Source organism: Neodiprion lecontei, chromosome 5 (genome assembly GCF_021901455.1).
Source record: "Neodiprion lecontei isolate iyNeoLeco1 chromosome 5, iyNeoLeco1.1, whole genome shotgun sequence".
NCBI classification, from domain to species: Eukaryota; Metazoa; Arthropoda; class Insecta; order Hymenoptera; family Diprionidae; genus Neodiprion; species Neodiprion lecontei.
Genome location: NC_060264.1, coordinates 17,021,890 through 17,243,415, shown reverse-complemented (window position 1 = coordinate 17,243,415; position 221,526 = coordinate 17,021,890). Strand labels below are relative to the sequence as shown.

Sequence of the window (221,526 nt, the reverse complement as noted above, 5' to 3'; positions counted from 1 at the left end):
GATGAATATCAGTTCAAGGACCATACTATCAAAATTTACATGAATACAGATCAAATTGTTCCACAAATTTTTGGAAATGTAAAGCTTTTTGAAATGATTTTGGTTAACGAGAACTTAATTGTTCGACAAAAAAGCCAAAGTGGATTATTTGTAAAGAAAACGTCTGGGAACCATAAGTGTTGATGGCAATAATCTATTTTTTGTTGAATTACAAGGTCATCATGTATATTAACTCTTACCGATTTTAGGTGTAGACCAGATTATTTTATTGAATGCCGAGCTCAAGAAAAAATGAATGTTTAAAATTTGTAGAGTTATTCGGGAACAAAATGATCAATTATTCGACAAAATCAGACGAATGATCCACTTTTCTATGGATCCGAAAACGGTGCAATTACATTAAAGCCAAGTAAAAAATATGCATGAATGGATACTTGAGAATTGTTTTACAAATGTTCATATCGGGTGGTCATTTGGAGAAAAAATATAATTGAAGCCGTTATAAGGTATTCTCATAGTTTTCCATTGTGTCGAGGGATACTTACATTTTTATACTGTAAAGTAACATAAAAAATCTGTTATAAATGATCAACAATTTTTTCCGTTCCTTACTTTGAAATAGAACAGCTGAAAATTATCCATCTGTGACCGAGTGATTTTAGTCGGTACCGCGTGAATGACGGAAGATAAAAAGACAAATTAAGCTTCACACTTAGCATCGGAATGAATTCTTGACTCGTGTGAGTGTGAAATCGTAACAACATATTCCACGGTATGTGGTCAAATTAGTATTTTTTGAGGAGAACAAAGGGCTTCGTTAGAGTCCAAAAGTTGTAAAGGTATTTTTTGTTTCGAGAGAAAAAATCGAGGGGTCATTCGATAGAAAATCATAGAATGATTTCAATTCATTGACATTCATTTCAAACGATTTATAGACTGAATTCTACTTTATCATGTGATTTTCGTTGGTTCCCAATGTATCAAATGATTTCTATTAATTCCAAATAATTATACAACGCTTTAGGTGATCTCCACCAAGTTTTAGATTGAATAGAACCACGGAAATCCAGCTGAAAGGTTGTAAAATCGTTCAAGATAAATGAAAATCAGTAATTGGCAAACTGGCAATCGACAAAATCCCATGATAAGATAGAAACCAATGGAAAACGCTAGCAATTGATATTGATGATCGATCGAAACAATTTATCCTTTACAAGACTTGCAAGTCAGCTTCAGTGAAATATCTCGATTGCTTCCTCGTGATTTTAAACGTATGACGAGCATATGAGTGAATGTTGAGTTCAAGTTCCTTTGATTTACAATTTGTTTTCCCAACGTCGAATTTATGACTCCCTTAGGCGAATGGGCCTTCGGCGAGAAGTGTGTTTGTTTGCCATGAACATGTATTCACGATCCGCGGTTTGCTCGGTTGGTGGGTGAGCCGTGCTAGGTTGAATTTCCTTCCTTGTGCCGCCATCTTTATCAAATCATGCGTACCAGCGAGGGAATGCGAACCTGCCGCGACACCTGCCGCATGGAAGTCGTGGAACAATTGGCAACTGGTCTGCCAGTTGTATAGAATTTTTGACATTCAAATATAAACATATTTGTAACATTGTACCGGGGCCATGCAGTGCGATGAACCGATGTTACGCGGCGGCAGTAATATCATGGAGTGACTCGTTAACACCAACATTATCCAGTAACGCTAAAATGTAGTCAACACGCGCCTATCCACCGCATATATACATATGTATTATACATGTATGTTCGTCAAAAAAGTGGAAATGCATATTATGTACACATGTGTACACCCACTTATCAGACACAATAGACAAACATAAACCGCGTCAAATTTGAATAAAACTTGATGAAATACCATCGTTAATAATAATATATATATTTATAAAATGGCCAGTTCACCAGCAGCCAGCATTGAGAATCAAATTGACAGTTTCTTGGAACAGTTTAAAAGAAGTGCTACTCGTGCAATGGAGGACAGATCAGTTCGGAGCAACAACAATGCCAGCAGTATCGAGAACTTCGATCTGGAAATTCTTGAGGCTGGTAAGAATTGCCTTAGAAAATACATGATACTCGTGTTAGGGTTTGAACATTAAATTATCTCTACTCTCTGAAACAGGGATAATGCATTAGCTGTAGGTGATGTGGATATTTTAAGTTCGTCAAGCGAAGTATAACAATTGATGCCGTATGAACTATTAAAAATTGATGCGAGCTGCATCAACGCGCATGCTCGTTGCGCTGTGCGCCGAGTTATTCAGCAAGGGTGTCACCCTCTTCTTTTCATTCTGTTCTGTACGTTGTAAATTATACAGATTGTACGTAGTTAGAGTCAATGTCTCAACTGTTTCTCGATTAAACTTCATTCACCTGACACTAATTATTCATAAAGAAGACATCACGGGATTTCGAATTCAACCGTCCGTTTTGCTCAACCAACGAAGAGATTCCCTTAATCCAAAAACAGCCCAATGTTTTCATCCCAGAATTTTTTACACCAATTTTCAATGCATACGCCAATGGCCTGAACCGAATAAGCGAACTATAAGCAGTTTAGCATGCAGTGTATTCAGTGTATTGTTACAATACAAGAGCGTAGATTACGCAACGATGAATGGACATGACATTTAATTATCACCTTGAGCCATTGTTACTGTATGTACTCAGTGTAACATGTTCTACCATTCTATTCCCTGGGTACTCAATCCAATATTTTGCGCAGAAACATTTTGGCCTTTCGTCTGGCTGACGAACAGCAAATAAATGATTTCCGCATCAGTGGCTGGCCGAGTTCGTTATGCTCGAAAAAGCTGTTGTCGAGTTCTGGACGAACGGTCCAGTCGTTCCTCTTGAATGGCATCTACAGGACGGTCGCATCGGCAACATTGCAGTTGCAGTTGTTGTCAGGTCATGATATTGGCGAATATAAGATGTGCAGAAGCGACTGACCATAATATAATGTAGACCACAGTAGCGTTGACTGAAATCAAACTGTTCAAGCTTCCACTACTCGACGCCAAACCGCGGTAATCGATTATCCCCACTTCAGTTACAGCTGTAAAGTTGGGTCGATTCGAGTGCCGAATCATTAATTGATGCAATTTCTCGCAAGCACTTCGGGGCGAGGTGCCATCCGCTCAAAGCAGTCATAAATTCAAAAGTTGACAATAGAGTTGGAGATTACAGGACCCGAATGAATTTTTTATCTTTTTTTGAAATGATGAGAAATCAATTGTGAGAAGGTCAAATCATTTATTGTGAGAATAGTTGAGAATTATACTTGACATTACGTGATAATGCTGAAGAAATCGCGGGACGAGCATTGGAGATCATGGAAATCACTGTTTAAGTCTTGCGGTAAATGGAAAATGATTTCGCTTGATATTAACACCGATGTTAAGCGGTTTCTCTTGGTTTGTTTCTCTTCGTTGATTTCCAGTTTACCAAACGATGTTCAGTGATGTTCTAGACAGTCGATTACCAGCGTTTCACAATGATTAACTGTGATTCGATCTAATCCGGAAATCACTGGAAATCGCCCAGTAGGATATAAAATCATTGGGAACCAATGGTAATCAGTTGGTACACTAGGAATCAATGTAAATCATATGACAAGATGAAAATCAATGTTAGTGATTTGAAATCATTTATTTGATTACCAGTGAATCGAGTAATTTCCATTGATTTTCAACTACTTTCCAACATTCTGGGTGATTAGTTGTGATTACTTCTTCTATTCAATCCGGATGTCACTAAAAATTGCCTGAAACACTGGAAAATCACTGGAGGTCAAGGTAAATCAATGTCAATGGATTGAAATCATTTCCATTTCGATTTCCAAGCGAATGGGTCCTCGTTCAAACGTTCAAGACGACTCGTGGGAGCATCAAAAACGAGTGGCGCGATTTTCGACAAGCCACAAGGCTACACCCGCGCGCAATTTGACGGTCACATGTTTCCCCGGCTTGCGGCGTCGCGCAATGTATTCTAATTGGTCTGCGTCTTGCCCCACTCCGAACGACATACCACCACTCCCGCAGCTTTTGACCCTTGTGGTGGGGTCAATGGCCGTTGTCAAACAGCCGGTGACCAGCAGCGGGAAGAAGTATGCTCCGGGTATCACGTTTTGGCACGGCATATATGCGTACGTACAGGGTACACCGAAATTTATTGATTAAGGGTAGGTTCAGAGGGAGACAGTGACGCCGAGCTCCGAGTACCATCGGCCAATGAGAATCCTCGAAATTGCGAGTGGGCCAAATTCCAATTGGTCGATGCCTGTTCGTGGTTCGCGTCCATCTGAACCTACCCTAAGGTTAGGCACGATTCGAAAGCTAGACGTTGCTGCTGACGGGTGTCTCTCTGCCACCTAACCGTTTAAGTTATGAATAAAATCTGCAGTGTGTTAAATCCTTGTTAGTTTATTCAAATACATTGATCTTTGGTTAAAATTCAAATAAAATTACAACGTGAAGTTGTTTCTTTTTTTTTTTTTTCTTTTTTATTATTATTGCTGGTGAAGCGACTTCGAGACGTGTTCAATACGCAGAGAAACGAAGGGGAGGATCTGTGAATTGTGGTTGACGAAACAAAACAGAGCGAATGAAAAAGGAGATCAAAATCTTGGAAGACCCTTCAATCCTGTAGAGACTTGGCTCTGGTCTGGTGGCTTGCATCCTTTCGTAAGTGTTTTTCTGTTGACATTTCAATTATTCATTTTAATATGTCCGTTTCTCCCAGTGGGGTTTATGAAAAGACGGAATGATGAGGAGGTCTCAACATTATTAGACACGGAAATTCTCCATCTTGGAGAATATTAATAAATACTTACGAAGAAAGGGACTCAGGTCCGTTTCTTGTACGATTATATGATAAAAAGGGGAGTAATTTGGAAAATATTCACAATATGGCTTTTGGTAGAAAATTTAGAGAATACCATTCTGGTATAAAGTATATCAAACCATCAGATTCTAATTTTGCGAAAATTGCGTTTAACAATTATAAAGGTGCCAACCGATCGGTTGAATCTGCTGTAGAGGACAGCAACAAAGAGTGGGGAGCATTAATCCCTGATGGATGTTTGTGTAAGATTAGGATGGTCAATCAAAGATGTGGATACAAATATGTTAACAGAGGAATTAGAAGAAGAAATCAAATCTTGGGTAATACTTGGGAAATTTTTTCGCATGTGGAAAGAATACCATGGAAAAATACAGATCAAAACAATGCTATCACGTAAACTAACTCCTCTAGGATTGAAATATTTTTTAGAACGGAATTCATTCCAAAAACGTGGTTATCTAATATTTAGTTCGAAACATTTCTGTTTATTACAATGAATCTCATAAATTAAACGATGCTACAAATGCGTTGGATTCGTTGATATTACATCGCAATGTAGGGTAAACGGAAATGTGCGAGATGTACTGGAAGAAATGACTACGGTGAATGTTTAGCGAAAGATAAGACCCGAGATTGCAAATGTGTTCATTTTTCGAACAATCATTTTGCCATTGATAAAGAATGTTGGATGTTCAGAACTCACAAGGTAAATGTTGCTAAAGCGAGGAAAGAAATACTCGAAACAAGGATTTCATTTGATAATGGCTCTGTATTCACTGAACAACTTTTGAACTCTCCCATTAACCAGATATTTCAGGGTAGAAGTCGTTGTGCTTTTCAAGAGAGTAATATTAATAATATTATGGTAGCGGATCAAGACAATGGTGAATACCGCGGATCGAAGGGAGAGATCTCGTTATGAAACCAATGGTCCGAAGTTTCGATCATTTCGTTAATTTAGTGATGGATAAACTTATTCCGGTTTTGGATTCGCAATCGGATACAGTTCTCAAATGAGTTAAAATTCTGGAGCAGGCTAAGGTGAAACTCCAAAACTCGGAGAAAAAGTAATTAATGGATAAAGAGGTCAAAATGGAAGAATGGAGTAGTAGAAGTATATTTAGCAGATGGTGTGGTTTTCAAAATTTCCTAATACAATGTGACATTATCTGCTTGCTGGAAACTTGGTTAGAAGAAAATAAAAAAAATTGATTATGAAAATTTCAACGTTATTAGAAAGGACAGAGGAGGTGATTTGATGGGAGGAAGAGTCACGATCTTTGTTAAGAAACAGTTTCAATTCAAAACAGTAGAAAATCGAGATATCTCGGATAGCATATAATAACCTTTAAATTATATCGCGATAATTCACCTGACCAAATATATTAAAGATTCATAAATATCAGTGAAGAATGCGATAAGCTTTCAAAAACGAAAAATTTAGAGGGTTTAAAAAATATTATATATCCCTTAGCCCTAAAACGAAGCTGTCAGAAAAAGCTTTCAAAATAGAAATGAATCTCTTAAGGCAATATATAATAAATCAGATATATTCTAAAGATGATCCTTGAGAGGGGTGTTCCACTTCGTTTCTTGCCTTATTTCATTCTTCAAGGTGTTAAGAATATGTGTGCCAAATTTCATCGCAAAACTTCGCAAAATTGACTTAAAATTAGTTAACACCGCAAGTACTCCAGATCCCTGTAGAATTTACTTGAAAGTTTAAACGCGTTTTTCTCGAAACAGCTTTTTTGCAACGGGAGTGCGCGATATTTGAAAAACCAGAGAACCGACTTCAAGTTATACCAGCATACAGAGTATACATCTTCTTATCGTTGAATGACTGGAAAAAGCGATACCTTTGATATATATATATATATATTTTTTTTTTATACAAAAATTAAACTCAGTCAATTTTTAGCGTAAAACCGACCATTTGAGTTTGACACGTGACTATTCCGTCCCAAAATTTTTTTTTTCGTGCTTGTTCATTGAATGATGGTTACATGTGTACGAACCAAAATGCCATTTCGTTTTTTTGATATTCAGACTACCGGAAGTGAATAAATCTTGCACACCCGCGGTCGCGGAACTTTGCACGGAGTCACGAATAAGGAAGATCAGCATACGGAATTTTTCATAAAAATAACTGACCATTTCTTGTTTTTGAGCACCTGGAATATCAATAAAAATACGCTAAATATGTATTTGAGAGTAATTCATTGCATAGTTTCGTTTTTATTAAATCCTGCAAAAACTCTCACTTTAGCAGAAAAATGGGACACCTCCCTTAAGTGCAAGAAGCGTTCAATACAATTTCTCCACTTATGGTTCAAGAGTCTCTCCCTATTATTACGGAGATTTAGAAGTATCACTTTGTGCTCGATAAAATTAAACTTTTTAGTCGAACATCAAAAATCAAAGCTTCTGTGGGATTAGATTTGATTTCTAATCAAACTGTTCAGAATATATGTTTTAAAATTCTCTAAAAAAAAAGTTGCCAGCTGCTTGTTTCACAGTTTTCCAGGGGCATGTGTCAATGACATTCCTTCCATCGTTATCCTTTATACCTCATTTGGACGAGAGTTGATGAAAAAAAGATGGACGTATAGGTCTTCCTCAGGGATCAAACCTGAGTCCTATTTTGTGCAATATTTATATAATATGGATAGGCAACTTTACTGACGATAAGATTCAAACTTTAACATTTGCAAATGACGTGGTTATTTACGATATCAATTTAGATAATGAGAAGTCGTTATTGCTGTTGGAAGAAGCTTAGAGAACTTGGGTAATTGGGTGTGATTAAAAGGCTGAAAAGTACCAGAAACAAAAACACAGTTATATATTTTTATAAAAAAAAAAAATTATGAATCTGAACCCGGCGACGATAAAATTCAAGGATACAATTATTCAGAATCAACGATCGGTTAGGTTTTCAGGAGTGTTTTTAGACTCCAAGCTATTATGGAAACATTAAATAAATAGTATTAAAATTAAATCGAATAAGCTCGTTAGTATATTGAGAGCCATTGCAGAAGTTACCATGCTTATGATGTATAAGGGCTCGATAAGAGTTATACTGCATTTGGATTCCATGTTCTATGATATTGCATGTCCTTAATTGACATCTTCTTTAGACATAATGCAATTGCGCTTCTGTATTTAACAGATAAAAAATTTTTTGAACATTCATAACAGAAATATTACAAAGATTTTGTAATAGCCTTTACAGGTGGATCTAAATTAAATAATGCAAAAAAAACAGGCACAGCGTTATTTATTCCTAAATTTAGCATCTCACATACAGTGAGAATCAATAATAATGCTTTGATTTTTGCAGCAGAAGCCATTCTCAAAATAGTTCTATTCTTTACTCAATTCAAACGGATGGAACTATTAATTCGTTCAGATTCTTTTCAGTTTGATCACTTCGTGATCAGGATGCAGCTTTAATCCAAACACGCATCCGGTTATTTTCGATATCGAACACAAGATATTTGCGTGTGCCGAATAAGGTCTGATCTTAAAATTTATTTAGACTCCAGCACATATTGGCATTTGAGGGAATAAAAAGACTGACAAATTAGCACAGGAAGTATTGTTCTAAGGGGAAGTTTTAAGGTAGTCCGGAAAGATTTTATCAACACATGTATATAACCACAAAATCATAGTTGAAGCGAATAAATTTATTCTGGAAAAAGGAGAGTTGATAGGTAAAGACTGCGAATTTAGCTATTCAGTAAATGGAATGGCATATAATCACAGTTTGACCAAATCCCATCTTCATAGAATTAGACTAATTATGGATAATATGTACGATTGTGATAATAACGTTCAGACTATTGAACACATTACGCGGGAATGTCCGTTATTAGAAGAAGAGAGACAAGACTTGATCTCCTTTTCTACCAAAGGTAATATTGTGTATGGGCGAAAGCACGCTTAACATTATCGTTACTAAATCCCTTAAAGTAGCATTAATTATTTGTGAATTTGGTCTGAAAAACGAAACTAGTATTTGAAAGTTTTAGCATCAGGGTAATCAATCTCTGATATTTTATTATTACAGTGTGCTTCGAGGTGAAGGTGTACCTAACCTGTGTTTTGTGAAGTTTTCGTGTATTTCCTATTACCGTCATCCTGCAAACTTCAAGATTAAATACGATGTCGAATAAAATACTGCCCCAAATAAACCGACAAACTGATGAATAAATATATTTCGCTTAAATCATATATTCGATCAATGAATATCGCTGACTCGTGAGTATTCGCATACACGACTAATAACGAATTCGATTACCAACCGTAAGTAATAATCAAATCGAGTCATATAAATCGCTAGACTACATTGGTACTTACCCGTTGGGGATATATACAAGAAAGGACCAAGAAGAAAAAGGTTAGGTACGATGTTATGCCGTGACAACATTAACTACCTCCACCAGATTGTCTTACGCAACTACAAATCAGTGCCGGAATAGAAAAAAGACAAACGACATACCGGAAGTATAGGAAAGATGTTAGCAGAGTGCTCGTGTGGATTATAATAAATACGCACACCTACGCGCATCATACGCATGTATGCAGTGCGATAAGTGCGGAGCTGAAAACCTTAGGGTCACAATGATTCTACATGGGAAATCGTCGCACAGCTGTAACTGCCCCTGTCATCAGCACTGTAGTACCAGGTCTTCAGGTTAGAAATTACTTATGTATCTTTTATTTTATCAATTCTTAATTTTTATTGCTTCGAGAGATTTTTCGACGGGCATTGAGGTTTTTTTCGAAAGTATGCCCGTGATCAACACTGTGATCGATAATATATGACACGTGATGTTATCGCTTCACCGTGGTTGTACGTTTCTAGAGTGATCTACACTAGGGCTGTGCGGAATCGAAAACTTTATACCGATTTCCTGTATCGATTTTGTACTCGGTATATTCGGTTTACCGAAATACTGCTCTGCCGGTAAGTATCGAAATACCAAAGTACCGACAAAATAGTGCATAACCAGCAAAATACTAAATTACCGATAAAACATTGAAGTAAAGACGAAATACCGAACAAGTGAAAATTGAAGAGCGTATAAAATTAGAAACTGTTGCATCTAATTGCAGCAAATAGCTGAATGTTCGTGTCACTGACCCATCCAAGTGCATTGTTTAGAACGCAAACTCTTCCGCGGTCTATAATTTAAGAAGATGGTAGCGTTATTTGAAAATACAACATTATACGACGATTGTCCGTAGTAAGCAATGGAACATGGATAGTACCGTGAAAGCATGTAATATGCGATTTTTTTAAATCTGCATTTCGATATTACGATCGCGATAATTGAGAGTTGCGGTATTTCGATACTTAGGTGATTCGGTATTACGGAATTTTGGTATTTTGGTATCGGTAGTTGCAACTTTCGGAATGATGATATCGATATTTCGGTGTCGGTATTGAAAACCGATCTTTATACCGAAATATTTTTAAACAAGATTGTCAAAAAATTTCGGTTTACCGAAACATGGCACAGCCCTACTTTACACTACAGTACATGTTAATAAACCAAAGTCTACCACAATTTAGGTTTACTAATTCTTCATATTTGAATAATGCTCCTGAAGATAGCGCGCTTGCCATTTGATTTTTATCTGACATGTGTAACATTAAGGTCGCCATATTTTATTTCATATCAATATTGCGAGAATATTGAAATGAAATGTTTATTGAAGTTCTAAATTTTTATTTAATCATGCTTTTTTAGGAAAAATTCTGATTTTGCCATTTTTGGATGATCTAAAATTCAGTGAACCCTAACAAAGCAAAACATCTCCCACGTTCTAAAAACAGAACACCTTTGAAGTATCTGTAAAGTTACAATTTAGTGAATTTTTCCAACATTTCATTACGTTAATTTTACTGCTAGTAATTCAACCTTGTGAGATGAACTTGTTCTTAACTGGATGCTTTCAGTGCGTACCGAGTGCTTTTTCTCTAGTATTTTGCTTGCCGTAGTTTAAGTGGCCGCATTCGGCGCACACTGACAACGAGTGCAATTTTCTTAACACATCAGTCTTTCGTTGTTTCTATTCATTGAAAATGCAGCTAGTTGAAAACGCTGTCGATTAAAACTGCACTATTTACGTTGGATTATGTTTTAACATGCCCCAAGTGGCTTCTATTCTCTTCTCTTATTTTCAGGTAGTAAGCTTAAGTGTACGTTCTTCTATTATCACTCCATATTCTTTTACTCTGCATGGAATATTGGGAACAGGGCGTGAAACACAATTAATTGAAAATCGCATCTATGCAAGCATCGTGAGATTCTTCTTTCCATACTGCTTTAAATCTATATACCATATGCTAAGTCCTTCAGTGTAAGGAAAACGTAATATGCTTCGTATAGCTCGAAACCAGATGTCAGCGCGATGAACAATTCTTGCAGTTTAACGACAGAGATAGTCGACAACTCGACAGTGCAAGAGATGCAAAATTGCTGATAGCACTGATAGCTGATTCAAAACGTATCTCCAGTTGCGCACCGAAATCTTATGAACCAATGATTTTTTATTTGGCATCCGTTAGATACTGCACATTGTTACCGACGGAGTAACCAAATCGTATTTCAAACTTTCATGCTGGGTTGCTATCATCACCTGAGCAATGAATTGATTTCAAACTTTGGGAAAAAGATAGAATTTCTATTGTGGTTGTGTGGTTATTACGAAAAGTTCGGAAAATTTATAAAAACACTCTAACAATAAATATATTTGCAGCTCAAAGTTCTTACTCACGACTAACTGTCCAATTAACTCCAATATTTTTTCTTTTTTATTATGATTTCTTCATTAATTTCCCGAACTTTTTTTAGTGACTACATAATGCAATATTAAAATGACTATAAATGAGATATCATATAATTTGTTTACATTATTGTTGGACGATATTATATACTGCTGTCTTCTTATAGCAGTTCGACTTATAGAATAAGTGCGCTGTGAGTGTAATTTCACTAGTTCCCCTGACTTTCCTTTTGCTGAAAACTATGGCATCTGCAAGCAGTGTGCAACTCTACAATTCTACAATCACCAGATAGTACAAAAGTTGTTTACATTTTACAAACCCGTTTGCCCTTTTCACTAAAATCCGCCAACGTAATTAAATGCATACGTGATAAAATCTATTCTAAAACTAACTGACTTGGTTCATACATTATTATTTAAATAATTGAGTAATAAATTATTGTAAATTTCAGCACTGGACTGTTTCGGATTGTTATATTCTTCAGCCAATGTGCGTAAAAGTGTCAGTAAAACTATAAAATATTAAAACATGTTAATTATGTTATTCCTTTTATTAACTTCCTTGCTCCAATATTGTAGTATCAAGTTATTGATTAAAATATTCAAGTGTAAAAACTATTGAACATCAAAAAGAAAGATTTGAATTTTCGCGGACAGCTGCCATCCTAGAATGCGTGATGTACGATTAATAAAAACTTTTGCATGTATTACGCGTTACATTACTCACGTATTAAGACATATTTTGCACCTCAAGTTTCATGAACTTCAATGAACTGCCAGTGACAATTTGTCACTCTTGAATAAGAGCAAGTAAAAGCGGAAAAATAAAGCAACTGGATACCTCAGTGTCGCCCGTTCTGCGCCTTATCTTCATACGGCCCTGATACATTCCCCCCACTTCGATCGAGGCGGCCAAGCTCAGCGAGCATCGCGTTCGCCATTTCCGAACAAGTTGTGGATCCAGAATTTAATGAAAATAATCGCGTTTCCGGGCTTGTTCAAGTGCGTTCGAGGCGTATAAGCGAGCACTGAATGCTTGTTATTGATCACGTTTGTTTTAATGGCCAAAAATCCGCTTCTGAAGGTAAAATAGAGGTAAGTCAAAGACCGATCAATCTGTGACCATAGAGACGAGAATTGTGCGTCTCGCGATGCGTGCCAGCGATTCTCGACCATTAACTCGAATACGTTTGTACACGTTAAGTGCGTTTTATTTACCGGTTGTTGAAAAGAGAGTGACACCCGTCGATTGGTTGACTTTCAATATTGACCAATAACGTGGCTTTACATGTTCTTTAATTTTCGAAAACCTTCTACACATAAAACGCACTTGTTTTCAAGACTGCTTATGTTTATTTCAACTTCTCAAGAATAACTGCAGTAAAATTTTTAAACTATAGCTGCTATTTGTATTATTGTTATATATCTGTTTGACCATTTTCTGCTTACTAAGAGTAAAATAAACAGATATATAAAAAAAATATAATTTTATTTTGTACTCAAATTGTAGTCTAATAATATATTAGATACCAGATGGCAGGTATTTCTCCAACCGATCGCGAGACGGAGGCTAGCGAGGTCCTCTATACATTGTTGTCTGTCGAACGCATCAAAGATGCTGGTAAAAGTATCGAGGAAACTTCAAAGACGGAAGATAATGCCGTAAGTATCGTTACTGGGGAGTTCGTCGGAAAGGCTACGAATGTTTCATTTTTAAATTATCTACACAATGATGTTGAATCAATATAATTTTACATAGTTAATTAGCATGTACTTATTGTTCAACTGCTCAATTTATATTATAACATACAAAGTTCGATATTGTAACAAAAATTTATTGTACAACATATATTATAATTACGGGTGAATGTGAATGAATTCTGCATTGAACAAACCATTGTAATTTCTTTGTTTCAGTCTCCTAGTACAATCCAGAAGAAACAACATCGGATTGTTAAGAAATCTTCCAACACCTTGAAAAAAAATAATACCAAATCTCAAAAGGAGCCCGGTAAAACGATCGAGGACCCACCTTTTGCATTAAAAAATGAAGAACCAGATGAGATAATGAATTTAAATGCTGATGATGCACTTATTATCAACAGCTCAGAACAAGAGCACGAGGTATTTGTAAAACAACTCATGCTTATTCTAGGCTTTGAAACACCTTCGAGATTTATTATTGAAACCAAGAAAGAAATCAACTTTTTAAATAATAGAATATTGAACGCATTAACAATTGCGTTCAAGAATATTATAGACAGTAGTAGTCTAACCGCAAGCAAATTGCAAAATTGTTTGTTGAGATATAAATTTCAAAAATTCACGTATCTTTTATCCGTCTATCCGTTTATACCTCCTTAAAATAAAAAAGCAATTTAATCCGTAAATTTTCCTTGATCATTTTTATATTGTACATTATATTTATATGCTGTAAAAATTTGCAGTTGACGTGTGACGAAGCAGAAAAGCATAGAAAAACAATCCCAAAGAAGAAGTGTGGGACTAAGAGAAAACAAAAACGAGTTAAATCGGAAGGGGAGCCTAGCTTCGAACCGACACGCCTTGAGGACAACGCGGTTCAAGTATTGGAGCGGTTTAAACGCGGCTGTGAGTGCCAAGATGACCAGTGCTTCAAGGGACTGAATCCAGAATTTGTTTACCGTCACAGATTGAACATCGCGGAGCTGACTAAAGCTGAGCACGACATGTACTTGATGGGAGTGACGATGGCCTGCCTGACGAACCCGTCGCTGACAGCGAGACACACGGAAAGACGAAGGCTGAGGGCGCAGTATGTTTATCAGGGTCGCCGAGTATGTTTGGATGCGTTTTTGTACCTGGAAAACTGCACTCACTACCAGATAAAGAGGATCAGAAAGCACCTTGTCACCCATGGAGTGACGCCTCGGGTTCACGGGAACCATGGAAAAGTCCCACACAACACTTTCTCGCTTGATATATACAAAATAGCGACGGAGTTCCTGAAGAGCTTTATAAGCAAGCAGGAGGCGAAGCAGGAGGCGAAGCAGAAAGCCAGCGCAAAGCAAGGACCGCTTCACCTCGCCTCCGACATGACGCGGAAGACGGTCCATGACTTGTACAGCAAGTACTGCAGAAAGTTGTCACCCAGCATAAAAGTTATGGGATATTCAACGTTCAGGAGATTCATGAAGGTTCAGTTTCCACAAGTGAAATTTGCCAAGGTTGAATTTGTAGTCAAGGGACAAGTCAGCCACAATCAAAATTCCGCCAAAGGCGGCGCAGAGGAAAGAGACAATAAGGATAAGTCTGTGGGGAAAAACGACCTACTTCCGCTGGTCATTGCTGATGCTACAGTTGAGCAAAATGGCGCATATCTTTTAACTCCTGTCAATAAACTGCAAGAAGGAGTCAGCTATCAGCTCACTTCAGATGGATTTTTGGTCAAGAGTTCTGCCGCGCAATTTACTGTAGCCAATAATCGTTGTCCTGAATGATAGTCTTCGAAGATTTATTCAGCAGCCTATTAAATTCAGAGTATTCACATTCTGGAAAATCATGGAAAACATGGGGCTCTCAATAAATTATTGAAATAATCAGGAAACTTTTTTTTATGCAACTCTTGAAATAACGAATTTAAGACAGGAAAAAATTTCTTTTTCCACTTAATTTTTTTTTTCGTCCCCAACACGAACGCCGCGTATCCGACATTTACATTAGTTTCGATAATTCTAAAAAAAAATACAAAATGTTCAGAACACTGTTTTTAACTGTTTTCAAAATTCACATTTTAAGGTGATGTCTGCGATGCGCTTGCAAAACTTCTAAAAACATGGAATTCTCAGAAAGGAATTATGATTTCACATTTTAGTAGACACTCAGACAGTTTATTCCCAGCCTTTGATAACACTTAGGTATATATTATAAAATTGCAAGGGTGTTCAACTTTCACGCCTGGTCTTCACGCTACGATTATGTTGGTATGATTATGTCAATCAATGATAATACGCACGTGTAGCTGAAACAATATGGAAGTATACGTAAACATAATCATACCATAATCATAGCACGTAGATTGGGCATAACCGATTAATTAAAACATAGATAAATTGAGGGCTGGTTAACCAATTAATCGAAACAACGATAAATCGAAAGGGTCGATTGATCTATTAATTGGAAAACTGATAATTTGCAAGAACCGATTTAATTGATTAATCAAAGCCGATTTATTGGAAAACTGATCATTTGGAAGAGCCGATTTAATTGATTAATTAAAGCCGATTTATTGGAAAACTGAAAATTTGGAAGAGCCGATTTAATTGGTTAATTAAAGCCGATTTATTGGTTAATCGTGCAGTCCTACTATTTGTACAAAATAGTTATTGATGATAAGAGATATAAGACGTACCAAACTAACTTGTGTAATGTTAAGATTGCAAATTATGAACCATATATTTCATTTGTTTGCCTGTATTAAAAATTCATTATTGGAATATGTGGAAAAATGTCAACTAAAAGTGCTCTGTAATTGTTCATATTTGTCTGTTTCGCTCAATCTTCATCATGCTAATGCATGAAATCCAAAATCCCCTGCATTCAAGGGAAAACTGTGTATGAACTTTTTTCGGGAAAGGGGAATTCGGTGTCAGATTTTTAGAATTGTGAGTAGTAAATCCCATATGGTGGATCAAAATCCAAAAGCTTCTTGATTTGATTGAAACTCGAGCTAACTAAAGATACTCTAGTTTCATCAATTTTATGAATGTGACAATATGAACTCTACGAACATATCCTTCAAGTCGTATGCTGTGTATTTGTGTCCAGGAAATTGTGTTTTCTTTTCGTAAATCAAAGGTTCCTCCAACTAACTAAAATTCACCTATTTCCTACATCTTGTTGCGAGTATTATTTTCATTTTTTGAAATATGCAGATACAAATATGGAGAAATTTTCAAAGATGATTAATTCTCAAGTCAATTTTAACACCCAAACAATCTAGCACATAATTCCAGTTATTCTATTTTTTAACTGTGATCAAATTTTAAGCGCTATTATAAATATGTATAATATATATAACCACTATTTATCTATCATCACAATGCAGCTAGGTGCTGAATAATAAACACGAATTATCAGTTCGAATCTAAATATATAATACATTATAAGTTATTTAAATTAAAAGTAAACTCTTATTGGTCAATGAGTGACTGATCTGTATTTTTGTATTCTAGTCTAATCCTTTGACATTTGGAGCTGTCGGATTTAGAGAATCGGGAGTCGAACTTTAAAAAGATATGTTAATCATCTGAATATTATATGCATAATGTATAATATTATTTAATGATCGTTCAAACGAAAATTTAACCATAATACAAAGTTCTCAACCTGTCTCTTAGAATGGTTCCATTATTTTCGTATTTTTACATTGGATCTGAATCTATTGGAAATTTGTTTGAATCAATATCTGTACGTTACTACGGATCGGTCATCTTTGAGCGTTGTTTCAGTATTTTTCAAACAGCATAGATTCCTATTTTAGAAATATCACAAAAAATGTTTTCTAGAATTATTTATACCGAATTATCAGAAAATATTTACGAGTATTATTTGTTTCTGAAATATTACAATTAAAATGGTTATTAATTGATATGTTCCGTGTTGTATGGAATAATATTACTACCATTTAAGCACATCAGCCGAATTTAAACATTACCGTGTAGCGGTTGCGAGGCGTTTAATAACTTGTAACTGTAACTGTGAAATATATTAAAGTATAAAACAAAATCTTGGAATTTTGTACTTACGAAGTTGGTACAAATTGATAATAAGACACTGTTTGTCTAGACACAGAGAAAGAATTTTTTCAATTTATCAAACATTGAAGCTCGAAAATACATGTTTATCGGATTCAAAAGAACTGTAATGTAATTCAAGAAAAAATTGATCAGTACAATAATTTTTTGCTGTCGAATGTAACCACATTTATATCTATGTATAACTTGAATCACCAAAACATTTCTTTCGTCGTATTTGATCGCCACGTTTGGTAAGTTCAACAACTTTTTTTCTCTTACGTCAACACTATTCGAAGCCGTTCGAAACTATAATATATTATATTTGCACAGAGAAAGGATTTGTTGAATTTACCAAATACGGTGATCAAACATTGCGAAAGAAGTGTTACTTTATTCACCAAAAAAGTGGTTAAAAGGAACGAATTGTATCAAGTGAAACCACATTTCTTCGATCACATTTTTGTAAAATGAACAAATTTTATTTTCCGTGCACACAATACATGCAAAAACGTCGGATTAATGTAATACGATATTAATTTATGATATTTCAAGAATACTGCTTAGTTTCAAAAACAGGATGAGCACAAAAGCGTTCAAATCGGACCAAATACAGCAGATTCAGTCATTTTGACCGTTCCAATTACAAAACCTTTTTCTAAAATTGTTGACGTCATAGCTTAGTGCTAGTCGAATTTGCTCGCATTCATTTACATCTCATACTGGAAATGTGTTTTTACCTGTGAGTATCATTGGCCCAAATAACGTTAGTGGAGACATTCTTAAACGGTTTTTTCTCCTACCCCAACTTTTGACTCAGACGGTCCGGCCGATCCATCTTTAAATATGGATGACCATAAATTGCTTGAGGCGTTAACCACTTTGAAATTTATTAGAAATAATCTGCGTGTATTCCGGATTAATTAAATACGAAATGTGTCGTCGAACACATAATAATTATAAAGTGATTACGCATACAAGATTTCTCACATCGAGTCCTACCTTTGTAATGCATGGACACGTTGATTCGTAATTAACAATTCAAACAAATTTCATTATGTACTCAGTCAACACCTGGAGCAGGTCATTCTGTTTGTTTTACATTCAAGGGTATCTTGAAGGAATTCTTGTGTGGTAAATTTGTTGTATTTACACGCTCGTTTCCTTTTTCATTGAAAAATAATGTATACATTCAAGTATGCGGGATAATTTTTCCGTTCTAAAATAATAAAAATGGCGAACATAGGAGCCGGTTTAAAAAATGGCCTCTTTTTACGTTGCGTAACTTTAGCCCGAAATGGCTGGTCTGAAAAAGAAAAATAAAAGTAGATTTCAAGATAAGATACGAAACTAGATCTTGGATCGAGTACATATTCGAATTTTTAATCAGAAGTGAAAAAACAGTTATCGTTGAATCAGAAAAAGCTGAAGATTATCACTTTTTAGCACTTTTGTTTAAGCTTCTACTTCTAGAAATGTATTAAAAATGTGTCTTATCGTTAGTCAAGTTCTAGTTTTATGATGCATCTATTGGCTTTAAAATCACAATTAATGTTTTTGTTCGGTTTTTTCTGATCACACATTTCGCCAGAAAGCCGTCTGATGCCAAAAGAAAACTACTTTTTATTTAACTACCCGCCACTGTCGCCATTTTGAATATTTTCAAACGTAAAAATTATTTCGTGTAGTTGAAGGCATGTATGTATGTAAGTCCATCTAAGTAAAAAATGTCCCTATAAATGGGAGCTGTGCGATTAATCGATTATTTTTAAAAACGATTAACTGCAGAAAACAGTTGTTCGACTAAACGATTAACTCTAACGGCTGATTTATTTTATCGACCAACCGATTAATCGAAAGATCCAATTTTTTAAGCAGAATTAATTGATTACGATATATAAATTCAACCGATTTGCCAGGCAAAAAAACACTATCGACGATTTTTGCTCTCTCGAAATGACAAAGATCAATTCGTAAAACACAGAGTCACCTCAGGCATTACTCGAGTGGTTCGGAACACCTGCTTCCAGAGATCCTTACGGTATATTAATTGAGTCGTTTTTCTTTACCACGCAAGAATATTTTGTAATATTTCAAGAATCACGTTCGAGTCTAGAGATGTATAAAATATATACTTGTATTTGAGGGATTCTCCGTCAACTCGGCCACTTTTCTTTCGACCATCTCAGATCTGCCCCATAATTGGTTAAATCAAAGTACTACTAAAAGGTACTCTATGTGAATTTTTTCAGATTTTTTAATTCATTATTTGAGAAATTGCCGTTTTTTTTTCAAATGAATATATCTCGGAAAGTTCAAGTAAGTGAAAAAAAATGACTCTACATAAAAGTTGTAGTTTTTTGTTAGCTTCCGAGAGGAATTTTTTAAAAAATTTTTCGTTCCGGTAACGCTGATTTTTTACCAAAAAAGGAAGAAGTTATTTTTTTTATTCAAGATGGACCCTTTTTGCTGAAAAAATTACAGAGTCTTCCAACATGTGTGACAATATCGCCAAAAAATCGCCAGAGTGGCACGGATCGAGGTTCTAGGGTAAAAAAAAATGAAACCACACAAATTCGGTCGAGGTTCTGGTATAAAAAAATTAATTTGTGTGGCTTAATTTTTTTTACCCTAGAACCTCGATCCGTGCCACTCTGGCGATTTTTTGGCGATATTGTCACACATATTGGAAGACTCTGTAACTTTTCCAGCAAAAAAAAGAGTCCTTTTTGAATAAAAAAAATAATTTATTCCTTTTTTGGTAAAAAATCAGCGTTACCGGAACGTAAAAATTTTTTAAAAAATTCCTCTCGAAAGCTAACAACAAACTACAACTTTTATGTAGAGTCATTTTTTTTCAGTTACTTCAAGTTTCCGAGATATATTCATTTGAAAAAAAAACGGCAATTTCTCAAATAATGAATTAAAAAATCTGAAAAAATTCACATAGAGTACCTTTTAGTAGTACTTTGATATAACCAATTATGGGGCAGATCTGAGATGGTCGAAAGAAAAGTGGCCGAGTTGACGGAGAATCCCTCGTTAACATGTTCGTGTAGGTAATATCCGAGAATATAGAATAATCTTTTTGAAGGATGCAATTGTGACAAGTAACAACACGCGGTGTGCGTTGAATTCACAAACGAGTATCGTCTGGGTGAAATATCCTTAATCCAAACATATTGATCTGGGGTATAATTCAGGATTGTACGCTATGTATTCGGAATACTGTCACTTTCGACCTGATATTATTGGTGAATAAAAAAAAATTCTTGAACGCCTTTTGGTATTATCCTTTCTGAAAAAGATCGTAATTATTTCAGTTCCTTCAGAAATTGGGATGAAATCGGGTTCGGGTAGAATTACCAACAATCATTTCAATCTTGCATTCGTTTTTTCGAGCCCAAAATAAAAATTTTAAATAATTGTTTCGGCCAACTATGATTGAATCTGTTTCTATTATACAATGAGTAAGTAACGATTACAACGAAATGTAAACCACGATTATGTAAATTCGAATGACACAATTTTCAACACTTTCTTTCAACTCATTAGCACGGTATGTACTTGAATATTTTCGTTAGGCCATTTTCCCTGATCACATAACCCGTTACGAAATAATTCGATGCCTATCAAATTTACATATGTATTCACTGCAGAATTTGCAATCAGTTATGAATAATCAGCGAACAGGGGTAGAAAAAGAAAACGAAAAACATCTGAAATTCTTCGTTACATATTGAACCAAATTTACGGTGCGGTACGGCAATTGTAAAAATCCAACAGCATGTGTTACTTAAAGATACACGAGAGATTAAAATGATTACAGAGTTCGAACGAATCTAAAGTAATATAAGTGAAATTGTCACCAACGCGTAATTAAATCATACATTGTGTATTAAGTATACGAATAAGGAGAACTTTTTACAACTTGTGCTGCAACTCGAACGCAAAAGAAATTGAAGGAAACCCGAAACACCGCTAAAGCTTATTTGTATTTCAATACAATAGGAAACAAAAATACGCATTCTTAGATATAAAAATTACCGATTAATTTGTTTTTGTTGGAATGTAGAGTGTGTTCAAACTTGAAAAAATTAAATGTTGTATCAGCGTGATTACTATAACAACGGTAAAAAAAAGTTGACGCATTCATTTATGGATTTAAAAATGGACTCAAGTCAAGTATAAACAGTTACCTAATATTCCTCGTTTTCAACTCTATCGGACATCGGCTTTTAGTCCACGGGTCATTATCATTGACCCGAAAAACGTAACGACGTTCGAATTTCGATTGAAAAACCGTACATCGTATACGTTACGGTTGTAGTCGATTTTTTTTATTTTTTTTTCTCAACACATCTGCTGAATTATTCCGTACTAGGTTTTCAATGAATATAAAATGTAAAACTGTAAAACCCCACACATTGACACAGTTTGCATTCACGTAAATAGATTAAAAAACGGTCTCGTGAATATGTAGACGCGTTTTTTTTTTGTTGTTTTCGTTTTTTCGATTCGTTCGTTGTTTTTTATTTAGTCTGATGAACTTCTCTATAGAATCGTGAAGCGAAATACCGGGATGCGTAATAATTCTTGATTAACGGCGTCTTAATTATATATATATATATAAGCAGCATGGTCTTTTTTTTCTTTGTCTTTTTTTTTCCCCTTCTCATCTCTACCCGCAGATTAACATTTTGATCCGACGAAACTTATACACGTGTGTGCACATCTTTATACACATACGTATTTGGCTTGATTATGATACGTAACTGGAAAGAGAAAGGTCGGGGTCAAGTTATAAAAAGTCATGGGATTTCTTGTATTTTTAAAATTCTTATAACCAAGGTATGCAATCCCCGCGCCTGACTGGCCGACAGAGGTTCTCAAACTCTCTGCCCTGTTCTTTGAAAATATTACGAATATACTGTTACATTTATGTCTTAGGGTGCATAAACATTGATTAAGAATGTGACTGTTTTTATTCAAATGTCGCGGAAATATAAGCATTCTGGAGTATAAAACACTTTTCAGGTTCAAATAATGACATGAAATTCATTTGAAAGATCAGAATTTAAAAAACTTGGAAATTTTGCAATACAAATGTTATATTTATACAAAATTCTTCCGAAAGAATGGATTCACACTGTTGAATTAAATTTACTATTCTTTAAAAATTTACATTGAAAACCTAAAGAAGATGGTAGAGAAATTTGAAGGTAAAACATGGTGACAAACGAATTTCACTATCTTCTTATAAAATGAGCTTACTATAATTTTATGTTTGAAAATTACAGATTGATGGTATTATTTATTGTTCAATATTCTATCTAGTGAATAATCAGATGTACAATAATTAGATTACTAAAATTCGCATGATAGTTGTCAATCTTACTGATATGATAGTTTTGTTGAAATTTGAAAAATATTTGGCAAGGAAGAGTTTGTTCAGAAATTAAACGGTATATTATTTTCGAGAAATTGAATCCTCTTTGAATTTTACTGTACTAAAATTGAAAATCGTGTAATAGAAATACGAAGCAGATATGATAAACGATGAATTCGCTAGTGAATAGATGGACAAATTAAATTGAAGTAATGAAATAAAATATGAATATATTCGATACCTTGACTTGGAAATCGTGATTGAATTTAGAGAACCGTAGCAATTTTTAAAAGTAGTCAAATTCTTACCCGATCTGTTGCATCGTATCAAAATTATGTCCTAAAGTTTGTTACGCAGAAATAATGAGTCGATCGATGGAATGATTTTGTTCTATCTATTTATGGTCTGTTATTCAATCGAAAGCATTATGCTTGAAGAGAGAAAATAAATAGGTAACAATGTAGAGAAAGATGATTTCCAAGCGACGGGATTGAGAGCCTCTTGATATACAGTTACAGCCGTCAGCTGAGGGCTCGATGGTAAGACAGAGAACTGCGGCGGACAGTCTGTATCAGCAATAAGGTCATATTAGTGCAGTGTCAGGCAACTTGTTCTGATATTTATTGAATCAAACGTCTAGCGTCGGTCTGGTGATGAAAAAAGGATAAAAAAAGTAATGCGCTAAACGATGTGTGTCAAATTGTTGTCAAGTTAATACATTAAACGAGCCAAATAAGACTCGGAGTGAGATTTCTGCTGTTCGCCATGCTTTGTACAATGTTGATTCAAAATCTGCATATTTATTGCGCCGACAACTTTGACGAACAAAAAAGGATAATTTAGCTTCTTATCAGAGGGCCAATTTTACTCGGTCGTTCAAATCTGATATTTGTTGCAGACGATGTCGAGAGTATGACCGGTGAGATTGAGAACGGAGACTTAGCAGTACAAGACGTCGCAGATCTTCTCCAACCGCAGTACGCTATCATTACAGGTAGAAACAGAAAATACGACAGAGAACATCCTTGAAATTTGCTTTTGTGGGTTTATTTGCACGGCGTATCTGCCGCATCTTCATTCTCATCGTACAGATGTACGTTTCTGTCATTTTCCTATCCAAATGAACTCTGTTAAGAAAATTGGTTGGCTCAAAATTGATGTGTTTTATTAATTTCATTAAGAGATAGTCGCACATTGAGTACTTATCAAGCGAAAATCTGTCTCAATATACTGGAATTATAAATAGAACCTTAGATATCCGTGCTTAATTTTAAACCACTTTTGAAATGGTTCAGGATGTAGTAGACTTGATGGCTTTCATTTTAGAATTGATGATTTTATTGAGAAGATTGTTTTTAACAATTTTTTTGTAATACACTGGCATTGTTTGAGATTTAATATTACAACATTGTGCCAATATTGATCATGATCAATGAAGTGCAATATTTTGACTTGACGTGTTAAAAAAGAGTAATCAATATGAGTAATTTTTTCGAAAATAGTTGCTTGAATAACATTAGATATCGTAGTGTGAAATCAAACGAATCCATTAGAGTTTCAATCATTTCGAAGCGATTCTCAATGTAAAGAGCGATTTAAATCTATTACGCTCGTGTTGATGTTGCAAACTGATATTCAAACTTAGGTGGAAAAACAAGAGAAGGATGTCCGATAATCACATTCCCAGATAACGGAAATTTTCTAAATTTGAGTGACTTGGATTATCAGCGGCTCATGCTATATCTCACCTCAGTTCCGACGTAAGTAAATCATGGTTCTAATAATTCGCTTCAATTTTTCCTGCCATGTTAGAGTTATTCTTCATAAAATTTTCAAAGAGCACAGTTTTCAAATACATAATAAGGATCTCTTGGAGCAAACCTCTCGTATTCACAGTAATTATTGACTATTAATTTACACGAGTAAGCGGACAAATGAATAGCTTGAAAGGGCAGCTCCAAAGAATTCTCCCGATATCAATACTCAAGAAATTATTGATTTAGCAATAATATGAATTTGAAGTGAAATTCAATGCTGGCAAAAAGTGTGTAAAGAAGGAAAATAGTGCGAGTATTTTATTGGAATTGATGAAAACTTTCACCTTGTTGCAGATTACAAGAGGCTGATCTAGGATTTCATCTGATAATTGATCGCAGGAATGATAAATGGAACTCTGTGAAGAACGTGCTGCTCAAGATATCCGTAAGTTTAAAATGAGGACTTGAGCGCATTTGTAACGAGGTTTTATCGACTTCGTTACAAAACAGTCGCATATTGAGCGTTTATCAGATTGTTGTGTTCGTAAGCTACGAAGTTCTCTTTAAAAATACACAAGCAGTAAACATAGGAATTATAAATGGAAGCTTAAATATCGATACATCATTTAAAATCTCTTCAAGATTGTTGAATGTTTAGTAAATTAGTTCGATTTCACTCTATGTGAGCTCGTTTTATTCAAAAGAGTATTTTCTTCAAAGTCATTCTGAGAATGGATTATCTTTTTATTTTCATTGGTCAATTTAATACTACCACTTAATGATAGCAATCAATTTTGTTGCAGTATTTAAAAAGTAAGTACTTAACAATACAAACATGATAAAAAAAAGTGTATCGGTAAGATTGTATAAACAAATAATCTTCTGAATAAAAGGAGCTGTTGTAGAGTAAAACTGAAGGATTCCATTGGATTCCCATCGTTCTGTAGCAATTCAAATTAAAACATTGATATCTAGACTTCTAAAAAGATAATTCCACTAGTTTTATATTTTTTATTTCAGACCAAGTGTTGTAGCCTGCGACTATATTAATTAGATAAACACTATCTCGTAATGAAATTATTAAAAAGTACAACGGTTTCCGTAAATGTATATTATGCTCTTCTTACACACGTTTGAACATATTTTCAGGCATTCTTTCCCGGTTTGGTACACGTAGCGTACGTTCTTCGTCCAGCCGGTTTTCTTCAAAAAGCCATCTCTGAAGTCTCGAACAAATTGTTTCGCGAAGAGTTCAAATTCAGGGTCATAGTTTTGGCCAACGTTCTCGAGTTGACCGATTTCGTTGAAAAAGATCAACTCACCGAGCAACTGGGAGGTGATTTGCCCTACTGTCATCATACCTGGATACAAAATAGAATTGTGAGTACATTCGAACATGATTAAGAAAGTAGGGAAAGAAATGAGAATTTGAAAATAAGGTAGAGCACCTCATCTGATTACGCAACAAAGGGAATTGTGATACTATTTGTGAAACGTGAAAAAAAAAAATAGGATATTGCAACATTTTTAAAAGTAACCAAATTATGTCCTCTTTAACAGGAAAAATTCGGAAATTGATACAGAAAAACTGAGTGATTTTGTTGCTTACATATTTACTTTATGAATATCTGTAAATTAATAACATATCACTGTTTTTCTAGAGTCTGGAGAAATTCTCCTCAATAACACAGGAGGTATCTCTCGCTCTGGATTCCTTCACTCGACGTTTAGCCGAAGTTGAGTTTCCAAATAACACTATTGCGACCACAACATTGCTGAATCAACAGCAGACAGAATACAACGAACTCAAGGAAGAAATACTCAGCGCAGCCAAACACGGTGAAACCCTGTTGGATAGCGTTCGACAATTGACTGGTAAAAGCACTGCTGACCGGTTGGGAAACGTTTCTGCTGTAGAAAGGTACATTATTTTATAGTGTCGTTCAAGAATGAATCAGAAGTTAGGAAAAAAGTGAAAACAGTTTAAAAAATTCCCGGCAATGTTCATTCTGCCAATCATCGGGAACACGAATAAAACAACGTCTCGACTGTTTGATGCAAATGAATCTCACCAAATTTGAACGTCACAAATTGAAATATCGTCAATTTAAGAAAAGGTTTTTTAATTATATTGTGCATAATGATTAAACTCTGTTGTTTTTGATCCGATTGTTAAGTCTTTGGGACTATTTTGTTCACCGTAGAAATTTTCTGAGATCGTTTGTAACAAATTTTGCAATTAGTTATTTCCAGAGTGGATACAAATAGATTTGTGGAAGCACGGTACAGCAAATGTTCAATAATTAATTTTGCACATTGCAACCATGCTATATCATTAGATTTATTGAATGTTTTTTGGACAATTCGTGGGGATCTGGTCAGTAAAGAAAATGAGTTCAGAAGCACTAGAATTGAACCAAAAACACCAAAGTTTAATTATTTCGCTGAACGATTGAGAATCTTGTAAATGGGTTAAATTCAAGTATTCGAAATGCTTAAGTTCTGGTGTTTATAAACCAATTCTAATGTTTTCGAGGTCACGTCATCTCTGACCAGATCTTTCACAAATTTATTTCTATCCACTTTGAAGATAACTGTTTTTGAAATTCGTTTTTAGGAAATCTGTGAATACTTTTATTAAATAAGCCCAAAAACGTTAGAATTATCAAAAAATCCAGATTTTAATCGTCTTGAACATTCCCGTTACAAAATCTTTTCTCAAATCGTTGATATCTTGGCTTGTATCATTGGATACATTGGACGCTACAGATATGTTGAAAATTTTTTTGACTTTATCTAACTTTGGATTCAAACCCTGTTCGTATTTCATGAGGTCAAATAATTTCTATTTCAGAATATCCAACAATAATAATTGCTTTACGTTTTTGGCAGGTTACTGGTACAGTTAGAGGAAACGGAAAGAACATTTGATCTGTTTTGGTCCCACCACAGCTCCCGGCTGAGGCATTGCCTAGCCTTGCGTCAATTCGAGCAGGATTTCAGGGAGCTTCAAGCGAACTTGGATCAGCACATGAAAACAGTCGGAGACATGACGGAGGTTGGCGAGACCCAGTCGAGAGTAAACCAACTACTGCGCGATACGTCCACTTTTCAGAGGATATGCAGAGTAAGTAGTGCTCTTTGATTGCTTGACTCTTGATTTATGATTGTTGATTCATATTCAGACTTCACGACACTTGCAGCTATGATGGTTTCAGTTTTCATCAATTTTCTACGCTACATACGACATGTAATCAATGAAATGCGTCAAAGATGCTTTTTCAATCATATGCTCAAATTATGAAATAGCGATTTATGTTGGCACACAAAAAATTTGTTAATTTTTTTTCGTATCTCTAGCCATTGAGATTTGCGTAAACTATGATTAGCCCAATCACGTAAAATTGGAAATAGACTTTTTTCCCAAGCGAGATGAAGAACTGCGTAAAAATTTTTATTCTCAAAGATAAGCAATTGCGTCTAGTTGAAGATAGTCAATTTTTTGGATTTAGCTCCGCCGATTTGACAGATATTTACACTCTATTTTTGTAAAATTAAAAATATTTGGTAGTTTTGGGTTCATTTTCAAAGTTCCACAGTCCAGAAATAATTTTAAATAATTCAGTGGTGTAACAACATCGCAAGATTTGAACTACTTCATTTTGTCAAGTGTAATTCAGGCTTGTGTATATTTTGGCTTTGATTGCGAGACTTCATTTCAGGAAATATTTTAAACTTAGGATAATTTGAAGATGCCCGTAGAGTTTAGAGATTTTCGCATTAGTTCATTCAAATTTCTCAAGTCTGGAAACTTTTGACCTATTCCTTGTGGTTTTGATCAATTTTACGACGATAAATTGACAAAGAGAAAGTAAAGCCAAAGTCTAATGAAAACTATTGTTGACCATGATACAACAATTATACATCTCGGTTTATTCAATTTTATTCTCACTTGGACAAATTGATTTAGTTTCATTTCAATTAGCTAGAGCACATCAATCTTACAAATATTTAATTGGCCATAATGTGTCTTTGATATGAATCATATAATCATGTGAAACGTTATAACCATTATTCATACGTAAAATGACACTGACTATTCGAATACCCTTCCTCAACAGGCTCGCTGTGTAAGTTATTACGATTATTATCATCAATTATGAATTTCTTAAATAATTAATGGGTTTACAGGTTTTAAACATGATATCTGTATAAGTGATTTTGGTATGTGTATGAGAACGATTTCCGAGCCATCCTACAATCGATGAATAGCCTTAAATTTGTATTATACTTAACTGTGCTTTGGTTTATTCCATGGATCGTACGAAAGAAAGTGAAGGATTGCAGAAAAATTGAACTCAGTATATTATTTTCTTTCAAAAAGAAATACCAGACAATGAGTGATATTTTCATTATTACGAATAATATCTTACACGATCAACAGCGAGCCTGTCGGTGAATAAAGAAATACAAAAATGGTTCTAACGCTTGATACAACTCAATTTAATGCGTAATAGAAATCAAACTTGATAAATGCACCATAATGCACAATCCAAATCAGCAGTTTAGATATTGTTAATACTGTAAAAAAATTATAGTCCAAACATTCGAGCTTAATATTGTAAATAAGGCAATTATCGAGTTGGGAAAATTTTACAAATCCAACTTGTGGCTGAGGATTCAATTAAGTATAGCTGATTTGGATACCTTGCACAGGATAATCTGCACAAGATGCACAGATGTTAAGTTGCACCGCTTTCCTGATTTTGTCGATAGTCCTATTTGTTGCATACCATGTGGATTTGGGTCTTGGTAAGCAATCCACTTGACAAAATTTATACATAATATATAATCTTCATATATACTGTTTGAAAGATAACAATTAAATATGTAAATTAAATCTACTTGTGTTCAGGGAAATTATAGCCGAAGGAAAAAATTTGCTCGCTAGTGGGCAACCCAACGTTTATGAAATTTACATTTTTTCTGTAACTATTAGACAGTTGCTTTAGTTTTGTCTGATGGTTTGAAATGAGATTAACAGCTCAAACTATGGATTTATCTGTCACAAGGTGAATTTGAATTTATTTAAGTCAACGATAATGAAATTTCAGGAACTAGAAAAAACCAATAATGTAAGAGTTTCTGAACAATAATATAATTCACATATCCGTTTGAGTTACGAGGTGATTCAAACTAACTTAAGAAAGTTTCACAGTTGAAAATGATTGCCTTCTTTGTTACTTCATTACGAGACGATCGCGTGTTGAGTGTTTATAAAATCATTACATTTGTAAGTGACGATTGTGCTGCTGGAAATTAAAAAAAAAGAGTCTGAAATTACGAAAAACAACAAACTGCTGTAAATAGAACTATGGAAACTTCAGGAGTCTAATGGAATTTCACTCAAAGATGGCTTATTTTGTTTAAAAACTGTTTTGTTGATTTCGTTTTTTTCTATCAATAGTCAATGCAATATTGCTACTTGTTGATTAAAATCAATATCAGTGGAATCTCGAAAAATTGAGTATCCAACGATATCAACATGATGAAAAAATATGGTCATAGTATAATTGTAAAAAATTCTGCTGGATGAAATGATACGTCACAAAGTCAAATCGATTCAACGTACCAAATTTTCAAAGTTTTAAAGCAATTCGCTACACTTATTTTTTTCTTCCCTGAATTGAATTCGCGTTTAATATTTTCTTACTTACCAGGTTTGCAATAAGTACGCACTTTGTTTATTTCATTCCTGTCAGTTCAACGCACCTTTCACCAGACAGATTCATAGTTTAAGACTCTAGATTTCAATACATCTAATAATTTCTTGAAATAACAGCGTTTACGATAAGAAATGTGAACAAAACCTAAAAGTGTTTTTACAGATTTTAGACTTTGCGCTTCTTGCAATATAAGTCTTAACTTAGTAACTTGAACTTTTTAGGCATCTCTCGTGATTTGTGGCATAGTATCGAAAGCAAATATCCTGAAACCATATGAAGACTTTCATAGATCCATTAAATAGATACTGTACTACGTATCGATGATCTGCGATAGCCAAATAAAAATGAATATTAGGTTGTCTGTCCGTGGGCGATTTTCTTCCGTCAATATAATTTCCTACTATTTGTAAATTCCTGGTGGAAAAATTTCCGTGTAAAACTATTGGAAAGTGCTATGCAAAATTAGCTGCTTATGGAGGCTACTATTAAACAACATAGAATTCTGGATATTAATGCAAAAAAATGTTGAAGTACTCAAACTGGCTGTGTTAATGATACCTTTAGTTACAAAACTGTAGAAATCTGGCCTCTAACAGAGAGCTTAATGGACTTTATTTTACATAACTTTGCAACTAAAAGAATTAATATACTATTTTCGCGTAGTTCTGTATATTTTCTTAACGTAAATATGGACAGTTTTACATGGAGTAGTTCGGTAAGAAATAATTTGGCCAGCGCATTTCAACGGTTTTGCTTCGAAATTTTTCGAACAGGGATATAATATATAATACGTATTTCGAACTCTTTTATCCAAAAAAAATACTTCTACCTTTTCTTGTCATTACCCGAGTTTAACTTCATCATCCACACATTTAGAATTTATCGCACAAATCATTTTCAACTCTGTTCAAAGTTCAATTATTACTAAAACAAGGGGATTCTGCTTCGGGATACTTATGATAAACATTAAAAAAAAGTAAAAAAATCCCCGGGAATCGTTCAAATTTTTAAACAAACTTCCAACATTTTGAATCAAAGATTCTTCGTCAATAATAAGTGCATGGTCAAGACAGTAGATATTTGTTTTTTATACAATCGCTGTTAGAGAAATATAAGTTTAAGTCCAAAGTCAAAGGAATACATGATATTTGTCTCCGAAGGACAAAATGTGACTCGTGTAAATTATATCAGATCAAACTATCTAAACATTTCTCAGAAACACGCGTATATGAAAGTAAAAATATAACCCATGAATTCTCAATTTGCGTAAAGAATTTGCATGAACTTGTCTTGCTTTGAAAGTATTAAAATATTGATGAAAGATAAAGGAAATATTGATTACTTCCATATCGAAGTAGGATCCTCCCGTAATTAATATTAATAATTCCGAACGGTGCACACGATAAAGTTTTGTATTGCATCTATGCACATAATGACAAAATTCTGTTCATCATGTAACGATTCACGATAAATTATAACAGGCCTCACGGTGATCCTTCTGTTTCCGTAGAAGCACCCTACATTCATTTTCTTAACCCCGAGAGAACATGAAAATCAAATGTTTTGCTCCGAAAGTGAACCTATTTTCAACAGATTGTTACTTTCCTTTATTTTATTTCCTTTTTTCAGCAACTTGAGTATCGTAGGGGGGGTGACATCTCCGTGAGTGATGCGCACAATTAGTCTGCTGACCAAAATGTGTAACTTTTACTGTATTTTACAGAATTCATGTGCGAAAGAGAGTTTTAACAAAATTAACACACATAATGATTATTCTTCCGAGTATGATATAACAAATCGATCTAAGGGAGTTTGATAACAAAACCAAATACCGCATACTCATTGTAATTTTTTGCACTCTAACTTCTTGAATTAAATTAATAAATTTTGTCTGGTAAACTATATAAACTATATGTATATTGCCACTTTCTTATCTGTCGGACGATTAATGAGTGTTCTATACTTCTTAACGAGGACGTATTTTCATTATTTCTACGACTTCAGCATTGTTTATTCGCAAATTCGGTACAATTACATGAAAGTTCTTTAGCGTTAAACTGAGCCCTTCAAATTTTTCTGCGTCACTGTAATTTATTTGCTTATACTTGCCTTGAATACTGTGAGGCCTGTCAAATAGCATGTTAATAGCGTGAATGCAATTGATATTTGTTTTGCACAGTATTGCTACTGCATGAACCGATAGAGAAAAAAAAATAAAATGTATCGTCTCGACAAACCGTGTTTCTTCCTTAGGAAGTGTTCAACTTGTGTCTAATAAGAGTGTAAAATTTGCACAGTATCTGCAAATTAGGGAACTTCGAAGAAGAAATACGGTCAATGTCAGTATAATCTTTGTACCAAAATCTTTTCAAACAAAAAGAAACTTGCAAGCCTCTGTTTTGTAGGGAGACATAGATCGCGCCGAAGAAGTAATATCAGCGGGTCAACAACTTCTTTCCGGTCGGCACCAATGCCCTGCCGAAGTGGTCGAGCCAAAATGTGCAGAGCTTCAAAGGATTTGTACAATTCTTAGTCAAAGACTGGAAAGGAGGTTGCACACTTTGACAAAATGCAGGGAACTTATGGAGAGGATAGACAAGGTATGTTGCAATGTAAATTTTGGGAATTGGATCTCGACAACCAATTATTCAATTCGACTTCATACGATACTTTACATACGACTATCTCGTTTTTCATTCAACCGGTAATGGATCATATATGTACAGAAAAAGTGCCCAACTGGTAATGGATCATATATGTACATTTTTTAATATTTCTGATAACTTTCGTTGAATTTGGACAAAAATTCGTACACTACCGTTTTGGGGCTCACTAGATCCAAATTTGAAAGCAAAGTTGAAAAATTCAATATGAGAGATTCAAAATGGTAGCTTTGAATAACCGGTAATTAAAACTAGGCCTCAGTATGACTGTACCAAAACCTCAAGAAGTGGAATAAGTCCTTTGAAACTTGTCTACTCTGGGGTTTTTAGGGTCGGAGATGCTGAATCCATTATCAGAATTGAACAATTGCAAAATGGAGGATTCAAATGGCGTTGGCAATACTTGAAATTTTTGTAAAACTAAGCATTTAATCTCGAAATAATCATTCGGGGGTTTTCGGGGCTTTTGATAACGAATCCATTATCAGAATTGAAGAATTGCAAAATGGAGGATCCAAGAACGGCAATGGTTGAAATTTTTGTAAAATTAGGTAGTTAATCTGAAAATCGTCACATATGAATTTTTTGGGTCGCTGACTACGAATCCAAGATTGGAGAATAAAAGAAAAGAAAAATGAGAACAACTTAATAAAAACTCAGCTATAATCTAAATAAAACTGGATACCTAAGGCCATAATTAAAACTAACAATGAAACCTGATATCAAAATAAAATAAAGAGTAAAGTAAATATGTGATTAGTCTTGATACGCTGAGGATCATTATTCACCCTCAGGTGGTGGCAGATTTAAAAAATGCCTGTCGCAATGGAATAGGCGACCCCAAAAACCTTTACAGGTATACCAAGTTTCAAATTTGAATATAATTAGAAAATTCATAAAAAAAAAAAATTTTAATTTATCCCGACTCACCCCTATTTGCATCCCCAGGAGGTGGCAAATTCAAAAAATAAGTTCTTAAATGCAATCAGGTACCCAAAAAAACCCTGGTCACTAATTTTGGTGTAATTAGGTCGGTTGTTTGTGGCTACCAGTTTTGGCACGAAAACTGGAAAAACTCGTACTAGTTAACCAGTTAATGATCGTATTTTTTCGCTGCTTAAAACGAATTTTGGACGAAAAATCGTAATTTAACTTGTAACGGTCGCTATTTTGATTAGAAATGGAAAAAAAGAAACTTGAATCGTGGCAAATAGGATAGGATATCCATCAACACTGTTTAGCAGTTTGGGGTGACTTAGTTCAGTTATTTCTGAGATGTCGTGAAAACTGCAAAACACTTCACCGAACAAAAATTATTCATGTTATTGTTAATAACAATATTTCCTATTTATTTATTCTAATGGATATAATTGGCAATGGATCTCGATCTACACACCTTAAAAAAAAAAACCGACAATAATCGAATTGAATGATTGATTGTCGAAATATAAATTCCCGGAATTCTGAAAAATAAGACCAAAATTGAAAAATGAATTACTGTATCTTACAGTGAAATAAGTTTATACCAAGCATGAGTTGATTTTCTTGGACAGGCAAATACATGGTGCACTCGTGGCATAGAATTATTGGCGTCTCAAACCAACGCAACAACCGCACCCGAAGAGGCTCTACAAAATCTACAGCAGCTTATCGATTCAGCAGCAGAATTTCAACATCCCCGATGCATATTTCAAGATTCTATAACCCCGGAAACCAAAGCACTTGTAACACAGGTTGGTTTTTTTTTTTTTTGATTTCATCACCTCAAACGACGTCAAGATGTTGTTCGCACGTCTGTTGATTTGAAAAACTAAACTTATCTCTGAAGGGGCTGCACACTGAAACTGATACTATACAATAACGATTCTAGAGAACTGTAGATTTATTTTCTGGCTATGTTTGCCGAAAGAAGTTTTTTCCAAAAAAAAAAAAAATTCTTCAACATTTCGTCTCCTACAATTTTGAAGATTAAAAGTAACAGATTATTTCACATGTTTAGAGACGGTTTCGAACCATCAATCGCATTACATTTTCGATGTCTTTATTTTTGAAAAAATACACATTTTGCAAACAGCCTAGATATGATCGAATTAATTACCAGTTTCAGGTGGTCCTTTCTATCAAAAAACATAGCCAGAAAGTAAATCGATAGCTTTCTACGCCCAATATGAAGTAGGGCCAATTTTAGAGTGCAACCCCTCTTTAGACTTATATCATGTCATTTATACCCATTATATTTATACCCATCTATTATTGTGAATGATATATTTTTCTGAAGAAGGTTGATTGTTAGTGAGCAAAGTGAAAAAAATTCACCGTTCTATGCAGAGTATTTATAGAATAACAAAATTTAAAACCGACCAGAGACGTGAGAAAAGTTTTGAATTAGAATACCACTATCTTTAGAATTTCCTGAAAATGCCTTGTTGCGTAAAAAACTGACATTACTGTTTTTTGTCTCACATAAACAATAATTTTACACAGACTCGCTCTTATTATTCTACCACAACTCATCGTTCATAATGCGATCGACAAATTGAGAATATGTTTCATTCCGTTTACACAAAAAAGGATTCAATACGTTTCTACTTCCTGAAAATTTTAATTGCATTCAAGGAATGTGCAAGAAAGGATCGTGATGGAATAAAGGAATATTTCGAGAATTTTTTTTTACATAATTACACGTTGAAATCGTATGATTATCATACAAAAAAGTTAGCACATACATTTTATTGTGCAAAGATTAATCATATTGAATTTATTGTCGACTTTTTTGGCGATACTTTGCCAAAAACTAATTTGTAGTAATTTTTTTATTGAACACAGCCATCGTTTTCGACATTCATTTTGTACTATTATGTTCTACATAAAACATAAAATGTTAATATGTAGGAAAAATTGGTTTGATAAACAACATTGATTGGAAAACTCGAACACATCAAGTGACAAACAATAAGTTGCGAATTTTTGGCTTCCAATTGGACAGCGTCTTGGAGGATATTGTAGAAAGAAAGAAATTAAGAGAAATAAAAGTCAAGTTAATTTTCTATATCAGCGATAATAAAGATTTATGAACATAAATAAAAATATATGAGAACTGTAATATTTATAGGTATTGCAAAGAATAGACGACGTTCAGTTGATGTGCGATAAAAGGATTGTCGCGCTGAAACAACAGCTCGTAAAACCGACCAGACCTATTCAAACTGTGACGCCTGAGCCAGCTAGACCAATTCAGCCTCCTCCTCAAATGGTGAAGCCGAGCAGGGTTCTGAAAAAAGCGAACACCATGCCGAAAGTATGACAAATAGATTTGTGTAACCGATTTCACAGAGAAACGATCATATTGTATGTAATAATTGTCTTCGCAGATGGAAATGAGCCCGATCGAAGGAGAAGCTGTGTCACCGGACGGGGAACCCCGTGACTTTGAAGCTCTGCGATTGAAACGAGGCCACGTTTTGGCCGAGCTAATCGAGACAGAACGCATTTACGTGGCGGAACTTGGCTCGATAATTAAAGGATACAAGATAGAAATGACAAATGAATTAATGGAGCATCTGGTCCCCGCCGCTCTGGTTGGAAAAGCTGATGTATTGTTCGGAAATTTGGAAGACATTTACCTTTTTCACGGAGAAACTTTCCTCAAGGATCTCGAAAACTGTATTTCGAACACAGAACTCGTCGCACTTTGTTTTGTGCAGAGGGTCAGTTACTCTTCTGTGTGATGTAAAGATATTGTTGAATGTAGTTGAATTAAGTAGCTGCAAGGCAGATATACTGATTGGGAATTATCTTGACGGATAAGTTGGTTGGAAAATCTGAATTAACAGTTCGGAAAATAAAAAATCCAACAATTTTATTTACGCAAACGACAGTGAATAGAAGTAAAACAAGTTCGTTACTGTATAATAGAAGTGAATCCAGGCAAATTTGATTAACACAAGGTAAAATATCAACAATTTGAGACAAGATTTCATAATTAGAACGTTCAAAATGATTGAATTCTACTCTTCTTCTCTAGTTTTAATATTTTTGTACTCGAATCACGCCATCACAGGGTCCTCAAAAATTGTGTGCATCATCTTCAAGAAATTTCACATTGCAGTGCAGTTATGGGCTATTCCGCGTCAACCGGATCAGTCATCTCTCAGATATTTTTTTAATTTGGCATGTGGATTGTGTGGGAGGAGTTAGATTTTTGTGCCAAAGCGCGAATCTCATAATGCAAAATTCGATTTTTTATTAACAATAACAAATTAGACTCCCATTTTTTTCAAAAGTTCATAACTTTGGCAAAAAATTAGATACAATATATTTTTTTTTCCAAATTACGCGGAAAGCTCCATAGAATTTAAAAAAAAATACGAAATGGTAAAAACAAGTTGTTATCAATTGTTTATTTAACAATTAATTGTTCGAAGATTTTTAAAACAGTGACTGACACGATCAAAAAATTTTTTTTAAATTCTGACATGTTCCTTGAACTGTACTACAACCTGTGAATTAATTCCAGAGGGGTGTTTTTCTTCGTTTTCGAGTAAAAAATCATTAAAGGTGTCGATGCGCATGAAATTGCGGCGCGCCGAGTCTCTACGTAATGGCGAGCGGCCGGTTGCCGTCCACCGCTACCCTGCGGTGGCGTCGCGGCGTCGCCGCGTTATTTTGGAGTCATTTTCACGATGTAGGACATGATTGAAGAATCTGAAAAAAATAATGTACCTTCACAAGGCCTGCTCAAAGCGATAAGTGAAGTTTCAACAATGTGTTTTTATTTTAAAATAAGTAGCAAGTTATGTAATTATTATCATTTATGTGCACTCTCATGGTGTGTAACCGTTATTTTGAATCTCTGTAATAAAAAAACCGTGAAAAACACATTGTTGAAACTTCACTTATCGCTTTGAGCAGGCCTTGTGAAGGTACAGTATTTTTTTCAGATTCTTCAATCATGTCCTACATCGTGAAAATGACTAAAATAACGCTGCGACGCCACCGCAGGGTAGCGGTGGACGGCAACTGGCCGCCCGCCATTACGTAGAGACTCGGCGCGCCGCAATTTCATGCGCATCGACACCTTTAACGATTTTTTACGCGAAAACGAAGAAAAACACTCTCTGGAATTAATTCACAGGTTGTAGTACAGTTGAAGGAACATGTCAGAATTTTAAAAAAATTTTTTGATCGTGTCAGTCACTGTTTTAAAAATCTTTGAAAAATTAATTGTTAAATAAACAATTGATAACAACTTGTTTTTACCATTTCGTATTTTTTTTTAAATTCTATGGAGCTTTCCGCGTAATTTGAAAAAAAAAATATATTGTATCTAATTTTTTGCCAAAGTTATGAATTTTTGAAAAAAATGGGAGTCTAATTTGTTATTGTTAATAAAAAATATAATTTTGCATTATGAGATTTGCGCTTTGGCACAAAAATCTAACTCCCCCTACACAATCCACATGCCAAATTAAAAAAATATCTGAGAGATGACTGATCCGGTTGACGTGGAATAGCCCTTATGCAGTGTAAATGTCATTGTTGATGAGCCTTTGTTGTACGGTTCTTACTCAAATCTGTTTTTATCCGCTTTGGGGATAACTGTTTGTGAAATTTGTTTTAGGCAACTTCTAGGGGTGTTTATGGAAAACAAAATAAAGCTAGAAACTTTAGAATTGGATTTTAAATCCCAGAGTTTAATAATTTTTAACGTAATAATTGTAAAACAAACTTTTTCAAATGATCGATATCTCAGCTTGTGTCATTAAAGTTTGCTTAAATTCGTTTTTCACCCATATCATGGGTGTCATTTCATTTGTGTTCACTATCATTCGTGCAACCAAAGTGACTTGATATTTTTGAAACAGTATTTTCTCTATTTCTACCTTTTAATTTAGATTGTCCAACCGTTTCATCTCGAAGTAAACTTAATTTTCAAATAGTAAGATCATTTCAACTGCAGATTTTTTCATTATTAGATAATTATGTCTCTAAGTCAGAACTTTCTTTTGCCAATTCATATTTATTTCCGTTCAGCGTGAGATATTCTTCAGACTCTACAGCTACTATTGCCAAAATATTCCCCGGTCGGAGAGGCTAAGAGAACAAATTCAAAGCGAGCCACAATTTTTGGCCGCCTGTCAACAGAGACTTGGTCACAAGCTACCCTTGGCTGCGTACTTGCTCAAGCCTGTTCAGCGCATTACCAAATATCAACTGCTTTTGAAGGATTTGCTGAAGTACACAGAGGATCAATCCTGCTCCACCCAACTTCAAGAAGCTCTGGATTGTATGCTGGTTGTTCTAAAATGCGTCAATGATAGCATGCACCAAATAGCAATCACCGGGTTTGGAGTACGTATCAACAAATCGACTTACTTTGCGTAATTTCTCACACAATCATCTCTCAGACAATTTTATCTTCAGCAGATGTATCAGTTATGTTTCTACCTCCAGAAAATGATATACATATATGCTAAAATCATCTTAAAACCACTTTCTTGGACGGTGTTTACCGTATGAAACTGTTTTTGAATTGCAAGTCAAACGGTACAAAAGTGAATCCAAAAGTAATGCCATAGTTGAAAAATTTTACTAGTGTTTTTTTGTTCTTATTACTGTATTCTTTGAGAGCGATGTTGACGAGGAAAAGATTGAGTTCGATATTTTGGAAGTATAACTCTTGAAAATATATTTACTATCCTAGTTTATGATCAGATGGTTAGATCACCAGTGATATTTGGGTTGGAGAATAATAATTTTCATAACAAATGAACATAACAAAAAAAAAACGTACAAACTGTGTATCACAATTTTTTAACTAGTTTTCGTGAGCCATGGTGAAGCGACAAATGGCGTCAAAACACCAAGGACTTGAAAATGTGTGCCTTAGAGTATGTCTGACGGCTTGATTTTTTCAGGGAGATTTGGGCGTGCAGGGTGAACTTTTGATGCAAGGTTCGTTCAGCGTGTGGAGTAGCAGCAAAAGAGAACGACTCCTCCGATTAAAACCTTCTCAGAGGCACATTTTTCTGTACGAAAAAGCTTTCATATTTTGCAAACACAGTAAACCTCAGGCCCACAATAAGGCAACATATCACTTCAAAAGATATCTCAAGGTAGTTATTGCAAATTCGTATTTTTTAACAGTGGTTTCTTATCTGATGCTTGAATGAGTGGTCATACTGTTAATCAAAAAGTTAGGAAAAAAGGAAAAAATTGTCTGAAGAATAGGGAACCTACATGCATCTGAAATCTCTATATTCCTCTATTGGACTCGAAAGTAGGATGAAAAATAATGAATTTCCCAAGATAGTTTCTTTTTTCGAGCAACATTAACGCTGCAATAATTTTTTCTTTTGCACTAATTTTTCTTGGTAAATTTGAACCGGCAACCATTTTGCTGGACCCCACTATCAGCGCCGCCAGGTGACACGTTCGGGCACTATGCTCGGCTGTAAACACCGTCTGCTTCGAGCAAGCCGGAATCCTAACCTGCAATATTAATATTTGAAGCTCTGAAGCATAGTTGGCGTTGTCAAAATTGTATTTATCTCTGTAAATAACTATTAGTTTGGTTAAAATACAAAGGCAACTATGGATCCATCAGCTCCGCAACCAAATTTAGATTGGTACATGTATTGTTTTGTACCATCTTGTAAAAATACAACTAGTTCAACTCCAGAAAAGATATTTATCCGAGTGCCAAATAATGTATTAAAACGGAAGGATTGGTGCGATGCAAACTACATTTACATGGTCTATAATAAAGTTAGGATTCCGGCTTGCTCGAAGCAGACAGTGTTTACAGCCGAGCATAGTTCCCGAACGCGACACCTGGCGGCGCTGATAGTAGGGTCCAGCAAAATGGCTGCCGATTCAAATTTGCCGAGAAAATTGAGAGGACAAAAAATTATTTTCTAGCGTTAATATGGCTCGTAAAAAAATACTGTCTTGGGGAATTCATTATTTTTCATTCTACTTTCGAATAAAATTAAAATTAAAAAACATGCAAGTTCCTTATTTTGGACTATATGTAATTTGTGCGTGTACGATAGTGAACACAAGTGAAACAACATCTTTAATATACGTTACAAAAATGGATCTGAGTAAGTTTAAATAACACAAGGTAAAATATTAGGAATTTTAGAAACGCTTTTATAATTAGAACGTTTAAAATGATCAAACTCTGGTGTTTGTCATCCGATTTTAAGGTCTTTGGGCTCATCATGTTCAGCATAGAGACTTTTAGAGGTTGTATGTAAAAAATGTAACAAACATAACTTCCAGAGTGCGTAAAAATAGCTGTGTTTGGGACATGGTCATTCAGACCTATACCTGATGGCTTAAGAAAGAAAAAAAAAAGTTGTGCGTAAGTACGGCACAACAGATATTCGTCAACAATTACATTTGCATGTTAAAACTGTACAGATTATGTGTTATGTGTTAACATACAACATTATGTTACATTTCTTCAGAAGTGTTCCTACAATTACTGGAGATCTGGTCACCGAAAAAAAAGAGCTCGAAATTATTGAAATCATATTAAAAACATCAAAGTTGAAGCGTTTTGAACACTACTTAGAAAACTGTATTTTTTTTTTCAATGTGCATTTATTAGCCTGTGGTCATCAAATTTGCTAACAATAAGATTCAATTCTATCACATGGTAAGGAGGATCTTGTTTTATTTGTATTCACTATCATTAGCGCAAATAAGACTGCTGAAAATTATTAAAACGGATTTTTCTCTTTTCCTCAGTTTTGGTTCACACGACCCATAAGTTCTTAAATATTTTGCTGCAGCGATATCTATACGCTTGATTCATTTATTTTCATCCTTCAAAACGTAGATGTCACAGATCGGCTTGACAGAATCGGTGAAAGGCGACGCGAGAAGGTTTGAAATCTGGCTACAAGGCCGTGCCGAAGTGCACACCATTCAAGCCCCAAGTATCGATGTCAAACAAGCTTGGGTGAGACAGATAAAAGGCGTCCTGATGTCACAACTCGCAGAATTGAAGGGGAAGCAGAATACAGCACTTGGCAAATCCAATCACAAGTGAGTATTCAATTTTCTAATAAGAATAGCTCTCGATGCTACGTAAAGTTTTCAATTTAGTGAAAAAAATTTTATTCCAATAAAAAAATGGAAATGGAAATCATGTTAAACGTAACAAAATGTCTGAAGATAAGTTAGCTTAAAGTCATTAAAAAACAGGTCTCGTTGATATCCTTGTTGTCTGTAAAATATGTTTTCGAATTTAAAGGCAAAAAAAAAAATTTCTGGCAAGTGACATGGGAAATAGCTTGAATAGATTTATGCAGAAATACTCTAGATTAGAACAGAGTTAATTTTTCAGTCAATAATTCAACATAGGAATGGCCATGAAGATAAAAATAATTGATTCATCCATTAATGAAGTCCAAAAAAATAATCAAAGATGACTCGATTGAATCGGTAGAAATGAATCAATTATTTCGTATTTTTTTTAAAACGGAGCATGGCAAACTAAAATTTCGTAAATTTCAGTATGTAGTCTTAATAGCAGAAAAGATTTCTGATAATTTATAGTTTCATTGCAAGTATTTTTCAATTTCGGGTGAAAATATTTGTTTATTTTTCACTTATTATACCGAATAGATACTTAATAAGTAAGAAAACGATAATAATTGATACTTTAATTGCATAAATTTATATTGTATTGCATTATTATTGAGAGCAAAAAACAAAAACCGATTGTGAGGAAAAATGATCGAGTCGTTCTGTTAATCGATTTTGAAAAATAATCGATTATACTCCATTAATCGGGAAAAAATATTCGATTTAATCGAAAATCGATTATTTTTGGTAATTCTTAATTTAACGCTTCCTGTCTCAGAGATTTGGAAAATCCACTTTATATCATGCGCAGATGATGCTCTGGTTTTCCTTTTCTGAAAATATAGTCTATTTTAAGGCATTATGCAAGTGCGATAGTTTCAATCACTGTTATTCCATTATTTAGACCTTTGCGTCAAACTATATCATGGGAAGCTCAAAGCAGCGTGTCTGGATCATTGCGTACATTGTCAGTCGACGGCAACAGCGTGATTACACATCCGATGGATTTGCCCCAAAACACAGATGACGATGTTGGTTGGAGTTCAGAAAACAGTAACACGGATGACGAAGACACTTTTAGTGAAAATCCTGGGCTTACTCCGGTAAGTCGATTGCCCTCTAATATAACAATTTGCTATTGAAATACTTCGGATTCTCAACAGTTCATTTGCAGGATAGTTATAAATTACTACAACATTCAGTCTGCAATCAAAATTTTAAGCAAACCTGTTACGAATCAGTTGAACTGAAGTGAGCTACAATCAAATAGATTACATTTACTTATTGTTAGATAGTTTCGACAGGGAAACATTTTACCTTCTTTTCCTCCAGACAATATTTGTTTGTTTGAATCTACGAGTTGTTAAGAGTTGCGAAACTGTTTATATTGCTAAATTTTACATTTTGCAGAGTTTAATTTTAGACAGTTATCATCTTAAGAATGTCTCTGTCAATTAGCGATATATAAATGACAAAACAGGAATGAGATATAAATTTCAAGGATTCAAGGGCAATGCGTTTTAACAAGGTTCATATCATTGTGCAATACATTTACTCTTATAATTCGGTCGATTCAACAGTAAAATTCAATCTAAGCACAACAGGAAATGATTTTAACCAAAAAGTTAAATCATTTTACAGTCGAAAAAACTTGTTCAACCAACAGGCTGACATAAAAAATGAATGAATTAAAAATGGTGATAAAATTTTCGAGAATATCACAGCATGTGTAACGAGTATTGTAAAATCTTATGCCAAAGTTACGAATCTTTCGAATACCACATGTATGTTTGTAATGAAGGAGCTTTTTGGACTGCGGCGAGTTTAGTATTCAATTTACTCGCAAACGAACTAATTCCCAAAATTCATGAAACTTCGACATGAATTGTTCGTTACAATTGAAATTAATCAATGAAAATTTTTTTTTAGAATGTCGATAAAAACCAAGATATCACCTCATGTTATGTGACAACGTTGAAAAGCTATCAGCGGATAATTGAGTATTGAGTAATTGCTCTGAAATAAAATAGGTGATTTTCAACATTATTTGACATTTTTTATTGGTTCATTATTTTCTGTTTCAAAATTGTTCTAGGGAGGTAGATACATAGCTCTAGCCGATTACTGCGCGGTTGGTGAATCAGAGGTGACGATGCATGAAGGGGATAGTTTGGAACTGCTTAAGGTCGGTTGCGCAGGATGGTGGTTTGTCAAGCTAATCAGCACTGGCTTAGAAGGCTGGGCGCCAGCAGCCTACTTAGAGCCAATTAGCAGGAAAACATCACGCAGCTGTCAGTCGGTGAACAGTCAAGAAACTATGTGAAATAGGCGACTAACACGCTAGATTGAACCTAGTGTGTTAGAAATTTTCACTCGCACATATTAAGCATGCTTTTTGAAATGCCGGCAGCGCCACGTTGCCAAAAACGGGAATTTTAAAATCGTGAGTCAAGATTTGAAAAATCTCACGCCAAGTTATGAAGCATTGAAAGTTCGACTAACAAGAACAGCGTCGAAAGTTATGCATCAACACTTGAAAGAAAAAAGTGATAGAGTTTTGGGCATTTATATCTTGACAAGCAACGGTTCAATTCGATTGAGGTTCGATTTATTCAAAAGTTATTAGACCAAGCTTCGCTTAGACATTTTTCCGAGTAAAATCAATAAACAGGAAACATTGATATTGACTATGACTTCAACCCTTTCGCCAACCTAGATATGTTTGGCAATGCCCACGATATCTCGAAAATCGCTGAACCAATTTACTTCTTTAAAGACAGTATTCTTGGATGGTTTATCCTTTTTTTTACGGCCCATTTGTTTTTATCATCACATTTTTTCTGTTAATCGAGTAAAAAAAATCGTAAATTTTGGACTGAAAATCGAATTTCAACATCCAACTATCACCATTTTGGCAATAAAAAAGAACGTAATGTGGGCATTCAAAAGGGTTAACTATTTCAACGTACCTCAAGTCGCTCTTGAGATACCTTGGATACCAGAAAATATGTCGGTAAGTGGAATGGTTAACGTTATTGTCAATAACAATACTTCCTATTAATAGATTGCAGAAACAAAAAAAAAAAAAAAGAATGGGAAACCAAGCTCAATTTGCATACTTTTGAACAAAAAAAAAAAACAAATCAATCGCATTGAATTATTGCTCATTAAGAAATAAATTCTCAGAATTCACTCACTTTTTAGCCGACTACTCGTATAATATACCCCCTTAATAAAGTACATATATGGAAGATAAAATAATGACCGAATTGTGATTCTGAATACTACAGCTTACTCAATTCTCGAGTCACAGATCAACGATTTTTTGGACTCGATCGCGTATTCCTCACCTACTGAAAACAACCTTATAGCTTAGCCTTAAATGTTCATAATTCATTAACTGAGGCTTGAAAAGTTGATATTTAACCTTAGTCACTGGCTTGGAGTCCAGTTGACTCCAGAACCGACTTTTACATACAATTTTAAAGTCAGCGTGCTTGAATCGGGGTTGCTTGCGCAAGTAAAATGAAGAACGATTGAAAAAAATTTTGGGTCTCAAAGACCCCACGCATGTGTTGCATATTTTTTTACTTTTTTGCTTTCAAAATTTCTCCCACATCCTTCATCGTTTTTTGCTGAAACTAAGATTGGACTCTATTTCTGAATTGTTACTCTCAGAATTTTGTTCAAGTTGTAACGTAATGTTGCGTACAGTAATAACATTCCAAAGTTGGCTGGGATTTGTGTAACCCCCCGTGTAAGTAGTGTGGAAGTTTCCATAGATGTAAATGACTAGGGTTAATGATATATCGCGCAGATATATTTTATTGACAAAAAAAGAGAAATTAGGTATCAATTTATTGTCTCGAAAAGTCAGTTTCTCAGCTGTTCAAAATTACTAATAAAAGATTTTACAATCTTTGATAGAATACGAATAGAATTTCGAAGAATTTCGGTAGAGTAGTTTACAAAAATATTCATTCTAATGGGGGTAAAAAATATGCAAAATGAGTTACACAGTACGATTATGAAATTTTACAAATTTTTCTTCGCAGTGTTTATCAAGCCATGAAATTTCTACATGCTCCGAGTACCTAGTCTTAAGACTTACATCTAATTGATATTGAAATGAGTCGACGGACCAGTTTGGACGCGTCTTGAGCTAGTTATTGGCCATATTGCCAATTTAGAATTTAAGATATGTACCTATGATTTAATGAAATTGTTGAAGTGTTGTCGCTTGACCAATCATTATTCCAGCGAAAATTTTTTTACAGATTTTTGATGATAAGTGAATCGTGAGCGATACAAAAAAACAAAAACAAACTACGTAGTTATCGATACATAATTAGTATTATACACATACTATAATGTGAACGTGACGTTTGCTAATTCACGATAATGAATAAACAGCTGACACCAAGTATTACGCAATACCATTATAACTTATAAATATATAGTAAATACGATATGCATAGAAAAAAGTAATTGGGGGTTTGCTTGATTATGAAATACGCTGTATGAACCGAGATGCTGTATAACTATGTAGCAGTTACTATTATTAGAAGTTGTTTCCTGTTTTTTTTACCCGCAAATCAAGCACGGAGAACTTATTTTTACACACTTGATCTATTTTCATTTGCAAACACCACCTGATTGGGATCACATATTATCATTATTATCAATTCGATGTTCCTTGATTCTTCGTTTATGATCGCTTCGTAATCATAAATTAAAATTACCTTCAAGCCGTTGGTTTTACTCGGTTCAAATGGTATCAAAATTAATCTTCCAACTGAAATTTAACGTGTAATCAATAACCGTTCAATTGTAAATTATGCGAATGGCAAGAAGTGCAATCATTTTTACACAAACTCGTAATAAGAAAAATCAAACTATTTGCTTTTTCAATCACAAGTTGTATTATCTGATATTTAAAAAAATTTTTAAGCTAATTCTTAAGGCATTTGTTTCCCATATCAAGTTTTAATATCCCTCAAGGTATGTTTCATTGTTTTGTTAAATTTTTCGAACGTCTAGTTCAATGTTTGAAAATTTTTAAAAATGAATTGTCAACGAAACATCTTTTGAAACTTACCATATTTTCTCCAAATCCACGGCATTTTTTACCCCAACTTTAATTTGTACAGAAATATTACTTTCTTAATAATACCTTGCTTCAATTTCTAACTGAAAATATCTTGATGAGTTTTACAATATCGGATCTGTGCTTTGGTATGAAAATTAAACTTTTCGCGAACTATCGGCATTCTAAATTAAAAGAAATATTCACTTGGACTTTCATTTCACTTGGAAAAGCCGTAACGCAAATTGAAATCTTGACGTTTTGAGCGATTTCGATTATTACATACGATTGCATTCGCAAAATCAAGTGACTCCTAAAGGCTTTTGAGGACATTAATGATGCACAACAGTTTTATCATTTTTATTTGCCTTTTTTCGATTAAAAATATGGAAATTGAAACCAGTCCTAAATTTTGTGAACATATCGTCATTGGCTGATTCATCACCAATTGCACTAAGGGTTGAGGAAAATTTTCTCCTCAAATTTGAACTTATCTCAGTAGATTGGTCAATGTTTCTCCTGTTTTCATCGAGTCCCCCCAAATTTATCTGCCGACATTATTCACATTAATGCCTTTGAATTCTTTTCCCCTTGAATATTTTCAATGCAATACCCGGCACGAGGTTATTTAATAACAAATCGTGATTAATTTAACTATAAAGTCGTCTCCGGACTATAAATACAAGCAATTTTCTGTCCACTTGAAGTTGCAAACAGTTTTCACTGGAACGTTTTTCTAGACGATAATATTAATAATATTAATAACAATAATAATCAAGTGATAGAAAAGCATTAAAAATACTTTTAAGCAAAACGTATATAGGTAAAAATATACATGCATACATATATACATATATATAGACAATAATCTTGTCCACGTATAAATATATACACACACCTAGTATTATTATTATACTACGAAGCATAAATTTTCTAAAATTTATTTCAATAATCACTATATACTATAGTATATTTATTTATAATTTTCAACATTGAATGCAATCAGCCGACTAATTTATTTTTTATTTTTATAGACAATTTGTGCAAATGGAAGACATTGTTTTCTACATTCTGCGAATATAATGAATTAAAATAAGCAGAATTAGCTTTCTTTGTTTTCGCATGCTCAATGATATAGTTGCAGAGCTTGTTAATTAAATAACGGTTCCTTTGGTTGTTCCTTAAAAATGAATTAGCTGTCTAACATAGATAATTCAATATTAGATTATATTTTTGCAAACGAAAGCTAATAAAGACAAATCCAGAAATCAATACTTCTATTTGCAGTAAATTCTCAGTAAAAATCTTCAAATATCAGACGATAAATTAAGTTTTCAATACTTTTTTTCAATAGGTGATTGTGTCTGAAGCAATTTCATAACTGGTGAAAATTACTTAAGTCGATTTTATACAAATCAAGCAGAATCACTTTCAATTAAAGATCAATTGTTAATTTTCCAGACTTGATCTAGTTTTGAAAAACGGTACCTATAATTCAATTGTATGATACTGTAATACTTCTGAAATTCTTTCAGAGGATACTTAATCCTTATTAAATCAGTATATTATTTATATTCCGAGACTTGGAGCTCAATATCTGTGTAATAATGATATAAATAATAGTATAGTAATAATAATAATAATTATTATTATGTTGAGTTAGTCAGTAACTGATTAAGGATGGGACACTGTTTGTTGAAGAAAAAAAAAAATATTAAATAAAACGTATTGTATAAATGTGAGGCAAAGAATTAAGGTGGCTATAGAGATAATTTATTGTAGATAACATATACATCTTAGTACAAAAATGAATTGTTTTTTGATAGATTTATATTATATAATATTATATTATTTATTTTGAAAACAATACGGCAATTAATATCATTTATCTTTATATATGTGTATTAATCGTACATTTACCACACTTAAATACAAATATAGATTTTAATTAGCCTGTGACAAGAACATTAAGAAAAAAAAAACTCTTCACACCACAGTTTGGTCTTAGGTTACATTTGTTACGATATTTATCTTTGAGATTGTGCGCTGTATAATTCGTTGAAAAGATGTTAATCGAAATGCATACTTTGCAATTATAAAGAATATGAATCTCTAATTTGGTGAATGTACGATTAACCGATCAACTCAAACGAAACACATTGTATGTAATTTGTTATTACGCAGCTGAATTACTGCTTTGTAAATAAAAAAAAAACACAAAACTTAAAAACACACATTTTATCATCTGATAATACCTGTTTCGGAAATACCCACTTTGGTAATACAATTGCATTCACATTGAGAAAATATTAAAAAAAATGATAACCATAACTGATAACAGAGCAATTAAACCAATGCAATCATTTTAAATAATGTACGCATATACTTATTGTATGCGGGTAGCTTATATGAAATAAAAATAATTACCGTCAAGATTACCCGAAGAAGAATGAGAAGAGAGAAGCAGTGTAACAAAAAATCAGATTACCATTGTAAGAGAAAAAAAAACAAAAATTGAATATATAATTTCTTCTTGATAATCTTTGGCATGTTTACATCAAGATTAGGAACTTCAGTACGAATATAACTGATATGTTTACATGGTATTGTTACAGTATAAAAATATTGATATCTTTAAGTATCATCATATTGCTTAGATATATTTAATATTAATAACACGGTATCGATCACGGGATGAAACCTTGACTGAAACTTAATAATCAGTTCATATTTCCAAAAGATTTTAAATCAATGCAGAAGTGGGAAGAACTCGCTTTTTCCTTTCTTTTTTTTGTTATTGTGACACAGAATTGATCGTCAAACGAACAATTTGCTGATCTGATTAAAATCGGTTCAGTATTTCCGTTATGATCAATACCTTGTACTTAGATTTCACCCACTGTTTGCTTTGGCCCAAAACTTAAATATTACTCAGTCCTTTGTTTTCAGACTACATATCGGAGTGACTGAAGATGAATTTCTTAGTCGGTAACGAATCAGTCTCATCCACCTGATCGGTGTGTGATCTTTTTATCGGCAATATCTTTCTAAAACTATTGTGCAATATCTCTGCATCAGCATCGCTCGATTTTTTAATTAGTTCGTCCTGTACCCCTTTATTATTTTCGATCGAACCAACAGACTTGTTTTCCATAGGTATAAAATTCTTTTCAAAAGAAGCTGAAAAGCACAGCTCATCCAATACTATATCAGGTTTTGGCTGATTGTTCCAAGGTTTTTTGGCATGAAGTATTTTGCTACACACTTCTTGGTTGCACAAAATTTTCACCTCCGCGTTTTCTCTGTTCGAATTGTTTTCCGTCATATTTTCTACGCAGTAAGAAAGATTTTTCCTGCTTCTTTCAAGGCAGCTGAGGTTTACTGAAGTCCCCTGAATAACAGAATTTTCATTGTGTAAAGAATTTCCACTTTCGTAAGCACAAGGATTCTGAATTTTTGCCGCCAGACATTCGGGGTACGTTAGTTGGTCACATTCCTTGGATATCTTAGAGTCCAGCGTATCTTCTCTCTCCTTGCAATTGCTGGTGACGTGAAAAGAATCAATGCCGGAATTTCCCGACCCATCTTTTCCAGCCAAACTGTCACTTTTATCCAAAGAAGAACTTGAATCGCAGTTCAAAGATGGCGAAACGATTGATGTCAGGCTTAAATTCATCACAGCTGATTGATCGATAGGTTGTGAATTTGGAGAGACCCGCTCTACTTCAAAACAAGTTTCCCTCTCATCCTTCAAAATTTCTCTGTCCACATTTATCATCTCAATGTGTTCACATTCTTCATCCCGTATCTCTTTCTTCTTTGCAATACTGAAGTCGACAGGCTGATCTATGTCATTGTTAATTTCGTTGCTCCCAAAATATCTTTCGCCATTTGCCGCATCGAGTTTGCTCATGTATCTGTCCATCAGTTTGAAACATTCGCCGACGACCAGGTGGCTATCATTCTCGACTCCTTTCTTGATTTTCCAGTAGATTTTGGTCAAGAAGTTCCATTGCTCAGCGCATTCTTTCTGTGTCACCTTGAATCCTTCCACCTTCATTGTTTCCGCTAATTTTCTCCAAATCGGCAGCGATCGATCGTCGATCGATTGTTGAGCAGAATTCTTGATCAACGCTTTGAGTTTGATCAGCCTTTCAACGCTGTCAGGCGTCCACAAAAATGACGAATCTCTGTTTTTTGTTTCAGAATTCGAACCTCCTGAAGTGTTGAAGTACTTATCCATCAGCTGAAAATGCTGCCACTTGACAATTTCTCCAGACTCTTTTCGACGCAGTAATTTCTTGTACGTGTGACACAGGCTGGCAAATTTCCTACTGCACTCCACCGGCGTGACTTGATAACCAGCAGCATTCATCTCGTCGGCGATCAGCTTGCCATATTTTCTCAGAACTCTAATTTCTTTAGAGAATCGTAGTTTGACCAGCATTTTAGTCATCTCTTCATTCCACACGAATTTAATCCTCGTTCTGTGGTCACAAACGTTCTCCGATTTGTTCGGTTTCGCTACTTCTCCGTCCTCTGAGCAGATCATGTGGCCAATCTTCTGACGATCCCTATTGTAAACGGCCTTCAAGTGACCCCAGTGAGCCGCACAAGCCTCATAACAAAAATTGTAACCACGTCTCTGCATCGCAAAGGCGATATCCTTCCATAAAATTAGGTCGTCGATGGGCAGACAATGGAATTGCATTGCCTTGTCGAGCTTCAACTTCAGCAGCGACAATGTGGCCTCTTTTGACCACAGCATTATTCTCTCTTCTCCATCGACAAGACTTGTGCATTCCTTACACGATTTCGACCTCTCAGCGGCAAAACCAGTAAGCACCTTCTGCGTCCTGGAATCTGGGACTGTAGAGGCGCTCCAATTGTTCTCAAAATGCTTTTCGTGCTCACTGAACGGGCTCAAAAATTCCGTCTCTTGAATTTCTGTTGGGATTTCTTGTCTTTTCAAGTTCTCCTTGATAACTGTCGTATATAGCTGAAACTCATGTTCCGGAATTTTACCCGCAACACAAATTACAGACAAATCTTGATCTCCTTCTCTTTTCTGTTTTGACAATGTCGTGTTTTCTGTGCATATAGTTTCGTTCATGCCTATAATTTCTCGACCATCCTCTGCACCTTCCAACTCTTGAAAACCACTGTCAGTTTCAATTTTAGCTGGACTGTCATGCAGTCTAGAAGGAGTTAAATTATCGACGAGTTTCTCTTTGAATTCATTCGGCGTCGATTTCTGATTTTCCACACTAACGTTCATCATCGGGTATTTTATTATCGTTTTGGTACTCTGAGTGTTCATTTCGAATCCGTTGTACATGTCTTCGAAATAGTCCCAATCGACTTTGTCTTTTTTAACATATCCGCCGCTTATAGACTTCAGACAAATTTCGTAGCATTCGCAGAGTTCCATCCATTTGAGTGAACACTCGCTGTAAGTCGGTGAAAAGTTGTACTTCTGCATCTGTGATGCGACGTATTGCCACAAGATAACGTATCTCTTGAACATGGCAAAGGCGTCTTCCATAGGAATTCTTATGCCGATCAGAGTTCTGACCGATTCATCGTTCCAGAAAAATTCCGCCGCTTCATCAGGCCTTTTTTTCGATTTATCAAGCCCTGATTTTTTCAAAACTCTATCCATTTGCCAAAAGTATTCGCCCACCGTGTCGAGCTTTTGATTATCTGAGATCTTTTTTAATGCGGTTTTTGCTTCTTTGCTGTACTGTCTCATCAACTGGTCCCATTTTCGTTTACAATCTGTGCCCGACACTTGGTATCCATGCCGAAACATCTTCTGGCTGATAAACTTGTTTATGCCTCTGTAGAGTTTTAGTATACTCTGTTTTTTTTGCTTGTCACTTTCGATGAGCAATCTCAGGTCGACCAAACACTGTGTCGAATCAACGTTCCAGGGATAGCGAATAGTCGCTTGATTACTACATAAACTCTCGTCTCTGGTTGGGATTTTGGCCTTCTTGCAATTATTCTTTTCATGCAAAGACGATATGAATGTACTTCCAACATCTGATTCTGTGTTTTCAGCCTTAGCTTCGTTAGCTTCGCTACTCATGTGGTTCAAATTGTCACCATACCTCCATGATGAATCTTCCGAACTCAACTTCCGTTTCCTCACATTACTGTGAGCTTTGGATGGTCTCTTATCAGGTTTTGCCATTTTCCTTTGTATCTCTGAGTCTTTGATGTTTTTGTCTAGAATTTTCTCAGCTACATCGATCGACTCGGTCAACATTTGGTAATTAGGATCATCCTCACAACTCGTAACTGAAAAATCTTCTTCAAATTCAAGACTTGTCTTTTTAGTCTTAACTTTCACCGCTGCCTCGTTATCAGAATTATTCTTTGCTGGGGCAACAGTATTACTAGAAGTTGGACTAGAATTGGATCTCGTGCTCAAGTACTCAGTCACATCTTCCAATATTTTTGAATCCACGTATTTGGACCTGAGTTTATAGAAATCCTCAAATGCGGCGAAGAACGCTGATTTCGACAGCTCGTTTTCATCGTCGATTTGAGTAAGGTTTACATACTCTGAGTAAAGAGCATCCCATTTGGCCGAGCATTGTTTGCCCGTAACCGGGAAACCCCTGTCGTAAAGTCGGCATGAAATATCTTCCCATAGAACAGCGGCTATGCCCAAAATATCGCCACAATCGTTGAATAATTCTTCTAATTCCATTCGGAACTTGAGTAAAATACTGACACAATCTTCGGGAAAAGCGCAGCTGTCTGTATTAACTTCACAATCTCTGCTATGCGCGTCGACACTTGTTGAAAAAATATTCTGATCCCTGAGAGGAATGATGACGACACTCTCTGGGTCTGTTGAATCTGAGGTTTGGCTGTCATCGAGTTTGAATAATTTGACACAGTTGTCTGGATCGAAGTCTGCCATCTCGATCTAGATCAGGAGAGGAATAATAAAAAATTATTGTATTTTCGAGACTAACAGTTTATTCACTAGTGTCGATACATTGTAATAAGCGTTTCAACCTAATCTTAAAAGATCACACATTATTTCAAAGGTTTGATAAATTACATGATTTTGGAACGCTCATGTGAGAATTAAAACTGACAACAATATTTTCCTTCAACTACAGTTAATGGATGAAGTAAGAAATATGTCAATTCTTCTAAAGACTTAACAAAAACGGGTTCACAATATGAGATGAGGCTGAAGTTAGTAACGCTAATATAACAAAACATCAAGGAAAATATCATTACTGTGCAATTTTAAAATGACTTTGAAAGAGTCAACTCTTTAAAATATGTGTATGTTTTGTTTGTCATGGTTTACTAAATTTCAGACATTCCCTAAGGTGCAACGTAATAATCTTTCGTTAACATACATTGTTACATGAATGAGTTGTACCGATCGAATCAAAATTTTAGGTAGGAGGAAGAACCGGTTAAAAAACGTCTAGTTATGTTATTTATGCAAATGATATTGTATATAACTGAAACAGCATCTTTTCTACGTGATAGAAATGAATTTGACCAAAATTCAATATCACGAGCAGAGATATCAATGATTTAAAAAACGATTGTAAAATTAGTAAGTTCAAAATGACTAAACTCTTGTGATTTTGATCAGGTTTTATTGTTTTTGGGATTCTTTTGACCGCTGACTAGATCTCCACAAATTTTTTCAAAAACATTCCAAAATTTTACATCATAGGACGGTTATAACACGCACATGTGATTGTTGACAAACACTTGTACTGTATTCACACAAATCTATTTGCATCTACACTGAGGACAACCGTTTGTGAAATACTTTTCCGGAAATCTCTGGAGATTTCTATCGTGAGAAAATAAACCCGAAAGCATAGGAATCACATGAGAAATACTAGAATTTAACCATATTCAAAGTTCTAGTTGTTAAACTTTTTCTCGAATTGCTGATACCTTAGCTTCTGTAGTTCCAATTTGGTCGAAATTATTTCTCTCTACGGTCCACTCTAAATGCGAATAAATTATCCATTACTCGTAGATACGTAAATCTATTATTTCTTTTCCTGAAAAAACAAGTGAAATTATGTCTAAAAACTGGTAAAAACTAAGTCTACATACGCGTCGAATGCCGTTGCAAGCCGGGAATATGTTGCACATAAAATATCGGCGTCGATGGTTTAAAATTTTTTCAACATTTACCTTTACTCCGTGGCGATTTGCTGCAACGTGTACATGTATTCATACAGTCTTCTAAATAAAGGCACTGCGTAATTTTTGTTAATTCTTCAACATTGGTGACAAGTAATCAGGCAAAACAATAATACCATCTTGTTGGTTCGTTCTAGCAACACACAATCATTCTTCTGTACCATATAAGATGCCCAATACATGTATGTAAACATGCGAAATACTCATCTTTCTGAGATTTAAATTCAAGAGCGAGCAACTTCAGGTTTTCCGTTGACAATTAGGAGCGCGGGCTTCTTGAATAACAACTATGTTAAGTTTGTGTAAATTTATCAAGTTAGAAAGAAGAAATATACTACTTCCAGGTAATTTTGAATATAATCATTGTCAATTTTACAAACAATTAACGGACACCTCAAAATTTGCCGATATCTCATTTAAGTTTCGCTGTCTGCCGTGCTATTCGTGATATATTTATAGACTATATTATATCTCTGTATATATAGGTACAGGTCCTGCAGCGAACTGAAATTTGAGTGGCTGAGGTAGCCGCGTTATTGTCCAAATTTTTTTTGCCACTACTGGCCACTACGCAGCGCTGTCAGTTATTCATAGGCATATAAGTGTCATTAGCCCCCTGACACTCACCATTGCTCGTTTACTAAAAATTTGTACGCGTTTTGTCCCCGTTTTTTAGTTCCTCTACGTGGCGCTAGTAGACTTCTGACACGCTCGCTGCCCTCGCTGACCGCACGCAAGCTCGTCAGACAACTACTAGCGCCAGTAGTGGTGGAGATTGGCGGAAGAATCGAGGGACATTTTGCGAACCACTTTTAGCAGCTTGTGTCAGGGGGCTGAGTGACATTACACGTAAGGTTATCTGTCATGAGTATCAAAGAGATTGGTTAGGGTTCCGCCAAATAATAATAATAAGCTTATGAATAACTCGTAGCGCTGCTCCTGTGGCCATAAGTTGTACTTTTGTTTCGGACGTGAACTGACCACCCCCCACCACGTTCGTTGCAAGACCTCTATGTGACACCGTGGTTTTACCAGAGATGAGTAGGGAGATCTCCAACGCTCGGCTTTTCGTGATACCAGCTAGGTTGGAGCGTCGACGTGACACCTAGGCGGCCACGCACCGAAGGTGGCCCATTTCCGACCTGACACCTAGGCGGCCATGCACCGAAGGTGGCCCACAATCGTGCATATATAGATATACTCGGTCGCTCGAGCAAGCGGTTGCCAATCGCATCCTTGTCCCCGCTCGCACTAATGTTTCCAGGAATGCAAGAATTGGGATTTTTTTGTTTCAATTATGAATGTCAGCGAATAAAAGTATCTCCAGATTTGATAAATTTTGGATTCAATTAGCGGACGCTGAACCAAAATAATTAACCATTCCCAGCCCGAATACTTCTTTTTTTTTAATAAATATTATTTTTTTATTGATATGAAAATATGTGACGCCTGGTGTTCTCGAATATTTGTACGCGCTGTCTATGGAAAAATATACGAAGCCAGCTCGATAACATTTATGCAAAATGTGCAATGGGCAAGTGGTTGGAGGAAATTTTTTTTTTCTCGAACTGAATCTTCCAGAGAACCATCAGCGAATTCCAAGCAAGCTCCATAAACATACCGAGCAAACGCGCGATCACGGACGTAGCTGTGGTGTGGCTGAGTGGATACCACATGAGGATGAATTTTCAATCACAGGTTTTTGCGCGAAGTTTTCCTGTATTTAAGTTAATTACTACTGCCTTTGCTATAATACTGCATTCAAGTCTTAAACAAAACACTAAAAAATAAGTTAACCACTTAATGTAAAACAAAATGTTAGATCGAGCTTAAAATTTAAGCCGGAGTTACATAAACTAAGATAATTACAAGTGCAATATTGTAAATATTGAGCATTTATTGTTCATCTAAATAAATATGGTTTCCTCCTCAAAAAAAAAAAAAAAAACATGAGGATGGAGTGATGCGGGACACGGGTTCGATCGCAGTTCACTCTTTTTTTTTTTTTATTTTTAAATTCAATCCCGGCTTTTTTTTTTGTATTTTCGGAGAGAAAAAACAAATCAAAGAAAGAAAATTTCGAGAGCCGGTCGATTTTTTCCTTCTTTCCTTTTGCTTTTTTTTTTACTGAACCCACCTTTTTTGTAGTGGGGGTAACCCGGAAGAGAACAAATAATTGAAACAATAAAATTCCGAGAGCGAATCGATTTGTTCCGCGTTTTTGGCGCCTCTTTTTTGATATGGAAAAGTTTTGACAGTAATGGAAAATAGAGATTACTAAACGCAAATGTATTGTTTTTTAATAACACCGGCCCACAGAAAAAAAGTGGCCTGTACTTTTGACCGGACCTACCTATCTTTATGTATTTTGACGCGCTGAATCCGAATCTGAAGTCAGTTTTGCCCGTACACCCTCAAAATTTTGAGTAAATTGCAAAAAAACCATAAAAATCGCCAAAAATTAGCATTTTTGGTAAGAAAAAAATTTATGGAACTATAGACCAAGTATGATTTTTATGCATTTTGGTCCGCTAAACCCAAATCTGAAGTTTATTCAGCCATAAGCCTTTTAAAATTTAATTGGGCCGGTGTTATTAAAAAACAATACATTTGTTTTTAGTAATCTCTATTTTCCATTACTGTCAAAACTTTTCCTTATTAAAAAAAAAACGCCCATTTTATATCAGTCTTGACGAGCATTTCTTAAGAAGTTTGAGAGATGCGAGATCGGAACGACAAAATTATTTCAGTAGCAACAATGTATGGACCCCTCTCCTTTTCTGATATTCGCAGCCAGTTGAGAGGCTTCACAGTGTTCAGTTTAGTGCCAGCAGCTCTCGAGGTAGCAAGATGGTAAGTGAATTACATAATTATTTTACATGTATGGAAAAACCGGCAGGTTTGACGATCGTCTATTTACTTTATAGATTAAGAAGAGAAAAAAAGGGAAGGACCTGTAGTCGTATTTTATACTTTATTTAATTTTCCTTGAATTGTCAGACGTTTTTATTTTTGATTGTATAGGAAGAAGATGTGTGGGGAATTCCATTCTAGTGCCCAAGAATATAGTACACATTTTCGATCATTTTTTCTTTTTTTTTTTTGGGAAAACATTTTCCTCAATTTCCAAATTTCCTTAATTTTTTGGTATTCAAATCGATTCTTAACAATTTTGCGCACAGGTGGGATTTCTTTAATTATTTTTTTCCTAATCCTGAGGATATTTCCTATCTGAGACCACTGTCAATAGGCGAGATTCCGGATATTATAAAATTACCTTTTTTTCTAATTAAAAAGAAAATCACATAAGGCCACTAAGAACTCGAAATGAAAATCTGACAAAATTAGAGATGTTTTTTTATATTCGAAGCCATTAACGTAAATAATCCGTTCAACGACCATCCTAATAGATATACATTGTATATGGGGCATTCCGCGTCAAATTTGCAACCCATGTACCTCACCCTCTTCGATTTTGATAATTCTTTAGTATGATGTTACAACCACGGTTTCAATCGACTTGAAACAGTGTCGGAATTTTTTGCAGATTTCTTTAGCCACCACTGAAAGAGAAAAAAAAATGAAAAACCAATTCCGGAAACGCTTCTTTTAAAATTCTGAAAAAATTCACACTGATTTTATAATTAAAAATATGATTTGTAAGCATGACAGGACAACGTGATCTTAACATCTACTACTTTTCTAGCAAGTTTTTGGTTTTCTTGGATCTTTGGATAACTTAAAAAAAAAGAATGAAATGGTATGAACTGTATTCAGGCCTTCTGGCATTCCTCTAAATTTCAGAAAAATTGATATCCATTAATAATAGAGAAATTTATGACCGAACAAATAAATAGAAACTCCAATTCCGGCATGAGAAAAAAATGCTTGCTAGAAAAGTAGTGAATGTTGAGATCACGTTGTCCTGTCATGCTTACAAATCATATTTTTAATTATAAAATCAGTGTGAATTTTTTCAGAATTTTAAAAGAAGCGTTTCCGGAATTGGTTTTTCATTTTTTTTTCTCTTTCAGTGGTGGCTAAAGAAATCTGCAAAAAATTCCGACACTGTTTCAAGTCGATTGAAACCGTGGTTGTAACATCATACTAAAGAATTATCAAAATCGAAGAGGGTGAGGTACATGGGTTGCAAATTTGACGCGGAATGCCCCATATACAATGTATATCTATTAGGATGGTCGTTGAACGGATTTTTTACGTTAATGGCTTCGAATATAAAAAAACATCTCTAATTTTGTCAGATTTTCATTTCGAGTTCTTAGTGGCCTTATGTGATTTTCTTTTTAATTAGAAAAAAAGGTAATTTTATGATTTCCGGAATCTCGCCTATTGACGGTGGTCTCAGATAGGAAATATCCTCAGGATTAAGGAAAAAATAATTAAAGAAATCCCACCTGTGCGCAAAATTGTTAAGAATCGATTTGAATACCAAAAAATTAAGGAAATTTGGAAATTGAGGAAAATGTTTTCCCAAAAAAAAAAAGAAAAAATGATCGAAAATGTGTACTATATTCTTGGGCACTAGAATGGAATTCCCCACACATCTTCTTCCTATACAATCAAAAATAAAAACGTCTGACAATTCAAGGAAAATTAAATAAAGTATAAAATACGACTACAGGTCCTTCCCTTTTTTTCTCTTCTTAATCTATAAAGTAAATAGACGATCGTCAAACCTGCCGGTTTTTCCATACATGTAAAATAATTATGTAATTCACTTACCATCTTGCTACCTCGAGAGCTGCTGGCACTAAACTGAACACTGTGAAGCCTCTCAACTGGCTGCGAATATCAGAAAAGGAGAGGGGTCCATACATTGTTGCTACTGAAATAATTTTGTCGTTCCGATCTCGCATCTCTCAAACTTCTTAAGAAATGCTCGTCAAGACTGATATAAAATGGGCGTTTTTTTTTTAATAAGGAAAAGTTTTGACAGTAATGGAAAATAGAGATTACTAAAAACAAATGTATTGTTTTTTAATAACACCGGCCCAATTAAATTTTAAAAGGCTTATGGCTGAATAAACTTCAGATTTGGGTTTAGCGGACCAAAATGCATAAAAATCATACTTGGTCTATAGTTCCATAAATTTTTTTCTTACCAAAAATGCTAATTTTTGGCGATTTTTATGGTTTTTTTTGCAATTTACTCAAAATTTTGAGGGTGTACGGGCAAAACTGACTTCAGATTCGGATTCAGCGCGTCAAAATACATAAAGATAGGTAGGTCCGGTCAAAAGTACAGGCCACTTTTTTTCTGTGGGCCGGTGTTATTAAAAAACAATACATTTGCGTTTAGTAATCTCTATTTTCCATTACTGTCAAAACTTTTCCATATCAAAAAAGAGGCGCCAAAAACGCGGAACAAATCGATTCGCTCTCGGAATTTTATTGTTTCAATTATTTGTTCTCTTCCGGGTTACCCCCACTACAAAAAAGGTGGGTTCAGTAAAAAAAAAAGCAAAAGGAAAGAAGGAAAAAATCGACCGGCTCTCGAAATTTTCTTTCTTTGATTTGTTTTTTCTCTCCGAAAATACAAAAAAAAAAGCCGGGATTGAATTTAAAAATAAAAAAAAAAAAAGAGTGAACTGCGATCGAACCCGTGTCCCGCATCACTCCATCCTCATGTTTTTTTTTTTTTTTTTGAGGAGGAAACCATATTTATTTAGATGAACAATAAATGCTCAATATTTACAATATTGCACTTGTAATTATCTTAGTTTATGTAACTCCGGCTTAAATTTTAAGCTCGATCTAACATTTTGTTTTACATTAAGTGGTTAACTTATTTTTTAGTGTTTTGTTTAAGACTTGAATGCAGTATTATAGCAAAGGCAGTAGTAATTAACTTAAATACAGGAAAACTTCGCGCAAAAACCTGTGATTGAAAATTCATCCTCATGTGGTATCCACTCAGCCACACCACAGCTACGTCCGTGATCGCGCGTTTGCTCGGTATGTTTATGGAGCTTGCTTGGAATTCGCTGATGGTTCTCTGGAAGATTCAGTTCGAGAAAAAAAAAATTTCCTCCAACCACTTGCCCATTGCACATTTTGCATAAATGTTATCGAGCTGGCTTCGTATATTTTTCCATAGACAGCGCGTACAAATATTCGAGAACACCAGGCGTCACATATTTTCATATCAATAAAAAAATAATATTTATTAAAAAAAAAGAAGTATTCGGGCTGGGAATGGTTAATTATTTTGGTTCAGCGTCCGCTAATTGAATCCAAAATTTATCAAATCTGGAGATACTTTTATTCGCTGACATTCATAATTGAAACAAAAAAATCCCAATTCTTGCATTCCTGGAAACATTAGTGCGAGCGGGGACAAGGATGCGATTGGCAACCGCTTGCTCGAGCGACCGAGTATATCTATATATGCACGATTGTGGGCCACCTTCGGTGCATGGCCGCCTAGGTGTCAGGTCGGAAATGGGCCACCTTCGGTGCGTGGCCGCCTAGGTGTCACGTCGACGCTCCAACCTAGCTGGTATCACGAAAAGCCGAGCGTTGGAGATCTCCCTACTCATCTCTGGTTTTACCTGTAAGTTGCTTGCGAGTCGAGTGAGTTGGGCTGTGTTTATACGCGGGAATATCTGTGATTACATTGAGGTTAAGTTATGTCGGAGCTCATTGATTTGGCTTGGTCAAATGAATGTGCTTACGTATGGAGTGCGGAAGGTAAGTTTTTGCTATGAGATAAAAATATTAATAAAACTTGTGTCGACAACTTTATTCATTATCACTCATTCTATGCGCCAAAGATCGATTATAGCTTTCGAGTTCACTGACGTAATTATGACTATCGGGATGCATTGGTGCGTAATCCGTTGCTGTCACAGGTCATGTAAATTGAAGCAATTAAAATTTTTTTATCAGTTTGAAGTTTGTAAGGTTAACGTAACGATGCGCTTACCAGAAAGATTGTCATTTCGCAATATTAGGATCGTTTAAAATTCATTGATCCATAATATAGACAAAAGATATCTTACATTGTACAAACTCGACACCTTCAAAATCGTTGTAAAATTATTGATTAATGATTTTTGTTTGAATGTTTCGGTAGGGTGACATTACTAACTTCAATCTTATATATTTTTGACGCTTCGTCTCACAGACAGGATCTTTCTTTGAGACACCCCAGAGTTGATCTTATTGTTTGGAAACAATCGTACATTACAATTCACGAATAAAAAAAAAGAACGACATATACATCGGTATGCGATTGTTGCAGTTTTAAAAGTTTTAAAAAATTTATGTTTTCCAACTTTTAATGTACAAACGTAAACATAACTCTCTGTAAGAATTCATATCCAAATAGCATCTTGAGAGCTGATCATTTTTCTTTTTCTTTTTGGATTACACATCTGAATTAGTGTAATAAATATTCTCTTATGCGGTGTTAAGGGGTATTAGACATTCAATTTATATTTGAATTGTTCTTAGACAATTGTTGTGATTTGTATAAAGAAATTGAATAAATTTTTAACTTCAGGTTTTTTGGAAATTACTCTGATAAAACTACTGATGGAAGCTGAAAATTCCATGAATTCGCAATTCATGATATAACAATGCATTTTTATAAAAAAATTGTTATTTTGCAACTTTGGGTTTGTTTAAAATTTTTTCTTAAAAGTTTTTGAAAGTTGCAAAATACGGAATTTCATTTCAACGATTTGTCATGCTGAAACACTGCTATTGAAACGTATAACAATCCTGTGATCAATCAGAATCATTATTCAACCAATCAGAATTTTTCAACTTGGTGAAAATGCGGAAATGTGAAAGGGAGAAGATAATTAAATACTTTTCGTTCCTTCTTTACTTGTTTTTTCTATTTACAGTAGTAGCCATAGAATCTGTTATTCTGAACTTCTGAAAACTTTAGAAAATCAAGCTTTTCTACTGAATCTTAAATTCCTATTCATCCATTTGGCGATGTAATATAATGACTAATCATTGAATCTAGATTGGTTAAAGTTGAGGACTGAGCACAGAATAATAGGGGAGCTGATTGGCTGCCTTCCAAAACTGCCTCGGCAAGAAGTTTTACTCGGTTTGCCGCTACTTTTGATGCCAGAAGAAGTTTCCTTGATGATAGAGAAAAATATTGCACGCCTGGTTGACTACCCGTCGATTCGCAAGCAACCCAGCGAATCTTTCAAGAAAATTTTTCAAGAACATAGAGATAAATTGTACAAAGAGCAGGAAGTTTGCTTGAGAGATGAGAGAAGGAAGCAGGTAGTCAATCAGTGTACATTTGACCATTGAGTGTCAGTAAAGACTCGCAATTTTTCATTTTCTAATATGAATTATTGATTTTTTTCCAAATTTAAAATCTATTCAGGTGACGTTGATGATGGATAAAATAATTGAGGGAAAGAAGAGAAAAACTCTTGGTGTTAGTACAAGTAAAAAAAAATTACGTAAACAGGAAGTCGATGTTGATACTCATGCTGCGATGATGAAAATTAACATCGATCGCGATGTTTTGTTGAATGAGGAAATGGCTAAACTACCAAAACTCGAACAGCGTGATGCCTTGGTTCAAACTCACACTGGTAATGATAGTAATATCAGTGTAATATTAATCTGTATCGCTATGTTTTTGATGTAGCTGGAATGCAACTTTTAACATGATTCACATCTGTTTTGATAACGATAGGTGTTTACTTGTTTTATGTTTCATTTTTTGCTGGCAGCTTATCCTTGGACAGCTGATGTAGAAGTAAAAAATTCGGAGTGGAAGTATCCTTCTACACCCGAAGAAGTTGTTCGATACAAAGTGTACAAAGACCTGTGGGAAAAAGAATTTTACATAACCAGTGGCGAAAAATTTGGTGGTGACTTTCTGGCATATCCAGGTAAATTGCGTGAGATATGAAAGAATCTATACCAGGTTATTTCCGCGATGCGCCCCATAGGGATCCATAATTATAGACAAATCGGGATACATATCCACTCTGAGCAGCTCCGAGTATCTGTGTAGCGACATCAGCCATGTGTTAACAAAAGAGCCCTGCAGCTGCTCAGCGTGGACTTGTACCTTGATTTACCTACAATTGGGGATCTCCACAGTGTACATCATGGAACTCACATATACATAATATACTATACATATTAGAGTTTTTGAAAAAAAAAAATTGGATTTTTCTTAACGCTACCCGATAAAATGCTTGTTTGGGACCTAAAAAATAACCTCTTCAAATTTGAGCCACGTAGCTTATGCGTAAGAACTGGTGCAATTGATTTTTCTTTTTTTTTTTCACTTTTTCCTAAAAATGTCCCAAAATATAATATATATGACAACAAGTCTGAGATCTTTTTTATGAAATTCAATTTACCATGAAAAAAGTCTCTTGTGATTTTTTCATATATTGCGTATTTATCAAGATACTTACAAAATGCAAAATTACAACTCCAAATATTGACTTTTCTTTTCCAAAACAATTTTTTTTTTTGTCAATTCAGAGTCGATCAACAAAATTTGGGATTCGATATGAAATTTCTTTTTTTATTGAGAATTGAAAATTAATATAAGAGATCTGAAGAAGATTAAAAAAAAAAAAAAATTGTTTTGGAAAAGAAGTCAATATTTGAAGTTGTAATTTTGCATTTTGTGAATATGTTGATAAATACGCAATATATGAAAAAATCACAAGAGACTTTTTTGACGGTAAATTGAATTTCATAAAAAAAATCTCGGACTTTTTGTCATATATGATATATTTTGGGAGATTTTTAGGAAAAAGTGAAAAAAAACACGAAAAATCAATTGCGCCAGTTCTTACGCATAAGCTACATGATTCAAATTTTAAGAGGTTATTTTTTAGGTTCCAAACAGACATTTCATCGGGTAGCGTTAGGAAAAATTCAAAATTTTTCTTTTTTGAAACACCATTACATATGGGGCATTCCAGCTGAACTCGACCCGGTTTGGACCTCATGGATTCGGATTCAGTTCTCAATTTTTTTCGAAATTCTATTAGCCCACAAAAAGACTCAATTTTTTTCAGATTTTTAAAATCAAACCATTTCGAGTTATGATTTTTTGTTCAAATCACCTTTTTTCAAAAATGACATTTTTCAAGAGGACGTAACGCAAAAACGTGAGGTCTGACAATAAAATTTCATAAAAATGAAATACTCATTTTCGACCCAAAGTTTCATAAAAAAGATGTTGAAAAAATCTACAACCTCCCCAAAGGTGATTTTTTTCTTCCTAAAATAAAAAAATTGATTTTTCGTCAAGTACGTCACAATTAATTTAGCTCGATTTTTTTTCATGAAAAGGTGCATTTATTACAAACATTTTAATACCAGGATCAAGATGCCTGGACTTACAACGATTTCAATTCAAGAAAATCATTGAAATCCGAGATTCGACAATATGTACATCGCAAAATACCGAATAACTTGTCTCGGATAACGTAGTAAAAGTTACTCAGTTATTTTTTTTTTAGAATACAACATGTTTCGTATTCTACGGAGGTGGAGTACGTTTTCACGGTCACTGCCCCATCTGCGCCTGGGATTACACAGTGTCGTTTTTGTATGCTTTTCAGGGGCTTCGTATTCGCAAATCTTTCGGTCAAGAAGTCTCTCGAAGAGTCGTAATCAGTAGTGGTTACGTATTTAATGGAAACATCAAGAAAATTAGCTTCTTGTGAGGCCCACATAAACAATCCTCCAGGAGTGATAATTTGTTGCTCCAGCAGAAGCTGCAAACTTGCCCGTGCCGCGAGTCGTTTAAGAGTGCCGCCTAGACCGTTGCAAGGCCCTTTGCTGTGCGCTGTGGCATAGAAATGCCACTCCGCAAGAATACCGAAACCTGCCTCGTGATAGTAGAGATTTACGATATTCTTAAAATTATTAAATTGCTGCGGGGTGCCATCAGTAAAATAAAATATAAAATATGATCTTTAAGTACACGTATACCGCTATTGCATCGTGATGCATGCAGTCACTTATAACCACCAAACTTTGATGGCCCCCGAAAAGCATACAAAAACAACTCTGTGTAATCCCAGGCGCAGATGGGGCAGTGACCGTGAAAACGTACTCCACCTCCGTAGAATACGAAACATGTTGTATTCTAAAAAAAAAAAAAATAAATGAGTAACTTTTACTACGTTATCTGAGACAAGTTATTCGGTATTTTGCGATGTACATATTGTCGAATCTCGGATTTCAATGATTTTCTTGAATTGAAATCGTTGTAACTTTTTAACGAAAAGTCCAGGCATCTTGATACTGGTCTTAAAATGTTTGTAATAAATGCACCTTTTCATGAAAAAAATCGAGCCAAATTAATTGCGACGTACTTGACGAAAAATCAATTTTTTTATTTTAGGAAGAAAAAAATCACCTTTGGGGAGGTTGTAGATTTTTTCAACATTTTTTTTATGAAACTTTGGGTCGAAAATGAGTATTTCATTTTTATGAAATTTTATTGTCAGACCTCACGTTTTTGCGTTACGTCCTCTTGAAAAATGTCATTTTTGAAAAAAGGTGATTTGAACAAAAAATCATAACTCGAAATGATTTGATTTTAAAAATCTGAAAAAAATTGAGAGTCTTTTTGTGGGCTAATAGAATTTTGAAAAAAATTGAGAACTGAATCCGAATCCATGAGGTCCAAACCGGGTCGAGTTCAGCTGGAATGCCCCATACACATAAATATTTAGACATTGAAGACCAGATAAAATTTTTGTACAAGTAAATACCAGAAATTTGAAACCACCTCGAAGAAAACAGTCGTTTTCTCGCTCGTTAAACAATGTACTATACCTAGTTCCAGTATTTGCCAGTTTGTAACCAAAGGTGGTAATATTATTTGGAACATTTCCTAATATATTTACAACAAATACTGATTATTAATCTTTCAACTAGATCTTAACTGATTCATCAAAGTAATTTTACATCTCCTTGAAGTTAATAACGTTGCAGTAACTGCGTGATTTTGGAACTGTTTGAAATTCAGTATGCCGTATTAAAACGAGATATACTCATATTTTGTAATCTTAGTTTCTTTAAAATTATTGTACAAATACGAAAATAGTGATTTTTCCCCAATGTGTCGTTACGATAACGTTATTAACGTTAACATTGAAATTTTTCTGGGATTCAGAAGTTTGGGACAAACGATTTCTTTACAGCTAAATCTATTTGTTAGATTCAACAAAAATTTCGTTGTCTGCTTATAGTAAAATGTGATGTATGTTGCTTGATCGGTATTTTTATTCTCAGGTGATCCTATAATGTTCCATTCACAAATGGTAATAACATGCAGGGATCGAACAGAGGAGATACCAATTTCAGAATTGATAGCTCATTCCCGAGTTGGATGTCATGTACGAAAGACTCAAGTGTTTGCTACCCTATCGGAAAACGGTGATAGTGTTAAATATCAGTCATTCCAATGGTCAGAATCGTGCATACTCTAAAACGAACCGTCTTAGATTTTGTGTATATATAAATTTGGATCTAAGTTGAAATAATATAAAATCACCCATTCAAGACAAATTGTGATAATTTTTTTTACAGCATTTTATTTATAAACCTTATTTGTAACAATTTATGAATCAATTTAGCATGTTAGGTGTATTTTACCTCATCGCTGTGTACAGTGTAAAAAAATTTCGCTAAATTATTATAAGAATATTCAGTGCTGATGTGGAAGTTCAAATAGAAAGTAAAGTGAGATACCGTGGGAACCACAAAACATGTTACCGAGCGAAATAGTTGACGTTAACGTCAAAAACAATGCCTTAATGTATTAATCGATTCTAATGAGAATAATGTGTAAATGAAGCTTGATTTCCATTCTTTTAAGTCATCAGAAACGTTAGATTCGCAAAATTCTCCCTTTTTAATGCTCCCACATTTATGCAATTTAGGATACATCTTGCTGTGATCCGCCTGCATTTTGTCAACTGATAATGAGAATGCATTTTACCGATTGAGATTTGCTCGTCGACTGTTCACGATTGATTGGCCAACTCCGCATCAAGATCTCTAATCGGTGACCTTGTAACAAATGCCGATTGGTAGAGCGTACACTAAATTGCCTAAATGCAAGCCGAGTTCAGTAATATACAGTAATATTCATTATAATATTATATTATCATTCAATTATGTGACAATGATTGGCGATGCAGCTGACGTCAGAGAATGGGAGTCATTGTCTTCAAACATGGTACCTCATTTTCGGCATGTACAGTAATATTCATTAATGCCTACCCTTTGCAGCTACCTTGTTTTGGGTCCTTGACAAAATGCGTGTTCGATTCCTATATAAATTATGTGACAGTGACTGTCATTCTCTGACGTCGGCTGCATCGCCAGTCATTTGAATTGTCGTCTTAATGATAATCCTTGAACTTTATTTCGAGTAAGCACAGTTTTTTCGTGGCAAATGAGTGTTTCTTCCCCGTCAATTATGGTGTAGATACTTGGAATGGTCCAGTAAACTCTGGGTTCCAATATGAACGAGCAGTAGATTTCGCGCAATCGTGGTTCTGATCCGGATCCAGGTACCGGTTTGTTTCTTTTAAACAAATCTATGCCCAGTGGCGCAGATGATTGATCAGCGTATTCCACCTAGCCAAAATTATCAAAAAGCGATTCATTTTCTTACATAGGTTTCTTCACTGTCTGAATCTTCGAATCCTCTTATGTCAATTGGAAATGGTGATATACCTGATATAGTTCAAACCCAATTCTGAGATTAGGGGCATGATTCATTCTCCAGGAAGAAGGAAGAATTTATACAGAAAACAGAAAAACCGTTTGTCGTCACAAAATGCAGAAATGATACTGTTTATTATAAAAAATATGAAAATTGTAAACTTTGTACATTAAACATTCATTCTAGTCATACTGATAAAACTAGGGAACTTCATTTCCCGTCGTTCAACTATTCCATTTTTTTTATTGCTTCGACCTCTACAGATAGAGTAATTTCGTCGTACAGCAGATTACTGCTGTCCGATTATCCGCCCAGATATTGATGGTATTCGGCACATCTCGAATAATAATCTTTTCGATAAACTTCGGGGTTCGGCACAGAGCAAACATCAAGTTGATGAAAAATTAAGTTGAGGAAGAATTTCATTTGTCGTGTTCAGTTTCGATAGCTTGCCATCAATTTAGGATCGAAATTGCCGAACATTGAGATTTTATAAAATTTATTAATATTCTCGAGCTACCAAGATTTGCTTCAAATTCCAGAAAGACAAATAATAAAATTGTAAACAGGAGCTTAGATACTTCGATTTTTCATACGAAATGGCTCTCACATTATTTTTTGCTGCCATAGGTATATTTAAATTAACTCGTTTTTTTAAAAATTAAAGTCAATATTCATGCAATTTTGGAAAATCGAACATTTAACGATAATGCTAACATAAAAAAAGTGCCTTAATCAAAATTTAGAGAAATAGGCATCGTCTCAGTAAAATATACTATATTGGAATGATATTGAACGAACCTATTGGATTTTTAAACATTTCGAAATGAACAGTCGATATTTATAGACTCTTATTTACAATTTAAATTTTTTTATTTTTAAAACTACTGGAAACCATTGTATCTTAAGAAAATATTATGGAATTTCCCGAAGTAACGAGAAAGTTTTTCTCGATGACTGTTGAACACAGATGCAATTCATGTTCCGGAATTTTATTCGCAACAAAAATTACAGACAAATCTTGACTTCCTTCTCTTTCCTGTTTTGACGATGCCATGTCTTCAATGCAGATAGTTTCGTTCCTGCCTATAATTTTTCGATCACCCTCTGCAGCTTCGAACTCTTGAAAACCATTGTCAGTTTCAATTTTAGCCGGACAGTCATGCAGTCTAGAAGAAGTTGAATTATCAACGAGTTTCTCTTTGAATTCATTCGGCATTGACTGCTGATTTTCCATACTGTCGTTCATCGTCGGGTAGTTTATTATCGTTTTGATGCTCTGAGTGTTCCTTTCGAATCCGCTGTGCATGTCTTGAAAATAGTCCCAATCGACTTCGTCTTTTTTAATGTATCCGCGGCTTATAGACGCGAGATAAATTTCATAGCATTCGCGGAGTTCCATCCATTTGACCGAGCACTCGCTGTAAGTCGGTGAAAAATTTTTCTCCTGCATCTGTGATGCGACGTATTGCCACAAGATAACGTATCTCTTGAACATGGCAAACGCGTCTTCCATAGGAATTCTTATGCCGATCAGAGTTCTGACCGATTCACCGTTCCAGAAAAATTCCGCCGCTTCATCAGGCCTCCTTTTCAATTTATCGATCCCTGATTTTTTCAAAACTCTATCCATTTGCCAAAAGTATCTGCCCACCACGTCGAGCTTTTGATTATCGGAGATCTTTTTTAGTGCGGTTTTTGCTTCTTTGCTGTACTGACTCATCACGCGGCCCCATCTTCGTCTACATTGTATCGCCGATACTTGGTAACCATGCAGAAACATCTTCTGGCTGATAAACTTGTATATGCCTCTGTACAGTCGTAGTATAATCTGTTTTTTCTGCTTGTCACTTTCGATGAGCAATCTCAGGTCGACCAAACACTGTGTCGAATCAACGTTCCAGGGATAGCGCAAAGTTGCTTGATTACTACATAAACTCTCGTCTTCGGTTGAGATTTTGGCCTTCTTGCAATTATTCTTTTCATGCAAAGACGATATGAATGTACTTTCAACATCTGAGTCTGTGTTTTCAGCCTTAGCTTCGTTAGCTTCACTTCTCATGTGATTCGAATTGTCACCATACCTCCACGATGGATTTTGCGAACTCAACTTCCGTTTTCTCACATTACTATGAGCTTTGGATCGTCTCTCATCAGGTTTTGCCTTTTTCCTCTGTGTCTCTGAATCTTTGATGTTTTTGTCCAGAATTTTCTCAGCTACATTCATCGACTCGGTCAACATTTGGTAATTAGGATCATCCTCACTAGTTGTAACTGATAAATCTTCTCCAAATTCAAGGCTTGTCTTTCCAGTCTTAACTTTTACCGCTGCCTCATTGTCGGAATTATTCTCCGCTGGGGCAACAGTATTACTAGAAGTTGGACTAGAATTGGATCTCATGCTCGAGTACTCAGTCACATCTTGCAGTATTTTTGAATCTACGTACTTGGACCTGAGTTTATAGAAATCTTCAAATATGGCGAAGAACGCTGATTTCGATAGCTCGTTTTCATCGTCAATTTGAGTAAGGTTTATGTACTCTGAGTAAAGAGTATTCCATATGGCCAAGCATTGTTGGTCCGTAACTGGGAAACCCCTGTCGCGAACCCGACATGAAATATCTTTCCATAGAACTGCAGCTGTGCTCATAGTATCACCGCAATCGTTGAACAATTCTTCCAACTGCATTCGGAACTTGAGCAAAATGTTGACACAATCTTCGGGAAAAGCACAGCTGTCTGTTGTAATTTCCCGACCTCTGCTATCCACGTCGACAGTCGTTTGCAAAATATTTTGATCCCTGATAGGAATGATGACGACACTCTTGGCGTCTGTTGAACCTGAGGTTCGGCTGTCATTGAATTTGAATAATTTGACACAGTTGTCTGGATCGAAGTCTGCCATCTTAATCTGGATCAGGAATAATAAAAAATTATAGTATTCTCGAGATAGATAGTTTATTCATTAGTATCGATACATTGTGATTCGTGTTTTACCCTGATCTCAAGTCTTAGAATCACAGAATAATTCATCAAAGGTTTGATTGATTACATGATTTTGTAAAGCTGATGTGAGAATTATAACTGACGAAAATAATATCCTTTAACTATAATTAATCGGTCAAATGAGAACTGTGCCATTTGTTCTAAAGACCAAACAAAAATGAGTTCACAATATGAGATGAGGCTGAAGTTAGTAACGTTAACGTAACAAAACATTAGGGAAAATATCATTACTGTGCAATTTTAGAATGACTTTGAAAGAGTCAACTTTTTAAAATATGAGTGTTTTGTTTATTATAGTTTACTAAATTTCAGAGATTCTTCAAGATGCGACGTAATGATCTTTCCTTAACATGCATCGTTACATGAATGGGTTGTACCCATCGAATCAAAATTTTAGGTAGGAGGAAGAACCGGTTAAAAAACGTATAGTCATGTTATTTATGCAAATGATAGTGTGTACAACTGAAACAGCATATTTTCTACGCGATAAAAATGAATATGACCAAAATTCAATATCAAGAGCAGAGTTCAAAATGGTTCAACTCTTGATATTTTGATCAGATTTTAATTAGTTTGGGATTCTTTTGACCGCTGACTAGATCTCCACAAATTTTTTTAACAACATTCCGAAATTTTCAATCATAGCACAGTTATAACACGCACATGTGATTGTTGACAAACACTTGTACTGTATTCACACAAATCTATTTGCATCTACACTGAGGACAACCGTTTGTGAAATACTTTTCCGGAAATCTCTGGAGATTTCTATCGTGAGAAAATAAACCCGAAAGCATAGGAATCGGATGAGAAATACTAGAGTTTAATCATATTCAAGGATCTAGTTGTTAAACTTTTTCTCGAATTGCTGATATCTTAGCTTCTGTAGTTCCAATTTGGTCGAAATTATTTCTCTCTACGGTCCATTCTAAATGCGGATAAATTATCCATTACTCGTAGATACGTAAATCTATTATTTCTTTTCCCGAAAAAACAAGTGAAATTATGTCTAAAAACTGGTAAAAACTAAGTCTACATACGCGCCGAATGCCGTTGCAAGCCGGGAATATGTTGCACATAAAATATCGGCGTCGATGGTTTAAAATTTTTTCAACATTTACCTTTACTCCGTGGCGATTTGCTGCAACGTGTACATGTATTCATACAGTCTTCTAAATAAAGGCACTGCGTAATTTTTGTTAATTCTTCAACATTGGTGACAAGTAATCAGGCAAAAACAATAATACCATCTTGTCCGTTCGTTCTAGCAACACACAATCATTCTTCTATACCAGATAAGGTGCCCAACGCATGGATGTAAACATGCGAAATACTCATCCTTCTGAGATTTAAATTCAAGAGCGAGCAACTTCAGGTTTTCCGTTGACAATTAGGAGCGCGGGTTTTTTGAATAACAACTATGTTAACTTTGTGTCAATTTACCAAGTTAGAAAGAAGAAATATACTATTTCCACGTAATTTTTAGTACAATCATTGTCTATTTTACAAACATTCAACGGACATCTTAAAATTTGCCGATATCTCATTTAAGTTTCCCTCTCTGTCCGTGCTATTTGTGCTATATCTGTAGACTATATCATATCTGTATATGGGGCATTCCAGGTCAATTTGACAAGGGTCTGACCCTCACCCACTCCAATCTGAGTCTTAATGACCGGAGGTGTTTCGTTAGCCTAAAATAACATCTCCACATTTTTCTCAGATTTTTACCAACCCCCTGCCGTCCCCCCGACCCCTTAAGGGATAGATATTTTCGAAAACGGTTAATCGGACATTTTTGAAAATTATGAAAAAAATTACATAAATTCTGTAGCCAAAAATAAAAATATCCCAATCAAAATCGAAGTGGGCAGGCAAAACGGTAATTTTTTATCAATTTTTTTACCGAATACCTTTTTTTTCAGTAATTTTGATTTTTTTCGCATTTTTCAGAATTCAATATATTTTCCTAAATGCAACACCATCGGAAAAGTATATATATATATATATATATATATATATATACTTATTTATATTACTTATATAAGAGTAATATAAATATTACTTCCTGAAAAATTAAATCCTGAAAAATGCGAAAAAAATTAAAATTACTGAAAAAAAAATTGATAAAAAATTACCGTTTTACCTGCCCACTTCGATTTTGGTTGGGATGTTTTTCTTTTTGGCTACAGAATTTATGTAATTTTTTTCACAATTTTCAAAAATGTCCGATTAAGCGTTTTCGAAAATATCATCCCTTAAGGGGTCGGGGGGGCGTCAGGGGGGTGGGTAAAAATCTGAGAAAAATTTGGAAATGTTATTTTAGGCTAACGAAACACCTCCGGTCATTAAGACTCAGATTGGAGTGGGTGAGGGTCAGACCCTTGTCAAATTGACCTGGAATGCCCCATATACGAGTATATACCTATGTGTGATTCTCTCTATCTATTAGCGCGGGACGGCGCGCTCTAGGGGTTCGTTCACACATTTATCCTCCGTGACCAGTGAAGAAGCATAGGCTATGACAAGTGCCTAAACTGTTATCTGATTGGTAGAAACGGCGCTGTCACTTTTTGAACCCTTGGGCCTGATGCTTTGGCACGTTGACTGAAGTATATTCTTCAGTCACGCCTATAAGTTGCTTGCGAGTCGAATGAGTTGGGTTGAGTTTATAAGCCGGAATATCCGTGATTACATTGAGGTTAAGTTATGTCGGAGCTCATTGATTTGGTTTGGTCAAATGAACTTGCTTATGTATGGAGTGCGGAAGGTAAGATCGATTATAGCTTTCGAGTTCACTGACGTAATTATGGCTATCGGGATGCATTGGTGCGTAATCCGTTGCTGTCACAGGTCATGTAAATTGAAGCAATTAAAATTTTCTTAATAGTTTGAAGTTTGTAAGGTTAACGTAACGATGCGTTTATCAGAAAGATTGTCATTTCGCAATATTAGGATCGTTTAATTCATTGAACCATAATAAAGCCAAAAGATATCTTACATTGTACAAACTCGACACCTTCAAAGTCATTGTAAAATTATTGATTAGTGATTTTTGTTTGTATGTTTCGGTAGGGTGACATTACTGACTTCAACCTCATATATTTTTGACGCTTCTTTTCACAGACAGGATCTTTCTTTGAGACACCCCAGAGTTGATTTTATTGTTTTGGAAACTGTTTGAAATAGGAGATTGGTTCGGATGGCTCGGTTAACGGACCAAAATGTGTCTGTGAGAGTAAAGGATATATTGTAAAGAGAAGTATAACAACTGACGTAAGATAAGACAATTAATGCAATTGGAAGAGTAAGATTGGTGTTATCACGCAGCGTGAGTAGGTCGGTATTGGAAGAATCTGTGAAGTAAAGAAATAGTATTAGTTCGTTGTTGGTTGAGGAGGTTCGTCTAGGGATGTAGACACAAGTTAGTTATTCTCCAATGTAAGTAGACAATATCCAGGCTGTGAGGAAACAGTACATATAATGCGTTTCATGAATGTAATCGAACGAGTCGACTAGAGAAAAGAGCGCGAACTAGGCGCTGCGGACAAGATTGCACGAACCAGGTGCAATCTTGTACAGTGTGTGGATTAAATTCTCTCAAGAAGGTTGCACGAACGAGATGCCTGAAAGGATCTCAAGAAGGTTGCACGAACTAGGTGCCTTGAATGAGTGCACGAACTAGGTGCTTGAAAGGATCTCAGGAAGGTTGCACGAACTAGGTGCGGTAAAGTAACAGAGCGTATTCAGTATCAACTTGTGATTCAACCAAGGTATGGGTGTTTGTACGAGTAAATCTCAATGCTGAACAAGCTCCGCTGTGGTCAGACTAGAACTGAGCGCTGCTCCGCGATGGCGCTTTTGTATGGGGTGGTTGGTCGTATCATGAAGCGTTCAGCAGTCGTTTGGTGACGTCACAATTCTAAGAATAGCGACAGACAGATTATCTGCTCCCTTGCCGGATTATACTCTTAGGTGCTCATTCACTCATTATAGGCGAAAGTGAATTCGACAGCGTAAATCCATACATTCAGAAAGTTACCAGTATGAATCACAAAAAAAGAAAACATGTAACTAAGGTTTTTCAAACAGACACTATCGTACATTACAATTCATGAATAAAAAAAAAAGAACAACATATACATCGGTATGCGATTGTTGCTGTTTTAACAGTTTTAAAAAATTTATATTTTCCGACTTTTAATGTACAAACATAAACATAACTCACTGTAAGAAATCATATTCAAATAGCATCTTGAGAGCTGATTATTTTTCTTTTTCTTTTTGGATTACACATCTGAATTAGTGTAATAAATATTCTCTTATGCGGTGTTAAGGGGTATTAGACATTCAATTTATAGTTGAATTGTTCTTTCCAATTGTTGTAATTTGTATAAAGAAATTAAATAAATTTTTACAGTCAGGTTTTATTGAAATTACTCTGATAAAACTGCTGATGGAAGCCGAAAATTCCATGAATTCACAATTCATGATATACCAATGCATTTTTATAAAAAATTTGTCATTTTGCAACTTTGGATTTGTTTAAAACTTTTTCTTAAAAGTTTTTGAAAGTTGCAAAATACGGAATTTCATTTTAACGATTTGTCATGCTGAAACACTGTTTGCTATTCACATATATGACAATACTTTGATCAATTAGAATCATTATTCAACTAATCAGAACTTTTCCATTTGGTGAAAATGCGGAAATGTGAAAGAGAGAAGATAATTATATACTTTTCGTTCCTTCTCTACTTGTTTTTCGATTTGCTATAGAATCTATTATTCTGAACTTCTGAAAACTTTAGAAAATCAAGCTTTTCTACTGAATCTTAATTTCCTGTTTATTCATTTGGCGATGTAATAGAATGAATAATCATTGAATCTAGATTGGTTAAAGTGTAGGACTGAGGTTAGAATAATAGGGGAGCTGATTGGCTGCCTTCCAAAATTGCCTCGGCAAGAAGTTTTTCTTGGTTTGCCGCTACTTTTCATGCCAGAAGAAGTTGTCTTGATGGTAAAGAAAAATATTGCACGTCTGGTTGACTACCCGTCGATTCGTAAGCAGCCCAGCGAATCTTTCAAGAAAATTTTTCAAGAACATAGAGATAAATTGTACAAAGAGCAGGAAGTTTGCTTGAGAGATGAGAGAAGGAAGCAGGTAGTCAATCAGTGAACATTTGACCATTGAGTGTCAGTAAAAACTCGCAATTTCTCCTTTTCTAATATGAATTATTGATTTTTTCCGAATTTAAAACCTATTCAGGTGACATTAGTGCTGGATAAAATAATTGAGGGAAAGAAGAAAAAAATCTAGGTGTTATTGCAAGTAAAAAAAAATTATATAAGCAGGAAGTCGATGTTGACGCTCATGCTTCTACGATGAAAATTACCATCGATCGCGATGTTTTGTTGAATGAGGAAATGGCTAAACTACCAAAACTCGAACAAAATGGTTGGTTCAAACTCATACTGGTAATAATGATAAATATCAGTGTCATATTAAACTGTCTCGCTATGATTTTGATGTAGCTGGAATGTAAGTTTTAACATGATTTACATCTTTTTTGATATCGATAGGTGTTTACTTGTTTTATATTTCATTTTTTGCTGACAGCTTGTCCATGGGCAGCTGATGTAGAAGTAAAAAACTCAAAGTGAAAGCATCCTTTTACACCCACAGAAGTTGTTTGATACAAAGTGTACAAAGACCTGTGAGAAAAAGAATTTTACGTAACCAGTGGCGAAAAATTTAGTGGTGACTTTCTAGCATATCCAGGTAAATTGTGTGAGATATGAAAGAATCAATACCAGCTTATTTCCGCGATGCGCCCCATAGGGGCCCATAATTATAGGCAAATCAGGATACATATCCACTCTGAGCAGCTCCGAGTATCTGTGTAGCGACATCAGCCGCGTGTTAACAAAAGAGCCCTGCAGCTGCTCAGCGTGGACTTGTACCTTGATTTGCCTACAATTAGGAATCCCTACGGGGTACATCATGAAACTAACATATACATAATATACTATACATATACATAAATATTTAGACATTGAGGATCAGACAAAATTTCTCTACAAGTAAATACCATAAATTTGAAACCAATTGTCTAACAGATTTTCTAACCTTATTTGCAGTGCATTCACAAATATACAGATTGTATCTTCTAGTTTAAATTAAGCTTCACAAGTACGATTATTGCAACTTATTAATAATAATAATGAGGAATGTACCAGATCGCAAATCTTCCAGATAAAACAATATTGTATATCCAGCAGCAAAAATTCATACTCAGCCATCTTATTGGCTGTGCTTCGTCCCGCGCGACGCGTTGCCATTCTCTGTAAATTCGGAAAGACTCTTCGGTGCGACAGGAAGAATTTATACATAAAACAGAAAAACCGTTTGTCATCACAAAATGCAGAAATGATACTGTTTATTATGAAACATATGAAAATTGTAAACTTTTTACATTAAACATTCGTTCTAATCATACTGATAAAACTAGAGAATTTCATTTCCCGTCGTTCAACTATTCCATTTTTTTTATTGCTTCGACCTCTACAGATAAAGTAATTTTCTCATACAGCAGATTACTGCTGTCCGATTACCCACCCAGATATTGATGGTATTCGGCACATCCCGAATAATACACAGGCCCACAAAAAAAAAGTATCTGAACTCGGCATGCGAAACATGTTTTCTTACGTATTTTTTATCGCTGAATCCGAATCTGAAGTCAGAATGGGTGGTCTTTCTGGCCGATTTTCAGTAAATGGCTGTTGAAAGTAAGAAAATAGTGAAACACAGTCCTATGAGTTTTCGAAATTACAATCATTTTTGTATAACTAGACGTTTTTGGGATCGCTGGATCCGAATCTGGGATCGGTTTGACACTATTAGGTCAAAATCAAGGTCATCTCAAAGTTAAATCGAGAAACAACTGTTAAAGCAGGGACAATCATCATAACTATACGTTTTGGGGTTGCTGAATCCGAATCTGGGGAATTTAAATTTAAATTATAGATTAGATGTTTACATCTGAATTTCGGAATTTGCTCACTTTCAACAGCCATTTATTGAAAATCGGCCCGAAAGACCCCCCATTCTGATTTCAGATTCGGATTGAGCGATAACAAGTTCGTAAGAAAACTTGTTTCGCATGGCAAGTTCAAACACTTTTTTTGTGACCTTGTGTAATCTTTAGGTGAAGCTTCAAGATTTGACACCGAGCGAACATCAAGTTGATGAAAAATTAAGGTGAGGCGGAATTTCATTTATTGAGTTGAGTTTTGATACCTTTTTAACAATTTAATAGCGAGATGGCCAAACATTGAGATTTTATCAAATTTATTAATATTCCTGAGCTACGATAATTTTTCTTAAAATTCCAGAAAGACAAATAATACAATAATAAACAATAGCTTGAATAAATCGATATTTCATACGAAATGGCTTTCATGTTTTTTTTTACTGCCATAGGTATATTTAAATTAGTTGGATTTTTCAAAAACTAAAGTCAATATGCATGCAATCTTGGAAAATTGAATATTTACTGATAATGCTAAGATAAAAAAAGTACCTTAATCAAAATTTTAAAAAATGGTCATCTTCTCAATAAAACAAACCATTTTAGAATGAAATCGAACGATTCTATTTGATTTTTAATCATTTTAAAATTGTTTGAAATGTACAGTCGATATCTATAGTCACTTACTCACAATTTCCACTTTATTTTTTTTTTTTTTTAAATATCGTCCCTTAAGAAAATATTATGAAATTCCTGAACTAGTAAGAAATATTTTGAAATTATTCCACATTCTTAAAAATTCATCAAAATCTTAAGATATACAGTGAAATACTTATTTTCTGAAATGAAATTGAATGAATCTATTAGATTTTTAACAATTCAACGTGATTTGAAATGAAAAGTGAACATCTAACTATAAACTCTAGTTTCTAATTTTCGTATTCGTTTTTTCTAAATTTTCGGGAAAATCATTGTCGTTTAGAGTAATGTGAATGACATAAATTTCCAACATGCGATTATGCCCCAATAAAATAAGCTATAAAGTATCGTTTCACGACTCACCAACCTCTTTAATGTATTTTATTGAGCTTTCTGTTCCTCTACTCTAATTCTCGACTCCGGGATGGATTCTGCGAAGAAATTCAGCGAGGCTGCGGAACTGCAAAGCTTATCACAAGATTATAAGTAACACCAGACCGGAAAAGGGACTGGAGATTAAACGTATAATCGTTGTAAACGAAAATCGCAATCGCTAAGATGAAAATAATTTTCACGCCAAACGTAAATTGCAGTTCGTTAAAACTTGTAAGAATTATTCGAAAATCATAAGAAATCGTCAATAACTGTAAAACATTATGAAAAGTAGTCGAAAATGATAATATTCTGCATAGAAAATTATGAGTTTTTACGAAGAATTATAAAAATCTACAATTTTTATTAAAAGATGATTACATTTTTGGATCCAGACAAGATGATTTTTTTTCTCATAATATTCTTAAAATTTCATTTTAAAGTATAACTTTTTATGAATTCCATGAATTCTCATAAAAAAGTATTAATTTCTATGAAAAATTGAGTTGATCGACAATTTTAGAATTCGAATTAGATCGACAAGATTAAGAATATCAACGAAAAAGTGTGAAATAATTTTATTGAACCACCACTAGATGTCGCACCGCCCCCACAAGGAAAACTTATTGAAGGCAAGTTAAATACCTAGCAAAATTTGGAACTACATTCGACACCACATTTGAAGACTGATCTTCTGAATATAATTTAGACGGGTTAGAGAACCTGTCGTGTATTTCGGAACTCACCTTGTCCCAAAGATCTAATATAGCGGAGACCTCATTTGAACGAGAGTTATGTTGATCATGTAAATAATAAATAATAAAGTGTAGCATGAAATCTAATTGTTACTCAATTTATCAATCTAACTTCTAGAGAAGTCAAAGAAGTTCTCTGTGGGTAAAATATAATATTCGGAAAGAAAAGAGTGTTACGTCCGGCGAATCGCCTCGGCGTACCTTTTTCAAAATCGTAACATAGCTAAGACCCTCAACATGTGAAGTGTTCTTCGAAGTTTCTTTTCAACGCCGGAGCGAAAACTACCGCCATAAATAATATTAAAATATCGTATTGCCCTAAACTGGCGAGTATCACCCTTCCTGGCGAAAGTTACGTAGAGACCAACAACGATCCCTAGTATAAGGTTACACTTTGTATCCACATTACCGGCTTATCGAGAGGTAAGTCTTTCTTAGTTTTAATTTTATCCATTGTCGTTGCCTGGGAGCATCTTTGATTATGAATAATCATTAACTAATACCCGCACTGCACACGCACCCCCACGTAACAAGAGGCTCCATTCGTGTAAGGAAATTACACTGCCAAAATCGCAGAAGCACGAGGCTGGGCTGTCAGGTAGCCAACATAGAGCTCAACAGTAAAAAGTGGGGCGAAGAGCATGGAGAGATGAGAAGTCATGGTCTAACGACGAAGAGGTTAGAGTAAAGTTGTACGCGTACATGACAGGTAAAAACAAAGAGAATTAAGGTAAAGACAAGTGTGCAATGAACATAGGCATAAGCCGATTACCGATGTCTATCACAGTAAGATCTTAATAGTCGATTTATACACCGAGCAGCCAACAGTAAGATTTTTCCGCAGTCCTACTAAATTTCTTTTTGTTGGGATTAACAACAATTCGGTTTAGTTACCTCCAAGGCAATAAGTAGTAATAAAGTCACTGTTAGGCACAAGTCGTTCGAAGCAAATCGTTTAGAGAGATATAGGCAAAACTGGGGGAGCAGGGAACGATGTCTACAGACAGAGGGAACAAAAAAAGAGGCAGACATGACAGATCACTTGGCAGGGCAGACAGTTTTTAAATAAAGGCCAAAAATCCTAAGCAGGGATTGATCTACAATGTTTCAATATCTCCCGAAAGGACATTCAGAATATAATCGGGTTAGTTCAGAATTATCTAGAGAAATTCTGTCCAGAATAGTAGTGAGGGCACTATACTTGGCCGAAGTGAGTCAGGAAATTCCTAGGTAGAGTTCGGAAAATCAGAAGAATTCATGAACTCTAAGCTAACAAAGGATGGGGACTCCAAACCACCACTTGAAGCTCAATACATACTAGAAAGCAAACAATCAACAGAGACGATGATTCTGGAAATCCTCCTTTCGTGGTTCACGATTATTACAAGGACTCGTTAAAAAAACCTGGGCAATTTTCCTCCATTGCACCTTCAGACGGAGCTGCAGGATAATAATGTCGTAATAGAAGGAATGAATAAGGCAGGTCAAGAAAAATTTGCGATACAGTTCGACACTGCGGTAGAAGCAAATAACATTGTAGAGGTCCGAGCATCGACCAGATAGGAACAAATTGAGTAGCCGTAATTTCAAACATTAGCGATTTATAATGTAAGGATTATGCATTCCGATAGACTTCCATGCGGAGGTCGTTTGTGAGGGGCTTGATGTTGAGTCAAAAAGTACTATTGAAAAAATAGAACTAATGAGAAGAAAGGTAGAGTCTGAAGAATCGGAACAGGGTTTTGAGTTAAAAAATACTGGTACGGCCAAAATGTTTACCCGTTCAACACTTCCGGATGCGACTAAGATCTACAACAATGTCAGGATAGTATCAGAATTTCTTCCTAAGACCAAAAGATGTTTCAACTGCCAAAGATTCTGACACGTAGTTGCCAATTACAGCCATACAACAAGGTGTAATAGATTTGGGGAAATCCACGAAGAGGACGAATGCACGAAGAAAATCAAATGTGCGAATTGCACCCAAAACCATAGAGCTTCTGACTCCGTCTGTATTATTTACAAATACGATAGAAATAGCCAAGCTTACGGAGACAATAGGTTCCAGTTTCAAAGAAGTTGAAGTTTGGACCCAAGAAACATTTGCCAAAATACATGGAATAAATATCTCAGACTTGGAAGTCTGGGACTCAGCAGATAAGGAAGGAGAGGGCCGAGACGGCGTGATCAGATCGAATTCAGACAAGGAACAGCAACCAGAGGAAACAAGGTTCACCTCATCTGAGAGAAAGCGACAACCATCCCTTCCTAGAGTTGGAACCCACGTTCGAGGAAGAAGTTACTAGTAGAAACATGGTTAAAGTAAGCCAGGAGATTCTGGGGCGCATTAACCAAAGACTCGCGGTTAAATACAGTGAAAAATCTGAGGGGGTAAGAGTCCCAAGCAACATTAAGGCATTAGCTCTAAATAAGGTCTTAAAAAGCAGCACGCACAAATTCACCATATCCCCAATTCAAGAATCCTAATATAGAAGAATCCCAGCTAAACTATCGTGGCCACTATAGATTCGTGAAGGGAAAAAGGAGAATTAAAAAAAAGAGAATAAAGAGGCGAATAGCTAAGCAGGATGCTCGATCTCCTCCAGAAATGGAAGAAACTCAGAGGATGCCGGTTAGGATTAGAAAGGCCACAAACATAAAAGATAAGGAAGTGGATGAAAGTTACAGAAGGTTCTCTGGAGTTTTCGAATAGATTTAAGGCAGATTAAAAGAAAAAACAATTCAATCAACAATGGAAATCGTTAGTTGGAATATAAATGGAGTCTCGTCGAAATATCTAGACTTACATAGCTTGCTAAATGAATGTGATGTTGTATGATTGTCTAAAAATAGGTCAAAAAGTTTCTCCAAGTACAGACTGTACTTCAAATACCTTTACTGTATCAGGAAAGACAGAGGGATGGGTAATGGAGAAGGATTGTTGATGTTTATTCTTGAGAATTTCGTGTTTAAGAAGATTACTCTACGCAATACACCGCCAGGAGTCGAAGTATTAGGAGCAATGATTAAATATTAAATATTACAAACCCAGTTAAAAATCGCAAAAGAAGCACTCAGAAACTTCTTTCAAGAAGTAGAAGGAACAAAAAATACCATTATTTTCGGAAACTTGAACGCACACCATTTGCTGTCGGGTAACAATCGTAGGAACACCAGGGGGGGGGGGGGGGGGGGCGATTGCATTCCCGATATCATATTAAATCTAAATCTTAGAATACTTGATACAGGTGAAGCTACGAGAATACACTCAGAACTGGAACGAAGGAGCGCCCGGAAATATTCCTATCAATAAACGACGTAGGTATGAGCACGACGTGGGAAATGCTCCAGGATTCGCGGAAGATTGGCCATAGGTAAATTTGGTGGGTAGAGACCAGGAACCTACTTCACCCAAATTTCAGTGGCCTTTGGAGGGGGGAGTCGATCTGTGATAGTGTAATGGATCCGCGGTTAGAGTTGGATATTGCAGAGATTCAAAGCCTCAAGGCAGGAGTCATCTTTATACAGAAAGAAAGGGGTTATTATGATGTCAACTTGGATAAGCTTATAGAGTTTTTAATAACACTTAAAATTTCTCCAGTTTTCGAGGCTTATTCACGGATCGTTAAAAAATAAAATGATTCATAGCTTTGCGGAGGAAAGGCAAATAGTGGTTGGGAATACAAGTAAGGGACTACTTAGTCCTTACTTACGCCGATAAATACTCTACTGCACTTCAGCGTCCTTATAACAGTCTGAGATAGATTTAAAGAACTTACCTTAAGGTTTCTTATAGAGAATCTAGCTCTAAAGTATAACCACATTTAGAAGGGAAAAAAAAATTCAAGCTAACAAAAATCAAAGACACGTTCCAAGAGAGCAAGCACTAGCTTTATGGATACAAGACTCATGGCAGGAAATCAAATTGATAACGGAGGGGATGGAGAAGGAAGACGGTTTAGCCACTTGTTGACTGGATTACCAGGCACTATTTAATAATCAAAATATCGAGCTCAATACAGGACATAGTTTCAAGCCTCCCATGGAGAATGCACGACATTTCAAAACAATTATAAATAAAGTGTACCCGGATCATGAAGTCATGCTTCGTATCCGGATGGCTCAGTGCGGTCTAAGCAATTAGGATGCGAGTTCGGAATGTTTTCGGAAGATTTTCCTCAATTATCAAAGGAACTGGTCTCAAATCCCGAAAGTACAATATTTACTGCCCAAATCTTGGTTCTCATCCATGTTAAATATAATAAATACTAAATTTTCTTGGGAACTTGGACAGAATTGATCAGATTCAATTTTGTTCATAAGAGTCTGCTACCGTTCGTAATGAGTCTGAAATATAATGTGACAGATTCATTTCATTTTTTAGACCAAATCAAACTGAAAAAGGTAAACGAAGACCATGTTTTAATATCACTGGACGTAGTATCTCTTTTTACTAATGTTCATAACAGTTTAATAAGGAAAATCATCATTGAGCGGTGGGATGAAATCCAGAAATTTGTGCAATTGGACCAGACTACTCTACTAGAGCTTATTGATTTTTGTTACGACTCGGGATATTTCGTGTTTGATGGCAATTTTTACCTTCAGAAGGAAGGATGTGCTATGGGGAGTCCAGCAAGTCCTTCAATTGCCATCATTGCAGTAGATTATGTTGTTTCAATGGCGTTGACTCACCTTGACTTTGAAATTCCGATTATTAAGTCGTATGTTGATGATCTCTTCGCAGTGGTTCCAAAGGATAAAGTAGACAGCATCTTAGATGTGTTTAATAGTGTTGACAAGGACATCCAGTTTACCTTGGAAGTTGAGAATAACGGGAAGTTGCCTTTTTTGGACATACTAATAGAAAGATCAGAAGATGGTGATCTTATAACTTCTTGGTTCAAGAAACCGTACAGCTCAGGAAGAATTTTGAATTTTAATTCCAATCATCCATTGAGCCAGAAATTGGGGGTTGTAAAAGGGTTTTTGAACAGAGCCATGCGCTTGAGTCATGTGAACAAGACCAAGGAAAGTATTCGCATGGTTAGAAGATTACTGTCATCTAACAATTATCCAAACAAGGTCATCAACAAGTGTGAGAAAATTGTGTCCGAGAGGATTAGAAACAACATCAGGAGCAACAATGTTAACAGGAATTGGTCGTTCAGCAGATTTCCCTACATAAAAGGCTTGTCACCAAGACTGGGATCTTTATTTAGGCACACCAACTGCAAGTTGGTATTCTATAATGTATTCAAGGTTAAGGATCTATTTTCCCGGCTAAAAGACAAAGTGGAGAAAGAAGATAGATCTGGCCTGGTATACAGGATTCCGTGCTCGTGTGGGAAATGGTACGTTGGACAGACCAGGCAAAAATTAAAAGCCAGAGTGAGACAACACAAACTTGACTGCAGACCTGAGAAGTCCATAAAAAACAACAAAACAGCATTAGCGGAACATCACTTTGTTGAGGATGGTCATAACTTTCAGTTCGAGGATGTTGAGATTTTAGATCTGGAGAAAAATTACATGAAGAGAAACCTAAGTGAAATGATTTTTATTAAGGCGATGAATTGTGTCAATTTTAGATCCGACACGCAAAACCTCAGTACAATTTACAGTGACCTGATAAACGATGTTAAGGATTTAGTGAAGTCATAGTAATTATTTTTATTTTACTTAGAGGTTGAACTTTCGCGCACAATATGAACAGTACTAGTCATGGACAACAGAGTCATGTTGACAATACAGATAATGCGACCTCCACACGTACTATCACACTGTGTGAGAGTAGTACAGTCTGTGATTTAAGAGTCACTACGTTTGACATGTGTATTTGTCCATCATTATATTTGTCCATTTTATTTTATTTAAATTGATTTATTGGCACAATGAATTTATAATTTTATTAAAAAAATGTATATATCTGTCTAGTCTTATTTAAACATATTTTTGACTTGATGTTATGGACCAGAGGATTTTAACGATGATTTAACCTCAAAAGTAAATATTTTGTAATTTTGTTTAGTTTATTATTTCTGAATTTATAACTTACATGTATCATGTCTATTGTTTTATGCAACTTAATTTTTAAAGTTTATGTACATCTGTTACAGCTTGCCTGATGAAGTTGGAAAATAAATGAAACCAACGAAACGTTGCAAATTTTGATAAGTTGAATCTGATCAATTCTGTCCAAGTTCCCAAGAAAATTTAGTATTTATAATATTTACTGCATTCAGGGAATTTGTCAACCAGTTAAGCTTTCAAGGGCCAATGCGATCCCAAGGAATACCATGACATGTACGGATTCGATGAGCGTGGCAAGGCACTTAAGTAAGGGACTGATGACACAGCAGGATGAGTAGAATCTCTGCAGGAGTCACAAATATGATTCACGAGAAGCTCAGAATCGAACGGATATCACGATACTTTGGGAACCAGCCCATTAAGGTATAGAAAGAGATGAAAGGACGGATTAATTAGCGAAAGAGGCTAACGAAAAGGCTGTCTTATTGCAAGGAAAATTGATGGGGAGATAAGTGCGAAGACCCTGCAAAGTGACCAAGATGAGGGAAAAGTGTGAAGAGCTCCGAATACAATTCTCGAAGCCAGCATGAAGAAGAAAAAATTTATTAAATGGAACAGTGTATCAGGTCAGGAGACCAGAAACCTAGTCTCAAAGATGAGTCTTACGAAACAACTAGCATTTATTATTTTTTCAAGCCATGAATTCTACGATACTCGGCAACAAACTATATGGGTCATTCCATGTCAATTTAAAGACGTTGCGACGGTGACCCTCTTAGATTTTTATGATTTTTTAGTATGTTTTTATACATATAGAAAGAAGTCCTCAGCTAAATTTTTAGCTCCTTATTTCTTCCCGTTCCGGAGTTGTCGATTTTTGAATAAATTAACGAAAAAAATTCATGTTTCTGACAACAATTGAAATAACCTAATTAAATACAAAAATTTTTAAGTATTGTTTGATGCTCATTCTGAAAAAAAGTACGAAAATTGAAAAAAAAAATTTCGGGACGCTTTTTCGGCCATTTTTAATCAAAAAATTGGATTTTCGTTCAATGGGACACTTTTGATTTTATCCAAAAAAATTTACCAAATTCTACGTCAAAAAACAACATTTTTGAGCCATAATAGAAGATGAGCTTTCAATAACTTCTAGTGAAAAAAATTTGTTTAACCTAATTAAATACAAAAATTTTTAAGTATTTTTTGATTCTTCTTCTGAAAAAAATACGAAAATTGAAAAAAAAAATTTCTTGATGCTTCTTTGGCCATTTTTAATCGAAAAATTAAATTTTCGTTCAATGGGACACTTTTGGTTTTATCCAAAAAATGTACCAAATTCTACGTTAAGAATAAAAATTTTTGAGCCATAATAGAAGATGGGCTTTCAATAACTTCTAGTGAAAATAATTTAAAAACTAATTTTTTTTTGGAAAATAAAACAAAATTACTGAAAAAAAATTGGAAAACTAATTTTGTTTCTAAAAATAAATCAAAATTACCAAAAAAAAAATTTGTTTATGAATTATTTTCTCTAGAAGTTATTGAAAGCCCATCTTCTATTATGGCTCAAAAATTTTGTTTCTTAACGTAGAATTTGGTACATTTTTTTAAAATTTGCTCTATCATTCTCTCTGTTTACGTATGAGGTAGAAAGCCCATTCAAAGACGTATCACAACGAAAAAATTGAAAAACAGGTGTTGAAAATCAATAATGAAATAGAGTTCAGCGCATTTTACCATAACACTATTCACTTGGCATGAAAACGATCGAGAACCGCGGATTTTGATCGGGATAGTTGAGTAATTAATAATCTGAGATGAGTCACATTATCGAGCACATTTTTTTGGTTCCAAATTCGACTGATACATCCAATTTCAATGAATAATAATGTGTTTCATTCTTTGAACTGTTATTCATGATTCACGGCTTATCAACAAACATATGGCTTATGTTGTTACAAGTAATTTATTCAAAAAGCTTCGTATACACAGGTAATTTACATACATAGTTATGAATGATGTCATCCGAGAAAATGGCACTCACATTTATTAGAATTAATTACCGTGATTAATGCGATTATGCGAACCAATAAAATGAAATTATCATTATTAATTATATATAATTAGAAAATAAAAGCAGTTCTTCGCCGAAAACGTGATAAATATTAGATTTGCGAAAATTGTATAGCATTAAATTTCCCACAAAATATCAAATGAATACATTTTTCCGTATTCAAGATTCGACTGCTTGGCGGGACGTGTTGGAGTTATCGGACGAATTCGGGGTTGCGGCCAATTTTTTTCTATATATGTTGATTACTTTTGGGAAATGAGCGCGAAGAAATTCCGACATGACCAAAATAAGAACTACCCTAGTTCGTATGCACTGCGAGAAAATGGTTATCGGATAAATAACAATGAGATATTTTCGATTCTTACAAAAATATAGTTGGATTCCATTTTTTGGTCACCTCGACAAAACGTGGGTTTATCCAAATTTTTTTGGCTTCACATTTTGACTTCGTGAAATTTGGATATAAAATAGTTACACCGAGATATGAAGATTCTACAACTGTTGCCGTTTACGAGAAACACGGTAGTAAATTTTGTCACTTTTATTACACTTACTGTCGGTGGAAAAACATGGCATTTGTGTTTTCCTTGTATGAAAAAGACAAATTTTGAGTCCTGTATATACGCGAAGGCTCAATCAGTGAATCGTTTTTATTTTATCGTGTCATTCTGGGGCATATTTTTAAGTTTTTAAAATGGGTGGTATTTTGAAAATTTCTTTTCATTCTTGTAATTGTTTTTTGTTTATCAAATGCTTTGATTCGTACATTTCAGAATAATACTTGTACGATAACCATTACGTATGTACTAAAGTTACGAAACGATAAATAATGAAATTTCACTGTATACATTTATACAACCATCAAAATTGAATGATATTGCCAAAGCTGACCACAACTGCTTGACCGCTTCACGTAATACAAACGATGAAAATCAAACTAAAAATCAGTGGCTTAATGACAGGTCTTATCTTCATACAGTTGATTGTGCATTGTACGTGTCTAAATTAGATAGGGATAGATGACACTGCGAAGTGCAATGTCACGGGAAAAATTATAGCACTGCATATGATTTGCATTACGAAGCTCAAACTGAAAGGTATGCGATTATGATTGTGATGACAAAGGCTACGATCGGAAGCTTACTGCTCGGTGAGATTTCGTTATTTCTCGGTTTGAAGACCTCTGTTACTGCGAAGATTCACCGGTGAGGCAAATCCGGCGACTCAACGTTTCAGGCAGTGATCAGTATAATGTTATGATACGGAAGAATTCAACTTTGTACGGAACGTATGATCACGTTCACTTGCTGGCGTTAATAACATGGACAATAAAATAAAAATCTTTCCAACCACAATGAAATCCGCTAACGGATTGTTTACCGCTCTTCGAGTCTTATGAAATCATTAGAAATCTCTGAAATATTCGAAGTCGCGTGAAACCCCTGAAATACCATAAAATCCTTAAGAATTCATTCAAAATTTGCGTAATAATTCAAAATCTCACACTGAAATTTCGTGACATCGCAGGGAAATTATATGAAATCTTTTGGGAAACTTAGGGATCCTATGAAATCTTGTAAATTCCTCTGAAATCCATGGAAATCTTATAGACTGTTGCGAAATCATCTGGAATTTTTTACATTTTCAAAATTATACGTCATTTACGAAATTCTATAAAAACAATTGAAATGGTATGAAATGTTAAGAAAGCTTGTGGAATCCTTGAAAATTCTATACAATCCATGGAAATTTTGTGAAATGTTTATACAACTTTACGAAATCTTAGAAATCATATGATATCTATAGCACGCAGACATTACAAGTAAACGAAAGTGGCATGGCACAGGCAGCGCTGCGTGTCGCAATTCCCTTCTCTAGTACTCTGTCTCGCTCACTCGTATTGGTAACAATCCATGCTTACTCATTTAGATTTCCATCCCAAACGCGTGTTAAAAATTCGCGTCAAAAAAAAAAAATAACACAAGTATGAAGAGAAACGTTCTTTACACCAACAGATCAGAAATAAAATACACATGTTTATTTACGACTAAAGAGAGGTTAGAAAATAATACATATTTTCGCTGTCATTGTTCGTCAAGAATAACTGGCTACTTAAACGAGGTAACTCCATGCAAACGTCGGCTGACGAAAACCATGAGTTGCTTTGGATGTGGTGTAGACATTTAAAGTTGGAGGCGCCGTTCTATTCTGATGGTAACTGTGACAATTGTTTGTGTAATCACGCTACGTGGAAACGTATGCTCGTAATCTCCACTTGAATTCATAACTACAGAATTCAAGCGTGTTGTAAATAAGTAAACTATTAGATTGTGGTTATAAATGGTTCATGGTTGTCCCGTTACAATTAAGATTGATAGGATGCTGTGAGGTAGTTTTTACCGAATAAGATATGATTTTTTAGAATTCCGTTAGTCGCTGTAAAATTATTACTCTTCTCTGTCGGCGGCAATCACAAATTACCACAAATTACGCCATTTACATCAAGTTATTTGAATTCCCAAAGAAGACTCTGAGCAAGAATTCTTCTGCTTTGTCAGAAATGGCCACGAATTCGGATCCCTTATTCGAGAGACTGTCCCGATAGACACAAGGAATTACACAGTAAACTCCGGGAACTAGTTCAAATTTGCGTTGAACTTCCCGTTGCTCCCCAACCGCACCGGATCCAGATACGGGCTCATTTTTTTTGAAGAAATCGATGTCTAGGGGGTTTGGTGATTTTTCAGGATTGTCCAGCTGTTCAAAAAAATTACATGGTGATAATTTCTTGACAGACATTAAAAAATATGTTTGTATTCTGTTTGTTTGTTTGAAAATCCGGACGTACTTGATAAATTTCAAATCCAATTTTCAAATTTTTTAGTCGTTTCGACCTTCGATTTTTCTGCAGTAATGCCACGATTATCGTGCACTTTCCGTTTACTTGTTCCGAATTTCCCAACGTTATGCGATATTGAGCATTTTGACACAAGGTTCCTAGAAATAGTGCAAAGCTATTCCAGAGAATTGGGAATGGAATCATGGACTCATTGAGACCAAAGAGCCAAAAACCAGACCGAGATGTGGGAAAATGTACAGAAACCAAATGAAATTTTCTTTATACATCCTTACACAATACGCAAAATATTATAGATTGCGGAATAAAGATAATCAATTTCCAAAGATACGTACTCAAGTGACCTTTGGACACAGTAGTATTGTACTGCCATTCTCCTTCGAAAGTAGTGACTTCCAATTTTCTTGTGCTTGTATCGAGCGGTTCACAAAATTCAAGTTCAGTAAAATAATCCGAAACCAGTTCGTAGGGCATCCAAAATTCGCCATCTGCGTCAGGCTTGAAATTCAGCGCCTCTGCCATCTTACTATCGGTTTTCCACAGAGGATCTCTGTAAAAATTGGCCCTCTTTCGAACTGACTTATTCTCATCTCATTTGAAAATCGAAACCATGAAAATGAAATGCTTCAGAATAAAATTATTGAGTCTGTCTGCTTATATATAAATAAAATTGTCTGCTAAACACAAAACGGCAATTTTAGGGATCGGTGCTGTTATTTTCTGAACTGTGAAAAGTGTAAAAAATAGAAATACAGACTTAAATACTCACGCATCGCCCAATTGGCCTTGCCATTCCATCATACCCCATGGATTCCTCAGTCTCACCATATTTTTCCCCTTGTACTTACGGACTTCCGTAATACAGTAGGCATGATCACCATACAAGCCGTCAAGTTTCTTCATAATCTGTGAGAATAATGGAACATTCACAAAGTTGAAAAGAAGAGAAATAATCGAAACCAGACGAAATATGAGTGAAAATATCTTTCTTAAAATTGCATGTTAAATCATTCTGATGGAATGGTCTTTCATTAAAAATAATTTTATGAAAATAAAGGAGAAACATTGAAAGGCGAACGCTATTCAATTTTGAGGTGATTTCCAATGGCTGCATAACAGTTATCCCAGGACAGTAGCGTGAGCTCGTGTTTATTTTTTTCGTGAGATAGTAAGATATAATGATTATTGATCATTATTTCCATATCATACTGTGGGGGCAATAAATATTTATTTTTCTTGTCTATCCGTGTGTACCGATACCAAATACTCCAGTGGGATATTTATTACATGGACATTTCGTAAGGGGATATTTAGTTCGGGGTATTTTGACATGACACCATTTCGAAGAAACATTTGTTGCTCGAAGTCGGATTCAAGGGTTTTTTGTCTGCTGATTCCGTACCTTAGGAGTACCGCATCCCATGAGCAATTTTTTCTCCCAAGCTTCCAGTAAAACTTCGAAAGGTATTGACTGTGCAACGTCCAAATCGTAAATCGAAGTCAGACCACCGGTAAAATCCTGCCAGGCTTCGGTTGACTGGCCGTCTTCTGTGGCCTCCCAGGAACCGTAAAACTTGGCGTACGCTTTGACAAGCAGAGCGCTCCAGAATTCAGTTCTTTCACTTGAACGAGCAGTCCCATAACAAGGGAGACGGTCATCAACCACGACTTCGACCCATTTTCCATACCGCCAAAATCTGCGCAACAGGTTCAAACGGTGCAGGAATTTCAAGAAACTCGTGGAATAAAGGTCGAATGATTAATTTCTCAAATGATAATTATCCTTGGGATCTTGTACCGTAGCTGACATCGATGCGCACGCACCTGAAATGGAATATTCCGGCGTAGTTTTCGTTGAAATTCTGATCCTGAGGCACGACTTGGAACAACAGGCTTGGATCCATCGCTAGACGAGATATTGCTGCGATTAGCCAGCAATTGCCCAATCCTTGTTGCTCAATATCGAATCGAGAGACTCCATCCACGAAAAATTTCGGTTCAGCGGTGATTTCCTTACAGTCAGTAGAAATAATTACATTAATTTTAATTGAATAAATTGTTTCGATTTCAAAATCACTCCGAATCATCTCTCCTTATCCATACCGCGGACAGCCTGAGATGTTCGATATTTCATTACGATTGAAAAACAGTGACATGGTCCACAGTAAACAGTCTGTTTTATCAATCGATCGAGATTATTCCTTACCTTTGGCCGTACCCATTTCAAGTAATTGAACATAAAACGCTCCTTAGGAATCCCTTTGGGAAATAAAGATGCAGATACTGCCGGGAATTGTGGATCTTCAAACAGTTTTCCCTTCGAACACAATTCTCTTCTGATTTGATAGAAGTCTTGAACTTTCCCATCACCATCCTTGATCTGAGAACAATATGGTCAATTTGTCAGTCGATGCAACGCTTACGTTACAGTAACGAAAGATGCTCTCGGACTAAAATACCACGCACATTAAAAACATCGAAAATTATGCAAATACTTGTGAGTATGCTATTTTCTCTCTTACGAAAAATACGGCGAATAATTTGAAACATGTGCGTTTTGGGAAATCATTATGCCTAGTAAATCGGTAACGAATTGAATTACAGATTAATTTTATCTAGGGACGTCTGGTATACAAGGGAAGTGTTCAAATTGCCTTCCAGAAACTTCTTCCTATTATATATATATATTTTCCTGAAATTCGAGAGAAATTGAGGTAAAAATATCACACCTGATATTTGATTCGTACTTGTAAAATCTCGTCTATTTTTTTGCCAAACTGATTTTATCGTACGAATTACCTTAATTCACTAATGGCGGCGGGGGGGACAATAATTATAAATTATGAACCATCAAATTGTCGTGCAAAAATTTCAAACTTTTCAATAAAGATATTTGGTTGAAAATTCTGTTTTCGAAACGTAGATAAAGTATCGTTTTAATTCGAAAATAAATTGATGGTTGTACTTGAAATACACAAGAAACAGTCGATCTTGCATAGTAAAATCAATTATCTGGTGCGCAGAATTGAGACGGATAACACTACGTGACATAAAATACTAATATTGAGTACCCTCTTAAAAATTTTATGTTTATTCATTCATATAACGTTTAAGAAGAACATATACGTATTTTTTTCTAACACGTACTAGTTTTTATGTACGGTTACTAATAATTGAAATTATACACTATGTGACACGATATCGATATCTGTAAAACAGATATCCGTGTGACGATGTATACTCGTATATTTGGATAGACGATAGTAAGAACCGAAGTTCGGACGGATCAGCGGATCAGCAAATTAGTAGGTCTACGACTTTAGAAGGAGAGAGTTGTGTATGGAGGTGTCAGTAAATAATAAAGTGTGTGAAATTAACCCAAATTCAGATCAGGTAACAAATTAAATAAATAACGACGAAATGAAACAATAAAGAAAGTCACACCATTCTAAAATTATAAACACGACACATCAAACACTCTCCCTTCAAATTCTTCGAATAGTTGTTCCGCTCGATTTTATCTATATACCCTTTTACCGTCCGCTTTTATGTTATTGTTACTATTTTGTTTTATTCTTACTCGACTATTGTCTCTTATATCTTTTAACTTATGCACCTGTGCCGTCCACTTATATTTTTTAAACTATCAAACCAAGTTTGTTGGGTTGCGACGTGCAGGGACTATAAATTTGGAATTATGTACTATTAAATTATAATTGACTTATTAAACTAAAATGACCCAAATAAATGCATAATTTTCTCTTTGATAGTCAACAACTATTTCTCGCAATTGTCTATTTGTTTCCCTTTTTTTTATATTTGACTTATAATCAATAAACAAAATTCATTACAACTTTAATAGATCGCAATTAGTTATCTTATGTTTCTATCACGTCTTGTTTTTGAGGTACCTGCAAATAATTTTTTTAACGACCCTCATTTTACGTATACAGTAGAACCCTGAATAACCGAGCTGCTTAGGACCGAAGAATCCACGGACAAGTGAAATCACGGTTAATCTGAATTATAAAACATTTCCGATCGATCGACTAGCGATTGTTGAATATGAGATGCAATTCCCGGATCCCGAGCAGCCCGGTTAATCGGGGTTTCACTGTATGCGTAAAATGCGGATCGTTAAAAACATTATTTGCAGGTGCCTCAAAAACAAGACGTGTAAATAATTGTTTCTTGTTGTTGTTTTTGCATATATTGAAATTAGTCTGGGAGGTCAAAAACAAATGTAAATAAGGGGATGGGTAAGAATTTGAGTCGTTGGTAAAATAAAAAAAACTTCAACCACTACATGCTGCATTTCTTCTAAACCAGCTATATTTCGAGAATTCGTACTTATTTCATCTATTATTGGATCGTTAATTATTTCTGAAAATTCGATATTTGGAGTAGATAATTCTGTAATCACATCTGCACTTTGTAGACACCTCCTTCTTTCCGCTTCACGTTGTTTCAATTTATCTCTGTTCCGCTCTCTGTATCTCTGTTGACGTTCTCTTTTTTTTTGGAGAGCATTTAGTTCATTCCCTTGATCATTTCTTTGAATGGATGATGATTGTATTTTTTCCAAACCAGATGAACTTTGAGCAGTAATTATTTCTTCATTATGCAGTTCTATTCTATTTGTGTTTGAAGATGTAGATGGTCCGGCAATACTTTGTGAATATTGTATGCGTTCTCTTCTTTCAGCTTCACGCTGCTTCAATTTGTCTCTGTTCTGTTCCCTGTATCGTTTTTGACGTTCTTTTTTTTTATTATATACTCTAAAAAAATATATATATAAGTGTTAAAGGAAGCTAAAATAAAAATCAGTATAATTTACATTTACTGGCGTTAAAACACACCAAATATACGCGTGCTTAATGCACAGATAAATGCACACTTTAATTATAAAAATATAATTAACTTACTGATGACTTGATAGTGTGTCATCGGGTGATTTTGCTTTTTTTGCAGGAGGCTGATCACTTTCACTCTCTAAATTATTACTGTCAGACATTTTATTATCAGAATAATTTGTTTTCAAGTAAAACACAGGTTATGTGTACTGTAGTAAACAAAAACAAAACACTGTATACACTCCGGGAGTATACAATGCACAGTCGATTGCGCACGGCGACGCGTCGCCACACCGTACTACCATCATATAGCGTGGCGACGCGTCGCCACGGCTTGCGTCGCCACGTCAGAAATCTGTTTTACGTGCGGCTATAGATGTTTCACATAAAAAATAATTTGTTTTTAAGTAAAACACAGGTTAGGTGTACCGTAGTAAACAACACTGTATACACTATGGAGTATACACTATAGGTATCCGAGCTCAGTGTGGCGAGAGAGATGGCTTAACGCCGGATCGAGTGGGAAGAGAATCGTACAGTCGATTGCGCATGGCGACGCGTCGCCACACCGTACACACTACTACATATAGACTGTATATATATACCATCATATAGCGTGGCGACGCGTCGCCACGGCATGCGTCGCCACGCCAGAAATCGGTTTTACGTGCGGCTAAAGATGTTTCACATCAAAAATGAATGAAATAAATGGACAGGCTTACAAAAAAAATGACGAGAACGATAATAAATACGACTTCGACTATCAATTGAATAAATGAAATATAAATGAAATATAAATGAAATATAAATAACATATAAATAAAATGTAAAGGGAATATAAATAAAATATAAATAACATATAAAAACTCTTTAAATCCTGTCCATCGTCAAAATAATCAAAATTACACATTCATTCAAACATTCACAAATAAATTAAAAAGTTGATAAGTTATGAATAAATTGAAAATCACTCATCCCTTTGCTTTATATGCTTTATACTAGGCAGCATTTCCGTCGTGTAATTGTCCATGTGATTTTGAGAATCTTTCGATAAAATTCGGAATCCACGGTCTTCTTAAGTTTTCTTCGCGGCGATTCCGTCATGCGAAGAAGTTTGTAAAAATTGATGATTTCTTGGATCTCGTGACTTAGTTTTGTTTTTTATTCTTGACTCACACGTTAGGATGCGTACGGATATTTACTGGCGATGTCAATGTGTTAATTTAATTTGAATTTGTGTTAACTGTCACGTGCGGAGCGGTCTCGCACGCGACTGACTTCACCCTCTAAGATAACCGTAGAGGTTTATATTTATTTTTTTCGTGGATACGTGGTGATCGTCCTCTACAGGGCGATCCTTGGGAATAGGGTTGGGGGATTTAATATTTATGTTTTTAGAAATGTTTATGATGGAACCAAATTTTTAATGAAATTGATAGCAAGAGAATAGCAAGAGAAAATAGGTGACGAGGAAGCTTACAAAAATGTTCTTAACCTAATGTTTTCATTCATTCCCTACTTACTCTTTGGTGATTACAAATCCGAATACTCGCTCTCTCACACAATTACCTCTACACTTATCACTACACGGCTCTAAAGAGTTCGTGGCTCGAGGTTCAACACTTATTAACTAACTTCAAAACACTAACAGCGCGACACGAGGGGCTTTCGGTGACCGCGTGTAGAATTAGAGGGTTCCCTCTAATCGTCGGTGACTGTAAGCCGATGACTCTACACACGACAGCTTTGAAGGAGCCGGGTTCCGGAGATATGGTTTTTAAGCTGTCTCTAACGGGACTGCCTTCGCTCGCTCGTCCGACACCCCTTGAAGCGTCGGACAGCGAGCAAGGTTTTTGCTGACTTTAGAATTTAAGACAAAGGCTCGCCTCGCGACGCCCATCCTCGAAGCGCGTGATTTCGCGCTCGTCTCACCCCGGTGTTGATTACACCCGGGATCTGGCGGGCGCGGGAACGCTGACGTTGCAGCGGTCAACTGCGCCGCTGCGCTTTGGTCGTGCCACGAACAGAAATATAAGAAAGTTATATCATGAATTTAATAGTGAAATCAAGATTATGCTTCCTCGTCTACTTTAAAAGCAAATATGAATAAGTAATGATATGAGTACATAATGATATAGTTATATATGTGTATATGCAGCGTTCGTGAATAACAATGATTAAACAATCACTACGGGGAATTATAAACCGGTTGGTTGGGCGTCTTCCCGTAGACTCTTTCAAATGCTAAGCCGTTTCTCCCGCCTGACGCCTAAGTCGAGATGGCTGTGCTTAGCAAAATTTCGCGGGCCCTTTGAACTCATAATATCGTCACAGACGTGATAGAAACATAAGATAACTAATATCAATCTATTATATTATAGTTATCCGTTTCATGGCTACCGATATCGTGTCACACGGTGTAATTATCCCAATTTCCCATGTATATAATTGTGTGAAGGAATCTTTCATTTAGATGGCATCACATACTACCAGCTGTTAGACAAGATAATGGCAAGCAATTGACTCCGCTGATTATAACATTGTGCAAAACCGTCGGAAAACGATGATAATTGAACTTTCGATCATACCTTCGAAACTTCCGCAGAGAGATCCTTGGTGCTCATATTTCCAGACTTTGAAAGTGATTTGAATTTAATTTGGCAAACTGAGGTACAGAACTGTAGAAACTTCGAGTAGACCAAAGGCTTATAAAGAGTTTGTAAGCGGAAACAGGACTGATTGCACAGCATGTCGGAAAAACAATTAAACACCAAATCTCGAGCGAGGCAGGGGAATCGATAAGACCACGAATAAGACTTACTTGTGGTTTGCGTATCAGATTTCTCTCGTTTTTGCAACCCACGTCACATTGTCATTATTCCAGATGATTATGCGGTAATTAATTTCGTTGTTACTAATGTTAACATGTTTATAGGCTGATATCGTCGTCCTTGTTTTTCCGCTGTCGATTCGATAAGAAATAGCAAATCACGCACTTTACACTTTGCGGTATTTCGATAAAGTAACCGAATTATGAGCGCGGCAATTAGGGTGAATTTAATTGTGTGTATCAGAATTCTTACATTCTTATTTCGCGATTGTAGCATATCGCCACATTCAAATATTCGCATAATGTGAAACAACACGTTCTAACAATTTCCTCATTGATTGTCATGGTTGAGTTGAGGATACGCGTTGCCGCCCGATAATTGACTGTATATTGACATTGCATTGCAAACTACCTTTCTTCTTGACTGGATAAATTTCTCTACGACTGATCTTATCGACATCTGTGAATCAGAATAGTCATTATCTTGTTAAACAACGCTGTAGGTATATATACACTCAGAAAGAAACTCTCCTCAATTCGTCTGAAATGTAAAATTTTTATTCAATATATGATCCTATATAACATAATTTGCTTAGAGCAAGCGAAAAAATTTCATTAGGTTCGATCGAAATTCGAGTTGAACTCGAAACTTTTTTTTCTTCTTGGTTATGCAATTGTCCCACAGATTTTTATTTAGCTGAGTTTTGTTCAGGATGTACGATCTAATCTAAAAATATGCCCAAACCACGAACATACATTTGATACGTAGTTATAAAAACTTTCTTATAATCGCTTTTTCTTACCTGAGAAAAATACATTTCGGAAATAAATCACGGTCAATCAAACTCCGATATTTCCATATAGATTCAAGTGAAGACGACAAACATGAGCGCCTGCATCGTCTGAACCATCCGCATTAAAAGTACGTGACCGAGTGAACGTAGTAATAAGTTAGCCAAAAATCACTTCGATGCCTTTTTGTGTATCAACATCAACGGTCGTCGGTCGCTCCAAGCTTATTAAAGAAAAAAAAAAACATGAACGCGCGCGATTTCGACGCACTATCTTATACCGCGAACAGAATCCTCAAAGCCTACTTGGCGTATATATTATCTCATATTGCTCCCTTCTCACGATGAAATTCGATATTCGACAATTTCATACGGTCATATATTTTTAGAGCTTTCATTTGAGACCTGTATCAGTACGATCTATGCACGGAGTACCGAAATGCGAGTATACCAGTTGTAAGAGTTCCAACATCGACAAAATCGTCAGTTAATTCGATCAAGAATTTTCGTTCTTCGTAAGACTAGATATATGATATACGCTTCAACTGTATATATATGTCATATTAGGCTGAAAATAGATCCGAGCACGGCTCCAAGAAGCTTACGTGGATAGCACAAGAGAATGCGTGTCGATCGCTTGCATCTCAGTCGATAGTAACGTAACGTGGTAATGCGGTATACAGTTAAATTTCGTAAACAATCCGTCAGTTGCGTGACATATTTTATAATGCAAATAAATATACGGAAAGAATATTCCCCCAAAAAGCATCTCCGGTGCAAAAACCTTTCACAAAGCCCATTACAAATCTGTTCTCATTCTTTAACAAAAGAGATGCAAATCGCACACTACTGTTAAATACGTGTTTGTTGATACACAATAAAAGCATGATTGAAACTTGGCTCTTAGCTTCCACATTACACTGGAAACCACACTGTTGCCACACTGGGGTCAAACTGACCCTAAACTTATCCAACTACAAATGATAATTAAGTATGATTAAAAAACAAAATAACTCATACGTCAATGAAAATCCGGGACAAAAATGAAAATATTAGCGTAAACCAACGTCTGGCTGTTGAAGAAAATTCATTACCATTTTGTTGCTTGAAATAATATTCGATTTGATCAATCAATAATTGCTTCGTGTGAGTCAAATGATGCCAATCGGTTGGATTCAGGCCTCATTTTTCGGCGAAATGGTCTCCGGCATATTCGGAGGGGCCTATCATTTTCACTGACTGTGGCTGCATGACGCTATTCAGCGTAGGCGCGATTCGCTGTGCGTCGTCCTTACTTCGCTATTCCAGAATTAGTTAAGACCGCCATTGAAGTCGATCCACTAATCACTGCTTGACATGTTAGCTTTCAACGGTCAGCCACTGTAAACCAGTTCCAGAAAAGTATTCACCTTAAATGATTTCGAATCAACTTGTTACGTCCGTGAAAGGGGTTTACTCCCGAGCGGTAGGAATAAACAGGTTCGGCTTCGCTTTTACGTACCAGGGCAACCGAAAGTTAGGAGGATGGTCGAATAACCTTGAGTATATTTAATATATCAATTATATTTTCATTGCGAAGAAGTTGAGATAGCGGTAGGAATGAAGTGTGCTGTGCGAATGATGTATAAGAAGTCTTGATGTGACGTTGTTGAGAGTTTGAATAGGAGTGTCTTTAGAGACAGAACGTACGGGTGCAGGAAAGGTGTGAGAATGCAGAAGGAAGGGAATGCAATTAGCTGAGTAAGAGCAATAGTGAGTAGCGTGAGGCTAGGTAGAGTTAAGAGGAAGGGACAGAGACCATGATATTATTATAAGAACTGTGGGGGAGTTAGCGAGTCCGAAAAATAGACGAGAGGTGGTAAGCCGGACGTATCAAACTCATAGAAAAACTCAGAATCATTCGCACTTCATTCAGCACTTTGTAGTGGATCGATGTATCCCTTAAGTCAGTATTTAAATATATAGATATGTAGTCACGCATTACCCCCCACCCCCCTCTCTGCCTCTTATTCGATTTAACACGGGCTCTTGCCGTATTCCAATTACACTTCGCAGGTAGATCTAGGTGAAACGATCTCTGAACCGAACGAAGTATTGAAGCAAAGCTTTTTAACGACACGCAGCGTTGCCTGTCTACCTTTGCTCTCTTATCATGTGTGTGTGCGTGGGTGTATACTTATGTATATTGAGTATTAATCCCACGAAAGGGGTAATTAATTATATTATGTATGCTTTGCACACTTAGCACTGTGCTTAGCACCTAATCTCTTTTGTATCATTGTAATTGGCGTTTCGCTCGCTTCGCTTCATTTTGATTGGTTTTCTTTTGACGAGTAGTTCTGTACAGCACTATTCCTTTTCAAATTGTGCCGCAGAGCAAGGGGCTTATCTCAGGAATCTACTTCCTCCAAATTTCAATAGCTTTCAGAGGGGGAAATCTTCCTACAATAGTCTAATGAATCTGCGGTTAGAGTTGGACATTGCAGGATCCAAAGCCGCAAGAAAAAAGTAGTCTTTGTGGACATAGAAGGGATCGATCATGATTTCGATTTGGATAAACTTGAAGCGATTTCAAAAAAATATTAGATTTCTCCAGTTTTGGTGAGGTTTCTTGACGGATCGTTAAAAAATAAGATGATTCATGGCCTCTCGGATGGAAGACAAATACGGGTAAGGAATACAAGTAAGGGACTCCCACAAAGATCAATCCTTAGTCCTTTATTGTTCAATATATATATATATATATATATATATATATATATATTGTAACGACCAGCTGACCGGCACACTCACGCGTTCATCTGAGCGCGTACATGAGGGGTCGCGTTACGATGAGAGCCGATCGCAACCGACGAGTCACGAAGACACCAGCGATAAAAAGGCACCCTCGTCTGTAACCTGCCCTCTAATAGAGATGAGTCGGTCCGGCTTTTTAGCGGATACGTATCCGGATTATGGGTTTCGAGTCATAAATCAAATAAACTTCGGAAGAATAAATAAAAAGTTGTCAGGCAATTATTTATTGACAATTGAATAAATTACATTCTATATTACAACATACGTAGAACATAGAACCATTAATACTTAGTAATATTACATTTTAATTGAGTGAATCGATATTAATTAACGATTGAATGAATTTCACTTCAGCTTGTTACATACATAGAACCATTAATATATATATATATATAGTAATATCAATTTTAATTGAGTAAATTGATATTCAGGTTCAAAAATATTATCTCAGACGTTTTATTTGGTTTTAGGCAACTTCTGCGCTCCGTAAAAATCTGACCCATTTTAGAAAATAAGCTCTTGCAGGGCACAGATATGTTGCGGGAATGCATCAACGTTTTTCATACATTTGTACAACCGGGCGTATGTAAATTTTCTTTTCTCCCACCACTGAAAAGGATCTCCTACTCGTTGTAGTAATGATTCGTTTAAATATCGATCAACTTCGATTATAATACTAGAAATCTCTTCCAAATTGTATTTATGGCCTCAGAAGTTAATGTTTGACGTTTGTCACCAGAATTGTTTTCTGGCTTATTTTCATCGTGACTGACATCTAATGTGATCTTAGAACAAAGACTTTTCGTTCCCGTCGTAATAGCTTCGATTCGTTTTGCATTTAAAAAACAATGGATTTTTATTCTTGGGTCCCGAAAAGCTGCTTGTACAAACAAATCATTGCTTTCCATATCTCTAAGACTCGTTTCTAATTGATGTTTTATGGTGTTGCTCAAAGATTCAGTTTCAGGCGAATAAATTCCTTCGACATCGACTATGGATTGCTTCAAATGGCTCAACGTTTATTCTACGAATACAATTATCTGTGAAATAGTCAGTTTCTTCTAAGAGCTCATTATTTCTGTTGCATTTTGAAAAATTTTCAATACTACAATACTTTGATTTATCACATTCCATTCGTAATGAGTTATGGTATTATGAGATGGTTCTTCTATAGCGAGAGTAGTTATCACAGCTTTTTCTACAGTATACATTCTCTCAAGCATGAGATACGTAGAGTTCCATCTCGTTATACAGTATTGTTTTAGCTTTAAGCTCTGTAATTCAAGAGTTTCTTGATTTTTTTTCAAACCTGCAGCCGCATGTGAACTTGTCTTAAAATATTTAACAATAGTTTCGACTTTTCCAAGTATTTCATTAATTTATTTCAAACCAGATTGAACTGCCTTGAAAGTATGAGCAAAACATCTACCATGACGCATTTATTGTCGTTGATCGAAAGCTATACTGCCTAAAAATATAGATTGTAGCTGCGAATTTTCATTCATAAAGTGCGCAGTAACACCACAAAAACTTTGAAAGTGGTATTAATTCTTTGACTTTTTTTTTTGACTAGTTTATGATATATTGGAATCAACGAAGTAGACAAGGTTTTCCGTGTTGGCAATAAATATCCCGGACATAACATACTGACAAACTTTTTAAACTCCGCATCTTCAACTGAACTCAAAGGCTGATATTCTTCAGCAATTATTTTAACCAATTGTTGATCCAGTTGCTTTTTGTTACTTTGGAAGGAATTTGTTATTGATTTTGTCATTGCCACTTGAGAATTTTCTGGGTTGATTGACGACAAGGATGACAGGCAGTGAAGATTTCTCAATATCAATGGTGAAAAAATTTAATTGCGGTGTGGCAATAATGACGTGAGGGTATTTTCATTTTACATGTCGCAATAAATTACCTATGGAGCCTGCAGTGTATGACAAAACTTCAGAGCAATGATCACATTTTGCTCTTTTATGCAATTACGTATCATCAAAATGACTACATACCTCTCCTTTCCGTTTTTTTGGAAGCCATGACTGTCTGGAGGAAAATGAAAATAATTAATCTTTAATACCTCCACATTAACTTATTTGACTTGACATAAACATATTCATGATAAATAGACAATAGCAACAGAAACGAGCAATCAAAATGGCGTCACATTACCCACACATACCTTTATGTTCTTGAATAATTGCTTTGTTCTTGAATGATCGCTTTTTGTTATTTGATGTTGAATTTCTGAATCCTCGTTATCCGTGACTGTAAAACTGAATTAATCAATGCAATCATTGGAAATGATAAATAAACCTTGTGCTAGTATTAATTTCCGACTCGCCTAAAGAAGCATCCATGAATGCTTCGTCGATACTCTTATCTCCATCAATTTTTCTTGGAGGGGTAGTGACACGTATATTCACATACGCGACGCCACCAGCTGAAATTTCATGAAAAAATTAGTACGGTTAATAAAACATGGGGTTTCTTCTTATAATTAAATAAAAACGATCGAAACTTTACTTACTTCGTAGATCAATGAAAAAACAATAGCCGTGAGTAGAGGTTATGATATGTCCTTTATAGGTTGGAACGGGCTTGAAATACTTTACTTACCTTCCAACCATTCTTTATTCTTTCTTGTCTTCTCCGGGTGCTTGTTTTAATATTTTAATATTCGTCGAAAAACTGTAAAACTAATTTGCTTTGCAATATTGCAAATTGCAATAAGACAAGTAAAAAATGTCTAATCTATAAAATCTTCAATCGGGCGGGATAAAGCTAGCTGGTGTGGAGGACTTGGGGCTTGGTGAGTGGAGGGTATTGGCGATTGGCGCTACCATCGCCTGCTTACTTCACTCTGCCCAACGTGAAGCTTTTGTTCTAGTTCGGGTCCGCGTGGACCGATTGTCTAAGTAAAGGGTCGGACCGATAATCCGAACCGAGAACCACGCGAAACGAGATCCTTACGTTCGGTCAACCCCGAGGTCAACCCAGACCGACCCAGCTCTACTCTCTGATGTAAAGTCATTGTGTTAGATTTTATTTGTAACATGGCATAGCGCCTCTTCAAAATCTCGCATTTCAGGGTGATAGCTTAAATTTCGGCAAAACGCAAAATTTAACAGGTTAGAGTCAAATGTGAGAAACTTCCGCACAGCGCTCAAGTAATTAAACCTAGGAGTAGTACCAAAGAATACTTGCAGATTTTTAGTTTCGTTATTTATCGCTTTGTAAAATTTTATGTTCAGTCATTTTCATCTGGCTTATATCGAATCTTGGATTTATTTTATTTTTGTTAAGTCGATACCTTTGATCGTTAAAACTTACAATTAAAAAAGTCTGAGATTCTGTTCCTTTATTTGGCTATCGTTTTTTCAATCAGAATGGCTACAGATCGATAAAACTTTGAGAGGAAACGGCTGTGACTACACACCCGAGCCCGGGAACGATTTCGGGCATCCCAAATCTGACAGACAGCCACGCCTTAAAAACCCCTGGTCTGACGGTAATTTTTGCTTTGGAATAACTACTGGAAATCCGATTACAAAATCGAATGAGGGACGTACCTCTGGTCCCAACAATTCGGGAATACAACTACATGTTAGAAGGAACGCTGGCTTAAGACACCCGCGTCTTCGACTAGGAGATCTGGAATCAGAATCTGAGTCTCACAAATTGCAGCCCGGGACCGTGAAGATAATCCCTAGACTCGCATGATGCAGCTCTGATCCAGAGACCCGAATCTTCAATAACTCCGGCTTGATGAACCCGAGTCTGTAAAAACGAAATAACTATTTAGAATAGAGTGATTCGGGTCGGCAAAATCAGTCCTTAGGTACTGTCACCTAATAAAAAGGAGGCCACAGTTTAATTGTCAATTGACCTTTCCAGCTTATTATTAGCGGTAAAGCACTCACCATAATACACGAATTTTCAGGCGAGCTATAAAAGCTCTGCCCGAGAATCGCACACGTTACAATATGTTATGTATGATAGATTTACAAAGAAACTCGTCCAGCAATGCAAACCAATCATATTTGCAGATAACATTAAAGTATCTACATCATATTGAAAAAAAAAAAAAACTGGGCGAGGAATCTCTTCATACATCGTCTCCCAAAACGAAGCTCTTGCTCTATAACTATGAGAAAACACCGTTCAGGTCAAATTCAGTATCACTGAAAATCGGGCTTAATAAAATCAGGAATGTCAATCAAGCCAGGTACCTGAGAGTGACATGAGACTCCAAACTGAACTGAGAAGCTTATGTTTACGCTATAACGCCCAGGGCGACTAAACTCCTCTACACCCCTCAATACTAATACAGGTATATAAGGGCCGCATCGGAGCTTTTATCGAATAAGCTGGATTCCGAATGAATTCATCAAGCTGTGAAAAGCTCCGAACACTAAACGTCATTCGAAACGCAGTTATGAGAATAAATTTGGGACGCCTAAAAACTATGCCAATGCGACCATATAACACTCAGAGATAGATTTGAAAAACTTATCTCAAGGTTTCTTATGAAGAATCTAGCTTTAAAGAAAAAAATTCAAGCTCAAAAAAATCAAAGACGCGTTTCAAGAGAGCAAGCACTAGCTTCATGGATACAAGACTCATGGCAGAAAATTAAATTGATAACGGAGGGGATGGAGAAGGAAGACGGTTTAGCCACTTCTCAACTGGATCACCAGGCATTATTTAATAATCAAAATATCGAGCTCAATACAGGACATAGTTTCAAGCCTCCCAAAGAGAATGCACGACATTTCAGAACAATTATAAATAAAGTGTACCCGAATCATGAAGTCATACTTCGTATTCGGATGGCTCAGTGCGGCCTAAGTATTTAGGATGCGAGTTCGGAATGTTTTGGGAAGATTCTCCTCAATTATCAAAGGAACTGGTCTCAAATTCCGAAAGTAGAATATTTACTGCATTCAGGGAATTTGTCAACCAGTTACGCTTTCAAGGGCCAATGCGATCCCAAGGAACACCCTGACATGTACGTATTCGATGAGCGCGGCAAGGTACTTAAGTAAGGACTGATGACACAGCAGGATGAGTAGAATCTCCGCAGGAGTCACAAATATGATTCACGAGAAGCTCAGAATCGAACGGATATCACGATACTTTGGGAACCAGCCCATTAAGGTATAGAAAGAGATGAAAGGACGGATTAATTAGCGAAAGAGGCCAACGAAAAGGCTGTCTTATTGCAAGGAAAATTGATGGGAAGATAAGTGCGAAGACCCTGCAAAGTGACCAAGATAAGGGAAAAGTGTGAAGAGCTCCGAATACAATTCTCGAAGCCAGCATGAAGAAGAAAAAATTTATTAAATGGAACAGTGTATCAGGTCAGGAGACCAGAAACCTAGTCTCAAAGATGAGTCTTACGAAACAACTAGCACTTATTATTTTTCCAGGCCACGAATTCTACGATATTCGGCAACAAACTATGTATACGCATTTCAACATTTGACATAAGAAACATTATTGCGTTAATGCGAGCTGTTCTACAGTTATCTGTAAAAAACGACGATGACCTACGAAAAACTACGATAATTTACAAAAAATTCTGATTTTTGGCGAATGTAAATATCAGTTCAATAACAATCCATATCAACTCGACTATCATCCAATTTTCAACCCCTTAACCTGTTCCCCCAAGTTCTTATCACAGTCTTCGGGTAAAAGTGAATATGTGTAAGGTATTTTTAGAATTCTTCGGATTAGATCCTCCGTGAAGTTAAAAAATTGTCATTGGTCATGTTCGAATTACGTAGTTCGTGTGAGCGATTCGCTAGAAAATGTTCAACCTGTTTGTATCAACGACGCGAATTGGAAAAACTATTGCGTACGATCAATTTTTCTCAAGATTCTAACACCTCTTGATTCTGAAATTCTCGAATTGCCGAAGTATATGAGTTTTATCCAAATTTGCGGTTATGAAAATCGTGGTGTTTACCGAAATATAAAAAACAGTCAGCAGCAACAGCTTGTTACATAATATATCTTATGGTTTCATGACGATTAAACGGACCAATTATGGCAGTACCGATTAACTTGTTTATACTACGTGGTAGATATATACTTCTGTGTTTTAAACTTCTGGTTTCCTATCGACATTGACGCAACGGTCGATTACTGATTTATATACGGAGAAAAGAAAACTGCAGGAAAAGAGGGACACATCGAGGTTTTTGGTGAAAAATACCAATGTCAACTATATTTTGTTGCATAAATGTAGCATATTTTACTATACATACATTGGTTTTCACTGTTTCGAGGGTAAATTCTGCATTTGACGAAGGATATTTTACCAAAAAACGCGATGTATCGCTGTTTTCTTGCACGATTGAGTAAAATTTGCTCTTTTAATATGTCCGTGTATGGATGAGGTGAAAAGCCCATTCAAAGTGTCACAACGAAAAAATTGCGCAACAGGTGTTGAAAATCAGTAATAAAATCGAGTTCTAGCGGATTTTACTGGAAAGCTATCCACTTGGCATGAAAAAACGATCGAAAACCGTGGATTTTGATCGGGGTAGTTGAGTAATCAATAATCTGAAATGAGTGACATTATCGATCACATTTTTTTGATTCCAAACTCGAATGATACATCCAATTTCAATGAATAATAATGTATTTCATTTTTTGAACTGTTATTCATCATTCACGGCTCATTAACAAACATGTGGCTTATGTTGTTACAAGTAATTTATTCAAAAAGTTTCGTATACACAGGTAATTTACATACATAGTAATGAATGTTATCATCCGAGAAAACGGTGCTCACATTTATTAGAATTAAATATCGTGTACAGTGCAATTGCAATTTATGAGAACCAATAAAATAACATTATTATTATCAACTATACACATCTAATTAAATAATGAAAACAGTTCCTCGCTGATAACGTGAATTGTAGTTAAACGGGACGGTTTTCATCAGTCTGTAGACTGGCTTGTGATCTTCATTTTCACTTTGTGCGTAATGTTTTACGGGGGAGATATGAGCATAGGACTTCTAGTTGCAGAATCGCGACCGGACTGGGGTGCTTAACAATACACTTACGCTACTGGGAATAGTCTCCTGCTGAGCATCACTGCCTTGAGTGAAGCATTTCTATCCGAAACCCGTTTAGGTGAACGATCATTCCTCACACCAGAATATAAGAGTTATTTTCCAACATCTCGCATCAACCGATGTCATTGAAATTCGAGGTACTTTAAATACAATGTTGGCCACTCTAGGCCTCGTGTCAGGCTTGAGTTGTACCTTCGTGAAAGCTTTCGTATCGAAACGTTGGCACACGTATGTCTTAACGTCAATCGGAATGCTTTCCAGAATTGTGTGATAAATTTTTTGTCTCTTTGGTGAATCAGGTTTGACGTTAAAGCTGATCATACGATTAATGGTTTTCAGATATTGTGCTGTCGCTGACGGGGCTTCTGGAAACGTTTGGCTCCAATGGGTGGAGCGCCGCTATTCGCGTTGATATTTTTCCGTCATTTTCCCGTTATTTTCCCCTGTTTTGTTAGAAATGGCGACGAATTAGGATCCCTTATTCGAGAGACTGTCCCAATAGACACAGGGAATTGTATAGTAAACTCCGGGAACTATTTCGAATTTGCGCTGAACTTCATGGTTCATCTTATTCGCACCGCATCCAGATATAGACTCATTTTCTTTGAAAAAATCGATGATCAGGGGGTTTGGTGATTCTTCAAAATATAGTTGGCATTGGTATTTTTCACGAAAAACCTCGATGTCTCCCTCTTTTCCTGCAGTTTTCTTCTGCTCCGTGTATAAATCAGTAATCTACCGTTACGTCAATGCCGATAAGAAACCACAAGCTTAAAACACGGAAGTATATTTCTACCACGCAGTATTTGAGAAAAATCGGTCATACGCAATAGTTTTTCAAATTCACGTCGTTGGTATAAACAGGTTGAAAATATTTCTCGATACAATTTCTTTCTTTTTCTAATAAATTCGTTATAAACAATTAAACCTGATAGTGTAAGCAACCGAGCTCGTGTCATGAGCACACGAGGGGTGGGGGTAAGAAATCAGAAAAACCGCAAATCAGAATAACCAGAATTCTGAATTTAATAAACTCGAATAACATAATATGAGAGAACAGATACTATCAGAAATTTTAACTTCCGAATGGTGCCCAATAAAAATATGCAGTTTATCTAAAATGTATTTAGTAGAGGGCTCTATTATCCGAACCCACTTACTTCAGAGAACGTTAATCCAAGAATTCAGAGATGCAGAATTTAATAATGTATAGAGTCGATATTCTAGAGAATGAATTTGTCGAAAGTGTCATATTCTCAAATGTCCAAATATTATAAAAATAAAAGTTAGAACTTCATCGTCCAGAAACGGCGGAAAACAGATATCCAGAATGTAGAAGGGTCATTATTCAGAATCGTACAATTCCGAAAGATCAGTATTCCGGAAGTAACTGTAGGATAAATGGCTTACCACCAGAATTTCACATTCTGAGTCTATCAAACTAATCTGTTTGACTTGTAAAATGTTTTACATACAGAATCAAACAAATTCTTTACTCGATAGTTAATAAAGAAGAAAAAATGCAATGCAAATAGACAACTTTGAGTTGTTAAAGCTGTTAGGTTAGGCCTTGAGAGTATGACCAACGATGTGCCCGTTTTTATTTGCTGACTTATAGATTTATATTTCTTCGCTTCTAATATGATATGAGTTATTGATTCTTCTGATACATTGCGATTCTTCATTCTGACGATTCTGATATACTGCAATTCCATATTCTGAGCCTTCTGTGAGAGCCGAGATTACTACTCGGAGTTCTAACCGTTCTGATTCTTGATCCTTCGCATGTAAGAATTCGAATGGGTGAAAATTCTACATTATGATCCATCTGAAGGTTATTTATTTGTGTTTGTGAACAATCGCATTAACCTCATTCTGCTAACGGCCTTTCAGAATTTTCAACAATTCTAAATTCTACAACTTCAAATTTCGATACTTTTATATTCTATTTCCATTATTTTCGGCTTAATGAAGATTCACCACTTTGTTCATTCGTGATTGTGAGTTTTCGATATATTTATGTTCGGAATTCTTACCATTCTGATTTTTTACCTGCACCCGTGTGATGAGTAACAGTCGTTCCAAAAATTGACAGGAGCACTATGAACATACGAGCATAAAATTCTAATTTTACAGATCAGCATGCTACTTGAACCACATACTTGTCGTGATTTTACAATATATTATAAATTCTTCTTCAAAAACCTCGGAAATGCAGTATATCGAGAGCAACTAACTCACGGATTTTTTATAAATTTTGAGCAAATTTTCAAGATCGCGCGTTCTGTCATTTCTCTGCAACGTCGTTGGCATGGGGGTGAGTTTTGGGCATTAGGGGTTGAACAACAAAATCCGAGATACGTCAGATTCACCTAATTCAGTAATTTACCCGTTGAAAACAAAATACACAGTACATTTCATTATATCTCAAGCGTATTGTTTGTACGTGACGACTTGGGGGTAGTTTCCGGACCTGGGGTTGATTAATTTATTTCGAAATGAGTGTATTGTTCCAGCAACTAATTAGCAGCAAATTCTCGTCGTTTTCTTGTTAATATTCCGTCATCCGTTGGCCTGGCTTTGCCAACTTTTTTTAAATTTGACATCGCCCTCAATTTCGGCGAAACCACTGGAACAAGAAAATCAAAATTTGGGGAAAAAATTAGTAACTAAAGAGCACTAAATCCCCATATAAATCACTATACAGGTCGTCCAGCTGTTTAAAAAAATTAAATACTGCTAATTTCTTGATATTTGTATAGTCAAGAAAATACATCTGTATTACCGAAGTTCTAGCCGTACGCGATAAATTTCGAATCCGATTCTCAGATTTTTAGTCGTTTCGTCCTTCGATTTTTCCAGAAAGTAAGAATGAAGGAGACCGAGCTCCGTACCGCAAAACCTAAGTTAATTTCGGGGTCCTCTTTATAGTGACACGGATTTCTGCCACTCGCAATGCTGATGTACGATGTATGGTGGACTAACGGCAATAGAGTGAGTGATGACAGTTTCGCATTGTTCTATGTATTTTCTATATATACACCTTGTGCATAGTACATCCTTACAAATGCTTCTATTTATATATGAGGTTGGCATAATTTTTGTATACTGTATGTATATATTTTATATACATTTTACTGGAATTTCAGGTTCAAAATCAAAAAAACCTAATGACACTCAATATTTGAATCAGGCGAGTGATTTGAATGACAGGTACACAAACCTCCACTCTTTTGGCGTTAGCCGACCTTATACCTATAGTACATCAGCACTGTGAGTGGCAGAATATTGTACTACGAAGAAGGAGACCAAAATCAACGCAGGTTTTGATGACTAGCCAGCTTGGAGCTCGGTCTCCTGCCTTCTTATTTCTTGGATTTTTTTGCAGTAAGTAAACGATTATCGTGGACTTTCCATTCACTTGCTCCGAATTTTCCGACGTTATGCGATACTGTGACGATTAACCACAAGGTTCCTGGAAACAGAACAAAGTTATTACTGAGAACTGGGCACGGAATCATAGACTTGTCTAGACTAAAGAGCCAAAACCAGACTGAAATGTAGGTAAATTTACAGAAACGAATTGAAATTTTCTTCATACGTCCTAATATAATACGCAAAATATAATAGTTTACGAAAGAAAAATAATCAATTTCATAAGATAGTACTCAAGTGACTTGGCGCAGCAGTCTTGTACTTCCATTCTCCTTCAAAAGTACTGATTTCGAATTCTTTTGTGCCTATATTGGCCGAGTCACAAATTTAAAGTTAATTAGGCTGATATCAGTTCGTAGGGCATCCAAAATCGCTGTTTTCGTCAGCTTCGAAGTTCGGCGCCTTTGCCATCTTACTATCGGCTTTCCGCACAGGATCGCCGTCGAAAAATTGGTTCAATTTCCATCTGATTTATTGCATTTCCTTTGAAAATCGAAACCATGCAAATCGAATTCTCCACCCCAAAATTAATGGGTCTTTCTATTGAACACAAATCGATAAGTTCAGGGATTGGCACTGTTATTTTCTAAACCGTGAAAAGTTTGAAATAAATAGAAATACAGACTCAAATACTAACCCATTGCAAAAATGGCCTTCCCATTCCTTGCGCGTGCATATGTTTCCCCTCGTTCTTACAGACTTGCGTAATACAGTAGACATGATCACCGTACAAGCCTTCAGGTTTCTTCATAATCTGTGAAAATAATTGAACATTCACAAAATTGGAAAGATGAGAAATAATCAAAAGCAGACGAAAAATGAATGGGCATATCTTTCCTGAAGTTGCATGTTAAATCATTCCGATAGATGAATTTTGGATTAAGAATTGTAACACGAGTCGTCAAAATTAGTTACAGCTAGAAACGAACTTGCAACTCAGATAAATGGGTGCCTTGTTACCTCATTGATGTTTCAACGATATATAGCTACGCATAATAGTAGTAGTATAGCAAGGCCGGTTCTACACGCAGATTCCGGTTACCGACACTTACCGACCGAGCCGCTCCGCGCAGCCCACCGAGCCGCTCCGCGCAGCTCAGACTGAAACCCTTTTCCGCTCCGCGCAGCCCAGACGCAAACCCTTTTCCGCGATGACGTCACAGTCTACCGTACTGGCTTGAGGTCAAAACCGTGCAACCTTACCGACAGTTGTATCGATCGAGGGTCAAAATCGTGCTGTTTTACCAACAATCTTACCGACCGAAGGTCTGTAGTGCTCGCCTGCCAACGGTAGAGGGCGCAGCGGGGGCGAGAACTTTTTTACCGTCCCGCATTCTTATCCCACGATAGGACTGCTGATGTGTAACATTAACCACTCCGAATTCCTTTCCCACGGTAGGACTGCTGATATGTAACATCAACCACCTCACATTCCTTTCCCACGTTATCAACCACGCGACATTCCAAAATTAATAGTTCGAAGAGTTGTTTTTTATCCACTCGGATATCGCTGACGTGTAACATCAACCACCTCACATTCCTTTCCCACGTTATCAACCACGTGACATTCCAAAATTAATGGTTCCGAGAATTGTTTTTCACTTACTCGGATGTCGGTTTGATATCCAAAGTCGACCGATAGTCGCGGTACATTCAAAGCCATGGATCTGCGGTATTCGAAGTATACTTCGAGGTCCGAAAGCTTTTTCAAGGGCAGAAGTGTCTCCAGGCGAGCGACTTCGTTCAATTTTGAAAAGTCCATGATCGTTACTGTCGAGTTGTATGTGCTCAAAATCTCTTGTGAGTTGATTGAGGCCAGATCTGATTTTCAGCAGATGTTTTACTTCTCCAATATTCTTGAGGAGCAGTTCTAGTCGTTTCTTCAATTCACGTTGTTGTTCCAGAGCACTTCTCATTTGCAAGAAGAACAGCTTCAGACTAGCGATGAAGTTTTCACTTTTCGCTTATATAACGTTCCCCCACCACATAATTTGAAACTTGGTGGAGGGTAAGGAATGTCACGTGGCTGATATCAAATACGTATGTTTGTGTATGCGCGCGCACCTTTTAGCATTCCAAGAGCGATAGTAACCCAACACCGCAGATCCATGGCTTTGAATGTACCGCGACTATCGGTCGACTTTGGATATCAAACCGACATCCGAGTAAGTGAAAAACAATTCTCGGAACCATTAATTTTGGAATGTCACGTGGTTGATAACGTGGGAAAGGAATGTGAGGTGGTTGATGTTACACGTCAGCGATATCCGAGTGGATAAAAAACAACTCTTCGAACTATTAATTTTGGAATGTCGCGTGGTTGATAACGTGGGAAAGGAATGTGAGGTGGTTGATGTTACATATCAGCAGTCCTACCGTGGGAAAGGAATTCGGAGTGGTTAATGTTACACATCAGCAGTCCTATCGTGGGATAAGAATGCGGGACGGTAAAAAAGTTCTCGCCCCCGCTGCGCCCTCTACCGTTGGCAGGCGAGCACTACAGACCTTCGGTCGGTAAGATTGTTGGTAAAACAGCACGATTTTGACCCTCGATCGATACAACTGTCGGTAAGGTTGCACGGTTTTGACCTCAAGCCGGTACGGTAGACTGTGACGTCATCGCGGAAAAGGGTTTGCGTCTGGGCTGCGCGGAGCGGAAAAGGGTTTCAGTCTGAGCTGCGCGGAGCGGCTCGGTGGGCTGCGCGGAGCGGCTCGGTCGGTAAGTGTCGGTAACCGGAATCTGCGTGTAGAACCGGCCTTGCTATACTACTCAAATAAAGTAAGATGCGTCAATTAGCGATTACCTACGGTGACAGAAGTTGTAATTTCGTGGTAATTTATAAAATTCTGAACTCGACTAATTTCTTAGAAGGAACCGACTTAAGGGAGCTTTCCAGTGTGACAGCCCGAAAAATCGCTGTTTTTCGCGATTTTTTTTTTTTAAAGAAAAAATAATCTAATCGGTCTGGTTTTTTTTTTGTATAGTAATTGGGTATTGAAGAATACAAAACAATTTTTTAAAGATCGATTTATTTATTAATTAATATCTATAAAAATGATGAAACAATTGTTGCAGAAAATGCACTTGGATGTGGTGTCCACGTTGGGGGTCACAATTTTGATCTGAAACAAAAAACACAAAAAGATTATTGATCGGTATATAATTGGTTTTCGTGCTGTGGAGGCTTTTTTCTTTTTTTTTTTTTTTTTGCAAAAATGGCGCCGGTTTGAACAAAAAGTATCGATTTTAGCATTTTTTTTGGCAGTTTTTTTTACAAAAAAATAGGAAGATGTCAAAAAAAAAAAAAAAGCTTCCATAGCACGATAAACAATGACGTTAAGTATATTGTGTAAAAAATTCAACTCGATAGCTTTAAAACTCTGCCCTCCAAGTTGGACACCGTTTTGAAAAATGCTGTTTCGAGAAAAACGCGTTCAAAGTTTGAAGTGCGGAAATTTTAGGTAAATCGTTTACTTACGGTCAATCAGCGATGCCAGGTCCATACGATATCCCTTCTGCTTCTTCGAAAAGATCGTGCTCAATGGATTGTTCAGTCCGACGAGCTGTCCTCGCCTCTTTGCTATCCAGGGACGCCCGGCGGTTTGCTTGGGTGATGCGCGGATTCTTGTACTTAGCGGCGAATTCTGCGGCGCTCGGCCCTATCGTGCATCCCATCGTCTCCAAAATTTTTAAAATTAGGTCGTAACCTTCATTGAAGATGCACACAGCACACTGCGTAGCGATTTCTACTATCTGCTTGCCGCAGAATACGTGCTTTGGGGCTAGTTACCATACACAGTGATTGAAGCTCTCGTTATTGTTTTGAGTGTTCGCGCCCGTACACCGCTTTTTTTTTGAAAATCGAGTGCGACAAAAAAATAAGTCGCGCGACTAATTTACGGCTAATTAACGCCAAATTATGCAATAGTCCGAATTCACATTTTCGACAATTGGCGAACCAAGTTCATGTACGTGCAGGTAGGAACGAGACAATAGAAATGACGGTCGCACGGGCAGACGGCCGACGCGGCAGCTGTAGCGCTCCGTTACCTTCTTCCAAGAAATGCTGTACAGTAACCGAAATAATCTGAATTTCGGCATGAAAATTTCAGGGAATATTCGGAACAGTGTATACTATTCGATAAAGCAAAAGAAAAAAAATCGATTTTTTGAAAATTTCACACTGGAAAGCTCCCTTAAGATTCCTAATCTTGCTCATTGCTCAACCAGAAACATTTTATTTGCAGAAACTGACATTTCACTTCGATGAATGAATTCGAATCTGAGCATTCGCTATATATTTATAACGTCGTCGGCAACAACAAGCAAATCATGACTGTGTCAATCATGTTATTTGTCCGATTCTGTAGTTACTTTTAAGATACAACGACAACAAAATCACTTTGCTGATTGATATTTTATGAAAGGTTACAAACTTGGATATATACCACAATTTGTAGCCTGTTGGCAACAAGTGCGAGTCGCCTTCGAATATTTCTGCTATATCCTTCCATATCGGGTGCATTCACACGATGTGGGAGCCTGACCTAAAAACACAGTGCCGGTTATCAACTAGTAGCAGAATTACAGTTTTAGGAACATGCGTTTGAGTCAGGCTTAAATTCAACTATGAGGTCTTTGGACTCGACGATGCCAGGTCTCAAGTACAGACTATACAATTCCAAATGGTGGACCTCAACAGCGGACGGAAATTTTTTTCGAATCGAGCAGATTGTGTCGCGGATGATTTCAAAGCCCAAGATTTTTGAGGTCACTGCACCGAAATCGGGAGTCAAAATATTAAAAGTCAGAACGGCGGATCGAATGATAATTTATATTCGAAAGTTTATGTGGTTGCTGGTTTTGATTTTTCAGACGAGATTTTCGAATCCAAAACAGTTGACCAGATTTCTTACATTCCACTCGTACTGTCCCAAAATCTTACGTTCCGGAGTTGTCGAATTTCAAATTCCCGAATTCGTTGTGGCGAGCCGAAATCAGTGAAGAATATTATTTTCAATTCGGGACGGTATAAAACTTATGATAATTTGACACATTGCTGCGGGGCTATAACTTTATGCCGCGTACAGACGAAAATGCTCAATTCGTTATTGACAGTCGTTAAAATTCTTAGCATTTTCAGGGTATTTCTGCGTCAAAGTCTAGCGGACCAAATAATCTCGCTCCATCCATGCAGCGATTACGTGCGATCCATCCAGTCAGGTCGTCGAATTTTGAATCCAGGTTCTGAAGAAGATCAGAAAAGCGGATGATTGTGAGTTAGATTGTTGAAGCTTGATAGAAATGTTTTTTATTGGTAGAGAGCGTACTGCGACAACGTTTTTAAATCAACATTAATCTCCAAAGTAGAAAAAGGTAATTTGTGGCAAGTCATCGATAAATCTGAAGACTTATTTATTGTTCTTTGAAATAAAGTTTCTAACTAGGAAAGGTCATACTGCAGGCGTCGCGCATGGTTGCAAAGATACCCTGGTGTGACTAACCCGTATTGCTGACACTCGGGACCCTAAACTACCCCTCGTACGCATTAGCCACCTCATGCAGCACGAAGGTGGGGACTACAAGCCCAAAAGGAAATAGGCCATGAAGACTTTCGGTTTAAAGCATCTAAACATTGGGTGAATTCATTCGAAATTGCTCATCGTATTGTATCGAGGAAAATTAATAAATTCATCACCAAAAAAACGATTGAAAATGCCGAGAGTTTGAGAAAATAAGCTGAACGATTTGTACAAGGTGTAAATTTATCGAATGTGTATAATTCAGATCAAAGTGGTTTCGAATTGAGCGTCACAAGATAACTTGAATTTCTTCAACGGTATACAAGCCATTCTATATTAACTTTCCAATGTCTTTCAATATTTTGGAAAAAAATAATAACCAAAGTCCTAAATGTTTACAGCATTAGCCGTATTGATTCCAAAATTGTAAGCTAGCAATCGATTCCAGTAACCTCACAAACTACTGAAATACCGGGCTCCGAAAGATTTCACGATCGTAAAAAAAACTATGCCAGAAACCGTTCGGCAATTTGTGGGAGTGGTTTTTGCTATAAATGCAACCGAAATTTATTGAAACGAAGAAGCTCCTAAATTGTTGCTTAGAAAGAGCTTTGTAATGTTAAATAAGACGAATTGAAGCAAAATAGTGCGATTCTAATGTGAATTCGGCTGCACGTGTATAAGCGTAGTTCACCTCCTAAGTGACGTTATTTCGAAAAACGCAAAAACACGTATGCCCTACTTTTTTCTATTGCAATTAATTTCTTTAAAATCCGAAAAATAGTTTTTCAGTTATAAAATTTTTTTAACTTTCCACCCCTATAATTTTCGACTATTCAACCCCGTCGTAACCGGCCAAAATGCATTTTTCATTATTCGTCATAGGAATTATTCTCCAATTGGTTTCATTCAAATATCTCAACTGGAAGTATGCGAAACTATGAAACAACCACTTAGGATGCCCAACTTTGGGGGCTGATTTCACCCCTTTAAACAGTTTTTCCGCCGATAAAAAAAAATACGTGTCGCTTAGATTTTGATGAAGAATAACATATCCTCAAATGGTAGAAATCGGAGGGGGACACCTCAGGTAGTTTCCTTGTTAGTAATAGTAAAACCTAGACTGACAGCTTGCCTTTTACCTCGGTCAAGTACATCAGCCGATCGGAATAAATTCGATCAGGATTTTTGCCAACTCAGAGAAGAATGTTTGGTCAAGAAAATTGACGCGGATGATACGAAATATTTGTTCAAAGATCCAACATTTCCAGCGCATATCTCTTCCATATTTCAGAACGGAATTCCGGATGATCAGAAGAAATATTTCATGGACATCGTATGGAAACATCCAGGGGTGAGAAATAATTCTGATACTATATACACATAATTTTGTTTTTGACGGACACACCAGTTTTGACATAATTCTTTGACGTGTAAGATAAATCAACAATATTTTCAAAGTTCATTTCGCTCTAGACACTTGAAACACAGATTTTTAAAACGCTGCTGTTTTCAGGAATTATCTGCCGATCCGCAATTCTTTGTCGAAGGACTTCCACGATTCGATGTTCAGCAAAATCATCTCAACGATTGTTGGCCAATCGCTTGTTTGTGCAGTCTTGCAATGCACCCCAGCCTATTGTATCAAGTTGTACCGCAGGATCAAGGCTTCGAGGAGGCGAAGTATGCTGGAATATTTCACTTCAGGTCCTTCTGTACGGGATGTTCCATGCTAAATCGACAAACGTTAGACACTAACTAAATATAGTTATTTAAAAATATTTTTGGTCAAAATTCTATTCAGTATAAAAACTGTAGAAAGTTTTTTTTTTTGTGCAGGTTAATCTACCAAAGACTTTTTATTATTGAAAGTCGAATAAAGTTTCACCGTGTCCGTCATCATCTTGCATTTTATTGGAAATATTTTTCTTGGAAACAATAAATTCGATAAAACGTTGTAAATCTAATTCTCTTGACTGTTTTTATGATGTTGATCAGATCAGAGCTTTAGAAAATGAACAGGTTAAATTTGATCGCATGACAGATTAGGAAAAATACTTTTCCCTCTTACCCTCTTAAAAAGCAAAACAAAGCGGAAAGTTAAAAAAGTCGAAAGGTATCCGAGATTACAATCAGGGATGTAGAAATTCAATCGTCATTGTTCTCATTTTGCTTGATCTCAGATTTTGGCAGTTTGGAAAGTGGGTCGATGTCGTGATTGACGGTCGTCTCCCAACGGATTCAGCATCACATTTGATACTTGCACTATCGCCGGAAGGTAATGAATTCTGGGCCCCCTTGGTTGAGAAAGCTTACGTAAAACTTTACGGATCATGGAAGGCCATAGATGGTGGTGATCCTGGGCAAGTTTTGGAAGATTTTACTGGAGGTCTAGCGTTTTATTACCCAATATTTGATTCCGAACGAGTTTCGTTTGATACTATTCAATATGCTCAAAAATGAAATGCCCTTACGGTCTGCAATTCGAAGCTGAGTCATTCCGTTTGATTCGATCTTCGGTTGTTGCATCAGCCTTCAAAGTAAATTCGGCACCTAAAAGGTTTCAGCTGCGATCTTGTGAAGAATATTTATCATACACGTTGTACGAGAACTTGATCTTTTTGCCACTTGACTTTTCTCGATAATAAGAAGAGATCAGCTGTTACCAGACACCTGACATGTGACGATTTTTCCAGTTCAAGAAAACGGAAGCAATGAAACGTCGAGTTATAGTCGACGATTATAGCTACAGTATTACTCAAGCCGTCAATTACGGGGGGCAAGAATTGCTGCGGCTGAGAAACCCATGGGGCTGCCGTGAATGGACTGGACTTGAGATGAAGATGAAGCGATAGCATAAAAGCTTCACTAAAACCCAAAACTTACAACGAAACATAATAATAAAATCTAAGAACGCCGAACGCAGTAATAAGAACCTCCACAAAGAGCTCATGGAAGAGTGGAACTAACATTTTGATCTATGATAAACGTAACTAGAAGCGCATGTCCACAAGGACATATGAACTTCGAGGAACAACGGAACCACAATCATTAATTTCGATCTGCAGCACCTTCACATCAGGAGTCCAAAACGCATGTCGATGAACTATAAGACTTTGTAGCTGAACTCAATTTAGGCCTCGACGTCATTGTTTGAACAGAAACATCAAACGCCGACAACTATGTTTGTAACATTGATATTATTATTATTTTAGCTTGAAAAAAGTTTGAAAAAAGACACTCCAAAAGCTGGCTCATGGTCAGCCCAAACCCGCTTGCTTGAAAATGTCTGGGAAAACCGCTTGCCGTATGCTGTTATGATTCAATTTTTGTTGGGTGAAACAGTCAAGGATGAAAAGATGCAATTCACAATGGATTATGCCTTTATTTCGACGTTTCGGCAGGACCCCGCCTGCCATCATCAGGTTTCTTGAATTTAAATAAATAACCGATTTTACATATAGAATTTTCAATTACATTAATGTACAAAAATGCCTCTATTAAATATTCTTAACAAACTATTGTATAAAATTAAAATATTCCAAGCTTACATTGTTTGACATTCCTTAGTACTTAAGATGTTTATTACATGGTGTTTCTGTTAAGACAGGTGAATTTATACTCCGTCAAAAGGTTAAAGACTCTAAGTAACACGCCTGAACGTATTATAGATAACCAAAGTTCTGCCTAGAAAATATAAAAACAAACATCATTGCTTCCCCATGACTCAGAAAAAACAAAATCATTACTGAAGTGGAACTGGGCCCTCCAGATTAAGGGAACATTATTTAAGACAATCGGCAAAAACCTGCATATGGGACAGTCTCTCTTCGACATTACTGCTTCAGAACAAGGAATCTCTTTATGATGCTTACGCAAATTATTTACACAGGATAGACGACGAAGGCTGTCTCAAAAGTAGCACATTGAGTATTTATCCTCAACTGAATTTACAACGGGGAGTTCAGCAGTACTTGAAATTAAAACTCTCAAAGAGGCAGTACCAGGTACTGGCACAGATAAATCTCCTCAACAATGTCAACTGCAGGATTGTAATAGACTCCCAGATCTTCAAACTACATAACAATTCTTATTGCTACTCATGCGCGGAACCAAACGGTCTGGTCCATGCTCTAATCGAGAGCTCACTTTATGATAGCTAGAGTATTTCTAGCGTTTGCGCTACTCGACAAGAATGAATTATATATCTTTGAGCTAATTGAAAATCCGAACCGAAAATTTGTTAACAAACCTTATCAACTTTGTAGATCGTGTTTTTTATGATTAGGCACCCGTAAATTGAGCACTTGTGTACCACAAAACCTGTAACTCCTTATTATACCATTTTTTATCAAAATGAAACAATGAATCACTACTGTGTGTAAGGTCTGCAAGACCCAGCCCACTTATACGCTGGATATTCTATAACTCGGATTTGACTGAGGACAATTGATGAAGAGATAAGCGCAGGGACCCTGCAAAGTGACCAAAATAAGAGAAAAGTGCGAAGAGCTTCGGTTACGACTCTCAATCCCAGAATAAAGAAGAAAGAATTTGTTAAATAGAAGAGTGTGTTAGGGACATGGTCAGGAGACCAGTACCTGGTGGTCAGAAAAAAAACCTTGTATCAAGTAAGTAAGTCTGATAAAAAAATTAGCATTTGTTATTTCTCTAAACCAGAAATTCTACGACGTTCTGCAACAAATTATACACATTTCAACACTCAATACAAGAAAAATGGTCGTGTAAATGAAAACCATTCTACAATTATGTAAAAAAAAACGACGGTAATCTACGAAAAAGTACGATGAGCTATTTTTTGGCGATTGTAACTATCGGGTATAATAACAATCGATATCAATTCGACCATCGTCCAGCTCCCAATCCCTTAAACTGCTTTCCCAATTTCTCATCACATTCCCTGGGTAAAAATGCATATTTGTAAGGTATTTCTAGAATTGTTTGGATTGGATCCTTCGTGATGTTGAAAACTGTAATTGTTCATGTTGGAATTATACAGTTAGTGAAAGTGATTCTTAAAAAATCTTTAACACGTTTATACTGTAACGAATATTTACTTATTGCATTTTTTTTTTTTTATTTCTTCACAGTCTTGTAAATAATTGTTTTAGTTTTTGTTTTTGCCTATATTCTGATTAATGTGGGAGGTCAAAAACATGTCAATAAGGGGACAGTGAAGAATTTGAGTCTATTGTCAACATAAAAGAAAAAATATGAAATCAATGGACAGGCTTACAAAAAAAAAAAAAAAAATGATGAGTACGATAATAAACATAACATTGATTATAAATGGAACAAATTAAATATAAATAAAATATAAATGAAATATAAATAACATATAAATAAAACGTGAATGAAAAATAAATAAAATATAAGGGAAATATAAATAAAATATAAATAAAATGTAGATGAAATATAACTAAAATATAAATAACATATAAAAATTACATATTCATTCCATACATTCACAAATAAATTAAGATAAAATACGCCGGAATTCATACCGGGATATAAAATTGTCTATAGTGATGATGTAAAACGTTGGTCAGTCATAAATATATTAAAAATCAATTATCCCTTGATTTAATACTCGGCAGCAGCTTCGTCGTGTAGTTGTCCATGTGACTTTGCGAATCTTTTGATAAAATTTGGAATCCACGGTCGTCTTGAGTTTTCTTCGCGGCGATTCCGTAATGCGAAGAAGTTTGTGAACATTGTTGATTCCTTGGATCTCGTAACTTAGCTTTTCTTTTTATTTTTGACTGACACGTTAAGACTCGTACGGATGTTTACTGGCGAAGTCGATGTGTTACTTTAATTTAAATTATCGTTTACAATGATTAAACAGTCACTACGGGGAATTATAAACCGGTTGATTGGGCGTCTCCCCGTAGACTCTTTCAAAATGCTAAGCCGTTTCTCCTGCCTGACGCCTAAATCGAGATGGCTGTGCGAGGCAACATTTCGCGGGCACTTTTGAATTTATAATATCGTCACAGTCTATATATTCATATGAGCTATGGTATATTACGTGGATTAAAAAACAGAACAACAAACGATTTATAAACACCAACTATAAAAAAAAGCTACGATTTGCCTAAGTTTAACACCTAATCTCTTTATATCTATAAAAAGATCTTGTTAAGACGCATGAAGATAACTGTTTACGACCCCCGAAGCTTCGTGGTCTCCAGCGTCTAGACCTTACGCCGCGAAGTTCGACGAATCCAGGTCTGTCCAGATCCTACGGTTCGTGATTTTCGGCGTTCCAGGACCAGTACCCCGTAGTATTCGTGATCTAAGTCGCCGAGATCTTTTAGTTTTCGTTACTGCGACCTCAAGAGTGCATGAAAAGAATGTTACGTTGGCTCACTTTGTTCCTTTTTCTTTTCGAAATGGCGGAAAGTATCTGAGCTATGCACTTTTTGGCCTCTGAAACGCGGGAAATGTGGGGATAGTAACATATATCAAAAAACCTGACATTTTTTTAAATGATTTTCGGGATACGAGTAACTTACTTAAATTCCTCTACGAAAGAGCAACGCACCGTCGAAATTTGAAACCATTCCGTTTCTTTGTTTATTTAATATAGGTCGGAAAATCGTGAATTTGCTCGGTCGGTAAGGTAGGAGTGCTACAGGCTCTTTAATAACCCTTCGCCGGGCGAGGCTGGCTTCGGGCACAGTAATCACGCTTCCTATCGCTCCCCCCCGTTTTTTTTCTGATTTTTATTTATAAATTTTCTTTAAATACATCCCTACAAAGGTGGCTCATTTTGAAGACGAATATTGCAAATACGCTTGGCAAAAAGACCGTTGCCTCCTTGTTGTAAATCCTTCAAAATTTGTTAAACAATATTTAAGATCCACTATTATAAATCTGTGCATTATCAGTAAGATTGAATGTTCTTGAGTAAAGGAAGGAAAAGAAACAAGAAATGTTGCAGCTGCGTATTCTAAAAATTAATTAATTCTAAAACCCACATCACATGCAAGATTTTTAAAAATATTTATACAAATCATTATGCATTGCAAATTTTCGTACTTTGTAAAATATTTCCCCAACTTATCAAAGATATTTATAATAGTATTTTTTCTCTTAATATTCATACGTATCGAGACAATTTTCCACAGTACTATAAATATTTTTTAAATGTTTAGAAAAATATTTTCTCAATGCTGTAAAAATATTTGCAGTTAAAACTTTTGGTTCTGTTAGTGTTCTTGGAACATTCTAAAAGCATCTACATAGCATAAACTTATATGTACGTATGCATGCATGTGTATGATCAATTTTTTTGTCCGACGATATCTCGAGAACGAGTTATCGAATTTCAGTTATTTTAGTTTCAAATACTTTTTGAATCATTTAAATAACAGATTTACAAAAAATAAGATAACAATGATGATATCTTGAGAATGAATGAACGGATTCGAATGAATATTGGTACCGTAAGGATACAGAGTCGCTGATCGAGGATCTGAAGTCAGATTTGCAAAATCCAAAATGGCAATTCCAATATTGTGGAAAACAATCTACAAATGTTTGAATTTTCGTGGAAATTAATATGCGAAGGTTTTTCAGGTCACTGATAACGAATCCAAGGTCAGACTTCCAAAATTTGTAATGATGGCTCCGTTCTAGTGGTTCAAAATAAACAACATCGTCATATTTTCATGTAACCCGGTATCCGAGGACTTTAAAAGCGTTAATCATAAATCTGAATTTGTGGTTCGAAATTCGAATTGGATATTGTTCTTTTTTTTTTCTCTCTAAACTTCGAATCTGCAGTGTGAGCACGTGAAGTTCGAGGGTTGGCTCATGGCCAGTCTATAGCCGTTTATTTTACCTGAACAAATAACGCTCTATGAATATTCCGCAGTCAATAAGTATACAATATTTCCATATACATCGAAGTTAAGTACATACATAAGCGTCTAACTCTTTTTCACCATTCGAATGTCCATCGCAACACGGAGCAAGTCTGACAAGTAGAGATTAACTTGAAGCGTTTTTTTTCTAAAGAGGGTGTAATAACAAGAACAACACTTTTACGATTACTTATTGTTTATTTATAATAAATAACAGTTTGCTTGCAATTAACTGATGGTTGAAGACAGGACTGTGAAAAATTTTACGAGATGATCACAGTTAAGGAAATTAGGGAACCAAATGAGAAAAAAATGATACGCTTCTTTATTTTGGGCTGTTCAATAGTTCTCCTAACCTACGCGCAAACTTCCACAGGTTTGTATTTGTTATAAAAAAATAATTATCCAGAGTTATTATCATCAGATATTTGTGTGCCAAACTTTTGTGGCAAATATTAAAAAATATTTTTCATGCAAATCATTAGCTAGTATATAATTATGTGTATATACACTGCGAAAAAATGCTTATCGAATAGATTACAATGAGATATTTTCGTTTCGTACAAAAATGTAGTTCGATTCGATTGTTTGGTCGCTCCGACAAAACGTCTATGGGTTTTATATTGATGTCAAAGCTTGAAACTAAATATTTTTCTGTATGTTGAAAATATACAATGTACAATACATGGGTTTATCCAAATTTTTGTGGGTTTACATTTTGCCTACATAAAATTTGCAAACCTGTATAAAAGTGGACACTGAGCTATGCAAATTTTACAATTTTTTGTAATTTACGAGAAACACGAAGATAAATTTTGTCACTTTTATCATACTTCCTGTAGCTCGAAAAAATATGGCATTTGTGTTTTCTTTGTATAAAAAAGATTAATTTTGCGTCCTGTAATCATGTGGAGACCCAATAAATGTATTGTTTTTATTTTTTCGTGTCATTCTGAGGCATATTCGAAAGTTTTTAGACTGGGTGGTATTTTGAAAATTTCTTTTGATTCATGTAATTGTCTCTTCTTAATGAAACGCTTTGATTTGTACACTTCAGAATAATACTCGTACAATAATCGTTACGTATGTACTAAAGTTACGAAAAAATTAAGAATGAAATTTCGCCGTATCGAATCATTGAAATACAGTGATATTGTTGAAGTCGACCAGAACCGCTTGGCCGCTTCACATAATACCAACGATGCAAATCAAACTGAAGAATAGTAGTTTATTCACAGGTCTCATGTTCACGGAGCTGATTGTGCACCGTACGTGCCTAATTCTGATAGGAACAGATGACACTTCGAAGTGCAATATTCACGGGAAAAATGATAGCACGGCAAACGAATTGCATTTTGAAGCTGAAACTGAAAAGTATGCGAGTATGATTGTAATGGCAAAGGCTATGATCGAAAGCTTACTCTCAACTGTGGTTTCGTTATTTCTCGGTCCTTGGAGCGACAAAGGTGGACGAAGACCTGTCTTATTGGGAGGAACCATCGGTGAGTTGTTGTATTTTTCTACCAGTATTGAGTAAGCTCGATGATTCGACGTTTCAGGTAGTGATCAGCATAATATTATGATACTAAAGAATTAAACTTGATATGAAACAGCCGATCACGTTGATCTATGTACATTAATTTCGCGGGCAAAAAAAGCCTTTCCAATCACAATGACATCCGATGATGTATTGGTAATTCCAAGAGTTGACCACTCTTCGAATCTTATAAAATAATTAGAAATCTTTGATATCTTTGAAGTCACGTGAAACTCTTGAACCCCTGAAATACTATGAAAGCCTTAAGAATTCTTTGAAAACTTACGTAACCCTTTCAAATCTTACTCTGAAATGTTGTGACATCGTGGCGAAATCATTTGAAATCCTACTGAATCTTATAAAATCTTGTGAAATCCATTGAAATCATGTAGACTCAAAAATTACACGACAGTCGCAAAATCCTATAAAATCTGTTGAAACCAATTAAAATCTATTAAAATCTTGTGAAATGATATGAAATGCTAAGGAATCTTGAGTAATCCTTTAATATTGTATACCATGTATGAAAATTTTGTAAAATCACATAAAATCCTTGAAACCCTATGGAAGCGGATGAAACATTTCAAAGACCTTTAAAATTCATTGAAGTCGTATGGAATATTTTGAAACCCCATGAAATCCTGCAACGTAATTTGAGATTTCTGAAACCTCTGACATCTTTGGAATATTTGAAAACAACACGAAATCCCTGACGTCGTGCAGTAAAATCTTTTGAAATCACGCAACCTTGAAATCTGGTCTACACACATTAACTGACGAGACGTTAGCCTCTGGATTGATTTTCTTGGAATTCACACGGTCAATTGATTTTCGTAAAAATGCAACGATATCGTATGTAGAATCACATGTTTAATTCAGGTTTTACGGTGATGTTAACGATGCTCTCATTGATGTGCAGTTGGGATATAAATCCTTGGTACTTGATAATTCCCTCGATCCCGGGATTCATTACCGGAGGAACGATCACGGTAGTATTGGGTGCAATGTGTTACACAACCGATTCAACGGAAGAAGAACAAAGAACGGCGGTAATGGCTTGGATGCAAACCGCGATATTTAGTGGAGTGGTCTTGGGTTTATTTGGGGGGCCTATCATATCGACAAACTGTGGCTACACAACTGTGTTTAGCATAGGCGCGATTTGCAGTGCATTGTCGACACTTGTAATTTACTTCGCTATTCCTGAATCGGTCAAGTCTGCGATCAAGGTAGGTTCACTAAATGTTTTACACGTTAGTCTTGTACGGTCTCGCAGTCTTGGACAGTGGCTCCGTTATCTCATTTCGGAAGGAAATGGAAATTTGATTAGTTTCAAATCAACAAATAAAATTGCCTACATTTAATACTTCGAAAATTATTCGACTACATTTCGTACTTCGACTGACTCGAGGAATGTTTATTCAGCTCATTCGATGTTTGACGGAACTTCCAATAAACTTTTCCATGAAATTACACCTTGAAAAGCACCAACAACATATTCATTGTGAACTTTGAATGACGATATGACAAAAATATTATTTTTCCACAGGAGTCACATTTACGTGGACTCTTCGACGTCTCTCTCCTGAAGAAGCTTGTTACCAGTATTGTAGTTAAACGGGACGGTTTTCATCGGTTTGTAGCCTGGCTTGCGATATTCGTTTACACTTTTAGCGTGATGCTTCAGGTAGGAGATACGAGCATTGGATTTCTATTCGCAAAAGCGCGACTAGATTGGGATGCTGCACAATACTCTTACGCTGCTGGTATTGGTCTCTTACTGACCGTCATTGCCTTGAGTGGAGCATCTCTATTCGGAACTAGTTTAGGTGACATTTACACCACACGCCAGAATATAAAATTCATTTTCCGCCATTTCGTATCAACCAATGTCATTCGAATTCCAGGCGCTTCGGACACAATGTTGGCCACTCTAGGCCTCGTGTCAGGCTTGAGTTGTGCACTCGGGAAAGCTCTCGTATCGAAAGGTTGGCACATGTATCTCTCAACGTCAATCGGAATGTTTTCCGCAATTGTCCCACCAGTTATGCGATCTATTTTATCGAAATCAGTGCCTCTCGATGATATTGGTAAATTCTTTTGTCTCTTTGGTGAATCCGGCTCGACGTTAAAGCTCATGACTCGTTTAATGATTTTCAGGTACCGTGCTGTCGCTGACGGGGCTTCTGGAAACGTTGTCTCCAATGGGCGGAGCGCCGTTATTCGCGTTGATATTTTCCCATTATTTACCTCCGATATATCCATCACCAGTTTACCTCGTTTCCGTTGCTCTGTTCGTTTTATTGCTACTCTGCACAGCATGCATCGAAGTATTGACGAGGAGATCGCGTAACTTGCAATTTTACACTGCCACACCTGAAAAAGAAACGGAAGAATAGCTTGATGACTCTTATTCTATTGCACCAACGACTTACTTGGAATTCGTTGTGACAAAATGAAATAATCTTGGTCTGTAATTATTTTTAAGGTTCCGCACTTCAAAAGGTGAAAACGGAATCTTTGTAGGATCGCTTTGTTGTCCGTTCATCCGTCCGTCGAGACCCTTTTTCTCAGGAACTGGTAGAGATATCGAGTTGAAATTAATATCAGTCTACGATCCCTTGGCAGTGTAAAAAATTCAAGCTTCTCAGCAACGCAATCAGAAGATACGGCCATTTATGTCACATCTTTTGATAAAATCAAAATCTATAGCATACTTCCCGTTGACCACGAATCATAATACTTGTATCGAAGCAAGGTCTCACAGCATACGTAAAGAGAAAAGTCCGAAAATAATTGATTTATAATTATATTGCATAAAAAATAAATAATTAAGTTTGTGCGGAACCCTCAGGGGGCTTGAACTATTCGCACTTGTCCGTTTTTTAATTCTATGCTCCGTTCGTTGAGAGAACGATAAGCTTACGAAGCCAAACGCGTCAAGTTTGGTCAGATCCCGCCCAATACGCCGCCCACATTACCCACTCCAGGTAACCAAATGGATCTCACAGTTGGCCAGAACCGGCATTAGCCGACAAGGGTACCCAGGTATGCCCAGATACTCAAACCTAATGGTCAATTTTAAACCTGACGGGTCATTTTAAACCTAATGGTTGCTTTTAAACCGTCTAGCATTAATTTTTGTGAAATTGCAAGTGAGTTCGGACTTGTTAAATTTCAATTATGGCGTATTTACTCTGGTTGATTAATATATCCAATGGCAGAAAATATGGACCAGGAAATAGAATAAAATTATTCGAGATGTAATGAGACCGCGATGTTTATATTATTTCACCTGTTACTCCTTTCAAAAAGTGCGGACGTTTGGTGCAGGGCACAAATGTACGATTTTAGAGGTACGATACTGAGTTGCGAGCTCCGCTATGCCTAGCGATTCTCACTTCGCGCGAATCTGCGCGACACTGTGTCGTTCTCTCGGCGAATTGAGTATAGTCTTCATCGCTTATAATTACATTAAATTATTCGATGACCACTTGTAGGATGAAAGCACTATTTTATTTCCGATACGATTTAAAATAATAATTTTAGCAACATTTTCCATCCACTCCAGTTTTCTTTTGCAGGAACTGAGCTTTATAGAATCGTGTTCCAATTTACAACGAATTATGCGGAAAATGACTTTGAAATTTGGTTCCATTCGTCGTGATCATATTTCTTTATTTAGTTACCTCGCTGGTGAGGGAAAGTATGGATACTAATAAAAGACCCCACAAACCCTCAAATATTAATTTTCATAGAGTTCGCACCAATTCAAAAATAGATTGCCTACTGTTCTAAACCTGCCATATTGAATTCTGGAACTTCAAATTCAAAAATGAAATCAGCAACGTACAGCAACTGGGAAAATTCGAGAATATCAATTTTGAGGTAGTTGAGAAAAAATTGGTCCACCATTTCGGAATGAAAGAGTTTGTACATAAAATCAAAACTAGCAACCGCAAAAAAAACACATTGGGTATGACTTTTGTGCAATCCGTAGCAATTTTGAAATAGTCAATTCGTCATTCATCTACCAGTTTAGAATTTAAAATGTTGGCCTATGATTTAGTATCAGCGATCCGAAAAAATTACAGAATACTAATTTTTGATAAAATTGAGCCGGTTCTTCAAAATTTACCATCTAACATTTTGGTCTCTTTTGGTGATACAAATAACAGAAGCATGAAGAGACACGTTCCTGACCAGATATTGCCGCGATTAGCCAGCAATTGCAGAACCCTTGTTGCTCAATATCGAATCGAAAGACTCTATCCGCGAAAAATTTCAGTTCGTCAGCAGTTTCCTTACGGTCAGTATAAATATTGAAATCACCGTTAATTGTACAAATTGTGTCGATTTCAAAATGCATTCGAATCACCTCATATTATTCGTGCCACGGGCAGCCTAAAATGTTCGATATTTCATTGTGACAGAAGAACAGTTACATTGTATTTATCTTTGGCTGTACTCATTTCATATTCTTGGACATAAAACGATCTGTAGGAATTCATTTGGGAAATAAAGAAGCAGATACTGCCGGAAATTGTGGATCTTTAAACAGATTTCCCTTCGAACACAATTCTCTTCTGATCCGATGGAAGTCTTTAAATTCTACATCACCTCCCACCGTCTGAGGACCTGCTCAATTGATCAGTCGATACAATGCTCACAGCAACGGAAGATGCTCTCAGACTAAAATACCATGCAGAATGAAAACTATGCAAATACGTGCAAGTTTGTTATTTTCTTTCTTTCAAAAAATACGGTGAATGATTTGAAACACGTGTGTTTGGGGACTGATTGTGGCTGATAAACCTATAACCAATCAAATTACAGATTAAGTTCATCTAGGGACGTTGCGTACACATGCGTACATGGTAGGTTATTTCTTTCAGAAACTTGGTAAACAACTTTGCCTGTGACAGCAGCGCAATCGATTGATATTTTCTTGAAATTCAAGGTGAATTGAGATCAAAATACCACACCTGATATTTGATCGCACGTAGTAATTTATTATTCACAAGCGGGAGGGGGGTAACAATAATTACAAATAATGAACCATCGTGTGATTGTGGAAAAATGTCAACCTCTTTAATAAAGATATTTAGTTGAAAATTCCGTTTCTACTATTCCGATTTTGTAGAATCAATGCCATTTCTTTATTTCTGCGTCAGCTGAAAATGCATTGACGTATCTCGCTCAATATTGCGTATAGAATGGGGCTGATAAGCCCTTTTTCGCGGTTGAGATACGTGGACTTCGATATTTCAAGATACATACGCCCACGTCGAGATCGATCAGGGCACTCTCTTAAGGGGTTACGTACACTTGGGGACGGCAAACACTAGAATTATGTTTGAGAAATTTTTTCGTTTATGAAACTCAATTTTATTGAGCCACCATTATGTATTTTCTAAAACATGACATTTTATTTATACGGTACGAAAATTTGGTTCAAAAATGTTAACCCTTGCGTGCGCACCCGGTAACCCGGGTACCCACCTCGTCACATTCTTGCTTGTAATTTTTTGAAATTTTTTTTTTTCGATCTGAGCTTCCGGATCTAGGAAGTTTAATTCTTCACGAAGAGATTCTCATAGCTATATTTCGAAAAAAAAAAGTTTTTTGGCAATAAAAAAATTAACTTGACGGTTAGTCCCAGGGGGCACCCAGGGTACCCGGGTACCCACTAGAGAAAAATTTGGTATTTGATTTGATATATTCATCTGTAAATCAATGTTAATGTTAATAAATGTTCTTAACTGAGCAAATGCGTGACTGCTGGGCCCTTGTATACCAGAAAAGGGATCTAACTATCTAACTACTACTTCCACAAACATTTGGAACATCTGCTGCTCGATAAAGCCAATAGTTGACTGTGGAGCACTCGAGATCCCCTTCTTCGATCTCTTTTTTTGGTAATTACACGCTACTTTTAAATATATAAATATAGCTTAATTACGTTTTGATTATTTTTACTCAATTAAGTAAATCGATTTATAATGATTCTGTTCACATCTGAACTCAAAAAGTAATTAAAACTGGAGGTGGGTACCCGGGTGCGCATCAACATAGGAGTAGTTGGGTGCGCACATAAGGGTTAAATGGTGTAAAAGTTACAGTCGTTTTCCTGTGACGTATTTTTTTGAAAGCGTTTTAAGTACCAGATGCCATTTTGTATCTGAGAAAAAATGTTCCTCAAGTACATAGATAGATGAAACTAGTACTTGTTAAGTCCGAATTTAAAAATTCAACTTTTTCGGTTCACAGCAGTCTCTGGAATACAGCAGACAATTTTTTGCCTGAAAATTGTTCAGTACTTATTGTGATAATAAAATCAACTAGGCCAGGTATCACAAAAACGGCTCGAAAAGTATTAGATTATTGTGTGAAACATAACTGTGCAAAACTAGATTTTAACAGGTCCAGTAGTTGCAGAGATATTTCTGGTACCAATTTGGGATAGACTGGCTCGAGAAAAACGCGTTTCAAGTTAACGGATCTTCTTCAGATGTCGGATCTTCTTGAGATGTCGACGCTTCCATTTGATCCATTTTATGCTGTGTCAACCTCATTCTTCCTTCTTTTGATGCCCTTGTCGCTACTCATCCGGTCGGTTACAAAGCGCTATAACTTCGACATTACTGCGAAATCCTTTATGAAAGTTTCAGGGTAGACAGCCAAAGGTAGTAGTTTAGAATAAGAACCTTTTTGTATGTAATCCTTTAAGGGTACACTGAGAGAAAAATTTGCGCGTATAGTTAAAAATCTGTACAGTCAAAATATTATGGTCGTGAAGATAATTTTTATAGTAGAATTTACTCAAATTCTCGTTTGGAGCACTATAAACACAATGTTAATTTTACCACACACTTCTAGTTGATCCAAGAACGTCAAAGGGACTATAATAATCGTACAATTAACTATATTTTTTGTTATAATGTTCACCATGTATAGATGTTCATCAGTATTATTTTGGTATCGTGCCATGAGCTTCGTTCTACAGTCTTCGACAGTACAGAGTATAGCTCAATTAACTAATTTATAATCAACTATTTATGGATAAGAATTTGGATCACCCGACATGATTCACGCAACTTTTGGCAGAGTTGAATGCACCATACATAGTTTGACTCGACTTAAATATGGTTAACGCTAATAAAGTATCTGTTCTGACAAGATCATACCAACATAGTTTCAACAACTATACATACACTGTTGAAAATATTGGAAAACCTATGACACATTTACAACACAAAAGTGTAATTGAATTACAAATTTCATATTATAAAGTGAATTACTAAGAATTCTCAATAAATGTGCATTATAATTTTGTCATTTTGCTTAACTTAGTTGGAAATACGTAAAAGGATATTTTGAATTTACTTCATTGTGCAGTAAATGTATCAGGTATATTTGTAAATTTCATTTACGGTACTTGGAATTTACTAAACATTCTGCTGAATTCACTTGATAAATAGAATAATCTTATTGATCAGTTTTCAGTGACTGTACCCGTCATGCCCGTATGGACCGTGCATTGTATTATGAATCAAATAAAGTCATAGATTCTCATAAAGTAGTTTGGCGTAGTAGGTAGGGAGTATCACCTCGGCGTTCGGAACGCACGGACGCTCGGTCGTATACAGCACATAAATCGCAAAAACTATCAACTCATACCCATTAACCACAACAAATCGTACACAAATCAGATAATAAACTATCAACTATCATCCTCTCAACAAGGCAAAAACAAAAATAATAAATAGACACGAAATAAACCATAGAGGCCCCACTACGTGGGAAACCTCGACGCATAAACTAAAAATGTCGTCATAAAAAAGAAAATCTGAACCGGGAACAGATAACAAAGTGAACAAAGTGCACTGAAAATCAACCCCAAAAATATCCATACAAGCTATGAACAAAGAATACAAAACATTCATCCGAGAATATAGGAACAAAAGACGCGTTGGAATCACCAGCCACCAACCCAACCTCCAACTATCACGTAGTCGTGACCCAAGCGTCAATAACGCCGAGAATGCAGAATCGCACCCACAATACAGCGGATGAACAACACCCAAAAAGACAAGTAAAGAACAACACACGAATCATAACGAAACACTGATACCTTTAACCAATAGCTACGAGTCACTGTTCGATAATGAACACATGGAAATCGCCAATCACAATCAAGACGAAACCCCAGACAACACAAAAGAAACGACAAGCCAGCAGCTCACCCAAACACAAGCTAACTCAAAAGCTCCCCCCATCAGATTAATGAATATAAGAAGTATCCGAGAGACAATCTCGCTACTCAATAAAGCCAATATCCAAAAAGAAAAGTTCTTCATCAGAGCCACAGATACCAACGAAGCAACCGTCCAAACTGACACAATCAACACGCACACGCAAGTAACAACAGCTCTAAAAGCCGCAAAGGTCGAATACTTTACGTACACACCAAAGTCGCTAAGACCAAATCCATCGTACTCAAAGAAATAGCCGGAGACTACAACAAAGACGATATACTAGAGGAACTGAAAGAATTAAATCTACCGAACACAAAAATCGACAGAGTCACACAACTCAAAACAAACAATGAAAACCAACAAAGAAAAATATATATCGAACATCTGACACACGACAGCAAACTCACGCATATTAAAAATATTAAATTCCTAGCGCATCAGAAAATCCGGTGGGAACACCTCAAGCGAAGTGCAATACACCAATACAGTAACTGCCAGCGCCTGGGACACGCCAACATAAACTGCCACATGCCATACAGATGCGTAAAACGCAGCGATAACCATGCACCCGGAAAATGCACTATTACAACCGAAACCGACAAACAAAAACTACGCTGTGCAAACTGCAGCAGCACAGGACACCCATCCAGCTACAAGGGATGTCCGTACTACAAATTCATTATCAAGATAATCCGAGCCAATAATACAACTAACCAGAAACAAACAGCACAAACGCTACACACAGCACATAGAACGATAAAGCAAGGCCTCTCTTTCGCACAGGCAACATCAAATAAAACAACACAACAAATCCTGCATACCACACAACAACAACAAACACACACCCTTCCAGATACGAGTAAAACCCCTCCCCACTGGGCAAAAACTCTCAAATCTGACATTATCACAGCAATGACGATCGCTATCAGCAACCTCAGCTCAAAAATCGACTTCAATAGTCACAGAATTAACAACCTATACGAACATCTAGGCATCGAAAAGCAACAGACAACAATGGATACATGCCCAATACCCAACGCTACACCCGACCAGATACCAAACACACCAAATCAAGACACGAAACACCTAACAATTACTGCTATTAACGTGCAGTCTATCAGAACACATCAACGAAGGTATAATTTACATAATTTTATTACGAACAATAATATTGACATAGCACTTATCTCCGAAACTAACCTTAACCACACACATAGAATATTCTTCCCCGAATATAATATTATCAGGAATGACAGACCACCACCGCGGAAAGGAGGAGGTACAGCCATCATATACAAAAAAACACTCGACATAACCCCCATATATTATCCCACTCCCATAAACAACACGATAATAGAATTCACGATTATTAAACTCAATACAAAAAACAACGATAATCAAGGTAGCATAGAGCTATTCATCATTAGTATATGCAACCAATATCTGCAATACCAAAAAAATCTTTATCAGAGAGCTCAACGACATTTTCAGACTGCTAAAACTTCACAATCACAAAAACAAATATATAATAGCAGGAGATCTTAATGCCAGACACACAGACTATGGAGACCGGATAACCATCGTTAGAGGCAGATACCTCCGCAACTGGGTGACCGACAACTCACTACTTCTCAGAACAAAAATCATCGCCCCCACAACATATACCTTCATACCCGCCCAAACCACCATAGACCTCTGTATATCCGACAGCTCAATCAAATTCGACAATCTGGTCAACCAAAAACTACAAACCCTACAATACGACAGTGACCAAAAAGCACTATTAATGCGAATAGAACTCGACACTCCCATAACGTCAAAAGAGGCTGCGCAAATGCCCCACAAATTCCTCTTTAAAAATACCGATTGGACCAAATTCCGAAACGAACTAAACAACTCTTACACAATATCCCCACCCGACAATAACAACCTAACAATAGCAGAGGTAGAACATTACATTGATAACATCACAAAACACATAAACGACGCAATCATCACACACGTCCCAAGATACAAACCAATCAACAACACAAACATCTACTTAAAGCGAAACATCAGGAAACTCCAAAAACATAAAGGAAAACTCCTCACAGCCCTACAGAAAAACAATCGCACTAACCTCCAAGGAATATCCCCCCTAACGAGAACACTCAAATCACTATTCAAAAACACAAAACAACTCTTACAAGAGCAATTCAGAATTAGCATAGAAAAACACTGGACAAAAATATACAAAAACATAGACCATCGGAACCCAGACAAATTCTTCCCAATTATAAACAACATACATACTAATAATAACATTATACAAAGAGCCGACATCAATTTAAACAATGTAGATACAGACTATAACAAACACATAATAGCCAACCCACAGGATGTACTTAACGTGCTCGGAGCGCACTATTAAACAATAAATTCTCCAAGATACCTTAATAATAATACACGACTCAAAGAACTAATAGACGCAAAAATCAACGAATTTAAAACAGAATTCGAAACATACAGACACAATTCGCAAACCCTGACTACGTTCAGCGCCACCAACAAGGCCCACTGCCCGATGCAAAACCAAGATTACTTCACCAATACTACACAAGTACAAAAAATACTAAAAAAACTCCCAAACAAATCCTCCTCTGGTCCGGACAACATACCCCCTATCATACTAAAACACATACCAACAAAAATAGTTAAAGACCTCACAGTCATCTTCAACAATGCATTAAGGGAGCTTTCCAGTGTGAAATTTTCAAAAAATCGATTTTTTTTTTTTTTGCTTTATCGAATAGTATACACTCTTCCGAACATTCCCTGAAATTTTCATGCCGAAATTCAGATTTTTTCGGTTACTGTACAGCATTTCTTGGAAGAAGGCAACGGAGCGCTACAGCTACCGCGTCGGCCGTTTGCCCGTGCGATCGTTATTTCTATTGTCTCGTTCCTACCTGCACGTACATGAACTTGGCTCGCCAATTGTCGAAAATGTGAATTCGGACTATTGCATAATTTGGCGTTAATTAGCCGTAAATTAGTCGCGCGACTTATTTTTTGTCGCACTCAATTTTCAAAAAAAAAGCGGTTGGAGTGCTAAATTCTTGAAAATCAATCAATCACTGTCTGTGGCAACTAGACCCAAAGTACGTATTCTGCGGCAAGCAGATAGTAGAAATCGCTACGCAGTGTGCTGTGTGCACCTTCAATGAAGGTTATGACCCAATTTTAAAAATTTTGGAGACGACGGGATGCACGATAGGGCCGAGCGCCGCAGATTTCGCCGCTAAGTACAAGAATGCGCGCATCACCCAAGCAAACCGCCGGGCGTCCCTGGATAGCAAAGAGGCGAGGACAGCTCGTCGGACTGAACAATCCATTGAGCACGATCTTTTCGAAGAAGCAGAAGGGATATTGCATGGACCTGGCATCGCTGATTGACCGTAAGTAAACGATTTACCTAAAATTTCCTCACTTGAAACTTTGAACGCGGTTTTCTCGAAACAGCATTTTTCAAAACGGTGTCCAACTTGGAGGGCAGAGTTTTAAAGCTATCGAGTTGAATTTGTTACACAATATTCTTAACGTCATTGTTTATCGTGCTATGGAAGCTTTTTTTTTTTTTTGACATCTTCCTATTTTTTTGTAAAAAAAACTGCCAAAAAAAATGCTAAAATCGATACTTTTTTTTCAAACCGGCGCCATTTTTGCAAAAAAAAAAAAAAAGAAAAAAGCTTCCATAGCACGAAAGCCAATTATATACCGATCAATAATCTTTTTGTGTTTTTTTTTTCAGATCAAAATTGTGACCCCCAACGTGGACACCACATCCAAGTGCATTTTCTGCAACAATTGTTTCATCATTTTTATAGATATTAATTAATAAATAAATCGATATTTAAAAAATTGTTTTGTATTCTTCAATACCCAATTAATATACAAAAAAAAACCAGACCGATTAGACTATTTTTTCTTTAAAAAAAAAAATCGCGAAAAACAGCGATTTTTGGGGCTGTCACACTGGAAAGCTCCCTTAAACTATCAATACTTCCCCACAGCCTGGAAAACATCAAAAATCTATCCAATACTAAAAAAACAAAAAAACCCACACGACTCAGCGAGCTACCGACCAATTAGCCTCACACCAGCAGTTAGCAAAGTCTTTGCAATAACCATACTAAAACCTATCTTACAACACTGTGCAGACCAAAATACCATACCAAACAACCAGTTCGGATTCCGAAACAACCACTCTACAACTCACGCAATCAACAAACTATTCTCAGATGTAAACTCATACCTCCCCAAAGGAAAATTAGTCGGAGCAACTCTAATTGATCTTGAAAAAGCATTCGACTCCGTCTGGCCAGTAGGACTCGCATATAAACTGCTAAAAAGAGAATTCCCACTACATTTACGAAATGTAATATGGGACATGGTACATGACAGAAAATTCAATATCTGGGATGGGAAAAACACCTCAACTAAATTCTTCAACATAACAAACGGACTACAACAAGGCACTGTCACCTCCCCGTTACTTTTCAACATATACGCAGCCGATATTCTGAACTCCTTCCAACTCAACAATAACAATAGCACACATTCCATAGCCTACGCCGACGATCTTATCTTATAAAATCTCCGAAATACAGGAAAAATTACAAACATTAGTTAATAAAGTTAATAACCTCTATGCCATATGGAACCTAAGAGTCAACTCAGCGAAATGCGAGTCCATACTCTTCAGAAGGGTATGTAACTATCTTTCAAAAACAAATAAAGAAAAAATACACGAATTCGTTATAACCACACACAACCCGGAAACCAGAGATCCCGTACAAATCCCAACCAAAAACCTTGTCAAATACTTAGGTGTTAACATTGACAATTTGGTGAGAGGCACTAAACATCAAAAGGTACAAATCCAAAAAGCCAAGGCAAGATACCATTCGCTTGGTAGATTATTACACAATGAACACATAACACCGAAACCAAAAATAATCGTCCATCAGATCCTTATTCGCCCCATCCTGACATATGCGGCCCCAGTTCTATGGAATTTAGGAGCCACGCAATCCGAAAAGCTAAGACTTTTTGAAAGAAACTGTCTTCGAACGGCACTATTTATACACAGATCCCCTGAATCCCTCTATCAACACAGAGTTAAAAACCAAATTATATATAAAGAAGCAGAAATCACAAGAATCGACAATTTCATACTAAAACTGACACGAGATTACTTTGCCAACATAACACACTTACATAACGAAAGATAAACTTAGATAATAATAAAAGCATTCAGCCGCCCCGACCCAATAATCACAGCCATTACAGCATCCACCGGCTACATACAACCACAGGCCTTCATATTACACGACAGAAACGGAATTATACAATACCATAATAACGTATCAATACTAATGCACTGGAAAAAACATGCAGCAAACAAGAAACTCCCGTCCAGCTATACACATATCACAGAAAATGCACACACCTGATATATGACACCACTCTACCCGAAATAGACAAGTACGATACACATCGACTGGATCATGAAAGATATTTCTGGCTAGATCACACAGCCAAACACATAGAGATGCTAAGAGAGAGGTTAGCCCAGTCAGGGGTCCCCCCTCACAGGAAAACTAAACGAAGAAGAAAAATAAAATAAAATAAAAACTAAAAATAAATATATTTAGGGGGAAAAAAAAATGTTAAAAGAAACCCCAACTAGAATTAAGATAGAATACACATATAGTAACAAGCATATACATATAACGCTGTAATACACGCCTAATCTTTACCATTCACATCCCTATCAACACAAACTATGTACATAAACAACGCGGTTTTTTTTGTAATAACACAGCCGACAACACAACACCTCTTTTTCCAAGCAAAAAAAAAAATGACTACTAGCCATCGCTATATAAAACAGATACACAATAAAAACAATAAATTATAAGATACATCATAGAAACATCAGAGCTTACAGTCACGCTATAAATATAGCCCAAAGCTCCACATAAAAATACCAATACAAAGCGCCTATTTGTAAGTTTTATTGTACGCTACAACACCAGAAAACGTGTAAGGCTACCTCATCAATAAATAAAAACTTAATATAAAAAAAAAAAAGCATAGTAGGTAGGGTGCCCGACTTATAATCCGAACATTGCGAACGAATGGGGTTCGAGCTCCGGTTAGGAAAAAATGATGCGCTAGGTTTTAATCGATCCAGAATGCGTTTGCAACGGTTGTAGCTACTGATAAGTTGTCAAAATGGTATCTGCGCTCACGAAAAATCATTGACATGAATTATCTACGAGTTCCTTATCTATTTTTTTTCATTCCACAGTTTTACTATACATTTACTATGAAGCTACTCAACTCGTAGAGTAAAGTTAACAAACTGCAATCTAAAATTTCTGTATTGAATTTCCAAATTATAAATCGAGTAACGACAAGTTTATCACGCTTATCTCACTAATGTTTAAACATGGTTAGGTCTTCATTGTTGTATCGTTAACCATACAACTTTTGTCAGATGTAACAATAAGTTCATAGTTTGGAACAACATAATGCAATAAGTTCTATTAACTATAAATTCGTATTGTCCCCTCAGCACACTGTTTTTTATAGCAAAGTCAACCACATTTTTCTCTGAGTGCACTGGTAAATTGAAAATCGATATATTTGAAGGAGACTGAAAATACAATTCAATGACAATCTCGCTGAAAAGTCCCTCGAGTACGTATCTTTCAAACCTTACAACATTTCATCCGCAAAATATCGTGATTCGACGCAACCCTAAAATTTATTAGACAATTTGTTGCGAGTGCATTCCGGGAATTTTATATCCAACGATACACGTAGATTCTAACGGGATAATCGAGTTATCGTGCTGACACATATCTCATGGGAACGTATTAGGAAAATTTGAAATCATTTGTGCAAGTTTCTTCATTTCCACTATGGTTTTTGCGATTTCAGACTCGCTAAATCCATGATTCGCTGATCCATGAGCCAACTTCTTCGAAATAACTTTACACACTTCATAGTAATATTGAGTGAAAATCCTTAGCATCGCGTAACAGAAAAAAATTAAAATCAGGGTCATCAGGAGTACGTAAAAACCATGTCACTTCTGCGAAAAATCGAAGGATGCAGAGACTCTATGATCCGACAACTGGATACGAAATTCATCACGTATACAATCGACACTCTCAATAAAGTCGGTCATGGGGGTGTAAGGGAGGATATTTCTTTGGGAGCATACCCCCACCAACGAGCTCGACATGCATTTATGGTGCTTTGAACTGAGACTCTCCCAATAGGGCCGCCAAAAGTCCATAACAACTACGCTATTTTCTTTCAAGATTTCACTTTTGTTGCCCTATGGCGAGAGTTTCTGGCAAAATTGCGGTTACCCTTTGTTCAGCTGGTGTAGTGACGGAAGCTGCTGAGCTCTCTTGAGGCGAAGCGGCTCTATAGCGAGAGGTGATATTGAGAGGGTCGACTGCACTTCAATAATTTCATTAATATTAGCATATTTTGTCGCGACACTCTAGAAATTACGGTAAGTCAACTCTTTCAAAAAATGATCTTGCGCATTCATTAGACCCCCTAGACTTTGATTTCTTCAAAAAAAATAAACCCATTCTGGGATGTGATGCATTTGGGACGTGTCACGAAGTTCAGCGGAATTTTAAACTTTTATCGGGACGTGAAATCGGGACACTTGACTTTGACGTTCTGTATTTCAGTAAACGAAAATAGTATAGCTTGCGGAGGCAAAACGTCTTCAAACTTATTCTGCACTTTATTTTCAACTAGCTTGACACTGTTTTAGGTCCGAATGTTCTACCATGTTTTTATACTAAGATAAAGTAAGTGAAAGACAAGTGTCCCCGTTTCCCGACCCAATAGTATAATCTGAGGCCATGCAGAGCCATGTAAATCTTGGATGGCGATGCGAGGTGGCAACCACGTAGATGCCAGGTAGCGGCGGGAGCTAGCGAGGCCATGCGGGGCCATGTAAATCTTGGATGGCGGGGCAAAGTGGGAGCCAGGTAAATGCCAGGTAGCGGAGAGACCTGGCGAGACCATCTGGGGCCCTCTAGATCTTGTATGGCGGCGCAAGGTGGCAGCCAGGTAAATGCCAGGTAGCGGCGGGAGCTAGCGAGGCCATGCGGGGCCATGTAAATCTTGGATGGCGATTCGAGGTGGCAGCCACGTAGATGCCAGGTAGTGGCGGGAGCTAGCAAGGCCATGCGGGGTCATGTAAATCTTGGATGACGTCGCAAAGTGGGAGCCAGGTAAATGCCAGGTAGCGGAGAGACCTGGCGGGACCATCTGGGGCCTTATAGATCTTGTATGGCGGCGCAAGGTGGCAGTCAGGTAAATGCCAGGTAGCGGAGAGACCTGGCGAGGCCATTTGGGGCCATCTAGATCTTGTATGGTGGCGCAAGGTGGCAGCCAGGTAAATGCCAGGTAGCGGCGGGAGCTAGCGAGGCCATGCGGGGCTATGTAAATCATGGATGGCGATGCGAGGTGGCAGCCACGTAGATGCCAGGTAGCGGCGGGAGCTAGCAAGGCCATGCGGGGCCATGTAAATCTTGGATGGCGATGCGAGGTGGCAGCCACGTAGATGCCAGGTAGCGGCGGGAGCTAGCGAGGCCATGCGGGGCCATGTAAATCTTGGATGGCGGCGCAAGGTGGCAGCCAGGTAAATGCCAGGTGGCGAAGAGACCTGGCGAGGCCATTTGGGGCCATCTAGATCTTGTATGGTGGCGCAAGGTGGCAGCCAGGTAAATGCCAGGTAGCGGCGGGAGCTAGCGAGGCCATGCGGGGCCATGTAAATCTTGGATGGCGGCGCAAAGTGGGAGCCAGGTAAATGCCAGGTAGCGGAGAGACCTGGCGAGACCATCTGTGGCCATATAGATCTTGTATGGCGGCGCAAGGTGGCAGTCAGGTAAATGCCAGGTAGCGGAGAGACCTGGCGAGGCCATTTGGGGCCATCTAGATCTTGTATGGCGATGCGAGGTGGCAGCCACGTATATGCCAGGTAGCGGCGGGAGCTAGCGAGGCTATGCGGGGCCATGTAAATCTTGGATGGCGATGCGAGGTGGCAGCCACATGAATGCCAGGTAGCGGCGGGAGCTAGCGAGGCCATGCGGGGCCATGTAAATCTTCGATGGCGATTCGAGGTGGCAGCCACGTAGATGCCAGGTAGTGGCGGGAGCTAGCGAGGCCATGCGGGGTCATGTAAATCTTAGATGGCGGCGCAAAGTGGGAGCCAGGTAAATGCCAGGTAGCGGAGAGACCTGGCGAGACCATCTGGGGCCATATAGATCTTGTATGGCGGCGCAAGGTGGCAGTCAGGTAAATGCCAGGTAGCGGAGAGACCTGGCGAGGCCATTTATGGCCATCTAGATCTTGTATGGTGGCGCAAGGTGGCAGCCAGGTAAATGCCAGGTAGCGGCGGGAGCTAGCGAGGCCATGCGGGGCTATGTAAATCTTGGATGGCGATGCGAGGTGGCAGCCACGTAGATGCCAGGTAGCGGCGGGAGCTAGCGAGGCCATGCGGGGCTATGTAAATCTTGGATGGCGATGCGAGGTGGCAGCCACGTAGATGCCAGGTAGCGGCGCGAGCTAGCGAGGCCATGCGGGGCTATGTAAATCTTGGATGGCGGCGCAAGGTGGCAGTCAGGTAAATGCCAGGTAGCGAAGAGACCTGGCGAGGCCATTTGGGGCCATCTAGATCTTGTATGGTGGCGCAAGGTGGCAGCCAGGTAAATGCCAGGTAGCGGCGGGAGCTAGCGAGGCCGTGCGGGGCCATGTAAATCTTAGATGGCGGCGCAGAGTGGGAGCCAGGTGAATGCCGGGTAGCGGAGAGACCTGGCGAGACCATCTGGGGCCATCTAGATCTTGTATGGCGGCGCAAGGTGGCAGCCAGGTAAATGCCAGGTAGCGGCGGGAGCTAGCGAGGCCATGCGGGGCTATGTAAATCTTGGATAGCGATGCGAGGTAGCAGCCACGTAGATGCCAGGTAGCGGCGGGAGCTAGCGAGGCCATGCGGGGCTATGTAAATCTTGGATGGCGATGCGAGGTGGCAGCCACGTAGATGCCAGGTAGCGGCGGGAGCTAGCGAGGCCATGCGGGGCTATGTAAATCTTGGATGGCGGCGCAAGGTGGCAGTCAGGTAAATGCCAGGTAGCGAAGAGACCTGGCAAGGCCATTTGGGGCCATCTAGATCTTGTATGGTGGCGCAAGGTGGCAGCCAGGTAAATGCCAGGTAGCGGCGGGAGCTAGCGAGGCCATGCGGGGCCATGTAAATCTTGGATGGCGGCGCAAAGTGGGAGCCAGGTGAATGCCGGGTAGCGGAGAGACCTGGCGAGACCATCTGGGGCCATCTAGATCTTGTATGGCGGCGCAAGGTGGGAGCCGGGTGAATGCCGGGTAGCGGAGAGACCTGGCGAGACCATCCGGGGCCATCTAGATCTTGTATGGCGGCGCAAGGTGGCAGCCAGGTAAATGCCAGGTAGCGGCGGGAGCTAGCGAGGCCATGCGGGGCTATGTAAATCTTGGATGGCAATGCGAGGTGGCAGCCACGTAGATGCCAGGTAGCGGCGGGAGCTAGCGAGGCCATGCGGGGCCATGTAAATATTGGATGGCGGCGCAAAGTGGGAGCCAGGTGAATGCCGGGTAGCGGAGAGACCTGGCGAGACCATCTGGGGCCATCTAGATCTTGTATGGCGGCGCAAGGTGGCAGTCACGTGAATGCCAGGTGGCGAAGAGACCTGGCGAGGCCATTTGGGGCCATCTAGATCTTGTATGGTGGCGCAAGGTGGCAGCCAGGTAAATGCCAGGTAGCGGCGGGAGCTGGCGAGGCCATGCGGGGCCATGTAAATCTTGGATGGCGGCGCAAAGTGGGAGCCAGGTAAATGCCAGGTAGCGGAGAGACCTGGCGAGACCATCTGGGGCCATATAGATCTTGTATGGCGGCGCAAGGTGGCAGTCAGGTAAATGCCAGGTAGCGGAGAGACCTGGCGAGGCCATTTGGGGCCATCTAGATCTTGTATGGTGGCGCAAGGTGGCAGCCAGGTAAATGCCAGGTAGCGGCGGGAGCTAGCAAGGCCATGCGGGGCTATGTAAATCTTGGATGGCGATGCGAGGTGGCAGCCACGTTGATGCCAGGTAGCGGCGGGAGCTAGCGAGGCCATGCGGGGCCATGTAAATCTTGGATGGCGATGCGAGGTGGCAGCCACGTAGATGCCAGGTAGCGGCGGGAGCTAGCGAGGCCATGCGGGGCCATGTAAATCTTGGATGGCGGCGCAAAGTGGGAGCAAGGTGAATGCCAGGTAGCGGAGAGACCTGGCGAGACCATCTGGGGCCATCTAGATCTTGAATGGCGGCGCAAGGTGGCAGTCAGGTAAATGCCAGGTAGCGAAGAGACCTGGCGAGGCCATTTGGGGCCATCTAGATCTTGTATGGTGGCGCAAGGTGGCAGCCAGGTAAATGCCGGGTAGCGGCGGGAGCTAGCGAGGCCATGCGGGGCCATGTAAATCTTGGATGGCGATGCGAGGTGGCAGCCACATAAATGCCAGGTAGCGGCGGGAGCTAGCGAGGCCATGCGGGGCCATGTAAATCTTGGATGGCGGCGCAAAGTGGGAGCCAGGTAAATGCCAGGTAGCGGAGAGACCTGGCGAGACCATCTGGGGCCATATAGATCTTGTATGGCGGCGCAAGGTGGCAGTCAGGTAAATGCCAGGTAGCGGAGAGACCTGGCGAGGCCATTTGGGGCCGTCTAGATCTTGTATGGTGGCGCAAGGTGGCAGCCAGGTAAATGCCAGGTAGCGGCGGGAGCTGGCGAGGCCATGCGGGGCTATGTAAATCTTGGATGGCGATGCGAGGTGGCAGCCACATAAATGCCAGGTAGTGGCGGAAGCTAGCGAGGCCATGCGGGGTCATGTAAATCTTGGATGGCGGCGCAAAGTGGGAGCCAGGTAAATGCCAGGTAGCGGAGAGACCTGGCGAGACCATCTGGGGCCATATAGATCTTGTATGGCGGCGCAAGGTGGCAGTCAGGTAAATGCCAGGTAGCGGAGAGACCTGGCGAGGCCATTTGGGGCCGTCTAGATCTTGTATGGTGGCGCAAGGTGGCAGCCAGGTAAATGCCAGGTAGCGGCGGGAGCTGGCGAGGCCATGCGGGGCTATGTAAATCTTGGATGGCGATGCGAGGTGGCAGCCACGTAGATGCCAGGTAGCGGCGGGAGCTAGCGAGGTCATGCGGGGCCATGTAAATCTTGGATGGCGATGCGAGGTGGCAGCCACGTAGATGCCAGGTAGCGGCGGGAGCTAGCGAGGCCATGCGGGGCCATGTAAATCTTGGATGGCGGCGCAAAGTGGGAGCAGGGTGAATGCCAGGTAGCGGAGAGACCTGGCGAGACCATCTGGGGCCATCTAGATCTTGTATGGCGGCGCAAGGTGGCAGTCAGGTAAATGCCAGGTAGCGAAGAGACCTGGCGAGGCCATTTGGGGCCATCTAGATCTTGTATGGTGGCGCAAGGTGGCAGCCAGGTAAATGCCAGGTAGCGGCGGGAGCTAGCGAGGCCATGCGGGGCCATGTAAATCTTGGATGGCGATGCGAGGTGGCAGCCACGTATATGCCAGGTAGCGGCGGGAGCTAGCGAGGCTATGCGGGGCCATGTAAATCTTGGATGGCGATGCGAGGTGGCAGCCACATAAATGCCAGGTAGCGGCGGGAGCTAGCGAGGCCATGCGGGGCCATGTAAATCTTCGATGGCGATTCGAGGTGGCAGCCACGTAGATGCCAGGTAGTGGCGGGAGCTAGCGAGGCCATGCGGGGTCATGTAAATCTTGGATGGCGGCGCAAAGTGGGAGCCAGGTAAATGCCACGTAGCGGAGAGACCTGGCGAGACCATCTGGGGCCATATAGATCTTGTATGGCGGCGCAAGGTGGCAGTCAGGTAAATGCCAGGTAGCGGAGAGACCTGGCGAGGCCATTTGGGGCCATCTAGATCTTGTATGGTGGCGCAAGGTGGCAGCCAGGTAAATGCCAGGTAGCGGCGGGAGCTAGCGAGGCCATGCGGGGCTATGTAAATCTTGGATGGCGATGCGAGGTGGCAGCCACGTAGATGCCAGGTAGCGGCGGGAGCTAGCGAGGCCATGCGGGGCTATGTAAATCTTGGATGGCGATGCGAGGTGGCAGCCACGTAGATGCCAGGTAGCGGCGGGAGCTAGCGAGGCCATGCGGGGCTATGTAAATCTTGGATGGCGGCGCAAGGTGGCAGTCAGGTAAATGCCAGGTAGCGAAGAGACCTGGCGAGGCCATTTGGGGCCATCTAGATCTTGTATGGTGGCGCAAGGTGGCAGCCAGGTAAATGCCAGGTAGCGGCGGGAGCTAGCGAGGCCATGCGGGGCCATGTAAATCTTGGATAGCGACGCGAGGTGGCAGCCACGTAGATGCCAGGTAGCGGCGGGAGCTAGCGAGGCCATACGGGGCTATGTAAATCTTGGATGGCGATGCGAGGTGGCAGCCACGTAGATGCCAGGTAGCGGCGGGAGCTAGCGAGGCCATGCGGGGCTATGTAAATCTTGGATGGCGGCGCAAGGTGGCAGACAGGTAAATGCCAGGTAGCGAAGGGACCTGGCAAGGCCATTTGGGGCCATCTAGATCTTGTATGGTGGCGCAAGGTGGCAGCCAGGTAAATGCCAGGTAGCGGCGGGAGCTAGCGAGGCCATGCGGGGCCATGTAAATCTTGGATGGCGGCGCAAAGTGGGAGCCAGGTGAATGCCGGGTAGCGGAGAGACCTGGCGAGACCATCTGGGGCCATCTAGATCTTGTATGGCGGCGCAAGGTGGCAGCCAGGTAAATGCCAGGTAGCGGCGGGAGCTAGCGAGGCCATGCGGGGCTATGTAAATCTTGGATGGCGATGCGAGGTGGCAGCCACGTATATGCCAGGTAGCGGCGGGAGCTAGCGAGGCCATGCGGGGCCATGTAAATCTTGGATGGCAATTCGAGGTGGCAGCCACGTAGATGCCAGGTAGTGGCGGGAGCTGGCGAGGCCATGCGGGGTCATGTAAATCTTGGATGGCGGCGCAAAGTGGGAGCCAGGTAAATGCCAGGTAGCGGAGAGACCTGGCGAGACCATCTGGGGCCATATAGATCTTGTATGGCAGCGCGAGGTGGCAGTCAGGTAGATGCCAGGTAGCGGGGAGACCTGGCGAGGCCATTTGGGGCCATCTAGATCTTGTATGGTGGCGCAAGGTGACAGCCAGGTAAATGCCAGGTAGCGGCGGGAGCTAGCGAGGCCATGCGGGGCTATGTAAATCTTGGATGGCGATGCGAGGTGGCAGCCACGTAGATGCCAGGTAGCGGCGGAAGCTAGCGAGGCCATGCGGGGCTATGTAAATCTTGGATGGCGATGCAAGGTGGCAGCCACGTAGATGCCAGGTAGCGGCGGGAGCTAGCGAGGCCATGCGGGGCCATGTAAATTTTGGATGGCGGCGCAAAGTGAGAGCCAGGTGAATGCCGAGTAGCGGAGAGACCTGGCGAGACCATCTGGGGCCATCTAGATCTTGTATGGCGGCGCAAGGTGGCAGTCAGGTAAATGCCAGGTAGCGAAGAGACCTGGCAAGGCCATTTGGGGCCATCTAGATCTTGTATAGCGGCGAAAGGTGGCAGCCAGGTGAATGCCAGGTAGCGGCGGGAGCTAGCGAGGCCGTGCGGGGCCATGTAGATCTTGGATGGCGATGCGAGGTGGCAGCCACGTATATGCCAGGTAGCGGCGGGAGCTAGCGAGGCCATGCGGGGCCATGTAAATCTTGGATGGCGGCGCAAAGTGGGAGCCAGGTGAATGCCGGGTAGCGGAGAGACCTGGCGAGACCATCTGGGGCCATCTAGATCTTGTATGGCGGCGCAAGGTGGCAGCCAGGTAAATGCCAGGTAGCGGCGGGAGCTAGCGAGGCCATGCGGGGCTATGTAAATCTTGGATGGCGATGCAAGGTGGCAGCCACGTAGATGCCAGGTAGCGTCGGGAGCTAGCGAGGCCATGCGGGGCTATGTAAATCTTGGATGGCGATGCAAGGTGGCAGCCACGTAGATGCCAGGTAGCGGCGGGAGCTAGCGAGGCCATGCGGGGCCATGTAAATCTTGGATGGCAATTCGAGGTGGCAGCCACGTAGATGCCAGGTAGTGGCGGGAGCTGGCGAGGCCATGCGGGGTCATGTAAATCTTGGATGGCGGCGCAAAGTGGGAGCCAGGTAAATGCCAGGTAGCGGAAAGACCTAGCGAGACCATCTGGGGCCATATAGATCTTGTATGGCAGCGCGAGGTGGCAGTCAGGTAAATGCCAGGTAGCGGAAAGACCTGGCGAGGCCATTTGGGGCCATCTAGATCTTGTATGGTGGCGCAAGGTGACAGCCAGGTAAATGCCAGGTAGCGGCGGGAGCTAGCGAGGCCATGCGGGGCCATGTAAATTTTGGATGGCGGCGCAAAGTGAGAGCCAGGTGAATGCCGAGTAGCGGAGAGACCTGGCGAGACCATCTGGGGCCATCTAGATCTTGTATGGCGGCGCAAGGTGGCAGCCGGGTAAATGCCAGGTAGCAGCGGGAGCTAGCAAGGCCATGCGGGGCCATGTAAATCTTGGATGGCAATTCGAGGTGCCAGCCACGTAGATGCCAGGTAGTGGCGGGAGCTGGCGAGGCCATGCGGGGTCATGTAAATCTTGGATGGCGGCGCAAAGTGGGAGCCAGGTAAATGCCAGGTAGCGGAGAGACCTGGCGAGACCATCTGGGGCCATATAGATCTTGTATGGCGGCGCAAGGTGGCAGTCAGGTAAATGCCAGGTAGCGGAGAGACCTGGCGAGGCCATTTGGGGCCATCTAGATCTTGTATGGTGGCGCAAGGTGGCAGCCAGGTAAATGCCAGGTAGCGGCGGGAGCTAGCGAGGCCATGCGGGGCTATGTAAATCTTGGATGGCGATGCGAGGTGGCAGCCACGTAGATGCCAGGTAGCGGCGGGAGCTAGCGAGGCCATGCGGGGCCATGTAAATCTTGGATGGCGATGCGAGGTGGCAGCCACGTAGATGCCAGGTAGCGGCGGGAGCTAGCGAGGCCATGCGGGGCCATGTAAATCTTGGTTGGCGGCGCAAAGTGGGAGCCAGGTGAATGCCAGGTAGCGGAGAGACCTGGCGAGACCATCTGGGGCCATCTAGATCTTGTATGGCGGCTCAAGGTGGCAGTCAGGTAAATGCCAGGTAGCGAAGAGACCTGGCGAGGCCATTTGGGGCCATCTAGATCTTGTATGGTGGCGCAAGGTGGCAGCCAGGTAAATGCCAGGTAGCGGCGGGAGCTAGCGAGGCCATGCGGGGCCATGTAAATCTTAGATGGCGATGCGAGGTGGCAGCCACGTAGATGCCAGGTAGCGGCGGGAGCTAGCGAGGCCATGCGAGGCCATGTACATCTTGAATGGCGGCGCAAAGTGGGAGCCAGGTGAATGCCAGGTGGCGGAGAGACCTGGCGAGACCATCTGGGGCCATCTAGATCTTGTATGGTGGCGCAAGGTGGCAGCCAGGTAAATGCCAGGTTGCGGCGGGAGCTAGCGAGGCCATGCGGGGCCATGTAAATCTTTGATGGCGATGCGAGGTGGCAGCTACGTATATGCCAGGTAGCGGCGGAAGCTGGCGAGGCTATGCGGGGCCATGTAAATCTTGTATGGCGATGCGAGGTGGCAGCCACATAATTGCCAGGTAGCGGCGGGAGCTAGCGAGGCCATGCGGGGCCATGTAAATCTTGGATGGCGGCGCAAAGTGGGAGCCAGGTGAATGCCGGGTAGCGGAGAGACCTGGCGAGACCATCTGGGGCCATCTAGATCTTGTATGGCGGCGCAAGGTGGCAGCCAGGTAAATGCCAGGTAGCGGCGGGAGCTAGCGAGGCCATGCGGGGCTATGTAAATCTTGGATGGCGATGCGAGGTGGCAGCCACGTAGATGCCAGGTAGCGGCGGGAGCTAGCGAGGCCATGCGGGGCTATGTAAATCTTGGATGGCGATGCGAGGTGGCAGCCACGTAGATGCCAGGTAGCGGCGGGAGCTAGCGAGGCCATGCGGGGCTATGTAAATCTTGGATGGCGGCGCAAGGTGGCGGTCAGGTAAATGCCAGGTAGCGAAGAGACCTGGCGAGGCCATTTGGGGCCATCTAGATCTTGTATGTTGGCGCAAGGTGGCAGCCAGGTAAATGCCAGGTAGCGGCGGGAGCTAGCGAGGCCATGCGGGGCCATGTAAATCTTGGATGGCGGCGCAAAGTGGGAGCCAGGTGAATGCCGGGTAGCGGAGAGACCTGGCGAGACCATCTGGGGCCATCTAGATCTTGTATGGCGGCGCAAGGTGGCAGCCAGGTAAATGCCAGGTAGCGGCGGGAGCTAGCGAGGCCATGCGGGGCTATGTAAATCTTGGATGGCGATGCAAGGTGGCAGCCACGTAGATGCCAGGTAGCGTCGGGAGCTAGCGAGGCCATGCGGGGCTATGTAAATCTTGGATGGCGATGCAAGGTGGCAGCCACGTAGATGCCAGGTAGCGGCGGGAGCTAGCGAGGCCATGCGGGGCCATGTAAATCTTGGATGGCAATTCGAGGTGGCAGCCACGTAGATGCCAGGTAGTGGCGGGAGCTGGCGAGGCCATGCGGGGTCATGTAAATCTTGGATGGCGGCGCAAAGTGGGAGCCAGGTAAATGCCAGGTAGCGGAGAGACCTAGCGAGACCATCTGGGGCCATATAGATCTTGTATGGCAGCGCGAGGTGGCAGTCAGGTAAATGCCAGGTAGCGGAGAGACCTGGCGAGGCCATTTGGGGCCATCTAGATCTTGTATGGTGGCGCAAGGTGACAGCCAGGTAAATGCCAGGTAGCGGCGGGAGCTAGCGAGGCCATGCGGGGCCATGTAAATTTTGGATGGCGGCGCAAAGTGAGAGCCAGGTGAATGCCGAGTAGCGGAGAGACCTGGCGAGACCATCTGGGGCCATCTAGATCTTGTATGGCGGCGCAAGGTGGCAGCCGGGTAAATGCCAGGTAGCAGCGGGAGCTAGCAAGGCCATGCGGGGCCATGTAAATCTTGGATGGCAATTCGAGGTGCCAGCCACGTAGATGCCAGGTAGTGGCGGGAGCTGGCGAGGCCATGCGGGGTCATGTAAATCTTGGATGGCGGCGCAAAGTGGGAGCCAGGTAAATGCCAGGTAGCGGAGAGACCTGGCGAGACCATCTGGGGCCATATAGATCTTGTATGGCGGCGCAAGGTGGCAGTCAGGTAAATGCCAGGTAGCGGAGAGACCTGGCGAGGCCATTTGGGGCCATCTAGATCTTGTATGGTGGCGCAAGGTGGCAGCCAGGTAAATGCCAGGTAGCGGCGGGAGCTAGCGAGGCCATGCGGGGCTATGTAAATCTTGGATGGCGATGCGAGGTGGCAGCCACGTAGATGCCAGGTAGCGGCGGGAGCTAGCGAGGCCATGCGGGGCCATGTAAATCTTGGATGGCGATGCGAGGTGGCAGCCACGTAGATGCCAGGTAGCGGCGGGAGCTAGCGAGGCCATGCGGGGCCATGTAAATCTTGGATGGCGGCGCAAAGTGGGAGCCAGGTGAATGCCAGGTAGCGGAGAGACCTGGCGAGACCATCTGGGGCCATCTAGATCTTGTATGGCGGCTCAAGGTGGCAGTCAGGTAAATGCCAGGTAGCGAAGAGACCTGGCGAGGCCATTTGGGGCCATCTAGATCTTGTATGGTGGCGCAAGGTGGCAGCCAGGTAAATGCCAGGTAGCGGCGGGAGCTAGCGAGGCCATGCGGGGCCATGTAAATCTTAGATGGCGATGCGAGGTGGCAGCCACGTAGATGCCAGGTAGCGGCGGGAGCTAGCGAGGCCATGCGAGGCCATGTACATCTTGAATGGCGGCGCAAAGTGGGAGCCAGGTGAATGCCAGGTGGCGGAGAGACCTGGCGAGACCATCTGGGGCCATCTAGATCTTGTATGGTGGCGCAAGGTGGCAGCCAGGTAAATGCCAGGTTGCGGCGGGAGCTAGCGAGGCCATGCGGGGCCATGTAAATCTTTGATGGCGATGCGAGGTGGCAGCTACGTATATGCCAGGTAGCGGCGGAAGCTGGCGAGGCTATGCGGGGCCATGTAAATCTTGTATGGCGATGCGAGGTGGCAGCCACATAATTGCCAGGTAGCGGCGGGAGCTAGCGAGGCCATGCGGGGCCATGTAAATCTTGGATGGCGGCGCAAAGTGGGAGCCAGGTGAATGCCGGGTAGCGGAGAGACCTGGCGAGACCATCTGGGGCCATCTAGATCTTGTATGGCGGCGCAAGGTGGCAGCCAGGTAAATGCCAGGTAGCGGCGGGAGCTAGCGAGGCCATGCGGGGCTATGTAAATCTTGGATGGCGATGCGAGGTGGCAGCCACGTAGATGCCAGGTAGCGGCGGGAGCTAGCGAGGCCATGCGGGGCTATGTAAATCTTGGATGGCGATGCGAGGTGGCAGCCACGTAGATGCCAGGTAGCGGCGGGAGCTAGCGAGGCCATGCGGGGCTATGTAAATCTTGGATGGCGGCGCAAGGTGGCGGTCAGGTAAATGCCAGGTAGCGAAGAGACCTGGCGAGGCCATTTGGGGCCATCTAGATCTTGTATGTTGGCGCAAGGTGGCAGCCAGGTAAATGCCAGGTAGCGGCGGGAGCTAGCGAGGCCATGCGGGGCCATGTAAATCTTGGATGGCGGCGCAAAGTGGGAGCCAGGTGAATGCCGGGTAGCGGAGAGACCTGGCGAGACCATCTGGGGCCATCTAGATCTTGTTTGGCGGCGCAAGGTGGCAGCCAGGTAAATGCCAGGTAGCGGCGGGAGCTAGCGAGGCCATGCGGGGCCATGTGAATCTTGGATGGCGATGCGAGGTGGCAGCCACGTATATGCCAGGTAGCGGCGGGAGCTAGCGAGGCTATGCGGGGCCATGGAAATCTTGGATGGCGATGCGAGGTGGCAGCCACATAAATGCCAGGTAGCGGCGGGAGCTAGCGAGGCCATGCGGGGCCATGTAAATCTTGGATGGCGGCGCAAAGTGGGAGCCAGGTGAATGCCGGGTAGCGGAGAGACCTGGCGAGACCATCTGGGGCCATCTAGATCTTGTATGGCGGCGCAAGGTGGCAGCCAGGTAAATGCCAGGTAGCGGCGGGAGCTAGCGAGGCCATGCGGGGCTATGTAAATCTTGGATGGCGATGCGAGGTGGCAGCCACGTAGATGCCAGGTAGCGGAGAGTCCTGGCGAGACCATCTGGGGCCATATAGATCTTGTATGGCGGCGCAAGGTGGCAGTCAGGTGAATGCCAGGTAGCGGAGAGACCTGGCGAGGCCATTTGGGGCCATCTAGATCTTGTATGGTGGCGCAAGGTGGCAGCCAGGTGAATGCCAGGTAGCGGCGGGAGCTAGCGAGGCCATGAGGGGCTATGTAAATCTTGGATGGCGATGCGAGGTGGCAGCCACGTAGATGCCAGGTAGCGGCGGGAGCTAGCGAGGCCATGCGGGGCCATGTAAATCTTGGATGGCGATGCGAGGTGGCAGCCACGTAGATGCCAGGTAGCGGCGGGAGCTAGCGAGGCCATGCGGGGCCATGTAAATCTTGGATGGCGGCGCAAAGTGGAAGCAAGGTGAATGCCAGGTAGCGGAGAGACCTGGCGAGACCATCTGGGGCCATCTAGATCTTGTATGGCGGCGCAAGGTGGCAGTCAGGTAAATGCCAGGTAGCGAAGAGACCTGGCGAGGCCATTTGGGGCCATCTAGATCTTGTATGGTGGCGCAAGGTGGCAGCCAGGTATATGCCAGGTAGCGGCGGGAGCTAGCAAGGCCATGCGGGGCTATGTAAATCTTGGATGGCGATGCGAGGTGGCAGCCACGTTGATGCCAGGTAGCGGCGGGAGCTAGCGAGGCCATGCGGGGCCATGTAAATCTTGGATGGCGGCGCAAAGTGGGAGCAAGGTGAATGCCAGGTAGCGGAGAGACCTGGCGAGACCATCTGGGGCCATCTAGATCTTGAATGGCGGCGCAAGGTGGCAGTCAGGTAAATGCCAGGTAGCGAAGAGACCTGGCGAGGCCATTTGGGGCCATCTAGATCTTGTATGGTGGCGCAAGGTGGCAGCCAGGTAAATGCCGGGTAGCGGCGGGAGCTAGCGAGGCCATGCGGGGCCATGTAAATCTTGGATGGCGATGCGAGGTGGCAGCCACATAAATGCCAGGTAGCGGCGGGAGCTGGCGAGGCAATGCGGGGCCATGTAAATCTTGGATGGCGGCGCAAAGTGGGAGCCAGGTAAATGCCAGGTAGCGGAGAGACCTGGCGAGACCATCTGGGGCCATATAGATCTTGTATGGCGGCGCAAGGTGGCAGTCAGGTAAATGCCAGGTAGCGGAGAGACCTGGCGAGGCCATTTGGGGCCGTCTAGATCTTGTATGGTGGCGCAAGGTGGCAGCCAGGTAAATGCCAGGTAGCGGCGGGAGCTGGCGAGGCCATGCGGGGCTATGTAAATCTTGGATGGCGATGCGAGGTGGCAGCCACATAAATGCCAGGTAGTGGCGGAAGCTAGCGAGGCCATGCGGGGTCATGTAAATCTTGGATGGCGGCGCAAAGTGGGAGCCAGGTAAATGCCAGGTAGCGGAGAGACCTGGCGAGACCATCTGGGGCCATATAGATCTTGTATGGCGGCGCAAGGTGGCAGTCAGGTAAATGCCAGGTAGCGGAGAGACCTGGCGAGGCCATTTGGGGCCGTCTAGATCTTGTATGGTGGCGCAAGGTGGCAGCCAGGTAAATGCCAGGTAGCGGCGGGAGCTGGCGAGGCCATGCGGGGCTATGTAAATCTTGGATGGCGATGCGAGGTGGCAGCCACGTAGATGCCAGGTAGCGGCGGGAGCTAGCGAGGTCATGCGGGGCCATGTAAATCTTGGATGGCGATGCGAGGTGGCAGCCACGTAGATGCCAGGTAGCGGCGGGAGCTAGCGAGGCCATGCGGGGCCATGTAAATCTTGGATGGCGGCGCAAAGTGGGAGCAGGGTGAATGCCAGGTAGCGGAGAGACCTGGCGAGACCATCTGGGGCCATCTAGATCTTGTATGGCGGCGCAAGGTGGCAGTCGGGTAAATGCCAGGTAGCGAAGAGACCTGGCGAGGCCATTTGGGGCCATCTAGATCTTGTATGGTGGCGCAAGGTGGCAGCCAGGTAAATGCCAGGTAGCGGCGGGAGCTAGCGAGGCCATGCGGGGCCATGTAAATCTTGGATGGCGATGCGAGGTGGCAGCCACGTATATGCCAGGTAGCGGCGGGAGCTAGCGAGGCTATGCGGGGCCATGTAAATCTTGGATGGCGATGCGAGGTGGCAGCCACGTAGATGCCAGGTAGCGGCGTGAGCTAGCGAGGCCATGCGGGGCTATGTAAATCTTGGATGGCGATGCGAGGTGGCAGCCACGTAGATGCCAGGTAGCGGCGGGAGCTAGCGAGGCCATGCGGGGCTATGTAAATCTTGGATGGCGGCGCAAGGTGGCAGTCAGGTAAATGCCAGGTAGCGAAGAGACCTGGCGAGGCCATTTGGGGCCATCTAGATCTTGTATGGTGGCGCAAGGTGGCAGCCAGGTAAATGCCAGGTAGCGGCGGGAGCTAGCGAGGCCATGCGGGGCCATGTAAATCTTGGATGGCGGCGCAGAGTGGGAGCCAGGTGAATGCCGGGTAGCGGAGAGACCTGGCGAGACCATCTGGGGCCATCTAGATCTTGTATGGCGGCGCAAGGTGGCAGCCAGGTAAATGCCAGGTAGCGGCGGGAGCTAGCGAGGCCGTGCGGGGCTATGTAAATCTTGGATAGCGACGCGAGGTGGCAGCCACGTAGATGCCAGGTAGCGGCGGGAGCTAGCGAGGCCATACGGGGCTATGTAAATCTTGGATGGCGATGCGAGGTGGCAGCCACGTAGATGCCAGGTAGCGGCGGGAGCTAGCGAGGCCATGCGGGGCCATGTAAATCTTGGATGGCGGCGCAAAGTGGGAGCCAGGTGAATGCCGGGTAGCGAAGAGACCTGGCGAGACCATCTGGGGCCATCTAGATCTTGTATGGCGGCGCAAGGTGGCAGTCAGGTAAATGCCAGGTAGCGGAGAGACCTGGCGAGGCCATTTGGGGCCATCTAGATCTTGTATGGTGGCGCAAGGTGGCAGCCAGGTAAATGCCAGGTAGCGGCGGGAGCTAGCAAGGCCATGCGGGGCTATGTAAATCTTGGATGGCGATGCGAGGTGGCAGCCACGTAGATGCCAGGTAGCGGCGGGAGCTAGCGAGGCCATGCGGGGCCATGTAAATCTTGGATGGGTATTCGAGGTGGCAGCCACGTAGATGCCAGGTAGTGGCGGGAGCTAGCGAGGCCATGCGGGGTCATGTGAATCTTGGATGGCGGCGCAAAGTGGGAGCCAGGTAAATGCCAGGTAGCGGAGAGACCTGGCGAGACCATCTGGGGCCATATAGATCTTGTATGGCGGCGCAAGGTGGCAGTCAGGTAAATGCCAGGTAGCGGAGAGACCTGGCGAGGCCATTTGGGGCCATCTAGATCTTGTATGGTGGCGCAAGGTGGCAGCCAGGTAAATGCCAGGTAGCGGCGGGAGCTAGCGAGGCCATGCGGGGCTATGTAAATCTTGGATGGCGATGCGAGGTGGCAGCCACGTAGATGCCAGGTAGCGGCGGGAGCTAGCGAGGCCATGCGGGGCTATGTCAATCTTGGATGGCGATGCGAGGTGGCAGCCACGTAGATGCCAGGTAGCGGCGGGAGCTAGCGAGGCCATGCGGGGCCATGTAAATCTTGGATGGCGGCGCAGAGTGGGAGCCAGGTGAATGCCGGGTAGCGGAGAGACCTGGCGAGACCATCTGGGGCCATCTAGATCTTGTATGGCGGCGCAGGGTGGCAGCCAGGTAAATGCCAGGTAGCGGCGGGAGCTAGCGAGGCCATGCGGGGCTATGTAAATCTTGGATGGCGATGCGAGGTGGCAGCCACGTAGATGCCAGGTAGCGGCGGGAGCTAGCGAGGCCATGCGGGGCCATGTAAATCTTGGATGGCGGCGCAAAGTGGGAGCCAGGTGAATGCCGGGTAGCGGAGAGACCTGGCGAGACCATCTGGGGCCATCTAGATCTTGTATGGCGGCGCAAGGTGGCAGTCAGGTAGATGCCAGGTAGCGGAGAGACCTGGCGAGGCCATTCGGGGCCATCTAGATCTTGTATGGTGGCGCAAGGTGGCAGCCAGGTAAATGCCAGGTAGCGGCGGGAGCTAGTAAGGCCATGCGGGGCTATGTAAATCTTGGATGGCGATGCGAGGTGGCAGCCACGTTGATGCCAGGTAGCGGCGGGAGCTAGCGAGGCCATGCGGGGCCATGTAAATCTTGGATGGCGATGCGAGGTGGCAGCCACGTAGATGCCAGGTAGCGGCGGGAGCTAGCGAGGCCATGCGGGGCCATGTAAATCTTGGATGGCGGCGCAAAGTGGGAGCAAGGTGAATGCCAGGTAGCGGAGAGACCTGGCGAGACCATCTGGGGCCATCTAGATCTTGTATGGCGGCGCAAGGTGGCAGTCAGGTAAATGCCAGGTAGCGAAGAGACCTGGCGAGGCCATTTGGGGCCATCTCGATCTTGTATGGTGGCGCAAGGTGGCAGCCAGGTAAATGCCAGGTAGCGGCGGGAGCTAGCGAGGCCATGCGGGGCCATGTAAATCTTGGATGGCGATGCGAGGTGGCAGCCACATAAATGCCAGGTAGCGGCGGGAGCTAGCGAGGCCATGCGGGGCCATGTAAATCTTGTATGGCGGCGCAAAGTGGGAGCCAGGTGAATGCCGGGTAGCGGAGGGACCTGGCGAGACCATCTGGGGCCATCTAGATCTTGTATGGCGGCGCAAGGTGGCAGTCAGGTAAATGCCAGGTAGCGAAGAGACCTGGCGAGGCCATTTGGGGCCATCTAGAACTTGTATGGTGGCGCAAGGTGGCAGCCAGGTAAATGCCAGGTAGCGGCGGGAGCTAGCGAGGCCATGCGGGGCCATGTAAATCTTGGATGGCGATTTGAGGTGGCAGCCACGTAGATGCCAGGTAGTGGCGGAAGCTAGCGAGGCCATGCGGGGTCATGTAAATTTTGGATGGCGGCGCAAAGTGGGAGCCAGGTAAATGCCAGGTAGCGGAGAGACCTGGCGAGACCATCTGGAGCCATATAGATCTTGTATGGCGGCGCAAGGTGGCAGTCAGGTAAATGCCAGGTAGCGGAGAGACCTGGCGAGGCCATTTGGGGCCATCTAGATCTTGTATGGTGGCGCAAGGTGGCAGCCAGGTAAATGCCAGGTAGCGGCGGGAGCTAGCGAGGCCATGCGGGGCTATATAAATCTTGGATGGCGATGCGAGGTGGCAGCCACGTAGATGCCAGGTAGCGGCGGGAGCTAGCGAGGCCATGCGGGGCTATGTAAATCTTGGATGGCGGCGCAAGGTGGCAGTCAGGTAAATGCCAGGTAGCGGAGAGACCTGGCGAGACCATCTGGGGCCATCTAGATCTTGTATGGCGGCGCAAGGTGGCAGCCAGGTAAATGCCAGGTAGCGGCGGGAGCTAGCGAGGCCATGCGGGGCTATGTAAATCTTGGATGGCGATGCGAGGTGGCAGCCACGTAGATGCCAGGTAGCGGCGGGAGCTAGCAAGGCCGTGCGGGGCCATGTAAATCTTGGATGGCGGCGCGAAGTGGGAGCCAGGTGAATGCCGGGTAGCGGAGAGACCTGGCGAGACCATCTGGGGCCATCTAGATCTTGTATGGCGGCGCAAGGTGGCAGTCAGGTTAATGCCAGGTAGCGAAGAGACCTGGCGAGGCCATTTGGGGCCATCTAGATCTTGTATGGTGGCGCAAGGTGGCAGCCAGGTAAATGCCAGGTAGCGGCGGGAGCTAGCAAGGCCATGCGGGGCTATGTAAATCTTGGATGTCGATGCGAGGTGGCAGCCACGTAGATGCCAGGTAGCGGCGGGAGCTAGCGAGGCCATGCGGGGCCATGTAAAGCTTGGATGGCGATGCGAGGTGGCAGCCACGTAGATGCCAGGTAGCGGCGGGAGCTAGCGAGGCCATGCGGGTCCATGTAAATCTTGGATGACGGCGCAAAGTGGGAGCAAGGTGAATGCCAGGTAGCGGAGAGACCTGGCGAGACCATCTGGGGCCATCTAGAACTTGTATGGCGGCGCAAGGTGGCAGTCAGGTAAATGCCAGGTAGTGAAGAGACCTGGCGAGGCCATTTGGGGCCATCTAGATCTTGTATGGTGGCGCAAGGTGGCAGCCAGGTAAATGCCAGGTAGCGGCGGGAGCTAGCGAGGCCATGCGGGGCCATGTAAATCTTGGATGGCGATGCGAGGTGGCAGCCACGTATATGCCAGGTAGCGGCGGGAGCTAGCGAGGCTATGCGGGGCCATGTAAATCTTGGATGGCGATGCGAGGTGGCAGCCACATAAATGCCAGGTAGCGGCGGGAGCTAGCGAGGCCATGCGGGGCCATGTAAATCTTGGATGGCGGCGTAAAGTGGGAGCCAGGTGAATGCCGGGTAGCGGAGAGACCTGGCGAGACCATCTGGGGCCATCTAGATCTTGTATGGCGGCGCAAGGTGGCAGTCAGGTAAATGCCAGGTAGCGAAGAGACCTGGCGAGGCCATTTGGGGCCATCTGGATCTTGTATGGTGGCGCAAGGTGGCAGCCAGGTAAATGCCAGGTAGCGGCGGGAGCTAGCGAGGCCATGCGGGGCCATGTAAATCTTGGATGGCGATTCGAGGTGGCAGCCACGTAGATGCCAGGTAGTGGCGGGAGCTAGCGAGGCCATGCGGGGTCATGTGAATCTTGGATGGCGGCGCAAAGTGGGAGCCAGGTAAATGCCAGGTAGCGGAGAGACCTGGCGAGACCATCTGGGCCATATAGATCTTGTATGGCGGCGCAAGGTGGCAGTCAGGTAAATGCCAGGTAGCGGAGAGACCTGGCGAGGCCATTTGGGGCCATCTAGATCTTGTATGGTGGCGCAAGGTGGCAGCCAGGTAAATGCCAGGTAGCGGCGGGAGCTAGCGAGGCCATGCGGGGCTATGTAAATCTTGGATGGCGATGCGAGGTGGCAGCCACGTAGATGCCAGGTAGCGTCGGGAGCTAGCGAGGCCATGCGGGGCTATGTAAATCTTGGATGGCGATGCGAGGTGGCAGCCACGTAGATGCCAGGTAGCGGCGGGAGCTAGCGAGGCCATGCGGGGCTATGTAAATCTTGGATGGCGGCGCAAGGTGGCAGTCAGGTAAATGCCAGGTAGCGAAGAGACCTGGCGAGGCCATTTGGGTCCATCTAGATCTTGTATGGTGGCGCAAGGTGGCAGCCAGGTAAATGCCAGGTAGCGGCGGGAGCTAGCCAGGCCATGCGGGGCCATGTAAATCTTGGATGGCGGCGCAGAGTGGGAGCCAGGTGAATGCCGGGTAGCGGAGAGACCTGGCGAGACCATCTGGGGCCATCTAGATCTTGTATGGCGGCGCAAGGTGGCAGCCAGGTAAATGCCAGGTAGCGGCGGGAGCTAGCGAGGCCATGCGGGGCTATGTAAATCTTGGATGGCGATGCGAGGTGGCAGCCACGTAGATGCCAGGTAGCGGCGGAAGCTAGCGAGGCCATGCGGGGCTATGTAAATCTTGGATGGCGGCGCAAGGTGGCAGTCAGGTAAGTGCCAGGTAGCGAAGAGACCTGGCAAGGCCATTTGGGGCCATCTAGATCTTGTATGGTGGCGCAAGGTGGCAGCCAGGTAAATGCCAGGTAGCGGCGGGAGCTAGCGAGGCCATGCGGGGCCATGTAAATCTTGGATGGCGGCGCAAAGTGGGAGCCAGGTGAATGCCGGGTAGCGGAGAGACCTGGCGAGACCATCTGGGGCCATCTAGATCTTGTATGGCGGCGCAAGGTGGCAGCCAGGTAAATGCCAGGTAGCGGCGGGAGCTAGCGAGGCCGTGCGGGGCCATGTAAATCTTGGATGGCAATGCGAGGTGGCAGCCACGTATATGCCAGGTAGCGGCGGGAGCTAGCGAGGCTATGCGGGGCCTTGAAAATCTTGGATGGCGATGCGAGGTGGCAGCCACATAAATGCCAGGTAGCGGCGGGAGCTAGCGAGGCCATGCGGGGCCATGTAAATCTTGGATGGCGGCGCAAAGTGGGAGCCAGGTGAATGCCGGGTAGCGGAGAGACCTGGCGAGACCATCTGGGGCCATCTAGATCTTGTATGGCGGCGCAAGGTGGCAGCCAGGTAAATGCCAGGTAGCGGCGGGAGCTAGCGAGGCCATGCGGGGCTATGTAAATCTTGGATGGCGATGCGAGGTGGCAGCCACGTAGATGCCAGGTAGCGGCGGGAGCTAGCGAGGCCATGCGGGGCCATGTAAATCTTGGATGGCGGCGCAAAGTGGGAGCCAGGTGAATGCCGGGTAGCGGAGAGACCTGGCGAGACCATCTGGGGCCATCTAGATCTTGTATGGCGGCGCAAGGTGGCAGCCAGGTAAATGCCAGGTGGCGAAGAGACCTGGCGAGGCCATTTGGGGCCATCTAGATCTTGTATGGTGGCGCAAGGTGGCAGCCAGGTAAATGCCAGGTAGCGGCGGGAGCTAGCGAGGCCATGCGGGGCCATGTAAATCTTGGATGGCGGCGCAAAGTGGGAGCCAGGTAAATGCCAGGTAGCGGAGAGACCTGGCGAGACCATCTGGGGCCATATAGATCTTGTATGGCGGCGCAAGGTGGCAGTCAGGTAAATGCCAGGTAGCGGAGAGACCTGGCGAGGCCATTTGGGGCCATCTAGATCTTGTATGGTGGCGCAAGGTGGCAGCCAGGTGAATGCCAGGTAGCGGCGGGAGCTAGCAAGGCCATGCGGGGCTATGTAAATCTTGGATGGCGATGCGAGGTGGCAGCCACGTAGATGCCAGGTAGCGGCGGAAGCTAGCGAGGCCATGCGGGGCCATGTAAATCTTGGATGGCGATGCGAGGTGGCAGCCACGTAGATGCCAGGTAGCGGCGGGAGCTAGCGAGGCCATGCGGGGCCATGTAAATCTTGGATGACGGCGCAAAGTGGGAGCAAGGTGAATGCCAGGTAGCGGAGAGACCTGGCAAGACCATCTGGGGCCATCTAGATCTTGTATGGCGGCGCAAGGTGGCAGTCAGGTAAATGCCAGGTAGCGAAGAGACCTGGCGAGGCCATTTGGGGCCATCTAGATCTTGTATGGTGGCGCAAGGTGGCAGCCAGGTAAATGCCAGGTAGCGGCGGGAGCTAGCGAGGCCATGCGGGGCCATGTAAATCTTGGATGGCGATGCGAGGTGGCAGCCACGTATATGCCAGGTAGCGGCGGGAGCTAGCGAGGCTATGCGGGGCCATGTAAATCTTGGATGGCGATGCGAGGTGGCAGCCACATAAATGCCAGGTAGCGGCGGGAGCTAGCGAGGCCATGCGGGGCCATGTAAATCTTGGATGGCGGCGCGAAGTGGGAGCCAGGTGAATGCCGGGTAGCGGAGAGACCTGGCGAGACCATCTGGGGCCATCTAGATCTTGTATGGCGACGCAAGGTGGCAGTCAGGTAAATGCCAGGTAGCGAAGAGACCTGGCGAGGCCATTCGGGGCCATCTAGATCTTGTATGGTGGCGCAAGGTGGCAGCCAGGTAAATGCCAGGTAGCGGCGGGAGCTAGCGAGGCCATGCGGGGCTATGTAAATCTTGGATGGCGATGCGAGGTGGCAGCCACGTAGATGCCAGGTAGCGGCGGGAGCTAGCGAGGCCATGCGGGGCCATGTAAATCTTGGATGGCGGCGCAAGGTGGCAGTCAGGTAAATGCCAGGTAGCGAAGAGACCTGGCGAGGCCATTTGGGGCCATCTAGATCTTGTATGGTGGCGCAAGGTGGCAGCCAGGTAAATGCCAGGTAGCGGCGGGAGCTAGCGAGGCCATGCGGGGCCATGTAAATCTTGGATGGCGGCGCAAAGTGGGAGCCAGGTCAATGCCGGGTAGCGGAGAGACCTGGCGAGACCATCTGGGGCCATCTAGATCTTGTATGGGGGCGCAAGGTGGCAGCCAGGTAAATGCCAGGTAGCGGCGGGAGCTAGCGAGGCCATGCGGGGCCATGTAAATCTTGGATGGCGATGCGAGGTGGCAGCCACGTATATGCCAGGTAGCGGCGGGAGCTAGCGAGGCTATGCGGGGCCATGAAAATGTTGGATGGCGATGCGAGGTGCCAGCCACATAAATGCCAGGTAGCGGCGGGAGCTAGCGAGGCCATGCGGGGCCATGTAAATCTTTGATGGCGGCGCAAAGTGGGAGCCAGGTGAATGCCGGGTAGCGGAGAGACCTGGCGAGACCATCTGGGGCCATCTAGATCTTGTATGGCGGCGCAAGGTGGCAGCCAGGTAAATGCCAGGTAGCGGCGGGAGCTAGCGAGGCCATGCGGGGCTATGTAAATCTTGGATGGCGATGCGAGGTGGCAGCCACGTAGATGCCAGGTAGCGGCGGGAGCTAGCAAGGCCATGCGGGGCCATGTAAATCTTGGATGGCGGCGCGAAGTGGGAGCCAGGTGAATACCGGGTAGCGGAGAGACCTGGCGAGACCATCTGGGGCCATCTAGATCTTGTATGGTGGCGCAAGGTGGCAGCCAGGTAAATACCAGGTAGCGGCGGAAGCTAGCGAGGCCATGCGGGGCCATGTAAATCTTGGATGGGTATTCGAGGTGGCAGCCACGTAGATGCCAGGTAGTGGCGGGAGCTAGCGAGGCCATGCGGGGTCATGTGAATCTTGGATGGCGGCGCAAAGTGGGAGCCAGGTAAATGCCAGGTAGCGGAGAGACCTGGCGAGACCATCTGGGGCCATATAGATCTTGTATGGCGGCGCAAGGTGGCAGTCAGGTAAATGCCAGGTAGCGGAGAGACCTGGCGAGGCCATTTGGGGCCATCTAGATCTTGTATGGTGGCGCAAGGTGGCAGCCAGGTAAATGCCAGGTAGCGGCGGGAGCTAGCGAGGCCATGCGGGGCCATGTAAATCTTGGATGGCGGCGCAGAGTGGGAGCCAGGTGAATGCCGGGTAGCGGAGAGACCTGGCGAGACCATCTGGGGCCATCTAGATCTTGTATGGCGGCGCAAGGTGGCAGCCAGGTAAATGCCACGTAGCGGCGGGAGCTAGCGAGGCCATGCGGGGCCATGTAAATCTTGGATGGCCGCGCAAAGTGGGAGCCAGGTGAATGCCGGGTAGCGGAGAGACCTGGCGAGACCATCTGGGGCCATCTAGATCTTGTACGGCGGCGCAAGGTGGCAGCCAGGTAAATGCCAGGTAGCGGCGGGAGCTAGCGAGGCCATGCGGGGCCATGTAAATCTTGGATGGCGGCGCAGAGTGGGAGCCAGGTGAATGCCGGGTAGCGGAGAGACCTGGCGAGACCATCTGGGGCCATCTAGATCTTGTATGGCGGCGCAAGGTGGCAGCCAGGTAAATGCCAGGTAGCGGCGGGAGCTAGCGAGGCCATGCGGGGCCATGTAAATCTTGGATGGCGATGCGAGGTGGCAGCCACGTAGATGCCAGGTAGCGGCGGGAGCTAGCGAGGCCATGCGGGGCTATGTAAATCTTGGATGGCGGCGCAAGGTGGCAGTCAGGTAAATGCCAGGTAGCGAAGAGACCTGGCAAGGCCATTTGGGGCCATCTAGATCTTGTATGGTGGCGCAAGGTGGCAGCCAGGTAAATGCCAGGTAGCGGCGGGAGCTAGCGAGGCCATGCGGGGCCATGTAAATCTTGGATGGCGGCGCAAAGTGGGAGCCAGGTGAATGCCGGGTAGCGGAGAGACCTGGCGAGACCATCTGGGGCCATCTAGATCTTGTATGGCGGCGCAAGGTGGCAGCCAGGTAAATGCCAGGTAGCGGCGGGAGCTAGCGAGGCCGTGCGGGGCCATGTAAATCTTGGATGGCAATGCGAGGTGGCAGCCACGTATATGCCAGGTAGCGGCGGGAGCTAGCGAGGCTATGCGGGGCCATGAAAATCTTGGATGGCGATGCGAGGTGGCAGCCACATAAATGCCAGGTAGCGGCGGGAGCTAGCGAGGCCATGCGGGGCCATGTAAATCTTGGATGGCGGCGCAAAGTGGGAGCCAGGTGAATGCCGGGTAGCGGAGAGACCTGGCGAGACCATCTGGGGCCATCTAGATCTTGTATGGCGGCGCGAGGTGGCAGTCACGTAAATGCCAGGTGGCGAAGAGACCTGGCGAGGCCATTTGGGGCCATCTAGATCTTGTATGGTGGCGCAAGGTGGCAGCCAGGTAAATGCCAGGTAGCGGCGGGAGCTAGCGAGGCCATGCGGGGCCATGTAAATCTTGGATGGCGGCGCAAAGTGAGAGCCAGGTAAATGCCAGGTAGCGGAGAGACCTGGCGAGACCATCTGGGGCCATATAGATCTTGTATGGCGGCGCAAGGTGGCAGTCAGGTAAATGCCAGGTAGCGGAGAGACCTGGCGAGGCCATTTGGGGCCATCTAGATCTTGTATGGTGGCGCAAGGTGGCAGCCAGGTGAATGCCAGGTAGCGGCGGGAGCTAGCAAGGCCATGCGGGGCTATGTAAATCTTGGATGGCGATGCGAGGTGGCAGTCGCGTAGATGCCAGGTAGCGGCGGAAGCTAGCGAGGCCATGCGGGGCCATGTAAATCTTGGATGGCGATGCGAGGTGGCAGCCACGTAGATGCCAGGTAGCGGCGGGAGCTAGCGAGGCCATGCGGGGCCATGTAAATCTTGGATGACGGCGCAAAGTGGAAGCAAGGTGAATGCCAGGTAGCGGAGAGACCTGGCAAGACCATCTGGGGCCATCTAGATCTTGTATGGCGGCGCAAGGTGGCAGTCAGGTAAATGCCAGGTAGCGAAGAGACCTGGCGAGGCCATTTGGGGCCATCTAGATCTTGTATGGTGGCGCAAGGTGGCAGCCAGGTAAATGCCAGGTAGCGGCGGGAGCTAGCGAGGCCATGCGGGGCCATGTAAATCTTGGATGGCGATGCGAGGTGGCAGCCACGTATATGCCAGGTAGCGGCGGGAGCTAGCGAGGCTATGCGGGGCCATGTAAATCTTGGATGGCGATGCGAGGTGGCAGCCACATAAATGCCAGGTAGCGGCGGGAGCTAGCGAGGCCATGCGGGGCCATGTAAATCTTGGATGGCGGCGCAAAGTGGGAGCCAGGTGAATGCCGGGTAGCGGAGAGACCTGGCGAGACCATCTGGGGCCATCTAGATCTTGTATGGCGGCGCAAGGTGGCAGTCAGGTAAATGCCAGGTAGCGAAGAGACCTGGCGAGGCCATTCGGGGCCATCTAGATCTTGTATGGTGGCGCAAGGTGGCAGCCAGGTAAATGCCAGGTAGCGGCGGGAGCTAGCGAGGCCATGCGGGGCTATGTAAATCTTGGATGGCGATGCGAGGTGGCAGCCACGTAGATGCCAGGTAGCGGCGGGAGCTAGCGAGGCCATGCGGGGCCATGTAAATCTTGGATGGCGGCGCAAGGTGGCAGTCAGGTAAATGCCAGGTAGCGAAGAGACCTGGCGAGGCCATTTGGGGCCATCTAGATCTTGTATGGTGGCGCAAGGTGGCAGCCAGGTAAATGCCAGGTAGCGGCGGGAGCTAGCGAGGCCATGCGGGGCCATGTAAATCTTGGATGGCGGCGCAAAGTGGGAGCCAGGTCAATGCCGGGTAGCGGAGAGACCTGGCGAGACCATCTGGGGCCATCTAGATCTTGTATGGGGGCGCAAGGTGGCAGCCAGGTAAATGCCAGGTAGCGGCGGGAGCTAGCGAGGCCATGCGGGGCCATGTAAATCTTGGATGGCGATGCGAGGTGGCAGCCACGTATATGCCAGGTAGCGGCGGGAGCTAGCGAGGCTATGCGGGGCCATGAAAATGTTGGATGGCGATGCGAGGTGCCAGCCACATAAATGCCAGGTAGCGGCGGGAGCTAGCGAGGCCATGCGGGGCCATGTAAATCTTTAATGGCGGCGCAAAGTGGGAGCCAGGTGAATGCCGGGTAGCGGAGAGACCTGGCGAGACCATCTGGGGCCATCTAGATCTTGTATGGCGGCGCAAGGTGGCAGCCAGGTAAATGCCAGGTAGCGGCGGGAGCTAGCGAGGCGATGCGGGGCTATGTAAATCTTGGATGGCGATGCGAGGTGGCAGCCACGTAGATGCCAGGTAGCGGCGGGAGCTAGCAAGGCCATGCGGGGCCATGTAAATCTTGGATGGCGGCGCGAAGTGGGAGCCAGGTGAATGCCGGGTAGCGGAGAGACCTGGCGAGACCATCTGGGGCCATCTAGATCTTGTATGGCGGCGCAAGGTGGCAGTCAGGTAAATGCCAGGTAGCGGAGAGACCTGGCGAGGCCATTTGGGGCCATCTAGATCTTGTATGGTGGCGCAAGGTGGCAGCCAGGTAAATGCCAGGTAGCGGCGGGAGCTAGCGAGGCCGTGCGGGGCCATGTAAATCTTGGATGGCGATGCGAGGTGGCAGCCACGTATATGCCAGGTAGCGGCGGGAGCTAGCGAGGCTATGCGGGGCCATGAAAATCTTGGATGGCGATGCGAGGTGACAGCCACATAAATGCCAGGTAGCGGCGGGAGCTAGCGAGGCCATGCGGGGCCATGTAAATCTTGGATGGCGGCGCAAAGTGGGAGCCAGGTGAATGCCGGGTAGCGGAGAGACCTGGCGAGACCATCTGGGGCCATCTAGATCTTGTATGGCGGCGCAAGGTGGCAGTCAGGTAAATGCCAGGTAGCGAAGAGACCTGGCGAGGCCATTTGGGGCCATCTAGATCTTGTATGGTGGCGCAAGGTGGCAGCCAGGTAAATGCCAGGTAGCGGCGGGAGCTAGCGAGGCCATGCGGGGCCATGTAAATCTTGGATGGCGATTCGAGGTGGCAGCCACGTAGATGCCAGGTAGCGGCGGGAGCTAGCGAGGCTATGCGGGGCCATGAAAATGTTGGATGGCGATGCGAGGTGCCAGCCACATAAATGCCAGGTAGCGGCGGGAGCTAGCGAGGCCATGCGGGGCCATGTAAATCTTTAATGGCGGCGCAAAGTGGGAGCCAGGTGAATGCCGGGTAGCGGAGAGACCTGGCGAGACCATCTGGGGCCATCTAGATCTTGTATGGCGGCGCAAGGTGGCAGCCAGGTAAATGCCAGGTAGCGGCGGGAGCTAGCGAGGCGATGCGGGGCTATGTAAATCTTGGATGGCGATGCGAGGTGGCAGCCACGTAGATGCCAGGTAGCGGCGGGAGCTAGCAAGGCCATGCGGGGCCATGTAAATCTTGGATGGCGGCGCGAAGTGGGAGCCAGGTGAATGCCGGGTAGCGGAGAGACCTGGCGAGACCATCTGGGGCCATCTAGATCTTGTATGGCGGCGCAAGGTGGCAGTCAGGTAAATGCCAGGTAGCGGAGAGACCTGGCGAGGCCATTTGGGGCCATCTAGATCTTGTATGGTGGCGCAAGGTGGCAGCCAGGTAAATGCCAGGTAGCGGCGGGAGCTAGCGAGGCCGTGCGGGGCCATGTAAATCTTGGATGGCGATGCGAGGTGGCAGCCACGTATATGCCAGGTAGCGGCGGGAGCTAGCGAGGCTATGCGGGGCCATGAAAATCTTGGATGGCGATGCGAGGTGACAGCCACATAAATGCCAGGTAGCGGCGGGAGCTAGCGAGGCCATGCGGGGCCATGTAAATCTTGGATGGCGGCGCAAAGTGGGAGCCAGGTGAATGCCGGGTAGCGGAGAGACCTGGCGAGACCATCTGGGGCCATCTAGATCTTGTATGGCGGCGCAAGGTGGCAGTCAGGTAAATGCCAGGTAGCGAAGAGACCTGGCGAGGCCATTTGGGGCCATCTAGATCTTGTATGGTGGCGCAAGGTGGCAGCCAGGTAAATGCCAGGTAGCGGCGGGAGCTAGCGAGGCCATGCGGGGCCATGTAAATCTTGGATGGCGATTCGAGGTGGCAGCCACGTAGATGCCAGGTAGTGGAGGGAGCTAGCGAGGCCATGCGGGGTCATGTAAATCTTGGATGGCGGCGCAAAGTGGGAGCCAGGTAAATGCCAGGTAGCGGAGAGACCTGGCGAGACCATCTGGGCCATATAGATCTTGTATGGCGGCGCAAGGTGGCAGTCAGGTAAATGCCAGGTAGCGGAGAGACCTGGCGAGGCCATTTGGGGCCATCTAGATCTTGTATGGTGGCGCAAGGTGGCAGCCAGGTAAATGCCAGGTAGCGGCGGGAGCTAGCGAGGCCATGCGGGGCTATGTAAATCTTGGATGGCGATGCGAGGTGGCAGCCACGTAGATGCCAGGTAGCGGCGGGAGCTAGCGAGGCCATGCGGGGCTATGTAAATCTTGGATGGCGATGCGAGGTGGCAGCCACGTGGATGCCAGGTAGCGGCGGGAGCTAGCGAGGCCATGCGGGGCCATGTAAATCTTGGATGGCGGCGCAAAGTGGGAGCCAGGTGAATGCCGGGTAGCGGAGAGACCTGGCGAGACCATCTGGGGCCATCTAGATCTTGTATGGCGGCGCAAAGTGGCAGTCAGGTAAATGCCAGGTAGCGAAGAGACCTGGCGAGGCCATTTGGGGCCATCTAGATCTTGTATGGTGGCGCAAGGTGGCAGCCAGGTAAATGCCAGGTAGCGGCGGGAGCTAGCGAGGCCATGCGGGGCCATGTAAATCTTGGATGGCAATTCGAGGTGGCAGCCACGTAGATGCCAGGTAGTGGCGGGAGCTAGCGAGGCCATGCGGGGTCATGTAAATCTTGGATGGCGGCGCAAAGTGGGAGCCAGGTAAATGCCAGGTAGCGGAGAGACCTGCCGAGACCATCTGGGGCCATATAGATCTTGTATGGCGGCGCAAGGTGGCAGTCAGGTAAATGCCAGGTAGCGGAGAGACCTGGCGAGGCCATTTGGGGCTATCTAGATCTTGTATGGTGGCGCAAGGTGGCAGCCAGGTCAATGCCAGGTAGCGGCGGGAGCTAGCGAGGCCATGCGGGGCTATGTCAATCTTGGATGGCGATGCGAGGTGGCAGCCACGTAGATGCTAGGTAGCGGCGGGAGCTGGCGAGGCCATGCGGGGCCATGTAAATCTTGGATGGCGGCGCAAAGTGGGAGCCAGGTGAATGCCGGGTAGCGGAGCGACCTGGCGAGACCATCTGGGGCCATCTAGATCTTGTATGGCGGCGCAAGGTGGCAGTCAGGTAAATGCCAGGTAGCGAAGAGACCTGGCGAGGCCATTTGGGGCCATCTAGATCTTGTATGGTGGCGCAAGGTGGCAGCCAGGTAAATGCCAGGTAGCGGCGGGAGCTAGCGAGGCCATGCGGGGCCATGTAAATCTTGGATGGCGGCGCAAAGTGGGAGCCAGGTGAATGCCCGGTAGCGGAGAGACCTGGCGAGACCATCTGGGGCCATCTAGATCTTGTATGGCGGCGCAAGGTGGCAGCCAGGTAAATGCCAGGTAGCGGCGGGAGCTAGCGAGGCCATGCGGGGCCATGTAAATCTTGGATGGCGATGCGAGGTGGCAGCCACGTATATGCCAGGTAGCGGCGGGAGCTAGCGAGGCTATGCGGGGCCATGTAAATCTTGGATGGCGATGCGAGGTGGCAGCCACATAAATGCCAGGTAGCGGCGGGAGCTAGCGAGGCCATGCGGGGCCATGTAAATCTTGGATCGCGGCGCAAAGTGGGAGCCAGGTGAATGCCGGGTAGCGGAGAGACCTGGCGAGACCATCTGGGGCCATCCAGATCTTGTATGGCGGCGCAAGGTGGCAGCCAGGTAAATGCCAGGTAGCGGAGAGACCTGGCGAGGCCGTCTGGGGCCATGCAAAATTTGGATGGCGATGCGAGGTGGCGGCCACGTAGATGCCAGGTAGTGGCGGGAGCTAGCGAGGCCATGCGGGGCCATGTAAATCTTGGATGGCGGGGCAAAGTGGGAGCCAGGTAAATGCCAGGTAGCGGAGAGACCTGGCGAGACCATCTGGGGCCCTCTAGATCTTGTATGGCGGCGCAAGGTGGCAGCCAGGTAAATGCCAGGTAGCGGCGGGAGCTAGCGAGGCCATGCGGGGCCATGTAAATCTTGGATGGCGATTCGAGGTGGCAGCCACGTAGATGCCAGGTAGTGGCGGGAGCTAGCAAGGCCATGCGGGGTCATGTAAATCTTGGATGACGTCGCAAAGTGGGAGCCAGGTAAATGCCAGGTAGCGGAGAGACCTGGCGGGACCATCTGGGGCCTTATAGATCTTGTATGGCGGCGCAAGGTGGCAGTCAGGTAAATGCCAGGTAGCGGAGAGACCTGGCGAGGCCATTTGGGGCCATCTAGATCTTGTATGGTGGCGCAAGGTGGCAGCCAGGTAAATGCCAGGTAGCGGCGGGAGCTAGCGAGGCCATGCGGGGCTATGTAAATCATGGATGGCGATGCGAGGTGGCAGCCACGTAGATGCCAGGTAGCGGCGGGAGCTAGCAAGGCCATGCGGGGCCATGTAAATCTTGGATGGCGATGCGAGGTGGCAGCCACGTAGATGCCAGGTAGCGGCGGGAGCTAGCGAGGCCATGCGGGGCCATGTAAATCTTGGATGGCGGCGCAAGGTGGCAGCCAGGTAAATGCCAGGTGGCGAAGAGACCTGGCGAGGCCATTTGGGGCCATCTAGATCTTGTATGGTGGCGCAAGGTGGCAGCCAGGTAAATGCCAGGTAGCGGCGGGAGCTAGCGAGGCCATGCGGGGCCATGTAAATCTTGGATGGCGGCGCAAAGTGGGAGCCAGGTAAATGCCAGGTAGCGGAGAGACCTGGCGAGACCATCTGTGGCCATATAGATCTTGTATGGCGGCGCAAGGTGGCAGTCAGGTAAATGCCAGGTAGCGGAGAGACCTGGCGAGGCCATTTGGGGCCATCTAGATCTTGTATGGCGATGCGAGGTGGCAGCCACGTATATGCCAGGTAGCGGCGGGAGCTAGCGAGGCTATGCGGGGCCATGTAAATCTTGGATGGCGATGCGAGGTGGCAGCCACATGAATGCCAGGTAGCGGCGGGAGCTAGCGAGGCCATGCGGGGCCATGTAAATCTTCGATGGCGATTCGAGGTGGCAGCCACGTAGATGCCAGGTAGTGGCGGGAGCTAGCGAGGCCATGCGGGGTCATGTAAATCTTAGATGGCGGCGCAAAGTGGGAGCCAGGTAAATGCCAGGTAGCGGAGAGACCTGGCGAGACCATCTGGGGCCATATAGATCTTGTATGGCGGCGCAAGGTGGCAGTCAGGTAAATGCCAGGTAGCGGAGAGACCTGGCGAGGCCATTTGGGGCCATCTAGATCTTGTATGGTGGCGCAAGGTGGCAGCCAGGTAAATGCCAGGTAGCGGCGGGAGCTAGCGAGGCCATGCGGGGCTATGTAAATCTTGGATGGCGATGCGAGGTGGCAGCCACGTAGATGCCAGGTAGCGGCGGGAGCTAGCGAGGCCATGCGGGGCTATGTAAATCTTGGATGGCGATGCGAGGTGGCAGCCACGTAGATGCCAGGTAGCGGCGCGAGCTAGCGAGGCCATGCGGGGCTATGTAAATCTTGGATGGCGGCGCAAGGTGGCAGTCAGGTAAATGCCAGGTAGCGAAGAGACCTGGCGAGGCCATTTGGGGCCATCTAGATCTTGTATGGTGGCGCAAGGTGGCAGCCAGGTAAATGCCAGGTAGCGGCGGGAGCTAGCGAGGCCGTGCGGGGCCATGTAAATCTTAGATGGCGGCGCAGAGTGGGAGCCAGGTGAATGCCGGGTAGCGGAGAGACCTGGCGAGACCATCTGGGGCCATCTAGATCTTGTATGGCGGCGCAAGGTGGCAGCCAGGTAAATGCCAGGTAGCGGCGGGAGCTAGCGAGGCCATGCGGGGCTATGTAAATCTTGGATAGCGATGCGAGGTAGCAGCCACGTAGATGCCAGGTAGCGGCGGGAGCTAGCGAGGCCATGCGGGGCTATGTAAATCTTGGATGGCGATGCGAGGTGGCAGCCACGTAGATGCCAGGTAGCGGCGGGAGCTAGCGAGGCCATGCGGGGCTATGTAAATCTTGGATGGCGGCGCAAGGTGGCAGTCAGGTAAATGCCAGGTAGCGAAGAGACCTGGCAAGGCCATTTGGGGCCATCTAGATCTTGTATGGTGGCGCAAGGTGGCAGCCAGGTAAATGCCAGGTAGCGGCGGGAGCTAGCGAGGCCATGCGGGGCCATGTAAATCTTGGATGGCGGCGCAAAGTGGGAGCCAGGTGAATGCCGGGTAGCGGAGAGACCTGGCGAGACCATCTGGGGCCATCTAGATCTTGTATGGCGGCGCAAGGTGGGAGCCGGGTGAATGCCGGGTAGCGGAGAGACCTGGCGAGACCATCCGGGGCCATCTAGATCTTGTATGGCGGCGCAAGGTGGCAGCCAGGTAAATGCCAGGTAGCGGCGGGAGCTAGCGAGGCCATGCGGGGCTATGTAAATCTTGGATGGCAATGCGAGGTGGCAGCCACGTAGATGCCAGGTAGCGGCGGGAGCTAGCGAGGCCATGCGGGGCCATGTAAATATTGGATGGCGGCGCAAAGTGGGAGCCAGGTGAATGCCGGGTAGCGGAGAGACCTGGCGAGACCATCTGGGGCCATCTAGATCTTGTATGGCGGCGCAAGGTGGCAGTCACGTGAATGCCAGGTGGCGAAGAGACCTGGCGAGGCCATTTGGGGCCATCTAGATCTTGTATGGTGGCGCAAGGTGGCAGCCAGGTAAATGCCAGGTAGCGGCGGGAGCTGGCGAGGCCATGCGGGGCCATGTAAATCTTGGATGGCGGCGCAAAGTGGGAGCCAGGTAAATGCCAGGTAGCGGAGAGACCTGGCGAGACCATCTGGGGCCATATAGATCTTGTATGGCGGCGCAAGGTGGCAGTCAGGTAAATGCCAGGTAGCGGAGAGACCTGGCGAGGCCATTTGGGGCCATCTAGATCTTGTATGGTGGCGCAAGGTGGCAGCCAGGTAAATGCCAGGTAGCGGCGGGAGCTAGCAAGGCCATGCGGGGCTATGTAAATCTTGGATGGCGATGCGAGGTGGCAGCCACGTTGATGCCAGGTAGCGGCGGGAGCTAGCGAGGCCATGCGGGGCCATGTAAATCTTGGATGGCGATGCGAGGTGGCAGCCACGTAGATGCCAGGTAGCGGCGGGAGCTAGCGAGGCCATGCGGGGCCATGTAAATCTTGGATGGCGGCGCAAAGTGGGAGCAAGGTGAATGCCAGGTAGCGGAGAGACCTGGCGAGACCATCTGGGGCCATCTAGATCTTGAATGGCGGCGCAAGGTGGCAGTCAGGTAAATGCCAGGTAGCGAAGAGACCTGGCGAGGCCATTTGGGGCCATCTAGATCTTGTATGGTGGCGCAAGGTGGCAGCCAGGTAAATGCCGGGTAGCGGCGGGAGCTAGCGAGGCCATGCGGGGCCATGTAAATCTTGGATGGCGATGCGAGGTGGCAGCCACATAAATGCCAGGTAGCGGCGGGAGCTAGCGAGGCCATGCGGGGCCATGTAAATCTTGGATGGCGGCGCAAAGTGGGAGCCAGGTAAATGCCAGGTAGCGGAGAGACCTGGCGAGACCATCTGGGGCCATATAGATCTTGTATGGCGGCGCAAGGTGGCAGTCAGGTAAATGCCAGGTAGCGGAGAGACCTGGCGAGGCCATTTGGGGCCGTCTAGATCTTGTATGGTGGCGCAAGGTGGCAGCCAGGTAAATGCCAGGTAGCGGCGGGAGCTGGCGAGGCCATGCGGGGCTATGTAAATCTTGGATGGCGATGCGAGGTGGCAGCCACATAAATGCCAGGTAGTGGCGGAAGCTAGCGAGGCCATGCGGGGTCATGTAAATCTTGGATGGCGGCGCAAAGTGGGAGCCAGGTAAATGCCAGGTAGCGGAGAGACCTGGCGAGACCATCTGGGGCCATATAGATCTTGTATGGCGGCGCAAGGTGGCAGTCAGGTAAATGCCAGGTAGCGGAGAGACCTGGCGAGGCCATTTGGGGCCGTCTAGATCTTGTATGGTGGCGCAAGGTGGCAGCCAGGTAAATGCCAGGTAGCGGCGGGAGCTGGCGAGGCCATGCGGGGCTATGTAAATCTTGGATGGCGATGCGAGGTGGCAGCCACGTAGATGCCAGGTAGCGGCGGGAGCTAGCGAGGTCATGCGGGGCCATGTAAATCTTGGATGGCGATGCGAGGTGGCAGCCACGTAGATGCCAGGTAGCGGCGGGAGCTAGCGAGGCCATGCGGGGCCATGTAAATCTTGGATGGCGGCGCAAAGTGGGAGCAGGGTGAATGCCAGGTAGCGGAGAGACCTGGCGAGACCATCTGGGGCCATCTAGATCTTGTATGGCGGCGCAAGGTGGCAGTCAGGTAAATGCCAGGTAGCGAAGAGACCTGGCGAGGCCATTTGGGGCCATCTAGATCTTGTATGGTGGCGCAAGGTGGCAGCCAGGTAAATGCCAGGTAGCGGCGGGAGCTAGCGAGGCCATGCGGGGCCATGTAAATCTTGGATGGCGATGCGAGGTGGCAGCCACGTATATGCCAGGTAGCGGCGGGAGCTAGCGAGGCTATGCGGGGCCATGTAAATCTTGGATGGCGATGCGAGGTGGCAGCCACATAAATGCCAGGTAGCGGCGGGAGCTAGCGAGGCCATGCGGGGCCATGTAAATCTTCGATGGCGATTCGAGGTGGCAGCCACGTAGATGCCAGGTAGTGGCGGGAGCTAGCGAGGCCATGCGGGGTCATGTAAATCTTGGATGGCGGCGCAAAGTGGGAGCCAGGTAAATGCCACGTAGCGGAGAGACCTGGCGAGACCATCTGGGGCCATATAGATCTTGTATGGCGGCGCAAGGTGGCAGTCAGGTAAATGCCAGGTAGCGGAGAGACCTGGCGAGGCCATTTGGGGCCATCTAGATCTTGTATGGTGGCGCAAGGTGGCAGCCAGGTAAATGCCAGGTAGCGGCGGGAGCTAGCGAGGCCATGCGGGGCCATGTGAATCTTGGATGGCGATGCGAGGTGGCAGCCACGTATATGCCAGGTAGCGGCGGGAGCTAGCGAGGCTATGCGGGGCCATGGAAATCTTGGATGGCGATGCGAGGTGGCAGCCACATAAATGCCAGGTAGCGGCGGGAGCTAGCGAGGCCATGCGGGGCCATGTAAATCTTGGATGGCGGCGCAAAGTGGGAGCCAGGTGAATGCCGGGTAGCGGAGAGACCTGGCGAGACCATCTGGGGCCATCTAGATCTTGTATGGCGGCGCAAGGTGGCAGCCAGGTAAATGCCAGGTAGCGGCGGGAGCTAGCGAGGCCATGCGGGGCTATGTAAATCTTGGATGGCGATGCGAGGTGGCAGCCACGTAGATGCCAGGTAGCGGAGAGTCCTGGCGAGACCATCTGGGGCCATATAGATCTTGTATGGCGGCGCAAGGTGGCAGTCAGGTGAATGCCAGGTAGCGGAGAGACCTGGCGAGGCCATTTGGGGCCATCTAGATCTTGTATGGTGGCGCAAGGTGGCAGCCAGGTGAATGCCAGGTAGCGGCGGGAGCTAGCGAGGCCATGAGGGGCTATGTAAATCTTGGATGGCGATGCGAGGTGGCAGCCACGTAGATGCCAGGTAGCGGCGGGAGCTAGCGAGGCCATGCGGGGCCATGTAAATCTTGGATGGCGATGCGAGGTGGCAGCCACGTAGATGCCAGGTAGCGGCGGGAGCTAGCGAGGCCATGCGGGGCCATGTAAATCTTGGATGGCGGCGCAAAGTGGAAGCAAGGTGAATGCCAGGTAGCGGAGAGACCTGGCGAGACCATCTGGGGCCATCTAGATCTTGTATGGCGGCGCAAGGTGGCAGTCAGGTAAATGCCAGGTAGCGAAGAGACCTGGCGAGGCCATTTGGGGCCATCTAGATCTTGTATGGTGGCGCAAGGTGGCAGCCAGGTATATGCCAGGTAGCGGCGGGAGCTAGCAAGGCCATGCGGGGCTATGTAAATCTTGGATGGCGATGCGAGGTGGCAGCCACGTTGATGCCAGGTAGCGGCGGGAGCTAGCGAGGCCATGCGGGGCCATGTAAATCTTGGATGGCGGCGCAAAGTGGGAGCAAGGTGAATGCCAGGTAGCGGAGAGACCTGGCGAGACCATCTGGGGCCATCTAGATCTTGAATGGCGGCGCAAGGTGGCAGTCAGGTAAATGCCAGGTAGCGAAGAGACCTGGCGAGGCCATTTGGGGCCATCTAGATCTTGTATGGTGGCGCAAGGTGGCAGCCAGGTAAATGCCGGGTAGCGGCGGGAGCTAGCGAGGCCATGCGGGGCCATGTAAATCTTGGATGGCGATGCGAGGTGGCAGCCACATAAATGCCAGGTAGCGGCGGGAGCTGGCGAGGCAATGCGGGGCCATGTAAATCTTGGATGGCGGCGCAAAGTGGGAGCCAGGTAAATGCCAGGTAGCGGAGAGACCTGGCGAGACCATCTGGGGCCATATAGATCTTGTATGGCGGCGCAAGGTGGCAGTCAGGTAAATGCCAGGTAGCGGAGAGACCTGGCGAGGCCATTTGGGGCCGTCTAGATCTTGTATGGTGGCGCAAGGTGGCAGCCAGGTAAATGCCAGGTAGCGGCGGGAGCTGGCGAGGCCATGCGGGGCTATGTAAATCTTGGATGGCGATGCGAGGTGGCAGCCACATAAATGCCAGGTAGTGGCGGAAGCTAGCGAGGCCATGCGGGGTCATGTAAATCTTGGATGGCGGCGCAAAGTGGGAGCCAGGTAAATGCCAGGTAGCGGAGAGACCTGGCGAGACCATCTGGGGCCATATAGATCTTGTATGGCGGCGCAAGGTGGCAGTCAGGTAAATGCCAGGTAGCGGAGAGACCTGGCGAGGCCATTTGGGGCCGTCTAGATCTTGTATGGTGGCGCAAGGTGGCAGCCAGGTAAATGCCAGGTAGCGGCGGGAGCTGGCGAGGCCATGCGGGGCTATGTAAATCTTGGATGGCGATGCGAGGTGGCAGCCACGTAGATGCCAGGTAGCGGCGGGAGCTAGCGAGGTCATGCGGGGCCATGTAAATCTTGGATGGCGATGCGAGGTGGCAGCCACGTAGATGCCAGGTAGCGGCGGGAGCTAGCGAGGCCATGCGGGGCCATGTAAATCTTGGATGGCGGCGCAAAGTGGGAGCAGGGTGAATGCCAGGTAGCGGAGAGACCTGGCGAGACCATCTGGGGCCATCTAGATCTTGTATGGCGGCGCAAGGTGGCAGTCGGGTAAATGCCAGGTAGCGAAGAGACCTGGCGAGGCCATTTGGGGCCATCTAGATCTTGTATGGTGGCGCAAGGTGGCAGCCAGGTAAATGCCAGGTAGCGGCGGGAGCTAGCGAGGCCATGCGGGGCCATGTAAATCTTGGATGGCGATGCGAGGTGGCAGCCACGTATATGCCAGGTAGCGGCGGGAGCTAGCGAGGCTATGCGGGGCCATGTAAATCTTGGATGGCGATGCGAGGTGGCAGCCACGTAGATGCCAGGTAGCGGCGTGAGCTAGCGAGGCCATGCGGGGCTATGTAAATCTTGGATGGCGATGCGAGGTGGCAGCCACGTAGATGCCAGGTAGCGGCGGGAGCTAGCGAGGCCATGCGGGGCTATGTAAATCTTGGATGGCGGCGCAAGGTGGCAGTCAGGTAAATGCCAGGTAGCGAAGAGACCTGGCGAGGCCATTTGGGGCCATCTAGATCTTGTATGGTGGCGCAAGGTGGCAGCCAGGTAAATGCCAGGTAGCGGCGGGAGCTAGCGAGGCCATGCGGGGCCATGTAAATCTTGGATGGCGGCGCAGAGTGGGAGCCAGGTGAATGCCGGGTAGCGGAGAGACCTGGCGAGACCATCTGGGGCCATCTAGATCTTGTATGGCGGCGCAAGGTGGCAGCCAGGTAAATGCCAGGTAGCGGCGGGAGCTAGCGAGGCCGTGCGGGGCTATGTAAATCTTGGATAGCGACGCGAGGTGGCAGCCACGTAGATGCCAGGTAGCGGCGGGAGCTAGCGAGGCCATACGGGGCTATGTAAATCTTGGATGGCGATGCGAGGTGGCAGCCACGTAGATGCCAGGTAGCGGCGGGAGCTAGCGAGGCCATGCGGGGCCATGTAAATCTTGGATGGCGGCGCAAAGTGGGAGCCAGGTGAATGCCGGGTAGCGAAGAGACCTGGCGAGACCATCTGGGGCCATCTAGATCTTGTATGGCGGCGCAAGGTGGCAGTCAGGTAAATGCCAGGTAGCGGAGAGACCTGGCGAGGCCATTTGGGGCCATCTAGATCTTGTATGGTGGCGCAAGGTGGCAGCCAGGTAAATGCCAGGTAGCGGCGGGAGCTAGCAAGGCCATGCGGGGCTATGTAAATCTTGGATGGCGATGCGAGGTGGCAGCCACGTAGATGCCAGGTAGCGGCGGGAGCTAGCGAGGCCATGCGGGGCCATGTAAATCTTGGATGGGTATTCGAGGTGGCAGCCACGTAGATGCCAGGTAGTGGCGGGAGCTAGCGAGGCCATGCGGGGTCATGTGAATCTTGGATGGCGGCGCAAAGTGGGAGCCAGGTAAATGCCAGGTAGCGGAGAGACCTGGCGAGACCATCTGGGGCCATATAGATCTTGTATGGCGGCGCAAGGTGGCAGTCAGGTAAATGCCAGGTAGCGGAGAGACCTGGCGAGGCCATTTGGGGCCATCTAGATCTTGTATGGTGGCGCAAGGTGGCAGCCAGGTAAATGCCAGGTAGCGGCGGGAGCTAGCGAGGCCATGCGGGGCTATGTAAATCTTGGATGGCGATGCGAGGTGGCAGCCACGTAGATGCCAGGTAGCGGCGGGAGCTAGCGAGGCCATGCGGGGCTATGTCAATCTTGGATGGCGATGCGAGGTGGCAGCCACGTAGATGCCAGGTAGCGGCGGGAGCTAGCGAGGCCATGCGGGGCCATGTAAATCTTGGATGGCGGCGCAGAGTGGGAGCCAGGTGAATGCCGGGTAGCGGAGAGACCTGGCGAGACCATCTGGGGCCATCTAGATCTTGTATGGCGGCGCAGGGTGGCAGCCAGGTAAATGCCAGGTAGCGGCGGGAGCTAGCGAGGCCATGCGGGGCTATGTAAATCTTGGATGGCGATGCGAGGTGGCAGCCACGTAGATGCCAGGTAGCGGCGGGAGCTAGCGAGGCCATGCGGGGCCATGTAAATCTTGGATGGCGGCGCAAAGTGGGAGCCAGGTGAATGCCGGGTAGCGGAGAGACCTGGCGAGACCATCTGGGGCCATCTAGATCTTGTATGGCGGCGCAAGGTGGCAGTCAGGTAGATGCCAGGTAGCGGAGAGACCTGGCGAGGCCATTCGGGGCCATCTAGATCTTGTATGGTGGCGCAAGGTGGCAGCCAGGTAAATGCCAGGTAGCGGCGGGAGCTAGTAAGGCCATGCGGGGCTATGTAAATCTTGGATGGCGATGCGAGGTGGCAGCCACGTTGATGCCAGGTAGCGGCGGGAGCTAGCGAGGCCATGCGGGGCCATGTAAATCTTGGATGGCGATGCGAGGTGGCAGCCACGTAGATGCCAGGTAGCGGCGGGAGCTAGCGAGGCCATGCGGGGCCATGTAAATCTTGGATGGCGGCGCAAAGTGGGAGCAAGGTGAATGCCAGGTAGCGGAGAGACCTGGCGAGACCATCTGGGGCCATCTAGATCTTGTATGGCGGCGCAAGGTGGCAGTCAGGTAAATGCCAGGTAGCGAAGAGACCTGGCGAGGCCATTTGGGGCCATCTCGATCTTGTATGGTGGCGCAAGGTGGCAGCCAGGTAAATGCCAGGTAGCGGCGGGAGCTAGCGAGGCCATGCGGGGCCATGTAAATCTTGGATGGCGATGCGAGGTGGCAGCCACATAAATGCCAGGTAGCGGCGGGAGCTAGCGAGGCCATGCGGGGCCATGTAAATCTTGTATGGCGGCGCAAAGTGGGAGCCAGGTGAATGCCGGGTAGCGGAGGGACCTGGCGAGACCATCTGGGGCCATCTAGATCTTGTATGGCGGCGCAAGGTGGCAGTCAGGTAAATGCCAGGTAGCGAAGAGACCTGGCGAGGCCATTTGGGGCCATCTAGAACTTGTATGGTGGCGCAAGGTGGCAGCCAGGTAAATGCCAGGTAGCGGCGGGAGCTAGCGAGGCCATGCGGGGCCATGTAAATCTTGGATGGCGATTTGAGGTGGCAGCCACGTAGATGCCAGGTAGTGGCGGAAGCTAGCGAGGCCATGCGGGGTCATGTAAATTTTGGATGGCGGCGCAAAGTGGGAGCCAGGTAAATGCCAGGTAGCGGAGAGACCTGGCGAGACCATCTGGAGCCATATAGATCTTGTATGGCGGCGCAAGGTGGCAGTCAGGTAAATGCCAGGTAGCGGAGAGACCTGGCGAGGCCATTTGGGGCCATCTAGATCTTGTATGGTGGCGCAAGGTGGCAGCCAGGTAAATGCCAGGTAGCGGCGGGAGCTAGCGAGGCCATGCGGGGCTATATAAATCTTGGATGGCGATGCGAGGTGGCAGCCACGTAGATGCCAGGTAGCGGCGGGAGCTAGCGAGGCCATGCGGGGCTATGTAAATCTTGGATGGCGGCGCAAGGTGGCAGTCAGGTAAATGCCAGGTAGCGGAGAGACCTGGCGAGACCATCTGGGGCCATCTAGATCTTGTATGGCGGCGCAAGGTGGCAGCCAGGTAAATGCCAGGTAGCGGCGGGAGCTAGCGAGGCCATGCGGGGCTATGTAAATCTTGGATGGCGATGCGAGGTGGCAGCCACGTAGATGCCAGGTAGCGGCGGGAGCTAGCAAGGCCGTGCGGGGCCATGTAAATCTTGGATGGCGGCGCGAAGTGGGAGCCAGGTGAATGCCGGGTAGCGGAGAGACCTGGCGAGACCATCTGGGGCCATCTAGATCTTGTATGGCGGCGCAAGGTGGCAGTCAGGTTAATGCCAGGTAGCGAAGAGACCTGGCGAGGCCATTTGGGGCCATCTAGATCTTGTATGGTGGCGCAAGGTGGCAGCCAGGTAAATGCCAGGTAGCGGCGGGAGCTAGCAAGGCCATGCGGGGCTATGTAAATCTTGGATGTCGATGCGAGGTGGCAGCCACGTAGATGCCAGGTAGCGGCGGGAGCTAGCGAGGCCATGCGGGGCCATGTAAAGCTTGGATGGCGATGCGAGGTGGCAGCCACGTAGATGCCAGGTAGCGGCGGGAGCTAGCGAGGCCATGCGGGTCCATGTAAATCTTGGATGACGGCGCAAAGTGGGAGCAAGGTGAATGCCAGGTAGCGGAGAGACCTGGCGAGACCATCTGGGGCCATCTAGAACTTGTATGGCGGCGCAAGGTGGCAGTCAGGTAAATGCCAGGTAGTGAAGAGACCTGGCGAGGCCATTTGGGGCCATCTAGATCTTGTATGGTGGCGCAAGGTGGCAGCCAGGTAAATGCCAGGTAGCGGCGGGAGCTAGCGAGGCCATGCGGGGCCATGTAAATCTTGGATGGCGATGCGAGGTGGCAGCCACGTATATGCCAGGTAGCGGCGGGAGCTAGCGAGGCTATGCGGGGCCATGTAAATCTTGGATGGCGATGCGAGGTGGCAGCCACATAAATGCCAGGTAGCGGCGGGAGCTAGCGAGGCCATGCGGGGCCATGTAAATCTTGGATGGCGGCGTAAAGTGGGAGCCAGGTGAATGCCGGGTAGCGGAGAGACCTGGCGAGACCATCTGGGGCCATCTAGATCTTGTATGGCGGCGCAAGGTGGCAGTCAGGTAAATGCCAGGTAGCGAAGAGACCTGGCGAGGCCATTTGGGGCCATCTGGATCTTGTATGGTGGCGCAAGGTGGCAGCCAGGTAAATGCCAGGTAGCGGCGGGAGCTAGCGAGGCCATGCGGGGCCATGTAAATCTTGGATGGCGATTCGAGGTGGCAGCCACGTAGATGCCAGGTAGTGGCGGGAGCTAGCGAGGCCATGCGGGGTCATGTGAATCTTGGATGGCGGCGCAAAGTGGGAGCCAGGTAAATGCCAGGTAGCGGAGAGACCTGGCGAGACCATCTGGGCCATATAGATCTTGTATGGCGGCGCAAGGTGGCAGTCAGGTAAATGCCAGGTAGCGGAGAGACCTGGCGAGGCCATTTGGGGCCATCTAGATCTTGTATGGTGGCGCAAGGTGGCAGCCAGGTAAATGCCAGGTAGCGGCGGGAGCTAGCGAGGCCATGCGGGGCTATGTAAATCTTGGATGGCGATGCGAGGTGGCAGCCACGTAGATGCCAGGTAGCGTCGGGAGCTAGCGAGGCCATGCGGGGCTATGTAAATCTTGGATGGCGATGCGAGGTGGCAGCCACGTAGATGCCAGGTAGCGGCGGGAGCTAGCGAGGCCATGCGGGGCTATGTAAATCTTGGATGGCGGCGCAAGGTGGCAGTCAGGTAAATGCCAGGTAGCGAAGAGACCTGGCGAGGCCATTTGGGTCCATCTAGATCTTGTATGGTGGCGCAAGGTGGCAGCCAGGTAAATGCCAGGTAGCGGCGGGAGCTAGCCAGGCCATGCGGGGCCATGTAAATCTTGGATGGCGGCGCAGAGTGGGAGCCAGGTGAATGCCGGGTAGCGGAGAGACCTGGCGAGACCATCTGGGGCCATCTAGATCTTGTATGGCGGCGCAAGGTGGCAGCCAGGTAAATGCCAAATAGCGGCGGGAGCTAGCGAGGCCATGCGGGGCTATGTAAATCTTGGATGGCGATGCGAGGTGGCAGCCACGTAGATGCCAGGTAGCGGCGGAAGCTAGCGAGGCCATGCGGGGCTATGTAAATCTTGGATGGCGGCGCAAGGTGGCAGTCAGGTAAGTGCCAGGTAGCGAAGAGACCTGGCAAGGCCATTTGGGGCCATCTAGATCTTGTATGGTGGCGCAAGGTGGCAGCCAGGTAAATGCCAGGTAGCGGCGGGAGCTAGCGAGGCCATGCGGGGCCATGTAAATCTTGGATGGCGGCGCAAAGTGGGAGCCAGGTGAATGCCGGGTAGCGGAGAGACCTGGCGAGACCATCTGGGGCCATCTAGATCTTGTATGGCGGCGCAAGGTGGCAGCCAGGTAAATGCCAGGTAGCGGCGGGAGCTAGCGAGGCCGTGCGGGGCCATGTAAATCTTGGATGGCAATGCGAGGTGGCAGCCACGTATATGCCAGGTAGCGGCGGGAGCTAGCGAGGCTATGCGGGGCCTTGAAAATCTTGGATGGCGATGCAAGGTGGCAGCCACATAAATGCCAGGTAGCGGCGGGAGCTAGCGAGGCCATGCGGGGCCATGTAAATCTTGGATGGCGGCGCAAAGTGGGAGCCAGGTGAATGCCGGGTAGCGGAGAGACCTGGCGAGACCATCTGGGGCCATCTAGATCTTGTATGGCGGCGCAAGGTGGCAGCCAGGTAAATGCCAGGTAGCGGCGGGAGCTAGCGAGGCCATGCGGGGCTATGTAAATCTTGGATGGCGATGCGAGGTGGCAGCCACGTAGATGCCAGGTAGCGGCGGGAGCTAGCGAGGCCATGCGGGGCCATGTAAATCTTGGATGGCGGCGCAAAGTGGGAGCCAGGTGAATGCCGGGTAGCGGAGAGACCTGGCGAGACCATCTGGGGCCATCTAGATCTTGTATGGCGGCGCAAGGTGGCAGCCAGGTAAATGCCAGGTGGCGAAGAGACCTGGCGAGGCCATTTGGGGCCATCTAGATCTTGTATGGTGGCGCAAGGTGGCAGCCAGGTAAATGCCAGGTAGCGGCGGGAGCTAGCGAGGCCATGCGGGGCCATGTAAATCTTGGATGGCGGCGCAAAGTGGGAGCCAGGTAAATGCCAGGTAGCGGAGAGACCTGGCGAGACCATCTGGGGCCATATAGATCTTGTATGGCGGCGCAAGGTGGCAGTCAGGTAAATGCCAGGTAGCGGAGAGACCTGGCGAGGCCATTTGGGGCCATCTAGATCTTGTATGGTGGCGCAAGGTGGCAGCCAGGTGAATGCCAGGTAGCGGCGGGAGCTAGCAAGGCCATGCGGGGCTATGTAAATCTTGGATGGCGATGCGAGGTGGCAGCCACGTAGATGCCAGGTAGCGGCGGAAGCTAGCGAGGCCATGCGGGGCCATGTAAATCTTGGATGGCGATGCGAGGTGGCAGCCACGTAGATGCCAGGTAGCGGCGGGAGCTAGCGAGGCCATGCGGGGCCATGTAAATCTTGGATGACGGCGCAAAGTGGGAGCAAGGTGAATGCCAGGTAGCGGAGAGACCTGGCAAGACCATCTGGGGCCATCTAGATCTTGTATGGCGGCGCAAGGTGGCAGTCAGGTAAATGCCAGGTAGCGAAGAGACCTGGCGAGGCCATTTGGGGCCATCTAGATCTTGTATGGTGGCGCAAGGTGGCAGCCAGGTAAATGCCAGGTAGCGGCGGGAGCTAGCGAGGCCATGCGGGGCCATGTAAATCTTGGATGGCGATGCGAGGTGGCAGCCACGTATATGCCAGGTAGCGGCGGGAGCTAGCGAGGCTATGCGGGGCCATGTAAATCTTGGATGGCGATGCGAGGTGGCAGCCACATAAATGCCAGGTAGCGGCGGGAGCTAGCGAGGCCATGCGGGGCCATGTAAATCTTGGATGGCGGCGCGAAGTGGGAGCCAGGTGAATGCCGGGTAGCGGAGAGACCTGGCGAGACCATCTGGGGCCATCTAGATCTTGTATGGCGACGCAAGGTGGCAGTCAGGTAAATGCCAGGTAGCGAAGAGACCTGGCGAGGCCATTCGGGGCCATCTAGATCTTGTATGGTGGCGCAAGGTGGCAGCCAGGTAAATGCCAGGTAGCGGCGGGAGCTAGCGAGGCCATGCGGGGCTATGTAAATCTTGGATGGCGATGCGAGGTGGCAGCCACGTAGATGCCAGGTAGCGGCGGGAGCTAGCGAGGCCATGCGGGGCCATGTAAATCTTGGATGGCGGCGCAAGGTGGCAGTCAGGTAAATGCCAGGTAGCGAAGAGACCTGGCGAGGCCATTTGGGGCCATCTAGATCTTGTATGGTGGCGCAAGGTGGCAGCCAGGTAAATGCCAGGTAGCGGCGGGAGCTAGCGAGGCCATGCGGGGCCATGTAAATCTTGGATGGCGGCGCAAAGTGGGAGCCAGGTCAATGCCGGGTAGCGGAGAGACCTGGCGAGACCATCTGGGGCCATCTAGATCTTGTATGGGGGCGCAAGGTGGCAGCCAGGTAAATGCCAGGTAGCGGCGGGAGCTAGCGAGGCCATGCGGGGCCATGTAAATCTTGGATGGCGATGCGAGGTGGCAGCCACGTATATGCCAGGTAGCGGCGGGAGCTAGCGAGGCTATGCGGGGCCATGAAAATGTTGGATGGCGATGCGAGGTGCCAGCCACATAAATGCCAGGTAGCGGCGGGAGCTAGCGAGGCCATGCGGGGCCATGTAAATCTTTGATGGCGGCGCAAAGTGGGAGCCAGGTGAATGCCGGGTAGCGGAGAGACCTGGCGAGACCATCTGGGGCCATCTAGATCTTGTATGGCGGCGCAAGGTGGCAGCCAGGTAAATGCCAGGTAGCGGCGGGAGCTAGCGAGGCCATGCGGGGCTATGTAAATCTTGGATGGCGATGCGAGGTGGCAGCCACGTAGATGCCAGGTAGCGGCGGGAGCTAGCAAGGCCATGCGGGGCCATGTAAATCTTGGATGGCGGCGCGAAGTGGGAGCCAGGTGAATACCGGGTAGCGGAGAGACCTGGCGAGACCATCTGGGGCCATCTAGATCTTGTATGGTGGCGCAAGGTGGCAGCCAGGTAAATACCAGGTAGCGGCGGAAGCTAGCGAGGCCATGCGGGGCCATGTAAATCTTGGATGGGTATTCGAGGTGGCAGCCACGTAGATGCCAGGTAGTGGCGGGAGCTAGCGAGGCCATGCGGGGTCATGTGAATCTTGGATGGCGGCGCAAAGTGGGAGCCAGGTAAATGCCAGGTAGCGGAGAGACCTGGCGAGACCATCTGGGGCCATATAGATCTTGTATGGCGGCGCAAGGTGGCAGTCAGGTAAATGCCAGGTAGCGGAGAGACCTGGCGAGGCCATTTGGGGCCATCTAGATCTTGTATGGTGGCGCAAGGTGGCAGCCAGGTAAATGCCAGGTAGCGGCGGGAGCTAGCGAGGCCATGCGGGGCCATGTAAATCTTGGATGGCGGCGCAGAGTGGGAGCCAGGTGAATGCCGGGTAGCGGAGAGACCTGGCGAGACCATCTGGGGCCATCTAGATCTTGTATGGCGGCGCAAGGTGGCAGCCAGGTAAATGCCACGTAGCGGCGGGAGCTAGCGAGGCCATGCGGGGCCATGTAAATCTTGGATGGCCGCGCAAAGTGGGAGCCAGGTGAATGCCGGGTAGCGGAGAGACCTGGCGAGACCATCTGGGGCCATCTAGATCTTGTACGGCGGCGCAAGGTGGCAGCCAGGTAAATGCCAGGTAGCGGCGGGAGCTAGCGAGGCCATGCGGGGCCATGTAAATCTTGGATGGCGGCGCAGAGTGGGAGCCAGGTGAATGCCGGGTAGCGGAGAGACCTGGCGAGACCATCTGGGGCCATCTAGATCTTGTATGGCGGCGCAAGGTGGCAGCCAGGTAAATGCCAGGTAGCGGCGGGAGCTAGCGAGGCCATGCGGGGCCATGTAAATCTTGGATGGCGATGCGAGGTGGCAGCCACGTAGATGCCAGGTAGCGGCGGGAGCTAGCGAGGCCATGCGGGGCTATGTAAATCTTGGATGGCGGCGCAAGGTGGCAGTCAGGTAAATGCCAGGTAGCGAAGAGACCTGGCAAGGCCATTTGGGGCCATCTAGATCTTGTATGGTGGCGCAAGGTGGCAGCCAGGTAAATGCCAGGTAGCGGCGGGAGCTAGCGAGGCCATGCGGGGCCATGTAAATCTTGGATGGCGGCGCAAAGTGGGAGCCAGGTGAATGCCGGGTAGCGGAGAGACCTGGCGAGACCATCTGGGGCCATCTAGATCTTGTATGGCGGCGCAAGGTGGCAGCCAGGTAAATGCCAGGTAGCGGCGGGAGCTAGCGAGGCCGTGCGGGGCCATGTAAATCTTGGATGGCAATGCGAGGTGGCAGCCACGTATATGCCAGGTAGCGGCGGGAGCTAGCGAGGCTATGCGGGGCCATGAAAATCTTGGATGGCGATGCGAGGTGGCAGCCACATAAATGCCAGGTAGCGGCGGGAGCTAGCGAGGCCATGCGGGGCCATGTAAATCTTGGATGGCGGCGCAAAGTGGGAGCCAGGTGAATGCCGGGTAGCGGAGAGACCTGGCGAGACCATCTGGGGCCATCTAGATCTTGTATGGCGGCGCAAGGTGGCAGCCAGGTAAATGCCAGGTAGCGGCGGGAGCTAGCGAGGCCATGCGGGGCTATGTAAATCTTGGATGGCGATGCGAGGTGGCAGCCACGTAGATGCCAGGTAGCGGCGGGAGCTAGCGAGGCCATGCGGGGCCATGTAAATCTTGGATGGCGGCGCAAAGTGGGAGCCAGGTGAATGCCGGGTAGCGGAGAGACCTGGCGAGACCATCTGGGGCCATCTAGATCTTGTATGGCGGCGCGAGGTGGCAGTCACGTAAATGCCAGGTGGCGAAGAGACCTGGCGAGGCCATTTGGGGCCATCTAGATCTTGTATGGTGGCGCAAGGTGGCAGCCAGGTAAATGCCAGGTAGCGGCGGGAGCTAGCGAGGCCATGCGGGGCCATGTAAATCTTGGATGGCGGCGCAAAGTGAGAGCCAGGTAAATGCCAGGTAGCGGAGAGACCTGGCGAGACCATCTGGGGCCATATAGATCTTGTATGGCGGCGCAAGGTGGCAGTCAGGTAAATGCCAGGTAGCGGAGAGACCTGGCGAGGCCATTTGGGGCCATCTAGATCTTGTATGGTGGCGCAAGGTGGCAGCCAGGTGAATGCCAGGTAGCGGCGGGAGCTAGCAAGGCCATGCGGGGCTATGTAAATCTTGGATGGCGATGCGAGGTGGCAGTCGCGTAGATGCCAGGTAGCGGCGGAAGCTAGCGAGGCCATGCGGGGCCATGTAAATCTTGGATGGCGATGCGAGGTGGCAGCCACGTAGATGCCAGGTAGCGGCGGGAGCTAGCGAGGCCATGCGGGGCCATGTAAATCTTGGATGACGGCGCAAAGTGGAAGCAAGGTGAATGCCAGGTAGCGGAGAGACCTGGCAAGACCATCTGGGGCCATCTAGATCTTGTATGGCGGCGCAAGGTGGCAGTCAGGTAAATGCCAGGTAGCGAAGAGACCTGGCGAGGCCATTTGGGGCCATCTAGATCTTGTATGGTGGCGCAAGGTGGCAGCCAGGTAAATGCCAGGTAGCGGCGGGAGCTAGCGAGGCCATGCGGGGCCATGTAAATCTTGGATGGCGATGCGAGGTGGCAGCCACGTATATGCCAGGTAGCGGCGGGAGCTAGCGAGGCTATGCGGGGCCATGTAAATCTTGGATGGCGATGCGAGGTGGCAGCCACATAAATGCCAGGTAGCGGCGGGAGCTAGCGAGGCCATGCGGGGCCATGTAAATCTTGGATGGCGGCGCAAAGTGGGAGCCAGGTGAATGCCGGGTAGCGGAGAGACCTGGCGAGACCATCTGGGGCCATCTAGATCTTGTATGGCGGCGCAAGGTGGCAGTCAGGTAAATGCCAGGTAGCGAAGAGACCTGGCGAGGCCATTCGGGGCCATCTAGATCTTGTATGGTGGCGCAAGGTGGCAGCCAGGTAAATGCCAGGTAGCGGCGGGAGCTAGCGAGGCCATGCGGGGCTATGTAAATCTTGGATGGCGATGCGAGGTGGCAGCCACGTAGATGCCAGGTAGCGGCGGGAGCTAGCGAGGCCATGCGGGGCCATGTAAATCTTGGATGGCGGCGCAAGGTGGCAGTCAGGTAAATGCCAGGTAGCGAAGAGACCTGGCGAGGCCATTTGGGGCCATCTAGATCTTGTATGGTGGCGCAAGGTGGCAGCCAGGTAAATGCCAGGTAGCGGCGGGAGCTAGCGAGGCCATGCGGGGCCATGTAAATCTTGGATGGCGGCGCAAAGTGGGAGCCAGGTCAATGCCGGGTAGCGGAGAGACCTGGCGAGACCATCTGGGGCCATCTAGATCTTGTATGGGGGCGCAAGGTGGCAGCCAGGTAAATGCCAGGTAGCGGCGGGAGCTAGCGAGGCCATGCGGGGCCATGTAAATCTTGGATGGCGATGCGAGGTGGCAGCCACGTAGATGCCAGGTAGCGGCGGGAGCTAGCAAGGCCATGCGGGGCCATGTAAATCTTGGATGGCGGCGCGAAGTGGGAGCCAGGTGAATGCCGGGTAGCGGAGAGACCTGGCGAGACCATCTGGGGCCATCTAGATCTTGTATGGCGGCGCAAGGTGGCAGTCAGGTAAATGCCAGGTAGCGGAGAGACCTGGCGAGGCCATTTGGGGCCATCTAGATCTTGTATGGTGGCGCAAGGTGGCAGCCAGGTAAATGCCAGGTAGCGGCGGGAGCTAGCGAGGCCATGCGGGGCCATGTAAATCTTGGATGGGTATTCGAGGTGGCAGCCACGTAGATGCCAGGTAGTGGCGGGAGCTAGCGAGGCCATGCGGGGTCATGTGAATTTTGGATGGCGGCGCAAAGTGGGAGCCAGGTAAATGCCAGGTAGCGGAGAGACCTGGCGAGACCATCTGGGGCCATATAGATCTTGTATGGCGGCGCAAGGTGGCAGTCAGGTAAATGCCAGGTAGCGGAGAGACCTGGCGAGGCCATTTGGGGCCATCTAGATCTTGTATGGTGGCGCAAGGTGGCAGCCAGGTAAATGCCAGGTAGCGGCGGGAGCTAGCGAGGCCATGCGGGGCCATGTAAATCTTGGATGGCGGCGCAGAGTGGGAGCCAGGTGAATGCCGGGTAGCGGAGAGACCTGGCGAGACCATCTGGGGCCATCTAGATCTTGTATGGCGGCGCAAGGTGGCAGCCAGGTAAATGCCAGGTAGCGGCGGGAGCTAGCGAGGCCATGCGGGGCCATGTAAATCTTGGATGGCCGCGCAAAGTGGGAGCCAGGTGAATGCCGGGTAGCGGAGAGACCTGGCGAGACCATCTGGGGCCATCTAGATCTTGTATGGCGGCGCAAGGTGGCAGCCAGGTAAATGCCAGGTAGCGGCGGGAGCTAGCGAGGCCGTGCGGGGCCATGTAAATCTTGGATGGCGATGCGAGGTGGCAGCCACGTATATGCCAGGTAGCGGCGGGAGCTAGCGAGGCTATGCGGGGCCATGAAAATCTTGGATGGCGATGCGAGGTGACAGCCACATAAATGCCAGGTAGCGGCGGAAGCTAGCGAGGCCATGCGGGGCCATGTAAATCTTGGATGGCGGCGCAAAGTGGGAGCCAGGTGAATGCCGGGTAGCGGAGAGACCTGGCGAGACCATCTGGGGCCATCTAGATCTTGTATGGCGGCGCAAGGTGGCAGCCAGGTAAATGCCAGGTAGCGGCGGGAGCTAGCGAGGCCATGCGGGGCTATGTAAATCTTGGATGGCGATGCGAGGTGGCAGCCACGTAGATGCCAGGTAGCGGCGGGAGCTAGCGAGGCCATGCGGGGCCATGTAAATCTTGGATGGCGGCGCAAAGTGGGAGCCAGGTGAATGCCGGGTAGCGGAGAGACCTGGCGAGACCATCTGGGGCCATCTAGATCTTGTATGGCGGCGCAAGGTGGCAGCCAGGTAAATGCCAGGTAGCGGCGGGAGCTAGCGAGGCCATGCGGGGCCATGTAAATCTTGGATGGCGATGCGAGGTGGCAGCCACGTATATGCCAGGTAGCGGCGGGAGCTAGCGAGGCTATGCGGGGCCATGTAAATCTTGGATGGCGAGGCGAGGTGGCAGCCACATAAATGCCAGGTAGCGGCGGGAGCTAGCGAGGCCATGCGGGGCCATGTAAATCTTGGATGGCGGCGCAAAGTGGGAGCCAGGTGAATGCCGGGTAGCGGAGAGACCTGGCGAGACCATCTGGGGCCATCTAGATCTTGTATGGCGGCGCAAGGTGGCAGTCAGGTAAATGCCAGGTAGCGAAGAGACCTGGCGAGGCCATTTGGGGCCATCTAGATCTTGTATGGTGGCGCAAGGTGGCAGCCAGGTAAATGCCAGGTAGCGGCGGGAGCTAGCGAGGCCATGCGGGGCCATGTAAATCTTGGATGGCGATTCGAGGTGGCAGCCACGTAGATGCCAGGTAGTGGAGGGAGCTAGCGAGGCCATGCGGGGTCATGTAAATCTTGGATGGCGGCGCAAAGTGGGAGCCAGGTAAATGCCAGGTAGCGGAGAGACCTGGCGAGACCATCTGGGCCATATAGATCTTGTATGGCGGCGCAAGGTGGCAGTCAGGTAAATGCCAGGTAGCGGAGAGACCTGGCGAGGCCATTTGGGGCCATCTAGATCTTGTATGGTGGCGCAAGGTGGCAGCCAGGTAAATGCCAGGTAGCGGCGGGAGCTAGCGAGGCCATGCGGGGCTATGTAAATCTTGGATGGCGATGCGAGGTGGCAGCCACGTAGATGCCAGGTAGCGGCGGGAGCTAGCGAGGCCATGCGGGGCTATGTAAATCTTGGATGGCGATGCGAGGTGGCAGCCACGTGGATGCCAGGTAGCGGCGGGAGCTAGCGAGGCCATGCGGGGCCATGTAAATCTTGGATGGCGGCGCAAAGTGGGAGCCAGGTGAATGCCGGGTAGCGGAGAGACCTGGCGAGACCATCTGGGGCCATCTAGATCTTGTATGGCGGCGCAAAGTGGCAGTCAGGTAAATGCCAGGTAGCGAAGAGACCTGGCGAGGCCATTTGGGGCCATCTAGATCTTGTATGGTGGCGCAAGGTGGCAGCCAGGTAAATGCCAGGTAGCGGCGGGAGCTAGCGAGGCCATGCGGGGCCATGTAAATCTTGGATGGCAATTCGAGGTGGCAGCCACGTAGATGCCAGGTAGTGGCGGGAGCTAGCGAGGCCATGCGGGGTCATGTAAATCTTGGATGGCGGCGCAAAGTGGGAGCCAGGTAAATGCCAGGTAGCGGAGAGACCTGCCGAGACCATCTGGGGCCATATAGATCTTGTATGGCGGCGCAAGGTGGCAGTCAGGTAAATGCCAGGTAGCGGAGAGACCTGGCGAGGCCATTTGGGGCTATCTAGATCTTGTATGGTGGCGCAAGGTGGCAGCCAGGTCAATGCCAGGTAGCGGCGGGAGCTAGCGAGGCCATGCGGGGCTATGTCAATCTTGGATGGCGATGCGAGGTGGCAGCCACGTAGATGCTAGGTAGCGGCGGGAGCTGGCGAGGCCATGCGGGGCCATGTAAATCTTGGATGGCGGCGCAAAGTGGGAGCCAGGTGAATGCCGGGTAGCGGAGCGACCTGGCGAGACCATCTGGGGCCATCTAGATCTTGTATGGCGGCGCAAGGTGGCAGTCAGGTAAATGCCAGGTAGCGAAGAGACCTGGCGAGGCCATTTGGGGCCATCTAGATCTTGTATGGTGGCGCAAGGTGGCAGCCAGGTAAATGCCAGGTAGCGGCGGGAGCTAGCGAGGCCATGCGGGGCCATGTAAATCTTGGATGGCGGCGCAAAGTGGGAGCCAGGTGAATGCCCGGTAGCGGAGAGACCTGGCGAGACCATCTGGGGCCATCTAGATCTTGTATGGCGGCGCAAGGTGGCAGCCAGGTAAATGCCAGGTAGCGGCGGGAGCTAGCGAGGCCATGCGGGGCCATGTAAATCTTGGATGGCGATGCGAGGTGGCAGCCACGTATATGCCAGGTAGCGGCGGGAGCTAGCGAGGCTATGCGGGGCCATGTAAATCTTGGATGGCGATGCGAGGTGGCAGCCACATAAATGCCAGGTAGCGGCGGGAGCTAGCGAGGCCATGCGGGGCCATGTAAATCTTGGATCGCGGCGCAAAGTGGGAGCCAGGTGAATGCCGGGTAGCGGAGAGACCTGGCGAGACCATCTGGGGCCATCCAGATCTTGTATGGCGGCGCAAGGTGGCAGCCAGGTAAATGCCAGGTAGCGGAGAGACCTGGCGAGGCCGTCTGGGGCCATGCAAAATTTGGATGGCGATGCGAGGTGGCGGCCACGTAGATGCCAGGTAGTGGCGGGAGCTAGCGAGGCCATGCGGGGCCATGTAAATCTTGGATGGCAATGCGAGGTGGCAGCCAGGTAAATGCCAGGTAGCGGAGAGACCTGGCGAGGCCATCTGGGGCCATCTAGATCTTGTATGGCGGTGCAAGGTGGCAGCCAGGTGAATGCCAGGTAGTAAGCCTATGACGTATATATATCTGACAGCCATATGGGTTAGCCGTGTAGTTTACATCACGGAACCACGTGGCCAGCCAAGGTGAATTAGCCATAATAATGCCATGTCAGAAAAATATGTTAAAGCCCTGTAGCCGCTACATGGTTTTCGAACATCGACCTGCCATATAGTCAGCCACCAGCTGAACCAGAAACCTATCACCAGAAGAAGGTGACAATTATATTGAGCAAATCAATGTGCAAATAACGGAGGTAATTGATTCAAAAGTTCTAAAAGCAGAACAAAAACTATCTACAAACCAATACATCACCAACAGAATCAGAAAAATGCACAGAGACAAATCACAGCTTTTAACCCTGCTACACGCCCTACAAAAACCCAGACTGGCGAGGTACAGACCAGCGATTAGACTCATTAAACGATGCATCCCAGCGATAGAAGAAAGAATACGTTATGAAATAAAAATAAATACAGAAGCTCATTGGACAAAAATCCTCAATAACATAGACTTTAGAAACCCGGAGAAATTTTTTCCCATTATAAATAAAGTCTTCAGATCAAAACCCAGATAGGACACACCGAGCAGGATCATAAAAAAAGCAGACAGAAACATTATACGTAGAAGTCAGTGCTATCTAGGCTTAGCAATAGATAATGGAGACGAATGATGAAGACCAAATTGACAAGCTAAACGCAATAGGAGCCTATTTCGAGTCTATAAACTCACCGCGATACCTAAACACGAACACCACAATTAAAGAAATTGTAGACCAAACAGCGGGAAATTTCATCGCACAATACAACCACGACAGAAACAGTAACACAACAAAAATTACTTTCTCCGAAAACAACAGAGCCCATTCGCCGATCTTCGAACCAGGAAACACCAAATTCTTTTGTTCGGTAGCCGAAATACGGACAATAGCGAGCAAATTGCCAAATAAGACCTCGTCAGGTACGGACGAAATGCCATCTATAGTACTTAACCATCTACCGCCCAGGATAATGAAAGATTACGCTGCACTTTTTAACAATACGCTAAATGTGCAATACTTTCCCACCGCGTGGAAACGTGCAAAAGTAATGCCCATATACAAGAAGGGGTAACCACCACACGACCCATCCAGCTACAGGCCGATCAGTCTGACGCCGAATATCAGCAAAATTCTCGAAGTAGTCATTAACAATGCAGTAGAATACCACTGCAAAAAAGAAAAAATAATGCCGAGAAACCAATTTGGACTCCGACAGAAGTACTCAACAGTACATGCGATACACAAGCTGCTCTCGGATGTTAACAGACATCTGCTGAATAATGAGATAGATGGTCGGAGCAACACTCATCGATCTGGAAAAAGCGTTCGACTCCGTATGGCTGTATGGCCTTGTGTACGTCTTAATAAAAAAAAAATCCCGAAGGAACTCACAGGAATCATATGGCATATGATGAGCAGCAGATCATTCTTCATCTGGGATGGAATAAATTCGTCAACCATCGCTTTTAATATATTGGAAGGATTAGCCCAAGGCCTGGTCAACTCACCAAAATTATTCAACATTTACACATGCAACGTACTAAACCTATTCAGGTTAAATATACAGAACGGAACCTACTCCATAGCATACGCTGACGACACAATATTTTATGTCGCAGGCGAGACCCCGAACAAGATCAAACCAAAACTTGAAAAGATAATAAATAAAGACAATAATTACTATTCGACCTGGAACAACCCGTCCAAATGTGAAACCATTCTGTGCAGAAAACCCTCAAATCAAATTGCTCCGAAAAAAAGAACAGAAGCGGAAGATTTCTACATCACAACTTTCAAATCAGACTATAGAGAACCAGCCATCATTTCATCCAAAAAAATAGTCAAGTACCTCGGCATGCAGATAGATTACCTCGTAAGATGCGCTAAACATGCAGACATGCAGCTAGAGAAAGCAAGAAACAGTTATAGGGCACTCGCCAGACTTTTCCACGACAAAAGAATCAGCAGCAGAGCCAGAGTAATCTGCTATCTCCTACTCATCCGTCCAATCATCACATATGCCATACCTCTGTGGTGGAACCTAGGAGCAGCACAGGGTGAGAAAATGAGACGATTCGAGAGAACGTGCTTGAGAACAGCTTTGTGTCTATACAGGAAAGCAGCAGACAACATAGAAAGGCAAAGCAACAAATTGTTATACGACACAACCAGGATACCGAGAATTGACAATTTCATGCTCACCCGAGATTATTACAGCGAACTGCCAAACATCGATAATGAGACGTTACAAAATTTAAAAAAGGCTGACACCGATCTCCGGACGGCCACAGAAAAAGGATATATCCAGCCAGAAATGTTCACCCAACTCGACAAAATGGGCATCATCCAAAACGGAAGAAACGTGCCAACAATCTACCATCGCAGCAGACACAAACCGAATAAAAAAATACTAATCGACGAGCACCTCAGACACGAGCGCAATTTGGTATACTCTACAGCGATACCGAATAGAGACCTGGAAGGTTTTCATCGCCTCCGCCCCATATACTGGTGGCTGCAGGAGAACGAAAACGTAGCATTTATGGCCGAGCTCAGAGAAAGGAAGAGACAGCTGAGCGAAGAAAAACGCCGCCGAGCGCTAAGAAACCGGCGCTGATATACGCTTTCGATAAAAATAGAAAAAATAAGAGAGAACCGCAACTCTCGAACGTACAATGTACACCTGTATTGTAACGGACAGCTGTTCAAAATCGCATCAACATCAACGATGCCCCTGACATTAGACTGGGCCAAAAAAATTGACAATTTTTTTTTTTTGAAAAATATATTGAGAATATCATTCAGTATGGCAAAAAAAAAATTTCATGAAATTTTAAGCCCTTAATATTAACTTTAAGAGGTCTATCATCGCTATTTTTGATTTTTAGTAATAATTAGATGTTTTACGTCAGAACTGTCGAAATATTGAAGTGAAAAAATTTATGTTCACTTATCCCTTTATAAAATTAAATTCCCTACAAAAAAGGTCTGATTATAGATTTTTGTCAGACAAGCCGTTTCCGAGTAATTAAGCTTAATAAATTGATATAATTTCTCGATTTGACTTTTTTAATTTGGAATTTTGTGACTAACGAATCAATGAATGTATAAAAAAGATAATGAGAGATTCTTAAAGGAAATTTAATGTTCTACAAAAAATATCTCTTAATATTTTTGCCTCAATTTAATTTTTTAAAAGTTATTCTCAATTAAAATTGAAGAAAAAATTGAGAAATTGAAGAAAAATTTTAATTGAGAATAACTTTTGAAAAATTAAATTGAGGCAAAAATATTAAGAGATCTTTTTTGTAGAACATTAAATTTTCTTTAAGAATCTGTCATTATTTTTTTATACATTCATTGATTCGTTAGTCACAAAATTCCAAATTAAAAAAGTCAAATCGAGAAATTATATTAATTTATTAAGCTTAATTACTCGGAAACGGCTTGTCTGACAAAAATCTATAATCAGACCTTTTTTGTAGGGAATTTAATTTTATAAAGGGATAAGTGAACATAAATTTTTTCACTTCAATATTTCGACAGTTCTGACGTAAAACATCAAATTATTACTAAAAATCAAAAATAGCGATGATAGACCTCTTAAAGTTAATATTAAGGGCTTAAAATTTCATGAAATTTTTTTTTTGCCATACTGAATGATATTCTTAATATATTTTTCAAAAAAAAAATAGTCAATTTTTTTGGCCCAGTCTACCGTGACATACACAAATCATGGCAACAACTGTAACGGACAGCTGATCGAGACCACCATCAACATCGACCGTGATCTGCAAACATCCAAAATAATAAACAAAGACGACGGACGCTGACCAATGCATACCAGGACGACGACCCACAACAGGATACACAAATAGGGAAATGACGTCGACGGGATAATAGAACAGCTCTGGGAGAGTATAAAACTGGAGGACCACGAAGAGCGGTTACAAGTTGTCCGGCAAAGCGCCGAGCTGCGTCATTCTTATACGAAACGTTTCTCGTCTAGAAAGCGTTATCGATTTTAGCTTCACAACATTTAGAGGGGAATTTCAAGCAAAGAGCTTAGTCCGAAATTAGAAAAGAGTATAAAATTTAGAGTCCACGATAGCCCGGGACCTCTAGAGGAAGGATTGAATAGAGCCGCGTATTTAATGTTTGAGCTGTAGGGAAATTTAGGAGCAGAACCGAAGAATTCTGATTGTATTATAATTTCTTTAATTTTATTTTTATCTTTTGTTCTCTACGGTTACTTTTGTAAAAGCATATCATCGTCTACTGACAATGACCATTGTACTCGAATTTATCGCTATTAAAACTTATATGCTATCTAAACATGCTCTCGTCTGTCTCGTTGTCAAACATATTTCTCGAACATAAAGTTTTACTTTGAAAAAAGGAGGGGAATAAACCAACAGCCAGCCAAGGTATTCCCTGGTCTGGAAGGTTGGTGGTGTTTTGGGTCAGTAACCCACAACAGAAATAGGCAGGCGACTCCGTTTACTCCGAGTTCGCGATTAGAAGGGAGTACTGGGAAACCCATATCTCCGACTAGGTGACATACGCTTCTCTCACTTGTCTCCGGTTTGAAGCAACGGCCTACAAGCCTTTGTCTTACTGAAGGGAGCAACGGGCGGAGGTGCCTGTTCATAAATTTAAGGCGGCTTTGGTGATACCTAAGTCCGCGTAGTTAGACTGTCCGGGGTTTTTTGGGTCTGACAAACTGATCCTGCTTTTACCTTTTAGAGGGGGTTCCTTATTTATCTATTATTTCATCGACATTCGACAAAGAACACACGATAACGGGTTTATCTCATAGGCTCTGACCTCAAGATAAGCCGTACCCGTTACAGTATATACGTATTTAACTGTACATATGTATATACACTAGGGTGGTCCTTATTTGGGGTGCTGATGAATTTCGACAAGTGCGCCCCCTAGACACGTTCGAAATAAATGAAAAAAAAATGTGTGCGAAAACGGAGCGCTGTAGTCCAATTAGAAGACGTGCCTCTAAGCTCGTTTTGTTTTTCATTTGAATAACATGGGATTTTTAGACTACTTCAATCATTATGTTTTAAAAAATTCTTTTTTCACATAAATCTGTTGTTCATGGGTACAACTACGCGTATATTTTTCCACAAGTCGTTATCACAACCTTTACGCCCCCCCATCCCCCTGATATTATACACGACGGCAAATTGATCAACGTGAGAATACCTCTTTTTAGCCGCTTGGTGCTTGACAGTATTTCACCAATTAAAAGGCAGTCTTATCTACGTCATAAGTTTGTAAAAAAAAATAATTGTACACGTGGGAAAAAATATGTATTTCAATTAGTGTATTTCAAAACACATCGTTTATACTTCATACTTTTTTAAAAAGTAATAATTAAAATTAAAATGTTTTGATCGCCGCGCCGTCTGTTTTTTGGATCGCAAAAGATTTTACGATATTCCGAGATCCATGAACAACAGATTTATGTGAAAAAAGAATTTTTTGCGTTCATGGGGACAACTCAAAAACATAATGACTGAAGTAGTCTGAAAATCCCATGTTATTCAAATGAAAAACAAAACGAGCTTATAGGCACGTCTTCTAATTGGACTACAGCGCTCCGTTTTCGCACACATTTTTTTAAATTTATTTCAAACGTGTCTAGGGGGCGCACTTGTCGGAATTCGTCAACACCCCAAATAAGGACCACCCTAATATACACCCTAGTCCTAGAGATGCTGCTAACAGCAGCCATACATTTCCGCAAAAATTGCCTTGTATCTATTATTATTTAATGGTTTTATCTTACTTTTCGTTTATTTATACCTATATGTACAAGACGGTTAAAAGCAAATAAATTAACATTAAACACAAAAAAAAATAAAAAAATAATCGGTTTAAAGGTATCAAACGCAAACTAAATCGAAATCCCGAACTGAAAAAGCAATACCACGCAGTTCTCAACGAATATGTGGAAATTCAAGACATGTCAGAGGTTATGGAAGAACAAACACGCGACTCAGGTTATTATCTTGCACACCATGCAATAATCAAAGAGGGAAGTCTCACAACAAAGGTACGTGTCGTCTTTGACGGTTCAGCAAAGAGCAGTTCAGGAGTCTCCTTGAATGATACGCTGATGTTCGGACCTACAATTCAAACAGATCTTGTCTCACTATTAATTCGTTTCAGAACTTACACAATAGTCATTACGGGCGACATAGAGGAAATGTATCGCTAGCTCCTTGTTCGTCCTGAGGATAGGAAATATCAACGCATTATTTGGGAAAATCTCGTAGAAAAACAACAGAGCTACGAATTGAATACCGTTACATTCGGCTTGGCACCCGCACCATATTTCGCAATAAGACCTCTACATCAATTAGCAGACGACGAAAACGAAGAATTTCCAGCAGCAGCAAGAGTTTTGAAGGAGGACATGTACGTTGACGATACACTTACCGGAGCACCTAACAAGGAGGAGGCAATCACATTGCGTAATCAGCTAATACAAATACTAGAACGCGGAGGCCTCAAAATTAGACAATGGGCATCCAACGATCCAGACCTTCTGACGGGTCTGCCAAAGTATAAATCTGCAACTCCAACTCGGGAAACCAACTACCATAAAAACCCTAGGTAAATTTTGAAAGTTAAGCTCCGACTCTATTGTCTACACAGTCAAACGACCCTCTGCAACCTCAAGAGTCAACAAACGGTACATTCTATCCGAGACCTCGAAAATCTCAGATCCTTTGGCATTGATAGCTCCAGTAATCATGACTGCAAAACTGCTAATACAAAAATTATGGAGACTAAAGCTCGGTTGAGATGAATCGCTGCCAACAAGCATCCATACAGAGTGGTTTAAATACTACAATCAATTGCCAGCGTTAAATCATCTCTCCTTTCATCGTAGAGCAGTTATTCGTAATGCTTGCACGATACTCTTGCACGGATTTTGCGACGCAAGCGGAAAGGCATATGGAGCCTGCATCTATCTGCGGACTATCAATCAAGAAGGAGCAATACAAACCGATTTACTATGCGCGAAATCTCGCGTTGCACTGTTAAAAACTGTAACAATTCCACGCTTAGAACTGTGTGGAGCTTTATTGTTAACTTTACTTTTTTCAAGTATCCAGAAAGCCCTCCCATGCAATCTAGATGACGTATTTTTCTGGACTGATTTAATGATTGATTTACACTGGCTGCGAACCCCTTCGCAACAGCTGAAGACGTTTGTTTCAAACCGAGTCGCGAAAATTCAACGCAATTCGAATACAAAAGATTGGTATCATGTGCGAACACATGATAATCCTGCGGACCTTATGTCAAGGGGTCTACTACCTGAAAAGTTTATTCAACCATCGGTATGGCAACATGGCCCAGCGTGGCTCAACGAGGGAGACTCTGCCTGGCCCAGAATGAAACTACCCCCAATTGAGGAACTGCCGGAATTACTACCAGCGACTTGTGTCGCAATTACAACCATAGCATCAACGGGAACAAAGACGAATGGAAATGATTTCACAAATCTGCTCCATAAGTATTCATCATTTGGTAAATTACAACGAATCATTGGATATTGCTTATGGTTCAAAGAGAATATGCATCGAAAGAGTCCGTTTACAGTTCCGGAACTAGAAAGAGCTCGTTAAATAATTATTCGACTCACGCAAAAAACAACATTTTCAAGAGAAATCAGTGAGATAACTCAAACGAAACCACTCCCTGCGAAGAATAAACTCCTACGTCTTAATCCATTTGTCAACAAGGAAGGAATTCTACGAGTTGGAGACAGGCTTCTCAACGCCATGATGCCATTCAATGAGAGACACCCAATTATATTACCGAAAAATCATCATGTTATCTCATTGATTATCCAAAACGAGCATCGCATACACTTTCATGCAGAAGTACAAGTAACTTTGTATGCCATACGTAAACGATATTGGCCTTTGGACGGTCGCAGCTAGGTATGGAAGGTTATCAAACCCTGTGTCAAGTGCTGTAGAGCAAAGCCAACCCTGGTTGGATATGTCATGGTGCAACTTCCGCAAGCCCGAGTCACCGAATCGCGTCCATTCACGCACGTGGAAGTCGACTATTGCGGTCCATTTCTTCTCTAGGAGAAAAAGCATCGAAATCGCAAAAAAATCAAGGTTTATGTTGCCGTCTTCGTTTGTTTAGCAGTCAAAGCAATCCATCTTGAAATAGTGAGTGATCTTATGAGTGACGGATTTATAGCAGCCCTTCGTCACTTTATAGCCAGGAGAGGTATTTGTGCCCATGTCTACTCGGATAATGGGACAAATTTCGTCGGTAGGCCAACCAATACAGCAGAAAATTAGTGATTCTGTGACAAAAATAGTATCAGGATACCGACTGTGACATCACACGAAAGACAGTCCATAGTTATAACCTGTCATGTTTCCTACTCGCAATTATCATTCGTTAATTTTTTATAAACGGAGAGCCTGCGCTATAACTTAAAAATGGCGGCGTTATACATTTTTTAAAAAACGTATTTAAACGCAATGCCAAAACGGTGGCACTCCTATACATTCGAACCAACGCAGACCAGCCATCGCCCACAACAGACAGTGCAAGTGATAGTGGTCCTACTAAAGGTTAAGGTTATCTGAATGTGTCAAGGGGCATTAGTAATTTGGTTCTAGAACAATTAAACATTCGAACGATAATACATGACTATTAATCGTGTGTCGTAGCATTAAGTGATTTGTTATCTATTCCATCAACCAGCATGTAGTAGCAATAATTTGAAGTAATGAAGTTCGTGAAAAATCTATTATGTCTAATATTCATTTGTTCTCAATATTCATATTTCAACTTTCAAACATAATTTCTGCATATACAATTATACTTTTGATCGGGTTTGACGCTCTCAACGGGAGGAGTACGCGTGAACAAGGTCCAAGGGAACAGCTTGATATGTACGGTGACGATTTGTTTTTGTTTGATTACAATTTACAGCTACGTTGGATGAACTATCGACTTTTGTATTCTCAATAGCAAATCGTCAATCTCAATACAAATCATGAGAACGTTCAATTATAAGACACATTCGTTCTCGTACCAAATAAATACATAAATTAGGGATGTATAGTGGTAAAAAAGAAATAAGATGTAAAAATAAATTATTTCAAAAAAAAACACTCATTCATCCATCCATTCACTCCCAAGATTAAATTAACGAACAAATAAATTGAAGGTGTATAAATAAAATGGTAAATAGAAATTATTAAAAAATGATTCATTCATCCATCCATTCATTCGCAAGATGTAAAATACACTCCCCACACACAAAATATTCACATAAAAATGTCTTGGTTCTCTTCCCATTCCAATGCGTGCTATTGCAAGTCTCTTACACTTCCTCAAGCCTCCGACCACCTTTGGTTCTTTACGTTCATCCAACTTTTGTTCTATCTGTCGTCGTCGAAGTCTATTTCGTAATGTTCGTCTTCGTAGACGTATTTTTCACTTAATGTTATTTGACCAAGAAAAGAAAAAGAGAAACCAAGACTATCAGACACTCTGCCATTCGTACGGCGTCATATCGCCGAATGCTTCCCGCGTTACTTCGAATCCCGTCTCCCACATCATCGTCGCCCCAAACGCCGCGTCTGGCTTATCACCGTACTACCTTGACTATATGACTCTCACAGTACGGATTTGGTGAGCACGGCAAGGAACTTAAGTTAAGAAGGATTGGACGGCAGGATGAGCAGGATTCCTGCAGGAGTCAAAAACATGATTCACGAGGAACCTCAGAAAGGAACGGATGTCATGACACTTTGGGTACCAGCCCATCAAGGTATAGAAGGAAATGAAAGGGCGGATTCATTACCGAAAGAGGCCAGCGAACAGACTGTCTTACAACTAGACTTACCAAAGGTATCATTTAGGGAGCAGCACCAAATATTTACGGAGAACGCAATCAGTAAGACGGCAGAATTCATAAATAGATATGGGAATCAACCAAGTTCAAAAGGTTCGATGTTTGTCAGGTTCTCAAGCAGATGTAAAACAACCCTATGGTTTAAGAACCTAGAAATGGATAGAAATTGTATTGGATAATTAATACATGAAAAACAGTACACGCTAGAACCGAATCACACTTAAAACGGATGAATATCATTACAGAGGAATAAACGACTTGTGTGCATGTGGAGAGGAGGGTTTTAATTTGGATACATGTGACTGGGTCAGGTTAACCCGAGATAATCCAGTGAGAACTTTACAGTTAGAAATATTGCTAGGGGAACTTGAATAGAAGTAATAACTCTGTAAAATATATCTCTCTATCTAATAAAAAAGTTTCAAACAAATGAACGTAGAAAAAGATTATAATAACAATAGTAAAAAAAGATTATAATAACAACAGTATACGCATGAAGTTGGCGGTGGGGTGAGATCCCGAAAACAAAACAAAAAGCATCTAGCAAACCCCATGACAGCTGTCATCGGCTGTTTATGACAGTCTTTGACAAATATCTTTATAGGTATCTGTTTCTGACGCGCAAAAAATGAACATGCAAACGAAAATTATCAAGATGATTCCCGACGGGAATTATCTTTTTCGCGCGTTGGCGTATCGTGTATACGGCACTCAAGATCGACACGCAGAGGTGAGACTGAGTATTGTTTCAAATATAGTGGATAATTGGTCTACGTTTGCGGGTTTTATTACAGGTAATGAGTCAAACGGTGCTGTGATTAGGTCACCTGGTGATTACAAATAACATATGAATAAGAATGGAATATACGGGGGAGAAGCAGAATTAACTGCACCTGCGGACATTTTTAAGATATGTTTAATCGTGTATCGCGAAGAACAAATTCATCCACACCGGATCGGATCACAAAATGAAACACAATTCTCGCTACTCTTCACCGGTGACGGAGACAGTGGACACTTTGATGTCTTGCAGAACCAAAATAAAATTCAGATAGTGAGTAATAAGTATGAAAAGTAACAATCAAATAATAGTAAATCTAAATATATCACCAAACAGTCAAAAGGACAGCCAGGATTTACGATGACAATGGAGAAAGGAGGAGTTTCAAGCAACAGACAAGGCGATGAAGATGGTGGATGGTCGGAAGTATCACAAAAGAAAAAGGAAAGTAAAATTGGATATGCGAAGAACCAAACAAGCCATAGAATAAGATCCATCAAATATTCGTATAACCAGGTAAGAGGACGACCAGGATCGATGTTGACCACAAGAGAAAGAGGTGTTTTGCGGAATGAACAGCAACGCAAATATAGAGAAAAAAATAATATAAAGAAGGTGATTTTGGAGAATAACCGGCAGAACGGTAGTAAAAATAATTCAACGAAGGGTGTCGAAGAATTAGAAGAATCGATTGTGATTATTGATTTGGAAAATGAATCAATAGGACGACCAACCAATGTGATGGACATAGAAGAGCGAAAAATTAGACGACGAGAACAGCAGCGAAAATATAGGGAAGCGAACAAAAAATATCATACTGGCTTTTCAACCAACGAACAGAAAGGAGGAGTTTCAACCAGCAGACAAGGCGATGGAGACGGTGGATGGTCGGACGTATCACAAAAGAAAAAGGAAAATAAAATTGTAAGTGCGAATAATCAAATAAGCCAGAGAATAATAATAAACAAATATTCCTATAACCAGGCAAGAGGACGACCAGGATCTATGTTAACCACAGGAGAAAGAGTTGTTTTGCGGAGTGAACAGCAACACAAATATAGAGAAAAAAATAATATAAAGAAGGTGATTTTGGAGAATAACGGGCAGAGCGGTAGCAAAAATAATTCAGCAAGTCAAGGAGATAGATCGATATCAATAGAGAAGGAACACCAATTTTCAACCAACGAATGGAAGCTTAGATTGATGAAAAAAAGAAAAGTAAGCATAGAAGGAATTGAAGTGGACAGCAAGTGCAGACCTGTTATCAAATCAACATGAAGGAATTCGCCTGTCTACTAGACAATGCGTAAGGAAATAGTGAGGCGCGTAGCGCCGAGATGGGGTTGGCGCGCGAAGCACGCAGGGGCGAAGCCCCTAGTGTTTAATATAGAAAGATTAGGGAAGCTCATGTAGATAAGGAAAGTAGGTTAAGTTAAAGGTGTAGCAGATTGAGAGTTGAGAAAAAAAGGCAACACTTAGGTTCAACGGAGAGGAAAAGCAAACACGAAGCTCTTAATATATATTTGAGTTGGAAACCCAACCTTCATCATCTCTGTGGCGTCCTGGTTCATAAGCAGAAGGCAAGTAAGACGGTAAGTAACAACAACGAGAAGACTGATCGGTATTCAAAAAAAAAAAAATGTAGTCAGCAGACGTCGACCAGATAGTACATCGAGAGAGAAGCATCCTCTACTCGAATGGAAGATAGAAATATCCACATATTAGCTACACATAAGAAATAAGCAATTTTCTCAAAGAAATAGAGAGTCTAAAATAAGTTACTTCAACCTCAAACAAGACCCAGCTCACTTATACGCTGAACATACTGGTAGCTCGGCTTTGACTACGGAAAATTGATAGAGAGATTAGCGCGGAGAACCTGCCAAGTGACCAAGATAAGAGAAACGTGCGAAGGGTTCCGGTTAAAATTCTAAAACCCAGGATAAAAAAAAAAGCTCGTCTGAATGGTGAGTCTTATGAAAAAAGTAACATTTGTTATCTGTCTAAACCAAGAATTCTACAGTATACTGCAGTAAATTATATCTATTTCAACATTTAATAGAGGAAAAATGATCGCGCAAATGCGAGCCATTCTACAATTATCTACGAAAAACTAAATATAATATGTATAGGTATAATAAGAATAATCCATATCAACTGAACCATCATCCAGTTCTCAACTTCTTAAACTGCTTTCCCAACTTCTTATCACATTCCTCAGGTAAGAATGAATATTTGTAAGATATTTTCACAATGCTCTGGATTGGATCCTCGTTGAAGTTGAAAAGTGTAATTGTTCACGTTGGAATTATGCAGTTTGTGCAAGTATCTTAAAAAAATTTCATCGCGTCAATACCAACGACGGGAAGTTGAAAAATTACTATATGTAAAAACGATTTTTCTTAAGAATCTAACGCGTGTTGATTCCGAAAATCTCGAAGTACGCAGTATATGAATTTTAATCCACACTCGCGTGTATAAGTCGTAATTTGTACCGAATTATGAAAAACAGTGAACAACACTTGCTTGTCACATAATATTATAATTTTTTTCGTGATTAAACGAACCAATTATAGCCGCAGCAATTAACCTTTTTATGTTACGTGGTAGATATATACTGTGTTTTGAACTTGTGTTTTCTAATCGGCATTGACGTAATGGTTAATTATTGACTTATACACGGATAAAAGAAAAAGAGCAGATTTTACTAAATACTGTAGGAATAGCGACACGTATCCAAGGATTTGGTGAAAAATACCCATGCCAACTATATTTTTTAGTATAAATGTAACAGAATTTATTCTGGATACAGGTACAATGGTTTTCACTGTTTCCAGAGTAAATGCTGCATTTTACGAAGCATACTTTACCAAAAAATCTGATGTGTCCCTCTTTTACTGCACTTTTGAGTAACGTCTGATCTTTTATTCTCTCCGTGTATGAATGAGGTGGAGAGTTCATTTATAGACGTGTCGAAACAAAAAAAGTTGTGAAACACTTATTGAAAATCAATAATGAAATCAAGTTCTAACGCATCTTCCGGGAAATTTACCACTTGACATGGAAAGGATTCAAAACCGTGAATTGCAATCGAAATAGGTAAGTAATTAATAATCTGAAATCTATTATGCATGACTCACGGCTCATCAGCAAACATATGATTTATGTTATTACAAGTAATTTATTCAAAGAGGTTCGTATACATGGGTAATTTACATACATAGTAATGAATGGTATCATCCGAGAAAAAGGTGCTCACATTTATTAGAATTCAATACCGTGATTATTGATATTACAATTTATGCGAACCAATCAACCAAAACTATCAAATATATTTTTCGACCAATTTGGTAAACAAATATGAATCTCATAAAACTAGAATGAGAAAATTGTTTGGACTCTTTAAATCCTAAAAAAATTTATGCATTAATATTGTTACGTAAGAGGGCGAATAAATAATCAGGAGAATTCAAAAAGACTGGGGCGATTTATTTTAGGACAAAAGTACAAGGAGACGTGTGTCGTTCGAAGTCCGTTTTAGGAATCCAGAAAGATACTCGTTGATTCCAAAAGACGTTCGTTGTCAGGGAACATCAGATCTTCATTTTGATTAATTAAATAAATACATGCATATTCGAAGAGGGAAACCGTAACAATATTTAAGATTTACTATTATAAATATATGCATAATCGGTAAGGTTGAACATTTTTTAGTGAAAAGTAGGAAAAGGAACAAGAAGTGTTACAGCTGCCTGTTCTCAAAATTAATTAATTTCTGAGCGATGAAACACCCAAGTACTTTTTCCCCCAAAACCCACATGATTTGCAAAACTTTTCAAAATATTTATACAATTCATTACTGTAAATTTTCGAACTCTTCAAAATGTTTCATTTGTAATGAAAATTTTTCTGTCAATATTTATATGTACTGAAAAAATTTTTCATAGTAATACTAATATTCTCAAAATGTATGCAAAAGTATTTTCTTAATACTGTAGGAATATTTACCGTTAAAACGTTTGGCTTTCTTATAAGTGCTCTTGAAACATTTTAAGGCATCGACGGTACATAAACTTATGTAATGAGTACAAATTGTTTTTTCACCTAAGAAAATAATGCTCCATAAATTTGCCGTGGTCAATACGAATACGACATTTACATGTGCATCGAAATTAAGTACACACATAAACGTCTAACTCGTCTGGACCATACGAATGTCCATCACAACATTGAGTGACTGTGCCAAGTAGATAATTACCTCGAAGCACTTTTTTTCTATGGAGAGTATAAAAACAACTACGACACTTTTACAATTACTTACTGTTTACTTGCAATTAGTAATTGTTATACAATAATTATTGTCCAGAGTTATTATTATCGTTCTCGATTATTATCGCCAAATTTGTGTGGAAAAAATTAAAAGATATTCTTTATGCAAATAATGAACTAGGATATAAGTATGTGTATATTAGGGAAGTCCTTGAAAGGATCATTTTTGAATTTCAACCGGCACGCCCCACCAATCGGCTCTAGGTCATTTAAAAATAATTCCCCAATATTTTCAAATTTTTATCTCAATTCTCACCAACTGGATTCCATCCAACCCTATAGGGGCACATTAAATCTACCGAACGGATTTAAATGAAATTTGGTATTGGGGGGTTTCCTGGGGTCGCTGATTATGAACCGGAACTCAAAATTTGTCAATTCAAAATGACGGATTCAATATCGTGAAGTGAAATCTAAAAAGTAATTTGATTTGGATAAAACTCGGTACTCGAAGATTTTCGAGGTCGCTGATTATGAATTTGAACTTAGAATTACAAAATTCAAAATGGTGGATCCAATATAGCAATATCAAGTGAATTTTGGGGATTCGGTCCACCATATAGAATCCGTCGTAAGGAACACCCTAGTGTATATATACACTGCGAGAAAATTAATAATAAATAAACAAAAACAAAAACCTTTCCAGTCGCAATGACATCCGACGACTTATTATTAATTTCTAGGGGTTGGCCACTCTTCGAATCTTATCAAATCATCAGAAATCTCTGAAATCTTCGAAGTCACGCGAAACCCCTGTAACCCCTGAAACACTATGAAATTCTTAGAAATTCTTAAAAAACATACGTAACCCTTAGAAACATTACACTCAAATGTCATGACATCGTGGAAATATCATCTGAAATTTTAGGATGAAATGTTCTGATATCTTGTGAAATTATTTGAAATCTTACAAATTGAATTGGATCTCTGAACTTCTATGAAATCTTTTGAGAAACTTCGGGATCCTCTAAAATCCTATAAATTCTTCTGAAATTCGTTGAAATCTTATAGAGTATAGACTGTTGTGAAATCACCTGGTATCTTTTAAATCTTGAAAATTAAATCACATTTATGAAATCCTAGAAAAACCGTTGAAATCTGTTGAAATCTTGTGAAATGGTATGAAATGTTAGGAAATCTTGTGGAATCCTTTAAAATTCTATACAATCCACTGAAATTTTGTAAGATCTTATAAAACGTCAGAAAATCTTGGAAATCATATGAAATCCTTGAAGTTCGAACTATTATAATTTTTAAACGGTATTTACGGGCTACACTTATGGATTAATGGTGAGTTGAAATTATTAAGAAATAAGAGTTTAAGTGAAGAAATAGTGATTTAACGAGAGTTCAAGTTTATAGTTCTTGATAGAGACGACGATGCCGCTGTACGCTAGCCATAGATCGTGTCAAGAAGTGACATTAGATTTTTGGAACATTTTGGTTGTAGGTGATAGTAGGAGTGGACGCAAATTTGGCTTGAGGGTAGGAAACGGAAGTGAGTGAAATACGTCACTGGAAATCCGATTGTACAAGCGGGCAAAGGCGCTTAACTGCATTACTATCGAGAATGGTGAATTTTGGATTGCGTACTATTCGGGTCAAAATTACTTTGACGCATTCGAAGTTTGTGACCCGCTGGTAGTGGGAAGTGGTAAATTGAAATTCGATATATTTGAAGGAGGCTGGAAATATAATTCAATGACAATCTCGCTGAAAGGTCACTCCAGTACATATCTTTTGAACCTAATGACATTTCATCCGCAAAACTCTAAAATTGATTAATTTCTCACGAGTGCATTACGGAAGTTCAGTATCCATGAATACTAGAGTGTCCCTTAACAGGGGTGTTTTCGAATTTGTATGCTCCCAGGGGCTCCAACGCTTCCAAATCGATAAAAAAAATCCTCTCAAAATTTCAACTCTTAATATTAACTCTAAGATAGTCCGCTTTCCAGCCAAAGTTTCTTATGGAAATAACATGTAAAAAATATGTGTTGTTCTTTTAAACTGTGTACGTTGGTGACGAATTAACCTACAATAATGAGAAGTACATATTTTTGTAGAACATTTGACGCTCTGTAAAAAAGGTCTCTGACGATTTTTTGCTAAGTCTACTGGTTCGAAAGTTATTCGAGCTCAAAGTTTAATTTATATAAAATTATCACTGTAATCGAGTATATTTAAAGGATTAGCAGTTGCATGATGAAATATATTGCATTTTTCTTGCAAAAGCTCATAATATAAACTGTAATTGATCTGAAATACCATAACCTGCAAGAAAAAATTAATCTAAAAAACTTTGTTTCGATCCCGTATGTGGCTGGCCTGTTCGAGTCTCTCAATAGAATTTTCTCTAAATATAATATCCAATTTGTGGGAAAAAATGCACATGATCTATCCTCTATGTTTGACTCTGGTAAGGATCTACTACCCTTGGATATGCGCTCATATGTAGTCTACAAAATTCCTTGCAACCAATGCAACATGTCCTACATAGGTTAAACAAGTAGGCAATTACATACGAGGATAACGGAACATAAACGTAATATCCATGAGCATGATGATAATTATACAGCGCTGACTAGACACGCTATCGATTTTGATCACACATTTAATTATTCTCAAGCCAGCATTTTAGATGTAGAACCAATGTATTACAAAAGGTTATTGTTAGAAATGTGCAATACTGTTGCACATCCCAATTTTGTCAATCGAAGATAAGATATTGAACATCTGAGTACTATTTACACCTCTGTGATACATCCAACATAACTATTAATTATCGACTGAGTTTGCTCTTGCTTTTACCTTCATAACATTTTCTTACATCTATTTAACCCGTTGACTCTGTGCTTGCTCTGCTAATGATTGAAGTCGTTCTTCTTCCACTCCACTCGTGACGATCCTCATGTTCAAAAGTGAGCTAGTCACAAAAATTGTCGTCTGTGTGATTTTATTCAATTTACCAACCAAGATGAATGCTTGGGAGTTTCGAATCGCAGTGTTGTGTTTTTTAAAATGAACATTTCTTTCAAATGAAGAGTTTCAGTTTTTTCGATTATGCTTACGTTTATTTATTACTTCTACTCATTGTTTCTTTTTCTTCGTAAATTGAAAGTGCCAGTTCATCATCAGGTAATTTCCCTAATTATATTGGCGCAATCAGCCTTACTTATCACATAAGCTTTCTACATATTAATTTTGTGATAACTAACTGTATTACAAAAAAAAAAAAAAATTTATGTTCGAGACAGATGTTCTTAAATAAATTGTTCTGAGTAGGGCCCCCATCCGGGCTGAAACGTTAACACAAAAAAAATTGTTTTTGTTATGACCTTCATATCCAAGAATAATATTTACTCATAATATAACAATGAATGGAATGCATTGGGTATAGATAATTCTTCATGGCTTTATGAATTACACATACGTAGGTAGAGACAATAATTCAGTTGGAGTAACCAGAGCAATCGTTGCAAATAGTGTTAATTCATATCGTAACCAGTCATTGTCGAGCACGTAGAGCTGCCCACAACCCAAATCGTCAAGATCAACGAAACGTAAGTGACAATTTTTATTTTAAAAAGCTCATTTCTTTTCTATACGAGCTCAACCAAAAGAGGAAAACTCCGAGTTCACCTCAGGTAAACCGTGGTTAGGAGTTTAGTCCTAGTATGAGCATTCAATTTTCGTAACGAGTTTATTCTTTCGTAAATAAACAACAATTAGAGCCAATCTGGTCCGTAACAATCTTTCAGGAACTTTTTTTGGTAATCAAAGAATGTGCCTGATCCCCAGTTTTGCTGCAACCTTCACATAGTTATTACTTTTCCTGTAGCGTATATTGTTTCTTTTTTTCCGGACTTTGAAAATTTTCGGTGTACAGAAGCCACCACTCAAATATTTTTGATACTCTTAAATCTTATCAACTCTTCAACGAATATTCCCCTACTCTCAAACATTACTATGTGAAAATTCTAATGGAATATGAGTGCTTGATTTAATTATTAGGGTTCATATACCAGCGAAAGAAAAACTGCTTTACGACATCAAGTAATTTGTAATAGGAAACAACATCAAATTTGTATAGATCAAATAGTAGTGGATTCATATACGAGAAAAAGAAGGAACTGCGGCAAGATGAATCTATGACATAAGAGATCTACTATATCCCATAACTTACAGCGAAACATAATAAAACTTAAGAATGCAGTAAGAACCTCCACAAAGACCTCACGGAAAACTGGAACCAATATGTTGATCTATATATGTAACTGGAAACACATGCATACAAGGCATCCTAACTTTGAAGAATAACGGAACCACAATGAATAACTTCGAACTAAAGCATCTTTACATTAGGAGTCCAAACAGCATGCAGATGAACTGATAGTCCCCCCAGCTGAACTCAATTTAGGCCTCGACGTCATCCCTTGAACAAAAACATCGAACGACAACAACTCTGATTATGTCATTAATGTTGTTATTATTTCAGTTTGGAACGAGTTTGAAGGCGGAGAGTTCGAAGGCTCGGAAACTTTTCCTGTCAGAATTGTTTTACAGGACTCTTTTTTCATTAATTGGTCCCTTAGGAATGGGTAAAAAGATCAAAAAATGCGTAGGACCAGCAGAAGAGGAATTACAAAGGAAACCTATCATTTTTCGGCTCCAGCTCTTGGTACTTTACTCGCAGCCTATTGAAACTGCGCGTAATCGATGCCTCTCGCAAACTTACGTCGAAATAGTGCATCAAAGAATTAATTCAACTATTTTGCAAAATCTGCGGAATTTTCACTGAAAAAATCCATAGGAGTTAACCTTCTTTTAATTTCGAGCGAAGAACCCTTTATCTCAGAATCGATTCAGGTGGCCCTTTCTAAACAAATTGGACCTGACAGATTGCAAAAGAGTATTTGAAGCATCGTGGGACCGACACCTGAAAGGATACCAAGAAAATGTAGAGATATTTATGTAGGCATTATTCATTCTATTTCAGGTAATGTTGAATAGTAACAATATAATAGTATACGTCTCGTATCCTGTAGAGGTCCATTGCAGATGTACGCAAGCCAGAACTTAAACTGCGCTTTTATACGGAAAAAATAACTATCTCATACAACTATCAAAAATTTTCCGTCGCAGATTCGATTTGTATGACCCTTTCCTGACTAATTGGACCCCCAGAAATTCAGAAAATACACCAAAAAGAGCGTGTGAACAACAGCAAAAAAGTTACAAAGGAAATCTTTCGTTTTTTGGTTGTAACTCTTGATCCGTTGATTGCAGTGTATTGGGACTGTGCCGAATCGATTCCTCACGCGGAATTACGTCGATATGATTAACCAAAGAATTCATTCCAACGCTTTTCAAAACCGCGAAAAGAGAAGGCGGCTACACTCCCGCGGGAAAAACCCCCGCAGGGGGTGGGCCCGGCAGAATATCAGACGAGGACTGCGGCAGACCTCGGAGCCCAAATCCGGAAATGGCTCGAAGAAATAAATGGCATCAGACTGAGGTGCAAAAACATCCAGGGACAATTGAGTGGGGGTATCAAGAAAAGAGTGGCTAGGGCGATGGAGGCTCTACTCACCTTGACCGCAAAAGCGGAATCGACAGGCGACCTCACTTTCCTGCGGGCACGCAACAAGGAGCTGGCGGTGCAGCTCAGCGTCGCGGATAAAGAGAGGAACGAAACTAGGCGGGAACTCGCGGAGGTTAGGCGGGAGCTAGAGAGGATAAAGCGGCAGGCGGTGGACCGCAGCATATCCCCCTACGCGCACGCCACCAGAGCAGGGGGAGTGGAGAAACCAGCTAGGCAGCTCGGAAAACGCGCTCTAGCACTACTATACATCGAGGCCGCAACGACCGGATCGAAGGATCCTAGCGCCGAGCAGCCGACCCGACGCCGGCAGCACCTCGGTCTCTAGGCTACAACTGACGGAGACCGAACTCGGTCTTCTGCCAGCTAACGCCAGAGCCAGGGAGGAGACCTTAGAACGGTAAATCACCGCGATCGAGGAAGTATGGAAAGAGCTGAAGAGGATGTCCAGCCAGATCCACTTACTAGAGGAGGGGAGTAGAGGAGAGGCACTACCACCCTCGAGTAGCCGTGATATACCCGTGACTGGGGGGCGCACAGAGGCAGCACGGGACATCAGACCGATCCCCCCTGCCACGGCGCAGGCGACCCCAACGAAAAGGCAGAATGATCCGGAAGCGTCAGCTACGCAAATGGAGGTAGACGGTGCCCCATGGACAACAGTTGCCAGTAGCGGACGGAAAAAGAAGGGTAAGAGAAAGCCGACGGTAGAGGAGAAAATACCGGGGGCCACAACGGAGGCCCCACAAGGAACGTCTGTTCCCGCCACGTCGGTGAGGGTCAGAGAATTTGACAATGCATGGTTTGCATACTTTTATTTTCTTCTTGCAACGTTTCGGCGGGCCTAGCCTGCCGTCATCAGGGTGGTCTTTGTTACAACAAGAAAAACAAAAAAATAAAAAAAAATAAAACTTGAAGAAAGAAACAAGAAAAATTGATAATAAATAATGAAAGAAAAACAAAAAAAAAAGCATAATATCATACTGAAGAGCATTGACGTAAGGTCACTTATGGATTGTAGCGGTTATATTTATGATTCGCGATGCGTTTTTTGTTTCATCGAATCATAAATATGATATAAGATCTGCTGATCCAGAAAACTTTGCTCTAGCTCATCACGCCTTAACAAAAGGACACATATTTGATTTTGACAATGTAAAAATAGTAGATAAAGAGAATCATTAGCATAAAAGACTAATAAAGGTAACGATTCACATTTCAAAGAATAACACCGTAGAACAGGAGGACAGACATCCAAAATCTCAGCCGTTTATACTCTAACATCATTTAAAGAATCAAAAACCTAGGTTAGCTAATTCAAACTTCACCGCCATAATACTCAACTCAAATTTTACACCATATTATCTCCTAAGTAGTCAAGATCACAACGAATGTCGGCCATGTTGATCATCAAACAAAATTGTCACTTCCTCCTCGATCGCCAAGTTTTCAACATCTCATACACTTAGGAATGTCATTCTAAGTAAGTTAAAACATCTTTCCACCTATGTATACACACTGTTTTTTCTTGTTTTTCGACTCATTATTGAATAATTTAACATATAGGTTCCCTTACCCCGTACCAGGGTGGCAGCTGATTTTTTAGTGGGGGCCCCACACTACCTCGAAGCTTCTTTCGTGAAGCTCCGGGGTGTGTATAACGCATTTTTACCAGTGTTAAAAAGAAAAAAATCGATTGTCACCTTCTCATGGTGTAGGAGCCTAGTCGCAATGAGTCTTGGGCGTCCCCCCGGCTCTAGGATTCTTGGAATCTCGAGGCTGGGGCAACCCCAGGACGAGCGATCACTCAGACAACCAACTCAATTCCCCGGGATTGAGTGTGTGAATGGAAGGAGTGCGAGGGTTGCGATCGGGGCCCCTGGGGAGATTCCTTAGAGACTGACCAAGGGAGGAGTAGTAGCCGATCAACTAGGGCTGCGGGTGAAGTCAGCACCTTTACTGGACCTCTGTGGCGTACTACGGGTAATCTTAAGCCCAGGGTACCCCGGTTCTCTAGCAAAGATCCTAGAAAACCACATGCCCAACTTGGGGGAACCGCTTTCGGTGGCTGTCTGGAGCCAATCTGGGAGTCAAATCTGGGACAACGGGCGCATGCGTGGAGGATTACCTGGTTAGTATTTCCTTATACTCGACGTCCAGTAGGGAAAATCTGGCGAGGTCTTACTCGGCCGGTGGCCTACCCTGTTTCGGATTATCAGCGGATTACCCGTCCTGGCGACTGGAAAGATCTAGGGGCGGGGGACTTACACCGATAGAGCAGACAACCTGATAAACCCACAGCGTGTGAGGGGATAGAGTTTTTTCCGGCAGGGATAGATGCCACATCGTGGTGTGGCTGCCATGGTGGCCGAACCGTCCTAACCAATATTTCTTTTCAGTATGAATAATTTTCACCACGCATCGATGCAAAAGACGAGGCAGGGGGAGGCGCGAGAGTACCCAAATATCAGGTGTATGCGGGGGCACACGGGGCCGGGAAACCGTGAGGGGCATTAGGTGGCCCCCTCTTAAGAGCACGGACTCGGTGGGTGCATCCTCGCAGGCACTCAGATCCAACATCTTGATGGAGACTGACAGGGGACAGGACGCACTGCTGCAGACGGTGTCTGAAGAG

The 221,526-nt window shown here is 42.2% G+C and overlaps 8 protein-coding genes and 1 long non-coding RNA gene across 21 annotated transcripts; 6 read left to right on the top strand and 3 right to left on the bottom strand.

Annotated features, from left to right (window-relative positions):
* The first annotated feature begins 1,547 nt into the window (after positions 1-1,547).
* LOC107227997 (guanine nucleotide exchange factor DBS) lies at positions 1,548-48,076 on the top strand. Of its 5 annotated transcripts, none has more exons than XM_046741265.1 (18): positions 1,930-2,067; positions 4,547-4,706; positions 8,939-9,565; positions 23,726-23,821; positions 24,473-24,587; positions 24,939-25,029; positions 25,734-25,964; positions 26,246-26,505; positions 27,477-27,711; positions 32,716-32,910; positions 34,527-34,706; positions 36,086-36,271; positions 36,345-36,680; positions 39,007-39,324; positions 39,891-40,088; positions 41,822-42,030; positions 42,977-43,175; positions 44,168-48,076. In XM_046741265.1, exons 3-18 carry the CDS (start codon positions 9,451-9,453, stop codon positions 44,393-44,395), a joined length of 3,192 nt encoding a protein of 1,063 aa, XP_046597221.1. In that variant the 5' UTR covers positions 1,930-2,067; positions 4,547-4,706; positions 8,939-9,450; the 3' UTR covers positions 44,396-48,076. The 5 variants fall into 5 exon arrangements, with proteins under 5 accessions (XP_015524823.1, XP_046597221.1, XP_046597224.1 ...); XM_046741268.1 differs by lacking the exon at positions 1,930-2,067 and having other exon boundaries at positions 8,939-9,129; positions 9,253-9,565; XM_046741266.1 differs by lacking the exon at positions 1,930-2,067 and having other exon boundaries at positions 8,939-9,129; positions 9,212-9,565.
* LOC107227999 lies at positions 12,117-16,597 on the top strand. The gene is made up of 4 exons (XM_015669338.2): positions 12,117-12,759; positions 13,191-13,326; positions 13,582-13,788; positions 14,112-16,597. The coding sequence occupies exons 2-4, from the start codon at positions 13,198-13,200 to the stop codon at positions 15,141-15,143; spliced, it is 1,368 nt and encodes a 455-aa protein (XP_015524824.2). The 5' UTR covers positions 12,117-12,759; positions 13,191-13,197; the 3' UTR covers positions 15,144-16,597.
* A 1,939-nt stretch (positions 48,077-50,015) lies between the features above and the next one.
* On the bottom strand, positions 50,016-55,546 carry LOC124294705. Of its 2 annotated transcripts, none has more exons than XM_046741263.1 (2): positions 55,352-55,546; positions 50,016-54,098 (listed from the first exon to the last, which is right to left on the bottom strand). In XM_046741263.1, the coding sequence occupies exon 2, from the start codon at positions 54,090-54,092 to the stop codon at positions 50,109-50,111; it is 3,984 nt and encodes a 1,327-aa protein (XP_046597219.1). In that variant the 5' UTR covers positions 54,093-54,098; positions 55,352-55,546; the 3' UTR covers positions 50,016-50,108. The 2 variants fall into 2 exon arrangements, with proteins under 2 accessions (XP_046597219.1, XP_046597220.1); XM_046741264.1 differs by lacking the exon at positions 55,352-55,546 and adding an exon at positions 55,106-55,186.
* Positions 55,547-56,370: 824 nt separating this feature from the next.
* On the top strand, positions 56,371-67,915 carry LOC107227992 (tRNA-splicing endonuclease subunit Sen34). 3 transcript variants are annotated; one of them, XM_046741260.1, is made up of 6 exons: positions 56,371-56,385; positions 61,926-62,071; positions 63,360-63,631; positions 63,738-63,951; positions 64,093-64,254; positions 67,640-67,915. In XM_046741260.1, exons 2-6 carry the CDS (start codon positions 62,011-62,013, stop codon positions 67,834-67,836), a joined length of 906 nt encoding a protein of 301 aa, XP_046597216.1. In that variant the 5' UTR covers positions 56,371-56,385; positions 61,926-62,010; the 3' UTR covers positions 67,837-67,915. The 3 variants fall into 3 exon arrangements, with proteins under 3 accessions (XP_046597216.1, XP_015524814.2, XP_046597217.1); XM_015669328.2 differs by lacking the exon at positions 56,371-56,385 and having other exon boundaries at positions 61,901-62,071; XM_046741261.1 differs by lacking the exons at positions 56,371-56,385; positions 61,926-62,071 and adding an exon at positions 62,440-62,607.
* A 21-nt stretch (positions 67,916-67,936) lies between these two features.
* On the bottom strand, positions 67,937-73,401 carry LOC124294701. 2 transcript variants are annotated; one of them, XM_046741255.1, is made up of 2 exons: positions 73,208-73,401; positions 67,937-71,991 (listed from the first exon to the last, which is right to left on the bottom strand). In XM_046741255.1, exon 2 carries the CDS (start codon positions 71,983-71,985, stop codon positions 69,985-69,987), a length of 2,001 nt encoding a protein of 666 aa, XP_046597211.1. In that variant the 5' UTR covers positions 71,986-71,991; positions 73,208-73,401; the 3' UTR covers positions 67,937-69,984. The 2 variants fall into 2 exon arrangements, with proteins under 2 accessions (XP_046597211.1, XP_046597210.1); XM_046741254.1 differs by lacking the exon at positions 73,208-73,401 and adding an exon at positions 73,127-73,175.
* Positions 73,402-74,450: 1,049 nt separating this feature from the next.
* On the top strand, positions 74,451-78,568 carry LOC124294704. The gene is made up of 3 exons (XR_006904629.1): positions 74,451-74,856; positions 75,162-75,771; positions 75,809-78,568. It is a non-coding gene; the product is annotated as an uncharacterized LOC124294704 (long non-coding RNA).
* A 12,411-nt stretch (positions 78,569-90,979) lies between these two features.
* Positions 90,980-99,482, bottom strand: LOC107227991 (calpain-B-like). Of its 4 annotated transcripts, XM_046741256.1 has the most exons (9): positions 96,839-97,036; positions 96,337-96,691; positions 94,120-94,293; positions 93,738-93,925; positions 93,316-93,610; positions 92,683-92,819; positions 92,249-92,463; positions 91,905-92,053; positions 90,980-91,813 (listed from the first exon to the last, which is right to left on the bottom strand). In XM_046741256.1, exons 1-9 carry the CDS (start codon positions 96,925-96,927, stop codon positions 91,553-91,555), a joined length of 1,863 nt encoding a protein of 620 aa, XP_046597212.1. In that variant the 5' UTR covers positions 96,928-97,036; the 3' UTR covers positions 90,980-91,552. The 4 variants fall into 4 exon arrangements, with proteins under 4 accessions (XP_046597212.1, XP_046597215.1, XP_046597214.1 ...); XM_046741259.1 differs by lacking the exons at positions 96,337-96,691; positions 96,839-97,036 and adding an exon at positions 99,355-99,482; XM_046741258.1 differs by lacking the exon at positions 91,905-92,053 and having other exon boundaries at positions 91,665-91,813; positions 96,839-97,038.
* Positions 95,218-121,018, top strand: LOC124294703 (calpain-8-like). Its single transcript, XM_046741262.1, has 3 exons — positions 95,218-95,306; positions 120,532-120,591; positions 120,754-121,018. The coding sequence occupies exons 1-3, from the start codon at positions 95,253-95,255 to the stop codon at positions 120,997-120,999; spliced, it is 360 nt and encodes a 119-aa protein (XP_046597218.1). The 5' UTR covers positions 95,218-95,252; the 3' UTR covers positions 121,000-121,018.
* Positions 121,019-127,231: 6,213 nt separating this feature from the next.
* On the top strand, positions 127,232-131,933 carry LOC107227994 (tetracycline resistance protein, class D). 2 transcript variants are annotated; one of them, XM_015669332.2, is made up of 6 exons: positions 127,232-127,505; positions 128,368-128,631; positions 129,546-129,895; positions 130,216-130,495; positions 130,574-130,756; positions 130,827-131,933. In XM_015669332.2, exons 1-6 carry the CDS (start codon positions 127,400-127,402, stop codon positions 131,063-131,065), a joined length of 1,422 nt encoding a protein of 473 aa, XP_015524818.2. In that variant the 5' UTR covers positions 127,232-127,399; the 3' UTR covers positions 131,066-131,933. The 2 variants fall into 2 exon arrangements, with proteins under 2 accessions (XP_015524818.2, XP_046596505.1); XM_046740549.1 differs by having other exon boundaries at positions 128,357-128,631.
* The last annotated feature ends 89,593 nt before the right edge of the window (positions 131,934-221,526 follow it).

Coding starts and splice junctions, on each gene's coding strand:
- LOC107227997 (XM_015669337.2), top strand. CDS start 1,911: ATGGCCAGTTCACCAGCAGCCAGCATTGAGAATCAAATTGACAGTTTC. Junction 2,068..23,725: donor TCTGGAAATTCTTGAGGCTG/GTAAGAATTGCC, acceptor TATTTGTTGCAG/ACGATGTCGAGAGTATGACC. Junction 32,911..34,526: donor TTATGGAGAGGATAGACAAG/GTATGTTGCAAT, acceptor TTTCTTGGACAG/GCAAATACATGGTGCACTCG.
- LOC124294703 (XM_046741262.1), top strand. CDS start 95,253: ATGGAGGTGTCAGTAAATAATAAAGTGTGTGAAATTAACCCAAATTCA. Junction 95,307..120,531: donor TTAACCCAAATTCAGATCAG/GTAACAAATTAA, acceptor TCCATATTTCAG/AACGGAATTCCGGATGATCA. Junction 120,592..120,753: donor TCGTATGGAAACATCCAGGG/GTGAGAAATAAT, acceptor TGCTGTTTTCAG/GAATTATCTGCCGATCCGCA.
- LOC107227994 (XM_015669332.2), top strand. CDS start 127,400: ATGATCACAGTTAAGGAAATTAGGGAACCAAATGAGAAAAAAATGATA. Junction 128,632..129,545: donor CTTATTGGGAGGAACCATCG/GTGAGTTGTTGT, acceptor TGTTTAATTCAG/GTTTTACGGTGATGTTAACG. Junction 130,496..130,573: donor TCTATTCGGAACTAGTTTAG/GTGACATTTACA, acceptor TTCGAATTCCAG/GCGCTTCGGACACAATGTTG.
- LOC107227991 (XM_046741256.1), bottom strand. CDS start 96,927: ATGTCTGACAGTAATAATTTAGAGAGTGAAAGTGATCAGCCTCCTGCA. Junction 93,611..93,737: donor GCCGGAATATTCCATTTCAG/GTGCGTGCGCAT, acceptor CCTGTTGCGCAG/ATTTTGGCGGTATGGAAAAT. Junction 92,054..92,248: donor TGTGTCCAAAGGTCACTTGA/GTACGTATCTTT, acceptor CACTATTTCTAG/GAACCTTGTGTCAAAATGCT.
- LOC124294701 (XM_046741254.1), bottom strand. CDS start 73,165: ATGTGCAACATATTCCCGGCTTGCAACGGCATTCGGCGC. Junction 71,992..73,126: donor CTTGCAACGGCATTCGGCGC/GTATGTAGACTT, acceptor TTCCTGATCCAG/ATTAAGATGGCAGACTTCGA.
- LOC124294705 (XM_046741263.1), bottom strand. CDS start 54,092: ATGGCAGACTTCGATCCAGACAACTGTGTCAAATTATTCAAACTCGAT.
- LOC107227999 (XM_015669338.2), top strand. CDS start 13,198: ATGGCAGGTATTTCTCCAACCGATCGCGAGACGGAGGCTAGCGAGGTC. Junction 13,327..13,581: donor CAAAGACGGAAGATAATGCC/GTAAGTATCGTT, acceptor TCTTTGTTTCAG/TCTCCTAGTACAATCCAGAA. Junction 13,789..14,111: donor GCTCAGAACAAGAGCACGAG/GTATTTGTAAAA, acceptor AAAAATTTGCAG/TTGACGTGTGACGAAGCAGA.
- LOC107227992 (XM_046741260.1), top strand. CDS start 62,011: ATGTCGGAGCTCATTGATTTGGCTTGGTCAAATGAATGTGCTTACGTA. Junction 63,952..64,092: donor CTTGGTTCAAACTCACACTG/GTAATGATAGTA, acceptor TTTTGCTGGCAG/CTTATCCTTGGACAGCTGAT. Junction 64,255..67,639: donor TGACTTTCTGGCATATCCAG/GTAAATTGCGTG, acceptor TTTTATTCTCAG/GTGATCCTATAATGTTCCAT.